Raw genomic sequence first — 282,999 nt, 5'->3', positions numbered from 1 at the left:
TTGTAATATGAAATTGTTATATCAGCATGAATGTTAAGCATAACTGAGCTCTATTAATGCAGGCAAAGACCAATTTGGAGAAACGTATATTTGATGACTTTGGACAGAGGTATGCTAATCTGCCCATCCACTATTATACATTGTGCTATGCTAACTAGCAGTTTGCTCTGTGAATCTCACTTCCCCAATACAAAGGAGAGAAGAGTATCTATCTTCCTGTCCGGCTTGGTGAAGGAAAGCAACAAACAAACACATTTCCAAAAGTTTGCATGGTCTTTTAAAAGAACAGATTTATTGATTTATCTTTTTATGACAAATGATCATGAGTTTGTATTTGAAAACAAAGACGGGGAATCTCAAGGTGAGTGGGTTTCATGGAAATTCCTCTGTTTTGTTATTCCACAGAGAAATTAAAGAACTAAAAGGATGCTGATACTGGATCAAATTTGAACGGAAGCCAACCTTCATTGTAAAATGTGCTAAGAAGTCCTGTCTGTCTCAGCGTTCTTCATTTCTCAAACAGCTGGCCTGCATTCTGCTGACTGTGAGCAGTTCCTGAACTGTCCTTGTCAGATCACCCATCAGAGAAACATTCTGCACCTATCCACCTCCTCCACCACACATGCCATCATACACCCTTTCCCTCCAGGCCTCCATCTCTCAGTCTGCTCTAAATCTGCGTTGTCTAAATTTAGCCCAGGTGAACCTGACACTACAACACATGTGACTATTTCAAAATGGGTCCTCCGGCAGGTTCAGCCTATTAAAAGTCCCCTATAAACATTGATTTAATTGTTCTTCTTGCACCTCCGTGTTTCACTTATATATAAACACACGCCCTCTAACCTTCAGATCTCTCACACTCTCTCGCTTATGCTGCAACCACATACAACCTTGACTGGCCTCAAAGGTCAAACTGATGCCAATAAACAATGACAGAAAGGAAAACTAGTGCAGACACCGTAATAACAGATGTAGTTGTTGACATGTTAGCATAGATGCATGCCTCATTTCAAATGTCTTCCTTAAAAAAAGTGAGGAATGAAGATAACCTACATTTTGTGACATACATAAATACATACATATATTTGTGAATGTCTATCTTTGTGTGTAAAACATACACAGAAATATCATGATTTTTTTCATTATAATCATAAGCAAATACATGTGTAGCATACAATTGGCATTCAATTTATAAGTGTATAAACTGGAATAGAAAAATGCTTCTGATTTAGAAACAGAAATGTCATTGTCTTAAATAAATTGATTGGAGAGTTCAAATGACACAGGTTAATCCAAATAATTAAATATTATATCACTAAATATTAATCAACCATGAATAAAATGTATTTCATTTTCTTATTTAAATATAATTATATTTTTACTGATTGTAGTGTTGTTTCTTTGCAAGTAACCCAATGGGTTCTATTTCATTCCAGCCATAATTTTGTCACTCTAATAGAATCCACACAGTTGAAACCACATATTGCAAAAATAGTGTAAACAGGCCAACACTGTCCAGACACTCTGATAATGTGGACCATCTTAAGTGTATGTAGCATTTCACAGGAAGAATGTGTGTGTGTGTGTGTGTGTGTGTGTGTGTGTGTGTGTGTGTCTGTCTGTCTGTCTGTGTGTGTGTGTGTGTGTCTGTGTGTGTGTGTGAGGGATAAGGTCAAGTGCTGTCAGGTTACACAAAAATAATTTATAGCTTCAATGTAAAGTACTGGAAATGTTTACACCCCCAACACTCTTTCAGAAGACATCGGCATGTCTAATAAGAGTATTAATTCTAAATGAGTATAATAAATCCACAGTCCTGGGTCAGACCCACCACAGTACTCCCTCCTATGTATACATTTACATTAACAAGTTACTGTATGATAAGAATTCCTCCGGGCTGGCTGAGGTCTTATTTTGCACCATAAACATTAAGAGTTGGTTTTTGTGTCACCGCTTTTCTGTTGTGCAATACCATAGGAAGGCCTATACATGAAGGGAGTGGGAGTGCCACCAAGATAACGGACCCCATTATGCAGATGTTCACGGACTTTGAGCTTTGTCTTGTTTGCAGAAAGATGAGTTATTTCTCTGAGAACACGTAAGCCTCTAGTCTCCAGTTTTCGTGCGTAAGCGAGGCTATCTGTTGTGTGTCAGCGTTGCAAAACCCCATTTTTCTTTTTGCATCTGTTTTTCTGTAAATATACAACGTTACACCTCCTTCTATCCAATAACCACCGTCACTCGCGTATTTTTTTGCCAGAGCTTACAAAGGATCAGCTTTGAGGCGGTTCATAGTTGAACATTTCGGAAATCTAATGGGATGTACATGCCCAAACTGGCATTAAAACCCTGGCATAAGCGTTTGCTTCGCTCCCAGGATTTATGGGTGACTCATCTCACTGGCTGTGAAAACCCTCGTGTCAGCTGCAAACTTAACGTGCTGTTATAACGGTATCACATCGTTGTCTTTCATGAATAAAGATTTACAAGAGAATATTATTGCCTACCTTTATTTAGAGGCCGAAGTGTGCAGAGTTTCTCAACGTTCCTCGCTGCGGCGGGGTACAGTGAAGGAGACAGCAGAGACCAGGGGACTGAGCATGCGCAAGCAGAACTTCAGCCGAGGGAGGGGCCGTTGCATAAATGACATTGAGAAGAAACATAAAACATTATGTTGTTGATTCAGGATTTACATGTTTACATTACGACAGCAGACATTTTGAAATATCATTCTAAAAACATGTTTGTTACACTTTGATGATCTATTATGGCAGTTGGAGTTGATACGAGAGAGATATATACCAAAGAGGTGTGTCTCATTTTTCCAGTCTGGTATGTCTAATATTGATTAAATGTCACTGGGTCACATGACAAGGAAGTCATTGAAGAAGAAATATGGTAAGTTCCATGAGAATGATCACAAAAGATATTCTAAGCAGTGAAATGCAATTTAAAAGGGGTGTTTCTTTTAGTCTAGTGATAATATATAATACTGATTTAGAGTTACTAGATCACATGGTATGGAAGTTAGTGGAAAAAAGAAAGAAAAAACAGGAATTTCATTAAGGTGTTAATCCAAACTAGAAGAAGTGAAAAATGCAATAAAAAAGAGGTGTGTCTTTTTTTTTTTACCACACTAGTAATAATATCGAATGTTAATGTAGAGTAACTGGTTCACATTACATGACAGCTGTGGGGGAGAAAACGTGGTAAAATTGTATAAAGGGAGCATAGACACCTGATAATTTCCATAGCAGTGTTTGTTCTAGTAGTTGAAAATCTATTGTAATATCACTGGCATTAAAACCCTGAGTTTAGGTTCGCAGGCTGTGTATAGACCCCCGTTATTCATTCAATTACATTCCATTCTGATCTTATGCGTGTCCAGTCTTGTAATATCCCGTACTAATATGAGACACCGGAATTATTGGAGGGGGAATTTTTTTTCATTAAAATGCTGATACAAAATGTTTAAAAAAGCCAGCAAAATGCAATTTTAAGTTCTGTTTCTTGTCCAGTGACGGAATATCTGGTGTTGATTTGAAGTCACTGGTTAACGAAAAACTTTTGTATAAAACACAATTATTTTTAATTAAAATATCAATATTAAGTAAAAAAAAACTTGGTCAAAATTTCCGTGCAAAATGATTATTTTTTCGAAGTTTTTAATATTTTTTTTATACGTTGAAAAGATTCCTTTACCGCTCGTGAGCACCACTTTGAAAAGGTTTAAGATTTATTTTCCCGCTATTTGACTGTCAGGCAAAACATAATCCGAAATCGTGTTAAATTAAATGGGCGTGTCCCGTCCCACCCCTTTCCAACGATCAAATGCTTACGTTGTGAACTTGGGTTATGATTGGGGGGAACAAGTAGTTGGGTTTTTATGAGTCTGAATGGAATGTAATTGAATGAATAACGGGGGTCTATACACAGCCTGCGAACCTAAACTCAGGGTTTTAATGACAGTACGATTAAAATAGATTTTCACCTGCTAGAACAAACACTGCTATGGAAATTATCAGGTGACTATGCTCAGGGCAGAAATTGTGTTGATACCGTGTCGTTTATAGTGTCGGGATTAATTTAACTACGATGGTATATATCTGTTAAGAATTTTATTGCTGGTTTTCAATCATAGAAGGAGCCTGTTGGAGAAATAAGATGTGACACCAAGATTTTATTCTGTCGCTGTAGTGTATAGTTGTGCTTGTGTCTTATTCCTAAAAAAAAAAAAAAAAATGAAAAAATAAAACTATTTTACGCTTCAGACTCTCCAGATAGACTCTCTTCTATCTGGTCTAGTTCTGTGTGCTTCGCCACCGTTACCATGGTGAAGGATACTGCAACAAGCGTCATCAGTCTGCCTGAACCAAATCCTCAACTGATCGATCAACAACATAAAGGTAAACACGTTTCCTTCATCATTTCAAGTTCAACATTTTCAGCGACGTTAAATAAGAGTCGTCGAATGAGCCTGCGGATGAGTTAACACTGGAAGGAGCTAATTAACAAATGGCTTTGGCTAGCGGTCATCGGTAATGTAGCATATCGCTGGACTACGTTAGCAAGCGGTGTGTTTTAAGCCAAACGAGCAGAGTTTAGTACGACAAGGCTGTATTCTCAAGAATGACATCTCGATTAATTCATTTATTTCAATTTACTGTCAACCTGTTAACTCCACTGTAGTCTTGATCAACAGATGTCTGCACATAGCTTCCGCTATTGGTTTCACTGTAGCCACACACACACCGACTACTTATCTAAATCTAAAATTAAAACATTTTTCTCTGCTCTCCAGTCCAGTCAGTGTTCGACTTTATTTGTTTTCATGGGTTTGAGTTAGAAATCTCCAAAGTGTTACTGCGCCTCCTGCAGGCCAAAGGAAAGCAGTAGTTAAGCATTTTTGCAGAAGTAAAGTACAAGGCAATACTGAGTTAATCACATGAGCTGTTGTATGTGTTTGCTGATATTATAATTATTTTATATACAGCTTCCGATGTGCGAGGGGCCGTCGTCAATATCCGGGCCAATCCCCCCAGATCCTTCTCTGTTTCCTCAGTACTACAAACGACCTGATTCAGGTTAGATGCAGCCCTTTAAATAATAAAACCTTTTGTAAGTTATTTTTAAGTTATTTTCTTTTGTATGAACTTGCATGGATACATACTTTTTACATTTCAACAGACAACTAAAAATGAAATTCCATTTTTAAAAGATGGATTAGAATACACCATACAAAGCCAAAGGTGCCAGTTGTAAAATATATATATATATATTAATTTAAAGTCAAATGAGGCTGTACGGTGGTGCAGTGGTTAGCACTGTGGACTCACAGCAAGAAGGTTCCAGGTTCGAGTCCCTGCTCGGGCACGGGATCTTACTGTGTGGAGTTTGCATGTTCTCCCCGTGTCTGCCTCCCACCATCCAAAAACTTGCAATTGGCTGATTGATACTCTAAATTGACCGTAAGTGTGAATGGTTGTTCGTCTCTCTATGTTGGCCCTGCGATAGACAGGTGACCTGTCCAGGGTGTACCCCGCCTCTCGCCCGTTGACGCTGGGATAGGCTCCAGCCCCCCCCCCCCCCCCCGCGACCCTTAATTGTGTAGGAATAAGTGGAAGATGATGATGGATGGATGAGAGTCAAATGTGTCTGCGGCTCTCAAGATACAAGAAACAAGACCATACAAGTATACAGTTCAGCAAAAAAGTAGACAGAAATGTTGTTAGTTAAACATACAAATACACCATCCATGTACACTCCATGTCATGAAAAAAACCTCAACCATAAACTTGTAGAATGAAATGTGTTTATAGTACTTTGAATAAATGAGACAATTTGAAAACACGATTCGATCTCATTACTTAGATCAAGGAACAGCACTTTGCTCTTCAGAGCAAAATAAAAAAGTTCATTTGCGGGAGTGACCTCATTTTGTTTTCTTTCTTCATCCAGCTCGCGGCCGTTTAGAGGGAAACCATGATGGAACTTTGGCCTTGCTCTCAGGGCCCCTTGCTCCAGACCCTGTGTTGTACCCTGGCTCCTATAGTGCTCGTACCCCAGCACATCAGCCACGCATCAGCCCTAATGCTGCCCATATTCTGGAGCGAGGACAGAGGGGGGTGATGGGGGAACTTCTTAAACTCGATGGTGTCTCTATCACACCCATTTCTAAACAAAGTAAGAACTGTTATGTTTGGTCTTGAAAGAAGATGTCTGTGTGCATAAAAAATAGTTAATTCTCCAAGATTTGTTATTGAAAGTGAATACGACTGAACTTTTGTAACCTTTCACTCTCAGAACAACGGGTGCCTGACTTTGGCAAAGAGAATATCCGTCGTCTTCGGGAAATCCAGAAACGCTGCAAAGAACAGGATGCAATGAAAGCGCAGTCTCGTCCTCTTCCAGTTAAAGCTCTTTGGACCTCGCCCAAATACCAGAACGTCCCATCCAAGATCATGGTGCAGCTACAAGTAACAGTCACACTGACACACAAGTTCATGTTTTATGTGAATGAGCTCCAGATCAGCTTTGACCCAGTCTGAATGTCTTTTGTACAGGTTGCCAGTCCAACTGTTAAACCAGAGTGTCAAAACTTTTTGAAGGGTCACTCTAGTGGAAGATCGAGTGCAGCACCAAGACCTCACTCAAACATGTCTACTGTGGCTGTGCACCACCCTGGCTCTTGTGCTTCAGGACAGAATTTGCAAGTGAGAAGAGCCAATAATATGTGACAATGTGCATCTGAATGAATAGCTGTTTGTTTGGTTTATTAATTATGCAGGTCATAATTGCAGGTCAAAGGTCAGACAATAGACTTCATAAAATATAATGCACGGGCTGCTGGAAAAACTGTTCTGCATCGGTCCCAGTCGCTGACAAACCTCCGAGATAAGCCTGTGCCCAGTGCTGTCAAAGGACAGGTGCCTCCGTAGTGAGTTCTTTTAAGATATATCTTACCTTTGTCATTATCAGAGTGCTTTCTTTGGTAGAAATACACAACTTTTTCTCTCTTTAAAACATAGTTTCATTGCTCTTCTTTTAATTTCCCTCCCATTTACTCTTCAACGTGCACAGTCTTGAGGAAAGGAAGAAGCAGTGGCTTAAAGAAAAGGAGGAGAAGAGGAGGAATGCACCGGATCCTACCAGTCCTGCTGGGCACACCTTAATGCCTGACAGTGACCGACAGGAAACACTGCAATCCCTCAAAGAAAGTACGCCTCTCTTACTCATCACCTAATACTCACAATGGGGATGTGTTTTAAAGTACTGCATGTACATTGTATGTGGCCCTTACACACTGTGATTGTCTTTTCTCCGCAGCCCACAGATCTCTGGTGACTGAGCTGCTGTCGCTCCCGCTCAAAGCTGATAATCTGAGTGTTCGCTCACGTCGGGCTCATCTTGACAGCAGGCTTTCTGAAATCGAGGAAGCCATTAAGATATTTTCAAGGGACAAAGTTTATATTAAAATAAATTCCTAACACACAAGGACAAACACACCTGCTGAACTGAGATTGATTTCATTTACTTTTTTATCATTATTTATTATTATTATTTATTATTATTATTATTATCAAGCAGCAAAAACAAATGATGAAATATAACATTGTATTTGGAACATAATTTATTGTATATTGAAAAAACCTTTTTGAAAACTGTACCTTGTAAATATCACAATAGTACTCTGTGCTACTGAATGATGGGATTTTCTCATGAGAGACTAGTGCACTGGGAACTAAAAGAAAAACCAAACTGAGTATCATTTATGTTTGTGTAACACTAGCTGTTAATATTTTATAAAGCTTTTTTGCATGTGAAATCACTGTGCATAAATTCGTTTTTATTTTTTTAATAAACTAGTATCTTGTATAAACTGTTTTCGATGCGTTTGAATCACCAGAACCATTTAATTTATTTGAAAAATTAAATGTTCCTTGTAGGATTGTAATGAAATCATTATCTGACCTGGCGACACAAAAGCGGAACAATATTTTCGTACTAGACTGGAAATACAGGACACACCCCTGGTTAGGGTTCTTTTTTTTGTTTTTATACCAAACAAAAACTTAGCATTTTTTTTCAAGAACTTACTCATTTGGTAATGAAGGGACTCCATATAAAAACCAGATAATACAACTAGACTGGAAATATTTTTAACTTAATTTTAGTACATTCAGCATTTTATATAAATATAAACTGCAAAATTCCTCTTTGTTTCTCCCAAAATGTCTGTTTTTTTTTTCCTTTTAATAGCTTGCAAATGTTATGTTACATGGGGACGCTCAGTTAATATCAGTTTAGTGTGTTCAATATTTTAGTGTGCTATTGCAATTTTTGTCACATAGAGCAAAAAAATATGCATCGAGGAAGAAGGGGAGAAATGGCATTCGTAGTAATTTTGTTGAGTTGCTTTTATGAACAAAACAATGTTAAACTGTGAAACTCAGAGTAGTACTCAGTTATAAACTGTCCACATGGGAGAGAAGTTCACTGTGAAGTGTAAAAAAAATCAGTATAATATTACATTCATCATTTTCTAAATAAACCAGTATCTTTTAGGCACATTTGAAATGTTTTAGATCACCAAACCCATTATTCTTTTTAAATGATGTTTGTGTTTCTTGACAAAATCCTCTGTTTTGTCTATGACGTAGGACGTACCTACGCCCCTCCCTCAACATCGTACGTCGTACGTCGTGGGTCATTGTTCATTAGCTCATGTGCTAGTTAGAGGCTAACTGAATCTACAAAGAACGACTTTTTTCTACACGCATGTATTTAATATATTTTTTCACCGGACAACTCAAGAATTAGTACTTAAACATGAGCAAGAGGAAGGCCCCGCAAGAATCCCTAAATGAGGGAATAACAGACTTTCTTGTCGGTATGTGAAGAGGGGTTAAGCGGTTGAGCTAACTTTAGCCTAGCCTCGGACTAGTGCTTTAAGTTAAGAGAATTAACTTTGCATATGTTGGGTATGTTTTTCAGAGTATGTGAGAGAATACAGGTGTTTCTCGCCATGTTGTTCGGTTATGAAGTAAAATGTTTGTTTTGACTCTCCACGTTGACTGTCATTCCGTTTAAATGGCTGTCTTTCCTTCTGCTAGATGGGCAGTTGACAAAGTAACGTTTGTGGCTTTAAAGGACGTATGAATCAAATAAAAGAATGTTTGACTCTTCCCTCTAGAGCTGGCCAACTATGAGAAGAATGTCAACAGGGCAATACACAAGTACAATGCTTACAGGTAACCACTGACACCCCAGCTAGTCATCAGGATATGAGCTAAATGACTCTTCATCCATATTGATCTCTTATATAGAGAGAAATATAATGCATGCAGTGCTCATGGATGCATGGATGTGCTGTTGAATGTCTCTTGTAATGCCATAGCCAGTGGTGCTGTTACGATTTATCATCATTTTAACCATTTGCATGTGGCATTTTGCTGACTTTTTTGGCTATATATATATATATATATATATATATATATATATATATATATATATATATATATGGATGTATTGCGATGATGTATAATTTCTCTTGTGCTCCGTTACTAGGAAAGCAGCATCTACCATCTCCAAGTACCCTCATAAGATCAAAAACGGTGAAGAGGCTAAGAAACTGGTACATGCCCTGAATATGGTTTTAATCTGTGCCTTTTTTAAGGAATAGTTATCTTCTATTTCTCTGTGTGGGACTCGTAAAGCATCATGCTGCTCGTTGTTCTAGTCATTCTCTTCACTTCAGATATTCATGTTAGTTGATACTGGCCAGGTATGAAGCATCAAAATCAAGCGGTAAAGCATGACGAGTATCTTGTGAATATATAGTCTTGAATAAGAACATGAATATATAGTCTTTTTTTCATCATCTTGGGCATGGCTGAAATGAGAAACAATAGAAATTGCACTTTCACAATTGTGTCTTACAAATGGAAAAGGTTTTCTGTTGTTCCCTGACAGTGTGTGTGGTGAAGTCTTCTTCTCTGTCAGTTCTGGGAAAAAAGTTCTCCATTAAAAAAAAAAAATTCCTTAATGTCTTTGGAGATGTGGAAGCTAGAAGTTGGTTGACAGATCAGGACACTTTCCTTGGGAATATATTTGAATAAACTGGAGATTTGGGGTTTAATTTATACGAACTGTAGTTCCCTTGTCATATATAGGCATACTGAAAAAATTTGCACACACACACGCGTCCATTTTCACTCCATCTATTTGCCAGTAGAAATTCAATTCATTCTTTCATTGATAAAAAATAGACATTAAGTATTGGGTAAACATATATAATTGATGAAAAAACAACTACTTGAAAGAATTGTTGGACAAATGCTTCTGTCATTAATTTAGTCATGATAATAATGAGTTAAAACATTGATATAGCAAATGTGGCCTCAAAAGCCCCTGCTTTTGTGTCCAAGATGCTAATACTCTGCGTGTGATGAAAGAATGTAATGCATGGTTCAATAAAAAGAGTATAAATAGCCCCAAAATTTCCAGTTGATTCCCATTTATTCCCCTTCTGTCCCATGAAAAAGTTTGCAATTCTTTTGCAGAAATATTGGTAAAAATTCCTCAGCTTAATTTCACATGGCAAATTTCCAGAAATGCGTTGTAAACTTCCCTTCTCTTCGCGATCCGAATCTGACCAGATTCACTGTGTATTCTAGTTTTATTTTTGAATGTATCAGCATCAGCCCAGTGGAACTTGACTGGGACTTTTCTGCCTCTGAGTCTGGGTGTGATGGCACCTGGCGTCTGGTAACAACTCTTCCATCAGTACTCTCCACTCAGTCCTCTCTCCTAAATGTTCACGTTGCTGTAGTTCTGTCTTGTCAAATGTCTCGTCAACAACAACATCTTGCATAACGTCCGCAGATTATAACATTTAGCGCCCTCGTGTTGTTTTTCACATTTCGTCAGGATGGTGTTGGAGCTAAAATAGCTGAGAAGATTGATGAGTTTCTACAAACTGGCAAGCTACGGAAACTGGAAAAGGTGATTCTTGAGGGGGGGGGGGGGACGGACATTCCTCATGTCACGCTGTGAAACATTGTTTTTATTCACAGCGTAACTTGAACACATTACATGGACTGATGTGTGGCTTGGCTTTTTACAATTTTCAGATTCGAAATGATGACACCAGCTCTTCTATCAATTTCCTGACCAGAGTAACAGGAATTGGGTAACCGATATACATCTGTTTCATATTCAAAATGGACAAATGCATTAAAACTGAGTACAATTGATGTCACAGCCAGTTTATAATACATCATAATAGATTGTTCATGTAGATTTTTTCTGTATGTGCTTTGTTTGATAAAGTATTCTGTCTTCTCGTGATTTTAGTCCTGCTGCTGCCAGAAAGTTTTTTGACGAAGGGGTGAAGACTTTGGAAGGTTTGTTTCGTAGTTAGATGAAAATTTGTAAACTTTATTCTTGATTTGTGTGACCTTACTATTTCATGCGACATAGAGGATTGGGCCAGTTTTGAATTGTCCAAACTGGTTGCCATATTGTAGTGCAAGTATGTGATTCAAGTGAGATTATAGAAACTAAGAAAGGGAATATTGGATATTTAAAAAGTAGTTGTTGTAATTGGTTTTTGTTTGTTTTTTAGATTTGAAAAAGATCGAGCACAAGCTAAACCATCATCAGCAGATTGGACTTAAGTGAGTTTGGCTCAATGCTTGTTAAAAAAAAAAGTATGTCATGTATATTCATGTATATTATTTATCTAAATAAACATGAGTCCTTCATTCCTTTGACTGCCTTCAGGTATTTTGAGGAATTTGAAAAAAGGATTCCACGAGCTGAAATGGAGGAAATGGAGGTAATAAAACAAATATATTTTTTATTTATTTTCAGATTGGCTCTGTTCCGTGTTTTCTTACACTCATATCCTTGCTTAGACACTTATTATTGGGGAGTTGGAGAAGATTGATGCAGAATACATTGGAACCATCTGCGGAAGTTACAGAAGAGGTAAAAGCCTCCCTTAGACCTGGTCTAAGTTCATGCTTATCATGATTATGATTCACACCTTCATACTTTCCAGGTGCTGCGTCCAGTGGGGATATTGATATTTTGCTAACCCACCCTAACTACACCTCTCAGACTGAGAAGCAAGTAAGCCTCCCCTCCCTCTGTTGCCCAGTTACCCTGTCCAGTAATAAACATACACCATGTTGCCATTTCCTCATTCATCATCTTTTCCAGCCCAAGCTCCTCCACGCTGTGGTTGTCCATTTAGAGTCCATTGGCTTTGTGACAGACACTCTCTCCAAGGGAGACACCAAGTTCATGGTGAGGACGCTGCTTACTCGTCTCATGTGCTCTGCTGTTTGTGTTTGATGTGGCTGGTTACGCACTTCGTTCTGTAACAGCACCAAACCCAGAAAGCACATGATGGTGATCACAATGTTGTTTTCCTAGGGAGTCTGCCAGCTGCAACGAAGTGACGAAGATGAGGAAGAGTACCTTCACAGGCGAATTGATATTAGGTGAAATATTTCATATAGTTTATCCACTTTCTGTTTATGACGTCGTTCCATGTAATGATTTAAACTAAAATTCTCTCATATAGCACAGCATCATTTAATTTAGCAGATATTGTTAAGGGGTTTATTTTGCTGGATCCTTGTCAAGACGTGACACCTTTGCTTGTTCAGAAAAAATATGTGATATGGGGCTTAAAACGTCTCAACCTAATAAAGCGGATAACAAGAAGTAACCTCATGTGTGAACCATTAAACCGACTCGTAGTTGTCTTTTCCCCACTTCTTCAAGGTTGATTCCCAAGGACCAGTACTATTGTGGCGTCCTGTATTTTACTGGGAGTGATATCTTCAATAAAAACATGAGAACTCACGCTCTAGAGAAGGGCTTCACTCTTAATGAGTACACCATAAGACCACTCGGGGTCACTGGTGAGTGCTGCTCAAGTATAATCAGTCAACATGCTGAGTCTTCTTATGCCTTGAGTGACTTCTGTCTCTTACCAATGATCAGGACTTGTGGGCTTTACGTGTTTTTGGTTTTGTTCTTCATGTCTCTGCAGGTGTGGCAGGGGAGCCTCTATTGGTGGATAGTGAAAGAGATATCTTTGAGTACATACAGTACAAGTACAGGGAGCCCAAGGACCGCAGCGAGTGAAGAGAATAACTATTATACGTGTGTGTGTGTGTGTGTGTGTGTTTGAAGCTTCGCTGAAGACAAGACCGGAGGCATGTTTACTTATGTGTGTGCTAGTGTTTATTAATCTACTCTTCATTGTGGAAGGTTATTGAACAATTCTTCTTTTTTCTGCCCTAAGTAAAATTATCATCACTGATAATTCATTTGAAGCTACTATTTAAAAAATGATGTTACAGTATATTTTTATGTCCTGCAAATGCTTTTAAACTGATAGACAAAAAAAAAGGATGAAGACATAGCCTTACTATGTCAATGGATGACCTGTCTGTGCGGACTGGGTTTCGTTACAGTTACCACCTGTATGTTTAAAGATAATTTGCTGTATGAAAAAAAAAATCAACAGTTTAGCCCTTAAACACATTGAAAGGTGCTATTGTATACTTGTTACACATAAAGGGTGTTTTGCTACCTTGCCTGAAGTTGGAGTCAAGGCTGGCAGAACATGAATTGTGACTTTGTTACCACAAAGACAACCTTGGACACTCTGGTTCTAGCAACAGCTACACACCAAAACCCTCGGGAATCAGGCTGAGCACAGCGGCCTTCAGTGTTTTCAACTTAAGGAACTGTACACTGTGGTCATCAAACTTTGGAGACAAGCGGAAACTTGGAAGTTTCCTTACTTATTGATGTGTGAATAATTACTGGTAAACTTGATTATGTCATTGTTTTGTTTGGTTGTGAAATAAGCATGTTAGGGTAGTGGTCGTGTCCTCAGGGATGCATTTTATAGTGATATTTAGCCAAGTTGATGAATGAAAACACTACACTGAATGAATCCTGTGATACAGATTTCAGTCTGTAACCTAAAACTTAAATGTTAGGTGTTGGATGTTCATTCAGTCTTGTGTGTGAATAGTTGCAAATAAAGATCAGCTGATAAATAATCGTGGTCTTTGGCTCAATGTTGGGAAATGTTGGTGTGGATTACACAAATAAAGATTTGTAATGTGAAAAACAGTCTCAAATTTTGTCAGTTGAATCTGTTGAGGGGGAAAACAAACATCTGCAACAACAACAAAAATATTCAGGTCTAAAGATAAACCCTGTAACAGTATATGTTGGACTAACAGACAAATGAGCACAGAGAACATCTTGTGGATTGATTTTCTGGGCACATCTTAAGCATTTGGCAATTTTGATGACATGATGGCAAATATATCAAGTTTATGCTTGCCACGAAAAATTCAAAATTCTGTTAAGATATATTTTATCTTACAGATAAATCTAAATGTACATTTGCACAGTCAATTATTGGATTGTATCCCTAAATCATTCACAAAGCTTATGAAATTTAAGAAAAAAACTTGTGCTTGAATTGTCCAAAAAGTTTGATTTATTTGAGGTGATTGTGTAGTTGCGTCTATTAAAAATAAATAGACAATTTAAAAAAAAAATCCTACTCAGCAGGTAGTGGCGCGATACGTGGTGATTGAGCGCAAGGCGCTAGCTTACTGTGTTCCCGTGGCAACGACTGTCTCGCAAAGCATGATGGTTTGAAACAAAACGCAGGGAGAAACACCAGAAAGACAGACGTGAATTAACCAATAACATTGTCTTGTGCGTTAATAGCAGCCAATAGGGACTCGTCAAGGCAGCAGTCTCTCACTGCTACACACCCACATTACTTTTGTGTCAACCACTTCGCGGGAGTTGTCGCTGGAAGGGTGGTCGCAACTGTGAAGCCAGACTAACACTAAACGGGAGACTAGAAGGTAAATATAAGAACTTTGCACGCTGTAACTTATGGGGGTGCTCAATTATTGTGTTTCACGTGGTTTAGCAATGTCAAAATCGGTGATTGCCTGAATGAATGAACAGTTAGTTGTCATTTAATCAACAGCCTCTCCATCGCTGAACGTGCATGTGGCATCATGTTGCTAGCGCAGCCCTCTCTTTGATAACGTTTAAACGCGACCATCGATCCAGTCAAGGCGAATCGTTCGTGTTATGTTATTAGAGAAATCCGGTGTTTATTTTGGTACGTCGAGGCAGATAAAGTACCTTTATGCGTTTAGTGCTGTCGGATTGTACTGTAATTTAACATTTTGCAGACTCTTGTTCCACATTATTGTTGATATTTTATTTAGGTGATGATATTAAATGTCCTGCGTATCCATAGAAACAACGCGGAGCGCGCATCCAGCGGGCTTGCCGCTGATGGAAGTTGTTATGCAACACAAGTCGAAATGGCCAGTTCAGATATTATGTGTTGGTTATTATGTAATGAGAACTTCGTCACTAACTTGCGGCTTTTCTCCTTAACTGGCTGATGAGACCCTCCAGGCTCTTTGTGTGAATGATGATGATGATGATGATGATGATGATAATGATGAATCCTCTCCTATGTTTTGGTTTCCCAGGGCAACCATGTCTGACAGAAAGGCAGTGATCAAAAATGCTGACATGTCTGAGGACATGCAGCAGGACGCGGTGGAGTGTGCCACACAGGCTCTGGAGAAGTACAACATCGAGAAAGATATCGCTGCATACATCAAGAAGGTAAAACTACCACTGATGTACCCAACATCTAAACCAGATGCCAATGGCACCCTGCAGAGTAACTTCACCCCCCTGACTTGTCTAAATGGAGTATCTTTATGAAATTGGCCATTTTCGCATTGATGTGACTCACTTTACACACCCAGCCTGGTATTTCCAATTGTCTTCGCGCTTCCTGAGGAAACCCGTCATTCTGTGACTTGCTGTACTACATTCTTGTGCTGGGGAACTCAAACTATGCCACATAATTATCATCCATGATGATGGCTGTGAAATACGACGATTCTGAGAAATTTCTTAGTCTTCGCTCCACCCCTTCATTAAGCTTCATTTACCTGAGATTCTTTGCGGAACCCTGTCGGAACCCCTCTAACAACCCCTCTAACAGTTAATGGAATATACCAAATACAAATAGTACAGAAACTACAGGCACCACGTTCATAGTTTCATGTCGTACTTAGTCATGATGCTCCAAGGAGCAACGTCAGAGGTTAGTAAAAGCACCCAGTGCTCATTTCACTGATCTGCATGTCTTACTTTTAAGGCTAAATCAGGCCAAATTCGGCACTGCTACAAAGAACTTAATGATTCATCTGAATGGCATTAGTACATTTAGCCATAGAAAAGCTGAATCAGAGTCTAGAGAAACGCCGCCTGGCGTCACGCTGTGGCGGGCAATCAGACAGGAAGACGCCTTTTGCTGTTTACTGAGCAACAGAGGGAGGGACTGACTACTGTCTATGCTCCAAAACCATGATTCTCACGTTATGTCCACAATCTTCATCCCCATATGCCGTTTAATGGCGACCAGTTCACAACTTGGGTCTCACAAACGTGTAGACAAACCATGTTCCGGACACAACACTGTTCAGTACAGATTACGTCTCTTCACCAATTGCTTAACAGTGTGTGAACACATTTTGTGACTTATTTTTCTTTATTTTCCCGCCTTTCATCCCCAACTATCCTCTTGATCCCCACGCACATCGCCTTTAGTTGAATAAATGCTTGAAATGCGTATGTAGACACTGCATGGGACGCCGTGGCGATGTCCCCTACACAGGCGGAGGAGGTATTTTCTCAAACAAACAAACAGAACTGCACAAATGTTGCAGAAATACCTGTTTTCATTACTGCACTTTATCTTATCTTTCCTCTGCAAAAAAGTAAATGTTTTAATGTTTAAATGTGAAGTGTCGATTTTTCGGGATAACCAAGCATTATGTCGTGAATTCCAGTGTTGCACGCATTGACTGCAATGTGACTTTGTCCTCAAACTGTGCAGCGCCACCATAATGCTAGGTGTCACTAGTCACTCTACTCTTCTGAACTGTACTCCATTTCACAGTTCCAGGTTCTATCTCTTGCATACTTCTGTTAAATGAAAACCTTGTGTGTTTGTCCCACATAGGAGTTTGACAAGAAATACAACCCTACCTGGCACTGCATCGTTGGGAGGAATTTTGGCAGTTATGTGACTCACGAGACCAAGCATTTCATCTACTTCTACTTGGGTCAGGTGGCCATCCTGCTGTTTAAGTCCGGCTGAGGGGGAACACATTTCCCTCAACGCCAGCTGACCGTATACAGTACTGACTGACTCGCGAAGGCGCTCATCATTCCTTGGCAAGGTGGCCGCTGCCTTTTTTTTCTGTGCTGCTTTCTACTTTGTTCTGTTTTTTTGTTTTTTGGAGGAGAAATATAAAAAATGTGGGCATGTAAGAGATGAAACACATGATATTTATTTTTGTCTTGTTACATTAGATTTTTTTTTTTTTAATTCAGACATAGCTGTTCCGTTTCGGGGTTAGCGTTTTAGAAGGGGCGGGCGGAATCTTACTGGAAATTTTCAATGGGAAGTGAAGCTTGCAATTTGGGGAGTTTTTGTGTAGACTTCCCCCCCCCCCCAAGAGTTGGATACTTTCCATGTGAATATATGAGAATTCACAGGAATATGTGGGTGTTACTATTACTGTACACTCCTGGATCACATGCACAGATAAGGAACATCTTGCATGCGCCTGCAGGGCCACATTACTGTACATGACATCGATGATATTACTGGGTTAAAGTACGTTTGAGCTGCGATGTCACCTTTAACTAACAAAGAGTAAATAAACACTGAGGATAACGTCCATGAGGCCTGGGAAGTGCTGAGACCTGAACGCGTTCAGAGGAACAATTTGAGAAGCTTGATGAAATGCTTTCATTTCACCTTACGTTCTGAATGGATACCATTTTATGGGTGGGGGGGTGGGGGGTTAAAGAGTACATTTATTTTTTTGCAACATGCGTGTGTTTTGTTGTTCAATGAAAGAATCCAATAAAATACTACTCACAAATAGATGAAGTCAAAAGTCATTTTTAAAACGAGCTTTTGCAAACGTTTGGATGTATTCCGCATATGAGAAGAGAGGATGTTAATACTTGTTTGTGTAAACAAGAATGAATACAGGTAGAATAATTACCCCAACACTTTCCTCTGAGATATTCCCATGAAAAGATTGCAATCATGAATTATCCTGGAGTTCTGCAACCTTTCTTGTTACAGTAGACTTAGTTTTTTTTTAATTAAACGTAGCCGTTGAGCTGTCTGGGTTTAATGTCTACTGTGGTTATTTCATTAACCCACCATTTCTTAGTTTCATCTTTGCTCTGCGCCAATTCAGTGCCTGCTGCCTTTATAGTAATTTGAAAAGGACAGTAGGATCTGAGGTGCTCCCTCTTGCCGCTCGACCTTATTTTACTGGAACAGCGTTGACTATGAACGCGCAGGCGCACACCGCTGGCTCGTTTGTGGTCAGATGCTAGGGAAACTTTTCTTAAACCCAATAATTTGGCTGGAGAACATCCATGATGTGTATCAACAGTATATTCATATACACACCAAAAGCTCATTTTTCCAAACTTATAAATTCCCCTTAGATTGTGCCTCAAATCTTTGAGCAAACCAGTTTTACGATTCATCTTTGAAGCCAGACGCGCTGGCGTGGTTTTAACTTACTCAGCTGGCTGTGCTGCCAAATTCTTGGAAATATTGGAAGATGGCTTACAGTGGTGAAATACAAGCAACAACTCTGGTGTAGTCCAGCATTCATCACACCATTAGTGTGCTCTTGTAAACTTAAATCTGAGTAATTGTCTTATGATAAAACTGCAAAACACGGATGGGTCAGGCTCACCTGTTAAATAAGCAGGTTTCACCAGCAGGCTGGTAATGCCACACACCTGTCAAGTAGTTGGATTCCTCCTAGGTGCCAACTCTCTTACATTGGTGAACAAACTCTGAATGTCAAATACTTGTGTGCATACGTGGAGCCCTAAGTTTTGCCTTAACTCACAAAAAAGTTGACTTAAGTTTTACATTTGTTTTTAAGTTTTAAAAACAGTTTTAGTAAACAAAATAGACGAGACAAGGGATGGTGTCAGGACAGATGGACTTTTATTGAACATTTAGAAAACCAGTTTGTGTGGGAAGACACCATTAGACAGGCAGAAGGAGGAGCGCAGGTACCCTTTCAGCTGAGGTACTTTCTTGATGAGAGGCAGAAGCTGAGTGTCAACAGCCTTCTGATCCGTCTTCCTCTGCTCTGTCAGCTGGTACTTCTACAGACACAACACCAGCAATGTCAGTTAGACAAGATAATGGAGAATAAAGGGAAACAACATTTGGTATCCTCCCACATGCATTTTACCTCTTTCTCTGTGTCAAAGATCTCTCCCTCCTGGTGACGGGGCCTCCTCAGCTTCTTCTTCTTGAAGTAGGCATCGTTCAGAGTTTTGGGGATCTTCATGCCAGTCATGTCAACCTTGGTGTTGGTGGCGATGACAAATTTCTGGTGAGCCCTGCGCAGGGGGACTCTGTTCAAGGCAAGAGGGCCTAAGGGGTTTCAAATAAGACAAATGGAAAAACGTTAAGGGCAGGAAGAGAGAGGACATCCACATCCCAGAGTATGATGCGCATCTTATGACAAGGCTACATGAAGGGATCCAAACAAACAACAGTCTTCCTTACCAGTGACGAGCAGGAGACCACTGGAGAGCTGCTTCAGGAAGACCACACGCTATAAAGGGCATACAGAAATTAGTCAGCCGCTGCAGTTTATGAAAATGATTCCAAAATGAATCCACTTGCACCCCAAGTGTCCTCTAGAGGGCCCTGTCAGCTTCGAGGCAGAAAGATTTAGGTCAACCAGTGCTGAAGTGGTGTGGGCACACCAGCATGCCTCCATAACTCCCCCATGTAGTGAAGCGTAGGAGGGACAATGTCTGTGGAACCGAAGAGTGTGTTTACAGTTGATATGCTCAACACAATATTTGTGCAGATAGTGGAGATGCAACACTAAGGACTCAAACTGCATCTTTTACAATCCTGACAAACCCACAACAAACCCACTGCTTTCAACTAGCCAGACAGCAGCTAGCAACACAAGGGCAAAGGCCTGCTCCTACACCACCTCTGACTGGCTATTCATTCTGCCCATGAATCAAAATAAAAGGTACAGACTCAAGATTATCTTATTACGTTTTGATACAAATATAAACCAGAATGTATAATATTATATTAACATAATAATATATGGAATGGTGGATCATCAAGAGTTTCTCATCAAATGGAAAAGCTCCCTGCATTTGGTGGCTGAGCATTTTTGGAAAGAGGTCAAGAGATTTTCAGAGTGGCGAGTACCTGTGCCAAACATATGTAGTAAAATAGCTGGCATAATGGCTCAGTTGAAATGACTCATTGATGTGCATACAGTATACATGTCTACTATGTTTTTTATTTATTCATTTTCCACATCTGAGTGATGCTAGTGATAATACAAGTGATGATACAAGTGATACAGTGATTCAGTCAGAGCTCACAAGATGGGAAGGAGCTGCAGCCAGATTGTTGAGAGTTGCTGTTAAGTTCTATTTGGAGAGCTGCACACTTTCTCTGATGTACTCCAAAACAGGCGGATCATACCTGGACCATGCCTCAGACGACCCAAGAGCACTGTAGACACACTGCTGGGCTTGATGACACTCACATCATTAAGGGTGGTCTCTAGCCCCTCTTGTTCATTTCATGTGAAGAGCCAAGTACCTCATGGTGCATTCAACTGCACCCTGTAAACACTAATCTACACTTGCATAGGCAAGAAGGTTTGTGGGGCAAAACCTCTTTTTAAAACTATTTTTCCTCTTCAGTTTGGAACAATGATTTCAGTCAAGTGTCCCTAAGGAACCTGAAAGTTCAGACTGTGTTATAGATGTCTGGTGGGACAACTCTTTTCTCCACAGCTGGGTCACAGGTTGGCCAGATAATTTGCATGTCATGTTTCAGTCCATGAAACCAAAAGACCAACGTGCGACCCACAAAGAACCAACACTTTGAAATCCACCATCCATGTGTGTGACACTTCACATCAGTGGAGTCTTTACCTGCCACACCAGGTCTACGTAGCTCATGTGCAGCAATGTATTAATTATGTTTGAGATTTCATAGAGAGATCAGTCCTGAATAGAAACCCCAACAGTGTTTCTATTTTGGTAATGGGGGGGGGGGGGGACTACCAGCCACACAAGACTAGAGGCCCATCATGAGAAACCATGGTCAGCGTAGCAGCACCTTCAACTGATTATGGCGGGAGTCCTCTGCTGCAACAGCCATAAGCCTAACCCATGTATATGCGTGGTGTATTTCAGCCATACAGATTCACCTGTCCAATAGTATAGCATGTCACCACCTCTGTCAGCCATGATACACCTGTGCTGTAAATGCACAACTGCTACACCACCAACATACACAGCAAACCGGGAGCTAACAAGGCTACACACCTTTCCACGGTGGCGGCCGGTGAGCAGGATGAGGACAGTTCCTGGGGTGATCGAAGCACGCAGGTTCCTCTTGTGCTTGCTGAAGGGCTTCTTCCCGTGGCTCTTCAACTTGCGGGGAACATCCTCTGTGGGGTAGTAGCGAGGCTGTGGGAGGAGCAGACAAATCTTAATCAGCTGCATTTGAGGGTTAGCACAAATCATGTAGGGGAAAAAAAAAGACGGGAAGTGAGCCAAGTTGCCAACAAAGTAACTCCTGGGAAAGCAAAAACTGAACCGCTTAAGATGGAAAAATCTCAGAAGTGAATGAAGAGTAACATTTTGAAGGATGTTAGAGCGACAATATATTGACACAAGCGTCAGGAGAACCAAATCTAACAACACGAGATAAAGCACTTACCATCTTGCGCAGTTTGACAACACGAGTGCCTCCATTTTTGTCTCCACCAACAGTCTTGACCACAGTGGCCTGGGGCTTCACTTTGAGCTTCTTCTCAACCTTAAGTACAAAATACGACATCAGAAGACAACCTTGATCAAAATGTTAATATGGCAGCATCATAATGGTCACAGAGTTTAATTTTGACAGTATCGTCCTTACCTTGGTCTCAGTGGTCTTGATCTTCCTCTTGTACATGGCCCGGCGGGCAAACATAGCGGAACGGGAATACCGACCGATGCCCCGAGCCAGAACCGGGTTCCGGCTCCCGTGCTTCTTCTTAGCACGCTTAGGCTCTCCTTCTGCCATCTGACAAGGTTAAAAACAACGAGATGCAATTCAGAGACAACCTGCAGGCTACAGCCGTGTAGTGACTGGTTAGCCCATTTAAGTTATAGAATCAATAACAACATGGGCATTACACCACTTTTTACATTGACCAGTTATTTCATTATGCACCCAAGACTGTTTAACATCAAACTCCACTTTGCTCATAGTCCAGTTTGTCATGCCTCGCTATAACTACCCAAGACCACTAGCGTTAGCTAGCACACAGCGCAGTAGCACAGACTTGTCATTCATGTTAGCAATTCCTTTAATTCAATCATTTGCCTTAACAAAATATTAATACACATCAACGGAACAAAAATGCAAACATCCCCTCGAACCAGCCAATATCCACACGTTTCTATTAGCCTACTGGCTAACGCTACAGACAGCACGAAGGCTAGCCGGCGGCCTAGCACTGCCGATTCACCAAACAGATTTTTTTGTGTCAAAAACATGGCGAATGATACTAATAACCAAATCTAACGCACCATCCACGACTACAGTTTAGTATCATGGTATTTTAAAACTGTAATATTTATTCAATAACACAGATGAAGACAGATTTTATTCCAACAGTAACACGAAGGCAAGGCAGTCTTACCTTAGCTATGAAAAAAAGACCGACATCCGGGGATGTGACGCATATAAGGACGCTGCAGGATGACGTTGACGCAAGTACCGTCAGTTTTTATGGTTGTCACGGTCCTTGTAGTCTCAAAGAGATTGCGCCTGTTTAGTCGTTTGTAAATCCATTGAAGCGTTTGTTCAGCACTCCTAAAATTTAGATAGCCGCTTTTTTAAGGTAAATAAATAAATATTACCCGCAAATAAGTAAATAATTCCTCTGACCATCAAGTATTGTTTATTTATGATTAATCTTCTTGGTCAAACTTCTATTAGGTATCACAAGCACACAAAGCAGTAACAAGTCAAACTTTCCACTTTTCACAAATGTGGAGGAAGTAGGTCATACTGTAGATATTTGCTTTAGAGCAAACAGTCAAATCTTGATATTGTGGTTCAACTTTTCATTCTGTTCTTCTCATGCAGCTATAAATTACTAGTATATTTCTTCTAGTAATACATGTGCATGCAGTTTTTTTTAGTGAGTAAATAATTTTAACATAAAATACAGATATAAATATGGAAATGCATAATTAATCATGAGAATAATTTCCATCTGATCCTTGGTAATCAGCTTCCCTAACCATATTGTTGATATTCTGACATTTTTATGATTGTATCATAATATAAAGAACCATATATGGCTTCTGCGTATCCCTATTTTGGTTACTACTTGTGTGAAATGGACTGTGTTCAATGAATGAATGTAAACATGTATAATGCTTCCTGTTCTTTGTGAGAGTTGAATTTTTCACACACGGGCGGCAGTGGCACTTAGCACAGTCGCCTAAAAGCGATAAGTTTTAAGGTTTGAGTCCCGGCTCCAGCATGAGATCTTTCTGTGTGGAATCTGCATGTTCTCCCTGTTCCTGTGTGGGTTCTCTCCTGGTACTTCGGCATCCTCCCACAGTCCAAAGACCTCAAAAGAGGATGAGGCTAATTGTTCTACCGCGACCCTAAACAGGATAAGTGGTAGAAAATGGATGGATGGATGGGTCTTTCACAAACGCTGTGTTGGTAAATGCATTACTGAAAGAAAAAAATTCTAATAAATCCACTTGATAAAGAAATAAAAGCAATTAGTTTGCATGAAAAATAAGTAGTAGTAGTTAGTTTAACCGACTTCTCCTAAAGGCTGTTGGAACTGTATAATCAGGGAACACTGCATACATTTAAAAATGTCATTTATTGAGATTATTTGAAACAAATATCCAAAATAGTGATTGCTGGAGTCACCACAGGTCAGAGAGCCATCTGAACAGTTTAAGGCAAATATTGTACATCCTGTCCCGCTCACTGACAGTAATAATGAGGTACCAGTCGACCAGATTGGTTCACATAACCAAGGAGTTAAGGCTGTCTTTCAAGTTCACAGAAAAAAAACTCTTGCACAGCGGTAGGTGCAGGTCATAAACATCAATTCGTGCTCTTCCAAATCAACACGATCACACTGCAATATTTTTTGTACATACTGTTGAAACAGGCTGAAAGCTGCACCAAGAGCAAGTGGTGAAGAACAGTCTTCATTGATGAGCTTATAACGTGTGAGATCAGAGGCAGAATTTTAGGTGTGTTTTATTTGAGAAAGATTTAAAGGAAAACAATGGATTAGTGATATTCCTTAGTTACTGCACAGTGTGTGTGTGTGTGTGTGTGTGTGTGTGTGTGTATGTGCATAACATTCCTCTTCTGAGCAGCTTCCTCCTTTAACATTTTTCAAGGATGACGGCGATGCCTTGGCCCCCTCCGATGCAAGCAGAGCCGATAGCGTACTTGCCCCCTCGCCGCCTGTCAGGTGAACGGAAAGTAAATTATTCTCATCAACCGCATGAAGGACGTCGTACTTGATATGTTGTTGCTCAAACTCCTGCCGAGGAGGCTACCTGAGCTCATGAACCAAGTGGGCGGTGATGCGTGCCCCAGAGGCTCCAAGAGGATGTCCGATGGCAATAGCGCCACCGTTCACGTTGCTTTTCTCTGGATCCAGACCCAGGGCCTTGGCAACAGACAGGTACTGAGAGGCAAACGCTTCATTGACCTGTGTGAGGCGCACAACAACAACAACAACAACATGTCAGCAAAGTAAACACCACAGAATAATAAACAAAGGAAATAAAAGATGAAGATGACGAAGGCAAACTAAATTTAAATGTTCGATACAACTTTTTTAAAGTTTAAAATGAAACACTGTGATATAATTTTTTTTAATTAGAAATGATATCGATTGCACTGATATTGTTCTGGGGTTTGAAGTGAGAGTATGACATATATGTTAAAGTGCCAACACTGTTTCAAGCGCAGTAACTTACGTCAACAAGATCCATGTCATTGAGTGTAAGGCCGGCTTTTTTAAGGGCTTCAGTGATGGCTGGAACTGGGCCTGCGGAGATTTAAGGAATGATCAGCCTCTCTTTTTTATACAAAAATGAAAAAAAAAAAAAGTTAAATGTAACAGTATCTCTGTCGCTTTAGTGTCACTCACCGATTCCCATAATGCTCGGGTCGCAGCCTGACACGTGATAGGCCACGATTCTGGCGAGGGGCGTGAGCTTGTGTTGACTGAGAGCATCTTCACTTGCAATCACTACAGCAGCAGCACCATCAGACACACCCTGAAGATGGAGAAGAGAACTCTGGATCTGACACTTCAAGACAATCAGAGACTTTCCACATCCTGATTCTGGTTGGTCGTGATACATGAGCCAGAAACGGCAAATAAAAAAAACAACGACTCTCCGTGAAACGGCAGATGTAAAATAGCATAAGTAATTTGACAGTTTGCTATTGTACTTTAGTAGATTTTTCAGGTTCTCTGTACTTTACTTGACTATTTATTTTACCATTTTTTAACTTTTATTTCATGCATATTATCACAAATGACTGTACATTAAACCATTGCATTTTCTACCACTTATCCTGTTAAAGGTGGCGGGAGGCTGGAGCCTATCCCAGCAGCCTTCAGGCGTGAGGCGGGGTTCACCCTGGACGGGTCACCAGGCACAGAGAGAACATGCAAACATCACACAGAAAGATCTCGTGCACTGAGCATTCCACTGAGGATCTTCTGTGCTTTACTTGGGTCATACACCAACATTATTAGCTTGATATTTGGCGATGCCAGATGTCATAATATTTCTGGCACATTAACTCACCGAAGCGTTGGCAGCAGTAACAGTCCCTCCCTTCTTGAAGACGGGGGGCAGTTTGGCCATCTGTTCCCGTGTGGTCTGAGGACGCGGGTGCTCATCCTGAGCCATGGACACCTTCCCTTTCTTCGCTTTCACATCAATGGGGGCAATTTCTGACGTGTAGTGACCTGCTTCATGAGCTGAGGAAGAACAAATGAATTCATAAAGGATGTCTCTGCCTTCTGAAGCTATTAAAAATAAAAATAAAAAAATAGCCATAAAAATGTTGATAAAAATCCAAACACAAAGTGACTTCCCCAACCTGCTTTCCATCTTTGCTGCGTCTGGTATGCATAGTTGTCACAGTCTTCTCGTGAGATTTGGTATTTCTCTGCCAGGTTTTCTGCTGTGATGCCCATTGGAATTTTGACATGCAGGTCAGTCAAGCCCGCCCACAAAGTGTCCTCCAGCTGTCAATCAAACAGGGGGTTTATAACAAGTAGAGGTAGATTTATCTGCTCAAAACGTATCAAACAATCAGCATACAAAATTAAGAATATCCAACCTTCAAATCGACTCCAAACTTTGTACCAAAGCGTATGTTACGAACAGCATAGGGGGCCTGGCTCATACTCTCAGAACCACCACAGAGCACCACCTCGGACTCCTTGAGGCAGATCTCCTGCAGCACAAAAGAGAAATCTGCTGTACTTCATATATAAATATATATAAAGTGTAATTATGCACTTCGTTCTTAGAGGTCTTACCTGAGCACCATTGATGATGGACTGGAATCCAGAACCACAGAGCCGATTCACAGTGAGAGCAGGCACTGGGATGGGAACGCCACACCTCAAACCCACGTGGCGTGCAATGTAGGGAGCATCAGCGGAGCTCTGAGAGGAGTCACAAATTTTATACATTTCTTTGAATAACAGGACTTTACATGCGTTCGTTCCTGTGACTGGTGGGATTTCAAATACCTGCATGACGTTCCCCATGATGACGCTGTTCACCAGCTCTGGTGCGACGCCGCCTGCAGCGAGGGCAGCTTTGGCTGCATGCTCAGCCAGGTCTGTCGCACTGTGATCCTTAAGAACGCCACCATAGGTACCAAATGGAGTGCGCTTTGCCGCAACAATAAATACACCTGCAAAAAAATACGTACACACAAATATGTGTATATATATATATATATATATATATATACATACATACATACATACATATATATATATATATACACACACACATACATATATATACACACACACACACACACACACACACACACACACACACACATAATATCTACTAAAGGAAACTTGAGAGATTTGGATAAACATTTTATATTTGCTTTTGGGCCACCATCAAGGGTCGAGGACCCCTGCTCTAAACTCATTTGTCTCTTATCACACATGGAACTATTGACAAATGTCTGTGTTGCATCAGGGGGTGCAGGATAACTTGACCTGCCATCACATTTACACTTAAATGAGCTTTCCTAGTGTTGACCAGAGGTGGATGAGGTACTGCGCTTCTGGCCTTTGAGTTCTTAGATGTCAAGAGGAAACTAAACCTTTAACAAAGAATTTACTGGAACCAAATCATGAACTTTGACCTCTCAAATGTAATTATTATAAAAGTATAAGTTGCTTTTACCATGGATAAGGAACATGCTATTTTTTAGAAATGGTTGGTAATGTTTTGGCAGACACAAGCTTCATAAATCAGTTTTCAATCTTATTAGTTGTTAACCTAAAAATATTGGGAATGATTATATCCGTTCGGGAATATTAGATTCAAGTGTGCAAGTTTTTGACAAACTGAAAGGTGGAGAGTTCATCAGTTTCACGTTAAATCCAATCAATGAGAAAATAACTGAGAAATAACTCGGGGATTTAAATACATTTAAGTCAAGCAAAGGGCGCATCATCCTGTCACCTTTCACCTCCATACAAGTGTATTATTGCTTTGCCACATACGCATAGGCAGGTAGACTTTACATTGATTATATTCATTATAGCACACAGTGTGCTGCGATGTAAAATTAAAACACAAATGACTGTTACGCGAAAAGTATTCTTGACATTAACCATTATCAAGGCTGTTTAGAAACAGTCTGCAAATCATGTAATCTTGGGTTCCTACTGCATCGCACTGAGTTTACGTACCTCTGAGGAGCGTCATGACGCCTATTCAACAACCCAATAGTGCTGGAATCAAACTTTTCGAACAGTATCTCCAGCTGCCTGCCTCTGTCACTCTTATATAGAAGAAGAAAAAAACTCGTAACCTTTCCTCTAAATAATGCGGTAATTTTTCACCCGGAGATTAAGATTCGACAAAAATATCACCAACAAGATCAAATTAAACAAACATTTAAAATGTTTTAGCAAGAGTTTCCCGCAAGATTTGTTTTGAATTAGCAGCAGCATAGGCGGAGGATTCAAGATTTTGTCACGTATATGTAATCTTCCGCCACAATAAAGTACTCGAAAGTGCGAGGGCAGAAAAAAAGGAAGACTTACTCTGCTTACGTCATCTGCGAGCGTCGCGCCTTCTCTTTCCCTGGCGAGCGTGCAAGTGAGGCGACGAGAGGTTATGTTAAACTACATCTGAGAAGTTATTTTGGGTTTATAGGGAATAACCAGTGATGGCTTTAGCTTTTTCGCGGTGCTTCGGGTGGATTTTCTCCCGACAGACCGCTCCATCAAGGTAAGTGGACAGAGGGTAGAGTGGGAACTCTGTGAGCTAACTAAGCTAACAACACACAAGCTACCTGTACCGAATAAAGTGAAGGTTATTCAGTAGATAAATAGTTCTGGAACTCGACTGAGAACAATTTGACCTTAGGTCGTATTTGTTGTGTTTGGTATTGCAGCTGTGTGTTAGCACAAAATCATCGCGCCATTCCGAGTCCTTGGTTTGCAGCGGTGATGGCCCTAAGGACATCTGCCCCCCTGAGGTATGTAAAGACCCTGGGGTTCCGAGGCCCTGGAACATGGATGTCTATTGACTGAATTTTTTTCCTCGTTTTCTGTATTTGTTGAGAGCAAATTTTATTATTCTCATTTAGATTTGTATTCCTGATATTTTAGTAAGAATCTATGTATGAAATAAAATGCTAATAAAAGCTGGATCCAAAGAAATGGGATGTCTGCCTTTCATCCGTCCTTAAGTTCCTATCATTTGAAATATACAGAGGTTGGCCGTAAATTCTCATTTTTGATGGTCAGAGAATGCCATTGCTGTTTTTAAAAATGACCAACAGAATTATTTCAATTTATTGCTGTTCTCCCTGTTAATTGAGTCGTATTTGATACTTACGCAATAGTTAAATGAAATGACCTTGATTTGTGTGGGTAAGTGGCTCAATGGTACATTTTGCCTCAAGGCCAGTTTACTTTTGCCTATAAGATTTTATAGCTGAAGTGTGTTTATTGTGAGAAAAGTTGATTAAAAAATAGGGCCAGGATGATAAAAATCAGTCATCAATAGTCAATCATAGTCAAGTCGCATTCACATGAATTCTTGATATTCACATGTAGATTAAAACCCACATATAGACTCTTATCTGTAGTGCTGGGAAATTATTTATTTTCAATGTTGTTTTGGATTTCCATCAGTATTCTAAAATGCAGACTATCTTTGCACAGTATGATTGATGTGATTTGTCTTTTGTTTTTTCAGAGGTGTAGGGCTCAAAAGGAAGAAGAAAATCCTCCCCCAAATCCTTGCACTCAGAAGAGAAAGAATGCTTAAAAGGCTAAGGAAGATGCAGAAGATTTCCACTGAGTTCATTCCGATAGAGGAGTTCATTGCTCCTGTCAAAATTTTGGATGAAAGGTATCTTTCATTTCTATATTTTCCATCATGACAATTGAAGTGACCGAGGGCCTGTTTTCATAAACCAAAGCTCTGGGTTGATTTCTGAAAACAGGACCCATCATCTGTTTTGATCTGAGGCTGTCCATTTTCAGTGCTGTGTTGTCAATTAACCTAATTGTTATAATGGGTGGAACTCTGTGGGTTTTTTCTGGCTGTTTTGTAGCTCATACGAGTGCTGATGTTTAATCGCTACTGTGTTTACCTTTGTTATGAAGGGTTCGCCCTGAATCAAAGCTGTCATTTGAACAAAGTGAAGAACGCGCTCTGCTTTTAAAAGAGTGGAGTAACTACAAAAAGGTCAGTCCATCCCAACAACGGCTCCAACACTTGTGCTTTAAGTGTTGCATGTGACCTTCACCCTCAGTTTGTTTGTTGGCTATATGTGATGTGCTCATCAGTATTTGTTTTACAGGCACAGCACACGGCTGAAAAGGAGATGATAAAAAATGCCCTGGAAGCTCAGAGGGAGGCGCTGGAAGAGCTGAAGATTGAATCTCAAGAACTTTACCTTGAAGCACTGAAACCAGATCTCACTCTCTTTCCCTTCACCCACCAAGGCCCCGCCCACACGCCACCGAAGCCCACACATGACGCGCCCGATGGGAAGTACAATGACGTCACTATAGTCTACACGCAGTGATTGACGCATGTGGATCAGCACGTCTGTTTGTACATGCTGCAGTGGTGAAACACACTTTCAACAAATTCTTTATCTTCAAATGTCAACAACCGTAAGGGACGTTCAGTACTTTCATTTGTTTATGGAAATTATGCAATAATAAATATATTGTGTCATATGCTCTGTATAATTTATATGAAATGTTAGGAAAATATATTCAGGGGCACAACTTCAGCAGCATATTTTACATTTCTACAGTTTCATTTGGCAGACGCTTTTATCCAAAGCAACATATAACACAAGCAAGAATTTAGACTGGAGGGAAAGCCTTAGTAAGTATGACAAAGTGCTTCAATTTGAGAGAGAGAGTGTGTGTGTGTGTGTGTGTGTGTGTGTACATACACATATACACATATATATACACTCCAACAGCAGAGCGCGTTCTTCAGTTCAAATGACAGCTTCGGTGCTGGACGAACCTTTTATTTACAAAGAAACAGTAGCAATCAAACATCAGCACGAATATGAGCTACAAAAAAAGTAAACGTATATTTGCATATATACGCTAAAAGGTAGTTGTGGTTGACGCACTCAAGTTCAAGTGCAACACACTTTCAAAACAAAATACAACCAATCCATTCTTTTGTTTTATGGCATTTATTAAGTGCATACATTCATACAATCTAGCCTCTTATTTTATCCAAATGCTTTCAAACAGCATAGTTGGTATTAAATCCAGCAAAGTGCCTCTGTGCCAGTCTACACAATGAAATTATGATTGGAAACACCTTCAGAGATCAGCGGCTGTCGTCTTCACAACACCATTTAATTCATGCTTTCATCTAATGGTTGCCTGAGGAAAACCAGTCCGTCCAACACGAGACTCCAAATGATTTTGAAGTGAAAAACACATTGAATCTTCACTTTGGCAGCCACCCCCAAGGTTCAAGTGTCTTGGGGTTTCTCTTGGTTGAGGGGCAGATGCCAGTCACTGGGGGGGGTTTGCCTCAATTCCCACACTGGGGTGAAGTTTCTCTGGTCTGCCACTCTGTTCCTTTCACTCCTCTGTAATGCTTCCTGTAAACAGACAAGATCGTCTTGAAAAGCATTTTAAAGACAAACCTAAAAGGTCAAAAAAGGAAGATTTCAAGCAGACGAACCTTAGCCTCAGTGTCTCTACATGTCTCCCACGCTCTGCAGTGGTAGTACTCCTCTTTCCACTGCTGGCAGGATGGAAAGGTACCGTATGCGTAGTAGTGGTGGAAACTATTCCACAAGCTTTTGCAGTGTCTGAATTCACTCCAGTAGTCATCACAGGCCCGAGGTGGCTTGATGCACACAACAGGAATAACAGACTTCATTCAGGATAAGTTCAATTTTTTTCTAAGATATTGCAGGATAATTTTTTTAGTCTTAAATTTAGTTTTACAGCCAGGAAGCAAAGCCTGATGGCTATTGTACACTCTTGTAAGCATCAAATTATCCAAAGTTCATACAGACTTTAATGATGCATGAGATGAAAGTAGTCGTGAGGCGTTCATTTATTTCTTGCCTGGAAGACTAAATTGTGAGCAAATTTATCCATAAATTTGACGCCCCTGTATTAGCTGATTGTATAATAGACACAATTAATAAGGGCACTCAATGGCTACATTTAAATTAACAAGGAATTGTGATGCACAACTTCGGTTATTTATTTTTTACGTGCAAGATTGACTTCAGAAAAAAATACATGCTCGACAGCGCCTCGTCGTGGTTTCCAACGCCATAGATGCACGAAAACTCACGCGTAATGTTACCGTGCCTACTCTGCCTTGCTGTACATGTTGTAATCGTGCTACGTGGAATACACGTGTGTCCATGCACATCTCGAATTACAGACCGCTGCAGGTAAGTGTCTCCCTGTTCTGCCTGACATTGTTCGTTGCTAATTTGGCTATTTAGCAACGCTAGCTCATTAACTTGCTACTTTGGCACTCTAGCAGTTGAGTTGTTTTTTTTTTTTAATTATGACTAAGAATTGTATCAGAAATAGCAACATTAGGTCGTTAGATAAGAGGAACTAATTACGCATGGTGTAATATTTTACCTTCCACTCTTTGTCTGCAGACTGGTCCATTGCTAGCTGCGCTAGCAACCACCATGTACGTATTTCCGTCTTTGCTTTTCAGAATAAAAGTAACATCACAATTTCACAACTGCTAGTGATGAGTCACTTAATTCTTGCTCTGATATCGGTGCAATTTTATGAAGATCCTTTTTATGACATTTAGACTAAAACCTATTGGATTGGACATTGTGGAATATCTCTTAGTGGTGTTATGATTTCCAACTGCATCTGTTCCTTTGCACTGTACTTGATGAATATGGAAACCTCAAATTTAATTTCCTGGCTGTTATATTTGGCAATTCATGTTGAAATATGACAAGAAAATTTTCTTTTCCCATTTCAAAACAATCCTTTATTTACCTATAAATAAACCAAAATGAAAAAAAAAATCAAATTATTCCTAAAACTCAAAGAAATATAATCAAGCAACATTAATTCAATAACGAATGAAAACCACACACACACACAAAACATATTTAAACTGTCATTACTTTCATTTTATCATAAAAATGGGACTGGATATCAACTTATTAGAAGTAACTTATAAATAAGTATAAGTTGTTGAAAATGGGAAACAAAGGTAAATCAAACCTTGTTTCAGATCAAGCACAAGGACGCTTCACAAGCCCGTCCTGTTGATGGTGTGATGACTGAATTAACTTGGATTGAACCAGCAAACTGCACACCTGAATATCAAATTACCAGTTGCAGTTTTGTGCTGCTCTGCTTCTAGTGAGCAAAATATTACTTACTAAAATATAATCCCACCTCCACTGCAAAAGTGCAATTTCAAAGTGATACACAAAATCCACTTTGAAGGATTTTTTTTTTTTTTTTTTTTTTTTACTTTGCTGCTGTAGATGAAACAAACTGTGTCTGTGCACATAGGCAGATTCCTCCACTTGAAATTCTTCAAGGTTTTCTGCCCTTCTTGCGTAAAGACTGTCCTTCTCCAGAGAAGGCAATGAATCTGTTCATGGCATCATCCTGAAAGGAATAAAAATTCAACAGTGAAAGGTGAGGAGGTGGTGACAGGGCAACAAGGAAATCCGGGAGGCTGATTAATGGGAAATACAAAATAAAACCCAATCCTAGTTTGACCTAAGTAGTATTGGACGAGAGGTGAGGACTGGTGCTGAGGTGTACGAAACGACCACGAATAAGCCCAACTGATGAATGTGCAAAATGATTCAGGTGACTTACGTCATCTACCATTTTCCTCGGGAGTGGCTTTGAGTTTCTGATGAAGGTGATCCTGCCAACTTTGAAGTCATAGTTAGGAATTCCTCTGTATGATAAAAGAGGACAGTATTAGTCACTCAGAACAACACAGCAACATCATATTTAAGCCAAGCATTTTTTTTAAAGGAACTTGCACACGTATCATGATTCAGTCAGTTACTGTCAGTTTGCAGTAGCTGGCATCCACGAGAGAAATTGAGTAGTTGCAGATCCAAGCGCGTTCAAGGAATTGTCTGTCAGTCAGTCAGTCAGTCTCTCGCTCTCTCTCTCTCTCTCTCTCACACACACACACACACACACACACACACACACACACACACACACACACACACACACACACACCTTGTATTAACAAGTATTTTGCCAGGATAATGTGAATAGAGACAGTATTCTAAGTGTAAATGGGCTCATATCAGTGACATCCTGTATTAGGGCCAAAGCTAAACCATGGAATGCATCAGTTATAAATTTAAACTATTAATAACCACTGGAGTTATATTCTTTCAGGCCATCTCATGTCTAAATGTGTAAAGTACTGAAAATGTTTTAACCTTTTAATGTCACTTGGAGCGAGAGGAGCAGGGCTGGGCTCAATCCCTTTGGTTTTACCGTCCAAACGATTGCCAGAGCCGGTGAATGCCTGAAGAGCAGAGGCGCATTAGCAGCTACATTAGTGCCAATTATCACAGTTAGTCACTAGGACATCACTATTACTCACTCGGAATCCTGTGTCCATATCAGCATAACTGCTTGGATCACCTTCTTCCTCCTATAAAGAGAGTTTTTATGAGGAGTTCAGAGCTCAAAACATTATTTCAGCTCCTTCAGGTCTGGTCCTTACCGTCGGTTCTTCCTGGTGCTGAGGACGTCGTTCGGGCTCTTTGTAACCCAGTGGAGCGTCGAAATCCACCTGAGAAACACAGTGATGCATCATTACTGAACAAAATGATGCGTTGCATCACAGTGTTAATATATCTATAAACAGATGGTAGAGGGTCTTACATTCATGTCACACTCAATGATGGATACCGCTTTATCTGGCTTGGTCTCCATCACTCGTAGCTCATAAATCTGAAACACAGTCCCAGTCAGGCGTCAAGCAGACGCTAAACGAAACACAACACTGACTCATTTCAACATACTAATTTAAAAAGTTTTACCTTTTCATTGTAATTGATAGCTATGACATCACCAGTCGTCAAGCAAGCAAAGTTTCTCAAAGCGTTCTCAAGGCTGAAAAAAAAAGGCTGACTCAGTTAAAAAGGGAAGTTAAACAACATTTTTCAATATAATGCTCCTTGTTGACACTTCTCACACTGCTTTGGGGTTTGTAATGTCCAGAAAGTCGGGGCTCTGTGGCTGGAACTTTGAGTATGTGGCCACCATGAGGTTGACACTTTCAACTTGGACTAGACCACCTTCCTCCAGCAGCAGGTTCTGCATCATCTGAGGGGGACATGTAAAGGCCATTCTGGATGAGATCGATTTTCTTACTTTTGAGCACAAGACAATACACCACAGTTAGCCTGCACCAGGTTGAGGTTTAGGAACAACCACACGTGAAATTATATAATTAATTATATTTCACTGTTGTGCCACAAGCTATTTTAATAACATTCTTATTATTATTATTCCTCACCCAGTGTGGAAGGTAGCAGATCCCCTCATCTGCCACAAACTCCAGAACGCCACAGTGTGTCATTCTGTCTGAGTTCTTGTTGGTCAGCTTGAACAACATTGGATAAGTGATATTAAGTCTGCCTGGACAGGTGGAAGACACAGAGGTAAGAGTCATGGACAAATTCAAAACAGGCATTGGAAGAGGTGCTTAATATAACCTGCACTTACTGAGCTGATCAAGTGCTGAGGGTGGCATGATGACTAGGAGAGAAAAAAACAACAACAAAAAAAACAGAAGTGAGTGATGTTTTTATTCCAGCCAGCAGAGATGAACATTGAAAAACAGATGGATTATTGCCTTTACTGATCAATGCATTTGTCTTTAATAACGTTATGCCTCCGCCAATGAATCATGTCATTGTATGAATATTGTCTTTGATACATTTCAAATCACTTTGTCGCCATCATTAAAATATTGTCTCAAGACAAACAAAGAATAAGTTACAGTTCCTTAGAGAACTGAAGACAGTCTAAGTCCAAACATTTGAGAGCCAAATGTAAAACTAAATGGTGAGTATATATCACAGGTCAACTGCCTCTTGTCTGTGTACCACTGTTTCTGTCTACATTTTTTAAAACTACTTCATTTACGCTAATTTGACGTCCTTCACAAAGGGTCTGTGTAGCCACTTAATGGAGAAAAATAAACGATTTGGGTCTCCTACAAATTCATAGAGCATTTCTACCTTTAAATACAAACAATTTACATGTATGACTTCACAATACATTGTTAGAATGATACTATTATGTGTAATTGTATCATTATTATTGTTTTTTTGTTTGTTGTTGTTTTTCACAGCTGACAAGCCAAACTGAACCAAATGTCATTCCAACAACAGGCCCCAGAGGCTCAATTTGGGCCCTGGTCTAACACATTTAATTGTTTTAAAATGCAGTACATTCATCTAGTAGCATTGTGGTTTTTATCATTTCCGAGATGTAGAACTTTAGCAAGACCGACTGGTAATTAACAAAGAGGTTCATTTAACTATGCCATATATATGTAGAAGAATTGACACGCATTATATTTGTGTCCGCCTTTGGCACTAATACACAATCATCACGTGTCAATAAATTCCACTCATGACTGGTGCATGTCATTGGAAGATACCAAATCATGTTATTTCTTAACGTCAAATTCTACAAAACACCAGAAATGTAAAGACGTCTCTTTGATGAAATACTAACTTTTGCCTCCTTTCTCCACGTCGGAGCGGTCGTTCGGACCTGCCAGCATAGACACCGAGTAGCAGCGGTACTGAGTGGAGAAGCGGTTTTGGAAACCCCTGGACATCGGGTGGTCAAACACCTGGAAGGAAAACTGTGGCGGGGAAAAAAAACAAATTACTCTAATAAAACACACACGTTCAAGGGACTAAGTAACTTTGTTCGTGAGTTATCAACATTCAGCTTTAATCGTGACGGGGCATCTTTCAGCCGCTATATTGTTGTTAGCCGCTGCTAGCTAAGCTGCTTCGAGGGTCATTTGTTTCTTTGCATCGTCAGCGGCGAACAAAGGCAAAGTGTTACTCACCATGATGACTGTTTACCTCGCAGGTTGCCGACAAGACTAAGCAAAAAAAACTGACTTAACGTGTCTGTAGTTTAACAATTTGCATGAGCTGGAATTTCCACTGTTGTCTTCCGCTTCTCCCGGAAGTGTACAGGCTACTAGGCGGATATGACGACACGACATACCCTAAACAATCCGGACAACTGAAATATCGGCAGCAGACTTTTTAATGTTGATTGAACCCTTTTTAATAATGGAGGTAATGCGCTTTGTAGAGTAAAACGACTTCTTTAGCTTCCAAACACATTTATTAAAGACACACCGGTTCATATAAAATTAAAAAAAACATATTTACGTCTGTCAACTGCCAAGAAAAGGCTGAAGGTTAAAAACTCTATGGATCTAGACACTGCATTAATAATTACTTATATAGGACTTCAAAAAAGAATTAAAAAAACATTAGTCTGAAAAATCTTTAATATTAAAGGAAGGGAAATACTGTATGTATTGCACTTTACTGACAGGGCATTCTGAGGGTTTTTTGAACTTTCTGCACCTATGTAGCATAAATTACAGACTGAACCACGATTGACTTTTAGGAAATTTTGGTTACAAATCCCACTCCTGCACACACTTTGACTTTGACGGTGCTCCCATGGCTTTTATTTTGTTTACGTTGAGATCTTGCCTTTCTGGATCTTTTGATCAAATATCACACAAAAAGCTCCTGATCAAGAGCAACGTGGACCTTTAAATAGAGCGAACTACAGCTTCCAAGCTGAGGAATGAACTTTCATTTCAGAGGTCTCTGAAGAACGTTAATATGATCAATTTCTTCTCAGCATTGAAAACACACATCCCAGCCTTATTCGGAGCGTCAATGTTTTAATGAGTCTTATAAAGACCAAATCAGACATACATAATTGACAACAGCACATCTTAAAAAGTCATTATTGAGCTCTAGAAATATTTGATACCTGAAATAACTGTACACATCTATTGGACAGTGTATAAAGTACAAACTTATAAAGGAAGCTGTTTTGCTTGGTGACAGTTGCACTTTAAAATCGGCAGTCTGAAGAAGCCGGTGTTCTGTCGACCTGTAGATCTCTAAAAAAGTCTTTACTTGACTCTTCCTTCTTTTAGTCTTCATACTGGAGGCCAACTCTTAGCTACTTCCTGATGCATGGCTTCAGGTAGCCACTGGCAGTAGACAGACAGCAGAACTGTAGAGACAGAAAACACCACGGTTAGAAGACAAGAGGACAACTGAAATCAGACTACCACATGAGAACCACTTAAAACCACACATTTATCTTCAGTCTTCCACATGGAGAGTAGGGCATCTCTGCAGTCCACTCTCTGAGATACCAGCGGACCGAGTAAAGCCTCCGTCCTGGGCTGCAGCCTGCAGCACAAAAGCACATCAGTAAGACAGTAGAATAGTTTGTAATAAACTTGAATGGATTCCTTGGAGGCCTTCCTGAAATATCACATTCACAACAAAGGGACAAATAGGTACAATCCAAAAAAACAAAACACCTCAGGCCATGGCAGTCACCATCACCTTCTATTTGTTGAGCAAAAAATTACACATTTCTCAGAGGCACATCAAGGGGAATGACTTACTTTGCCCATGATTTCATCATGATGGAGGGGTTCGAGAGCAGATGGCCTGTGTATTTCAGTAGTTTCGGACAGACCTGCAGCGAGACAGCAGACTTCAGTGTTTGGCGGTTGATTACATTCAGACCAAATGCAGGTTTCATGTTTCTTTTCCTACTTATTTCAACAATGACAGTTTAATTTTGAAGGAACTTTGAGAGAATTCTATTCATCTGAATTGTAATCATACTTTCTAATGACAAAAGAGGATTATTTAAGGAAAAATTAGTAAAAGTAAAAAATACAGGCCAGCAGTAATTACAAAATAAATACAATGTTTGGGAGTATCCTACATTACCAGGCTCTAGCTGATGGTGGTTGGACCAGCTATGGATGAATGGCTGCCTTAACGCCAAATTAAATCTCAAATACAGCTAGTAAGACAATATGGTGTTCAGTTTTAGCAGCAGTACCTGGCCCTCCAGTAGAAACTGGGAAAACAGTTTGTATCGCTCCAGGCCATCTGGATACTCCATCTCCACTGCAGGCAGCTTCCAGCCGACACGGACTGCAAACAGAAACGGGCATTACTGGAATGTTTTAAGTCTTTCAAGTATGAAACTCAGCTCTGCTGTTGAGAACTTACAAAAGGTGCTTGAACAGTGACATCTGATGGTGCCTGTGGAGGAACAAAATCTTGGTGGCGGCGACTCCAGAGGAGCGCTGAAATGACAGTACTGAGGCAGAAGCTGCGGCACCCACTCAGGCTCCACTGCTGACACGCCTGACGGAAACAAAGAGCAGGTTCCAAAGATAGTGAAATGTCAGCTAAACGTTATCAAAAGCAGAAAAGTTACAACTGTAGTTAGACATCAGATTTTACTGTCCTGAATTACTGACTCTGATCTAGATAACACACACACACAATATAGAATGCCATGAAATTAAAATGAGCCATTTTTAAGCACCTAAACAAGCTAGCACCGGTCCACCTTGTTTGATAAAACCACTTAACCACTTACTAAAATTAAAGGTGAGTAGGTGAGTGACACAAGTCAACTGGAGCAGATACCCCAGCCTATCTGGGGATATACTGCCCCCTACTGGTCTGTAATGTGCAGTATGAAGTGCCAAATTGTCTTGATCACCTACTTATTACACCTTTAACTGCTGAAAAAATTAGGCATTCAGGTCATCTTCATGCACTGAATATAATGAAGAGCCTGATTTTCAGACTTAACAGAGCCGGAGCTCATTTACCTCTCATGTACATCTTGGTGGTCTCCATGATCTCCTGGTAGACGACAAACTCCGGTAGGCTTTTGAACAGAGCCGAGGCTGGGTGGATGAACACGGGTTCGTCCATGAGAGGTGTCTATGTACACAAAGCGGTCAGTGTGAGGCGATGAAGGATAACATGAGAGTTGTGAAATCAACGACAATCATCTTAGCCACTTACCTTGTATCCATTCTTCCATTTTGGGTCTACAATGTCTTCTGCTTGTACTCGCCGAGCGAGATGGTCCCCCAGTCCGGCCAGAATGATCTGCCGCAAGCAAACCACCTGGTGCTCTGTCGGAGGAGCCATCTTGGTATCAACAAAAGCTCCAATCTCCGGACACACTGCATTCACTGGGAGGAAAGAGCACGATTTCCTGGTGTGTTTCTGACGCATTTTTTTTGTTTGGTTTCCGATGTTTTGCACGTGTGTACCTGCGTTTGTAAGTTGTCCCCTGAGCCGCCTGATCTCCAGCATAGCTTTGTACCTCAGGCCATTCTGCTCGCAAAACTTGGGAGTACAGCCAGCATATTCACAAGCACCAACCGCACCTGCAACACACAGGTACGGTATATTACCTTGGCCGGTGAGCAAAGCAAGAACTGAGACCAAGAGAAACGTAGAAGGTTGAAAACAAAGATGTTTCACCCGGAAGCCTCAAAGTCATGTCATAGGACTGTTAACATATGATCAAAGAGACTCTACAGTTACCAGAACCACACTCTCCGACACTGCAACAGGGAGTAAAGCAAGCATACCCAGCATGACCATGAGGTCCCCCAGCAGGAGCGAGGCTCCTTGCCCAGCCCATAGCCTCTTCATCTGGGTCAGCCGAGCCCGACGTTGGGAGAGCTTGGAGCTCTCATCTTCATTCCCAGCAGGTCTTAGGACAAAAATGGGTTCTGAGTGTAAGTATTAAAATGATGTGTGGTGCCTGAGGGGAGCTTGAAAATCTCTCGTTAGTTTTTTCCAGCTAACAAATGATGAAATCTGCTTGGCGCAGGTATTAATATTTCTCCAAGTACACAGTTTTCCTCTGTGATATATTTACAGCCTTATTAGAACACTTATTGTTCTGTGTCCTCACCTTTCAAGGTCCTCAAAGATCTCCCTCACCGTCATGGCTGCCACCACTGAAATAACGTAAGGTAAACAATCCTGCTGCTTCCCCAGCGCCAACATCTTAGCATAACGGGGTGAAACAGGGAAGGAGGCCATGGCTCTGCCCAGCGGGGTGATGGGGCAGCTCAGCCTCGCTCGCTCCATCTCTTTCGCACTTAAAAGAGAAAGTTAACAGTTTATACATGCGGACATGATACAATATCCTGAGGTAACTGGATGGATTTAATAATATATATCTGTTGTGTAAAACTGCCAGTAAAAATGCCAACAAAGCAGGGAAATTTTTGTAGGTTGACTGTCACATCTCAACAACCTTAGCTCATTCCTACCTCGAACTGTCTCAACTCTTCCAATAAGTAGTTATGCCACCTCTGAAAGCTTAGTACAAGGTTGGCAAATAAAGGGCGCTGCGAATCACTTACCGCCCGGTGTTGGAAGGCTCTTTAAGGGCTCCTAATGAGATCAGTAACTGCTCTGCTGCAACCAGAGCCTCGGCAGAGGGGGGCGTGGGGAAGGGGAAGTTTACAACCTGTGGACACAGCAAATAGGAGATTTATAAAAGTAGTTTTCCATCTTATGCAACAGTTTAACACACAGAAGTCATCCTGACTTTATCGATGTTGAGATCCTTCATCTGCAGGACCAGGTCGTCGACAGGCCTGCGAGTGATCTCCGCTTCTGAGAAGAGACCGAAGTCTCCAAACACAGCAGATGAGTACAACCTGCAGAGAAAGAAATACGTAAACTGCTTCATATATAGAACATCAGTGAACATCCTCCTCCACTAAACACACCGATTCAACATCTCTGACCTGTAGCAGTGTCCCGGCTCCGTACGTCCGGCTCTACCAGCCCTCTGATTGGCTGAAGCCTGCGATGTCCATGTGACCTTGAAGGACGACACTCCTGTCACGCGGTCATAAAAACGTTTCTTAACTCGACCGCAGTCAACCACGTACTTGATGCCGGGGATGGTCAGAGACGTCTCAGCAACGTTGGTGGCTACAACACACAGACGAGTTCCAGGCGGAGGAGGCCTGAACACCTTGAGTTAGGAAAAACACACAGACTTTAATGTCAGAGTAAAGTAGAAGAACAATACCTTCTTTGCCAATTAATCATAACAAATCATATTCTATAATTAATCTCATTGCTGTTACTTCCTTAGATGTAACAATATCACCTTGGCCTGCTGCTCCGGTGCCAACAGTGAGTACAGGGGTAGGACGTACATGGGAATGGACGGATCAGCCTTCTCCTCTACAGAGATGATACAAATAATTAATGACACCCGTCTGAAAAAAATCCCTCTGCATTTGAAGAATTAGCGGTGAGGCATGCCTGAGTTGGCAGGATCGTCTCCGATGTCCAGGTCTGAGCCTTCATCCTCCTCGTCTTCGATCGCGACCTCTCTGTCCTCGTCGCCTTCGTCCAAAGGTAGAGCAGAGTAGGTATCCAGGTCGATACGGGGCAGGGACTGGAGACGGAACCATTGCAACTTCAGTGTGAAGTGTGAGATATTGCTCAAAATAAAATGGATTCGTTAGGTCCACACAATAAAATGAAAGTCTTTTTAACGGTAAGAACTTACAACAGTCTTCTTTTGTTTGGCTTTCTTAAACTTCTTCCTCGTCTCTGAGGTGTCTACGTCCTCATCCTCACCTGGACGGACATGATCAGACAAAGAATGAGAGATGCTGTTTCAGGAAGTGTGAAGGTGGTAAACAGATATTAGTTACACTCACCAGTGGGTGCACTGCCCTTCCTGAAGGGAAATGCTTTCCTCAGTCTTCTACAGAGGCTGTGAACTTCTGCTTGACCAGTGAGAAACACCAAAATGCCACCTGAGGGAGGGAGACGCGGGTCAGGCAGGCACTGAGTCCGCTGCAACTGTAACTAACAGTGCAGTGATTCACATTTAAAACAAATGATTCAGATTAAATTTGTATGAACTGACTGAGGCGAAAAACATGGTGTGTGTGTGTCTGTGCGTGTGTGTGTGTACCTGAAGGCAGCATCCGGTGAATCTTGCACGTCTTGTGGAAGGCTTCGCCAGTGTAATCCTCCAACGGGGTGCGTTTATTGAAATGTATAGTGACAGGGAACTGGCGAGCGTCCACCTTTACTACAGGTGGAGGCATCTTGAACAGTTTCTGATTGTCTGTAAAGTCCTCCACCCGTAGAGTAGCCGACATGACCAACAGCTTCATGGGCAAACCTTTCTGCAGAGGCGACATGTGCATTAATTTAACAGACAAACAAAAGGAAGAGGGATGCTAGTTAAAATGATATCAAGTTTAAGAATCGGACACAGCAGTTACCTTGTTTCTGAGAGGGACGATGCGAGACAGCAGACCAATGAGGATGTCCGTGTACACGCTCCGTTCGTGTGCCTCGTCTATGATTATCACACTGTAGCGCTGCAGCAGGAAATCCTGCGATAAGACGGTTAGCATCGGTTAAAAATAGTCTCTCTGCCTTTAGCTTCCACTCTGACTGCAACTTTTAAAATCATACCTAAGTTAAAAAAAAACATTCAAAAAAAGACCACAAAGAAAGGGAAAAAAAATGAAACAATGTCATAAACAAAACTGGTGAAGTATTGACAGAATCCTATGTTGCTTCAAGGGTAACGGAGATGAAATGTGCTGCATTTTACAACCAACGGAATGATTTAATCTACGCTTTAAATAAAATGACACTGTATAGAGGAATTTTTTTGGAAGAGGACTACAAATGACAATTTAATTGAAAGAATTTTCACTACAATTCATAGCAAACAGCTCTTAGGGCCATTGGAATTTCCTGTTTTGTACTGCTTTGTTGTTTTAGTGCTTTAACAACCGTCAGCTTCATTATGGGTAAATCAAAGTGAAATTTCTCAGACATCGAATGTCACTGCAGCTGAGTCAACTCTGCTCAACTTGTTAACGTGGATCAAACTTCATATTTCCAAGAGGGAAACTGGTAACTTAGTCTCTCTGAATAACACACAAAAAGATCATTCATTCAGCCACTGGACATTGAAACCATCGCACGTGATGTGAGTGTGTGTGTCTCAGAATGTCGCTCCATCTGTTGTGCTGTGAAAATAATAATCATAATGTGGAGGAGGGAGTAAATACCTTCTGAATCTCCTTCAGTAGAACACCATCTGTCATGAACTTGATCTTAGTCTCACTGGTCACATTCCCCTCGTATCGAATCTGGTACGACACCACTCTATACGCGCGCACGCACACACACACACACACACACACACACACACACACACACACACACACACACACACACCAAAAAAATTAAAAAATCTATAAGCGACATTCTCATTGCAGAGTTTCTGCAGAAAAAATTTTCAAAAAAGAAAAAGTGTGTGTTCTCTCTAAACATGGTAAGACATCTGCCGTGTGTGTGTTTTCATTACCGCGTGGACAGGTTCATCTCTTTGGCTACTCTGTTGGACATGCTGACAGCTGCTACCCTTCTTGGTTCCGTGATGCCGATGATGCCATCACCACTGGGAGAAACAACAGTGTAGGAAAGTGTCAAGACTGCAGCTAAACCTCAGCGGTCTAAATTATAAACAGAAATCAACTTTTTTTTCTCCAAAGTAGATGCATGAATTTAGCGTCTTACTAAAGATCCAGTTGGACATTAAGTACCTGGCGTAGCCCGCCTCATACAGGAACTGAGGTACTTGAGTGGTTTTACCACTTCCTGTCTCTCCACAGATGACGACACATGGATTCTCCTTCACTGCCTCCATGATGACCTGCTCCTCTGCCAACACTGGCAACTTCAGACGAGCATCCTGGAGCAGCAGGACAAAATCAACTTTGAGAGATAGTACATTTCAAGAGTAAAATGACATTATTCACCAAATTAGCCTGTAGTTGCATCTTTACTCCATATATTTGGTGCATAAAGGCCCCAGCAGAAGAGGAGAATGTAATGCAAGTGATTTCTGCACTTCACACCTGCATTTCTGGTGATCTGTCGACAGGGATGAAGACAGCTGGCTGCGATGACTTCTTGATTTGGTCTTTTTTCTCAGTCTGTTCTTCCTTTAGTGTTGACTTTTGTTCTTCCTTCATCTCCTCGTTGGTCTCCTGACAGAGAGAGTCGGTTTCCTGAGGTTCACTCATCTCTGTAGCATCATTCGTATCCTCTTCCTCCTCCTCTTCATCAGATGAGGTGTCTTCCTCGCTGCTTTCTTCATCCTCCTGCTCATCATCTTCTTTCCATTTCCGTTTTCTGTTCGCTCCACTGACGCTGCTGATCTTCGGCCCAGAGTCTCTGTCTTTTAACTCGTTTGATGACCTGGAAGATGAAAACTATGTTGTCCACTGACAAACAGACCAGTCAGTCATTCTTCCACTGAGTTTACATCTGCGCACTTACTCTTTAGTCTGGTAAAGCTTCTCTCCAGTGCCCAGTTTGGACGTCGTGTAAAGCAGCTTCAGTTCCGACTCTGGAACCTGCACCTCAGCCAGTCTGCTCAGGATGTCAACTCTCTGTTAGCAGGACACAAGGGTGAGTGGCACGCTCGTCCCTCATGAGAGATACTCTGCTGTAACTCTGTCTCATTAGCTTGTGACTATCCACTTTCATATCATGTTTATCAATGACATTCCAGGTTTGGTTCAGTTTCTTCCAAAATGATCCATTTTTGATACCTTTGAAATATATCAACATCTTTTTTCTGAAAACAGACAAATTTTGCCATCATATACGCCCCTAAAAAAAACATGTCCGAAAAAATTAAATGAGCAAAAACGTTATGTAAAATCGGAACTGCTGTTTGTGTCTTTTATGCGACATCATGAAAACTGATTTACTTTAATATTAGTTTCAACTGTACCTGTAAGAATGCTTGATGTTTTTGCTTCTTGAAACGGTTTATTGTTCATGTGACTGTTCACTAAAATCAGTCACCAAAGGATGCTAGACGAGCCTACGTTTGCTCTCACCTGAGCCTTCTTCTCCTTCCTTTCCAGCACCTTCTGCAGCTCCTTCCTCTGTTTCTTGGTCAGAGGCTTCTTGGTGGAAACGGGTCCAATTGAGGCTTTCTTCTTCTTGGCTTTGTTGGCCGGGAGAACCAGGGCGTTGCTCTCATCTACACCCTTCATTTTGGCTCCATCTGAGGAGAAGAAATAGCTTAGAAACGTCTTGCTAACGGGAACATGAGCTGTTCATTTACTTGTTTTCACCTGGTAGTTCCAGCACAATTTCCGTCTTTTCTCCATCTGCTGGTTGTTGGGGGTCATTCTGCTGTCTCCCCTTCCAGTTGTATTTCCTTCTTAGTTTTCCCATCTCTATTTCAGGTATGGATTTTGTAAATAAATACAATGATTGGTCGGAGACGACGAAACTTAGAGCGCACAGTCAATAAGAGCGAACAGAATAAATAAGATTTAAACGTCCAAATTTATTCCTATAAACATCTTAAAAAATACAAACCTTTGAATGTTCACAGGGAAAACAACGTCATTCAAGATTTAAGCCCCAAAAGAGTAGAACCGCTCCAATCTCACGTGTAAACATCTGTAAGTCCGTTCGGTAAAACTGTCCGCTTGCCGCAGAAAGGTTCCGCAGCAAAATAACACCCTCTAGCTTCGCCACAATTGGATATCCATTAAATATAAATTTTATATATACATGTAAATAAAATAAAGAGCAGACACTTTTGTAGGCTACATTAAATGAAACTGGAGAAAAATATTAGCAGTTTTTGTTTTTATTTCTTTGTTACTATAAGGAAAAAACTTTTTTTTAATATAATGAGACAACAACAATTCTGACAAAAATATACATATTTGATGAGATTTTAAATGTAAAAATACAGTAATGTACTTAAAAATATACCATGGTGTTGAATAATTTGTTCAATATTATATACCATTTTGTTTTTTGGATGAAGAAGCAACAAAAATTAATAGTGATTTATTTATTTTTAAGTTTTGAAATAATTGTTAGTGATATATTCATTAGTAGACACGTAAACAAAAACGACACAGATCAAAACTTCTGTTAAAAACGTATTCAACCATTTGTCATGTACTCCTGAGCAAAGTCAATGTTTCAATCCGATGACCAAAGCAAAACAGGGGTTAGGGGTTATATCTATATCTGTGTGTGTGTGTGTGTGTGTGTGTGTGTGTGTGTGTGTGTGTGCGTGTGCCTGTGTATGTGTATATAGTTGAATTACAAATTTCAAAAATACTATGTCCTAATGTGATTGTAAAAAAGCAATATTATTTGGCATTAACGAGGTTCCACTGTGTTTGCATCGAATAAATATATTTAATATATTTTAAATATATATATTTTCAAATATAAATTCTGGCTCTAAGTCAATATCATTTCAAATATTTTTAGCAATCAAATTTGAAGGGCGTATCTCAAACTATCCATTTTTTGTATCACTTCCAGACATTTTCAGTGTATAGTGCAGAGGAATATTTTTGAATTGATGTTTTATTTTAGTCTGAAGATGTACTGATGAAAAAATAAAACATTTAAAAAAATCATTCTTAATTCAGTTTGAAACAAATTAACCTCACCATTTGTCATATTTATGTTTTTTTTTTACATTATAGCTGTATGCTTTTGATTCACTGTTGATCCATTTCAGGATTTTGTGGCACTCTGGTTTGATTCTAAACTTCACTTTGTAGTATTCTTTACTTCATTCTGTGTAATGACCGTGAAGTTTGATCTAATCTAGTTTTAAAAAAAAGTATTTGATCAATTTTAGCAACAATAATTGTTCATGTCAAAACAGCATCCCTTTTGTGCACATAGTCTTGTTTGTTTCCCCTTTAATTTCTGCTTGTGGATGAAAAGCAGTAAAACGATTTGACATTTCCCAAACCAATAAAGAAATCAATAAACACAGTCAGATGCCGCTGTCTTTAAAGGTGCCCACTCATTGTCCTCAGATGTAAAACTCTCCTCTATGGTTCTCTTTGCCTCCTTGGACAGCCTCTCAAACTTCCTGAGGTAGATGAAGATGGCCATCACCAGAAACCCCTGCAGCCCCACAAACACACTGAGGACCACCTGGGAGACAATGGCCAGGTCACAGTACCAGTAGTGACAGGACTCCAGCACCTCCTCCTCAGTGAGATACACCACAAGCCTCCCTCTCAGGCTTGGAGGGAAGCTGCAGTTGACGCCCAAGTGTGGCGTGTGGCTCTCAGGTCGACGCCGTAGCAAGGCTCGCAGGTAGAGGACGCCACAGTCGCACACCCATGGGTTACCTTGAAGGGTGAGTGAGCGGAGAGGGAGGTTATCCAGCAGCCCATTTGGGAGGATGGTCAGAGTGTTGTTGTGGAGGAGGAGCTCTGTGGTGTCGGGAGGGAAACTAGGGGGGAGGCTGGTGGAGTCGAGAGACCTGCTGCTGCAGTTCACCCTGCTGCCATGACAGGAACAGGGGTGGGGGCACGCTGATGACCCTTGACCTCCACAAACTGAGAGTAGATACAGGAGCAGCAGCTGCTTCATCCTTTCCACAAAAGATAAGAGAAGTGTTCAATCCAAGAGCCAATTCAGAAAGAAAATATTCTCTATACCTCCTGACAACAGCCACTTAGTATTATTCTAAGTACCGACAGGAACAGACAAGGAGCACAATGAAATAGTTGAGTAGAAATACTTTGTTACTATATCCAAGTCATATTTTGAACAGCTCGACTACTTGGCTATGGCTTTTTTTTAATTTTAACCAATTACGTTTGAGATGAAGCAACTGTACTGAAAGTATTTTTATGTTAAAAATGTGAGTGTACTGTAAAAATATGGAAATGATAAACTACTACCATCTTAAATTTCAAATTTTTACTTCACTATCAATGATACAATGAAGCGGCATTGTTCATTTTTAACTTCAGTGGAACTTCAGTTTTAATTACAGACATTTGAAAGATTAAACTTCAGGACTTTGACCATAGTTACGTCTATGAACTGTGACTTTCTGTGAAAAAAAGTCAATTATGTTGCAAAAAAAGCTACATTCTCAACCTTTAGGTCACAACACCACTTAAAAAAAACAAGCAACAGACAGGAGGGAAAATGATATTGTGCACTGATGTTAGATGAAAAAACTTAAATTTAACGTGTTGAAGTCCTTTGTATGTTTTGTAAGAAATCTGATAAACAAAAAATTGGCAGCTTTCTGACATCAGGGGAGAATTTGGAGAACAAGAGGTCAAAGGTCGTGAAATACCCCCCATCTTTGTGTTTATCTCAAAAATGTGAAAGTTACTTCATTTAAAATTGAGGAGAGCGACACTTACCTTCAGTGCTGCGTCTTTCCAGTCCCTCTTCTCACTGTTGTTCTGGGAGTGTTTGTCCCAGCTGCTCCTGAGTGATAAAGATGTTGTCCACATTCATTTACACGCAGACCTCAAACAGGAAGTGATGAGGATCTTCGTCATGCTTTAAGGGCATTTCATTTCCTACAAATAACTAGGAGGTTTCTCAGAGATTCTGATAATAATTCTGGGTAATGTAGAGACAATTACTAGAGTCTACTTAGTTCAGACCAAAGTAGATCACACATTCAAAGTTTCCATTTGTGTATGATTACTTCAAATATAACAAATATTTCTTTAAGAAATAACTTTTATAGCATTTCTTCTGTTATGTGTGCAAGTGGAACGCTGTCAGGATGAAGATGCTGTGTGCACTACAGAGGAAGGGTGCCAGGAGGAGATAAAGGACTGAATCACAAGATAAGGACCCCGAGCAGCTCTGTGACACTCAGAAATGACTGAGGCTGTGACCCTGCACCGCTGGACGTCCATTTAATACTCCATAACCTTCACAGACACAATGCACAAAAGCCAGATCGACGAGAAACAAATGTTTATTTGTCCCACCAGGCTGAAGATGCACTTTACAAGCTCACTTAGTTACTCACACACACACACACACACACACACACACACACACACACACACACACACACACACACACACACACACACACACACACACACACACACACACACACACACACACACGCATTATTATAACTCCAGCACAAGAAAGACATCTTCCCTGGCTGAATCCAGTAACTCAAAGAAGGAATTTAAAAAACACAAAGACAGTATTTGCTCCCCATTATCTGTTTTTACCATCTCACAGTGGCAACAAAGCACAGATACAAGTGCAGAACATCGGCTATAAAGCAGTAAAAATAGGCCCAGAGCATTTAGCGGATATGAGTAATGGCAGCATGCTTACACATGCACCCTGTACTGTACCTACCCTCTCATTTTGTCACAGTTAGCCACTGGCAATAAGTGCATTTTTGGCTCAGCCATCATATATATAAAAATGCTAAGAGAGGATATTCTGACTTTACCAAATGACAAAAAGGACATTTTTGATCTACAGTTCAATTAAAAACAAACAAACAAGTAAAGTCACTGTGGAAGGACAAATGGGAAAGTTATGGACGGATACCTGATGAGATCAAAGGAAATTACATGTTAGAAACACACTCATACACCCAACACACAATCTCACACCTAATAAAAAAACGATATCCATGCTCAGATCTACACATCACCAACAAAACAGCTCGTAGCACAAATACTCATACCCAGACAGAATATTCAAAAAGTTTAGCATTGTATTTATAAATTAGATACACTGAGTTTAAATTATGCATTTATATTATATATGTTAGGACTGTTAAACCACAGCAGGGGGCTCAAAGTGGGCAAACCAAGGGCAAACGGATAGTTATGGGGTAAAAGAAAACCCTCTGATGAAATAACCCACTGGGCAGACAAACTATACAAAGCACCAAACTGAAGATAAATGTACAGCCAATTGCCACTAAATACTATATCCACATTGTGTTGCGTTCAGTGTCTGAAGGTCTCACTGCCGTTTATGTGGACAGCAGGTGGCGCTGCGGCACAGCTTTGCACTCTGCGTCGTCACTGGTCTTTGTCGTGCATCTGCTGCTGCATTTTATTCAGCATCTCCTGCATCCTCTTCAGCTGCAGACACACAGGAAGCATTCAAGAGTTGAAAATGAAATGTTTAGCTTCTGTGAGCTTGAGCTAATGTTCTAGTATCTGTGTCAGTGAGGAAGCTACTTGTATTTGGGATAATATTTCACCCCTCATGTCATTATTCATGAACCAGAAACATTTGACATTTTATGAGCGAAAACCGGTTGTCCTCAATAAACTCCTTTATAATTTAATTAGTACTGAGCACCTTTTTCATTCGATTTTTCCCTTTGATGAGTTCAAGGAATAGTTTAAAATTTCAAGAAAGAGACATTACTTGTTTCCTTGCTGAGAATTACATAAGAACATTGCTCTCATCTTCGTTCAATATGAAGCTAAAGCTAGCAGTTGGTTCGAGTAACTTTAGCACAATGCTTAACAGCAACAACAACAAAAACAACAACATTCCATTCTCTAAAAATGAGTTCACCTTCTCTTTAACTGAGCAGTTAACAGCAGAGTCAGAAAGTGATAAAATACAAATATTTTGCTACTGTACTTGAGTAGATTTTTCAGGTATCTGCACTTGACTATTTATTTTTTGACAACTTTTTTTCAACCCCTGTATTTTAACACAAATGAACGTGCTTTCTACTCCCTGTTATTACTTTAGTTTTAGTACAGCCGAGCCAAATCATCATTTAAAAAAAAAACATTTCTATCATTGTGCCTTTTCTAGCTCCGCTGACAGCATCCAAATGCACATGTACACATATGTCATCCACCCAAAGGAATTTTGTTTTCCACAATTTATAATCCTTACCAGCTTGCATCAGCGTAGATTCTTCACTCCTCCTCTACTACCTTTTAAATCATGCTGAGCAGTGCCTGACACTCTTAAACATAACCACCCCATCACACATGGTTCAGTCAGTTTAGCACAAAAACAACTCGGAGAAATGAAACTCCCAAGGGTTCCTCTTCGACATTAAAGTGTCGACTTTTGCGCTCGAAAAGGAAAGTATCTCTACCTCTGCTGAAGAATGTGTGCATGTTGCCCCCTCTGGTTTTCAGTTTAATTAATTCAAGACTTGATGTTTCGTTTACAACCTTTTAGTCGCATTCATACATGTTTGTGTGGGAGTCACGAAAAACATTCAAGTTGCGTGAATCACTCCATCATGGGAGACTGAGCGGTGTGATTATGTCTCAGTGACGTCATCAACAGACACTCATCTTCATCTTAAACCATTCTGTAAGCAGGTGTGGACAAATTAATGAATGTCTGATAGCTTCCATCAGGAGTAAAGTCATAAGGTCAACCTTTGCAGATATATTGTAGGAGAAACTCTAAAGTGGGCATACAAATGGAATTTGATATTATGATTGATATCTAAGTCACATTTGTGAATAAAAAAGAAAATGAAGACGTGTAACAGCGTATATTCTCCCATTTTAAAACATTTACTCATATATTTGTTCACTTATTGAAAATAATAAAACTTGCAGCAGCGTGATGAAGACATACATAATATTCACTGTTTGTCAAACATACCTCCTCATCTTTCATTTTAATAAGTTTTTCAGTGTCCACATCTGGAGTGGACAACGGCAGGATAGGGATGGGACTCTCCATGCGGTTGTCCTGTGCCAGTTTACTGAGAGAAAGAAGAAGGGAGAAGAAGCAGGATAAGGAGGATGAGAAGAAGTCAAATCTGTCCTGAAATCTGGAAACGCCAGCATTTACCCTCGATGTTTACACAACACACTGGCACCTACCTGGTCATCTCCTGTATGCACTGCGCTCTGTAGTTTTCATAATGGACGTCGCAGGTCACATCTTTGAGGTCGTGCATGTGTGAACGAATCAGCATGTTCCTCAATTTCACAAAGTCACAGTGTGATTGGTTTTCCACTGAATGAACAGACGTTTTGGAAATTAATTCATCTCAGACTTGAATTGCAGCACAAGTGTCTAGAAGGAGCATGAACACACAATGCATGGATGTACCTTCAACAATTCCCCAGGGGTACAGTCTTCCTCTCACTCTCTGCCCTCGAGCTTCAACCACTGTGTTACTGCCGATCACAGCAAATGGGGTGCATTCCTGCACACACACACACACACACACACACACACACACACACACACACACACACACAGTCTCTTATCTGTCCCAGGGAAGCTGACAGAGCATTTCTGCCCTGATAAATCATAACAGTTGTACACAGCTGAGCGGCTCAAGAAAGCAGAAAAAATTTGGTGGCTGAGAAAGATTTTCCCAGCCGATTAGTCACAAAAGCATATCAATTACCTCTGGGATTATAATTAAATGCTAAAAGGTCAGATTTTCTAAACAAATAAAATTCTCTCTCTAGTGATTCAAAACTTGTGCAGCTGACAGATACCACGTGCCCTCCATCTGTACACCTTTGTTCACCAAGAACTGAGGAGGCTCATGAGCACAAAATGAGCAGAGTTGAGCGGTACTGATGTAACTTTATCAAAGTATTACTGCACGTGTCCTTTTAAATGTTTTACTCAGCAAATTAACCGCTAAATGAGCTGTGAGGAGCTTCTAGGCATAAAAGTTGCAAGTTTCTTCTGCTAAGGTGACGAAAAAAAAGTGTTGACCGGTCGTGGCAGATGGCCGCCCAGCCTGAGTCCCAGTTCAATGGGGTTTTTTTTTCCCTCATAACTGTTGCCCCATTTTTGGACATCTATGAAAAGTGCCCTGAGATAACGTCTGTTATGAATTGGCACAATAAATACAATTGAATTAGCTGTTTGGATTTGACTGACGGAAAGTAGTTTCCATCCATCTTGTAGCATTCTGCTACTCCTCCGATAAGTAGAAGTAGATGGAATCCAGTTTGTGACAATAAAAATACGAATTAAGAGTAACTTTCCAGTAACTAAGGGTACTAAAAGTATTTTTTGAATTGAAATTCATTAGCATTGTTTAAGCCTTTTTCTGAGCAGAAGTTTCCAAGACCGTCAAATCAATTTGAGCTAAATCCTAACAGATGCTATCCTGGTCTACTTTACAATTTGAGGATGGGCTTGTTTTCTCTTTTTTTATAGAATCATAAACTGAATATTTTTGTTATCATACTGTTGGTTAGCAAACAAGCCATTTGGTGGTGTAAACTAGGGCTCTGGGAAAATGTGTTGTCTTTTTACTTCCATTTTAATGACAAAAAACATTTTTAATGACCAAAAAAAGAAAGAAAGAATTAGCCTCAGTCTTAACTCAAAACACTGAAAAAACAACAACATTTCTTCCCAAAAATAGCGCCTGAATCAGTCTGAATACACAGACATCCCCGTGAAATGCTGTCAAGCTGACTTTTGCTTTGTTAGGATGTGGTGTGAATCAGTAAATAATCGGCCCCGTTTCTCACCTTCAGCTCTTTGTCAAGTTGCTTAAACTCTTCATCCTCATCGGAGTCACACTCAGGAAACTGGTAGACTTTGATCCCAAACTTGTCTATCTCCTCTCGTATCTAGACACGATCACACATGAATCAGAAGCACTGTCAACGCAGACATGTCCAACTGTGGTGGAGGTGTAGCTGGAGAGTTTCAGGACTCACTCGGTCCTTGAGCTTCTTTATCTCGTTGGGCGTCAGGCAGTCGGCTTTTGCGATGAGCGGAATTATGTTCACCTTTTCGTGCAGAGCTTTCATGAACTCAACATCCACCGGACGCAGCCTGCGGAGACAAATCCAGAGCGAGCATAAGAGTGAATAATGATGTCATCAATTTGTTTTTATGTGTTGTAACCACATGAAGACAAGTCATCCAGATGTGTTATTGCACCTGGTCATGTGTGTTATTACCCGTGACCAAATGGAGGGATGAAGTAGAGGCAGCAGTGGACTCGATTGTCCTGGATGTTCTTTCTGTTCAACCCGCTCTCATCCCTGAAGTACTGCTCAAACTGCTGATCTATGTAGTCTGTGATTGGCTTCCAGCTGGGACACAAACGCACACGCACACGCACACACACACACCAGACCACATCAGCAAATTAGCACGCTGAATCAAGCAAATGTCAAATCAGCCAGTCTTCCAGCTCACCACTCGTTGTTGTTGACAGCGTCTCCGAAACCCGGCGTGTCTACGATGGTCAGTTTGAGCTTGACTCCCTTCTCCTCGATGTCAACGGTGTGTTTGATGATCTCCACCGTTTGGTTGATACGTTCTGAAAAACAGCAGGGGGAAAAAAATTGAGTTTATCAGTTTTCTGTTGTAAACACGTAGCGTTAATGGCTGAAGTTTAGTTTTCCAAAAATTGCTTACAAAGAAAAGGCAGAAATATAAAAACAATCAGCCTTTCTCAATGTAACCTGAATCCACTCACTTGTCCTGAAGTTATACACTTCTTCAGAAAAATTCTACACAATTATCTGACGCACAAAATGTATTGCAGTAATAGAACCTCTTCTAGTAGTACTTGCTCTGATGTCACCGCTTTTAAGTCCAAGTTTAAGATGCATTTGTATGTACTTACATTTCAACTGTGTGCTTTACTCATCACAGCTCTGGTCGGTAGATTTTAACTTTATTCTACGTTTCACTGCTTAAAAAAAATCACTAAACAAATAAAACGATAATGATTTGTCATTCCTGGTAAATTATTTTTATTTAACTACTTGACGAGTACGATACACATGAATTAACGCTTTGGTTGACGTTACAACGGGAAGGCTATTCTTCATTTGTAGCCCTACGCTTGAAAAAAGTAATATACTATGATAGAGAGCAAAACGCTGACGACAAACTAGAGCATTGTTATAAACATGTTATTTCATGTTTTATTATAGATTTTCAGCCATGGATTTACTGCTTTAGCGAGTATTTACAGCTGCAGGAAAGTTGGTGTCACTTGGCATCAACTCAATAAGGTACAGTAGCTGTTGTTATGGTGAGTACATGTCATCTACTACAACAGCGTGGCTCAGTGGCGCGTCTCCAACAGAAAACAATGGAGGCCATTTGTGAGGAGGAACCTGATCTATCAGGCACTGGCTACAAAACCTCTTCACACAATCACTTCTTGTTATTTGCTGACAATAAGAAATTTAGAATATGACTAGACGTAATCATCCAATACTGAATGACTGAATCATGTTTAAAAAAAAAAAAGTACAGGAAGATGATCTTCAGTGGCACAATGATCAGCCAAAGATGAACAAAGTGAGAGACAATGGTTATAAATAAGATGAAGGGTCTGAGTTACATAAATAACACACGCCACAGCACAATTATTCAACAATCACAATTGAGCTGTGCGGTGAAATACTCAAAGAGAGGTAGAATGAAAACTCACCCTCAGCATTCAGTAACTTCCTGTCTTTGTAGAGGTCTGTGAGGAACAAGCTGTTGACCAGGGTGGATTTACCCATGCCGGACTCTCCTGGCACACAAACACAGTCAACACGTGTGAGGGTTAGTGTGAATCGATCCTTCTAGACGAGATACACCGGGTCTGTCGCTCCTTCATGAGGAATGAAAACCTTTTTTTCTAAAATGATGATAAACACAAGATTTACTCTGAGATGCCGGCTGTTGCTAAGTTAAACGGACTCGTTTTTACACAGCACCTTTCTACATTGGCAGTACTGAGGCGCTTTAAAGTGCCCTCAGATTCACCCACATGGCTGCCATGCAAGCCAACCTGTTCATCAGGAGCAATTAGGGATTCAGTATCTCGCTCAAGGACACTTGGACGAGGTCACAGGGGGCAGAGAGGATCAAACCAGCAACCCTTCGGCTGCGAGACAGCCACTCTACCTCCCAACCATGCTGCCTTACCTGGAAAGTGAAAGTAAAGGTACTGACCTGCAACCATCAGCGTAAAGTCAAAGCCTTTCTTCACAGACTTCCTGTGGACCTGGTTGGGAAGAGTCGCAAAACCCACGTACTGTTTTTCCTACAGGAATGAAAACACAGATGCAAAGAAGGATGTGTTTAATATGAGTTTATGCGGTCGTGTTGCAGAGGTGGAATGTTGGTCCACAGATAAGTTGATTTTAAAGCAAAAGTGCAAAACCCTCTCTTGTCGACGCGGTGACACTGTGAGGGTTTGGCTGCTGCAGGTGTCTAAGGGTTTGCTCTTGATGGGACTTCACATTTATCACAGCAACACTCTGCTGCCTTTCTTGGTGGCAAGTGACATTTATTTTACTATTGTTTTATTTTCAGTAGTTTGGAAAAAAAATAACAGGACATTTGGACTGTCGGAGTCTCGTGGGCATTTATTCCACACTGTTTTTGGAAATGTTTATGCCATAGTTTCAATTGATGTGACTCTTCATGTTATTGTGGTTGACTGGCATAATGACTGATTGATTGTTGGTCCAATTGAAAGCTCATCTTGTTGTTTAGTCTGACAGCAAATCAGAACCCTGAAATCCTCAGTTTACTGTCAAACAAAGCAACGGAAATCAAGAATTTCTTTGTTAAACAGTCCTCCTGTGTGATGTCTCTTTTATGTTGCGCAACAAACTAAATTACCATTTTATCATGTTATTTTCATTATTTTTTTTAAATATTTACATAGAACTTCTCTCCCGGAAAACAAAAAGAATATTTCATTTGTACTTATTAAATCATTTCAGTTTCACTTATTGAATGGTTGAATCATTTCATCCTCACAGTAACACATGAAATAAAAGCGGAGAGTTTCTAGTGTGAGGATTAAGTCTATAAAAAAAAAAACAACCCACAAAATCTACAACAGCATAGAAAAACACGAGAGAATAAGCAGCGTCAAAGCTTTTCCCCAAAAACTCTCCCTCTCACACAAAGAACCACAAGATACCAGTCTGTAACTGCGCTGGTTCTCAGGCCTGTGGGTTTTCTCTCCTGCATCTGGCAGAACGTCATCTTTGCCCAGCAGTATGTGCTGACATGTGTAGATATAAATACACACTCGAGACCTGTTGGCTGCGGGACAGCAGAGGGCATTCACACCCAGACAGAAGCTACATTGAGCAGACCTGAAAAGCTCTTTTTCATTCTGCAAACACACAAGTCAGCGTTCTTATACGCTGTCATAACTTGTCATAGGCATTTCCGACAGTCGCCTCGGGTGAGGCTTGCATTTAAAAAAAAACAAAAACACACACACAAACCGCAGGCGGTGCAATAAGTGCATGGCACATACACTTGCCAAAGAGCCAGAGATTTTGGAAAGCTACAGAGAAATCAGAGGCACAAATCATTTCAACAGTGAATCTGTCATGAGGAAGAAATATCCTGCACAGAAAAGGAAAGAAAAGGCTGATGGCTGCTGTCAGGTAGACCACAGGTGAGAGAGCTTCTTGTTTATGAATACATGAACTCATCCTCTGTGTGTGTTCTCTCACTATCCACATATTATCCCTCACCTTTCTGATTGTTTTCGCCCATTATCCTCCAAGAAATGTAACATTTTACCTTCTGTCTGGCGGTTCTCACTCGGGGGCACAGCAATCGTTCCACCAGTTTCTCATGCAGCATGATGGCATCCATCCTAAACTGCACCGACACTGACAGACGAATACAGCCTCTGGTCCCAGAAAGTTACAAAAACAGCCCGACAGAGAACGCGATCCAGTAAACCTGAAGCCTCTTGGCCTCGATAAATCTCTCTGTCTGGTTCCAAAATGTCTCCAACAGACCTCTTTCCTGTTTCTGCTCTTTTTGTTCCTCCTACTTTCCCCGTCCAGCTCAGCTTTCTTTTCTTTTTGCCTCCTCTGTTTCTTTCTGTCTCACTGTCTTTTTTCCGTCTGCCCTGTGGCGGTCCGACTCTCCCTGTTCAGACAGGTATGGCGGAATTCTCACTGAGAGGGAGGGAGATGGTGGGAGAGAGAGATAGAGAGAGAGAGAGAGAGAGAGAGAGAGAGAGAGAGAAAGAGAGAGAGAGAGGTGGCAATTTGAGGGAGGAAACAGGGGAGGGATGGACGGGGCTGAAAAAGGAGAAAGGTCTAAAAGCAACTCATTCATTCAGCCTGTATTCCCTCCCCCAGCTTGGCCAGTTGAAAACTAAAACACCACCGGTTCTCAAACAGAAAGGGAAAAGTTACAGACGGATAGAGAGACAACACTTTGTTGACCTCAGCTTTAAAAGATGTGAAACTAAAAGATCCTGTTCCAACATGACAGTGACAAAAGCGGCTGTGTGGTTCACAACGAACAACTGATAATGACAGTAACGTCTCAGCACGCTGCGAGTTCAGGCCTGTTGAGTTAAAAAAAAAAAGTGATCCGATTGTCGGAAAAATGAATTTTCAGTCCTTTTGTACTCATTTTATTTTTTTGTCGTAGATTCTTAGAAAAGTGATTGGCAACAGAATCAGATCACAAAATACTTGAGGGATGAGAAACTGGTTCAAAGTCCCTCAAAAGACAAGTACATACAAATATAAGTACAAACTAAGTGATATTATGAATAAGAATGAGGCAAAATGTGCATCTAATAAAAGTAAAAATACGACTTTCCAAAGAGAAAAGGATATTCTAGAAATGTGTCACAGCAACTCTGTAAAAATACGCCATTGCAAACACCAATAAGTTTGAAATAACTTCCAAAAATGCAAGTATATTCAAGAAATATTTTCTATTTATTGAAGAGGGGTTGTATGAGGGAGCCATACAGTCATGGTCATGCCTTCACTAGATGTTGGTCAACAATGTTGAGCGACAGTTCTACAACTGCTACTGGATTTTACCTGGCTGGCTGGTCAAATGTTCAGTTTGATACTGATCTTGACTGGGTAACAACTTGTTGCAGAAACAGTCTATTGGGCAGCTCATCTATACTTCCGTTATTACTGTAAAACTCATTCAGCATTTTCAACAACTCTTGCTACTGTAAACTTATTATTGAAAAGCGATCGTGGGTTTGGTGGCATGCGTCCCTTCCTTTTTCCGTCAAAACCGTATTCATTTGAACCAAACCACAGAAAGAAACCACAGAGCAATGGTTTCGTTAAGCAGAATGTAGCCAGAGGGATTTTGGGTTCATAGGTCACATCAGCTTTATTTGCTTTGTTACACTGAACTGATGACGGTCATGTGAGGTTCCGTTTACCACCTGGAGGATGTATGACTCGGCCAAGAACCACTAGAGTTCTTTCACGCGAAGCTGATCCCCTTCCTTCCGGATGTAAAACGTCATCGCTCCGTCCTGTTATCTTGTTGAACTTTTCTCATAATCAGTAATGAGTTATCGACAAAAACATCACGTGAAGTCACGCTAACCTTTGACTGCCACCTTCTAATAAGTTCGTCCTGAAGTTGAGTGGACATGAGCGTCAAATTTAAAGAAAAATCCTAAAGAGGCGTTCCTGAGATATCACATTCACAAGAAATGGGACGGACGGACAGAAGATCAACCCAGAAACATAATGCCTTTGGCCACAGCTGTCGCCGGCACGGAGGAATGAAATTACTGAGAAGGGTTTCCTTGGTTGAAAACATTTAGGGAACCACAGGTCAGGACTGCAATAATCAGAAAGTGAAGGAGATCAGCCACCACAGTGACTCCTCGGGTTTCTTCAGGAGTGTGTGTGGAGGTGATGGAGGTATATTTCATGGCAGAGGTTGAAGTCGATCGTTTCCAGATGTGACAGCGGTGTGTGTGTGTGTGTGTGTGTGTGTGTGTGTGTGTGTGTGTGTGTGTGTGTGTGTGTGTGTGTCTGACTCACACATGATGTGGGCAGCAGAGCTTAAAACTCTTTGAAATAAAAGAAGCAGACTTTTTCTTCCTTCCTTTTCTTTCCCAAAGCAGACACACCCTGTCATGATGCCACGTACGGGATGTGACAGGTCCACTCCACACCACAGGAGGGGGACAAAACACCCGGCAGAGACGGAATTTTTAAGGTTTGAATCTACAGATGCAAGATGAAGGGAAGAAAACAATCCTGATTTTCTAACCCTGGATGAGGAGAAAATCCACAAGTAAAGAGGAAGTTGACACTCGGTATAAAATGAAGCCGACAAAAATATATTTAATTGTCTAATCGAAATGATAAAATAAATAAAAGTCATTTATATGATTAAAAACACCAATTTTGTGGTGTCTTCGAAGTAAACTTTCTGAATAAAAATGATTAAAAAAATTAGTAACAGGAAAAAGTAACAACATATGTAGGTGTCAAATAAGGTTTCAGAGCTGAACCAGATGTGGAACCTTATCTAGAAGATCTTGAGCTGCACAGTTGAGAGCTGGAATTTGTTCTTTGGCCGATACAAAAAGGGAAAGTGCAAGGTGAGATGTGTGATTTGGGCAAAGTGGAAAGATTCTTTTGAGGTATTTTTTTTATAAAGAAACAGCATGGAAACTTTGAGATATTCTGGTGTACTAGGGATCTAAAAGTTCAAGAGCTGTTTAATTCTGATATTTGTTAACTTGACCTGGAAAAGCAATTGAATAACTAAAGATTAAAGTTTGATCTGATGTCTTCAGAGCACAACAGAACCACCGGGAACACAAACAGTTGAGTAGAAGTTTGTCTTAGACCTGAGGCATTGATAGCGAAAGTTGTTTATTTTTGGACTTTCTCTGTTGTTTGGGTTTAGAAATGTAACACTCTAAGAAGCAGGAATATTTGATAAAAGGTAATAAGTGACGGTGGAAAGAGTGTGTGTGAATGAGTGTGTGTTAGTAGGATAATGTCAAAAGAAGAAAGGAACAGATGTCTTGAAATTGGTATTACAATAGCACACTCCCAACTAAACATAGCAACCCCCCAGTCTCAGAGGCCAGCTGTCTCACATGTGCGCGCGCACACACGCGCACGCGCGCACGCGCGCACGCGCGCACGCACACACACACACACACACACACACACACACACGAGCATCCTCTGTCAAACTAATGAAAAATTAACACATGAGCAGGAAGTCAGTCGATCACAAAAACCTGCTGCACGTGATGCTGACCACCTCCAAATGTAGTCCTAGGGATCAGCTCTGCATCATGGGTGTGTTCACATCTGCACGCAGAGCTGTCCACTTGGATCATTGAGGACATGTTTGTTCCAGATGAGAACAGGACCATGAAGATGAGCGGATGGATGTGTGGACACAGAGGGACGTACCACGAGTTAGCAGGGTGACTCAGTGTTATTGTATTAACATAAGTTCGTGAGCCAGTGGAGAATCAAGTGCTCATATCCATATTCAGGATCCTTGGGAACATAAATAAGCCTCTGACTGTTTTTTGACTGTCAGACCCTTTAAGAGTCTAAACGCACCATCGGTCAGTTTGTCTGTGTACAGACAGGCCGACATTAAAGATCGGCCACTGGACCAGCAGGCAGCCATCAGCTTCTTCCTCTCACTTATTCAGAGTCTTAGTTTTTAGGAAATGACTGTCAACAGAGCACAGCGACCTGCTCCACTGCCAGGAGACACACACACACACACACACGCACACGCACACGCACACACACACACACACACACACACACACACACACACACACACACACACACACACACACACACACAGAGGGTTTCATCCAAATGCGCCCAGTCCAACAGCGAGGAGGAGGCAAACATGACTAAAACTTTAATTAATGAAGTCAAACATTTACCAGCAAACTTCTTCAGCTTGCAGTCATAGACCAAAAAACTGGCTAAGGTTTATTAAAAAACAAACAAACAAACAAACAAACAAAAAACAAAACTCTCTCCAGCTGTCACATACACACAGGTCTTTAAAACCTAGTTTTACTATTCAGTATTTTTGTTCACCAGTAAAAATGCATTTGAGGGTACTGCAAATGGACTTGGACACTCTGCTTCTAGATTGGATCATGTTGGCACAGGTGATTTGTACTTTGATTACTTTGTCGGATTCAGATGACAGTCGAACAGTCACAAAGAATGTCACCACATTCACAAAATTCATCGACCGTGAAACGCAGAGAGATTTACCTGGAGGCGATGGGCCTCTCCGATTTGAAGAACTTGTTTGTGATTAGAGGTTCGAAATAAGACACGTTCATTACAAGAAAATATGGTGCTCTGTAGATTTGAGTACACGACAAATATCCTTCACCTGTGGAAAACAGAGTACATTGATTCACTGATATTCAAAAACTGTGCTGGGATTTCCCAGTTTAAAGCCGGCAGACAATCTCTGATGTTGTAGTGAAAAACAGTGACCTTTAACTGATGACTTCACAGCCTCTCCTGACCATCCAGCTGACACTTTCACACCACTGACTCTGAATACTTTGCTAAATTGTTGGCCTGCGGGCCAGATGGTGGGCCAGTAAGTGAGGCGAGAGAGAGAGTAAAAGAGAGATAAGAGGGGGGGGGGGGACAGGAGGGGTGAGAGAGAGAGGGGAATAAAAGCAATATAAAGATGGAGCCCCCAGCAGCACCCCCCTCCCTCTGTGTTCTCTCCTCGTGGATGAAAAGGCCCGCGCTCACTTGGCTCTTAAACATGCTAATCTGACAGCATGTAATTGCTCAGGCAGCAGTAAAATTGCTACACTGAAGGACACTTAGCTGTTGTAGCCAGTTTTTGCATCCACCTACTCCGCAACAGTAGACTCGTATGGACTCTGAACGACTATAAACAACTAGCAACAACTGAGCTTTTAGCGGAGGGGCCAGTCGAGTGAATATATAACTGCAAAAACACAGGAGGGACACTTCTATTTTAACTTGTGTTGCTGTTTAAAAACATTGTGTCATCCTGTATTACTTTGAGTAACATGCTGCAATCCTGCATCTCAATGATGAAACCAGTTAAAAGTGCACGTCAACATAGATATGCCAATCAAACCATGACACGCACTTCTAGTTTTTCTATGTAGGATTTTTTTGGTTTACTGAAATACTAACTTGTGTTTTGAAGCTGTGGCATAGGCGGGCACATCGGAGAGTTTTGCTGAGGTTGAAGTTGGCCGATCTCGACATGCAAAACAATTTGTGCCATAACTCTGGAGCAGCAACGCTAATAAACTGTTGCAAGCAAAGACAGCAAGTTCAGCAAAGCCTCTTATTTGCCATCCCACATTGAATTACCCTTTAATAGTTGACGCTGATTGTTTTATCCAGGTAAGAATCACCTGACATGCCAACTATGGCGACTGGTTCCGAGGTCCACACAACAGGGTAACCCCCAGACTCAAATTTCCAAACTTAACGGGTACAGCAGTTTTCAAAGTTCTATGATTCCGAGCTTTGGATTTGTGTTGATACGAGGTGCAAGAGTGGTTGGGCTGTGCCTTTTGTAATGAAACCATATCAGAGTGGATGTAGCAATTTCCTGTATCTGTGTAACATGGGTATCAAACGCCGCCCCTGTGCGAGGCTAGAGCCTGAATCTATTCACTCCAGTGGAATGTGACTACAGATGAAGGCAGATTCTTTTGTTCCACACACTGAAGTAAACACTGGATCAATTTTTTTTAAAAAGTTGTCCAATCAATTGAAATCAGAAGCCACTGAGTTGATTAATGTCTGGCAATGAGATCCATCTTGTGCACCCAGAAAACTTGCAACAAGAAGTGGTCACGGTGGAGAGGAAGAAACGGTTCAGGGCCCGGATTTATTTCCTAACAGTTCAGACTAAGGTTTAAAAATCCAGATTACGATTTCTGCTGCAGCTAAGGTTCAGTAAATGTTAGCAAATTCATCATTGCTCATAACATTTAACTTTCTTTTTAATATTTAAGCATAATTACAGCATATATAAATTATATAGTTATTGTTCATTCATCATAATCCAGTAAAAAAAGAATTAGAATTAATAAAGCTGGAACTACCCTTGTGCTTTAATAGGAGCTATACGCCTCATCTTAAATGTCATCATCAAGGTTCTTGTAGAAGATATGAATGAATCTTCATTGGTTTCACTGGATTACCGCATAAAAAAATCTCATCTTTATTTCCCAAGAATTTGTAAACTGAAAGACCGACTCAGGACTTGAAGATTTTTTCAGAGAATCCCGCTATCTGGGTCAGTCTGGAGTAGCTCTCCAAAAGCTTTCTGAAACACAGAGCCGAAACCAAACACACACCCAGACACACACACGCATGCAGGCACGCACGACCGCACACACGCACACACACACACGCACACACACACACACACACACACACACACACACACACGTTGACACTCAACTGGATCACTTGCATTACTTGCATGTTTGCAGTATGACAAAATAAAGCGCTCTTTATGAGAAGACACTGCAGGGTAGAAACTATTCAAACACCTGAACATCGACTTTCACAGAGGAGAAACACTGCAGTGAATTTACACACACACACACACACACACACACACACACACACACACCCATGCATGTGCAAACGTGGATGCATGCACACCAACGCTCACATACAGGAGCCGCTTTATCTTACATGTATTGGACTTTAATAAAATTGAAAGAAATCTAGTTTTTAATGACGTGGATACTTAGTCATTTGTATGTAAGTGTTTTCATGAATATCTAGTGTCTGCTGTAGCTGTACATATGTTCATCAACTCCATGTACTCTTAACTGAACCAGCATCCACGTCATTAAAAAAATGCATTTAAAATGACAGAAGTCAAATTAAAATTCTGTCAAGAAATTTAGGGCAGAGGATCCCTTCAGAACACTTTAATCTCCTTTAAAAGTTCAACTCTTCAAACCTCAAAGCTTCTGTCTGGAAAACTGAGCGCTATCACGCTAATTATTGATCAAAGAAGACTTCTCTGATGTGCTCTTCTACAACTTTGCTCTTTTTCTACCAAAGAGCAGGACCCACAGGGGGTTCAATCCCCACTTTCAACCCCCTCCAACCCCCCCGAGACATGCTTGTGTCTGGTGTGCAGCTGGTCCTCACTTCAAGAGCTGGTGAGGGTTCCATCTGTGGGGGTGAGAATTTGTTAGTGAAAGAGGGAAGAGTTAAATGACTGAGAAAGACGGAAGAGATAGACACACAAATACAACTGACTCGACATCTGTTGGTTGCTCCAGGGGGAAGATAGCATGATTTTGACAATTTCCAAGACATGAGCTCATCTGGATTCGGTCAAAGTGCACTTGCTATAGTTTATGATGCCATAACTCCATTTTTACATGCGTGAGCAGTGATGGATGATCCACAGGACTCACACAACATGAGATTATTAAAGTTTATTTGGGATGATACTCTGCTAAACTCTGATCCAAGTCCTTGAAGGAGTTAATTTTCCACATACAACGTCCTAAAGGTATTTCTGTTCACTTCGCTATGGAGGTCATGTGATCACTGGTGTTGGGGTGTCTGTTAGCAGGATATCTACAGATTTGGATGCATTTGGAAGAAATTAGATACTTTAATGAAAATGGATTCAATTTTTGGACTTAAACTAGTTTTTCTTTCTATAAAATAGTGTGAAAATATGTTGACATTCAGCTAAAATTTGAACAAGTCTTCACTTTGAGGACAAATATGTTTGTTGTGCTCCGAGTTCATAAACAAAGCAGTGCTTAGGATTTTTCTCTTCCTGTGTGATTACTGAACATGGGCAGGGAAAGCAGAACCATGGGTTAACTACTTTTTATCTTATGTTTTCAATGTGATGTTTCTATTTTATCTTATTGTAACAACTAGAAATATATCAAATAAACATGTTGACATCGATAAATCTGACGTGTGTTACTTGTGTACTTCATGATATGAAGGTGAAATATTATAGTAAACAGTTGATTTAAAAAAACACACACACACGCGCACACACACAACTGCAACATTCTCTTTTGGTTCTGATTTGTGTTGGAAAAACTCCAGTGAACACCCACCCACACACGGAATTATCACCACACAGAATTGTGGGTAAGTCAGATAGAGTTGTCCACTCCTTTGCATCAGAGAAATGATGAAAACCACTTTTAAAAAAAGACTGTTGCCTAGGCAACGTGCTATCATAGCAAAGGAAGTGACTGGAGTGTCCAGGCAATGGGAGTGAGTGAGACATGGAGAAAATAGCAGAAGAAAGAGCAGAAGAAAGACAAACATAGGTTTTGTATTGATTACTAGTTATCAACAGCGGGTATCTCTGTTTTTAGTCCGTCAAAGTGAGCACCAACAGCTCTCAGCCTTCTCCTCCACATCCTGGCTGCTCCACAGATTTTTATCTCTCAAAATGCCCAAGCAGGTCAGATGCAGCCGAGGATGTGGGAGGAAGAAGAGGAAGACGGCCAAAGGCAACGATCACAGGGTGTAAATACAGTGTAGTAATCGAAACACTGACCGGGACGCTGCGAGGGCATTAATACCAACGCACGGAATAAAACTGGCTTTGATGGTACTTGAAGGGTATTTTTTTCAATGTTTCTGCAAAAGCTTGAAATGCTGAATCTGCCCAGCAGCAATCACATTAATCCAGGTTTTCCAGCAATACTCATAAGCTTGTGTGTGTGTGTGTGTGTGTGTGTGTGTGTGTGTGTGTGTGTGTGTGTGTGTGTGTGTGTGTGTGTGTGTGTGTGTGCGTGTGTGTGGGGGCCATGTGAGCACAATGACTTCATCTACAGGATTTGGTCCACTGCTGAATTCCTGGGAGAAAGAAAATCTGTCTGATGGGTTTATACCAGGGAGGATGGAGCGGGACACAGAAGACTAACGCTGTTGTTAAGCATCACCTGAGAACGTCACTTTCGCCTAAAAACAAACTCTTATTTTCTTCACATATTGTGTGCACACACCCACAGAGGAATGAAGAGGTCAGTATCTTCTTCAATAACTCATTGACTGTTGTTCTACCAGACTATCCTTTATAATTATATAATATTGAATTAATTCCATTTAGATTCACATTAACTCTCAGGTACAAAATTGACATGAGAATATGTGTTATCAGTTGGAATATGCACCAATTCAGTTCATAATTACTTCATCCTATAACCTTTGTAACACACACACACACACACACACACACACACATATATAGGTGCACATATATAGGCAGTATAGAAAATGGATTGATGGATGGATGGATGGATATATATATATATATATATATATATATATATATATATATATGTAAAACATCCCATTAAGTGTTAATTTATTGTACATTTTCTCACTCCACAGGCGATACATGCATTTGAAATAATTCCCCATTATTCTCCTTCCACTTCATGATGTGCTGGCTAAGCGTCTGCATCCAGACTCGTTCCACTGAGATGTACCACACAGGAAGTCATTCCCACCATCAAACCTTTCAACTTGTCCCCCTTCTGCACGGGGGTGGAAACAGACACTCTCAGCTAAATGGTCCACGTGGACCCTTTTCCCCCCTGCCAGCAGCCTCAAAACTGCATAATCTTTCAATAATTTAAAAAATTCAGCTGTGCAATAATTAAATTTTAATATCATCCCCCAAAATCTAATTTTATAATCCAGATTTCAGTTTATGCTTATATGCTCTTCTTGACTATGAGCTACATGACCCAATTTTCCCATTTTGACTCCGTTTAGGTTCTTCTGCTGTTGACGGACTCTATTTCACTGGCCTCAGCACCATTGCATCCACAAGCCTCTGTTACCAGACACTCCACACAGGAGGAGGAGAGGCAAGGACTGGGGTCATGAGGGATGCGACCTCCCCTGTAGGCTCATGTGGCAGCTGTGTAGCTGAACAGTATTGAGGAAGATGAACTAAAGGCAGTAAACAGCAACGAGACATGCTGATGTAACGTAGACAATTAGGTCAGTTGACTCACTGGCTGATAATCGCTAATCATTCTGCAGGCGGAGCAGAAGCAGGAGAGGATGGAGAGGAGAGGAGAGGAGAGGACGGATGCTGCGTCCTGGGTACCATGTTCGTCTCTTGCTACCGGCCTGCTCTACATATGCGTCTAAAAATGAATTCCACCCCACCCCCAGTCAGTCCCCTGTCATTTCGCAGCATGAGAGGAGCTGGCTGCTTATACATGTGACTGGAGAACAGCGAAATAATCGCAGAAATAGGCTTTAGCTGGTGTTGCAGCCGAGGCCGGGCTGTGCGAAGCGACGCTCGTATTTTCCAAAACAAAATGCATCCTTAACAGGAGGTAAAATAAAAAAATAAATAGATGAAATGACGTCTCTTACCTCCGCGCTATCCTCTATTGGCCGTTATAGGTTGGATGAGAAGAGGACGAGGCGCAGGTGCAGGGATGCAGAGACGCCCAGAGACACATGAAGCGATTATTGTATTGATTCTGAATTGGAATACATATATAAATAACTGATGACAATAGATCTACGCTCACCTGTCTTAACCGGGATCCGGCTTTTGTACCTGATGTTGGTCGTCATGTTGACGGTTCTCCGACCTCGATTCTACCGAAGCGACGGCTCAGAGAAAGCGGCCCCTCGCCTCGCCTTCAAACACCGGACAGGCAGCAGGAGGGAGCGGCTGAGCTGACTGATGAAGCCCCGCCTCTTCCAAACAGGCCAGCCAATCACATTGAAGAGAATCCTACAACCAGGATGCTAGGAGAGAGAGACAGAAACGAATACAAGAAATAGATTATAGTTCACAAGATGTTTTGGATTCCAATTAATATATTATTTAGAACATGACCTAAAAAATAAGCCGTAAACACAACACAGAGTCAGTGGATTCACATGTGCTTCTCACGCCTACTTGTCTTGAGAAAACAGCTGCATCATCCTTTAATCAGTCTTGTAAAGAGAAGGCAAAAATAATCAAAAACAATTTTTGGATGGATTGTTCTGGAACCACATTTCCAGGCATGCTTTAAGACATGATAAACCTCTACCTGCAATAGTAAATTATACCTCAGATGCTTTTCCCCCACTCAAATATGTGCAGTTAATCTGTTAAAAACTGATTAATTTAGCTCCATTTCAGCTTCAGTAAGATGCGCTCTTCTTGTTTCAAAAATTTAAACCACAGAATACAAAATGTCTCCCACTTCCTCTCTGCAAGCAAGGTTTAAAATTGCTACATCGCACTTGAATAAGTTGCATACGTGCCCTCAATTGGTGCCAAACTTGATGTAATGTCACAAATCCTGCTCATGTTCAGAGCCTTTGAACTCAGATTAACACTGGGATCATAGAAAGGCCCCTGTTTAGCACACAAATTGGGAAACTGTGTCTGTAAATACATCATTCTGGGCAGCGGAGCTCAACCATCTACCAGAAGAAAGAAAAAACAACAACAACAACCAGATGCATTTGAATACTTTAGTAAGTTTCCCAGCGTTGAATGCTTGTTTAGGTCCTCACAATCATTCTCTAATTAGACAGTACAAAAAGTACAAAGACAGAAGTACTTTTTTTTCATTTATTCACACACAATCAATGAATCACAGTCTGTCCCCTAAAATGATGGGGTGATGGTAGATGCTTGGATTCTTCTACAGCAGGCCATCTAGGTCCGTGGGCAGCTCCTCCACAGTGGTGCTGTAGAAGGTCTCAATGTCCTTCAGGGCTCGTCTGCATTCATTGGTCACCAGGGTGATGGCAGCTCCTCTTCGTCCAAACCGACCTCCTCGACCAATCCTGTGGAGGTAGCTCTCCTTCTTGGTTGGGAGGTCATAGTTTATGACCAAAGACACTTGTTGAACGTCAATGCCTCTGGCCAGAATGTCCGTTGTGATCAGGACCCTGCTGGATCCTGAGCGGAACTCCCTCATGATCACGTCCCTCTGGCTCTGGTCCATCTCTGCATGCAGTGCAGAGACAGTGAAACCTCGTGACTCCATCTGCTGAGTCAGCCACTCCACTTTCCTGCGAGTGTTTGTAAAGATGATTGCCTGTGTGATCGTAAGAGATGTATAAAGGTCCATGAGGGTGTCCAGCTTCCATTCTTCCTTTGTGACGTCAACATAAAACTGCCGGATGCCCTCCAGGGTCAGCTCCTCTGTCTTCACCAGGATCCTGACAGGATCCCGCATGAATTTCTTTGTAACTGCCAGCACGTCAGATGGCATTGTGGCAGAGAAGAGCGCCACCTGTGCTCTGCTCGGCAGGACTTGAAAAATATCATATATTTGTTCCTTAAAGCCTCGGCTGAGCATTTCGTCAGCCTCGTCCATAATAAACATGTTGATGCTCCTGGAACAAAGATGTCTGCGGTTGAACATATCCAGGACTCGACCGGGGGTCCCCACAACAATCTGAGGGGCTTCGTTCCTCAGCCTCTGGGCCTCTCGGTGGATGCTGGTGCCTCCAGTGCAGGCATAGCAGGTGACTCCCATGTAGTCACCCAGAGCCAGCACCACTCGCTGGATTTGTTGAGCCAGCTCCCTGGTGGGGGCCACAATCAGAGCCTGAGTGGCCCTGTGCCTCAGGTTGATCTTCTGTAAGATTGAAATTGCAAAAGCAGCAGTTTTGCCAGTGCCAGACTGGGACTGGGCAATCAGGTCATAACCCTTGATACAGGGTACGATGGCTTTCTGCTGTATTAGAGACGGCTTTTCCAAACCATAACCGTAAATTCCCCGGAGCAGGGCCCCGTGCAGGTTCATCTTATCGAAACTCTCCACTGTGTGGTTCCAGTTGCTCTCAAGGACTGGACCATTGTCTCGTCTACGATGGTTAGTTGGCATTGGTGCAAAATAAGTTGACTGACCCTGATGCACTCGACCAGATGGAGCAAAGGTTCTTGATGTCATAATGCACCAAAGAGGAGATTTACTGAATGTTGAAGCTGAGTGTTCTCTTACATCGTCTCCTACCTTGATCTCATTCGGTGATGTCATCCTGTCATCTCATTCTGTGATGTCATCCTGCCATCTCATTCAGTGATGTCATTCTGCCATCTTCATTCTGGGATCACATTTGGAATTATGAGGTGAAAGTCAGAATTCTGAATGGGTTCTCATTCTGTGATCACAAGCAGACTGTGAAGTTTAAAGTTAAAGAATTCTGTGATACTCTTTGATCTGATTTTATTGACTGACTCTGATCGCTGACTTTGGTCCAGCAGTTCTCTCTTGGGTCTGACTTAAATCTGTGACACTCATATGAATGGAGTATCGATGGGATAGCAGATTTGGGTGACTCTCACTGAAATCAGGTTTATCAAACACAAATCTTCTTTTTTTTGTAGAACTCCATAAGTAGTATTACCAGAGACCTTAAATATGGGAAAATATCGCTGAGCTGCTGTAATCAGTTGCCCATCAGCTGATCTCTCTCTCTCTCTTTTTTTAACCTGTCCTGTTCAGTAGCTGGGCCAGGCAGCATCGATGTTCCTGGTGCCTTGTTGTACTGAAGCAGTTTTATTCTGCATAGGAGGAATCTGATAAACTCCTCCTATCGCTATTGGTTCGTTGATAAAGCTACCGGACCGAGGCTCAGGAGTGGATAGGAAGAGAGAACAGGGACAGGATAGGGAAGGCAAGGGGGGGGGGGCAAAAACAACAACAATAGCAGAAAAACAAACGAACAAAAAAAGATTGACAACAATAACAACAGAGAGGGGGAAAAAAAGAAAAAAACATTGGTTGCAGAATTTCCAGTGCAGGTTTACCATTTGGTTTGATATAATTTTTCAAATAAATGTCTGAGTGTGTGATTATGGATCAGTTGTGCACAGCATGTGTGTGTGTGTGTGTGTGTGTGCGTGTGTTTGCGCGTGTGTATATGTATGCTACGGTTTGTCTTGGATGCTGTGGCAGGTCAGGACCAAGCCACCAGGGCACCCAGAAACCCCCAGAACACAGGGACGGGGGTCCGGAGATCCGGGCAGAGGGTCCACCACCCCGCAGTGTGAGGGCAGGGAGGGCCCAGGCCCAGCGTGCACGGCGGGACCCCCAGCCGGCAGCCCATGGTCAGGGCACCCACTTCGATCAGCATCAAGGAGGCCAGCCCCCATCCTTCTAATGTCCCCCCACAAATCCCTGAGCCTTCAATCCAATCAAATCATTTATTCAGATCAATGGACCAACCACTGTACCTCAACCATCAGCAGGATCTTTAGCAGCCGCCTCTTCTTCACAGGTCACATGTCAAAATATCCCAGACTTTTGCTGATGTTTTGCCAACTTAGACTTTGTTAATAGCCTGCAAATGAAGGGAATTTCTTGAACGTGTCTTCAGTCGAAATACGTTCAAGGCAGACGACATGGAGCTCTTACCTGACGTCTTTTAAAAAAAAAAAAAATGTCAGGCACTTCCTTCCTGATGTTAAACAGGTTGTAGCGTGAAGACAAGGGAGGCACAATTAGCTTTGATTCCACTCGACAAATATGTAAGTCGGAAATATTAACATTTTGCTTTTACACCCGATTGTAAGTGTCATTACTTCCAAACAAGCCAGACATCAGAAGAGAAGCAATCAAAACCACCATTTTCCTGCTAATTGTATGAACAGAAACACATGGCCATCAAAATAGATTTGTTTCTCTAAACAAATCTTTATTTCATAGTAAATTTAAAAAAAACTTGTTGACATCTAAAAACAGATAAGATTAACAAACCAGAATTACGTCCGTCTCTGAAAATTCAACAAACAAAAATATTGCATGATGTAAGGCCGGGGTTGGAAATGGCACGAGAAATGAGAACAGTTAACTTGCTGTTCGACTGTTGAGGCCGCGGCCAAATGAACATTGGTGGGAATTCATTCACACACTTACATATTAGAATGATTGATTTTTGAATGGAACTGCAAAACACAGTATGATGAACGACTTGTCTTGTAGTGTAGAAACAGACCATTTCCATGAACCAGACATGGGGTGATTTGTTTGGAGTCTGTCGTTAAAGTTTGGCACCTCAAAAGCAGACGGCTTTAGGTGATAAACACAACGATACTCACAACATGGCACACACAGACTGGGCTTTATCGTTAGCAATTTTGCTGGAATTTAAGTACAATTCCAGCTTAAAAATCAAAACATGCATCGAGGATGATCGTCTACTTTAACTAAATTCCAGGTACTTTGCCTGGACATCCAGTTCCATGAGCCCATTCCTCATGATTCACCAGGAAAGTTCAACTAAACCACCCTCTTAACCGTGAGATAGAAATTTCATAAGGAGACTGAAACAACTGACATGAGAGGTGATGCAGAGGAACTGTGGGGCTTGAAGCCATCGAGAGGTAAAGATGTTGAGCGACAGAATGCCAAAAGAATATAAAATGGTCAATATTCTAAATAATCAAAAACAATTTCTGGATGGATTGTTCTGGAACCACATTTCCAGGCATGCTTTAAGACATGATAAACCTCTACCTGCAATAGTAAATTATACCTCAGGTGCTTTTCCCCCACTCAAATATGTGCAGTTAATCTGTTAAAAGCTGATTAATTTAGCTCCATTTCAGCTTCAGTAAGATGCGCTCTTCTTGTTTCAAAAATTTAAACCACAGAATACAAAATGTCTCCCACTTCCTCTCTGCAAGCAAGGTTTAAAATTGCTACATCGCACTTGAATAAGTTGCATACGTGCCCTCAATTGGTGCCAAACTTGATGTAATGTCACAAATCCTGCTCATGTTCAGAGCCTTTGAACTCAGATTAACACTGGGATCATAGAAAGGCCCCTGTTTAGCACACAAATTGGGAAACTGTGTCTGTAAATACATCATTCTGGGCAGCGGAGCTCAACCATCTACCAGAAGAAAGAAAAAACAACAACAACAACCAGATGCATTTGAATACTTTAGTAAGTTTCCCAGCGTTGAATGCTTGTTTAGGTCCTCACAATCATTCTCTAATTAGACAGTACAAAAAGTACAAAGACAGAAGTACTTTTTTTTTCATTTATTCACACACAATCAATGAATCACAGTCTGTCCCCTAAAATGATGGGGTGATGGTAGATGCTTGGATTCTTCTACAGCAGGCCATCTAGGTCCGTGGGCAGCTCCTCCACGGTGGTGCTGTAGAAGGTCTCAATGTCCTTCAGGGCTCGTCTGCATTCATTGGTCACCAGGGTGATGGCAGCTCCTCTTCGTCCAAACCGACCTCCTCGACCAATCCTGTGGAGGTAGCTCTCCTTCTTGGTTGGGAGGTCATAGTTTATGACCAAAGACACTTGTTGAACGTCAATGCCTCTGGCCAGAATGTCCGTTGTGATCAGGACCCTGCTGGATCCTGAGCGGAACTCCCTCATGATCACGTCCCTCTGGCTCTGGTCCATCTCTGCATGCAGTGCAGAGACGGTGAAACCTCGTGACTCCATCTGCTGAGTCAGCCACTCCACTTTCCTGCGAGTGTTTGTAAAGATGATTGCCTGTGTGATCGTAAGAGATGTATAAAGGTCCATGAGGGTGTCCAGCTTCCATTCTTCCTTTGTGACGTCAACATAAAACTGCCGGATGCCCTCCAGGGTCAGCTCCTCTGTCTTCACCAGGATCCTGACAGGATCCCGCATGAATTTCTTTGTAACTGCCAGCACGTCAGATGGCATTGTGGCAGAGAAGAGCACCACCTGTGCTCTGCTCGGCAGGACTTGAAAAATATCATATATTTGTTCCTTAAAGCCTCGGCTGAGCATTTCGTCAGCCTCGTCCATAATAAACATGTTGATGCTCCTGGAACAAAGATGTCTGCGGTTGAACATATCCAGGACTCGACCGGGGGTCCCCACAACAATCTGAGGGGCTTCGTTCCTCAGCCTCTGGGCCTCTCGGTGGATGCTGGTGCCTCCAGTGCAGGCATAGCAGGTGACTCCCATGTAGTCACCCAGAGCCAGCACCACTCGCTGGATTTGTTGAGCCAGCTCCCTGGTGGGGGCCACAATCAGAGCCTGAGTGGCCCTGTGCCTCAGGTTGATCTTCTGTAAGATTGAAATTGCAAAAGCAGCAGTTTTGCCAGTGCCAGACTGGGACTGGGCAATCAGGTCATAACCCTTGATACAGGGTACGATGGCTTTCTGCTGTATTAGAGACGGCTTTTCCAAACCATAACCGTAAATTCCCCGGAGCAGGGCCCCGTGCAGGTTCATCTTATCGAAACTCTCCACTGTGTGGTTCCAGTTGCTCTCAAGGACTGGACCATTGTCTCGTCTACGATGGTTAGTTGGCATTGGTGCAAAATAAGTTGACTGACCCTGATGCACTCGACCAGATGGAGCAAAGGTTCTTGATGTCATAATGCACCAAAGAGGAGATTTACTGAATGTTGAAGCTGAGTGTTCTCTTACATCGTCTCCTACCTTGATCTCATTCGGTGATGTCATCCTGTCATCTCATTCTGTGATGTCATCCTGCCATCTCATTCAGTGATGTCATTCTGCCATCTTCATTCTGGGATCACATTTGGAATTATGAGGTGAAAGTCAGAATTCTGAATGGGTTCTCATTCTGTGATCACAAGCAGACTGTGAAGTTTAAAGTTAAAGAATTCTGTGATACTCTTTGATCTGATTTTAATGACTGACTCTGATCGCTGACTTTGGTCCAGCAGTTCTCTCTTGGGTCTGACTTAAATCTGTGACACTCATATGAATGGAGTATCGATGGGATAGCAGATTTGGGTGACTCTCACTGAAATCAGGTTTATCAAACACAAATCTTCTTTTTTTTGTAGAACTCCATAAGTAGTATTACCAGAGACCTTAAATATGGGAAAATATCGCTGAGCTGCTGTAATCAGTTGCCCATCAGCTGATCTCTCTCTCTCTCTCTTTTTTTAACCTGTCCTGTTCAGTAGCTGGGACAGGCAGCATCGATGTTCCTGGTGCCTTGTTGTACTGAAGCAGTTTTATTCTGCATAGGAGGAATCTGATAAACTCCTCCTATCGCCATTTATGTTTAATTTTATTAGGAATGGTGTTGGTTCATTGATGAAGCTACTGGACTGAGGCTCAGGAGTGGACAGGAAGAGAGAACAGGGACAGGACAGCGAAGACAAGTGGGAGGGGGGAGACAAAAACAACAACAGCAATAGCAGAAAACAACAACAACAACAAAAACACAAAAAACAAACAAAGAAAAAGTAACAACAACAAAAGAAAAAGAAAGAAAAAAAACAATGGTTGCAGAATTTCTGGTGCAGGCTTACCATTTGGTTTAATATAATTTTAAGATAAATGTCTGAGTGTGTGATTATGGGTCAGTTTTGTGCTCCATGCGTGTATGTGTGTATACGTGTGTGTATGTGTATGTGTGTGTGCTACGGTTTGTCTTGGATGCTGTGCGTAGCTGGCTGTAGCTGATGTGGGGGGCCAGGACATCGCACCCCCAGTCCAGGATGGCAGGTAGGTCAGGACCAGGTCACCAGAGCACCCTGAAACCCCCAGGACACGGGGAGCCCCAGGACACGGGGAGCCCCAGGCCACCCCCCCCCCCAGGAAACAGCCACAGGCCCAACCCATGCCAGGACCCATAGGAAAGCATAGGAGCAGCAACCCCCACCCAGAAGCAACCCACAGAGAGACGGGGCAGAGATGACCCTAGTCCCGCCGGGCACCCCCCCCCCCCCACAGCATGAGCAGAGGCTCAGGAGTGGATAGGAAGAGAGAACAGGGACAGGATAGGGAAGACAAGGGGGGGGGGGGACAAAAACAACAACAATAGCAGAAAAACCAACAAACAAGCAAACAAGTTGCAGAATTTCCAGTGCAAGTTTACCATTTGGTTTGATATAATTTTTCAAATAAATGTCTGAGTGTGTGATTATGGATCAGTTGTGCACCGCATGTGTGTGTGTGTGTGTGTGTGTGTGTGTGTGTGTGTGTGTGTGTGTGTGTATGTATGTGCGTGTGTATGTGTGTGTGTGTATGTGTGTGCTATGGTTTGTCTTGGATGCTTTGGGTAGCTGACTGTAGCTGATGTGGGGGACCAGGACATCACGCCCAGGATAGCAGGCAGGTCAGGACCAAGCCACCAGGGCACCCAGAAACCCCCAGAACACAGGGACGGGGGTCCGGAGATCCGGGCAGAGGGTCCACCACCCCGCAGTGTGAGGGCAGGGAGGGCCCAGGCCCAGCGTGCACGGCGGGACCCCCAGCCGGCAGCCCATGGTCAGGGCACCCACTTCGATCAGCATCAAGGAGGCCAGCCCCCATCCTTCTAATGTCCCCCCGCAAATCCCTGAGCCTTCAATCCAATCAAATCATTTATTCAGATCAATGGACCAACCACTGTACCTCAACCATCAGCAGGATCTTTAGCAGCCGCCTCTTCTTCACAGGTCACATGTCAAAATATCCCAGACTTTTGCTGATGTTTTGCCAACTTAGACTTTGTTAATAGCCTGCAAATGAAGGGAATTTCTTGAACGTGTCTTCAGTCGAAATACGTTCAAGGCAGACGACATGGAGCTCTTACCTGACGTCTTTTAAAAAAAAAAAATGTCAGGCACTTCCTTCCTGATGTTAAACAGGTTGTAGCGTGAAGACAAGGGAGGCACATTCAGCTTTGATTCCACTCGACAAATATGTAAGTCGGAAATATTAACATTTTGCTTTTACACCCGATTGTAAGTGTCATTACTTCCAAACAAGCCAGATATCAGAAGAGAAGCAATCAAAACATCATCCATCCATCCATCGTCGTCTTCCGCTTATTCCTTACTAGTAAGGGTCGCGGGGGGGCTGGAGCCTATCCCAGCATCTACGGGCGAGAGGCGGGGTTCACCCTGGACAGGTAACAGTCCATCGCAGGGCCAACATACAGGGACGAACAACAATTCACACTCACACATTCAATTTAGAGAATTCAATCAGCCTCGTCCCCAAATTGCATGTTTTTGGACTGTGGGAGGAAGCTGGAGTACCCGGAGAGAACCCACGCAGGCACGGGGAGAACATGCAGACTCAACACCGAAAGATCCCGCGCCCGAGCCGGGACTCGAACCTTCTTGCTGTGAGGCCACAGTGCTCACCACTGCACCACCGTGCTGCCCTCAAAACCACCATTTTCCTGCTAATTGTATGAACAGAAACACATGGCCATCAAAATAGATTCTTTTCTCTAAACAAATCTTTATTTCATAGTAAAAACAACAAAAAAAAATTGTTGACATCTAAAAACAGATAAGGTTAACAAACCAGAATTACGTCCGTCTTTGAAAATTCAACAAACAAAAAAATATTGCATGATGTAAGGCCGGGGTTGGAAATGGCACGAGAAATGAGAACAGTTAACTTGCTGTTCGACTGTTGAGGCCGCGGCCAAATGAACATTGGTGGGAATTCATTCACACACTTACATATTAGAATGATTGATTTTTGAATGGAATTGCAAAACACAGTATGATGAACGACTTGTCTTGTAGTGTAGAAACAGACCATTTCCATGAACCAGACATGGGGTGATTTGTTTGGAGTCTGTCGTTAAAGTTTGGCACCTCAAAAGCAGACGGCTTTAGGTGATAAACACAACGATACTCACAACATGGCACACACAGACTGGGCTTTATCGTTAGCAATTTTGCTGGAATTTAAGTACAATTCCAGCTTAAAAATCAAAACATGCCTCGAGGATGATCGTCTACTTTAACTAAATTCCAGGTACTTTGCCTGGACATCCAGTTCCATGAGCCCATTCCTCATGATTCACCAGGAAAGTTCAACTAAACCACCCTCTTAACCGTGAGATAGAAATTTCATAAGGAGACTGAAACAACTGACATGAGAGGTGATGCAGAGGAACTGTGGGGCTTGAAGCCATCGAGAGGTAAAGATGTTGAGCGACAGAATGCCAAAAGAATATAAAATGGTCAATATTCTTAAGATTACAGCAAAATAAAAGAAAATTGCTGCCAGCTGACTTGAGCAAAGATGCCTTGATACATTTTTGTAAACATGTTAGTGTGACGGCAAGTCCTGCGTAGTACCGTTACCGCTGGCATCGCAGCAGATTGGGATTAAATAACAGAAACGTTAACAATAAACATCCACTATTAACTTTTAAATTCTGTCCAGACACTAAGACAACCTGGACTCACGAAATTCTACATGAAGGTGAAGTGGAGTCTAGTTAACACGTTAGAGAGAAATAAGAAGACATCAGAGTGGTGCTGTCAACCGCAGATGGATGGACGACTGGAGGGAAGTATGATGAGATGATGGTGTGGTCCTGGTTGTTCCTGCAGGGTGTGATGGGTTGCAGCAGGCAGGGGTGATTCAAACTAGAACCAGGAGTGTGTGTGTGTGTGTGTGTGTGTGTGTGTGTGTGTGTGTGTGCGCGCGCATATGTATCACCGTGCTTCCCCTCTGATCTGACCCTGTCACTCATCGGATTTCATCTTCATCTGTGCCTGCATCTGAGCGATCATCTCTTGCATGCGTCTCAGCTACAGGAGAGGGAGAAAAACAAGACGATGAGGAGGCTGATGAAGGACCAGTCTGATTCATGTTGTTCCTCACTACTGCTGATATCAGCAGCCAACACTCGATGAACTTGTCTTGGACTGGTTTTGAACTGCAACTGCAGAATTTGTCATGTTTTCTAAACATTCAGCAGTCAGGAAGTCATTCCAGAGAAAATTCTTTGAGGCAAGGGAGGTGTTTCATGTGTCTGGCAGTAAGAGGAGGGAAATCATTTGGACAGACAGTAGCAAGCAACCAGATGGTGGTGGATATCTGACCACCCAGGAAGAAAAAATACTCCACAACAACTTTGTTTCATGAAGATTTAAGAGCAATTCCACCTCGAATCTTTTTAATTCACACAACATTTCCACATCAAATAAATCTAGATCAATATATTGGATACAATGCATAATAATTATTCCCCTTTATTTTCATCAAAAGCATATAAATTTGAACATTAAAGTAACTACAGCCCTCAACATGAATAAGTCTTTTGAAAAGATCAATCTTGAGTCACACTGGAGCGGGAGCATTAAATTGAAGTTTACTTTTTTGCTGAGTATCTGTCGCCATCTTGGGGTTGAGGAAAGAACTACAATAGTTTATGTAAAAGCGAGAGTGACAGAAGTGCAGGAGGTGCCCCTCAAACCACCAGTACTCATGGAGGGGAATGATGATATAACCAAGTTGGTATTATGATCAGTGATGACCTAAAAATAATCTCAGTCCAGGAACTCAACGTGAGCAGGTAAAGGCCCTTATTTCAGTGAACTTGGCTAAGTTAAAACATCTTTGGTCACTATTCCATTTTGGTTTTTACTGATGATTCATGTTGAGATCGTCAGCATAATAAGCAACAGACCACTGTTTTTACTTTCTGTTATTAATGTACATGTATTATATCATTTCTAGCTTAGCCCTATAGAATTCTATGCATCTATGGAGAGTATAATGTCATTTTCAGTCCCATGTATACGTCTGAGCAACAATAGTTACTGTTGTATATCCTTCCTCTGTTAACATGACATCACGGTAACAAATGTTTCTCCAGCTTTGTTTCAGGTATCTAACACAACTGAGGTCATTCCCACCATAAAACCAGGCCAGAACATCCAGGCAGGAAGTGATGGCATATCCTGCCTGGGCACATTGTTTACAAACAGCTCTGATTGCACCCCGCCCGTCCACGACGCTGCACTGCAGCAGTAACACAAACAGGCCAATCAAGAGCAATTTAGAAGCAGGTTACTGCCCGGTGATGCACGGGCCCCACGGACCGAAGAGTAAACAATGCGTATGGAAGATAGGCGAAGAAAATAAATAGAACTTTGCATCACTTTCTATATGGTATATAAACACAGTGACGGGGTCTGGCTGGCCTTCCGTTACACATGTGTATGTTGGCAAAGTGCTATAATAATTACTGGCTCCTTTTCCCCAACAGTCAGGAAGTATTTGCATTAAATAGAGAGAGTTAATGGTTGCTTAAACCGTTACACCTCTCTCATCTGGCCAAGAGGCAGTTCCTTCCTAACACCACTATGTTTAAGAAATACGAGCCAAAATCCACATACCTTGTTTTGAGTAAAAACACATATTTATGATTTACAACCCCCCCCCCCCCCTTCCAGTTCTTCCAACTTTCTTTGCTGGGAAGCAACAGAGGGATATTTTCCAGAATTCATGTGAAGGTTTATTAAAAGATTTCAGTCCCAGCAACAAACCTACACACAACGATGTGTATTAGTATCCCCTTGCTATTGAGTGAGATGAGTTTTCCTGAGGCTGTGTGTATCCTTACCTCAGCTTCTTTCTGCAGCAGTATCTGGTCCTTATCCATCACGTCCTCATCCACAGCTCTGCAAGGAAACAAAGGATATTTGATGATTACTTAAAAACAGAGCAGCTCCCCAGAAGTTGATATTATATATATATATATATATATATATATATATATATATATATATATATATATATATATATATATATATATATATATATATATATATATATATATATATATATAAACAACGAGTCTCACCTGCCGGCTTTCTTCAGTCTCTCAGAGCGGAAGTTCTCATAATGCAGATCCTGAGTTACCTCCTGGAGGTCTTGCATGTGGGTCCTGCAACAAACAAGACATGCAATTACATCTTCACACTCTAGGAGGCAGTAGTGCTTTGCTGTAAAATCAAACTTTTACAACCATATTAATGAGAAAGAACTTCTGTCAAGGTTTTCTTGAGCTTCCTTCCCAAAATCATATTGCTCTTGTACTTTTATCGACAGGAAGACTCACACCAGCATGGTGCGGAGTTTGAGGAAGTCATTGTGTTCAGGATTCTCCACCTCCACGACTCCCCATGGGTACAGACGACCACGAATCTTCTTCCCCTTTACCTCAATGAGCTGGTTGGAGCCAATCACAGCAAAGGGAATGCTTGCCTGGAAAGGAAGATAAAGGCCAGAGGATCACAAGGAGAAAAGACGTCAGAGGATGGGATAAGGAAGGAGAAATGGAAAAATCAAGGTATCGTGGGGATGCAGTCAAGGGAAGCAAGGATGGATGGAGAGGGACTGGAATCTATCACCACACCAGCGGATGGAAATGTTTTGCGTAACTTAATGTCAGCTGCGTGTCGCTCTCTCTCACCTTGAGGACTCTGGTCTGCTCCTTGAACTCCTCATCCTCGTCAGAGTCCGCATCAGGTAGCTGGTATATTTTGATCCCATGCTCCGCGATCTCATCCAGGATCTAAGAAGTGGAAACACAGGGTGAACCAGCAGGGTCGTGACCTTGCTGTGACCTCCCGACAGGAAAATCTCACTTCTTGAACGCTGCAGAGAAGTCAGAGATACTACCACTTTCTGAACTCATTCTGGGATCAAACCCTTTGGACACCAATGTAGAAGAAAAGTTGAAAAAAAAACTGAAATATTCTCCCTGCCACCATCACTCAGGGCTCTTTTATTTCAAATTGTTTTAACAAAACTGTCACTGAAACTAAAGCCAATGAAAGCTCAAACCTGAATCCACTTTACCTCAGCAGTGCAGATATTTTATTAATTTATCTAAATGAGCTGTTCACAGTTGTGTTTATGAAGAAAATACAGCTGCAGCTCTGACCCGTGAACACAAATTAAAAGAGACCTATAGACTAGTAAGAGTTTGCGAGCAAGTGCCCACGACGTAGCAACATATTTAATTAAAACCCCCCCGTGAGGAAAAAAAGGGTCTAGACAGAAAGGGTAGACAGGTGAAAAATAATAACTGTCTGTGTGTATATTTGAAGTTCTCTAAGAGTCAGAAAACCAAGTTCTCACCCACCATTATTCAGAGGCCAACCGGTGAAGAAACAAGTTAAAACAAAGGAGCTTTCTTCACCGCTACCTTGGGGACAGATGTCAGTATTTATTATTCTAAACATCAAAGCTTGCATTTTTTGTTTGTTTTCCTGAGAGCATAATGTAGTCTTATGTAATGGAGCCAAAAAATGTCAAGTGTTGTTTTCTTGACTTTTTGGGGGACTTTCATGTACTGTAGTGTATAATAGGACAGTGGTAAGTCCGGCTGGGGCAGGGGAAGTGAGAGCAGGTTTTCCTATAGAGAGCAGCTCCTGTTATGGCTGCCGCTTGTTTTCTCAGTGAGTAGTGTGTGTGTGTGTGTGTGTGTGTGTGTGTGTGTGTGTGTGTGTGTGTGTGTGTGTGTGTGTGAGATGGTGTGTGTATGAGGGGGCAGAGTTGGGTATTGTGAAGCAGATCTAAAAACAAACAGGTTTGCAGGATTCAGTAGAAAGCGTGACACAAGACCAGTGCCTCTTTTCCTTCGCACAATTTACCGATCCCTCCAACATGGACACTGGATAAACATCACTCTGGTGGGGAGAAGTTTGGGAAACTCAGTGGGCAAATAACACGAGAGACACAATGGCAGGAAAAAATGAGACAAACAACTACAGTTGTACAAGATAAGATAGAAATGACCTCAGATAAAAAAAAAAAAAGCCATAAAACAGGAAAACTTTCCCGTTACATTAACAAACATGATGGTGAAACTCTAAAAGGACAGTGGACACGAACAAGAAACATTTGCTGTCAGTTATATCCAATCATCTATTTACACACTTTGTTAAACCAGAGCGACAAGATGGTTGTTTACCTACATTTTTCTCTTCCGTAACATGTACTTTGTACGTTCTGACACCTATAATCAAGATCTCTAGGGGGATGATCAGATGTCACAATCACCGCCTGCGCCAAATCCCTGTTGTCTCCTGCTCATCCTCTGTACACCATATATGCCTTAATCCATCCCATTACAAAGGTCTCTCCCTCCTCCTTGTGTATTTTCGTTGGCACGGAGATGTTGGCAGTGGGAGCCATTTTGATTTTATGACCATCCTGTCCAGCTATAATACCCCACCACCTCCACCCTCCACACACCCTCCCTGTGCTGTTATGGTTGGCTATGCAGTTCCAGTCAGTGCTGTCAGGGTAGAGGACAAACAATGCCACATAAGACTCTACCTCAGTATTAATTAGAAAAGGAAGTTCGAGGTTTATCGCCTTGCGTTTCTGGATACAATTGCTGAATATAAAGTATTGTGTGTGTGGAAATATATGGTCACCTTGAGCAGTTATGGTAAGTATGAGGGTGGAGGCTACAGTTGTCCGGTAAGAAGAGAAGCTGAAAGCATAAGAGACTCATATTTTCAGTGTAAAATCAGCATCACTCCTGTAGAAACAGCAGTCATACTGCACGAGTCATACGAAGTCCAAATATAGTACACCTGCAGGTCTATTCATAGATGTAATTACATAGGGTAGAGTTGCGGGGAACATGGCTGAGCAGTTTGTTTTTTTTGCAATTGCACGGCAGGTTTAACCAAAACCTCCAATCATAATGAAACTGAGAACAAACCCATCATTATGGGGATCAACCATTTCATCCCACTGGTCCGCAGAGGGAATAATATTTTCATGATTTGCTCATTCTCACAACGAAAATATGAATGAGAAACATCTGTTTAGCGATGAGAAAAGAATACTGGAGAAGCAAGACTGTGGGGAAAAAAAAAATGTTATAAAGGAAAGCACAAAAATAAAGAAACAACCCAAAAAACAAAAAGAGGGGACTGTGGCCAACATGAGAAAAGGAACCACTTAACCAAACACACAGTTGTAATTACATTTTTGTAGCGCAATTGTTGAAGACAGAGCTGCGATATGGTATGTGTATCCATTACAGTAAATCTCTAACATGGAACAATACTTGGAAGTAGAATGAAGTACCATAGCACTCTTAGGAAATCAACAATGCAGAGTGTGTGGGGGGGGGGGGGGGACAAAAAAACCCAACTAGATGGGGACTTAGGAGAGAGCAGCTGATGTGGACTATGTGAAGGTCTGCATATGTCAGGGTGTTAAAGGTTTGCACCTGTTAAGACTTGGCTTCTCCTCAGTCAGACATTCTCCTATCATGTCCTTGTGAAGAAATCCTTGAACATGTTTGAACTTGGCTTCTCTTATCATGTACTTGTGAAGAAATCCTTGAACATGTGAGAGTATTGTGATGCTTTTATTGTCAAATGCAGAATTAAGAGAAACCACTGTTTTCCAAGGTAGTCATCATGTGTCTGTAAATAAATACCTGACTGTAGAAGAGTGCTTCGCTCTTACGATCTGCAGGCTAGACTCTGTGAGACTCTTTGCGCAAAGAATCTTTAAATGTACTGAGTGATTTTGAACTGTCTATGGATCTGTCTTTCTTTAAGTGAGAATTTCTGTATCAAAGCCCTCCACCAGTGTTTATGAAATATCTCCAGAGAAATTAATGAGAATGTCCTCATCTTTCCCAAAATGTAACAGATTCCTCCTTGGTTTACAAAAAAAAAAATTGGCTTTGTAGATTTTTGCAGAAGTCAGTTGTCAAGACCAGTAGACAAACAAACAATGAAAACCCAACCTCTTTACCAGAATTAATAATTCAACTGCATCTCAACTCTGAATGAGAGAAGAAAGGAACATGAACTGCAAGGGACCCATCACCACATTTACGTAACCTTTATATAACATCGCAGAGTCCTGGCTGCTTCTGCAGTTTGGCCATGGGAATTAAACGGTCCATCGTTGCCATTAGAGCAAGTCTATCTGATCTGCTTTCAGTCATTTTTGAGCCTCATAAGGAGAAAGACACCTTGAGGTACGGTGGCCCCTCTTTTCAAAGACTGGAAGCAAAGTCCTAGTGAGAGTTAAGTCTATTCTCCTGAGATTCTTCTGGATCCAACCGGGCTTCGCCACATCAGTGATTACGGGGGCAGGGGATTACAGATTGTTGGGAAGTTTGATTCTGTGCGAGTGCCGTCATCAGCTTTGTATGTCTTGATGATTTCACTTGCTATTTCTATCAATAAATAAATGAGTGACCAAAACACAATAAAAACTCAGTAGACAGCAACAATACAGACCAATGCCGTTACGCCCAGAGTGTTTAAGGAAACCATCCACCACCAAGCTGTCGTCCTATAAACAGACTTTCTCTGTATATATATGTTGACTAAATCTAATCTCCCATTTTTTTTGGGTCTCAGTCTTCCAGATAGCCTGATGTATTACAGTTGTGTAGCTAATAAATGCAATTTATGATCTGATACTGGACGAGTAAAAATATATCCTCCTCTCACATAAAATAGAAGACCAACCCACTTTTTGATTAAAAAATAGAGTAACGAAAACCTCCATTTCCAGGTTGTAAATCAAATTCAATTACAGTGCACCTCGTGCCCGATGCAGCTCTTGATGAAGAGAAAATAAAACCTGTTGGATCCTGTAGCACTAAAGTTCTCAAATTTTATTTCACTTTAACACTCCAAAGAACTCACGCTTTTCTCGAGCCAGCAAACTCTTTTCAACTAACTGTCTCCATCCTGCCTGCAGGGAGTCTGAGGGGGTGAGGGAGCCCCAACAATACCTGATCTACAGGGTTTGGAGGGATTAAGACCTCATACCAGCCTCCAACACAAACACACACATCTGACTTCTGCCTCACTTTCTGAACTCATATAATCTGACATCCAGGGAAAGGGTAAACACAGTGCTGGAAGAAGTGCACAGTTCCTTTACTTAGGTAAAAGTTGAAACAAAATACTGCTCTGGTATTGTTAAAAATCTCCAATCTCAACTCTGCTTAAGTAAAAGTAGAAAAGTATTTGATTAATGGTTTACTTAATTATTAAAGCAAAATTGTAATTTCTACGTGTTATTCTTGTTAAATCCTGGGTGATCCAGTTTTGCTACTCTGGTTATGCTGAAGTTGACAGGCTTCAAATTTAAAAGTACACAATCAAGGTATTGTCATGTTTTTCAGGGAAAATCTTTCTGTTCAAAGTAGCAAGCAACTATCAGGTACTATCAGTAACTATTAGTAAAAAGTACAATATTTCCCTTGAAATGCAGGGAAGTAAAAGTACAAAGTCTCTTAAAATATAAATAGTGAGATACCTTGACATTTGAATGAAGTATAGTACTTGACTGAAAATACTTTCCACCACTGAGTAAAGGTTTTGTCTTTTTTTGGTTATGCTTGGTTTTGAGATATTCATAGCTTAGCTACCGTGTTCTGCAAATGGAACACACAAAAATCTAAAAAAGAAAGAGAAGACTGACATGGGGAAGGAAACAATAACTTTTTGTTCACAGGATTAAAGGCACTTGAATGCATACACTGACACATTCCAGGTATCCTCAGTCAGAAATGGAGCGGACTATCCCGACCGGACCAGAGCTGGATTTGTTCGACTGGAAAGTACAGAGGAAGTCTCCACAACCATGCTAGCATGAAGGTATCATATAAAAAACAGTGATCAACACTTGCACGCATGCATGTGTGCGCACATGCATGCACACGCGCGCACGCACATGCATGCACGCGCGCGCACGCACATGCATGCACGCGCGCGCACGCACATGCATGCACCAAGCTCCATTATTTGTCCTGACGCGCACACACACACACACACACACACACACACACACACACACACACACACACACACACACACACACACACACACACACACACACACACACACACCTTCCTCCCTCCTATTGTGTGGGATAAGTATTAGTACAGTCAAGACCACCCACCTCTCCTTCTGATCAAAGAGCAAGGAGAGGAACAATTGGGCTATTCATGAAATCTTGTGTTTAAGTGAGATTTTTAGAGGGACAGTACACCACACATAAAGGTTTGTGACTTGGTCTGCTAATCAAAAGGCTCTCGACAGAAACAACAAAAAAAAAGACCCTCCAGTGATTCTACAGGAACACGGAAACCTGCTGTTTCCACCATCGTCCGTCTTCACCTTCTGCACTTGAGAGCAGATTAATGTGTGTAAATGAGAAGTTTGCTCAATGAGGAAGTATGTATAATTATTATTTTATAGCCTGCAAAGACATGGAGTATGCCCTGACACAATGAGTGCTTGAGGTCAGAAAAATAAATATGTCCGCGTGTTTAAAACACTGGCAGGAAAAGGATCAGGCCCAAGCTGACCAAGGACTCCTACACATAACACAAAAACACAAAGACCAATGAGCTAAAGGTGAGTGGGAGGCACTCTTAACTTTACTTGTGGGACCTGAGACTGCTCATGCACATAAAAGACTATTGAATAAGTCAAGGTGAACATCCCACCTGGAGCATAATTACAAATCAGTCACTTCATTTTCTAGGTCAGCGGACTCTTTGTGGATCTACTTCACTATCTGTTTTAACAATTTAAGAAAACCCCGGTGACAATACTGGGCAGTACAAACAGTCCGGGACTGATAATGTGTCCCGGTGGGGCTGTAGAAGTTGTTCACACAGCAGTGCACGGTGGAGCGCCTGTGGGTGACGACAGTGAGCCAAGTAGACAATGAGGGGAAAACTGTGACAGTGCCTCTTCCAGGGATGAAATATGGCAGCTGAGGAGACAAACACTGAAGAGCAAGGTACTGATTGGGAAACATGGATGGGGGCACAAAGAAGAGAGGAAAGGGGATGAAAATGTTGAAGGAGAAGACACAGGAGAGAAGAAATCAGAAGGGAATGGAGAGAGAAAAAAGGACTGAACTATTGTCTGCCTGCCCACGGAAGAAAAGAGGAGGAGTGGAGTTCTTTAACCCTTGCTGACCTCTGGTTTAGGAGATTGGCCTTTAGTCTTCACACAGAAGATATCAAACAGTTTGAGGTTTAAGCCTGTGGCAAAACCACATTTGGTTGACTGCTACTAAATTATAATATCACACTCAAGATTTTTTCTCTTAGAAACAAAGGAACTCTGGCGATAAAAATATAGGTGTATTCAGGGAATGTATGAAAAAAAAGTCTGAGTCTTGGGATAATAAGATGATCAGTGGTAAAAATCTGAAAGCCTTAGATTGTTGTGGAACACCTCCAAGGCTATTCTTTATTGAAAAAGGTTGGGTAGACTTGTAAAAACCTGTAAAACCAACTCGTACTTTTAATGCTATGATTGCTACAGCTTTAGAATCACATGAAAACACAACACACGAAGACTTTTATTCAGTTGAAAGTGGGCTTTTTTGTGTTTTTACTGCCACTACGATTCCAGTTTAAACCAGCTGTGTACCATCCTCTATGATCACACTCAATCAGTTGAGATGTTTGAGACTAAAGCCCTACACAGGATATGACTGCAAGGTCCCAGACTGAGAGATCAGCCCCTCAATATACCCTCCTCAGGGCAACTTATGAGTTGCAGACTCACAGCAACCTCGGTGAAGGAAATTGGCATTAAAGTAAATTAAAAACGAGAACACAAAGACGCAGCTGAGTGACTCACTGCCAGGAGAGGAAGGCCGCAAGGACAGAAGCAGACTGGGCAGAAAACAGTCAGATCTAAGGGCATGAGAGTTGAACCATGGGGGTTTTTTTGCACTCGCTTCATGGGCATGAACTGTTTGAGACAACAGGTTGTGTCTTGTCAGTGGAAAAGTCTTGACACATTGCAGGAAACATTTATTGTTCTGTACAAGCTGTTTCCCCATAACAATAGAAAGGGCTGGAGCCTTGAGGAGGGGGTCTCATTTACTGAGAGACAAATGGCTCCAAACGGTGAGAAAATGTCCAGCAAAAAAACTAATAAATAGTGCGGAAGAAATGCTGAGGGTTATCAATCACCCTCCAGCACTCAGCTTTCTGGCAGGTTCTTGGCTGCCGGGGCTGTGACCTCAAAGGAAGGAGTGGCGCTCAGCTCCACTGTACTGAACGGTATTACAGGAATCAGACACGTACACCTAAGAGCCACTTCAGTTAATCTGATAAAAGCAATGGACACTATTTTTCACCTTGGTGACACATGAGCATTACTAAACATGGTCATTTACAGAAATGTACACATAAGTTAGAAGATAATTGCACAAATCCGTACAGGCAGGATATCAGTGCGCTACGCCCACCACATAGTTTGAAAAGTCTTAGCATTATTCATTTGTCATTAAAGAAAAACGTTTATCTGGAATATACGCTGCTATTTATAAAGGTCAAAGTAGTTGGAACGATTTTATGAGCTTCTAGCACACCATTTCCCTTTTCTGTGCATCCGTGTATGAAATATGAAATTCCCAGACATTCAGCTACAGTCATAATTTGGACTGAATTACAATGGGACAGGGAAGCATAGTTGCATAGTCATAGTGATACATATGCAAGCATGCATTGTATCTTGCTATTAACCTCTTGCACATCTTTAGGTAAAAGAGTCTTTGGAAACCAGTCAGGACTTACATGGTGAAATATTCAGATTTCTTCAACAGATATATAGCCTCTATTGACTCAAAACAGTACGACTCACAATCTGACGAAATGAAAGCCATATAGGATGTTTATTTCCAAAATTGGGTTGAGTCAAACTGTCTACAGAGGAGATGGTTTGAATAAAATGGCCCCCCTCAGGGACACATGATGCCGTTTTTAAATGTGGGGCGGATAGCTAACCCTCTGTATTTCCTGCCAATAATAGCTTGTCTAGGAACTAATTACCATTAGATGCAACAGCATCAAATACTTTAATTGTGTCAGAAAAAGATTCCGCCGATCTATAAATGTAGTTCACAAATTTCCTCGCTAGAATGTTATGGATGGTTGTCTGTAAGTGAATTTGTCTATTTTGGTAAACACAGCTGCAAATCGTTCGTTAGTCTGCGGTGGAAATTGTCAGTTAAGGGAACATTTAGCAGAGCATGTTAACAACCTCAGTTGGATAGATAATGTTGTTGACAGCATAACAGCAAAGAATTTAGATAAGAGCGACGTTTAATTGTAGGTATTCTTGTTTCTGCTGTACCATTTTTACCATTTTTGCAAACTCGATCATGATGCCTACAAGTAAAAAAATTAAAATAAATCAAGAGTTATGGCAAATCATAAATCAAGACACATGACTGGCTTCACGCTGTCAGCTGAATCAGATAGCCAACAAGCTCTGGGGGGGGGTTTTTAGTTTGGGGCGGGGGTAAGTGGTGGCAGGAAACGTGGTTTTGTTCATCTGAAGTGCCAGAGGAACACTGATAGTTTGAGGAAGGTCACAACACAAAGCAGCTCTACAAATTAAGTTTTAGCTGGTAGGTCTCTTAAGGACACCCAGTGTAGGAATTTCATCTTTGATGTTGAAGCACTCGTTTGTATGATTTTTGTACATTATCATATTCTACTACATTTTGTTTCAGGGAAAGCAGGAGATGATTGACCATACTTACTTTAAAAAAAAAAAAATCCCTTGTGCAAATCTTTGCGATGGTTTAAACTGAGCTTGTGGTGTAACTAATACAGTCAGCTCTAGGTCTGACACAGGTTTTGCCCTGCAAGAAACAATGGGACACTGACTCAAAAAAGCAGCTAAGAACAGAGCAGCTGTACATAGATTTAATACAAAGGTATGTAGAGCAAAACGCACACTTAGGACAAAAATATTTTATCTAAATAAAGGAAAGTATAATTGCAGCCGGTCTACTAAACAACTGAACCGATGTCTCAAGTGTTTCTTTTCCCTATGATAACAACCCACCTCTGGCTAAATGTGAATAGAGTTCATGGTATATTTAAAAGCAAAGAATTTCACTGCATTTAGACATCCCAAGACATTAAAAAGTCCAGATGAACTAACTTATGTCTCCAATTTTGAATGATGACCATCCCTTACATTCAGTTACAAAGAGGAGAGCAACACACCGTGTAGACTCTTGAAGAAGTGAAGACTGACAACTGTGACTTCAGTGTCACTTTGAGTCTCTTTGATAAATAAAACTATATGATTAGAATGAATGTGTTAAACCGGTGCCTGAAAAACAGAAGCTGCATTAAATCTGGCCCGGTGAACGCGTCCTAAAGCTGTTCCCTTTTATTTTCTTTAGAATTGCATCACTGATCACTGAAAAGTCTGCCTGTGAAAGCTGTAAAAAAACAGATTTTTCTTGCTGAAGCGAACAGAGCTGACTCTTGTCAGCAGAGCAGCAGTAAAATGCCGGGCAGACCACCGGCTCCGTGACCTGAATAAGACTCAGATGGGGGTCTGAGCCATGAATGAGCAGGTGGGGAGACAGCATGACCTCCAATGAAGTGCTCGCAGATCGAGATGAAAAAGTAACTTGTGTCAGAGTAGCTCCACAGAAGCAGGAAGACTCAATTAACTCAGGCTCCATGGTAGAGGTCATCAGCATTGATGCGTTTGTATTGTATTGCGTACTCTGCCCTTCCACCTCTGGAAACTGAGGAGCGTGCAGGCAGGCAGACACTTGGGTTGGTTCCAAAAGGAAGTATCTGGGTTGGGCTGAGGCTGGATGAGATGTGCACATCCATACTATAAACAACACTCTTTTCCTACTTTCTCCCTCCTACTCCTTCCTCTCCTTACGTTCTCACTCCCTGCATATTTGAACACTTTCCCACTTTTCCCAAATATGTAAGATCCACATCATTTCAGTCACCCAGGGAAGCACTCACACTGATATCTGACACACTGCAGGATAGATGAGGAATTTCTGTATAATTGGATGAGCCACATTACCGTAACTGCGCTAACATCTTGGCAATAGCTACTAATTATTTCCCTTGTGCCAAGAGAGGAAATACCATTAAATATAATGACATCAATAGGTAACTGCAGGTCATCAGCATGTGTGTGTGTGTGTGTGTTTGTGTGTGTGTGTGTGTGAGAAACCTACCCTCCTCTTCAGGCGATCCCTCTCCCTCAGTGTCAGTGTGTCAGCCTTGGCAATAACTGGGACTATGTTAACTTTACTGTGGATGGCTTTCATGAACTCCACATCCAAAGGCTTTAGACTAGGAAAGAAAACCCAAAGTTATACATCTTTGTGTTCAACACCATGTTTGAGGGTTAAACAGCTGACTGCTGTTGTCCGTGCCTGTGTATTCGCTTACCCGTGTCCAAATGGAGATATGAAGTAAAAGCAGCAGTGCACCCTGTTGTCTACAATGTGCCTTCGGTTCAGGCCGCTCTCATCATGAAGGTATCGTTCAAACTGGTTGTCGATGTACTGTATGATGGTCTTAAAGCTAAAATCAAACACACACTGATGTAAGCGGCCATTATATGTCCATCTTTTCAGAGAGGTACTGTTAGTCTCAGGCAAATGTAAGAATATACAAGAGCATTGTTGTTTACTCAAGAAGTTTAAAAAGATGTGATCTGACTCAGAAAATAAAAGGAGCGGTTTCTGATGAAAGACAGGAAGTGGTCAAAAGGTACACACAGGAGACTAGACCAGACTGGAGACTGAAAAATAAATGAATAAATATTTGCAAATGCCTCCTTTAAGTCACATCCAGGTTACCTTCAGAAATATACATTGACTGGAGTACAAAATCACCTCAGTGGTATTTCATGTGTTAAACTGACAAAAATCAAGTTCAAGAGCAAACATTCAATTCTTTTTGTCAGTTTTCGTCTCTCAAGTAATGTTGCTGAATCTTTCATAATATCCACCTTTTATTTTTCAATTTTTAGTTCCTTATTTTTTAAGTTACTCTTATTTCCTCATTTGTTCCTTATCTTTTCAAGACTTTTCATATTTTATTGCACCCCTTTGACTCCATAAACACAACAAATATGCTTAATATATAATATGACATGCTTTTTTTGGCAGAAAAATTGCTGGCAGGATCCCAAACAGTTAAAGAGCAAATACTGTTGGACGAATCGAATTTACCATTACATTACAATTCAAATATACAGAAATATTTAAGATTAAAATAAACAAGTAAAAGAAAATTATTGCTTTTTCAATTTCTAGGGGTGTCTGGCAGCCTTCACAAAAAGGTTCATGGTCCAAAAAAACTAAAATATCAGACCAAAAATCAGGAAAAGGGTTTTCCAAAAGGAGACTATATTGACACCACACAGACACACACACACACACATACAGACACACACACACACTCACACACACACACACATTCAGGAAATGTAGACATAGGGAATGCAGAGGGAGGAGAGTTAGGAATTAATGAGTTGTGGATGAAACTTGAGAAAGGGAGTTGTTGAGGACAGGAGGGAAGGATGAGTGATCACGTTGGAAAGGAATCAACATCCCATGTTATTATCGCTCCGCGCTCCCTACAAGGCATACAAACACACCAGTCCTGGCTGTTGATGGCATCTCCGTATCCAGGGGTGTCCACCACGGTGAGACGAAGCTTCACTCCTCTCTCTTCAATCTCCACTGTGGATGCCTCAATCTGCACCGTCCTCTCAATCTTCTCTGCAGAATGGGACCCCGACAATGATTAGTGGGTGACAAAAAAGACTTGAAACCTTTCATAATATCAACATCCAAAATAACTGCCTCACCTAAGCACTAAAGAATCAGGAAGTGGGTTGGGTAACAGACACTGCCGTAACAACAGGCTTCACGAGAAGCCAGGTTTTGTTTTTTTTTTAATCTAAAAGTGCTGAGTATTTGCTTATCTCTATAGAATGACCAGGGAGGGTCTGGATCATTGTTTTAAAGCTAAAACAAGTCCTAGCTTAAGTCAAGTCATAAGAGGGGCTGGGTTTTATTTTCGACTAAGACATTCCCAACATTCCATTCAATGTAATGCTCTGCTGGAGACACTGCAGCAGACGTTTCTCTAATATTACAGTGCGTGGTATGCGTAGTAGGGAGTATACCTGCGGCACCAGGGATGTAACGTTCAGGGTAGAGATCAGTCAGAAACAGGCTGTTTATAAGTGTTGATTTGCCCAAACCAGACTCCCCTGAAATCAAAAATAAAGAAGTCAAATATATGGCTATTATCAAAATGAATGATTCTGAAAGAGGGACCACCCACCTACAACCATTAGGGTAAATTCAAAGCCTTTTTTCACAGATTTTCGATGCACTTGGTTCGGGAGGTTGGCAAATCCTACATAACCTGCTGCATCTGGAAACTGCAGAGTTCAGAAGCATGTTAATCAACATTATTTCAAATCTTTCAAAGTAAAAAACATCAGGGCTGCAGAGACTGTAGATGTTTTTAAAAGGAGGCTCAAGACTCATCTTTTTAGTTTGGCTTTTAACTGATTTCTTTTACTCCTTTTATTTTATTATACTTATTTTTAAGGTCTAAAGTTTTTAATGATTTATTCTTAAATCTTTTATGCATTTTATTATTATCAGATCTTTATTTTTTAAGTCTTTAAATGTTAAGCATTTTGTCATTATTTTATCTCATGCCTGTTTTTAACCCTATCCTACGGTCTTTTAATATGTCAGTTTTTAGCTCCTGTGTTTCCTCATGGGGGCCCTCCACACTGGGAGTTGTGCCCGGTCTGTCCGCAGGGACATCGCCCTGGAGATCCCTCAGGCCCGGGGGACCGGGGGGCTCTGCACCATGTGTAGAGTCTACCCCTGTCTATCTGGGTCGTGGTGGTCTCTGTGGCTGTAGGCTGTGACACCTCTTGGTGTGGACGGCTTCCATAGGTGTTTTTTTCCTCACCTGGTTCCTCAGTGTCTTGCCATGTTTTATACTGACAGTTGGTGAGTGCTGTGTGTGTGCGCGTGTGTGTGTGTGTGTGTGTGTGCGCACGTGTGTGTTCGTGCGTGTCATTATGCAAGAATGTATAAGTGTGTGTGTGTGCCTGTGTGTATATATGTGGGGGTGGGAAGGGTGGGTTTTTATTGTATTAGTAGTATTTTTGTTGTATGTTTTTATTCTTGCCAAGCACTTTGTGTTGCATTTTTAATGTATGAAAGGTGCTATATAAATAAAGATTGTATGTAACCCCTCACATTTAGATGATAAATCAGGATTCCTTTCTTAATTTTGCTTCTTCCTTTGACTAGCCTCGCTGTACGATGTGTATGTGCAGAGGTGTACATCAGTCTGTCAGAATGAAACTGATAATGACGTATATTGAAAACGCTCCAACGGGTAATAAACCTAGCCATGAAACACTTCAATTTATACAGGATATCCTCTTTGGATGCCTGTGCAAACATGTATGGATGAGATTGCAAGTGTCATGAATCATCACGAAACACCCCCCTGTGCTTACCGTGTGATCTGTTTAACTGTTTCTCAAAAACTCTGATGATGTGAGGTGTCAGAAATGTTACTCACCTTCCCTTTCTCTCCTGACTGAGACATTGCTACTGTCTATTGGATGTTTGCAGTGCCTGCCTGTACAAAAACATAACAAAAGAAATCAGTGTTACATATAATATTACCTCCAAGTCTTTTAGTGTCTTCCCTCTTAATAGCAGCAGGCATTCAGACTTCTAGACATCTTGATTAAAACCCTCAGGTTTTTCTTCAAAATAATTTTCCTTAAACTTCAATCAGGAATTTTGGTTTAGACCATAATCTTATAAGGGATTTTATTTTCCTAAACAGCAATAATGTTATATTAATAAGCTTTTGACAATTATTACACTATGTGACCAAAAAGTATAGTCCTTGCCAGAAATAACTGCAATTAAGGAAAATAAGCATGAATATTAAATCGATATTTGAGTTCATCCAGAACGTTGAAAACCCGGCAAAAGAATATATTTAATTATATTACAAAATGATGTAATACTGCCACATATCTGCCAAGTTCATCAATGTTTAAAATTGCCTGTAATAGCCTAAATTTGCAATTTTACATCAAATATGAACGGCAATTTGGAGATTTACTCCTTTGAAATTACGTATTGAATGATGAGGCTGAACGTTGAATTCTAAATTGTATTGAAGCAAATGGATCAGTTCCATAAAACTATTAAAGGTCGATACCCGTCCCCACACCTGACCAGGGGATGGTTTGTGGACTGATAAGGCAGGATGCAGCTCCACCGCATTACCAAATAGTGTGGATAATAATACTGGGCAGAAGAAGATGCATTGCCTCAATACCATCAGAATACCACAAATCATGACCTGAGAGGAACAGGAGTTAAAAGCCACTGATATCATATTATCACTGGGAGCCAGCAGCGATAAAAAGCCATGTGGACTAGGTTTGATTTCCAATCTCTATGATGCGGTCCCCATGCTCCTGCCTCATATAGTGACCCGAGCAGTCGACGGAGCAACAAGCCATCTTGATAAATTAGCTACATAATGACAGAGCAGGAAGAACAGGCTCCATTTTATCATCGACACACTGGCCCTTGACAGGTGGAGTGTGATAAGTGGAAAGAGGCAGGCTGCTGCGCATTGCCAAATGGAGATGTACTCTGCTGCTTGCATAATGTTAGTTGGGGAGAAAAAGTGGCAAGGGAACCCAAAGTTACCCTTCCTCACTGGCATGTGACAAACACACATTCATTCACACTTGAGGAGCCATTTCACATTGTTAAAATGTGTTAGATGGTAGCTAAGGGTGGGGGCCACTCTATCAACATGAAAGCGAGCAAAGATCTATCAAACTGACAAGGTGGTTTCAGTGCACCCACACAGAGAACAATAGCTGTTTATTCCACTAGTTCCTGAAACCTTTCCTATACACAGCAAATCAGCTGGGGAAGTAGGAACAGCACGTGCCTCACGCCTGACAACACGCAGGACAACCAGGGAAGACCCCAATCATTTAGGTTGGAAGAGTTCTAAGTTAGGAACCAGGAGGACAAAAGGTTAATCCAGGCCATCCTTTGGAATGTCTATGAGATTGCTCGTCAGTGACATTAAGATTGAGCTGTAGCGTAGAAGTAAATTGAAAAAAAAAAAAGTTTTAAAAAAACGACTCAAAAAAAAAAGTCAGTCAAGGCAAAAAAAACAACAACCATTCTCGAATTAAACTGTTTTTTTTTTATGTCTTTCACAACAGCAATGAACTGGACTGCTGGTTTGACAAACAGATGTATGCACATGCAAATGCTGGGTTCTTCGATACAGAAAAATATCCACAGATTAATTGATTAGCTGAAATTAGAGAGGCATGACAACATCGGCTTGTCATCGTTTAGGCAAATAGTCATTTTTAGGTATATCGGTGACATGATATTAATATCAGCAAATCAAGATTCGTTTTTTTATTCATTTCAGATCATTGTTCTTTACGATGAGACAACAATGAACAATGAGCTTTTACAAATATTTTTGATATAAAGGCAAACAATACTTTCTCAATTTCACCTTGTTTACATGCGTTTTTCAGTATAAAACAATTTGTTTTTATACAGAAAACATGGGAACTGGCAAATAATGGCTGTTGGTCAAATCAGCTGTAAAATATCGGCATATCAGATATCTGCAAGAAAATCCAATATCCTTCCTCCCAAGCTGGTTAATTATCAATCGACGGGAAATTTAACAATAACTGTGAAAACTGTTAAAATAGCACAAGTCATTTTCAAGCAGAGCTGCCTATGAGGAATAGAAACCCTAAAAAATGAGCTTCAGCCCAAAATCTAGCACAACTAAGGATGACATTAACAAATGTGTTTTCATTGTTAATGACTGTTTGAGTTAATTAGCAGCCCACACACGGGTATTCATTGAGTGCACACACACACACACACACACACACACACACACACACACACACACACACACACACACACACCCAAAGTGTTGTTTCTAGACTGGCCCTGTGGGAACCAGTATTGGTCCAGCAGCAGATTAATTAAACCATTTCAATATCGCACTGTTAATATCATAAAGACAACACTACAGGACAGACAGGCGGGAGGCACACTTCAATAATACTCTTTTAATAATGGTCATTTAATCGGCAGGGCTGCTGAGCTGCTTACCACACACACACGCACACACACACATACATGCACACACATTTACCTATCAACACGCCAGACATGGGGGGCGGGGGGGATTAAGCAGCTTGGGCCAAAAGGGAAAATGCCATCTTAGTAAAGCCAAGGTTCCTGGCATGTAATGCATTTACAGTTGATTTATTGTCTGGAGTGGAGCCATGCAGCAGAACTATTCACCTTCCTGACAGGCTGTGTCAAAGGTCCCAGTGCATGCTCTCTGTGGATTAAGGTCTTTCTGCTCTGACTAGAAACACTGGAACAATAATGTCACACCGTGGAGATTTAGTGAACTTGGTGGCATAACAACATAAATGGTAATTTCCTGGCAACACATCAGAGTAATGCCCCCCCCCCCCAACACACGCGTGCACACTCACACACACACACACACATTTACAAGCATTAAGAAGTGATGTTTGGCACATGTAAACACACACAGAGGCATACAAAAACATATAAGGACGGGGGGTCTTGATTATAATTAAAAAGTTGTTGGGGGGCCAAAATAGTGGTGGTGGGCAACAGAAATTAAAATATGATACTGGTTTTGAGGCAGTGGTTTTAGAAACACTTTATATTGGCGGGGGGACAATAGGCGGAATGAAAGAGCCTTTCAACCGTGAGGAAACCAGCAGGCTTCTTCAGGACACAAACACAGAGTTTAAAGCACAGGATGGACCGTTTATGATGATGGAGACAGGAGAGGAAACAGAAGCTACATGTTATCGTAACAGAGCTACTCACACAGCTGCTGTACAGCACAATGGAGCTTGGGCCGGGAAAAAAAGCACTCTAAACTGATGATTAGTTGTGGAACTCGGGTTGAAGTTCAGAACAAGTTTACATAATTAGAGTATCTTTGATAAAAGGCTATAATTTGTGAGACAATAAGAATGACTAAATAGAAAAACGAGTAATGTGGACCACATAAAAACTGTGCAATCAGAACCACAATTCATCACTTGTACATCATCAAGAATGAATGGGAGCAGGTGAAATACTGCAGAAAGGGTTAAGTATTCAGCAGAAAAAGTTGAGCGCAAATAATGTTAATTAATAATCATTCAGCTCTTATCAGACGAGAGTGGGCGTTGGCAAGGACCTCGCCACATGACAAGCGTCACAATACAATAACATCACGCCATCCCAAAAACGTTTGAAAAGTCAGGTGAACTTCAAAGTGATGAGTGACTTTTATACATATATCAGTAGTTTTAGAAAAAAGGGGCTTGTTATTCCTGGATAAGTCGATTCTCTGGATCACCCAACTCTACCGTCATGGTCATAGTACTGATATCATAATACTGGTGCTTTAAGGTGCTTTCAACAGTCCTTTGTTGATACGATGTTGACATCTTAAAGCACCAGCATGAATTCAGGCACCTCATACCAGGAGCTGCAACTCATCAAATGACAGATCCGAATAGTAATTAAAAAAAACAAAAAAACAAACTCAACCTACATTGATGATGGCAAAAATGTCAAACAACTTGACAGTTTTGGAATGAAGGACGGGATGGATAAGAAGTAATCTTTTGTCCAAAAAAAAAAAAAAAAAATTCATGATATTAAGGATTAAATGATTAATCATGAAAATCACAAGCAGAGTTGTCAATGACAAAAATAATCCTGTTTCGGTTCTACTTTAGCTCGAAGTTAAACGCCTGACACAATAGTCCACTTAGTTTTGTTGTTATGAATCAATATTTGTTTCTCTGTTCACAATGCAATGCTAAGCAGGAGGAAACATCTCCCTTGTAGTCAGTGGAGTCACACAGATCTCTGGAATTCCTGTACCGGTCGGTGTTGGTGTGAGAAGTGAGCAGGAAGGGGAAAGGTCAGGCAGAGGTGAGGGTGCTGAATCGGAGGCCCGAGACATCTTTCACTTGGTAAAGATGTTGTGCTTCTGATGGCTAACTGATCTGCATTCAGCTTAAGAAGAAGTGAAGTTGTTTCTAAAATAAAAAGACAGCTGTTAGCCTGAGATTACAGCCTGCCATGGTGCCCACAGTCTTCACCACTCAGCAAGAGAGGAAGTGAAATATGCATTATTTCACTGAGCCAAAACATAAGCAAAGATGGATGATAATTCCTCAATAGTGGCCCGCCGCCACATCTTGACCCACGGACACATAATAGGAATATGTTATTGTTTCTCTCTGTTATTGTGGAGTTGTCTAAACACAAGATTTATTTTGCATCACTGTACTTAAAATCAAAGGCCCAGGATTAACCGGAAGTGCGGAATCTAGGAATGTTACACAAGAAGGATTTCCAGGAACTTTGTGAGAGTCAATGCTTTCAATGTCCCTTCAATAGAGCTTTTATGGGGAGCTGATTTACAAGTATGTAGGTGTAGTCCAGCTGAAGTGGAGAATTCCCTTATGAGCGGGAAAACAGGAACATGATAAGGGTCAAAGGCGATTCAGGTGCAGGAACGCTGGGTTAACGTGACTGTTTAGAGGAGACAGTAGATTAGTTCGTCAGCTAGCCAGGAGAGTTTAAAACCTGGAGGCCAGGCATATAATTAATATACGTGCAGGGAGCAGGTTCAACCTGCAACCTAAAAAAAAGAGGTTATCTAAGTATCAGCACCAGTGGTCGGATGATAGAAGTTCACAGTAGTGATTATAATCCCATATTAACCCAAACTGTGAATAAGACACAGCCATATAAATACAATTTTCAAACCATTTTAACCGAATAAAATTATAGTTTGATTAAGTAGTATAATTAAGACAAAGTATTTTAATCTTTGTAGACATGTAAAAGCATGAGTTGCATTAGGAAGTTCAACCGGAATTTTGACACTGAATTGCAACATGTGGGGCAGTAATGCTGCTTCACAGGGTCTAGGTTCAAGTGAGTGTGACAAAGTCTTCACCAAAGACAGTGTTTATTATTACGGTCACACAGGGAATGTGCGGTAGCTTAGGAATACAGATTTATGTACATTAAAAGGCCATTTCCACCCAGAAACCGTCTGTTACAAGCAATTAGCGTACAGCCATTTGTGTTAATTAAACACCTGCAAGTCAAGAGTACGCGTGTCAACCGACGCATGGGGGAGAGAAACATCTGGCTCAACCCGTTATCGCTGTGCTGTGGTAGGACAGAAATGCTCGGCTTGTTTTTATGTTTGCATTTCTGTTAAGCGTCATTATCATTGCAGCTCGTGCTGAACCTAAGACGACGCGACAGCACACTTTTGGGGAAAACAAAATCAGAGGTAAACCTCCTTCTTTTACGATGTGTTGTGTCTCTTTAGGGGTTTTCAAGGAAAGGACCAAATGTCAATTGACCTGCCTTATTTTATGATATTTGCCATTTCCAATGTGTCATTGGCAATTAGCTTGCAAGCTCTGGGTTTATTTGTTTTGTAACATAGCGAGGGAGACTTCAAAAAAATGCAAAACAATGCAACGAGCACAAGGGGCTAAGATTTTCACATGAAGTGATAACAAACTTCTACAGAGGACATCAATCCACTGAACTAGATTAGGAGTAAAGACACTATGGGCCCAAGACAAAACCACAATATTACACAATCCATCAATCTACAGTATACAGTATGTTGTAAAAGGCAGGGAAATAAAGCAAATGTATTGTGTATATAATGTGTTACTTAGTGAGTTTGTTTAGAGTTTTTGATAGCAGGAAATCACACTATGAATTTTGATTTTTTTTTGAGTGGTGGGGGGGCAGGTCTCCCCCCCATGACTCTATGGCTTCGGCCCTGGTGAAGGCCTCTTGGTCTGTGGATGACTGTCCACCACACCCAGTCTGTCAGACACTGTGAGGCTACCCTCTATCAACTGGGACTTCACCCTTGCTTTGAAACCAACTTAGCGCGTTTTAAAATGTGTCCGTTAAAGCGCCCGTTATAAAAGGCACATTAAAGCATGGAACCAGGGATTCCATGTCAAACTGGAGCAAGCAACAGTTGTTAACGCGACTGGTGTCATGTTGCCAACTAAGTTAGGCTTCCTCTGACCCTGCGCTGGGTCTCTTTGTCCCGGCAGCTCCGAGTCATTTCAATGATTTGTAAATAAAACAGAAGTACATCTCCGGACGTGGCCTTACCTGAGCGTTACTTTGAAGTTATGTTTGAGAGCAGGATCTTTTAACTTCTCGCCGCTGTCCCAGCCCAGGAAGGGAAACCCGGAAACCGTTCCCGAAAGTCCGCCTTAGTCCTGTCATAACCAACAGTCGCGCTTTAGCGCCACCGACGCCATTACGGCTCTGGGGACAGAGCGGCTGCTCCGTTGATAATCACAGCATTCTGGATCCAACATGGCAGTTCCCGTGGTACAGTTTTCTGAACAGACCAGCAACAGGTTCAGGTTAAAATTAATGCATTTTGGGGAATTTTTCTTTCTTTCTTTCTTTCTTTCTTTCTTTCTTTCTTTCTTTCTTTCTTTCTTCTTCTTCTTTTTAATTTCTTTTTTTAGATTTGAAACTATTCTCAAGTTTGTCATTTTCAAGTGGGATATCTAGGCCGTCTTCTACGTCAGCATTTATCCATCCATCCATCCGTCCATCCATCTATTTTCTTCCACTTATCCTGTTAATGGTGTGTGTATGTGTGTGTGTGTGTGGGGGGGGGGGGGGGGGGCTGGAGCCTATCCCAGCAGCCTTCGGGCGTGAGACGGGGTTCACCCTGGACGGGTCGCCAGTCGTCAGCGTTTAAAATGGGCAAAATATAATAGAATATTTCAAAATTAAGATTGTCTAAATTTAAATGAAAAAAATTCTGTCAGCCAATGGTCGAACTGTATTTTGGTTACTTTTGTTCATTCTGTAGGCCTTTTAACCTCTCCATCAATCCTTATTCCATGTGTTGTTGAATGTGTTATTTTCAGATTCAAGTTATTTTTGCAAGGCTGCATCCAGTAAAGGCCTACATTAACATCCCAACATCCCATCCCCACATCATCAACTAACATTAACATTATAATGCTGAAGTAAATGTTTGAATCTTACAGTAAAAAGTGTTTTACTTATGTTAAATCACTTCAAATAATGATCCTTTATTGAATATTTTTCCTGTAATCTTTGTTTACTTGACCTGCGCCTTTCTGAGAATGTTTTGAAGGCATTGTTCAATATTTCATCCATCATCTATTTGCAACAAACATTTTTAGAATGTCTTGAGAGTGTTATTCTATCTTCAGGAAGAGCATTCTGGAAACAAACTGAAACGCATAACATTAAGAGAACATTCCCTCAACAAAATTATCCTGCTGGATTTAGCATAAAAACGTCCTTTTATATGAGTTTGTGAAATATTGTTATTATCTTAGAGCCTGTAGAAGCTAAAGCATTTGAATCGATTAAGCCAATAGGTTGCTAAAACTTTATTCAAACTTTGAATACCAGACCTTAAATGTGAATAAAGTGGGTTATTTTGACATTGTGAGACTGCCAAAGATGAGTTCATCCAAGAGTGATTAACTTAATATAGTCTAAAGCAGCAAAATACCATTGACTATATCCTGTATAGTTTTAGTTTCAAACTTTGGAGGAAAAAAAAGTGCCTTAATAAAATCAATTTAAGAACCCGTTTACATCTGATATTTTAAATTTGATTGAATAAATGATGTTGAATATCTCCTGTCAGAGAGATCTTTAAAATGGAACACAATCATTGAATTATTCGCTAAGTGGACGCAGACTGCTTGAAGAACATGCATTCATGAATGAAATCATATTCTAGTTATTCTTTTCAGGAATTTTAAAAGAAAAAAAATAATAAGTGGCGTGCTGGTGAAAAGTTGCCATTTAATCGGCTGGACTATCCCTCAGACAAGTGGGATCAGTCTCCGTGTCTGAAAAACCAATAACAAGCGTCCTGAATCACCAAACCGCTGCATTTCAGCTGCTTGAAACACCCCCAAAGCGCCTTTGCCCCCTCCCCTGCCCCCTCTATTCATTGTAAATAACTGTTCAAACGCACAATGCGCTCTGGACCGCTTTATTCAGTCTCACAACTTCCCCGCGTTGCCATTGGTTCTTTGGGGATGCGGCTCCCTCTGATTGGAGGAAATCCTCTCCTCGAGTCCCCACATCCCCTCCCTGCAAATATTCGTGGTCCAGTGCTACTGTGAGTCCAGTTGTTTTCACATCCCCTCAAGAACAAAAGGACCCAGGAGCTGCTGTTTCTTACATCTTTGAATGTAGTGAACGATGCGCAAATAGGCGAAATAGGCTCACTTAAAGGCGAGAACGAAGCGCTCAAGAAATAAACACTTTGCTCTCAAATAGAGAAGAGAGTCTTGAGAAGTTTAGGACAGACCTGTTGAACATTAAGAGAGAAAATGGTGTCGGCCGGACTGGAGATCCTGGGACTTTCTCTGTGCGTAATTGGTTCGCTCCTGGTGATGGTTGCGTGCGGGCTGCCCATGTGGAAGGTGACGGCTTTCATCGAGGCCAACATTGTGGTGGCTCAGACTCTCTGGGACGGCTTGTGGATGTCGTGCGTGGTGCAGAGCACGGGTCAGATGCAGTGCAAGGTGCACGACTCCGTCCTCGCCCTCACCCACGACCTACAGGCAGCGAGGGCGCTCACCATCATCTCCTCGGTGATGGGCGTACTGGGGCTCATGGTTGTGATCGCGGGGGCACAGTGCACCAACTGTATCCGCACTGAGTATGTAAAAGCTCGGGTGGTGAACGCCGGAGGAGTCATCTACATCATTAGTGGCCTGTTCGTGCTGGTGCCTCTCTGCTGGATGGCCAACAACATCATATCGGACTTCTACAACCCTCAGGTGCCCGCATCCAAGAAGAGGGAGATCGGCGCGGCGCTCTACATCGGCTGGGCGGCCACGGCGCTGCTGCTGATCGGAGGAACGCTGCTGTGCTGCTCTTGCCCCTCCAGCGGGAACTCCGGATATTCCGTGAAATACGCACCGACTAAGAGAGCAACGCAGAACGGGGACTATGACAAGAGGAATTATGTGTAGCTGCAACAGTTACATGCAGCTTTTGTAAAACTTTTTTTGACGGACATTGTCTTTGCACCTGCAGTTTTTTTTTAAAGATTTTTTAAAAATTTTATTTCTAGAGATCCTAAAAAATTTAAAAATTAAAAAAAAATCAATGGAAGCACCTCTGCTGTTTTTCAGCTGGGTTTTTACACCGGCTCTTCAAGACCGGACCACAAATCTTTTTTGTATCCACAGGAGATTTTGAAAAGACGATCAACCTACACGAGGTAGCTCAAGACAAAAAGGAGTATCTTTGTTAGGTACCTACTTTTGTAAGTCTTCGAAATTATTAGTATTTTTTGAACTGTTGTATCTGTTTTTCTAGAGGAACTCTCGCCATTGAATATATACACCGTTGCTTTGCCTTTGTTGTGCATCGTCAGCACAAAGCTGTACAGTAACTGAGAATGATTGCACTCCCACAGACCCACTTCCTTTAGGAAAAGAACTACTCCGACATGTTGAGGACACAAAGACCAGTAACAGAATGAAGAAAAGTACATTCATTGTTAATCCCTGATAAATCTCGGACACACTCTTGCTTTGTGCAGATGGCGTGGACTACGAAGTTTGCAGTCTAATTCTGGACCTGAAGATCCAGAAAGACTGGGATTTGTATGTCACAACATTGTCCTTAATTCTGCAGCACTGAGCACCTGCAAAGTTTTGCATCATCGTCACTGCAGGAAGTCTCATTTCTTTCCACAATTTCCAGGAATTGTTTCTGTAGGCTTGTTGATGTAATGATTCATTGAAGATGCAATATTGTTTCATTTTTTATTAAGATTAAACTCAATATATTGTCTGAAATCTTTAGTTAACGTGTGTTCTTAACACAGTATGCCTAATGCATGCCGTTCCCACCATGAATCCATAAACCCCCACGGCGGGAGAAAGTATTTTGGTTAGCCATAGAAATCCAGATGACAATGCCCATTCAGCCAGAGTGGGGCTCTGCTGTTCAACTCACAATACTCCACAGCCACCCACCCCTCACCCCCTTTCAGATCACCCACCCACCCCTCCTCGCTCCCCTCATTCCATGGAAAACTTTAAATTAGAGCTCCGAGAAGTTGCTGCAATCTTCTTCCCGCAAGTCACTGCATTAATTAGATGTCAGAGCCCGCATCGGGATGGTGCTGATACAAAAGAGTACACATCACCACTTGGAAACAGTTCATCATCAGCTGCCTTATTGTGTTATTTTTTTTTACTCTGGGCTTGATGTGCGTGTTAATAACGTGATAAAGGTATTAAAGAGTTAGTTAGCTGTTCTACTTATGACAGAAACAGAAAAGCACAAAATGCTTCATTTCATGAGCAACAGCCCTCTGATTTAAAACTGGATTACAAAAGCTTATCCATGTTTTGCTGCCCGCTTAAGAATCTTAGCAGGTCATATGGCCTCCTAAAAGTTGAAAATATGGCCGGGCAGAAAGTCTACAGTTTACGGGAGTGTGTGATCGATACATGCCACAGCGTACCAGCTGATAAGAGTTCGGCCTTATGGGACTTATGTCATTGCCATAACTGCTGAGCTGTAAGTCCCAGATAAGGCCAAAATGGGCCCTCTATCTGGATGTGGTATTCAAGGAGAGGGGGCTGTTTACTGTCAGTGTAAATACCAGAAATTCACAAACAAGTGGCTTGAGATACTTATGCAGGTCAATATAATGTTAAAACTGGGATTAGACATGGACTTTTTATCCAAATGGTCATTATTTTGGTCACAATTCAAAAACTTTCGAGTTTTTTTTTTTCTTTGAAAGGGGGTTTAATTTGTTGCCATGGTGATGCATCCATCACATGTGACTCCTTTACAAGCTTAAAAGTTAAACATGGGAGTTCATTCTTACCTTGGATATAATCGCTTGACAGATCTATCCTACTGCTTAACACCCACTCGGATTTAAGTGAGAGTCAACATGTGTGAGGGGAGAAATCAAAAGTTTGATTAGCTTTGAGTCAGGATGGCTTTCTCATATTTTCTGGATCAGGCATAAACTTTATTAATCACCAGCAAATTTGACGTCTCCTCTCACGTTTGCTGCTTTATTCATTGAATGAAATGTGAAACAAGTAAAACAGGGTTTTTTTTTTCTTTGTAATTTTTCACTATTTCCTGCCATCTTATGCAATGAAAAAAGTAATGAGGAGAAAAATGAACTGGCAGAATCATAATTGGTGTTCTTTCACGATCATCTGTGTGCCTGGCTGATCTCATTTCTTAGCTGTTACTGTTCAAACAGAGTGAAACGTGCCGGTAAGTTAAAGTAACACACTCGGTTGTGTCTGTGAATACTTCAGCACAAAGACACTCCCTGGACCGTCCAGTCTGGTCTGCCACAGTGAGATGTTTTTGTCACATTGTTAGTTCCACTCCTCTAGTCACTGCAGAGAGGCTGACGAAGCGCAGTGTGTGCGTGCATGTGTGTATGTGTGTGTGTGTTTGGTGAGGGGGTGTGAGCAAGGGGTTAAGTGTGTGTACTCATCTTTGTGTATGTGTGTGTGTGTGTGTGTGTGTGTGTGTGTGTTTAGAGGGGTTGGGGGGGGGGTCGTACCTTTATAAAGGCCTTCATTCCAATGAGGAGGGAGGCAAACCGGGCCAACGACGTCACTCAATGGGTGCTCGCCATGGTAACCAGCCAAAACCTACTGTTGCCTGGCTACCAGAGCCTATAATGTGGTGGTATGGATGAGCCTAATAAAAGGCCTGGCCAGCAGACATTCCTGCCAACATGGACACACACAAACACACTTACACACCCCATGCACAGCAGTCTGGATGATGAAGAAGGGATTTTCTTAAACCCTCTAATGGCAACTGGAAAAAGAGCTGTGACAGCACATTTGTTTCACTTTAAGAGCAAATGTTGCCATACAAACCAGCTACTGGCTCTCATCATTTTAAATGAAAACACAGATATGCTTTTAAAATAGCTGATATTCCAAAAACGTCTCATAGATATGAATGACATCACACACAGCCACCTCTAAACTTGACCTCTCCCAGCCCAGTTCCCAGCTGAAGTGGGAGCCACATGGTTAAGGTCATGCGACACTTAGGTCAGGATATCAGATGTGTAGCAGCCAGTGAGTGTTGTGCATTTTTAGGGGAGGTTGGGCTCGACGAGGAAGTCATTTCTCATGACATGAACTTTGAACTCTGAATCTGGCCTCAGGTCAGGCTCGTCGAAAGTCACTTCCCTTGACCGAGCAGGCGTTGGGGTCACAACCCCGGAGCTTGTTCTAGCTGCAAATAAGTGGCATCAATGTGTTTCTCATGTTCTCGTTTCATTTCAAGATATGGATACATCAAAGCAGCAAACTTGATGACATCTGGAACGGCATAATTTTATAAATTTGTTGATCTACTCGCGGAATATATCAGCTGACGTGAGAAAGGCAGCCCTCCTCAGCTTGTTTAGGTGGTCTTTCCTCACTCAAATCGAGACTCCGTGGCTCACATCTGTTATTTGTGATTTTAGACTATATATGAATAAAATTTGATCGGAATGCAGCAACGGAAATGATTCACAAACCAAAGGAGACTTAATCCACGTTGTTATTGCTTGACTCACACATCGGAGCCAGCAGGTGCATCCTCGCTTACTCACAGAAAGACAAGCCAAGAGTCAGCAGGTGGTTAAACATGGAGGACAACTGTGGCTTTGTTTGCAGGGTTAAAGACCCCGAGAGCAAGTGGTCTGAGAAACAATGTGAGAGCTAATGTAGTTGAAGATGGGGAACAGAAAGAAACACTGCATGTCTACAGTGTTTTACAGCACAGTGACTCACGAGATTTGTCACAGCCCAGCAACACGACCAGGCTTCCTGAGTAGCGGACAGCGGAACAGGAAACAGGAAGGGACATGGAGGGTGTGGGATAGGAGGGGTGTGTGTGTGTGTGTGTGTGTGTGTGTGTGTGTGCGTCAGGACAAATAATGGAGCTTGGTGGTCCAGTTAAACGACTCCCACAAACGAAGCCCTCACACTGATACACAAGTGCATATACATGCCAGCAGCTATGACTTATTTCCTTTACTTTTACCTCAAACTTTCATTTGTTTGGTGGCATTTTTCCCAAGGCTCAGTTTGCTTCAACTCTTCCAAAGGAAGTATTGCAGTTTTGAGGTAAATTAACTCCACACAAGAATTGTGATCTCATGCTTTTCACCTCTACCCCACAAGATTAATCCAACTACATATACACACACACACACACACACACATATATATATATACACATATATATACATACATATATATACATACACACATATATATGTGTGTATGTATGTATATATATATACACACACACACACACACACATATATGTGTGTATGTATATATATATGTATGTATATATATGTGTGTATATATATATGTGTGTGTATATATATATATATATACACACACACACACACATACACATATATATATAAAAAATGATATAGAAAACACTTTAAACTGGGAAATTAAAAAAACTTTGTCACACATTTTGTCATTCAGTTACTATACATGTACTGTATTTTGCCGTTTGGACATATATTTTGTAATATTTAATAGTTCTTCAATTATTTAAATTATTTACTCGAGTGCAAATTGAGAGTAGGAGCAGTTCTACCTTACCATTTCAAAAATTAATCTTCACATACTTCTTATTGTCACATAGGTTCTCATCATTTTTTCCAATGATATTTATACTTTATGAGGGTTAACCAGCCACTCGCCTCCCAGCATACTAGTGCACATAATGGAATTTTCTGGTGTGACGAAGATCCAAGCAGGAACAGAACATCTTCTTGATTGTGGCCCGTGCTTCCTTTTTGTTCCCAACATATTTGAAAAAAACAAAACAAATATATCTACTTGTGTTTTTGTCAGGAGTCCAAATTTCAAAAACTATAATTCCCACAAATACTAGAATTGTCAGGTTGCGTACTGGAGATAAATTTACGTAAACAAAATTGATTTGTTTTATTATGTTAAAACAATTTCAGACTGTTGCCAGGTAAAGTTCATATTAACGAATATACACCACCGTGCTTAAGCTTCAGTTGGAAACAAACACTTTATTCTCTAAAGAGCAGCGACTGACATGTTTATCTTTTGAAAATGAATTGGAATTGAGTTACTGCCTCTTCATTGAAGTAGTGGATACGAGCAGATGAGCATATATGTGATCAGATGGTGAGGAAGAAGGTGATTTTTACAGCTGTAAACTTGACTGGAAATAAAAGAGGACGAGTGGCATTTTGCTTCTAAACGAACGCTCCACCACATTGTTGATTGCGGCACATACCTGAGGTGCTGCGAGCTGGCCTTCGTAAATGTAACTGTAATAAACTTTATATTAATATTTATAAAACATGCTGCCAAATATTCAGTCACACTCCCCTCAAAAACGACATGATATTCAAGAACTGATGTATAATTTAAAACGCGGCGACAACACTTTAACATTAGTTTAACAGCAGCAGATGAAGTGTTTTCTTAACAAAGTGATAAATCGAGTGCAGACGGATGGTTTAATCTTAGAAATATGAGAGTGGAGAAGTCTAACAGGGAGTGTGCCTTTGTGAATTATGGTGAGCAGTAAATCCTCAGAATGAAGCAATTCTAAACAGGTGCAAAACACACACACACACACACACCGATGAGCAGTGAATGACAGCCCTCTGCTGGGAGGAAGACGAGCTTCGGAGGGAATGTCTGGGCATGATGAAGAAAAACGAGTGATTTTTCTGAGTGCATGTGATGTCCCTTCCAGTGAGAAAGCAACTCCAACATGGAGAGCTGCAGCACGTCGCCACACCAACGTGTTTGTAAACAGCTCACAGATTACAGTGGCGTCGCTGGTGGTGCTTTTTGGCATCAGCTTCTATTTTTGACTCCCATATTAACATACTAGGATATGGCAATCAGTGGTTAAGTAAACAAACAGTCTGTTTAAAACCCACACAAACAGGATCAGGAGTTGGAGGTGTACTGATTGTTTCCACACTAATTGAATGTCACAGGAAAACTGGAGCTGGCAGTCCTTCAGGGGAACACAGATGCAAGACACAAAAGTAATCATTAATTAAAGTTGAACTCTTTGTTCCTGTAACATTTCCCATTGAATTTGTGACTATTGTAGCCCCGATAAAATGAACCCCGCATGACTGAGACCCTGCGAAAGACTAAAACTTTCATTCCTAAACCCTCTAAAGTTGTTTCTCTTGCTGTTGTTTCAGTTGGATGTTTGAGTTTTAACTCTACAGATTGATGCATGTGCAGATGTTGACACCAAAAGATGGTACAACCTGCAGGGTTCATGGTATTCAAATTACTTTAAAAGGCAATTATGCTCTGATTTGCTGGTTAGAACAATGTGATGTACAAACACCAACTTTGCATGTCACATCCTGCAGTTTAAACTTTTGAGTAGAGAAAAAAAAATCCAGAATCCATTCAAAAGGGTAGAATGTCAAGTGTTTCAGTTACTTGTGCAGCTATATTGTTCTTGATTCATTCACTCATCATGATTCACTCATGCCAGCACCGCAGGAAAGACTTCAGTTACAATTGGGATAGAATTCCACCGATCAGGTCACTGCCCAACGACTGAAAATGTATTATTTGTCCTGTAGACGTGAGATTACCACATTTTCAGTTCCAGTTTATCATATGTTCAATCCTTCAGGGCTCAATTCTGACAGCACTCGCTTGACAAAGTGCAGAGACATGCAAATGCATCACAGTGACTAACACAAATTATTTCAGTAGAGGGTGATCATGTCAGTTCAAGCCCAAAACTCATCGGTGTCGCCCTCATGCTTATTTTTTCCAGGCATTTTGAGTCTATTTTGTCTGAAAGCTGATTAAAACAAAAGCAGCGAGGAGACCACTTCAGGGAATAACACCCCAGCTGTGAGAGGGCGGGAGGGGTTAAAGGTCACCAGGGTTAGGGATCATTAAGGGCATCTGTGGGATGACAGGCTGATGTGAAGCTGGCAGAGGAGGGCCCCTAAAAATTAAAAATTAAAAAACTTGAAATGAGGATGCTTTGGACTGGTTTTGACCATGTTGGATTTTGGCGAAACATAGTTGTTGTTTTTTTTAAAGATAATAACAATACAAACAACAACCTTGATTTAGATGAGAATTTTCAAACCACAGTGCGATACAAGACACACCACAACCGTGCTAAGATAGCCAACAGTCGAGGTCTCAGCTCCTTAATGCACACCCAGAAAGGACAAGGTTATCCATGGATGGATAAGAGGAGTATTTCTCTAAAAGTTAGCATGTTCCTTTTAAATCAACCCCACCAAAAAAAAAAAAAAAAAAAAAGGGAAGTCTGTGCAAAGTGTTTTTGCTCAAGGTTGGATGAACATCCTCTCTCTCAGGGCCAGAAGAAGACAGTACAGTCAGCTGTGGCTCTTTGTTTCTGCCTCTCCTGTTCTGTTAATCCCATCTGGAATCTGAGATTGTTGGATTTGAGGAGGAAACTAGGATGAAAACATCTGTAACTGTTTAGAAAGATGCCGAAAAAGAAGGAAGATGTCTCCATTCTTTTATGGGTAACATAAAAATAAAACCTCCCTGGGTTACACGTTCGGCTCGCGATGAGGAGACATCTGTGCATCCACTGGAAAAAACAGCTGGAAACCTAAAAGATAAACAATTAAAGAGCCGTAAAGAGGCCGGCCTGTTTCTCTGCTGCTGCAGCCAACTATCAACTATATTGCCTTCGTAATGTGGGAATTTCATCTTGCGCTCTACCACTTAACAGTAATACACACACCATAAAATGTGATTTGATACCTAATAACCTTAGAAAGTGTTATAGATTTTATTCTGTAGGTTGTGCAGGGTGTCAAGCCCTCCCTTTGAGGTTAATTTGTGACACAACTTCATGGATAACTCACTGTCTAAACATGCTATACTATATATTTGTATTCACAATTCATATTCACTTTTTCTTTAGTCTGTACAAGTTGTCGATTGCAGCTCAGCATCTTGAATCAAGCATATTTCTGACAGATGTGATGGCATCTACCGAACTTTATACAAATGAGCTCACCTAAAAAAAACCTAATAAAACATAAACCAGCATCATAAACAACCCAGCTGGCTATCACCAGCCATCACCCCCATCATTACCTCCTCTCCACCCTTACAGAGCAGCTCAGGAGTAAAAGCACCATGACTGAGAGTGAGGCGTGAGTATGTGTGTGTGTGTGTGTGTGTGTGTTGCATGCCACATTCCTCAGAAGCACACCAGCGGAAAGGGCAGTGGCCCCACTTGAGCAGAGGTGCATGGAGGGGCTTGGGTGGGGGTGGGAGGTGGGAGGTGGGGGGAGATGGAGAGCTGGGTGATTGATGGCTGAGGTGAGAGGGCCAACTGATGAGGTGAACAGGTGGATGCACCGGAACAGACGTCACGACTGCTCCTCCAACCGGAAATCTGAGGGTTAAACCGTCTACATAATCAACAGGATATTCATAGTTTTATTTACCTGGTTAATCTTCAGCAAATCCTCTTTTGATATTGGACTGATTTCAACATTTAATCTTTGGGTTCTGGATCCTGGATCTGAAGTATCACTGGATTGTTAGATCTCGAGAGCGACATTTGATTTATTTTCTTCCTTTTTACAAATACAGATGTCACGCGGCAGAATGTCTGATTAGATTTTGTTTTGTTTTGCATGCATTTTTACCATTGTTTTCAATTGTTTGTGCATTATATGCTTTTTATAAGAATTTGGGATTATCTGACTGTCTTTAGATTGCAAAATTAAACAAAACAACTTAATTTCCCTTATAAACATCAGTTTACATCCTCTCAAATGTTTTTTTTGTGTGTGTGTGTTTTAACTGTAAAAGTCATCTAGAGAACTGAAATCTTCCTGGAAAACACATCGGGACACAGAGGAAAAACTAATTTTACCAAACAAATAACCAAAAAATGCAAAACAACAACAACAACAAAAAACTTGGACAAAACATGATAACAGGAAGACAGACCACTTAAGTTAATGATGTTGCTAAAAATAAACTGTCCTGTTAACGATATAAAGTGTTTTCTGATTCAGCCATTTCTGCTGGATAAGATCGCTCCACGGTGACTGTAAACAGATAATTATGGATGTAAACTGCTCTAAAATAGCGGTGAGACACACAGCTAAGCAGCAGTGGGCCACCGAGAACTTTGAAATTATGTTTGGTTGTAAATTAAACTATTTAACATTTGACAAATTTATAGCGGAGTCACAGAAAAATGAGAGAATTCATTCAACTTCTTAATCTATCGAATGCTTCTAGGGTTTGGACTGTTGGTTGGTGTCACTGGGTTTACCAATGACAACGTAGCTCTTACTTGATTTTGTTTTCAATAAACCAACAATCGATCAAATAATCAGTCAATGAAGGATAATAATCGCTTGATGAAGCTCAAAATAAAATGGTTTTAAATGAGCTCCATCATAATCATCATTTACAGGAAACACATGAGTAATCCGGTGACATAAGGAAGTTAGTCAGAGGGAGTGTTTGTCTACTTCAAGTACTTTAACTTTTGAATCCTTCAAAAGTACATTTTCCTAATTACACTTACACGCTTTAACAAAAGTAACTTTTTTTTAGTACTTTTGCACAATTAAAGCACCTGAGTTTTTCCTCCATCGGTGCAGTAAAGTGAAGATGATGCTCACATCCTCGCCCCTCAAAGTGAGGCTTTTCAACTGCACTATGATACAGATCCCATCATCTTCCAGTCCCACTCAGTCCGGCTTTCCTGTGGAACCACCCAAACACTATTCACACTGAAGGTCACAATATCATCCGGATGCAAGCGCGATAGGATCTCAATTACCCCTCCGAGAACAGCATACCCCCCCTGCCTCCCCCTCCCTCAAGTCTCACCAGGACTCTTGGCCTACATTTTCCACTGTGGGTCAAGGTTGTGGGGCTTCAACTTTGGCCCACATGAGAAGGCTGAGCTCACTACATGTTGCATACCACACGTTTACATTCACGTTTTAAAGTTCTATCATCACGAGATGTGCGTCAGCAAAACAAAAGACTGGATCAAGATGAAAAGGCTCGAAATAGTCTGGAGCCGCCGACGGACCACCCTCTGCCAGAACTTAACAAATAGATTGTATCCTTGTCCTTGTATCCTTGTTACCGGTCCAGGTCGCTATCATCGGATGCCTGAGAGGTCTCATCTGATCATCAGGATGGAGCAGGTTGAACAGAGAACGGACTGCTTAGTTTGCATGTACAGTGTGTCACAACAGGAAGGTCTTTTCTCTTTCTATGGTAGAGGACAGGTTCACTTGAATACGGTCATCAGTGCACCTGAAAATACGTTGCGTTTCCTTACTGGCAGGAAATTTGAAACTGAAAACAACAGCTTGCAACAGGCTGGCAGTGCTTCTCTTATTATGAGCATGATGTCAAATGCCCCCAAACATCGTACTGACTTGATCACTGAGAGCATCAGAAGTCATTTCAAGATTTATTAAACCTCTTTAAAAAGGTGACCAGATGAACTTCCCACACAGATAGAACTGAATAAAGTATTCAAAAGTAAAAATAAGAAAACTTCTCCCCCCCCAAAAAAGAAAGACTGTACAATATACACACAAAACTTATTAAAAACATTAAATACTAAAACACGAATAAAATCTGACATCAAATGAAACTGATTCCAGTCACATCTTCCATAAAAGTTGGCACTACGCTCGTGAAATTATCTCACTTTCAAACTTGACGTTCACCAGTGAGGCCTCTCAAGATAGAAGGGTGATGAGAGCGTCCAGGAACTTACTCCGGTCTTCCGTCTTCAGCTCAATAACTGCAGAGGAAGAAGATGATGTGTCAACAAAAACTGCACATCTTAGTCATGCATGACAACCGGAAGTGATTTAGACAAATGTTTTAACGTGGAGAAGGGCAGAAATGATTTGAACAACAATTCCAATTTCATCGCGCAGTGATCAGACGTTCAACAGACTTTAGTTGCTCTACCACAAATCAAGACAATGCTGCCATCTAGTGTCTAATAAAGAGACGACTCCCCCTGTGAACAAACTGAGTCAGTCGGCTGCATGACACAATGTGACATGAAGGCATAACTTACTGGAAGTATCGAAGTGGTCGTGGAGGGTTCTGGAGCTGGTGCTCTCTGCAGCTTTCTCAAACGCTCGGCCAAAGAAACTGGACACGCACAACGGAAAAGATGATACGTGAATTTGTGCAAACAAGATGGACAAAATAGAAGGAAGTGTGTTCCATTAAAGAGAAGTATAAAACCCTAATAACCAGCCCTTACATTTTTTACATGTTCATGAATGGGGTACAAAAGGGAGTGTCCAAGAAACGCACTCCATTGTTTCTCTACATTTTCAATTTTGCAGTGGTGCACCTTAGAAGCAGAGAACATCAGCACCGGCAGTGCCAACTTTGATTAAAAAGCCTCCTTCAAAGGATCAAAATTAGGTCTGCAGGTTCAATAGCACTATACTATACAAAATTAATGACTACTTTGTATATTCTGAGACTTCCCGTCTCAGTTATTTGTTTACATGCAGCCAAGCATCTTTTTTTTGGGGAATTTTCATTATAGCTTATTAGGGTTACACTGTGAAGCCTTACTTCTTCTTGTCAGACGTTTCAGACTCAGGCGGTATTCCCACGACGATGACAGTCCCCTTCTCCACATCCTTGGGAGCAGCCATGATGAGAGGAAGCAGTTTGCAGCGCTTATTCCTCGTCTGACGGATAAGAAAGCACAAGGAAAATACATTAATAATAGCAACTTCCTGCACAATCTACCGCCGTAACAATGAGACACTCACTGAATGGACAAACGCTTTCAGGAGGTACTTGGAGAGGAGAACCAAGGCCATGGGCTTAGAGAACAGCTTCACGTCAGGGGTACCCTGAGGGGGGAGGGGACTGAGCTGAGCACCATGTACATCAAACAATCAAAGCCAGGACGAACTGGTGATGGAGAGACTCTCACCTCCAGGAGGTAGCAGTAGAGGAAGGGTCCCTGGGACAGGATGAGGTTGGTACAGATGCAGCTGGCTACTGTCTGCTGGATGGCAATCAACTTCTTCTTGGCCAAGTCGATTCCTGAATGGAGACAGTCAAGGTTGCTCCTACAGAGAAAGAGCCAGTAATCTGATTATTTGATAGGTTTCACACAGGCGGTGATTGAATCACAATCAATTTAAAGACATTAAGAAACATTTTGAGGATTTTTAGGCATTGAACCATCTCATTCCCTGTCTGCTTCATACCTGGAAAGAGAGTCCAGAGCCTTGATGAAGTTGTCACCCTCACTCTCGTCTTTCTCGGTGCTCTCCAGCAATGCAGCCGTAGCGTGCACCACGTCGCTGGCCAGGAAACGGTTCTTGAAGCCAAAGTGAACCCCAAATGTTTGGATACGGACATCTTTCATACTGATAAGAGGATAACGTTCATTTTAGTACGTCAATAAATGCATTCACGTGTAACCTCGGTCGACTACTACATACCCATATTTATTTGAAGACTCTTCAATCACATCCCGGAGGTTCTCTTTGATTGACATGTCCATCGACATGAACTTTTGCCGCACTTGCTTCAGGGGTAGCCTGTTACATTCACCAACGTGTATAAGTAACAGTTTAACACTACTTTATAAAATGAAATTCTCTGAATATTTATATTCAAAAGTACCACCAACCCCATGTCAGCGAGGAACTCCTGCAGTTTCTTTTGACCGTTTAAAGTCCAAAGCTTGAAGTTGCAAGACGTGTAACATGAATTACAGATGCTCTCATATAGAGACCAGTGCTGGTAGAGAGTTAGACGCAGGCTGACACAGGAGGTTAAGAGAAACACAAAAGAGATGCAGAAAGAGCTACAGAAACTCATGAGGGCCTTCAATGCAACTCCATAATGCTGGTATTGGCGCGTGAGATGAATTAAAGGATACTCATACTCAAAGGAGATCCTCATACAGTCGATGGAGATGGAGTTCTCCTCGTCCTCATTTCGGTGGTTATGACGGGAAACATGTCGCTGCATTGTGGCGATGTCTGTTACATACTTCATACTGAAAAGGAACAAAGCAGACCAAAAAAAGCTAATAAACAAAAATGAGCAAACTAAAAAAAAAACCCACAAAAACAAACAGCAGCTTGATTCTTAGAGAATTACTTTTGGAGGAACAGAAATCTTTCTCACTGTGTGATTTTATCATGAACCCACTGGTCTGTCAGCCCGATGACGGCCCACCTGCAACAAGACAAGATTCAGCCGGCTACATCTTGAAGGCTGCGAGGGCTAATTTGTCATTTAAAAAAAGAAACAGATTACCAGAGCATGTCCTTTGTGTCTTTAGTCAACACCCAAGCTAGTTCAAAAAACATCATCGCAGCCTGACGAAAGAAAAAAGTGAGCACATCCGTATCGTCAATAAGCATCAAGATGCACTGTTTCTTCCAATTTAATCCTGTTGTGAAAGTTTAAAATTCAGCAAATTACATCTAAATGTGCACTGTAAATCTCTTTTATCAGATGTTTACTCACAGAGGTTCCGTGGTATTCGTACTGCTCATAATCGAACAAGATTTCCCTCCTGTGGTACGAGTGACACATTGATGTAAACTCAGCATTAGAGTCATTTCCTCCTTATTTTTTGTGCTACTTATACTCTCACGTTTACTGTTTGTTTGTTTTTTTTGGGGGGGGGGGGTCATGTAAATTTGGGTCAAATTATTTTTCAATTATTCAGCTGCCAAGCAGTGATGTTGAGGACAAAGGTGGTGGTGGTGGTGGGGGAGGGGGGCTGAGGGCCCTTTTTCTTTTCAGATGTGAAGGGGGACGTGCACAGAGTTTGATCACATGTTGAAAGTTTGAAATAAGTGAGAATCCAAGAGTCTGCAACTGCAGTGTTGGGATTTTCTGACAGTCTAGCATGCGCGTCGATAAGCAGATCCCAGTTAAAGATGGCAGGTCAACACACTCAGTCTCTGTGACAGATTTTTGAATAGCAATTTTCATATGAACAAAGCAGCACTTTACCTTCGAGCCTCCCACTCCCTCCTCTCACGCTGTCTCTCAATTCTCCTCTCCACTGCCCCCTGCAACGGCAACATCACCAACACGATTACACACCAAAAAAAACGCACACAAACTTTTTAATTGTGTTGTTTTGATCAAATTCCGTTCAATACATACTTCATCAAATCTCCTCCGTTTGCCGGACGGCTCTGAACCTTCATCGCTCTCATTACCCGAGTCATCTCCATCCTCACCGTCTTCATCTCGAAAGATATCATCATAGGAGGGCACACCCAGGTCATCATCCTGTTTGATTAACAGTTTTATCTGCACAGTGGAGGGAAAAAAAATTAACTTCCACAAATTAAAGCACTGCCTCACCTTTTAATGTGGTTAAAAGATTCTCTTATTTGATAATTCATCCATCACCTGGGTGTCATTGTATACATTGACCACATCCACAGGCCGGTGGGTGTCACAGATGAAGAAGATGGAGTCATCATCCGGCTGCAGCATCTCCAGGAGGTCAACATTGGCTCCGCAGTTGATGAGAACAAAGTACCGAAACTAAAATGCAATTTTAGAGAAAATCTTTAAATCTGCAGTGGTTTAGTTGTTCTCAGGTATGACGAGGGGAGTTTCATACCTGCTCTTTGTGCTCCAGAAAGGCAGTGCTGAGGTCCTGCCAACCTGTCAGTGGAACAAGTGTATACTGGACCTGGTCGCAGTGGAACAATGCCTGGTGAACAAATAAAAGCTCATCAATTATCATTCCATTTCATTGTTTACTATATACATGTCTCAAAGGGAATTACGCTATATTTTTGATCAAGAACATCTAAAAGGTATGCACCGATCAGCCAGAGAATTAAAACCACTCACAGGTTTCATTGCATTTGTTTCAGAAGTGTTAATTATTTTAAGTGTCATTTCGGAGGTGATGATGCAGTTCAATGTTACTGACTCACACTTGGATCTGTTCCTCATATTTTAGTACCTTAAGTCATGTGAATGAGATACATTGGGTAAACTCACATCAAAATGACCATTAAAATAAATCAATTCCTGTCTCAAAAAGTTTCAGTAAATACTACAAAACTCTACAACTCTAATCTTCATAAAAGGGGAGTTTTATTACAGGACTGCTGTGCTGTACGCAGTTCAAAATCTATTGGTGGTTTTAATGCTTTGGCTGATGGGTGTAAATCAATATTTACAACATATGATGAAAAATTACTGATGCAACAAAGCAAGAGCTGGAACTAGAGGCATTTCCTGATTATGTTTTCATGCGCATTGAATGAGCTACACCTTTATTTATTGTCGAAAACAACTCAGACCAGAAGGGCAAAGTAATTATCAATTCAGTCCAAATAAGCAACAAGGTTGGTGGTCACCGGTAGGAAATAAAATCCGTAAATGCAAAGACGTATAAACAAAATATCCAGATTCAATTTAAAAGGAGAGAGAGAGAAAATCTTCAGAATGGGTTGGCATTAAACATCCAGTAAAAACAAAGTAAGTTAGTTAGAAGTGGAAGTGGCGTAGGCTTTCTAGCTGAATATCTTACCTGGAGTATCTTACAGGCGCAGAGAGCGTCGATGTCTGATGCTACCAGGAGAGCGACTCTCTGAAAGAATGGACGATATTTGTCTCAAATAACAAAGGACCTCTAGGCTAAACAGCAGCGTAAAGTATGGAAGCTAACTAATTAGCACAAACAACCTACCTGGTTGGCAACAACTTCATAAAATTCCTTCCGTATGTCCGTGACAAACATCGTAGAGAATCTGAATTACCGGCTAGTAATGCTGTTAAAACTTAAATGAAGAACCAACCGCGACAAAATATAAGTTACACGGGTAGCATGAATAATGTGACAGGTTCAGAGCTCTTCAGCCGGACTGTTGTGTCCCCTGTTGGAAATGTGGCGCCAAATGTCGACGTCAGACGCAACCAATCACTGGAGGGGAGTGGATTGCGTCAAACGCCAGAGGCCACGCCCCTGTCACTAAGAGGCTAATACTGCCAAAATAAAGAACAAGAAAACTGGTAGACGGCAGCTGACTAAAGTACCAATGTTTGGACTACATCTGGATTTAACCGATTCCTCGGTAAAAAGTTGAAGTATTGGCTTACTTGAGTACGAGACAGAGAAAAGATTAAGTTATTTTACTGTTAGTTTCACTTTAATCAGGGCAGCGGTCCTTTACTACATACCGGTCCTGGGAATTTGAGGGTTTGAATGACTCAGATGAATGCGAACAGACACTATCCATGCTGCTTGATGTTGGATTTTCATGACCATGCATCTTTTGAAATGTCTATTTCCACCTGTAAAATTAACTGAAAAATGTGTTACGATTTACTGCCGTATATTTGACTGAAATGAATTGAGCTACATAGTTTGATACAGCATAATCATGTAACAAATAAATATTGACCATATAAGATGTGAATGTTGCGTTTTTTCAAATCTGTTTTTTTAATCTAATAACCGCAAGAACAATAATTATGTGGACAAATGATTTAATTCAGTTCAAAAGGATTAAGTATTTTCCCCCATGACAATAATGAATTACGTCCCTGGTATGTAGGGCTTAGATCTCGATATGAATATTAAATTGCTGTAATCGTATTGCGATTAAACATTTGTATGATTCACTTTTACCATCCCTCACCTCAGTTTTATTTGCACTACAAACTTCTCCGCTTTCACCCGGTAGCAGCTACAGCAAGCACGAGCATCATAGTCCAACTTTAACATCACACTCACACACGCCAACAACAAATGAGCAAAAAAGACCAAGTGATTATAATTATAATGATTATTTAGAAACATCATTTAGTGTCACCAAAAATTCAGTAAAAGCATCACAACATTTACAATCAGGATACTGTATCAGCATGAGTGGCTGCTCTAAGGTTCTACAAGGCAAAAAGATGAGCTTGACAAAAATAAAGCAAACAGGCAGCTTTAGCAGAATCCCTTGTCACAACGGTACATCTGAAGGACACTGGAGACGTGATCAACAACCTGATATACAAAAACTTTCTAAACATGAAAGGATAAAAAAAAGGGAAAAAAAGAAGGAATGGATGGAAATGTGTGGATTTTTCTTATCCTGCACTGAAAATGTCAAGAGTAAAGCCGTGAGGAAAAAACGCGTTGCTCTTGAACTGTGAAACATGCAGGATTTTATCAAAAATGCAGCAGGTTCTAATGAAATTCAATCTACTCAAAACTCATGTGTTCATGAGTATGTAACATTATCACAGTTAGAGTAAACAAACAAATATCTAAAATTCAAGTGAGTTCCCACATGCCCCAACTTAAATACATTTTGATCTGTACATCGTCTCATAAAAACCTGTGAGACTGGCAAAATTCAGATATCTGTATAAATAATGGTTTTCCTTCTTTGCTACTCCCGCTGTTGTAAATTGCTCTTTTTGTCCACCCGGATATCTTCACTTGAGTCTGTTCCATCAACAATGAAATCTGAAAACTAAGTAAAGGAAAGCAGCATGCCACATCTTAATACCTTGTATTATGTTCCCATTTGACTCATGTAGACAAGAAAACAGAAGTTACAGAACAAAGTTGAGTCTACGACATGACAGGAAGCATACACTGTTGCATGCAGTATACACTTCATTCATTAACGGAGCAGTAAAGTAAATGTAAACCAAAGGCACACATTCACTGTTTTCTCTTCCACGTTTGGTCTGAAACCACTGTGATCCAGTCGCTTTAGCTTTGATTCACGATGAAGAGCGAAAAGTGCTTTGATCCCGCAAAACTTTGGCAAACCAAAAAAACGAAACAAAACAAAAACACAACAACAACAACAACAAAAACTAGGAGGTTTGGTTGTTTCTCACGTTTCACCGTGAAAGTAAAACAACAAAAATGTTGCCTAAAATTTGACATATTCAAATTTTAAACCTCCAGCTAGACCATAATGTAAGAATGAACAAAGGAGAAGTAATTAAAAATAACTAAAACCAAACAATATATTTCACTGTGATGAACTTCAATTAGATGAAAACAACCACAGAAACATAACAAATCGCCGCATCAATACAACAGGATAGAGAACCTGACCAGCAGGAGCACTGGGATGCTAGCACCATCACCCTGAGAGGTCAAGGCCCACTCAGGTTCATCAGAATGACTTGGCAAAAAAAACAACAAAAAAAACAAACAAAACAACTACAACCTCGCCTCCAATGAACAGGAACCAAGAAAAAAAAAGAAAAAAAAGCCTGAGACCACTTTGTTCTTCTTTTCGTCAGATGAACAACATTAGCAGATGAGCTGTCAAGTTAGAGCAGAGATGCTATAAAGACACAGCAGGCACCGCAAAGATTGTAGTAAGAGTCAAACTGCTACACCAGGATGTTTCAGGGCTTAAAAAACCTTCCAGATATCAACTCATTCTTGTGGAATATTAACAGGTTGACATTCAAGCGATGGGAAGAGAAGATGGAGAAGATATGAAGCATTACAGAATGAAGCAGCAGAACAAAAGAGACCAGCGATGCAACATGATTTGATTATCCAAAGATGGACATATTCTAAGACAAGACACAGATTCCTCCATTTGTAACTATACTTTTCACACTTTGAGAAAAATTCTGGCTTTTGGGTCAGAAGGATATGAATAGTTCCTAAACTGAACAAAAACACTATGACCAACAACATAATGTAAACAGGGGACTAGTGTGATACAGGAATGATGTATGTATGTATATGTTGTTGTTTTTTTGCCAAGCCAGAGGTCAGTATCGCAACGGCTACTCTTGACCAAAACCTACATTGGATTATTAGAGAAAATAAGCTCTGTAGCAAGACAATCGTCACTTTCACGAGTTTTGAAATACAAATGCAGTTGCTAAAATGAAAACTCCAACTGTGCTGGGCTGTGAGCAAACTCCACTCCAGACGTCAACACAAGTGAGCTTGTTGCTTCTTCTGACTGTGGCGTGATAGTTCAACGTGCAGCCTTGTTACGCCTCTCGTTAGCAGCTGCCTTTATTAAGACACCTAAGAGCTTCATGATAGACGTGTGGTATTAACTGGCATATTTCATGTCATAAAACATGACATCCATCTCAAGCTTGTTAAACAAACACCTTTTTTCAGGCATTTAACAAAAAAACAAACAAAAAAAAAACCCAAAACTAAAACATCATCAACTTTGAGACTCGAGAACCAAACCTTTGACAATGCAAACATTTCTGTCTTTTAGGACTCATTCCTGCACTGCTCTATCGTCCAACATCAGCCCGCTAAAAGAGAACCCAACCAATTTTGGGGCGTTCTAAACTACACGCTAATTTTCATCTGTTTTCTTTTCATTTTTATTCTTGTTACAGGAATAATGATAAACAAAAATGAAATCGAGTACTTTATGCTGTTTCTGATCATGACAAAAATGGAAAATTAGAGCTTTTCGTAGAGGAGTTTGCACACGACTGAGGCTGCTCCGGGTAGCAGGCCGGGAGGTTCTAATGAGTCTGATATTTCAACAGGCAAAGGGTCATAAAACCTAACATTCTCCTCAAATTCTCCTTTAATAATTGACCCTGTTTTCTTAATCATACCTCATGAGAAGTTGCCACTCAACAAACTAGTGACCCCTACGTGCTGAACTGTTTCACAACAGCAGGACAGGAATGGATGGGCAGTGAACTATTTCAGTGCTCGAGTTGCCGACCTGCTCAGCTGTCAGGAGTATTTAAAGTTTGGTGATATACCGCAGAGGCACAATACACAAGGTGTGTAGGGCTGGGCCACGTGGAGAGAAAGTCATGATCGTGTCATTATTTCCAGCTTCTTTCACATATCTTAGACAACTTTTTTTCCCAATTCTGCAAAGAAAACTAACCCCGTTTCATATTTCACCTCATAAAAAAGAAAATACCCACGATGCAGTTACAATGATCATTGGTAAACAATAAATATTAATACGCCGCCCAGCCCTAAAGATATGACAAACAAACTCATTATAAATGACACCAGAGCTGAGCTACAGGGGCAGGATGTAGTTGGAGTTAGCCAACTTGCGTTCCTGTGCAGCGGGGACACTATCTCTGTGGCGCAGCGGTCTGTAGCAGTCGGGGTCCTGAAGTGGAGGGTAGTGTTGTCTGTAACACAGCCAGGCGAACGCAAGACCCAGCAGAGAGCCCACTAACACGTCTAGGAAAAGAAAATGAAAGAGATGCATGAGGAGATTTATTCTGAGATGTTCCAGACACAGACGTGTCTTTACTTTTTTGGTACTTCAGACAGTTTCTTTCGACTTGCACAAAGTAAATCTAAAGGATCTCTCAATAATACTTCAATCCAATCCTCCACTCTATCAACACAGTCAGTGCCGGCTCGAGCCTTTAGGGGGCCCTAATCAGAATTGGATTTTGGCCCCCCCAACACCACCATCACCACACAGACTAAACTGTGCTTGACAATTATTGACACAAACGTCACACTATAATGTTACATCATCAAATATTAATGCAGCGTCATGGGTCATGAACTCTTGTCACCCAGGCCACAGATGCATAAGGAAAGGGTGGGGCCCTTCGTTAAAGTGGGTGGGTGCAAACTTGATGGGGGGTCTGGGGGTTGATGCGCATGAGTCATGACTCAAACGATGGCAGGTATATTGATCATGAAATTCAGAATTTTCTTACTTTATGCCTCGGGCCAGCCCTAAACAAAGTCTTCACTTCAGACATGCTTTGCAACAAAATTCCTCCTGGCATAAAAATGAGGCATAGAGAAGGACACACAGAGGTCAAATCAGGTGGTTTGCAAGCTAAAGGGGGCCCTCAAATTTGCTTCGTTAGGGTTTTGAGGTCTCTACAGCAGCTTTGCAATGAGAGGGAAGGGAAGGGAAGAATCAGAGGAGGTGCACTGTGACTATGCTGGCCGACGGCCAGGAGACGTAGTTTTATCGTAAAGAGCTAAAACCAAAAAAGGCTCATAGTTGGGAATTAGTCCACAATGTCAAGTTGAGCAGCACTCTGACCTTGCCAGTGGTGTTTGTAGTCACAGGTTCTGGAGAGGGCGATCACAGTCGCAACCAGTAAAGGGGTGAGGAAGGCACACAGCCGCCACGCTCTGCCTTGGCCTGCTGCATTGAAGCATCGCAGCTTTCCTGCGATATACAACGCTGTGAAACCCAATCCTGCAAAAGCAACTGGGAGCAGAGAGATCGAAGGATGAATCAAAGCCAGAGACAGAGAGAGCAAAAACGCGGAGGCTCTGTAGAGTCATGTGGGACGTTCTCTTACTGATATAACAATGTCAGAGCCTGCAGGCAAAAAATACACTTCTGTCTATTTTCAGATGGATCATATGCCCCCTGCCTTGCTCGGTTCATTTCCTTGATGCTACCTATTGAAGCATAATTGCCAATAAGAGGCTCTTACAAGACGAGTGTCCACTGGGAAAACTCTTCCTGCCCTCCATGACAACATCTGGGTCACCACTGCAGCGCAACTCCAGGTTCATCTGACCATCTGGGAAACAGCGGTAGAAGAAGTCTGGTCGCGGCCTGAGGCGGAGGCACACAGAGAGCACAGAGAACAGATTTTTTTTTTTCCTTTCATCCACTCTCACAGTGGGAAACTTAAACAACGGGCAAGGCCGCAAATAGATTTACCTGCCGACAGCGAGTTTGATGACGTTGGTGAAAACTCCGTTCAGCACCAGAGTCAGAGTCACAGCTGGGTGATAGAAGGAAACAGAACTTCATCATGAAAAGCACCTACTATTCCAGTCCTTTATAGGGAATATGCTTTCATCCATTTCCTACCCAGCGATGCTTCCTTCACATCTCCTCGCTCCGACTTCTTCAGGAAGGTGAAAACCAGGATGATAATCAGTGGAGTGAAGACAGCCACACTCTGACGCAGCAAAGAAAAAGCAGACAATATATAAAAAAAGTCCATCTATTTAAATCCTATATTTGTGTGTCTGAAAGCAGTACCGCATGTTTAAAAATGAATATGCACTTTCTCTTAAAAGGATGTAGATGCCAGACAGTAAATATCATGCACTCATACTAAATCTTAACGAATTACTTCCGATCTTGGCAGTTATTTTTTTCTAATTTTCCATGCAGTTAAAAATGCATCCTTGATAAATGTGACAGTAACAACTTATATTTATTTTCTTCCTGATGTTCCAAGCACAGACAGATTTAAAGCTCTGCAGAACATTACAACACAGTAATACAGTATTTACAGAAACCTTTACATTTCTGCATTAAATTGCTTTTAAAAACTGCCTTCAAGGAACAGTGTTCGTTTGGAAGGGATAGAAATGAATATTGAAGTGTGTTCTGGAGCACTGTCACCAAAAACCTGTTTGTAGTTAATGAGCTAAAACAAGAGAAGACACTTCTGTACACAGAGGGACACTCTTTTAACTGCTGCAGGCGGAGCAAAACAAGTCCCTGATGAGGTTAAAAAAAAAAGATGAGGTATCCAGGATTGTTGCACGCATGTTTAAAACCGTATTACTTACAAACATAAGTGATGTGGGGACGTGGTCGCTCTCCACACGATGGAATTTATACAACCACATCTCCTCGGCTTGGATCTCACGGTAGAAAGGAGGAAGCTGCTCCGTCACGCTGAGTGAAAGAACATTTCATCATCGTTAAAACGAATCCACACAGCAATGATGAACACACAATAATGAGACCACACACGATTCAAAGGAGGATTCACTTACAGGAACACCACTAACAGCACCATCCTGATGGACAGTTCAGACAGAAAACCACGAAGCAGCCTCCTCTTCATCTTGTCTCTCGGTGTGGACTTCAATCACCAGCAAACATCACCTCTCCACTTCTTGTAACTGAACTGAAACTAAAGAAAAACTGTCACATTTCAGTTTATAATGTGAATACGTTGAGCGTTTCTAACCAAATACAGTTTCTCAAAAGCAGACCAGTTTATGAAGAGCTTTCCGGGGGCCACCAGCAACTCCCGGTTTTTAAAACGACAACTGTGGGCTGACAAGCAAGCAGCAGCAACTCATTCTTGATCGAGATAGAGATGTGGAAACTAATCAATAATACATCACGCTTCTAAATGGAATTATTAATGTACTGATGAAGAAAGTTCAGAATTCATTGACTGCCACTTTAATTACACTTGTTGTATTCTATTTCAGAAAACATACAAAAACTGTAAGATGTAATAAAATGCATTACAAAATTTCAAGCATTGTTGTAAGATAAATTTAAGACTACATAAGAGGGAAAACAAGGACAGGAATTAAGATAAAAACAAAAGAGATTTAATTAACCTAATCAATGGATAAATTGATTAGTCAATCAAAAGGAAACACACAGATAACTAATTTTATAATTGACTCATCATATCAGTATTTTTCCAAAGAAAAATGTCACACTATTCCTGGATCAAGACTCTGCAATAGAAGGATTTGCTGCAACTTGCATTTTTTTTTGTCATGTTATGAATTTCTGAACTATAACGATTCATCAATTAATTGTCAAAACAATCAGCAGATTAATAAATGATCACGATAATGTGTATTATTCAGTCAGAGCCCTGCGACGGACTGGGGACCCGTCCAGGTTGTACTCTGCCTCCAACCCCCTCCTTAATGGATAAGTGGTACAGCAAATGGATGGATGGATAGTCAGACGGAATCTTTGATGCATAAATTATGAAACACTTGCTGGCTATAATGATACTAAAATCATCCCACTCCTGGAGAGTGACATATCACAATGCAACAAAAATTCATATTTTAACGGACCACAAGGAGATGCTCCCTCCACATAAACTGGTACACAAAAGGTGTGAAACATCTGTCAGAAAACAGCACGGCTTAAAATTGCACTGCAGGGAACGCCTTTCTTCTGTCCCAAACTTTACAGATATGGTTTTTGTCTGAATGTAGGTTTGCACGACTTGAGGATTGAGGAGTTTGTCCCCATGTGATCTCACTGTAACTCTCCTCATTTAGAGCGAGCATGTTAATCAAGTGAAACTATCCTTAAAACATGTCTGACGCATCTGAGATTAACCTGAATCAAGTCAATTCACACACAACTCAATTTTGTCAAGGTGGTTAGTTGAATATCTTCATCGGCATATAATCCAACATAATCTAAATTCAAAGGTGTATGACACAGTTTGAGCTCCAGAGTCCCACGTCAGCAATCGCTTCTCACGCCTGTCTCTTTGTTTAACATCAACACGAACTAGTCCAAGAGGAGGTCTAAAATGCAATGCGGGGTAAACAATTTTCCGGGAGTCCATCTACATGTTACTATTAGCACCAGTACATTTATGCAGTGCAGCGTCTGTCCTGTCTGAAAAAACAAAAATGTTATACGGGCCAACATGCTGCACCTGTACCCTCCATCTCTCCCTAATATACATAATATGCAATTGATTATTCTCTTGTACATCAAACTGACGATGTTTTAGTGCTACAAAGAGTAAATAAAATACCTGCCACCCGCTGAACAGAGCAGCAAGCCCCCACCTAAAGGTGTTAGCAGGCTAAGCTAAGCTAAGCTAGCCACATCTGTCAAATAAGACATCTGGACTATTTCCGCAAACAAGGAAATCCCGGGTCCTTTACTCACCTTAAATATGTTGGTTTTCACCTATTTATCCTCATATTAACACGGGTCGTCAAACTGAACTAAGCCTCAGCATCCTCTGTTTTTGCCGACGAAGGAAGAAACATTTGAGGACTTGAGACAAGACGAGACCGCACGGAGATGAAGAGCGCCGTGTGAAGCTACCGGAAATCACTCCCAGTACAGTGCTTTCAAAATAAATCAATGCCCACTTCATTTTGAACCTTCACACTGTCCTCATAAATAAAGGTTATCAAATCACAACACTCAACATTTCCTTATTTTGTTTGTTTTTTTTGTTTGAATGATAGCTGTATTTATATCAGTGGACTACTGAAATATTCTAGGTGATGAAGTCCTTGTGAAACATCTGAGAATTAATAACACACACTAAACAGGCCCATTGCACAGACTATATATTTGTATTTGATATTTGGTTCTCTCATGTTCTCCCTGTTCCTGTGTAGGTTCTCTCCAGGTACACCGGCTTCTTCCCACCATCCAAAGACATGCAATAGGGGAGGAGGCTGATTGATACTCTAAACTGACTGTAGGCGTGACTGTGAGTGTGAATGGTTGTCTGTCTCTATGTGTTGGCCCTGCCATTGTCTGACATCCATCTGGGGTGAACCCTGCCTCTTGCCTGAAAGCCACTGGGATAGGCCCCCCCCCCCCCCCCCCCCCCCCGTTCGTGACCCTTTACAGGAATACATGGAGGGATTTGGTTCTCTGAGATGTTCCTAAATGAATCATAAGGGAAAAAAACAACTACTGCTGATATATTCATGGACCTTGAGTGAAACAAAGCATATCTATATCTAATTTCGTAAACGGGAAATTGCAATGTCATTAACCTTCCTGTAGTTCACAACTGGATGCAAATCAGGTTACAGGGTGCCACCTATGGGTTAAAATCACAGTGACTCAAGAATTTTTTATTTTGCCATTAAATCTTTTTTTTATTTATTTATTTGATTTTTCAAGTGTATCATCTATAGTCAGTTAGCATGTTTGCTTTAAAATGCATTGTTCTTGGTTAGTGTGTGAAATAACCTTAATTTCACAACTCATTTTCAACAGACATACTTATAAGAATACCTACATCATTTTGACTAAGCTTTGTAATTGTATCAGTGACGTTTATGTGATTCCTCCTGATGAGTCTGCAGCCACAATGACAACATGATTAGATGTGAATGAGGCAACATTGTTTGGTTATTGCTGAAATCAAAATTGCACTAAAATCCAATTTATCATTTCTCTGTGAGTTTGGGATTTTTATATTAATTAGTTTTGCTATAACCTGCTCGGTATAAATCAGATGAAAGTAAAGTAACAGTTTATATTAATAACAAACGAGAATGTCTATTTATCTTCTTCAGAGTTCATTTCGTAACCAAACCTGACATAAAACCCAACAACATTTCACTGAGACAGAGTACAGCTTTATTAAAGTCAAACTTCAGGCATGTCTGAACTCTTCAAACTCAACTTTAGAATGAAAAAGGACAGAATCAATATTCTCAAATAAAAAGACAGTCATGTACAAAAAGAGTGTCGTTTCAACAGTCACACACACTTAGAAGCAGAATTGTACAGGCAAAAAATAGCACGCCACAGTAACATGATTCTATGCAAGTTCAATGCAAACTATTTACAGGTTCCTCAACAATATGCAGTAACACAGGTTGAACAGTAATCAACATGGTATTTTTGTGTTCATCCACGTTTCAATTGAAGCAACACCAAGAGAGATAGATATGACCCCAGTTAGAGTTCCTGAATGCAATTTTATAACAAAAAGAGATGAGTGCTTATGAAGGTGACTTTATTTCTTGATTCCAACACTGTTTCTCCTCTGACAGCATGTCAATTAAAGACATAATGAAAGTCAGCAACATTGCACAAAAAAAAGAAAGAAAAAAAGACATCACAGTAAACAAAAACATTCCCTTTAACACAAAAGGGGGGAGGTGGTCCATCCTAAATGCACGTGTATATATATTTATATATATATATATATATAAAATATAATTTGAAAATTCCTTACTTAAAAAAGTCTTTTTTTTTAAGGGTCACTTAAATGAAAACATGCTGTCTTCTCAAAAAAAAAAAAAAAAAAAAAAAAGAGGATGGGGCAGTTAACAGATATCAGACAGTGTTTTACCTAAATGAAATGAAGCATTATGAGACACATATTAGGCAAATATAATACTGCTACTGTATCAGCTGAGAGGGCAAACTGGCACAAAATAAACTGTGACCATGCAAATCTGCACGGGCAAAAACATAAAGGCTGTTCGGTTAACGTATAATCTCCTTTATTATAAAAAATAATAATAAAGGAACACAAGTAGAACATGTTGGCATTCAAATTAGGCATTTAAAGACTTTCCAATAGAATACACAAGAGGGTTAAAGTAGCAACTGGTGTTGGAAGCATGCAACAGTCACGGTGAAAGGAAACAAAGGCTTTAAAGAACAGTTATGTCATCACTAGTCAGACACATGCGCCAGCCACAAAAACAAGTCAAAAAAGATGCTTGTGGTCCAACAGACACATGTATGAATGTGGCGTACAAAAACAACACATTAATAAATTACCCCAAAAAAATATTCAAGTTTATACGGTTAACACGCAGACCATTTTGAGTATGAATAAAAGTCCCCGTAATGATGCACCCACCTGATCAACAACATGTATTGAAGTGACATAATTCCTACAAACTGAGTAAAAACGTGTCTCTGAAGGCGAGAAAGTTTGGCAAATTTGGGAGCAGTGCACCGCTTAACTGTAAAGGCGTGACAGTTCACGGAGTTTCGTCTTACCAGGGGGGAAAAGGCAGTGAAAACAGAGGTGAGCCATTAAAATGGCCATCAATTTCAAATATGTGCACAGAAAAAAGTGGGTAACTGCAGAAAGAAAAAGAGGTGGAAGTCAAGTGTTTTTCTTGTTGCAATTAGTTTCAGTATTTGTGCAAATATTCAGCTTGTAAAATGTTATGCTTCCAATGGCTCCCCTCTTTCTTTTTTTTTCCTTTTAGGCTTCATGACTTAAAGGGAAACTCCAGTACCCACCCCCCACCCCCCACCCCCGAAAGAAAATCGTTCCCTTCAACACAGATTGCTGCTGCTGATTCAGATTTGGAGATGAGGGACTAGAATGTGATGGACGTCCATATTTATTTGAGCCAGAGAGACAAGAGCCACCGCTATTTGAGTTATTCCCTCAATATTTGAACAATTCCAGTAAATTTTCATCTCTATTAATCATTCTCACCTGAAAGACATAGAAAAACAGAGACTGGGGTGAAAAATACTGGAATTTCCCTTGAACTACTCCATTAGAGGAGACCCTAAATGATCTGACAACCATTGGCACCGTTACACCCTGTGGCTCAACTTTAAACACCACTCAAAATTTGACAAAAAAGAAAAAAACAAAACAAAACAAAACAACATTTAAGTGCCGAAAACACAAACCTGTGTAACCTGGGGAGAATTGCGAGCAAAGAGGCTGAGGCATGACAATATAAGCTTCCTCCTGTGACGAGTACTCGGACTCCAATGGCACATTTGAAACATCACATTCCAATATCGAACTGCGTCACACTGTTTTTTTAACACCAATTACAGTGAGTCACGATACGTCAATGAGCAGCGGCTGTTACCAAATGTGGAATCATTACACCAAAGTAAAAAAAATAAAATAAAATAAAAATTTAAAAATGCATTGATTAGATACAGATATATCATGTAAAACTTTTTTTTTTCTTAAACCTACACCTTGGAGTAAAGGGAGACAAATTACTGCACAAGTGTTTGAAAAAAGAAACTGGTATAAAATGTGGTGCAAGAAATACAAAAAAATTGACAGATGAGCGATTAAAAACACTGTACAGAAGTTTGTATTTGTACATTATACTGGACTGGACAGTTGTATCCCACCGTGTCTTTATAGAAAGCCCAGCCTTGAAGAAGTTCTCCAGGTGGAAAACGAAGAATTGCCTCAGGAAGGAAACTGTAACTTTCTTTTAACAGAAGACGCAAGAACAGGCCAGGCTGGCGGTTGTTCCTTTCTTGTGCCAGAAATTTGAAGGGAAAAAAAAAACAAAAAACACCCAAAAACAAAAAAATTTCCTCAAAAACCAACGCCAGCATTCAACACATTTTGTGACGAGAGGAAGAAAAAAAAAAACGACAAATTCCTATATTACTACAAGAAGAAGAAGAAGAAGAAGAAGAAGAGGAAGAAGAGGTATCCATTTTGAAACACTCGTCATATGTTCTTAATATACATTTCTGTATACGTATGACCCAGATAATTAGTGTAGCGACAAAGGCGTGTGAAAGTGCTTTTCAGAAAGGTTTGGCAAAAAAAAAAAAAAAAAAGGGGGGGGGGGAATAAAAACAACAACTAGATCACAGTACACCATGTTACTGAACTGCATCTGAGCAGTACAACCAGAGGAGGTGATCTGGTAAGGCTGACTGACGATACTCAAAGGTGACACCGCAGGCTGGGGCGTCTCCATCTACAATACAGTAACGGCTCGGAGAAAATGAGGAATAGACCATTATCAAAAAACAAGAAAATAAAAGAGGATCTGTTTTGTTTTTCTTCTTTTTTTTTTTTTTTGCATTTCTTTTTTTCTTCTTTTTTTTAAAAAGCGCTTCCTTCTTCCGAGGAACCACCAGAGAGGCGAGGTCACACCCTCCCGATCGGTTAAGTACTTTACAATATTACGAGCCAATTCATGTTAGACAATGGCGAGTGAGACTGGCAATATGAAAAAAAAAATAAAAATAAAAAAATCACAAGTACTTCTGTAATGTCATACCATTACACTATATACCATTATACAGTATTTCACCTTATTAGGACTATTTTCACAAGGAGGTCTGCGTAATGCTTAACACCTAAACAAACAAACATAATACACCACTCACCGAGATGAAGTGAGAGAATCTGTCTGTAAACATTAACAAACATAGATACGTGTATAATTATATTCATCTATACCCATAAGTATATTAAAACCATGTTTAAGGAAGGTTGGAATGTAGTGTGGTCCTGAAAAAAATTGCACAAAATTCATCAGTCACCCCCCCCCCCCCCCGTGTCTGCGAGAGGAAGAGATAAGTACGATGACAGATCTCATCAGGGGAGGTGATTGGCTGTGGAGGTGTGTATGTGTGTGTGTGTGTGTGTGTGTGTGTGTGTGCATGCGAGAGAGATGCCAACTACAGCAGGTAAACGGAGAGAAGAGCGGCGTGCTGGGGAAGTTGGGCTTCATATGTCCACTTCTTCCTCTCTTTTAGCCCCCCCCCCCCACCTCACTCCTTGATTTTCTTCAAAGTGCCGGCTACTGACAAGGTGACAACACTTAGAATATCCACAGCGGTAACAAATCAAAACAACAAAAACAAAAACAAAAAAAACAAAACAAAAAAACCCAAAATGAGGTGTTGGCCTGGGCCCTTTGATGGGTGAGCTGTTAGGAGTGTTAGTAGTGGTGTTTTATGGCCAGAGGTGCACAAAGATGGCTGGTCTCTTCCCTCTGCTGTCACTTGAATCGCTCTGCTCTCGCCACTAATGTTATCGGGGTGTTCATCGATGTGTCTCAGCTCTGAAGGGCAGCCGTCGCACACGTCAAAAAAGCAATGTATTCCCTTTCTTAGTGCGCTGCTTCAGAGCAGAGGTGGACTGGAGCCCAGTGAGGGTCTAGCAACAGGAGCACACTTTACAAGGAATGAGGTATTGAGGGAGCTGTGGCGTCTCTCTGTGGCTCCTCTTTGATCCTGACGGGGCTCAGAGCGGAGCGTTGTGGTTGGGGGTTGGATCCCAGGGGACTGAGAGGGTTGTGACTGGAGCAACAGGGGCGCCCCTCCAGCGAGGAGGCGGTGAGCGCCCCCACCTCGTGATCCTGGCAGAACGAGCGAGGGCAGAAGTCACAGAGAGAAGATGCCTGAGCGCCACAAACACTGCAGTCGTGCCATGGACATTCCCAACGTCCTGCGGACAGGAAGAGACGATACCATGAGGGAGGCAGATCTGACGCAAGACTTCATAGTCAAATGGAACATTTTTGTTAACCAGCCAAGGAGGCTATGCTAATACAGAATATGAATGGTATCAAGATCTTTTCTGAAATTTTCCTTCCAAATTCTACAATTACTTCCTCCAGACCACCGATCAAGAACATGATCCATAACACCTCCAGGAGCTTAATGCTTATGCGCCTCCAGAAATCAACAAAATAAGCTCACAATTGTAAATATTTCAACCTTGATCTCGAGAACAGTTTGGGCAACGGCTGTGGATAACACGGAGGCAGACTGCCCTTCGTCAAGAGTTACACTTGTGCATGTTATATTTGCACCTAAATCCTGCTGATGGAAGATGGAATCAGCAGTGAGAGCTGGAGGTGAGTCGGCAGTAAAGTTTTATTGTTGGTCTATTCTCCTACAAGCGGACAACATCCAGCTGGTGACTAAAGTTTTCTTTACAGCAGGATTTTAAAAATCGGGGATCTTTTCATCCACTGGGTGAAACGAAGGTTATGGGAACGCCTCCCCACTTGTTAGGAGGAGCAAATCAGACCCAAAATTTGCCTGATTATCTTCTACTGTGGCGCCAGTATTAGAGGTTGGTATCTCAGAGAGTCAGTGAGTACAACCATGTTCGCGCGCCCCTTTAAAGCTACACTATGTTGCATTTTTAGCTTCAACTGCCAGTTTCAATATTCTTCTGACTTGTGATATTCACATTTCTCCTTTGAGGCCTCTGCTTCTGTTTTCTGATGTGTGATTTCAGTTGATCGCACACAAAACTCCCACTAGCTTGTAGCGCAGGTATTGGTAGCTAAATTGGACCTCTACAAACCAGAGAGGAGATGAAACTGTCTGTGACTGTCAGTGTGACAGTGGCTGTAAGCAACAGCGTTTTAAAATGCATACACAAATATGCTCATTTTCATCATTACCATACGGCGGCTTGGTGAGGTTGAGACATAGCAGGTGGTACGCTTTTGGACAGTCCTTTCTATCGCACATCACCAGCTCTCCTCCCTCTCCGCAGCAAAAACAGAAGTACTCGTGTGTGTGTTTGCCCTCCAGCCGCAGCTTCCGCTTCTTGGGCTTAAGCTTAGCGTTCCTCGCCTTCTCCTCTTTCTCCATCACCACGGCACTCTGGATGGAAATGTTAAAACGAAGCAATATCAAACACAGATGCTAAAAGTTAGGATTGCACTCTGGTAGGAAGAGTGTCCTCACCGTTGGCTGCACCCCGAGGAACCCAGAGCAGTTTTCTGATCCACAATGGCAAGACGTTCTCCTGTTGCCTACACAGTGCAGGTTGTAGTTGAACGTCAGCTCGGCGCCTTCAGGTATGACAGAGGCAAAACTCACGTCAAATAGATCATCTTAATCGCCGCTTATACCACCCAGCATGACAGGATGTAGGCAAGCATGTTTGAGATGTTCTCATTCGTCCTCACCAGCCTCAATATCACAGAGGGCGAACAAGCCGATGCGAACGTCACCGTTGACCGTCCACTTCTGTGTTTCACAGTTGGGGCTGCAGCTGTGGTTCATAAACCGAGATGAGTTTCCTTTTGGGCCGGCATCTATCACACGATCCTGCAAGCAAAGGGGTACGTGAAGACACATTCTTTTCAGGGGGGGCGGGGATTCTGAACTGATTCAGTCTTTGTCAGTGTCACGTTTACCTTTGTGAGGGTTAGCATGTAGAAGTTGGTCACGTGATTTTCATGGGCACGTTTGATTCGCTGCTGGCACTCCTCTGAGTCTATCACCTCCCCCACGTACTCAGTCACAAAGTCACCCTGCAGAAAATATTTCGACATTATGTTTTGGAGGAAGTTAAGCATAAGGATATATAACTGACAATGTAATCAGATGCATTTCTAAAATCTTTTAAGAATGAACTCTGATGGGCATTGAACATGCTGGGTGGATTGTGGGATTTAGGGACTAAAGTCAGGTGTCTGCTGCCTCACGTTCATGATTTTCAATTGTTCGTTTCACTTTTGGGATGAAAAGAATAGCAGCAGAATGACTATGAGACTGACACCCACCTTCCTCAGAGCCTGGTTGGTCCTCAGACCCCAGCCGCGGCCATCCGTCTTTATCACCTCCGTCTCCGTGTACAGCCGTTTAGAGAAACACTGGTTCTCACAGCTGTCTCCTGCTGGACACACCTACCACACAGCAACATAAGTGTTTGAGGTAAAGACAGCATTTTACTGTTTATTTCAAAGAACTAGCTGAATAAACATGTCCACGGACCTGCGGATGACACTCGTACTGCAGCATGCGGTTCAGACACTGGGAGTCGAGGCTGCAGGGATGGTCATCTGTTGGTCTGCAGTTGCATCGTGGGATTTCTGACAAGTCAGCGATATGCACCTGCACTTTCCCCACCGGCTTGTTGGACTTACAAAGGAAATCATAACACCCGTGCAATAAGTTAACTCGTACTAAAAACAACTTGAAGCAACAAATTGTAACATTTCTTTGAACAGAGACAACAGCGACCTCTGCTGCCACAAGATGTAATTACAGAATGCTGTGCATAGTGGTCTGTTGATATGTTGTCAGCAATGAACTGTAATTTTAAACATGAAACATTTACCCAACCTTTGTCATTGTGTCACTACCTTGATGAATTTGTAGGGTGGAGGTTTGCGAGAGTTGCGTTCCTGCTCCAGGGCCTCCCTGCTCTCCCTCTGAGCCTTGAGCTCCTGAAACCGCCGAGCCGCTTCCTCCAGAGCTGAAACACACAGACACTCGTTTTCCAGTACCGAGTCACAACAGATCTGCTGAAGTAGGAGGGACCTTTTTGTGATGTCTACCTTTCTTGAAGGTTTTGTTAATGTTGATTTGACCCGTGACAAAGTTCTTGTCGTTCTCCACGTAGGGGAAGACGCGGCCCTGGTTGATCCAGTAGTAATCGTGGGACCCAAAGAAAAAGACAGGGAAGTCGCCGATGTCGTGACGAAGGCTCTGAATGTTTGATGGCACCAAGCGAGGATTGCAGATCTCTGCGGGCCACCACCTGCAAGACAGCAGGGCAGCGGCATTGTAACGGACAAGAGAGAGGCAGTGTGTGGAGCGACAGAATAGCAGAAAAGAACGGAAGACAAAAGGGCGACGTTGTCATTCTTGCACCAAACTCTGCAGATATTTACTTTGCTCATCTGCCGCTACACTAGGAGAATACAAACTGAATAAATATCAAAGGCTCACAGTCCATTCTGAGACAGGAAAACACCCACTGCTGCTGTGCTCCACCACAGACTTCCTGAATAACTGCATCTACAATATCACATCATATTCTGCCTCAGTGTGAGGCTAATTTGTTGGACTCAACTTATGTCTGCAGGTATTCTGAATGTTTGTAATTGTCAAAAAAAATTAAATCAAATGACTTAAGTAAACATTGCACTACTCAATGGTACTACTTTCAGCTGTTCAAATTATGTTTTCACGACAAAGTGTCATTGCAGACCACCAGCAAAGGGATCGACTCAAAATGGACCGAAGAGCCCACCTTCACTGCAATGAAGAAACCCAAACCGGCTACAGCTCAGAGGAATATGTTGGAAAAATAACACGTCTTAGCAGGAATATTTTTCAGCTTTGGAATTTTTTTGTGGGAGATTTTGTGATCACAACAGACACAACACGGAGTCGAGTGGGGTAGCTGGAAAATGTATCACAATAAAAACTAGCTCTTGAACAATTAGAATGCCTTTATTAAGCAGCCGGCCAAACAAATGAAGGCATTTTTAGGCTGAGGCTGTTTTAGTCCCACTGATGAAGTGTCTACATATCTCACACACGTGTGGCTTTCTGCTCCAGGACTTTTACTGTAAATATACAACAATTGGACATATGGTACTTCACCAGTCTGACCAGTTCTTTCCACGTACCTGTAATTTCCCAGTTTGACCCAGACTATTTGTTTGTAGTGGGGCTTCTTTCCTGCCCTGCAATCGCTGCAGGACCACGAGCCCTCGGGCATCTCCATCTCCAGACACTCCGGGTGGAAGGAAGCTGGGCATGAGTCGCAGCACAGCAACTTGCCTCCTACATTTGTATGTATGAATGTAAACATGTATGTGAGAGTGTGTGTGTGTGTGTATGTGTGTGTGTGTGTGACATAAGTGTGTAAAGAGAGGAGGAGTGTAAAATTAGGTGATGCACATTAACACCTGGACAAACTCTGAATCTCATTTGCAGACAAGCCCAATCAATCAATCAATAAATAAATAAACAAATAAATAAATAAAAACGATTAAGACTACACTGAAGATGTTAACGTTTCCCAAGACCTACAGTGGAATTCAAATGTATTCTTATTTAAAGAGATATTTACAACTGAAAAATGAAGGCTTCTTGTTCAGTAAAGGCTCATTTGACAGCCATGCTGCATGAAAAGGGTTGAAGCTCCTGCATGGTGTCGTTAGGTTGGTTACATCTACCGCAGCAGTTAGACAGCATGTCTGACAATCAGATTCAGAGCACTGTACCAAGGCCTGTCTATGGGAAATACATGCAGCAGCACAGGTATCAAATCAGCCAGCGAGTTAACAATGGATCAGGGATATATTCAAAATAAATTACTGGCAAAAAGCAGGCATGCAGTCCTGCCAGTAAAAGCAAATTGTCCCCATCACACATACTGCATCCTGCACCGACCAGCTTGCATGGAATCTTAAAATTGCTTTGTAATTTTCCATTTGTTGTGCTAATATCCCAACAACGAAGAGCACAGTGTCACTATTCTTCCATTTGAGGACTCGTGTTAGCTTTGCTGTACTCATACCCAGTCCTAATTGGGATTAAATTCCATTCAAGGCAGGTCAAAGCTCAAGAAACAAAAAAAAAAATAATAATAATGGAGGTGAACTATAATTTCATGTCATCTGACAGTTTCAGTTGAAAACAAAACTTAGTCAGCATTAAAAAAGAAAAAAGGACGTGAAGCTGGACAAGGCCTTTCAAATCAAAAACAAGCCCCGAGTGCTCAAGCAGAGAAGCAGTGCACCTCCAGCAGAAATAAGCTCCACAAAACCAAGAGAAAGAGCATAAACTAACCCAGAGCATCCAGCATCAGAGCTCTAAGCAATACTTTGAATGCTGCAGGATGATTCCCAGCAGAGATTGAAGTTTTATCTCCTTTAGAACAGATTTATTGCAGAATAAGTCTCACAATGGGCCCCATGCAAAGAACAACCTGCACAGAATTCTTCAAGTGGATGTAGTTGATTCAAGGGAACTTGGTGCATTTACCAGTTTAGAAGCACCAAAAATAAGAAAAAAAGGAAGAGCAGTCCTTTTTAAAAAAAAAAATTACAAAATTGGTCTCTTGTGAAGTTCAGCAGCTCTCTCAATTCAACAGCCGCGAGGTCTTTGCGTCCGCTGAAACATCACCCTACATGAAACTATTCTTTCATGACTGTCACACCATCTGCACTGCATCCCATTGTGACTGTTTGCATGTGCATGTTTGCTTTTCAGAGATATTTTTAGCATCCAACTTGTCAAATCACTCCCTCTTTATTTCCTTTTCCAGTAAGCTGCTGATCTGAATACATGTGCTCGGCAGCTGGATTAATATCTTCCAACAGATGAAAAACAAACATCACTAAATGGGTTCGGTCTCGGTCCGATTATACACGAGGAGACTCTGTGGAGGGAAATTCTTCTGTCTATTAATTTTTGTTTTTACTATTTTTGTGAATGAAACTTGCCCAATAATTGGACAGCACTCACTTCTAGTGCAGGCAATCCTTGTTCTAAAAAGGAAAAACCCCTTTTACATGGAGATTCCGTTAAAAAAAAAAAATTGCACCACCGTCATTACACCTTGCTTGTTCACATTAGACCAAATAATGGTGACCCCGGCAAAACTTTGTAGCATGGTGGATTTCCAGAGGAGTGACGTCAAAACACAACAGTGTCTGAGCTTTTTTTTCCCGCATCGATTCCGTGCTGGTACAATCTGTGCTGGTGGCTGAGAGGCAGAACGATCTGCCCCCCCCATTTTGTTGAAGTGTACTTATACACAAACGGCGAGGTGTAACAGCGGAGTAATGTTGAAGCGGCTGTGTAAAAGGGGCTTAAGAGATATGGAGTGTGAGATAAGGAAATGTTTTTGCATGTGGCCCAGTGTAATCTTGGGAATGAGGCTGAGGTTACTTCTTGAATGCACCACTCTGCATTGAAATTAACTGCAGATGTAGCCAGTTAATTAACGTAGCACCTCAAGGCTTTGAAATGAAAAGTAGCATACAAAAGGGGAAACTAAACGGGAATGGGAGCAGGCACAATACAAACACAGACCAGTGGGACAAAGGAGAAAGAGAAAAACTGTTCAGTTACCTTTCCCAACATTCTTTTTGGTAGCTGACGAAGGAGAGGGAATCATAGGTAATTTCAACTCAGCACGATTTGACTCAGTCAGAAGGTAGTGGGACTTATAGGCATATGAACTTAATATGGTGTCAGTAAGGTCTTGCACTAACAGCCCTACACAAGACACACAGGAAGAGACGGGGGTGAGCCGCAATCAAACTCGATATTACCCAAAAATGCACAAAAGAGTAAGAACAAACGCATCATCATCATCATCATCACACTCTCTCACACACACACACACACACACACTCTCTCTCTGTGTCTCTCTCAAACAGAGATTTAACATATGAAAGAAACTGTAAAACAAAGTTTATCCCTACATATTGTGGCCAAACAGTGCAATCAACTTATTATACAAAAGGTTAAACATCAGATCATAGTATGAAAAAAGGCTTCAGAAAAAGAGTAGATTGCATTTTTCCGACTCATAACCGTCAGTGACCAAGTGGAGTGCAGTGCACCACATGGCCCTCATTCATTGTGATGGTACCATCAAACTGCTTCTCATGTACAACAATTCCAAACATGGATCAAGAAACCGATGTTAGGTCTCTTCTGTGAGACGTTACTGGGGCTGCATTGGGTTGTGTTCACGTCCTCCTGTTTTACATGATCTGGACCTTGTCTTCTCTCTGCTCAACTCCCTCAGGGTCACTGCTGTGGGAGAGGAAGGCTGTTAGTGTGAAGAGTGGGAGGGGCTTACCTCTGGCACACAGGAAACACCAGCCCACATTGACGGGGGAGGTGAGGAGGCCGTTCCTCTTGGTGCTGCCGTGGTTGCTGCAGATCATGATATGATGGGTGAGGATGACGCTGCCGGCCGCTACACAGCAGTCTCCTGTGTGATAGGCCACGGGACAGCGGATACAACGCATCAGACGCCCTGGACAGGAGGCAGAGGAAACGGAGAAAAAAAAAAGCGTACAAATTTGTATTTAACATAGCACCAGAGATAATGTTCAAGAATACATTGCAATTTTTGCAATCAATTCCAGGATTTAACATGCGAGATTTAATAGATCTGAAAATGGCCAAAATGGTGCATCACAAGTCACAACAAGTTCATAAGCTTCTGAATCCTCAGTCGACTGCTTTCTATTGACTAGTGGACACAGTGGCAACTCTGTAGAGGGAAAAACACTATGTGACCAGCGCAGGAGTGCTTGGGCTCCAGCGCAGAACAGTGAAAACCTTTTGGCACCTTTTCTTCAGAGAGTTTCGACTGTAAACTGGGTCAGATTCTATCAGTTGTAATTAAAATGCAATTCCAAGGACAAATTTAGAACTGCTTGTTTCATGGGTTCTCTGAGCTTTACGGTAACAAGAAGACATGTTGTATTTCATGATAATATGTCCGTGAGTGACTCTTGAGGGTTGTCGTAAACACAGACTTCAGAGTGTATCGCTCCATAATTAAACTAGAGGGCCCTCGGAGAACGCATAACTCTGCCGAGGCAATACGAGGTCATCAGATCCCGATTATACGTCGGATCGATTCCAACATCTTAAACAACAGTGCCTCAATCTGAGTTCCGTTACTTTACTGAAGTTAGATCAAGTCTATCCACAACATTTGAGTTCTGATGTTGACTGACAGACAGACAGACAGACAGACAGACAGACAGAGCTAGATCACATTCTGTCACTAATGAAGATATTTATGTGAAGCAAACATTTCTTACATTCGTTACTATCACCAAGTATGTTTTTACATGACTGTCTGTCAGGAGGATTATGCGGAAAAAAAACAAAAACTGGTGCGACTTTTGGGATGTTTCTGTTGAACACTGGCCGTGGCGCTTCTGGTTATTTTATCTGAAGACCTTTTGGTCTGAATCATCAGCTAAAAGTCTGCAAAGGTAAAAGATATTTTTTCTCAACTTTTCTTCATGCTCCACATGTTGCGTGTGTTCGCTCACACAGGACAAGTGAGAAGTTGTTTTTACCTTTGCTGGCTCGCTGCAGGTCTCTCTCCAGGCAACAGGTCGAGCAGCTGTGCTGAGGGCAGCTGAAACCTCCACCTGAACTGCTGGTGGTGCCTGGGAGTTTACGGACACAATCCTCATGGTAGTAGCAGCCGCATCCAGACACAGAGCAGCGCGTCACCTCCCGACCCACCGTTTTACAGCTAAAACACTGGTGATTGCCTGGGGGAGGATGGCAGACAGTCTCTGATAGTACGGAGCCAAAAGACATCAGACAAAAGCTGAAGTTACTCCGTTCACTCACCATTTCTACATTCCAGGCAGGTGAATCTGCCTTCAGGTAGGGACGTCACGCCGAGACACTCCAGATGAAACTGTCTGTTGCAGTCACCTTCACACACCACCAAACCCTCTCCATACACCTCACAGATCTACATAGGCACACAGAGTTAAAACCTTCATAACAAGTAAAAGGTGAGAAGAAAGAGAATATCAGGTGCTGTGCTCACTTGGCAGACAGTGTCCCTCTTCCCGGTGGTGCTGTCCTGACGAGACAAGCCCGAGTCCACAGACTGAGTATCTGAAGCATCTGCATCGGCAGCTGCAGGACTATCAAGACTCTTCCCAAATAAACCCTGTGAGACAAAGACACACTACTGGAGAGGCTGACCAAGAATGGTATCTGCCCAGACACAAGACACCCCACTGCTCTTTTTGTCACCTGAGTTCATTGGGTGTTTTTAGCCGTAGGAGAAATTGATGCCTCCAGTCTTGAGTTAAGATGTCGTCCATTTAACAATCATTTATATGGCAGCAAACATCCTGACATTTAACTCCTCCTCCTTACTGACTTCTTCACTAACTCAAGCGCAGACACATGATTGCCACTAACACATCAAACTCTTTCATTATTCATTTATTATACAATAAACGGACAGTATTTACTTCATCCCAATCCGAAATGATGTTGCAGCGTGAGCCTAAAAGGCTTCAAATTTAATAATTTTTTTTATATGCAAATATCAGAACAATATTCATCTTACATTTGAGCAGATGCATTGTGAATTAGAAAACAATGACAGGGACAAATAAAAGATTGGTCTCTTCTGCACGGATTAAACAGAGCAAATATTTATACTCTAACTGTTCATACAGATTCCATATGCAAAAACAAAACAACGTCAACAGCGGCAGCAGTATTTTTCTCTCTGCGTGTGTGTAGGTCCCCACCTGCGGATCATTGAGGCCTCTGGAGTCTGAATCAGAGGTATCTCTGTACTGAGACGAAGCCATCTCCACATCTGTTGACGCTCTGCTTCGCTTCTTCAGGGGCTTACAGGCGTCTGAGATCTCGCTGGCTCCTACGTGACGAAGAAAAATAGAAAACTTCACCTTCAAGACACTTGGGGTGTTGCTGAAAAAAAAAACACCTTTGGAGGGACGACGAGCGATGGCCGACCTTTCTGGGAACCTGTCCTCAGAGTAGTCTCGGGGGCCATCTCCGCCTGTAAGGAGAAGATTCCCAAGGTGATAAAACAAAAACAAAACAAGCACAGCCTCTGATTTATTTAAACTGAGAGAGTTGAAGGAAAAAAAGAACTTACATTCGCTAAGTCAATCAAATACCTTGTTACATTATAACATGAAAGCTTGACTTCTATCTTTCATTTTGCAGAAAAACATTTTCTAGTTTCACATTGAATTGTTACTCCAACCAGAACTCCTGGATCAAGTATCATTAAGGCATCAGGTTTCCACCCCTTGTGTATATTTTCATTATATTTTGGCCTTTATACAGAAGTTGATAGTGGAGAGGAAAAGAAAATAGTGGGCAGGAAATAACTGAAGAGAGGGCCATTCTATGATTTGTTCTTTCACCATTCAGCCACAGCAGGTGATCGGGGAATCACTGATACCTGTTCCTTTTTGGTTTTCTTCTTAGGGACGGGATCGCTGCCTCTCTCTGACTCAGACCTGCTCCTGACTGACCGCCGCTGCAGCTTCCTCTCCTGGGAACCTGGACATTCATGAAAATATTGAGTTGCATGCAATGCAGCAACATGTCAAATATCCAGCCTGTGTTTTACACACCGTGTGGACTACTGTGGTGTGACCCGGGAGAAGACGCCAGTTGTGTTCCTCCCTCCTCGCTCCTCCGACTAGCGGGGGATTCTCTCCTTTCTTCCCCCTCTTCTTCCATGTCATCCCCGTCCTCCTCCTCCTCCTCTGGACTGGGCTCAGGTTTAGCTCTGCTGTCCTGCTAACAACAACAACCCTTTAATCAATTCCCAGGATAACGGTCAGGCCTGAAAACATCACTTCGTGCCACCTACCTCTGGGGAGCAGTAACCCAGGTCAGGCTGCCTGGCCTCTCTCTCCACCCTCTCCTCCTTCTCCTCTTCTTTTTTTGGAGATGGCGCTGCCTTCTTCTGCAGAAGAGGCCAGTCACACTTGGTGATCTCCACATTCAGCCTCTTCATTGTGATGGACAGAGGCAGCAGTTTTCTTGCTGCGGCGGTTTTCCAGGCTCTGACTGGGGGTGGAGAATCCTGTCGTGCTCGTGAGTCCGCACCAGCGTTCTGTTTAGGGGAGCCCATCTTACTCTGGTACCCCCGTGTGTTTTTGTCGTCACTTGACATCTGGGAGTTGGTGCTGTCATCTGTATTGGAAATACTACACTGCCTACGAGGCAGCTGCCGCCGTGGTGGCAGTTCTCTTTCTGGTGACTTCACTCCTGCATCTTCTTTCTTACTAGTGGAACCACTAGAACGCCGGTTCCGTTTCTCAGCCCTTATGTTGGGTTTTTTTGTGGACGGCGTCTCATTAGGGACTGGATCCACATAAATGAAGGTGTAATTGTCAATTCGCTCCTGGCGTGTCATCAGGAAAGCGTCCTCTGCGTGGCCTACACCCACTTCCCACTGAGCACGCTCTCTTTGAGGGATAGGCTTCAGAAGCTGGATAGGACGGTGGAAAGGACAAATTTATAATGCATATGGTATTTCTGTATGATTGAAGTATATTCTTTGAAAAAATTCTTAACAAATATAAGCCTCAATTCTTGACTCTGGCTAAACTTTGGACAAAAATGCCTGGTTGTAACATTCCAAGTACACTGTACGTACTTTGTGTTTTTCTACAGGGTTTGTGGTCTTGCGCAGAGTCTCAGCCTGAAGCTCATCAAACTGTTGCTTCCCTTGGTACATGACGATCCTTTTCTCGTGGATCCACGCTCGCTCTGCTACGCTGCCGAAAAACTGGACGTGATACTCCCTGTGACCTGCAATGCAAATGAGGCAGTCCAGGTTTTTGCTGTCCCATATGTGGGAAACCTTTGAATTCAGATCCAAAATGCATTTTTGTGTGTGTGTGTGTGTGTGTGTGTGTGTGGACTGCATACCTCTGGTGTTGATGCGTGTATGAACCTTCATCTGTGGATCAGATGAAACCATACAAGGCCACCATGGGTAGGTGCCCACCTTGGACCACACCAGATCTCCTATCACAAACTCCTTACAGAAGCCCGTCTCTTGGATCACTGAGGGGTGATGGACTTTCGGAACCTGGAAATGAACGTAAATGGATCAATACAAACATTTCTATTTGATGTAATTCTTTGGAGAGTGAACGTCTGAGCTCTTGCCTTCGGCGTCTTTGGTTCAGTTTTAATAACCGTCTTCTGGGGCTTCTCTGTCTGGACCGCGGGTGCCTCTCTTGGCTGAGGCTGGACGTGGGTGTCCTCTGTCTGGTTCGTGGTACCTGCTTGTGCTTGGACTGGATCCAAACTCTGTTCCTGAACGTGCAGCTGCAGCCTTGCGCTCTTTTTCCTCTTCTCCTTCTTCCTCTCATGTCTGCGCTGTATCTGGGCAGCCTCATTCTTCTGAGACTCCTTCTGAAGATTAGAAAATAGGAGGAGGAAAACAGTGGTGAGACATCAGTTAACTTGTGCTTCCTTTGAAGAACGACTCAAAATTGGATCTCTCTCTCTCTGTCTGCCGATATCAAGCCTTTCTCTGATATCTGCTTTTATTTAAGAGATGTTGAAAAGATGATTAGAAGCAAACCACAATGTACAATTCCATATGAATTTTAATGAGACGGGTCAGACTTTTATTAAGTGTCACGCAGTTTTTTTCCTCTCGATCCACTGCCTTGTAATCTCACATGAGACATGCTAATTTTTTTTTCTTCAGTGCACTGCATTTGAAGGTGAAGCTGTTTGATAAATAAATAGAAAATTCATCTGCAGGACAAAAAGGACAAACATTGTCTGGTTGAAATGTTGGAATTTGTGATGTCTTAACAGTGAAATGGTTGTCTTTGGGTTTGTTATTCAGACAAAAATAGCTATTTGAAGACAACGGGTTTAATTCGCATTTTCTGTGACTTTTTAAATAAATAAATTAAAATCAAGTGATTAGATATCCTGCGCATCCTCTACAACATGCTCAATTACAAGTAACAGTGTGTAGGCTGTACATCAGCTGTCTGTCCAAGATTTTGGGAGTGTATTTGTTGTCTTGTTGTAAATATTGAACAAAATATATATAACTTAATACATTTCCTCAAAAAAAATTGTTTTCTCGGTTATCTCTAGCCTTCAGGAAACAATTTTGAAAATAATAACGCATTTGTACATGTGGCGACGTCTCAAAAAATCCCCCCGTTTCCTCTGATTACATTCCTCTTTAATGAAGTTGAGCAGCAGCAGCACCAGCAGCAGCAGTGAGGGGTGAGGTTAGGTCACACTAGGCTGTTTGCTCTCTATTATTTGTATAAAGGGGGCGGTATAAATTTAGGGCGAGGGAAGTATGATCTGCGATGTTGTTGTAAAGCAATGAATTGTTAGATCTCATTGTAAAGAGAATATCTTTGGATTTAGACCCAAAGTTACATAGACACGTTTGAAGTACTGAGAAAGAATAAAGACATTTGAGATCGCTGTCATATTTAAAAAAGATTGAATTTTCCTGGACACGAGCGTCAAGTAGCCTATATTTGTGAACAACTCAAAAAAATATTTAGTCCTTAATGCCTGTAAATGCAAAGAATGCAAAATGCATCTGGTTTCTATTGATTGAACGGCACACTTTGGGGAACAGATTTAGAAATAGAAAACAGAGGGCTGGTCTTGCGATGTGGTTGAGTGTCTTCTGAATGAAATACCTGCAGTTCCTGCAGCAAGTCTCCACACAGCGCAGACTCAAACAGCTCTTTGCCGTTCTGATACGTCTTGATAATCTTCAGCTTGATCTCTGGGGAGCTGGTTTTCTTCAGCACCCCTCCAGGGGTGATGGAGGGAGTGTGAGGGGGTTGAGAAGAGGGTGTACTGTCCACGAGGGAGGGGGGAGGGCTGGAGGAGGGCAGGTGTAACGGGGGAGGAGGAGGGAGCGTGTGGGTCATGATGTGAGGTGTGTGGGGCAGGTGGTGCTGGGAGGGCAGAGGCAGTGGTGGAGGGCTCTGTGCGTGGGTTTGGATGTGAGGTGGGTTTGAGTGGAAGTGGTGCGCTGGGTGGTGGTGGGGGTGATGGTGGTGGTGGTGGAGGTGTGGGTGATGCTGGGGGAGAGGTGGTGAGACAGGAGATAGGGGTCTTTCGTGGAGGCCCGGTCCTCTCAGGACTGTGCTCTCCCCGGGTATGAGACCATGCTCTCCGTAGCTGCGTATGGCCCCATAGCCGTTAGCCGAGCCATTGGGGAACTGTGAGAACATGGAGAACTTGGCCTGCGGCTCATACATGCCCAGACCCGGCGGATAGCCGTTGGACACATGTGGCATGTCCTCTGACGCTGACGGAGGGTAGGAAAACTCTGCATCCAGGGCAGCATCGTAGGAGGGACCACCATCCTCACCCGGGTCACTGCCGGTGTCGCAGGTGCCTTCCTGTCTGATGTTGGCTGAGTCAATGAGCTGAGGGGGTTGCTGAATTGTATTTCCCATGATCCCTTGCATGAAAGAGAAGGAGAAATCCATTGTTGGGCTCCTGCATCCTTAACTGTCTTTTTCTTTGACTGGACCTGTTGAGACAGACAGATGTATTTAACTCCTTGTTCAAAAATCACATTGTGTATCCTGAATGACAGATGTGACGTGGAGCAACATACAAACCAGCTTGTGTCTCACATTTTCGCTCAACACCACAAACCAAACTGTACCTCTGTATCGGGTCACTGTCTCATCCCTGGTTGGCTGGTTGTCTTTACTTTTCCAATCATTTCATTAAACGTAATTAGAAATATGCAACATGAAAGACAATCAGGAACTTTAATCCTAATTTCAACGTCTACAAGACTCCCTTCAAGTGGTTGAGCTAGTGGTCCAAACACTGTGGCCTTGCAGATCATCCATTCTCTCTACTTGTTGGTTCCTATTTATTGCCTGAACTGTCTAATACAAATCTTATCAAAAACGATATGTCAAAAAAATAAAACTGTCTATGTGTATCACTCGTCCTTACATGATAAAATCTCGAAACAAATTCTTCAAATCAACATGAGCCGACGGTGAGCTTGAGTCCCCAAGCCATGATGATTTATGAAGTCATAAGATAACATGGGACACGTAGAAGCATCCTGTAAATCCTAATACTTACGGCAGATCGGAAATCTCTCATTCAAATATTACGAAAGAAAAAACAAACATTCTCATCATTACAAAAGATTAAAAAAAGTGACGACTTGCTGGTTTTCATTCATGCATCAATTGCAAATTACAAGACACTTATATAGGATAAAACTGTTGGTTTAACTGATGTTTTTTTTTTAAAAAAACGCTAGTAAAGTGGACTGTACTAAACACACAGAGCTCTCTCAATGGTAAATAAGATTAATCGAATAATCAAACACCAATTTTAATCCCTTTTTTTTAGCAGAAATATTCACACATCTTGCTATTCTGCATCACATATCAATAACACAATGACTTCTTTTGATTTTGGACAGCCGATCAAAACCAGACACATGAAGACATCACCACCGGCTTTTCTGACAATCATGTCTCAATATCTAATGACAGCGTTTGAGACAAAACAAAACACCCCTTGGAAAAATAATAATTGCCTCCCTTCACTTAGAAAATAAGCTGTGTAACTACCAGCTCTGACAAAAAGGTAAATCTTAAACAATCAGGATAACACAGCAATGAAAACACACACACACACACACACACACACACACACACACACACACACACACACACTCCTGGACACTTGCACTTATCCATGATGTGTATCCTTGCACCCACTTTGCTTGCGACTGTTTTTACATACACATGGTTGACTGCTGCCACGAACAGACCAAGGGGAAGTTATCAGTTGTTTGTTTCCCTTCAGTTCGCATGTCTGTGATGATTCATAATCAGGTTAAAAGTATCCAAGAGGCTGCACGCTCTCGGTGGAAGACCACTCCACTGATTGTGGTTTAATCTGAGTGCAGCCTTGCTCTGGGAAAGGTGCACAACGGTGATGTAAACATCCACAAAGGTGCCATTCGACAGCCCCTAGCTACCTGTATCTATTAGGAGGTATTATTTTAGGCTCGTCTCTACTGTGTCAGATATGAACACATGGTTAAAAATGTATGGTTATGTTTGAAAACGACTGCGCAGACAGAGAAATGTTTCACTGAATGAGCTTGTAGCCTCCTGCGATGTTAGCATGAAAGCTACCTGACTTCAAAGAGGACGTACGGAGAGCGTGCGACCGTTAGAAAACACCGAAAACCGTGTTGGTGTGTTTAACGTAACCGCACAGGCGTTAAATGTTTCCACTCCCTCCGTTTATGCACGCCACACACATGGAACAAGATGAAGGGGGAAGCTAATGTTGGCTAGGCTAACGGTACATTGCCAATATGGCTGCCTATGCCCCTTTAAATCAAATTGTCTAGCGTGATTATTCCTCCATCACTGGCGGTTTAGAAAAGATGTGGCTGAAAAGAGGCGAGCTAGGACTGGAAACGGTCGGTGCACCGACCGAGGAGGGACAACAACACGCATCGACAACGGTGCTCTGGCAATCACGCTAAAGAGGAGAGCGAAGGAGCAGCAGCGATTTTGACGCCGAATCGCCAAATGCAGGGAAATAAAAAAAAAATGTCAATACCTGCAGCGTGTCCCATTCTAAACATATACACCAGCCAGCAGCGCGTCCTCGTTTAATCTGTGGGTAAGAAAAATTTTAAAAAAAAAGAAACAATCCTGTTAAATTGATAAAGCGCAGGCCTTTCCTTTTCGTTTTAACGCAATTCTCCACAGAGAGGAGGAGGGGGATGTTACGCTATGTGGTCGCTACCCAATCCCAATGCTGGGCTCTTCTTCAGTGAGGGGATTGGAGCTTTGAGTGCTAAAAACAAGTAGATTCAGTTCTCGCCCCTCACGAGTGAAGGTGGCTGCAGAATTTGGCTCAACAAAAGGTTTCTAATTATTAGCCTGGACGTGGTCCTGTTCAGCTCCAGGATGCAGAACGCTGGGATATGTAGTTTAATGTAATTTGCGACAGGAAAGAGTTAAAAATAGAAGGAGTAGAGGAGTGTATGAAATAGCGGCAAAGGGTTAACGCCTACAATGAAGAGGAAATGACATGTCTGATGCAGAAAGGACATTTTAAGAGTGACATTTTGAAGATTCCATGATGAATGTTGTTATAATGTCAGACTGTAGGGGAGGACTTTAATGTCGCGGGGTTGTTGTTGTTTTTTTTTAAACATGAAGTTGCAGACGCATCGAGGTGCTTTGCATCAAGGTGTCTGATGATCGCCTGATCCGAGCCTGAGATAAGAAGAAATAGAAGTGAAGGAAGTCTTGCTCTGCTGTAACTTCATGCAACCACAAATGTAGTCCAGAGTGTAAACTATTTATAGGCTTCTACATGACTTAAAATATTTCACCTGTTATGTCTTACGGACAATTTTATTTTTGTGTTTTGTCTGTTGTTGTTGTTGTTGTTGTTTTTAATTTGGGTGAAGTACTGAACAAAGTGAAAGTGTAGTTTCTTTGGAAAGTGAAAGTAATCAGACTCAGAAATACTTTAGTCATAAATTATTTGTTACTTTATTTTTATTCCTTATCTCAGATAGATAAACTTCAAGAAAACACTCCTTCATCCATTTGATCACAAAGTTTGATTTTAATCGAGGCCGCAATCGGCCACGACATGTGCTCCTCAGCTGGATGATTGAGCTACACTAAGCTACACGCTAAGCTACGTGTGTCCAGTTTGACATTTCGACATTTCTTTTAACCTGCATATTCGAAGGAGGAGAAATCTGAGTGTAATCTACAGGCCTAACATAGCATCAAAACTGATTGAGACACGAGTGTGATGAACACTGAGAATGGACTTCTCGGTGAAGTAGGACACATATCTAGCGGTTATATGCGGGAACTGGAAAGTACTTGCATATTCATAGATTCTAGAAAGGAGGAAATGTCCTGTGGAGACATTTAATGAGATGAGCGAACTTTTATTTATAGAACAAACATGTCAGACACACATTAATATTCAAATCTGAATGGCAAGTCTGGATAAGCTTTAGAGAATTCATAGAATTGCAGATAAATTGCATTTTGCCCCCATTTCTTGCTCATATTGTGGTTATAAGCAGCATACTAAGATATAAGAGGTAGCTTATGATGCGCTGCAATGTTGTTGTAAGCTAATAAGTGTTCCTTCAAATGTTTGTTACAGCTAAACCTCGAGATGTGACTACAGGAGCTCCTCCCACTAATGTTTCCAAACCCATCATATATATCAGGGTATGTTTCCATCATTCATAGAAATACATGAATTCAAATAACGTGTAATATTTCCTGAGAGATTGGTAAGAAAAGCCAATGAAATCCATCATAAATAATTAATATCTGCTCCCAAATGAAGGGCGTACTCCATTGCCTGATCTCCCCCATCCACTGGGTTTCATTGACATTGGCTTTGTAGTTTTTGTATCATCCTTCTAACGGCAAACAAATAGATGATAAAGAGTAGAAGCTCCTTGGTTGATGTAATAGTGGTTGACAATATAAAAAAGACTCAGTTAGGACGTCTTCATATGGAGACGTTTGAGTTTCGTATATGAATAAATGCATTTCTTAAATGTTTCATATTACATTGATAAATGTTAAATCGGGGAACTTTTTTTCGCATTCATACAAGTTTAGCTGATAACAAGAAATATTTAAAACGTGAGATATCACCAGGATGATATGGAATCCTCCGAACACCTTCTACCACGATTAATGTTGTCTATTATATAAACGAGCAGGATTCAGATCCTGAAAGGGAGAAATTCCATCTGTATCTGTTGATTTAAATGTCACCAAGGGTGAATATACTAAGACTGGAAATACTGGAATCAGTGCATAAATTATGCACACTTTCAGATTCCATTATTATCCATGCAAAATTTATACAAAAACAAACAAACAAAAACAATAGCAGGTGTTTACTAGGCTAGAACAGATTATACAACTGTACAGAGACACAACTGCATTGATGTCGCCTATTAATCCAGCATAAATGAAGGTGGAGGGTTTATATGGTGGATCGTGGAGGTTGTTGATGCAAATGCTTACAGTACAAACTGCATAGAGGTACATTGTGGTATCATCAGCACAGGTGGTGAAGATTCATGTCGCTAAACCAGCCATGAATAAACGAATGATCTTTTAATCTATAGATATATCTGTAGATTATTAAAGAATAGGAAATAGGAGTATAGGATTCATAGTCCTGTCAAAGTAGTTGTTGGACAAGGGTACTTGAAATGACATCTGTCATTGGCACATTATCAATGATTCTGAGAAACGAACATTAGTGAAAATTATAGACCAGCTATTTTGTGGGCATTATAGGCAAAAATATATAGTTCTTTTTGCAAATTACCTTTGTGAATAAATCGGTAGCTATTACTATGTTCAGGCACCTGTTTTTCCTCCCTACAAATTTATGAACAATTTTAGGCCCAAAAAAAAGACAAAACGCACATGCGCCTGGGCCGAACCTTGCTTCTTGCAAAATCAGACGAACAAAAAAGAAGAGAAGACTTCCTGAGAGGACTTCAAATGTTTCAGATTTTTTTATTTCTTTGAATACAAAAGGTATTTCACCTAAAAAAAGGTCTTGCAACATTTGCTATATATATATATATATATATATATATATATATATATATATATATATATATATATATATATATATATATATATATATATATATATATATATATATATATTAGAGCAGTTTTGTATGCTTTTCCTCTGTCATAGTTAAATCAAACCCCCAATTTGGTATAACGACAAGCGTTACAGGGTTTTCCAACTACCGTGTGAACCATCTGCTTTGAATATGTGATCTTCGGTGTCTACGCACTCAGTCTATACGCATGCTCAGTACAACCTTCCAGCGCAGCTGCCTGCGGTTTGCGACGGCTGAGAGACAGCCGAGCCGACAGCTGCGACACTTACAGACACGGGTTTAAAAGTATAAACTCCACCTAAATGGGTTTATCATCGAACCAGTCGTTAGTGTTGTCGTTCATGTTTGCCTCGACCGGTTGTTGATGATGGGCTATATCATTCACGAGTCACGGAGAAGCCTTACTACGCCCAGTCAGCAGCCATAGCTCGGTCATTGACGCTGGAGGTTAGTGGGCTCGCCATTTCACTTGCTAGCTTTAGCCAATAGCAAGCTAGCTGCCGGTTAGCAGCTAGGTAGCGTTAGGTTATAATGTAGTAGTTACATCATTAATACTATGTTAATGTTACATTTACCTGTTAGAGCATGTGTGTTTCGTGCCTTCAGCAGTATTGTGAACCTTTTGGTCTTGCTTTCATGATATGTCAGATTTTAGCTTTTAGCGTCAAAGTTAACGTGAGTGGAAAATAACCAAAACATTGCGGATGTCGCGATGAGTTCAGTATTTGTATTGAAACAGTGGTGTCACGCCTATTTATCATTCACGGTCGTAGCTAAACGTTAAGCGATATGTTTTGAGTCGTAGTTAAATTGAATTATAATATTCATGTTCTTATTGTTGGAACTGATGCATTTACAGTGTCAATCAGACGAATCAGCCTCGGTGTTATAATCAATTGGATGGGTCTAAAATGTTAATTTGTGATTATTTGTTATCACGTTTTATTCTAGCTCGCTGCCCAGCGTGATCATGCTAGCGTCATATTATGTAATACAGTGTAGGCTAACATAAATGCTATAAGGCTAAAAACGTGCATGGCAGGAGAATGAGCATGCGGAACAACATGTCTTTTTTTATTGTTGTGCTTTTTAGAACTTCATTTTGGCCTAAACTCTGGAAATTGTATCCTAATATGTGTGTGATCCCAAGTATGTTTTTACTTTTCTGCCTTTTTGATGTTTCGTAGTCAATGTTTAAATTGGCTGCACCAGGCGAACGCAATGTAATCTGACACCTGTGTGCTCTCTGTCTGTCTCCCTGTGTGCTCTCAATAGAAAACTGTAATCTACCCCTGCAATGGCAGTCTTTAGTCACCAGGTGCTCCTTGCAGTCACTAGAACACGGTAAGAACCTCTTAAAGTGACGCTTATTAGGTGCAAGTTATGATAGGAAGTTAAACTCTTCTCCCACTGCATCCGTTTTAATTTAGTTTATGGTCAAAGTAGTCAAAAAGTTGGGAGGCCTGAGTTGAGAAATAAATGATAAAACATATTCTTTAACTTGTCATTGAAGAAACATAACAAACCTTAAAATGAACTACAAATACATGTGATGTCGTGGTCGGTAAAGTTGGTCTGCATGAGTGAAACGTGCAGTGTGAGTGGCAAGCAAACCTAATAATAATGTGCTGAGATCAGAGATCAGAGCCCCCCCAGGATCAAAGGCACAGAGTGTTTGTGACATCACACCATCCATGGGCATGTCAATTTTTTAAAACTTTGAATAAACCTGCCTGGTATCAGCCGGATGCTCTGTCTGCTCTCCAGTAGCGAACAGCATAAATTTCTCCCTGTGATGTCATCAGGGGCCTTGTACAACACCCATTCATCAGAACTTGCACCAAATTAAACAATGCATCCCTTGTGCGTAGATTTTTGACCTTAATCTCAGCATTTGGACTGTGATGGAAGAATGAAAGACTGAAGGAATGTGATTTTGACCTGACAACGCTCAGCTTGATTGTAACAGATATTTCAACTTTACACATTATCACACAGACACAAGTGAAGACAACCTTGAGCTTGAAGACATCAACATGCTTGTGAATAAAATTTGGGTGCCATGGACTTCAACAGGTTTTTTTTTTTTGGGGGGGTATATTATCATTTTTATGTAAACTCACCTCAAAACACAAACTTTTTTTTTTTTTAATATGTGGGTTTTTTTGTTTTATTTTTTATTTTTTGGAACCATGTTCACTCTTCGTGAATAACCACATACAAAGCGAAGAACTCTCAGTAAAATATAGCAGTCGCATATTTTGGTACTTTCGTGCAGCGCTGTTAATGATTCCCTACCTGAGTGAAACAGACATCCTGGTATCAAACATGAGTTAACATGAGTTAGACACATTAAGCACACAAAACGAAAAAAACCAACAACTCCAGTGAAACCAGGCGACAGAATGCCGGTGTGGCAGCTCTCTGCTGGAGACACACTGACACGTTGACATGTTGTCAGTTTGCTTGAAACTGGTAACGTGCGTCTGCTGCTGACACAAACACGACAGGTTGACCTCCCATTCTACTGATGTTTCACTTTCTCCTGATGTTGCGAGATGGAACTGGGCGATTGAGGTCGAAAACATTATCCGCCTCGTTCACATGACTTCACTATCAGGTCTACAAGTTCTCGTGACCCCACTAAAAGAAAAAAAAAAAGAAAAGAAAAGGATAGATATTGTTTCTCTCTATCAGTCTCATCTGAACTGCTGCTGCAGGCATTTTACATCACGTTTAAGGAGTCCCTTTTACATTTCTGTGAATAAATACTTAGCAAAGTGAGAGACCTCTGACAGTGTTTGAGGGGGTTGCTACAGGTTGTTATAACTCAAGCGTGTTTCCTCATTATCTTATTATACCACACAACCATTTTCCAAACATGGCACATGTGTGTTTGCACTTGATCAAAGATGACCTCGGGACACGCGTTTTTGTTTTGAAATTGTTGGAGCATTCTATTTATTAATTCAAGTGATGAAGGCAAGAAAATGGAAGAGTATAATTAACGCATTTCTTAAAAAAACAGACGACATCTGACAATTGTTTTCTCAAAATCAGATAATTGTATCTGTTTTGTTCAGATTGATTCCTGTCGTGCTAACCGTTACACTGAAGTAACATATTTAAGTACGAGAATAAACTCAGTACATTTAGCAACAACATCGCTTGCAAAGTATTATGTAATCATAACCAGATTTTCTTCTTGCTGTCGACAGGGGATCGTATTTGCTATCCAAGAGGCACAGCTGCTCCTCTCTGTCTTCTCGAGCCTATCTCCACATAGACCCTCCCCATCATGTCTTGTCATCATACCCACTCAGGCACTCCCGTCACGGTTACCCCTACAGAAGTAATGCCCTGGGCCGCGGCCATAGTTCCGCCCTCCTTGCCCGTTCCCTACACAGCTCAGGTGTTTGGCTCCAAGACATAAAGCAAGAGGACCCTACTAAGACCTCTGCACCCCTGACCGAGGATGCTTCACCAGCAGCTAAAAAGGACTCTGTGGCTGCTGCCCAAACCAACCCTCCGTCAGTTCCAACTCCGTCGACCACCGCTGCCTCAGCTGCTACCGTCCCTCCAGCGCAGGAGAGGGCTGTGGTGAAAAAGGCTCTGCATGTGAGGATTGTGGATGAACTGAAGCACTATTATAACGGCTTCAGGTTGCTTGGCATCGACATCAACATCGCTGGCAGGATGGTGTGGAGGCTGCTCCATGGACAACTCCTCACACGCAGGGAGAGGAGAAGGGTAAGAGTGCACTGACTGTCATCCGCAGGAGAGGAATTCTGCTTATCCCCTGAAATAGGCCAGGATTCAGGTTCAACTGAGTTAAGTCTAAAAAATAACAATTTTAAGTCAAAAACATACACAAATAAACACAGAATTTCCCTTTTGAAGATCAGAAGAAAGAAAAAAATCCACCAATAAAAGATTGTCATCCCTAAAACACAAGTCCTCATGTTGAGTCACTCTAAACGAAACCTGAACACCAGTCTCACCTTAATTACAGAAGGCGGCAGCTCAATAAGGCTCCCCTGTCTTGATGCCCTTGGGTCACAACACCGTGTCTGTCTGGTTATTAGTCTGCTGTCTTTCATTCTCTCAACAAAGACTCTAGAATTCCCTGCTGTTTTGTTCCAGTTTGTTCTTGGTCATTAGCAGTTACACGTCTTAACTCAAAGGCACCTGTTGAATCTCTTTCCCCTTTAGTAGTTTAATAAGGAATGTGCGCTGCGTGTTTCCCAGGCCGTCACAAATGTGAGTCAGGTTTACATTTGTGTAATTCAGAGGTCAGATTGTGGAAGATTGTTCCCGTTTCTAAGTTAAGCAACTTCCAGTGTCCAGCAGCAGCAGAAACCTCATTTCCTTTGAGAAAAAGAGAAAAATCTGAAGCTGTGAGCCTCAAAGCTCCTCTCATACCTGCGGGGCATTAAAGGCTGAAACCTGTCCTTGTGTAGTGTAACTTTTTTCTAGAATTGTGATTGTGATTTCTTGTCTTACAAAGCTGCACCATTCAGAAGAACTGTAAAATTAAGAACCTCTTGGTTTTGGACTCTTTGATGGACAAAAGCAAATTTGCCTTAAACTAATTCTTTCCTGGCTTTTCACGTTACAAAAATATCAAGTTATGCAATGCAACGACATTAGTAGGGTTGCAATACAATGACATTTTCTCTGTATGATTGTCAAAAAATATTGTAGTGTCACAGTCGCATCACCGTATTACACCATTATTACTAATGTCAAGTACAGTGACTCTTCAAGTAAGGAAGACAGAACAGTGTCTGGGCTTGAAACAATATTTTTCAATGTGTTAAACGCTTCCCTTTTGGAAATTAGTGTTGACGAGGCAGGACAAACAAACTCACGTGGTATAATAACAGTCAATGTTCATAGCACCCTGTGCTCTGAAACCTATGGGCCCTCGTGTACATTCATACTGGTGGCTTATATCAGCTGATAAAACCCAGTTGAAACTGCTGGCTGCTCACTTTTGCTTTTATTGTGTTCACTCTTGTTCAGAGCTTTGTGCCGTTTGAGTGTCAATATTTGTCAGATGTGGATAATATCACCGTGTCTGGAGCGCGCAGTTAGCTACAGGTGTTCATGTGAACAGTGAAAAAGTGATATATAATAGTCTATACACTGGAGAAGTTCTCCCTGTTCTAACTGCGAACTTTTCTCTAAATTTCCCCAAGAAAATGTCACTCCTGTTGCTTCATTGACAGTTGACCAATATAACACCAATGGTCCTGAATGTAACTAAGAACATCGTGTTACACTGGCGCCCTGGCGCTGACTGTTTGGTGTACACACTGAGCCAGAAACGTGCGTGTGTTGTTGGCTCAGAACTCAAGATGTGCACCCGCCCTGCTCAAACTATATTTGGTTTATCACATGTAACAGATCTCTTGGGCTGATGCACCTGAAGATCACATATGCTATGGGAACAGAACCAGTAATGGATACGGACCCATGCTGTCAGCTGCACTTTGTGACGTGTTAGCTTTGTTTTGGTTTGTGTTTACAGCTGATGAGGACCTGTGCTGACCTCTTCCGTCTGGTACCCTTCATGGTGTTTATCATCGTTCCTTTCATGGAGTTCCTCCTCCCTGTCTTCCTCAAGCTTTTTCCGGAGATGTTGCCCTCCACCTTTGAGACGGAGTCCAAAAAGGTATGTGGACATATAAACTCAGATACACAGACTGCTACATACACACATTGTGCAGACAGAGTGTCCTTGTGTCAGGGTTCATTCTGATTATGTAATTTCAGTTATGGCTGCTGCACCTCTGGCCCTTTTTAAGCTGCTGATATATCTTATCAAGGCATTTTTCTTTGGCAGCCGTAACACCATGTGCACATGCTGTCAGAACTACCAAATTACTCCTAAACATTTTCTAGAGGTTGGACCTGATCTGTTTCTGTAATCCTAACCTTCCTCTTATTAATTTTTGAGTGTCCTGCAAATGAAAATCAGCAGGTTTCTGTTTTTGGTCCGGTGAACTTGTCAACTCTGATGTTCCCTGGTTGTTCTGGAGCATGGTTGAGTTATTTGCAGAAATGCTGCTATGCTCCCGGACGGCACAGAGGTGTCCGGCCTCTGAAAACAAGACAGATCATAAGAAAGAGACGAGACGCTAGCAAAGTGTCAAAAATGACATCAATTGTGTACAATAGCCGTGACTCCAGAATATGTCAGAACATTCAAGTAAAGATTTAGTGATGATGACGCATGATTTGATTTTATGTTTAGAATTACAGGAAACTAGTATTAGAATCTAAAACAGACAAATGTATTTGGACTTGTTATATTAAAGCACCCCTGTCTCTCCTGATGTTTGGTTCTGAGCTTGAAAATACAATAATTAACTACTTAATTATACTTACGATACGGTTCTGAAGTGGAAATGCCAGTTATTGACACTCAGTTAAATCACACGTTTGCTGTGTTTGGGTACTACTACTTTTTTTTTTAAAAAGAGCATCTCCTCCTTCTCCTCGGTGCAGGAGGAGAAGCAGAAGAAGGGTCTTGCTGCCAAGCTGGAACTTGCCAAGTTTCTCCAAGAGACGATTGCTGAGATGGCTCGCAGGAATAAGGCTAAAGCTCAGACAGAGGATGAGACGCAACGCTTCTCCACATATGTTCAGAAGGTCAGTAATATCAAGTTTGATACATCTGCCTCTCTCGGCTAAGATTGGAAGCCTGTAGTGCAGCTGTGGAGTTTACTTGTTGGACATTCTGTTTCCATGGAGTGCTCATGAATGAATGTTTGTGTGTCTGTATCAGGTGCGGGGTACAGGGGAGCAGCCCACCACCAAGGATATCGTGCGGTTCTCCAAGCTTTTTGAGGACGAGCTTACGCTTGAGCACCTAGAGCGCCCCCAGCTGGTGGCGCTGTGTAAACTGTTGGAGCTGCAGCCCATCGGCACCAACAACTTGTTGCGTTTTCAGCTGATGATGCAACTCAGGACCATCAAGTCAGACGACGAGGTGAGACAGAGGACAGGAAGTGAACTGAACATGGCACTTGAAATCATTGTGACGTTTCAGCAGTTCCTGCGGGTCAAGAGGGTCGGTGTGGCAGTTGAAAATATCTCTTTTTAATCATGTTTATGCCTGTTGACAAATGACTCGCCGAGCCTTTTATTGCTCTCATGTTTAGGAGCATTGCTGTTATCGACTCGAGTTAAACTCTCTTTCACTTTACTTGACTGATTTACTGCTATTTCCGCTACTGTCCGTCATCTGCCCCTCCCTCTGTGTGTGTGTGTGTGTGTGTGTGTGTGTGTGTGTGTGTGTGTGTGTGTGTGTGTGTGTGTGTGTGTGTGTGCGTGGCCTGCCCTGCCCTCAGTGAAAGTCAGATTAAAGATAATCGTCAACTGTCTCAAGCACACCACTTTTTTGATTGATGTTCTATGTTCCAGGCAGACTCACTGTATTCGTCCTTTATGGCGTTCAGTTGGAATTCTAACTTGTAGGTACTTGAAACATGCTGGGGTGAGGTAATCGCTCACATCAAACCTTAATAGGTTATCCTTTTTCTTTACTGCTTTGTAGCAGAAAGACACAGTCTGTACAGGCTGTACTGTGAGCTGCAGCCCCCACCCCCACACACATGCACATACACAAACTTAAGGTTTTTTTTGAATAACATTAACTTGTGTATTTCTATAAAATACAAATTGTATCAAAATTACTTATTGTTACTGTACAGATGATTGCAGCCGAGGGCGTGGCAGCTATGAGCGTGTCGGAGCTGCAGGCAGCGTGCCGCAGTCGAGGGATGAGGTCTCTGGGTCTCACCACGGATCAGCTACGTATGCAAATGCAGCAGGTGAGCGACATAATTTTAATTGTTAATTTTTGGTTGTTTAGTAGAAACCACAGCTGCTTGATTCTGGTAAAAAGGTCATGACTATTGGAGTCATGACTATTGGAGTCATGACTATTGGAGTCATGACTCCAATAGTCATGACTGCGATCACACAAGCGCTAACATTCATGTTTGCGACTTATTTCCATTAACAAACTTTCTCTTCCACCTAGTGGCTGGACCTGCACCTGAAGGAGAACGTTCCCCCATCGCTGCTGCTGCTCTCCAGAGCCATGTACTTGACCGACCTTAAACCAAAACCCCCCGTCATCCCGCCTGTACCCAAACTTGAGGTTCGACCTTAACAATCGACTTAAAATCTTACCGATCACACAACTGCATATTTACTTGAACGTACAGATTAGAGAACATGGTACCAAGCTCAACATTGCCCCTGTTCCTGTACATACTTGGTATGCAGGTCACTGCTGCTTATACGTTCATTTGCTCACTTCTTAAGCAAGTACAGCAAATGTTCTGCCTTCAATATCTTTTCCCTCAGAAAAATATTCAGTTAACTAGCGTGAATATTGCATATGAAAATGCAAATGTTTTCAAAAAGTGTTGCAGCCATGTTTCCATGTCAAACTTGATAGTCGAATACTTGACCCTGCTACCAGAGGAGGTGTGATGTCACAGGATCAATGTTTGTACACAGATGTGATAAATTCAGGTTGAAGGTCTGCACAGAGGAACATCACTTAACTTGGATGAATGATAATCAGCCCTCTAGTGTCCGAATCTGCATCTGTATGACCCGCTGCAGCGAACTAGACTAGTGAGTATTTCATGGAATGTGATGTCTTAATTGATGTTTTTTTTTTTTTTTCACCCAGAAATCGACTCCTCCTCCAGCAGAGAATCCAGCAGCGAATCCGACCTCAGTCGTTACTGACACGCTGGTGGACCCTGCCCCCATCATGAAAGACAGACCGGTCCGTTTACTCCCTAAAATACAGCCACAAACCACAGCGCAGCAGAGATAAGACGGACTGTATTGATGACAGGCAGGGAGTTAAGAATAGACCACTGCCAAAACAATGCATGTGCTTATCATACGGGGGGGGGGGGGGGGGGCTGCTGTTTGGTGAATCATTGAGCTGTACAAGTGCTGACATTCACGAAGGTTAAATTAATATAGTCACCAAATATTAGGACCGCTGGCATCTTCATTAGCTCTATCAATCGTAGTCTGACCTCAGTTCTGTTTTTATTTCTTGCGTCTCAGGTGGAGGAGATGAGAACCAAGCCTCCTGTGGTGCCCGACAAACCTCTGACCGCTGCTGAAGTCCTTCAGGTGAGCAGAAAGCAGTTAAACATTTGGTTGTGTTGCCTTTCTGCTTGTTGATTAAAGAAATGAACAATGAGGTGATTTTTGAAAAAGCTAACGTTGCTAAAGTGCTTCACTCGTTGAACTAGCGGTGAAGTCACAAATACAGCAAATTCTCTGTAGCCTCGTCACTTTGAGTGACACCTCCCGTTGTCATTTGATGCGTCGTTCTAAGACTATTGATGAGAGCTGCTTTAAATTTCTTCGACTCCTGTCGTGAAAGTGCGTCCGAGATCCACAGAAACCAGTAAGGGACTTGGTGCCAGACCCTGCTTAGTAATCCAGTTAGTTCTTCCTGGCTTTGATCTTTCTCACATGACAAGCTAATCTCCTACAGTAGGACGACGCTGTGCTAAGCAGCTATTCTGCCTGACAAAAACACTTCAGAGAAATGCAGAATTTTAAAACGAGTTGGAACCTGACCAGTTGGCCAGATTAATTCATGAGGTCTCAAAATAGTTGATGAATCAATACAGTCCTATCTGCCTGTCTCCTAAGGTCCATTTTTAACCATGAACTCATTCAATGTCACACTTAGTGACGGTAAAAACACATTGTACTGCCACATTTTAGAGTGTAGGAATGTGACATCAGCTGTTTAAGCTAAATTTGCTTTTATTTCTCTTGCTGGTTCGCTGTGCCACTTTGATATCTTGTATCTGTCAGAAAACCCGTCATTGAAATAAGTCACTTTTTGAAAGCCCCGATTTACTTAAGCTTTACTTGCCAAGCACATGTGCTGAAGGCACTCTCAGTGTATGCAGTCTTGATATTTGGGCTGTACTGAGCTTGATGGACGAGCGAAGGACGTGAAATACATGTCGCTGTTTTTTTTCTCTCTCCGCAGGCCAAAGTGGCCACCGAGGTGTCCCAGAAGACCAAGATAAGTGCCAACGGCGTGTAGAGCCTCTGGACTCGAGGAGTGATGATTAACACAGCACTGGTGTTCACTGATGGGAGAGGGATGACAGGGATGTAGTGGTCTGATGATGGGCCATTGATGGTCCACAGTTCTGTAGCCCCCCCCCCCCCCCCCCGCCATGTCTTGAACAACAGACTCACACACAAGTCCTAATGAGGTTTGTTGCCATTTCTTCGTTCCTTTGACCCTCGGCTTTGTTTGTGCACTCCGTACTCAGTAACTCTGGTAGCGCTGGACTATTGGGCTTGAAATTGTTGTGGACCAGCGGGCCACTGATGGTGCAGTGATCATATGTCCTAGAAGCAACATCTGGACCTCCTCTGGTCACTGGCGTCGCGGTGTGTCCCTGCGGTCCGGACCGTCTCCTCCTGTAAATTTGTAAATATTCTGTACATTGTTGTTTCTGTCTTACTTCATTGCTGCAGGAGCTCTGTACAGTTTGCTATGCAAAAGCCGAACGTCTCTTGAAATTGTTGAAGCTTCCCCTCTGTTAGCCTTTATCTTGCTGAACTTTTAGCCACCGTTCAGGATGAGACAGATAAGAGACGTCATCTGTAACTGTTCCATCCTCATCCCGCGTGAGGCGCTGCAACCAACACCCGCAGCACCACATGGGAACCTTTCACAGGTTCAGGCAAATGTCATCATGTTAGGGTGTCATCTGGAATTGGGTGACACGGCGTAGGCCCTTGCTGCTGTAATTGGCAAATGAAGACTTGAGTGTTACTAAAAGAGAGGTGACTCCAAACTCCTAGATCAGACTGTGTAAGTGCAGTCTTCCTTCACTGGTTAAGCCACTGAATGGACAATCTGTAAATATTGGCAGATTTTATTTGAATATACAGTGTATGCATTGTGTTTTAACACTGTGATTTCATGAAAGATAAAATACTTGACGCGAGCAGTAAGGAAATACTGTAAGTATGAGAAGCAACATGAAAGCCACAAATAAGATGTTATTTTTCTTTTGAAAGTGGCTCTAAAAGAGATAAATGTATAGCATTATGACTGATTCACTTCATTAAACTCTCAAATATATAATCCTTAAAGCTATTGGGAAGTTTACCAGGTGAATCTGAACTCTATATAAATAGTTTTGTGTCTTTGACAGTGACAACCCAAGCCCACTCATCAAATTAACAGTAACAGCGGGAGGAATTTTTCTCGTCATTACGGGATGAAAACGTTCGCCTCCACTCTTTGATCACTATTTATCCGTAAGTAGACGACATTCGGGAAAAGATATTTTTAAGCAAAGTGACTGCTGATGAAGATTCATTCTTGGTTTTACACACGTGCCTCAGTTTAAAGGGCGACTGGTGTTTGCGTTGTTCATTAGATTTTGTACAATGTAACATGTCAGTCTGTATTTTTGATTTGATCATTCGCCTCAGCGTTTAAAAGCGCCCAGTTGAACCCGTTCTCTTTTGTGGAATGTCTCCTCTTCTCTCCCTTGACCCAAATGAAACCGAATCACTATTCTCGAAAAGCTTCCACCGTTTCAGTCAGGCTTGTACGAAGGATGAGAAGAAAAAATATGTTAAAGAATAATTGCTTTATTGACTGTTTTGTGCTGTGATTCCATATTTAAGGGAATCGCATATTTCCCCCGAGTTGACGTGGCCTGAGTATTACAACATTTACGGCATTTTTCTCCTGAAGCAGAAGCTTGAAGTCATTGAGTTGCAAGTTTTGAAACACTCACCTGTTGAGATGTTGAAGTTATCTGTTCAAAGGTTTTCTGACTTGATACATTGGCAGGTACTGTGTACTACATTATTAATATGCAGCAGTTACATGATAGAAATGGGCGCTTTCATATCTCTGATGTGCCACTGAGACTTTTGAGTTCTTGGACAGATTTTACTACGATTCATTTTCGTCCTAGATAACCTTTCTCATGTCACAGCATTCATTAGCGATTCATTTTCCAAATATTTGGTGTGTGATAGCAACTCTGGGTTTGGCTGGAAACTTTGGAAGCGCAACAGGTGGTTTGAGGCCTCAGAGCCACCGAGGTGTCTCCCCAGGCAGCATCCTTGCTTTTCCTCCAGTTCAGAATGCCATCCCGTTACCTTGTACCATGCATTAACTGCAGACATCTCATGGCCATGGCAAATGGATGATAAAACACCAGAATTACCGCAATTAAAACCATGAAACCCCTTAAAGTTGTGTCCGGTCTCTCTTTGTTAAAACTGTTGTGATATGGTGAAGTCTGGAACGTCACGAGTGTCTTTCTTCGCTTTGCTGGACGCGTGACTTCTCAGAAGCCCTCCAACACAATGACACCTTACAGGTCATGCTGAGGTTGAACTACAAATCTTAACCGTGTCTGGTAAAGTTGCCAGAAACACGGGGCAAAACGTGTATCCAGTTTCTCCTTTCTGTGTTTTTTTTGCAAGTGTGAAATGACACGATGATTGTCGTTTCTTGCATGGCCACTAGAGGTCGCGCTAACTCCAAACATGAGTAGGAGTTGCAAAAGCTGATTGGACTTTACAGGGGGAGGACAGGCTTGTGACATCTGTGTCACATGACAGGAAACACCGCACCGTACATAGATAGCACCTTTAGATGGGCGCTTTAAAACAGTTTCTCATGTTTGTGGACCAGAAAGATGATAACTCACACAAGCTTTATTTTGAGGCTGGATATTGACACGACTGACGAAAGTAAATCTCAGATCTGATCATTTATTCAGTAACTGGCCACTAATTGTGATGAAATCATTGACCATTATTTTAAGAAAAAAGTTCCAAGATGATTGGTACCATTAAATCATTAAAATGAAAAGTGTGAATATCATTCAATTTAACTTTCATTTATAAGACAGCAAGGCCGATACTACTTGTATAAATTATTGCTTTGGTCAAAGTTGTAAAGTTGGATCTACTTATATAGGTACAAAAACCTGAATGTATATACGGAGCCAAATATTAAATCTGAATATTTCACACCTCTTCTTTCATGTCAGAACCTTTCAGAGATCTGTAAACCAGCATTTTCAAACCCCAAGACTTTCCAAGGTTTTTCATGATCCCGTACTATGCGGTTATGATGCGTTTTATTTTATCTTATCTTTTAACTTAGTCACCCATTTGAGATGTGAATTAAAATCAACATAAACACAAAAACCATCATGATGACAATATCCTTAAGATTTATAGAGGAAGGAACAAATCGTGTGATTTGGTTGAGAGAGAAACTGAGGAGGCGCCACCCGTATGAGCGCAGAACTGCGACTAGATGGGATGCGCACTGTTGCACTATGAGATAAATTTAGTCAACGTAATTTTCAGGGGTTTTGCATGAGCACAACCAGCTTCATCATTTACACCATCTTCACGGAAGGAATCCTTGCTCCTTTGTAAAAATATCAGATTCAGAAAGTGACTGGCAAAGACGCCCGCAGGCCACTGGGGAAACGCGTGAGTGAACGCCTCACCCACCCGCGGGTGTTGAGCCCAGACCACCTCAGGATGAGGAGAGGAACGTGCAGCAGAACAAAGCTGAGATTGCTGCTCCTCCAGAGAAAAAGGCTTCAACCTGTGGCACCACAGAGGAGGGTGAAAAGGCCCAGACTCCAACCTCCAGGAACGACTCCAACAGACGGAGCTGCCAGCAAACAGAGGAGAGGCTGAACGGGGCAACTGACCTGATCTTAAAGAAGGCCGCCTCAGAGCCCAGGCTCCCTCTGAGTCATGTTGCCATGTCTCAGCACCTGAAGGGGGTAAGTCATTTGATTGTGTCTTCATATTTCAGTCTTGATAGAATTTGATTACCAATTGTTCATAGACAGACGCTCAGGTTGTGTCAGGGGTCACTGACCCCAATGAGAAGCAGAGGAACCTCCAGTCCAGACTTCCCCACAGTCCTGCAGGAGTCCAAGGCCGAGAGGGATGAGGATGTGCAGCTGAACGACAATCCAAAGGCCTGGAAGCCATCCAGCAAACTGGTTCATGGCTGCTCTCCTGACCAGGCCAAGACTGAGGAATTGTTGGGTCTGAAGAAGGAAGTAAAACCACAAACAGGCTGATTCCTCAACAGCAACTGTTACGCTGAGTAATTCGTGCCAATCTGTCTTCCTCTGGTGGGAGCGCATGCAGCTGCTCCCAAAACTGACAGATGTCCAACACTTGGCAACCTTTGAGAACCCTCCCGTTGTTGAGATGTGTTGTTTAGCATATGCTGAGTATTGCATCCCCTACTATTTTAGACCAAACAAAGCATGAAACATTATAAATTATCACATAGAAACTGCTTGTACTTTTAAGCATATTTAATTGTAATCACGCAGACTACAGCCTGGTCTCGGGTTGCAAAAACTTCCATGTCCTGAGACTTGGGGACTCCAAATCAGTACCGGATGTTAGCGCTATAGGGGAAACAAACGAATTTAGCATTGGATTTCCTCTAACATTTAATATTTTGATGCACGGCACAAGCGGTTAAACACAAATCTCAACTCCTGAATCATAATCATTGTCTATTTAGAATCTTCTGATCCTGCTAGTCCATCCATCCATTTTCTACCATCCATCCTGTTAAGGGTCGCGCGGGGGGGCTGAAGCCTAGCACAGGAACAACATGCAGGCTCCACACAGAAAGACCGCGTGCTGGAGCCGGGGCTTGAACCCGGAACCTGTGAGGTGACAGTGCTAACCGCTGCGCCACCGTGTCAGATCCTGTTTGACTTCCTGTTCAAATGTCAAGTTGATTGTTGTGCCTAATTTTGGCCAGCAGGTGGCAGCAATAGCACCCTACTCTTTGGCAGTCCATCAGCTCCTGGTTGATAGTTCCGCATGTTTACCGTTTACTTCCAAAAAGAGGAGGTTTCCCGTTTTGCAAGAATTGCGTGTGATAATTGAAGTACCGGCTTGTTTGAATTTGATTTGAATGACTGAATGCGCAGGGTTACACTTGTTTTCAGGAATATATACAATTTCAAACCTGTCAACAGAGAGAAAAAATTAAGCTGGCAAAGAAAATTGACTGTTTATAATACTCATAAATATCCATTCTTCTCCGATAACGATTACATGAATGATGAAGTCAAAAGTTCGTGTTCCCTACTCGCGATAGACGTTATCGATGTGTATTTGTGTTTGTAGTGGCTGGGTACTTTACATGCGATGATATCAAATCTATTTTTGTAAATTTGTGTCTACAAAGTACTTCTACTACCAAATAGGTGCAGCCCAGTATGGATGTAGCTCTCCTGGATATGGATCTGAGGAGGCGCCAAGACTGTGTGGAACGACGGATGACGCATAATACCAAGCCCGCCAGTGAGGTGGAACTCTTTGTCCCCTCCAGTGGGCGCGGTCGCCTGCCTCATCCAAGACTATGAGAACTATTTAGTACATTAAAATGATGAGAGGAGTCCGATTTGACGTTTTTAATTCCCGACTTCGCATCCAATGACCGGTTTCGTTTAGAATAAGACACCAGACTGATCGTCCGGTGATGCGTTAAGCAGCTGTCGAGCTGTTTGTGGTGTTATTTGCGGGGGTGACGCGGTGATATGCGTCACCTAGATGCGTGAACATCCCGGATCAACGCCAGCATGTGTCATTCATTGAAAAGTATTGTTGTTGTTGTTGTTTTTGTTAAGTGAAATCATTTCAATTTGTATTTCAGCTCTGGTGCCAATGGGCTTGTGGTAGTTTGGACACATCCTGCGGATCGATGGAGGAAGGCTATGAGCCCCCCCACCACATGTGCGTTTATGTGATGTGCGTATTGGGCTCGTGCAACACTACTTCATGTCACGTGGATGGACAGTTTCTACATCAGCAACCTCGCCTCTCCCGCAGTTTATACGATTGAGAAGCTGAATAAAACCTCTCACGGTAAGGATTGACGTTTATGTTGTATTACACTATTATCGGAAAACCAAAGGAATATTGAATCGTTTGCCCCTTCCGGTGCCATCTTTGAGTGAATGAAGCGCGGCTGCAGCGGTCACTGTCACTACGTGGTCAGTTTATCAACTATGGGAGGTTTACGAATACTTTAGTGAGGAAGTACTGCTTTGATTGAAGCAGTTTCATCGTAATACACCACGTAATTGATAGTTTAATTATGTATATTATTTCGGGGCAGCATCGCTCAGAGGTAGAGTCCAGCAGTAGTCGCTGGTTCATCCTCACCTCCCCCGGTGACCATGTCGAAGTTCCCTTGAGCAAGATACTGAACCCCTAATTGCTCCTGATGGCTCTGTGATGGACTTGCGACCCGTCCAGGGTGAACTGGATGTCGGCTGGGAGAAGCTCCAGCCCCCTGCGACCTTCAACAAATAAGCGGCATAGAAAATTGATGAATGGACGTTAATGCCACGCCCCTTTTCCAGAGGTTTAAAAAAAAAATCCTCCCTTTCACCATCCAAACCCATTGTAACCATTTCAGAATCCTGTCTGAAGAGTTGTCACATAACGTATTACAGTGGGATTGCAACAACTCAGGCTAATTGACATTTCGATCCTGTGAGCTGTACCAGCGGTAGCCTGCAGTGAGAAGGAATCATACATGATTAAAAAAACAAAACACATTAAGAGAAACTAGGAACAGCAGGGTCCCTGCCTCATGTGTACTTTCATTCACATGTGGTTCTCACGTGATCTTTGTTCCTGGTCGTCTGTGCCCGACTCCTGTAACGCTGATGTCATGTATAACTGGAATGATTCAGCAAACAGTTGATTCAGTTTTTCCTCTAAATATTATGGAGGTATTGCTTAATAACTCTAATAATTAGCCAGATTTAGTCGATCATATATTAAACTTATAGGTGATATAAGTAAAAGTTTAACCGGATTTCCTGAATGGATGTGAATCAAAGCACTAACAGAGCCAGAACCTAAATGAACAGCAGCTCTTCTGAGTGGAGCATCGGACCTCCGGCTGGTCATCAATAAGAACACAACAGTTGTCTCCCCCCCCCCCCCCCCCCCCCCATTTATTCGGTGAAGGAGGAAGTGACCCGAGCTGAGTTAAGTCTGGAAAAGGCTTTGGATAAAACTTCAAGTGAAAGATCAGTTTTTTTCAAGACTGATCCTTAGAAGAACAAAAGCTAAGTGTAACGCTTTGCATGAGCAACATTTCAACACCACCACGACTAGCTTTGCATTTCTCGGGGCCGTGATGTTTGTAGTGTTGTTTAAGTGCTTGTTTGCATTGATTTGAAAAGATAAAATGCACTTACAACATTACCCAGAGCCATTAAATCCATGTATGTCTATGTCTGATGCACAATTTTACTAAAGCAGTCTGTCAATGACACTCTTGAGGTCTTCCATGTGGCTTCTGCAGACGTATTTTAGTGGAACAAGGAGCAATACCTGGAACATTTCACTCGGTGGTTTCATTCAACTCAAATATTTGACTGTATTTTTTTTTCCAGAACGACCATCATTTCCCGTGACATAAGACAAGCCGTCTCCCATTTCCCCACCTCTCTCTGTCTCTACAGGGTAAAGATGAAGCTGAGTTCATTAGCCCTGCTCTGTCTGCTGCTGCTGCTTTTCTTCCATACGCATTTCTCATCAGCTAAGAGAGGTGGAGGTGGCTTTGGGAAGGGCTTCAGCTTCAAGAAGCCCATCTTGTCATCCAAACGAGGCAGCGCTAGCAGCAAGACAGGTAACAAAAAGAGTCAGGGCACCGGCTCTGATAGCGGACACCCGAAACAACCAAGCAACCCTCAGCAACCTGGCTCACCGTATGCAGGAGGTTATGGTGGCTATGGTGCGGGAGGTTATGGTGGTTATAGCAGTCAAGGCAGTTATGCTGGCTACCCAGGAGGATTCATCAACCAAAACCCAAAGAACAAAGTGCTGAGCCCTCACTATCGTGGCAGCTTTGGGCGTGGGGGCTTCAGGCCTCGGGGAGGTTCACCATTTTCCCGCACGGTTCAGGATATGAATGTGATGCCAGATGAGAGATCCAAAAAGCATGGGCGCAAGGCATTAATGGCAGCAGCTGGAGGGGCTATGATAGGGGCAGCTGTTGGCTACGGGCTTGGAAGGTTCCCACGTCCTCCCTTCCAGTTCCACAGCTCCCGTGAGGAGTACTACTACAATCACTACATGCACAGGACTTACGGTGCCAAGTCCACTGACGCCAATGACTACAGCAGGGACTACTGGTACAGCAGACCCCCTTTTGTCTATGATCATTTTATGAAATCCTGCATGAGGAATCCAGATACTTTTTCTGTACCTAATTCAAAACTAACCGTCCAACCAGCTTCCGCTGTCGTAACCTCAGCTCCAGACACTGGTGTGGGCCGCAAAGCAACAGGGACAGACACAGCTGTGTCAAGAAACTCCTCAACCGCTGCTACATCAGCTCCCCATTCTCAGAATCAGCCTAAAGCCAACCCAGTGCCTCCTAGTGGTGAAAACAATGACGACACCGTCAGTATCGAGGAGATTGGCTACCCGGCGCTGGTTGAGCAGGTTAAGGTCAGGAAATGCTTGGAGAAGTACATGGTTTACGCCGATCAGTACCTGAAGAGAGCTGCAGGGGGGGCGCAGGGACTTGGGATGGGCATGCAAGGGTTTTTCACTGTTATCGCGAGTGCTTTAGTGATGCTGGTGGTTCCAACATACTAATACTGCTTCATCAATATTGGAGTCCACTTTAATGTGAGGAAGTAGCATATTTCTCCTGGGTGTGCTGAGACTCGTCTGGCTCTACAGCAACATACAACCGCAAGGAGCCGCATAACTGGTACTGCTGCTAGTTTGTGTGTTTTTTTCCAAAAACGTATTTTAACTGTGTATTTATACAAAGAAATTTGTTCAGGGGATTTTTTTTTATTGTTTTTAAGAGGATTAGCTCACACCAGTTGGGCTGTCGAGGTGATGGTCTGTGAAAAATAGCTTTGCAACTGCTGCTGTAAGTGTGATACCATTATAATATTTCAGGAGTTCGGAGGTTTCAGGCGAAGGAGAACAGTGTCTTGAAATTACTCTCAAAATGTTACTTAAAGTACTGTCTGTAGTTTTCATCAAAATTAAAATATCCAAAACACATTTTAAATGATACATATCAAGGAATATTTCCCACCCCAAAGAATATCTGACACGTAGATTGTTTGTGATGAAGCGATTCAAGTACTCGCAAATCAGCGTCTTGAACACAAACTTTCGAGTGTATCATACCAATAAACTTAAACTCTTCTGGTACAGTTCAGAGAGTTAGTTCCGCTAAATGCGCTAGCTGGTTGTGCCTGTGCTACTGTGAATGAACGCTGAAGCAGAGAGGTTGCTGTTTGTTTTTAGCTCCAATCAAAGTCCATCTGGAGTACCAAGCACACAGCTGGATACAGATGTGGATTATACTGAGTAATGAGTGGCACTTTTGCTTTTCTAAGAACTTGCTCTAGATGGTTGCTGTTAGCTTCAGGCTAAATATACGTGGCTGGCTCTTTCTGCATTGTGGAGACACAAAGAAGGGATGCATCGAGAAAAAAAAGTCTTCTAGAGCTCAAGATTTGTTCTTGAAAGCCAAAATATACATTTTGGGTTAAAGGTGCAATGGAAAATATTAATACCAGCAGATGCGACATTAACTTTTTTGCTGCACTAATCTACTCCACTGGTTGCCAGGTTAACACAACTAACAGCATAAGACAGCATCTAAAGCATGGAATCTTTCATGATGCTGTCACACTCTTAACAGTGACGACATGAACCTGTCAGAGGTTAACGTTGCTAACGTGTGCACTTGTAGTTAGTTAACAAACGTGGGCTTTGCAAAAAAGTCTCCTCCTCAGCATGGACTTTCACTTCTTGTTGGTCGTTCAGCGTAGACCACCGTAGAAATGCTGGACCAATACTTAACCTTGTTCTTGCTCCTTTCATGTCCAACAGTATTTGATACTTCACTTATGTTATTTCGGGGCGGCGGGGCTCGGAGGCAGAGTGGCCGTCACCGAAGGGTCACTGGTTTGATCCTGACCATGTCTTAGTATCCTTGAGCAAGATACTGAACCCCTAATTGCTCCTGATGGCCCTGCGACGGACTGGCGACCCGTCCAGGGTGAACCCCGGCTCTCGCTCAAAGTCAGCTGGGATAGACCCTAAAGTCCCCCCCCCCCCCTTAACGGAGAAGCAGTATAGAAAATGGATGAATGAATATTAAAGTACTGCTCTAGTCTCGTACAAACACTGCCATCTCAATGCTGGTTCCCTACTACACTGAAGTTTTAGGGAAACTGAACTCTTCAGGATATAAAACCAGGTAATTCAAAGCTCACTTGTCTGTTATTACTGACTACAATCAAAACAGACACTTTTGTATCGCTTGTGTTTCACATCATCAAAATGCCTTAGTGTAACTTTCATGTGTGAAGTATGTATCCTATGTAATCCGTTATATTTGAATGTAGTCATGTAATGCATGTGTCACCCATGAGACCAGAATGGCTTTTATTTTTGCCAGTGAGGGATCATATTGATTGTGCTGTCTAAGGTTTGCAATGGCAAATAAACGCATCAGTTAGTATCAATTAGTGTTTTGAATTGGACTGAATGGGATATTAAGTGTGTGGAGGCTGTGGTTGGGACGAGTTTTACATCAGAACCTCAAAGAGGTCTTTTAAATGGAAGTTCTACTAAAAAAAAAACATTCTTCAAATCAAACATATTTTCACCAAAATGTATCATTCCGTCCCGCTGAGGGTGACGAAGGCGATTCAGTTGATCTGTTCCCTCAAATATCGAGTATCTAGAGACAGTGGATGGTTCTCCAACTCAGAGTAAATTCAACACCACACGTACGTTCTATTTTCATTTATTCATGTGACAACATGAAACAAGGAAGCACAGTTTCCATTTTCAGTCTAAAAAAAAAAAAAGCTTCAAATTATGTTTACAGACAGACAAGCATACGTTGATCACAACAGGTTACATTGCAATGAAATCTACTGAGAAATGGCGTTAGCATGTACTTTTTAGCTGCTCTTACACTGTGGTCTCTTGAGGTAGACTGAATAGACTCCTAGCTTCTTTCTAGTCTGTACATTGACAGCTGCTTATGCAGATTCATCACTATCATTTATGCAAAACCAACAGCAAAGATTAAATTGGCTGTCACCATAAATATATTTTCAGCATGCAATTACAGCCGAAATAAGTAAAAACAACGCCGACGGCAAAATATCTATTTGGGGAGCGTGATTCTTAAAATCTCACGATTCTATTTGGTTGACAAATGATCCTTGATTCAATTCAATGTTTCCAGTTACTTCTCCCATTTGACTGCAACAGAAATTTGAATGGTTCTGTCAAAGGGAAAGCAAAAGTCACACTGGAATGGTCAAACGCATTCATCGAGCTTGAGTGTTAAATTCATAAGATATGGCGTCATCAGTAGGATTATATTACGAAAAAAAAGCAAAAATATACCCGTAGAAGACTGAAAAATATAAATCAGGGAAGGACAATCATGGATATCTGATGTACTCTGACTGATTTGGCCGATAACTCATATTTAACAATGAACATACTGAAAAACACAAGTAAATGTGGTGAATTTGAAAAAACAACAACAACAAAAAACTGTTTTTTTCTCATTGATCATCAGCAGAGAAAAGACTTGAGCAAAACTGGCTGATATGAATAAAAATATTTCTTAAAAGCAGATTTTTTTTGACACTCCTGTTATCTATTAATAAAATCTTTAAATTTTGAAACCATTTTTTTCCCCTCTTTTTGGCAAATAAATTATGCTCACAATGTGTGTAAAGTGAGATGGAGAGACTGCGACAAGCATTAGGGAGCAAAACCACCATCCATTATGTTGGAATCTGAGCCGGTGCTGGATTATATTCAGGATTACTGTGTGTGGTATTCACACAATGTCAATAATTAGCAATTAATATGTCACCACTCCTGAAAGTATAAAGACTGGCCACGACCTCAGGGGGGAGAGGGATTGACTGCAGACAGTTGTTTGGTGTTTTCATCTCTGGACAGATGCATGATGTCATTCTGACATATCAAGGAGTTGGGATGGGTCCAAGTCTTTTTTCTGTCCTTGTGAAAGCTCATTGATGAACCAAATCGGTCAAAGCTTTTCATCTCTCAGGGATCACGTTTAAGGTCTTTAAACCAAAGATAGTGGTGTCTGTGTTGAGCTGGTGGGTTATTCTTAGTCAGGGTTCAGGTCCGTCTCCAGAGCTACATGACTGCCATCCAGTGGCCCATCAGCAGGGAGATCAGGGAGCCGATAACAACGATGATGCTGTTGTAGATGGGCCCGCTGGACGCTCCAGTGTAGAACTCCATATCCCCAGAGCCCTCCTGCTCATAGGCAGGCCTGGAGCCATAGCCCCCTCCATATCGTGGGTAGCCGAACCCCCCTCCGTATCCCCCATACCCCCCGTATCCCCCATATCCATATCCTCCGTATCCACCATACCCAGGGCGGCTGAGGGCAGACCCCAGCATGGCTCCTCCTATGGCGCCTGCTGCTGCTGCTCCAGCTACTTTCCCTGCACTGGATCCACCACTCTGGACGGGGGCCGGTCTGTAGGCCTGGCCGCCACCACCACCCCAGCCCCGGCTGTATCCACCTCCACCTCTGCCAAAGCCCCCACCTCCACGTCCCCGCCGGGCCTCTGAGCCAGGCAGCAACGTGGCCAGGAGCAGCAGAGAGAGGAGCACTGACAGGGGCAGCTTCTGCAGTCGGGACATGGTTTATATCCTGTGACAACAAAATGAAGACACGTCATGATGAGATGAAAGACACGTCATGATGAGATGAAAGACACGTCATGATGAGATGAAAGACACGTCATGATGAGATGAAAGACAGTTTAACTCCGTAGAATAAAACTGAAATTATCATCTCTATGCTGATACTGGTGTGCAAAATTAATTTCAATAAATTAGAACGAAAGCATCATCGTAACTGTTGCTCATCTTGATTTCTGAAGTTACGTAACACAAAAGACAAAGCTGAGGAGATGACCTCATCGCAGCTTCACTTCTGCTACGTGGTATTTTTACGTGGCCGATAAACTAAGAGTAGTAACAGATCACAGCTCTTAATCCAGTTTAGAGGGTCACATTTTACACAAGTGACCCCATTTGAACTGCTGCTTACATGGGATCAGATAACGCTCATAATCTCTAAGACCATTAGTAGAGATACAGTCTGGCTCTGGATCTGTGGAGAAGACATTTTATGAATGAACGAACCAGGGAGATACTGGATCACTCATGATCATTTACTGGCAAATCTGACTGATAAAAAGAACAAATGATGGTATAATGCGAAGGAATAATATTTGTACCAAGAGTTAAATTGCTGGATTAAGTTGCACTTTTACAAAAACAATTAAAAAAAAAAAACTGCTTGAGAACTACCACTATGAGAATTTTTTAATAGATATTTTCCTTCGCATTTCTGTTTTATCGCTCATTGTAAAGTGATAAAACAAAAAGGACAGACGAACGCGCCCATTGATTTGTGACGTCATCTGCTCTGCAGTCAACAACCTGTTCACACACTAATCTGTCCGCCAAGAAGAGCTGTAATTACCGTGCGTCATTCAGGCGGAAAAATAATCCGGTGTCACACAGGTACAGCAGCACAAATTACCAAAGAAGACGAGGCTTTTCAGATATAGTTTGGATCACTTTGTTCTAAGAATTCATTCTGTTTTTCAACCTCTAATTAGGGGACATAATAAGTAATCTACTGAATGTGTTTCGCGTGTCGTATTCAAAATAAATGACCTAAGAGTTAGATCAATTACAGAATAATCCATTGATCATTTCTGACTATTTGTTGGAAAAAAAAAGCATCGGAAAGTATATCAGTTGGTCTTAAAATCAACAGAAAAACAGAGTCCAAGATGATATCTTCTTTGGTTCAACCATTTAAATACATTATTTTACATGTATGTGTATTACATCAAGAATAATTAAAAAAAAAGAAGAAGCAGTGACTCTAAACTCATATATGTTCTTCAACCACTTATCCTGTTTCAGGGTTGCAGCTCTCCCCGCACCTCCAGGTGTGAGGCGGGGTAAACCCTGGACAGGTTGCCGGTCCATCACAGGGCCACATAGAGACAAACAATCACGGACGATTTAGAGTCCCAATTTAATGGAACAAGTGTGTTTTTAGTGTGTGGGACGAAGAACCCAGAGGGAAACCACAAACTCCACACAGAAAGAACCAGAGTTCGAACCAAAAACCTTGCAACTGCGAGGCCACTGCGCTGCACCGTCCTGCCGCGCCTCGTTCTTATCTATGTCAGGAAAAAAGCAGCAAATCCTCTCTTTAAAAGAGGCGGAATCACTCAACTGTTATTTTGCTATATAGCGATTCTGTAAAACCATTCCTCGTGTGGATGGGCTCACCTGTTCCGGAAGGAAGTAAATCAGCGGAGCGGGTCAGACGATGTTCCTCAACGCCACTTTGGAGACCAGCGAGCGTGTGTGAGCAGCTCTGACACCTGTCTGTCTGTGAGGAAGTGTGTTTCAGGGGCAGCAGCCTGTTATCCTCCAGACAACCTCAGTTATGGATCACCGTCTTTAACCCGCTCAGTGGCTGAGTGTTCGGTAAGCTGCTGCTCCACCATCAGTTATAAATACCTGTGTGTGTTTCTAAATTGGTCTCCTTTATCTGACTGTCCAAAGACAAGAGTAGAACAATTAAGGACTTTCCTGAGGCTTCCACAGCTCGAATGATGCAACCATGTTATCCAGACTTAAACATCGTTGTATAACCAGACAGGCTCTCTTATTTTCACAAGTTTGCTTTTCTTTATTAAATAATCATTGTATGAAAAAAAAACCCAAAACCCTACATTATCTGAGTAGTAGCACGAGTTCTTAACACCTCAGACACTACGGATCATTCATTATTTTGTTTATGAAATCATACAAAAGCAGGCAAATCTGAAGAGTCACTGAAAAATAGAACATGCACACTCTCAGAATCACGATCACACACTCACTCAACCACTTTTTCAGACAATGAAAATTATTCACAGCTGTAAACACACAGGCAATATCAGACATACAATACCAGTCAAAGGTTTAATTAAAAACAAAAACAAATAATAAAACTACACTTTAATTGAAATGTAAGGAGCTGAAGTCAATAAGCTGAATGAAATAAAAAATGAACAGAAATCTAAAATTGAGTGAAACTGTGAAAGAATAATGTGAATTTCAGTTATGATTTCATTGCAAGCAGCTGTAAATTGTTTCCATAACGGTGACACAAGGACCTCTAACTAAAGATGGAAAGTTTTTCCTGAAGAAAAGCTGTAAAGACGGTCAAGATATCAGTGAGGAGAATTATTACTTCCAACAGAAGAAGGTTCTAGAACTGTACTACTGGAGATTAGGCAGGAAGAAAGATGCCAGGAAAAAACAAGAGGGACATCTGGGCCGCAGAGTCAACCTTGGAAAGGAAATGACGAATTAAAAAATATTTTGAAATTGAAAAAGTGTTGCATAACGTTTGACCAGTAGTGTATGTACACAAGCTCTGTACATGTGGAGGCAAACTGTGCAGATTTCAAATGGTTATTCACACATTTACAACATTCTTCCATCAAAGTCACCAGCATAATTCACAGTCTCGTAGGATTTCTGTTGTGCTTTTTCGCACCGGTCTTTGTTGAATTAAAAACAAACAAACAAACAACAACAACAAACAAACAAAAACACATGAATATTCTTACATGTTTCTATAATAACTCCAATGTGCATCATTACTCAGGAGTCACTGTGCAGGAGACAATGGGGAAATACAAGTTGGTTGTGCTTTGAATATCTTGACATGATACTTTAGCCTCCTGGCAAAAAAATGCTCCAGGTAAGAAAACTACATGAATTCACAAGACTATGAATGTTGACTTATGTTTGGGAGGGGGGGGGGGATTTATTTCTTAAGAGGGATACTTCAGTATTTTGGGACTGACAAGTTTTTAACACCAGTAGCAAGTTAGCTTAGCTTAGCACAAACAAAGTCCACTTATTTGAGCCTCCATCGGTTTTCTGGGAACTTCAGGAAGTTCCTAACTTTTTTCTCAGAACGTTCTAAAGGTAGGTTAACATTCTCTAAAAACATTCTCAAAATGTTGGTTGAGGCAACAGATTATTGATCAAATTTTCAACAGTGTAACCCCAATGCATAATGTTGGCATTAAAACAGTTTTTCAAAGTAAAGTTTAATCTCAATGGAACATGATTTCAAACCCTTGTAACATTTTTGAAATGCTAGATGAAAACATTTTCTTTGACATCAGTAGAATTTGCGGCTAACGCTGGCCTATGTTACAGTCGCTGGGTAGCTTAGCTAGTTGCTGACTGTTGCTTCGTGTTTACTATTCAGACCTGCAAGTGTCATCAGTTTTTTCATTCAGCTCTTGACCAGAAAAGTAGTAAGTGTATTTCTTGCATTTTTAGCTGTTCCTGTCACTTGGGCCGTGAATCATCTTTCATGTTCAGTTAGAATGCCTGCAGGGAAACAGCTGATGACCATTCGTCAATATAAGGCTGCAAACAAACTGATGGCAGTGACATAAACAGGTGGTCTGGTCATGCAGCTTTCAACAATCTCTGCTGCTGCGACAAGACAGACCAGGTCAAGTCAGTTCCTCCAATTATAAGATTTAGTACATTCTAAACTGGCAGGGAACATAAAGGCACCCAGTGCATTGTGGGAATTGAAGGTGTCAGCCTTTGTGACAACCATCTTTTTGCTCATGGTCTATAACTTTTGTACAGAGAAAGTTTGTTTCTTTGTGCTTGGAGAAAGTTTTTCATAGGCACTTTACTAGAACAAACATTTGTGCTGTTACTTGATTAAGGAGTAATAGGGTGTCACATTGTTGGCTCATCCTGTAAAGTACTGCGAACATGATGTTTAGTCAGAAGAGGAAAGTGTTTTTAATGTACTATATGTGGTGAAGTAAGACATGGGGACATTAGGTTTGAATCAAGACTCCGTATGAGCCAACATTTAAACTTCCCTGCTGAGATGCTCCGTCTCAGCATGCACACAATAAAAATTTAAAATAAATGTTGATAGTTTGAAAGATTTTAGACAAGATCTAATACAGAAACTGAAACACAAACATGGGTCCCCTGTCACCTGATCTCTGGTCACTTGCTCTGAGTTGTGTGGGGGATGGGGTGCTGGAGATCCTCTCTGAAAACGGATCACATACACGTCGCCCCCTCTGGGAGACAGCCGAGCTGCTTCTCAATTATACACCGCAGGTAGTTATATCTGCAGGGACCGGGGAGAGGGAGAGAAATCACATACAGCAGAGACGCTCCGTATCAACAGCTATTTGAGCGCTTACACAGGCTTTTTACAACAACTTTAAGCTGTGCTCAAAAAGAGTATTCTACCTTCTCCTGAGCTTCTGCACCTCTCTGTCCTCCTCCTCTTTTAGCTTGGTGATGAAACTCTGCAGGACAGGCATCTCAAACTTGATATACTGCGCCACCTAGTGGAATGGAGGAGGAACATTATGACTGTGGAGAAAAAGAGACGGTATGGCAGATATGTTTAATAAGTGAGCTGAATTACATCGTATGTGACTTCTTCGCCCAGATCCTCCTCCATGAGGAAAAGTTTGCAGACCTGCTCACATGGACCCTGAATTATTCTCAGCACCAGAGGGAAGTCACTCCGCTTCAGTTTCACACGTTCTGGAAAATGAAAAACAAATGCACTTTTAACAGAGCAAATTTACATTCAAATAATGTGCAATTCACATAGGGAAAGCCTGCTGTTACTACACACTCACCTCCGCTAGCATGGACGAGATACAGCGCAAAATCATCTGGGCTGTTTTCAATTTTAAACTTGTTGAGAAGTACTCGCAGCACCTGAGGCGTTGTCATGCAGCTGTTGATGCGGACGTTAGTTACTGAGCCGTAAGCAGGAGTAAAAACAGCTGTCTGAAAGATTAAAAACATTAAGGCATGACTTTATTTTTTCATGTGACATTTGACAAAATTGATGAACAGAACAAGTCAGTTTAAGAAGCAGTGTGCATTATTCACAGGGTTTTTGTTGTACTTTCAAGTGATCCTCTTAAGGACACTCAAGAGGTGAAGCACCTTATGGTTGTAGAAGTGTCCATTGATGGAGAAGCGATGGCGTCGTATCTTCCTCTGATCACTTGGTGATCGCCGCTGGCCTCTTCTTAAAACTCCAGCGTCACTTTTGGTCCTGAGGAGCTGAGCTGAGCTCTCGTTGTCCTCTGTCCAATCAACAAGCTCATATTTATCAGTTATATTCCAGTGTCTTAAATATAATACAACTATTATGAAAAACTCCTAATGCAATACTGCCAAAGATTTTTTTTTGTTGATATCTTGGCAATTAAATAACATCAGAATCATACATTCCATAAAGAAAATGCTATTAAATGTTCACATAAAAAAGGAAACTACAAATATGGGATGATTTTTTTTTCCTATATTATTCAATATCACCTTTGTCACATGTAAACCTTCAGCTGAGAGAATAATACAATAACACAGTAAACACATCTAATCAATAAAGAACTCTTAAAAACTTTGGACAGAAAAAACAAAAAGTTAATTCCTTACTCAGGTGAAGTTGAAAAGTAGCTGGGATTTAATCAGAGATTTAGTTCACAGTCTTCATTAAAAGCTAAACTGATCAGTTTATGTACAGCAACGGTCGACTTTGTGTCGACTGATGTCACAGCGCAAGTAAAACATCTGGAATTCAGTCGCATGTATGTACCATTCTGATGTTGCTCCTGTGGGAGAATTATACATGTTCCCATATTCATACTGTCCATAAACCCACTCACCTTCTGCTTGCTCCTCCATCACACCGTTGCCTTCTGGTACAGGTGGCGTCACTTCCACTGTGGGTGGAGTCTGCTGTGGAGTCTGTTGACCATCTGTGCTGTTTGGGGAACTTTGAAACCAAACATGAAAGGAAAAAGGAGTAAGAGAAATTGGCAAATTGCCAAAATGATAAGGTGTGCAGTGAGATATATACAAGCTCATAATGTGACAGTGTATTTGAGAGTATTGGTATAGCAATATAGCAATATAGCATCTTCCATCCATCCGTTTTCTTCTGCTTAGCCTGTTAAGGGTCGCGGGGGGCTGGAGCCTATCACAGCTGCCTTTGGGCAAGAGGAGGGGTTCACCCTGGACGGGTTGCCAGTCCATGGCAGGGCCAACACAGAGACAGACAACCATTCACACCCACAGTCACACCTATGGTCAATTTAGAGTATCAATCAGCCTCGTCCCCTCTTGATGTCTTTGGACTGTGGGAGGAAGCTGGAGTACCAGAGAGAACCCACACAGGAACAGGGAGAACATGGAGACTCCACACAGAAAGATACAGTGCCCGAGCCGGTACTCAAACCCGGAACCTTCTTGCTGTTAGGCGACAGCGCTAACACTGCACCACCATGCCACCCTGGTGTAGCATCTTATTACAGGTAAAAACTGTCTCTCGACTGAATAAAGACAACACTTGGGGCTGTGGTTATGTCAGTTTTCAACAAGCATTAAATAGAAACCATGGATGATAGTGTCATGCCTGCAGGACCTCCTCACTGTGGAACAAGAATAGTTTTATCTGATGAATCAAATTACAAAGCTGAAAATGGGGCTTCCAGTCAACTGGTGGATTGATCCGTGGAAGCTTGGGGCAAATCTAGAGGAAGAGTTTTGGGCTTAAATGTTCAGATTTGTCTGCGGACTGTAGTCAAATGGCCACCAGTGGAGTGTGTAAATCCATCCATCCATCATCATCTTCCGCTTAGTCCTTACTAGTAAGGGTTGCGGGGGGGCTGGAGCCTATCCCAGCATCTACGGGCGAGAGGTGGGGTTCACCCTGGACAGGTCGCCAGTCCATCGCAGGGCCAACATACAGAGACGAACAACCATTCACACTCACATTCATACCTACGGTCAATTTAGAGAATCCAATCAGCCTAGTCTCCAAATTGCATGTCTTTGGACAGTGGGAAGAAGCCGGAGTACCAGAGAGAACCCACGCAGGCACGGAGAGAACATGCAAACTCCACACAGAAAGATCCCGCGCCCGAGCCGGGACTTGAACCCGGAACCATCTTGCTGTGAGGCCACAGTGCTAACCACTGCACCACCGTGCAGCCCGAGTGTGTATATCTTCCATGAAAATGAAGAGCAACATGAAAAATGTCAACACACATAAATAAGTGAATAAGAAATACAGTAGATTGACAACAGTTACATCCTTGAGTTTTTTTCTCTGCAGGCAAACTAGACTGATAATCTATATTTGCCCCCACTGACCTACAGTATATCACCAGTTCCGGTCAGTGAGGTGTAATTGGATCTGTCTGGACCTCTTACCCTTGACTGTCCAGATTGCAACCCGAGTGCCAGGATGTAGAAGAGGGGGGCGGTCGAATCCGCTCATGGTCATCCTGCATCTGAAGCCTGATTGGTCGGCGCAGACCCCAAAAGATATTCAGTAGGCCTTCAACGATCAGCTCCCCCTCTTCCTGTCAGGAGAGAGCAGCTCTGATCAATGCACACACACATTAAATACAAACAGTGGATGGTTATTATCTGTTTGGCTGCAGCGTCGACAGATTCTGTGAGTTTAACTGCATGAGAGCAAGAAAAAATACCAGCAAACACAAAAACACCCACCCACTGCTGTATAAACCAACCTCTCTGTGCCTGAGCTGTAGATTCTGTCCTTCATAGTAGAGGTTGTAAGTCTTAAGATGAGAGAGGATGGTTGTCCTGGAGACAGAGATGTGCAGTTAGTGAGGTGGAAATATCAGGAAAATACTGGAGATTTTCTTTAACCCATTATATACACATCGTGTGCAGTTTTAACTGTACACTTTCTAAAAATATGAAATCACCCAGTTCTCAAATACTGCATAACCAAGTGATAACAATACAAATGTGACATGACTGCTGTTATGAAAGCAACTGGCAGCTGATTCTTCATTTTGAAAACAACTGCAACATTGTCACCAAGGGAAAAAAATGAGACTCTGACTGAAAGCTTTCTGAGATGGATCTTTGTGTGCTGAAGTATAAATTTGTAATGATATATCTGCACACAAGAGTAGTTAATAGGTCTGCGGCCTGTAAACCCACCAGTGTGGGGCTTTAAAGTCATATTAATGGGTTTAATATGACTTTTTTTCCCCAGGCCAGGCTGTTTGATTTGAGTTAAAAAAAATCATTAGCTAAATCATCTATATGAATTAAGAGTATATAAAATAAATGTGAGACAGCAGAAGTTCATTCTTACTTGCTGATGAACCTGTTCTCTCCAATCTGAACACCGTTTTGTGTATCATCCATTCTCAGCAAGCATGAGAGGGGCTGAGAGAGAAAGACAAAACAGAGGGGGGACAGAGGGAGAGAGAGAGAGAGCGAGAGAGAGAGAGGTTTCATCTCATGACTCCTCATGACCAGCAGCCAGCACAGACACCATCAGAAGAGGAAAGTATTTGAAAGAAGACAAGGTAAAGCTCAGTAACATATCATATCTGTTTGACAATTTTTCTTCTAAAGGCTAATAAACAGTTGAGTCACAACCACATTTCTGCAGTAAATCAAAAGATTTTGTGCTATGTCACAAGGCAGCTGCAGTCCTCTTGCCTCTAGTCTTTCTTTCCTATCAGTCTTCTTTCGCTCTTTTACATATTAACGCACATGCAGCTGTTTTAAATGGCACTCTGCCATCCACCCGCAGAGTTTCCCTTCTGTCTTGTATTTGTGTGTGTTTCTTTGTGCCTCTATAAGGGACGCAGCACAGAAGCTCCAGGAAGGACAAGGACAGGTGCCGGATGCACGGGCCACCTGCTGAAACACATGTAGTTCAGCTTCTTCAACAGTTTTCCCCTCACTTATACTATATTTATCTTTTATCATACAAACATGCAGTCACTACTACTGAGCAGAAAAATTGTTGAAAAATGAAAGACACGATGCTACTCATCCAAGAGGATTCATCTCTCAAAATCCTGAATTATGAGTTTGGACTTTTTACAATCAAAATGAATCTTTTCCTCTGTGAATCACTGCTTTCACACGCATATTTGCTGCTGCTAAACCGTTATTAAGATGTCTTTTGGTAGGCAGACATAAGCACAGCAGATGAAACTGTGATGGAATGTGATTTTAAGGATTTATCCAAGAATAAGACATTTTAAGATGTTAGCAGCATGATGGCCCTATGGACAGCAATTTTGGTCTTTTTAACACTTGAAATATTTCAAGAAGTGTGTGATATCAGGATATCTCTTTGAAAAGTGACAGTATAAATGGAGTACAAGATTATTAATATAATATAGACCACATCCTTTCAACCAAAATTGACATCAGTTTACAGTCCAAAGCATTAGAATTCTAAATGACAATTACAATTTTGATTCACCAATAAAAATTCAAGTAAAAATACAAACGCCCATGCAGGATTCATAATCTAACCCCAGGACAAACCAAGGGAAATATAAAAATACTTTTTTTCTAATATTGCAAATAATTAACAGTGCAAATATACCTGTAGTGATGTGAAACAGTAAGAAAAACTCTTATCACAGGGAGGATTTGAAACGGTATATCTTGGACAATACGATATAGCACAGCAACAGTTGTGGTGGATCAATCCTCCAAAGTCCTGTCACTTCTCCTTTCAAACCAACATTAGCAGAAGTTCAACATTTTCACAGAAAAACTACTAAATAGATAGACGACACACAAAAAGCTGAACAAAACAGTACTTTATGACTAGATACCTCCAAACGAAATGGTTATTTCAGCGGTAACTAACAAGCTGACCCTGCTAAACATCAACGTCAGCAGGTTCGCACACTGTCCCTGAGAGTGTTAACATTCTGATGTTAGCATTTACCTCAAAGACGTGCTATGCAACTTCACCGCGCAGCCAGCATGACACATTTAGCACTGAATGACAATAGTTCTCCAAGGAAGACACGTTTGGGTTGAGTCATCATTCACAGTGGAAATCATGTTGGTATCTAGGTTCATGGTTACATTTTTGTTGCTTAGGAATGCAGTTTATGTGCAGATGACTCTGACAAACGAATACAGGCTTTTAGTTTATTTAAATGTGTCATGCAACTCATTCAAAAGCCCATTCATCACTGATTTTAAGACCATAGTGATAATATATATTCCCTCATTTTTTATTCAGCCTCATGAGCCCAGGCAACAGCCATGCCGATTATTTCTTGCCAAATTCCAAGACAAAGATATATAAAGTGAAAAATCACAAACAATTTGAAGCTGTTGGGCAGGAATTACCCTTTCAAACCTTGTTTTTGAGGGTGAAACCATGACTTCACGTTCAACAAAACTCACCTATATAACACATTCAGTATCTTTATAACAGACACATTTATGGAGCAATACTGAAAGTCAAGTAGACACGCCTACCATTTAAATCTGGTATAAATATCTGTTACAGGGTTGTAAGACCTTGTTCAGTCACCACACGTGCACACATGAAGCCACAGACAGGTAAACTCCGTAGTTATCCACAGGTGTGAGCAGCTTTATCATCCAAGAGATTGTTGCAAGTCTTTTCTTTTACAGCAAATAGCAAACAGACAGGGAAGGGGGGGGGGGGTGTTTAAAGGAAATGCTCCCCTTCCGCTATATGACTTCCTCCTTTACTCAGTCAGTCACACAGGAAACTGACAGTAGCCTTTACACAGCCCAAAATTTCCTCAATTCAAACAGCACAGATAAATCATCACCCGCACCGTGATAGTTTTACACTCACTACACGCACGAGCAGAAACAATAACACCCGAACAGATTATAATGTACTCAAAAGCTGGCAAACTGAGTGAGTTACAAAACACCAAAACAGTGCTGATAAATACCCTGTCAATCTCTGAAACAAATGTGTTGACTGATTGTGGATGAATTAAATATTTAACACTAATCAGCACAGGCCCCTGCCAAGGTCTATCAATATTTCAGCACTTATATCAGGCCCAGTCAAGCTTTAACAGGACCATTGACCTACACACAATGGAGATCATTAGTCTTTAATACAGCTGTCTTAGCCAAGGGCAGCCATGCTTGTAGTCTTATTTATATGTGATGCAAGTGGAATGAAACAGATGCTGTTAAACTGAGACAGTGTTACATTTGTTTGGCTAATCACAAGACAGATGTGAACTTCAAGTCAACTAAATTGCCATCTGATAGCAAAATTGATTCCGATGTTACCGCAGGCTCCTGAAATAAAGATCAAACTGGACATTTAACCTTCACACACTAACAAACACAACAGGAATGAAACTAGAAACTTAAACTGGTTGCAGAGAAATAAACATTTAGGTGTGATAAGGATATATTTCTATTAGTGATGAATATTTCTCCACTAAAGCACATCAGCTTTCTCTTATCTGCAGGATATTGGTCCCTCTTGTTGTTACAGATTTTCCCTATGATAAGAATTTTTCAAATAGTGAATACAGTACCACTATACATAATGTCACAGCTTGAGTGATATGATATGATGAAAGAAAAATCATTCAAACAAGACTAAAATATTACAGCTGAACCAATGCTGGAATTCTGGGGCCAATCTCATTACAGGAAAGTAAAAAACAAAACAAAAAACAGATGAATATATCACACTAAACTGTAAGTTTAAGTTCAAGTATAATTTAGAGTGTTATTTATCATATTCATTACTTTTTTGGTAAGTTTATTTGCTTTGAATGTACTTTGTTGCATTTCTGCTAAACCAACAACTTTATTGTGCTTTAAGACTCATATTGCAGCTTTGTTCATAACCATAATTGTTGCTGACTGAAGTCAAATAAGAAACAATTCTTCCTCTCATAACAACATCTACGGCACTAATCACACTGCTACAGTAACAGTCAAACGCTACAAATTTTGCTGCTGCAGAGTCATGGGATGAAAGGCGTCTGCCATGAACATTCAGGGGAAATGTTCAATGTGCTCAGTGGCGAACTAAAATTTTGCCTTTTACCATGCAAACTGTAAATACAATAACTGGAAAAGTGTAATTCATAGTTAATACATTTGGCTCCACTAGTGAATAGATACGATTCTATTAGTTTGAAAAGATATCAGTGTCAGTATCAATTGTGCTCACTGTTCCAATTATTTGCCAAATTTCTTATTGATTCCTGATTAAATATCTGTGTAGAAAAATAGGTTTTCAGCCAAGGTTTACACTATTTTACTATGTCTGAGTCTAAACCATATGTAGAAACACTGTGGACTAAAGGTATGAGTGTCTGCCTTTTACATTTGAACCAAAAAAATGACATTGCAGTTTTTCCCTTTCCATGGGGTGACATCATTTTTTAACCAGGAGCATCTGTTAGAGAAACACGCCAGCATTGATAAGCTCCCAACAAGCAATCAATGAGGATTCTCAGAGTTAAAGATACCAGTGCTCTAACTATCCAAATTCCCATTCCATCCATATTCCCTAGCACTACTCTGTTTTCCTTCAATGGATGGAAAACACAAACAAAAACCTAAAAAGGTTGGGTTTTCATAAGGAAAGAGCAACACTAACTTTAACATTTGGTGCACCTTCACAACATTGTCTCTTAAATCCTACAGACTACTTTGATGTGTCGGCTGTTCATTATAACTGGAGGATTATGTCTCTGTGGAAAATCTCTGGATGACATTACTGGAGTTGTACTGACCCACAGCTGACCCAGTTCTGTTTCAGATCAGGAAGCTGCTCTGAACAACAGTCCGAATGTAGCTCTCAGTGGCTCAGAGAAATCCCCTGTGGCTCATTACACGGTCAGACAGTCCTCCATCTCCCCCTTGTCTCGGCCACTCTCATCTACTCGCTATTTCATATCACACACTACAACAGTGATACTTGTTAGCAACAGTCCTATTGTTCTGATTAGGAAAGTTTTTCCTCTCTGCTGCCCATCTGGTTTTCCCATTCGTGCTTGCTCTCATTTGTGCTTTGCTGTGAATGCGTGAAAACTCATGACCAAACTTCCTGACTTCCCTTTCTCATTGACACACAAGCCTGCTTGTTTTCTGTCCTCTTGCCCCCGTCTTTCCTAGTGACAAATGGCTCCAAAACCTCCTTCTGTCCGCTTTTAAACCTCACTCTCCACGCCTCCCCATTACCACAACCCTGCCTCGCTATTGTCATCATTGTCATAGCAACACCAAAAAACATCTGAGCTCCAGCAATGATCCCAGGAACACGGAGCCAAAAATAGTTTGTTTCTCCTGCTTCTTCTTAGACATAAACCATGCCAGCCTATAATTCTCAGTCATGCAAAAACTATTCTCACTGCTCTGTGGCTGCACATTTCACATTTAAAGATCAGTTAGAATCTCTGTGGCCAGTCCATTAGGTACATGCAACTCATGCTACAGCTCTCTGAATAATTCTCATCTCAAAATGTTGGCTGCTTGATTAAGAGGTGTTGAATTAATGCTGGTGTCACCACTGATGCTATAGATTGTGATGCCTTGTTTCTAATATCTTGTCCACAGTGAGGACACACTGCATCTTATGAACAACTACTTTAAATAACCCAAATAATTAAACGTGTAACTGTTTCAACAAGAAGTAAACAATTAAACCTTCATAGCAGTAGGATTTAATGCATAGCTGTTGTATTAGACTGCATCGTTTGGGTTAAAGTGAGCTAGCTAATAAACTCAGGGTGGATTAGAGCCCTAAATATTAGTTTCTGGCAGATGGTTTATCCTAGAGCAGTCAATAGGTCTAGCCAGCCTTGGTGTGCTGAGGGGAATCTTAACTATCTACTGCTTGTTATGTAACCTGTTTTACTAATACAAGGCTATGCACATCCCTTTTCAGGATATAACTATGATAAAATAAAGAATTTCCATCTATTTCTAATCAAGGTTCACACTGGACACCCTCATAAAGTGATTTAGAGCCCCCTTAGCATCATTGTATGGGAAGAAAACCCCACAACATTTGCGAGATTTGAGTGGATATGTGGTAGTGACGCTTTTACAAACGGAATAGTAATGGTTATTTTGCCTTAAAATATTCTCTGCGCCCAGTATTGTAAAAAAAACAAACAAACAAACAAACAATCATTCTGGCTATCAAACTACACCCCCGCTCCTGTAGTCACATCAACCCACAGACATCACGAGCAGCCTACTTAGCTACACCGCCGCTGCTGTCTGGCTCCTGCGGAGTTTAGGGGGTTCCTCTCCGGGCTTCGGGCTCAGGTTCTCCGGTTGTTGTCCTCCTCCTCCTCCTCCTCCCCTTCATTCGTCGGGTCTGAGCCGCCAGTTAACCGGTCAGCTCCTCCGTTCGCCTCGCTTCTTTTCTTTTTTTTTCCTCCAGCCGTTGGGACACGGAGAGTGAGGCGAGCGCGCGCATCTAAGATCTATCGTGATCAGCGAGAGCGCGAGAGAGCTGCCCATCTGTTGTGGCGGAGCTCGCGAGGCACCATCCTCGGCTGACAGCCAATCAGAGAGCGGGACTGACGCCCCTTTGTTCGCGCTGCGTGCGGAGATGAATGAAAACTCGCAAACAATAGCGGAAGCAGCGCACAACGACCAAGCTCGGTGTTTCCATGAGGCGGACGAACGGCTGCAGTGGACGGGAAGTTTCCTTGTCACAGTGCGACAGCACTTGTTCAATTGGAGGTCTAAAATAGAGTCACAGAATAATTAGCTTTTAAATTGGGCGTAGAAAATGCCATTCTAGAGGAAAACGAACGTGAAGAAACATGAAAATAAAATGGGAACGTGTCACGGTGTTAGCTAAAGGGGTTCAGCATTTCTAATTAACTCAAACTTTTACATATAACTTAACACTTAACTGAGATTTTTTTTGGGTCTATTTAAAAAAAAAAAAGGTTATTCAGTCTAGAGATCGCTTAGATGCTCTAGTTTGAGACAACCGTATTTAAGTAGAAAGTACAGGTCCTCCATTGTAAATGGGTTAAGACTAAGTTATCCAGTAAATTAGAGGTATTTCTACTACTATCCACCTCTGGTATCCTTCAATGAACAGTAAATTCTGCTGAGAAATTTAATACTGGTTTGACCAAGTGAAGTTCATCATTGCCACCCATTTCAGCAAGGAAAAGAATAAAATTAAAAGTTGAAAATGATCAATGAAATGATAATGAATGATCCACTTTGAAATTCTGATTAAAGGCAAATAATTTGACAAAATATGTATTACAGTACAAATGACTATAACAACATGATTGGATTTAGTCACTGATGTTAGTTTGGGGCACTTTATTTTTGTAATTTTTTTTCTGTTAAGATGACTTCCAGTTGGAAAAATGCTGTATTGAAGCGTAAACATTGTTGCTTGCTGTATTTTTACAGATAAAAAAAAAACAGAAACTGGAAGAGTAAATAAAAATTTAGGTGATGTACTGTAGCTGAATGACTCTAAAAACTGAATTCTGAAAATTTCACGATGACCATAAAACACACAGCACTGAAGACGATGAAGTGACGTGAATAAATTTGCTCAGACTATCCTGTTGTTCAACATAGGAGTGCAAAAAAAAAAAATCAGATAAAGTGATTAAAAATATTTCGACAAGACAACCAATAGTTCATTCTTTAGTGTCACAATCTGACAGGTCAAAGACTTTGGTGCAACACTGACACAGTGATGCTACAAAGATAGAAGAGGTGAAAAGATGCTGCACATCTTGGTTTTTGAGATACCTGAGGGAAATGAGAGCAAACAGATCGAGCAACCAATGAAGACAAAAGACTGCATACATTCTGTAACATCTTATTAAATAGTATTAGGAACAAAGAATAAAACATTTTGATGCTACGATTAGTTTACACAATTTATCTTCCAGGATGTTTAGCAAACTTTACTCCATTAAATATACATTTATTTTTTTATTCCTTTTTTTTTTTTTTTTTTTTTTTTTTTTACATCTATTTAAATTTTCTCAGCTTGTTCATTGATTTGTACTGGTAATGTGTTAACATGAACAGAAAGCAATGTTAGAGTAAAAAAATACAATATGAAAACTTCCTAAAAATACAAACCAAAAGATTTCACCAAACCACAGACTTAAAATAGGATCAAGATGTATTTACTTATTTTTAAATAAGAAGTACAACAAAATGGTGTGCTTTCCAGCATGATTTAAGATTAAAAGTTATGATTTCTTCTTTACAAATATTTGCTTGCAAAAAACATAAAAAGAATGTATAAAAAAATGTATAAAGATAAAACACTTAATACATCAAAGTATATTCTACAGGTAGCACCCCCTTCAAAATAACTGAAAGGGATCAATGTGTGTTACACACCCCCTGGACACCTTCTTAAGAGTCATCTGGTAGTTCAACTGACTTGTATGTAATTCAAGCCAGTAAACCATCAAGAAAAGACATCTTGTCTTGTTAAAGTGTCTGATGGCCCAATTCTGTCACAATTTTGAGTGATTAAAAAAACACATTTATCCGTTCAAATCCAATCAAGAGGAAACAGGCACAGATAAAGGCATCCAAGTCTCATCTCGCTGTCTCAACCAACTCTTAATAAGGTGACCAGCCATTCTTTTTCTCCTGCATCCAGAAACATCAACAGTAAGAATTCCTGGGGAGGAAATGAGGTACACTAAATATGACAGAACACTGGTATATTTTTTACTGCAGGACCAGGGAGGGGGCTGAAAATAGATGGTGAGGAGAAGACAGGAGATGAAGTAAGGAAGTGCTGGTTGCATGTACATGATACAACAGAAAACAAGGTCACATGTCATACAAGTGATTAGAATGTGCGCAGGAAAAGTAATAGACTACAAGGGCCGAAAAAGTGACCTCTGCTTTTTCATTCCTGCTCACTGAGCGGGGAAGTCAAAATAAATCTGGTGCGTCACTTTGCTAATTTAACTAATCAGCAGTTAGGACACTGCTGCTAAAGCTCACTCCCTGCACACATTAGAGCTCTCTAGCTTGCCAAAATATCAAAGGGTTCATCAACTTGTCATCAGGTCAATGTAAAATGTTCCTCAGTGATTAGAAATCTGGATAAGCATGCGTCAGGTGAGTGAGCAGTGTTCACTATGACCCTGATCTCGTTGGCACCTTTACATGTGCAAAAACAGCACTTGTAGTAAAACATCTATTTCAATATCCAGCTCAACATTTACAATTTTTCTCTCAAAAAGTGATGTCAATGGAATGAAAGCAGCGTACATCAAACATTAGAAACTACCTTTTAGAAAAAGTTACGTTAGAGTTTCTAAAAGCACCGACTGTAGCTGAGGCTGGAGGAGGTCGATCGCCACACTCGTCTTTACAGGGCAGTAAACTAATAAATAGACTTTCAAACATTGTGCAAGAGACACATAGACCTGCTTCAAACAATCATTAAGTATAAACTTTCTTCCCATAAATAAATATATATAGATCTCACTGAAGAAATATAAAAAGTTGGGATAAATTTTCAAATTTTTTGATAAGGTCAATTTTTTAAAAATAAAATTAAAAAAGGGGTTTTGGTATAAAGTAACAGAACAATAAGTGGACAAATAAGAACATTTAGATTTTTGGTTTCTTTAAAAATCTCTGGCTAAATATTTTGTACTTTTCTTTACGTTTTTAGTTTTCTCATTGTGCTACTTTTTTTCTTTCTTTTTTTTTTTTAATTTCTACAACATCGTAATGTTACAAACTTTTTCTGATGCGTTCAATTTCTCAGTGTAAAACAGAGAGGCACACGGTCAAATCAGAGGTGATGACACCTCTGTCCATTACGCTGTTTCTGAACCTCCGTTATTCAGCTTGTTTTTGTGCTGCCACGGTCTGAACTACAACATACAGCTGGAAACTACACGGAAGTTTGGGCGACGCGATGGGAGGAGAAGGAATGCGAGGGAAGGCAGCACTACTGGATACATGAAAATTGTTGATGATTGATGGCATCAGCAACCCAGAGAACAAAAGAATGAAATAACTCTCTAAACAGCTTATCGTCTTTGAATAGCCAAACTAAATTACACTCCTGGCACAATGATGACCGCAAGTAAATCTCAGAATTACAAATACCAGAGAAATATTACTACACCATGGATTCGTGGTGTATTCTATGTTTTTTGTTGTTGTTGTTGTTGCAGAGATTCTGTATGTGTTAATGTAGGATTTTTTTTACTGCAAAAATGTAACAGAAGATCCATGCAGAGGATCAGGGTGCCCTGCATCAGAGACAGGATACAGAGCATTTAAATCCATCTTTTTAAAAACCTCCTATTTATGCACACAAGCTTTCTAATCCCCCTAAAAGGGCCACATTTCTGTTAGTATGTGCCATTACTTTTGCAAAATGGACTGCTGTTGTCACGACAGTACAGGATAATGATGTTAATGATGTAAGTGCCAACATATATTAGAAGAGACATGTAATAAAGTAATTATCAGAACAGGTGATAAATGAGATGATGGTGTGCTGTTTTACAGTTAGTAAATGACGGATAATACTGACACAATTAACAGATGTAAACTGGTGAGTTTTTCGCCCGTTTTCATAGGCTCTTCAGGTATTTCAGCACACCACGATATAAAACATCTTTATGTAATAGAGTGCCAATACAGGTTGTGTTTTTTTTCTTTTCTTGTTCTTTTTTCCCCTCTTTTTCTACAGGAGAGGGTCCCATTAACTGCTAAAAGTATTCTGAGGAGCTGCGGAGTGACATTCTTATTCGGAACTCAGGAGGCAGATAGTGCAAAAAACAAATTTCACAATCACTGTGCATGGCGAGAGGGCACCTGAAAAACCATTGTCATCAACCTGCATCAACCTTACATGCATCTGAGAGCTCGAGCTACCTCTGGAGAGGCCATTGGTGTGTGTCCATGTGTGTATCTGAGGTGGTTGCATACAAATGATTGATAGAGAATTTCTTATTTGCATAATGTTCAATTGGCATAATCCTTGTGCATTTTGATTATAGAAACAATGCGGGCAGAACAAGTTAGCAGTGATTTGGAGGTGGCGAATCACCGAACATTCAGCTCGGACTGTTTGACACCTGTCAATCTCCGTATGGATTAAAGTGCAAGTAAAGAGATGCACAAACCCTCTTTTTTTTGTATACTAAACACTCATGTATACACACCAACTAAACCCCACACGGTGACATCTTCTAAAGCATGCTGTGACTTGCTATAGCATGCTTAAAATAGCATAGTGGAAAGTGACACAAGCTAAAGAAAACACATACTGATAGGGGTTGGTGCTTCACATTGTCTTCCACATGATCCCAAATCCTGCACAGTTTCTGTCCTCCACTCTCCCATCCTTTTATCTTAGTGTACCATCCCTTGCTCCCCAAATTCAGACAGAATTAGCATTTTTCAGTGAACAGCACAATGGCTATACCCGACTCTCCCCTGGCGCTATGCCTCCTTCCCCTCCTATTCCTCCTCCCTTCACTGTATCCCCATGTCCCATTCTGCTCCGACAAGCATCCTGTAGCCTCCCCCACTGATATCCTGTGAAGGTGGGGCTGATGGGGACATATTTGAACATGGGATATCTGCGGATAAAGTCCATTCCAAAGGGCAGGTCGTAAGATCTCATCCCCTCCAGTTCTGCTGCACTGAGACCAGAGCCGCGCTTCAGCCTTCGGATGCCTCGTTCTTCAGGTGAACCTGAGGAGAAAGGGGAGATTATTATGATGGCAACAGAAATGCAAGTTGCAGTATGATCTTTTAATAAAAGAGAAAGTCAACATTTTAAAAGGGAAATCCTGAAGCACAACTAATCCTTGAGGGTTCACACATCCCTCCACCATCCTTGTAGTGTAGTGTATTTCTGGGAGCACATTAGATCTAGAAAATAACCTCTCTGCCTGTATACACCCTAGCAACCCCAGTGGGCTCGGCTACCATTCACGTTTGACCAGTTATCAGTACCTGGAACTCTTCATCAGTAGATAACAGCGCTTTTTGTGTTTCTTCATTGTCTCTATATAATAAGTCTAAACTACTCAACTTCAAGGCATGATGCTGGCATTAGCTGCAGCTGCTGTTGGGGACTTTTAGGCTCGGGAATGTGATGTACTCTTGAGTACAGTATGTTTTGTGTTTGACTGGCCGATTCCTCAGGTCAGATGAGTTCCCATGGCCAGCTTTAAATTCAGCATTAAAATTATTGAAGAGAACACTGTCTGGGTCCAATTCTGAAAAGTGTAACCACACTAGAGATGTCACATAATCTCTTCAAAATACTCCCCTCCAACTTGACACAGACTCAAAGGATTTTTTGTAAACTTTGTACATGTTGTTTCACTATGTATTTCTATACACCACCAGTTTAACAAAAGTTAGAAACAGTGGCAGATTGATGGTCTCACCTGGAATTGTATTGTCCAAAATGAAAGCGACAGAACCTCCAACAAACATGGCAGTGGTGAGCAGCACATTCAACACTTGGTCAATCTCAACTATTCCTGAAAGCGGGGATGAGAAAAAAAATGACATGTTAGATCAAATTAATTAATGTTATTTTGGGTAAAAAGGTGATTTAGTGACTGAACCCCTAATTCCTCCTGATGGCCCTGCGACCCGTCCAAGGTGAACCCCGCTTCTCGCCCAATGTTGGCTGGGAGAGGCTCCAGCCACAATATGACATGTGCATAGCCAACGAATGATGGCCAGAGCACATTTAAAGCCCCACCATGTTATTTAAAGCAACAGCGGCCTCTGAAACCAAAAATGATAACTGCAGGACACTGGTGCATAACATCCTGTTGATGTCTGAACTGCAAAGTCACTTTCATCAAGATAAAGCTATCATGTTAACCTGTTAACATATGTGTAGTTGACATGCTACTGTCTCTCTTCTCACCTGTGACCAGCGGGTTCTGTTTGAGGTAGCTCGGCAGCATCAGGCCAAAGAAGATGGAAAAGCCCAGGACAAAGAGGTTTCTGGAGGAGTTGAGGTCAACGAACTGCAGGTTGGACAGTCCCACTGCTGTGATCATGCCAAACAAGGTGCAGAAAAGAGCTCCCAGGACGGGGTCAGGCAGGGAGGCAAACAGGGCGCTGAATTTACCCACAAGCCCCAGCAGCAGCATCATGGCAGCTCCATACTGGATCACACGTCTGCTGCCCACCTGGAGATCCAAGCAGAGACCAGGGGAGGGTGAAGTGAATGGTATGAAGGAGTCAGGTTACTTTCATAATCTAAATTCCAGCTCTTTCATCTCCACAGTCAGCTCCTGTTTGCACATTACTGAGGATTTGGCAGCCTGACCCGGCACAGCAAGCGTAGCGGGCAACAAGTCAAATTCAGCACTTATTTATCATTCTCTCCCACCCCAAACTGGAAAGACAAGTACTTCACTGTGGGTTGGAAAAATTTGGAAATACAAAGTCAAAGTCAAATAAAAGTCAGTTCGTGCTGAGTGCCGACTGTGGTATATTATGTACCCTGAAATAATGACTACCTGAGTATGTGCTCTAGTACTGCCTGGAGACCCAACATTAATTGGCACCTTTAATTTTGCTGTGAACTGGAAAAGGTGGATGAAAAAAACAAAAAAAAAACAACTGCAGGTCCAAATCCTGAAAGACTGAGACAGAGTCAACAAAGAAAGCTGAAAGTAGATAAAAGCAGAACTGCAAAGTGCCTGTGGATTAATAAATATAGGGCTGGTATGAAGACCTGGATTATACCAGACAATGCTCTTTTGTAAAACAGGACACTTTTAAAAAAAAAATTCTGGATTCACGAGGAAGTAATGCAGCACGGAATGAAAACGTCTTTTGTGAACTTAAGACAGTAAATGCATTGCAAACTATTCGCACTAAGTATTAGTTTTCACTGCGGGAAAGGATAAGACACAAAAATCAGTAGAGCTCTATTACTGCAGTGGCATGAATGGTAATGTTGTTTGCAGGTGCAGCCGTGACTGGACACTCATCGGAGGTGGGAGGAGTTATAAAAAAGCAGTCCCATGCAGGGTTCTAGTGCGTGTGGGGGGGGAATATGATGGTGTAATCCAATATCAGTAACGACAGAGCACAATTGGAATTTTATGACTTGACAAAAAAAAAGAAAAAAAAAGAAAGGCAGAAGAGGAGTTACCTTTGTTATTCCCAGAACGCCGATATTTGGACTGGAGGAGGTGGAACCGTTTCCTGTCCCAAAAAGACCATCTAACACACAGGAAATGCCCTCAACAAATATCCCCCTGGAGAGACGCAAAATAAACAACCCAATTACAGTATCTGCAACGCTGGCAATTGCCTGCGCTCCGATTCATTAACAAGCAGGGTCATACTGAATAAGGGAAAAAAGAAGGGAAGGGAAAAAAAGAAGGGAAAAGAAAGTCACCTATTGATGGCATGGATGGGAGGAGGAGGAGCACAAGAGAGACGGGCACAGGCGTAGTAATCTCCAATGGATTCGATGATGCTGGACACCACTGCGCTCATCATGCCGATCACACCTGCCGCTGTTACAGTAGGAAACCCCCACTGGACTGGAGGGGTACAGACATGGCAAGGGTCAAGAACAGGGAATGTCCTCAAAATAACCTTTCAAATCATCACAAACAAAAAGGGCTACGTTTGCCCTGTCATTAGATGGTGCTTCAGCCTGTACTTTACCTACATATTTTTGAAATTGGATCTCATGGGATCCATTTAAAGTAACAGGCTGTGCTGAATGTGGGTGACTGTGTGAATCCAGCTAAAATGCTTCTGTGCGCTGCAAGATTTCCAAGTGCGGCCCGACTGATGAGAGATTTTTGGACAGATACCCATTTTAGAGCAGGAAAAAAAAAAAAAAGACTGATTACAATATTTGCAACCGATATGGTGAATTTTTGCGCAGGACTGAAAATATCCCCTTTCTACGGTTATTGTGCACCAATTTCATGATTTTGTCATACTTGACCAATTAAGTAAAGACAAAAATTAATTAAAAAAAAATACATAGGGCAGAGGCATAGGGGGCGTGCTCTCTGCTGGACACACCCCATTACATCATTTTCCCCCCCAGAGGCATTGTTTTCTTCAATTTATGTGCAATAAAAAACTTCTTCTTTTTTTAATATCAGCGTATATCAGAAAACATATACACGTATACAATATAACTGTGATGGGCCAATAATGGCTGATATATCAGTCAGGCCCTATTTCTTTATCTTTTCCAAGACTGACCACTATGTGGTTAGGACGGCAAGGCAAGGCAAATTTATTTGTATAGCACCATTCATACACAGGGCAATTCATAAAGCTTTACAGAGGGAAAGAGAAATTGAAAGTTAGAATCAGTTTCAAATCAAAAACATGAATTAAAACATTCAAAAATCCTTTAAAATCAATTAAACAGTTTAAGATCACTTCGACAGCAGACAAATCAATATTAAATCAATCCATCAATACCAAATCACCCAGATCAATCCCAAATCAATACTATAAGAAGGCTGCAGTAAACAGCAGTGTTTTCAGCCCTGATTTAAATGAGCTGGGAGTTTGTGCCCCCCACAGAGATGCAGGGAGTTTGTTCCACAGGTGTGGACCACAGAAGCTGAAAGCAGCTTCACCCTGTTTGGTTCTGACCCTGGGGACGCTGAGTAGACCTGTCCCTGATGACCTGAGGGGTCTGGATGCTTCATACCCAGTCAGCAGGTCTGACATGTATTTCGGCTCAAGCCGATTTAGTGACTTATAGACCAGTAACAGGATTTTGAACTCAATCCTTTGACACACAGGGAGCCAGTGCAGTGATTTAAGAACAGGTGTAATGTGGTCCATTTTCTTACTGTTGGTCAGGACTCTGGCAGCAGCATTTTGGATGAGCTGCAGGTGCTTGATTGATTTTTTACGGAGACCTGTAAAGACACCATTACAATAATGTAGCCTACTAAGAATAAATGCATGGATGAGTTTTTCCATGTCTTGTTTAGAGAGAAATCCTTTAATTCGTGCAATGTTTTTGAGATGATAATAGGCTGATTTAGTGATCGTTTTTATGTGGCTCTTAAAATTCAGGTCTGAGTCCATAACAACACCAAGGTTTCTAGCTTGGTCAGTGGTTTGCAGTGTCATTCAGTCAAGTTGGCTGCTGACCTTAAGCCTTGCGTTTTTTGGACCAAACACAATGACTTCTGTCTTTTCTGCACTGAGCTGGAGAAAATTCTGGCCCATCCACTGATTGACCTGTAGGATACAGTCACTCAGTGAATGCAGTGGACTGTAATCGCATGGCGACACTGTAATATAAAGTTGTGTGTCATCAGCATATGAGTGGTAAGAGATGTTATGGTGCTCTATGACCTGGGCCAGTGGGAGCATATATATGTTGAACAAAAGTGGCCCAAGAATAGAGCCTTGCGGGACCCCACGTCATCCTTGTTCGCTCAGATTCACAGTTCCCAAGCGAGACAAAGAAGTCACGATCTTCGAAGTAAGATCTGAGCCAATTTAGCACCGCACCAGAAAGTCCAACCCACCTCTCAAGTCTGTCGAGCAACAGGGTGTGATCGACTGTGTCGAATGCGGCACTGAGGTCAAGCAGTACCAATACTGATATTTTAGATGCATCAGTATTAAGGCGTATGTCATTTAACACCTTAATAAGTGCAGTTTTCAGTGCTATGGTGTGGTCGAAAACCTGACTGGAAAGCATTGAAGAGATTGTTTTGGGTCAGGAAAGAATGAATTTGTTGATAGACAACTCTCTCAATGATCTTTGACAAAAACGCAAGGTTAGATATGGGTCTGTAGTTACTTAGTACTGAAGCATCCAGATTAGGCTTTTTTAAGAGAGGTTTGATTACTGCAGTTTTCAGTGCCCTGGGAAATTGACCTGATTGAAGAGAAGCATTTACTATCCTCAATACATCTGATGAAACACATTTAAAAAAACTTTTCAGCAAGCTTGTAGGCATCATATCAAGGCAGTACATCGTGGTTTTTAAATTCTGAACCGTTTCTGTCAGAGTTGCATGGTCTATGGGTTGAAATGTTTCTAGATTTCTGAGAAACTGAAGAGGAACTGGTGACATAACGAAGTTGCTTTTGGAGGAGCCACATACTGTTTGCAGTCTTTTTTACGGATAAAATTCAGAAGATAAGACAAAGTCATTGCATGACTTGTTGGACACCAGTTCAGCAGGAAAAGATGTCGAAGGGTTTGTCAGTCTGTCGACAACAGTGAATAAGGTGAGGGCATTGTTGGTGTTATTTTTGACCATCTCAGAGAAAAAAGACTGTCTTGCCTTTTTCAATTCTTAATTATAAATGTGAAGACTCTCTTTATAAATGTCATAGTATACCTGGAGTTTGTTTTTACGCCATCTGCGTTCAGCCTGCCTACACTTTCTTTTTTGAGTTTTCACCAGAATGGTGTTCCTCCATGGTGACTTTTTTCTGCCAGATATAACTTTGGTCTGAATTGGAGCAATGGCATCCATAACAGTCATAACCCTGGAGCTAAAACTATCAACAAGGTCATTGACTGAGGCTAAGGGCAGAGTTGGTGATGATGTAAAAGCCTGAGTGAATAATGTACCAGTGCTGTTGTTCATAGACCGCTTTCTTATCACCTCTGCTTCACTTTTGCTAAGATTGGCAGGGATAGTCATTTTAAACTGAACACAATAATGATCAGAAAGAGCAACATCCCTCACCACAACGTCAGAAATGTTCAGACCCTTGGAGATAATTAGATCTAATATGTGGCCCTTGTTATGTGTTGGATCCGTTACATGCTGGGAGAGTCCAAAGATATCCAGAGTATTTAAGAGTTCCTTTGCATATCCATCTTTCACATTATCAACATGAATGTTAAAATCCCCCACTAGAATAACACAGTCAAACCCAATGCAGATAATAGACAGTAGTTTGGAAAACTCATCAAAAAACAGTGCATTATGTTTTGGGGGCCTGTAGATGGTTAATGATATTGCACGAGAGGATGCTCTCAACTGAATTGCAACATACTCAAAGGAGGTGAAACTTCCATATGACATCCTCCTGCATTGAAAGGTTTCATTAAACAAAATTGCAACTCCACCTCCTTTCTTATCCACTCTAGCTTCACTTATGAAACTGAAGTTAGGGGGCGCTGATTCAATGAGAACTGCTGCACTGTTTTCTTGGCTTAACCACGTTTCAGTTAGGAACATGAAGTCCAGGTTGTGCTGTATAATGTAATCACTGATTAGAAATGATTTGCCTGCTAATGACCTGACATTTAAGACTGCTCGCTTTGATATGTTAGAAGCAGTATCTATAGGACCGTGTACTGACTGTGGTTGACATGGAATGAATGTTTAATTTGACATTACCCTGTTTCTTGGCAATTTAAACATTCTTTTTCTATTGCAAGTCATAACGTGAAATTGCCAGTCATAACGTGAATGAGTAATAGCAATCTACCTGCAGCAATGATGACACTTACATGGATATGGGATTTTGAACCACGGGGCAGCTGCCAGGATTCCTTGGCGAGCATCTGTGCGGGCGTAGAAACCATACTTATCCTTCACAGGTGGGAATACATCCGTTACAGTGAAAATGAAGCATAACAGCCATGACACCAGGATGGCCATAATGATCTGGGTAAAAGAGAGGTGAAAATACTTATTTATACATTCAAAACATGGTAACATCAAGAAAGTCTGGCCGAAAACCTGTGTTGCGTGTTGTTGTCAAGCTCCTGGGCTGTGGTATGCTGGCATTTCAACTGTAAAAAGTGACCCAACAAAAAGATGTTGGAAAAAAAAAAAGCAGTCTGGTGTCCCTTGGGGAGATAGTAAATCCAGACACATCGCAGTTTAGTGAGCTTAAAATAATCAGACTCTTCTATTGTCTGCTCTTTAATACGTCACCAGCAGAGGGCAGAAAAAGACTGATTTACACTCCACATAGCAGAGCGCAGAGGGAAAACCTCTTAACCTCCCACTGAGTACGAGATTAGCTTTGTTGAATAGGAGAGGCGGGGGGGGGGGGGGGGGGGCTGGGTTAAAGAAGCCTGAGGTCATTGTCAGACAGCGGAACATATTCCAAGAAAAACAAATCTAAATATTCAGGTCACATAATAAATGTGTACCTTAAGCATGTACTTACAGGGAACATCTTGAAAACCTGCAGCCTGTAGGAGGTCCAGCCTTTCTTTGCTTTGTAGATGGGCAGAGGGAAGTGAACATTTCTGGCATACTGGGAGAAGAGCAGCACCAAGAAAATAGTCCTGCAGACAGAAACAATCAACCTCAGTTAGTGGAAATACAATTTATTTAACTAAGATGAGAGCCCCATTGAAACTCTATTTTTAAACATAAATAAGTGGGTTGAAAGTGCAGTAAGACACAAATCACAGCTGCGTGTCACTAATCAACTGCCTTTAGAATAAAAATGAAATGTGTCAGTTGTTTGGATTGAAATAAGCCCCTATCTTCATCTATGGTTAGGGTCAATAGTGGAGGTAAAACCAGTATTAACGTCAAAAAATCTTTTCCCATCATTTAAGACTAGCTTCTGACAGAAGACGTGAAATTTAGCAGCATCCTGTGTAAACATGTTCCGTCCCCTCTCGTATACATCTAACGAAGACCCCAGAGGATTTAGAGCCAATTAATTATCTCAACTGCTTGGGAAAGAGCACATCAGTGGCAATTAAAAGCACGTATCCTCCATAGTCCCCGCGGAGCTGGGAGAGACGGAGAGCTACAGTCGTGACACAGCATGAACTGATGTCACACACACCCTGAATGTCAGCTTCCATTTCCCATTGATGGGCTCTAGCATAATGTGCATGGACAAGCAGACCTTTATCATCATGTGACAGTAATAAACCAGCCAAACCAGTGTCTGATATATTTCTGTTTGACTGGTTAATTACAGAACCAGCGGAGTCTTGGAGCTCTATGAGATCACTTTCGCAATGTGTGAACAAAGCGGGAACATCATTCAGGCCTATTTGCATTCCCACCTCTCCTAGTTTGATCTCAGTAAATAACTGTAGAGTCTGGTTGACGTTCTAGCTGGCAGTGCATTTCGTGTCAGTTATGCTAGCTTGTCAGCCACAGACAGTGCTGCATTTTGGGACTTTATTCCCTAGAGGTGAATAAAATATAAATATTTAGATTTTGTGAATGCCTAAATTTCAAAGAGAAGAGTTTGGGGGCAGTAGAAAAAGTGCATCACGTGAACATGCGATCACATGAGCAGCAACATCAGTCGGGAACAGTCCACACAATATAAAGCCACGAAGACCATGATTATCTAGTCACAAGGTAACAACTCTGGACTAAACCGCGATGGAAAGTGATCTGTTTAGCATCTGTCAGTGAATAATAACTCTCAAGAAGTCAGCCAAGCCATAGCATGAATAGTTTATATTTGAAAATGCATTGATGCAGTGGGTGTAGTTCCATGTTGTTTCATCCATCTCTGCAAGTAAATCATCAACCTGTGAGACACACTAGCCTGCATTAGTGTTCTGTATGGCTATAGTTTACTTATGATCCAGTGCTTTATGTCTGATGGGGAGAAGTGCTTTCCCTCTGCCGCCTCTGGAAAGACATCCGTGCGCTCATTTAAGAGGGTGTAGAATATTCTGTTAATCCATATTCGGACACTCAAATTACTTCATACTTTGTAAAGGAGGTCACATCTTCAAAGTTGTTTTTGTTGGCATCAACAGTCGAGTTAGGAGACGCAATTATGTAAATACTTTGTTCTAAAATGTGGCTATAATCTGGACAGCAATGTCTGTCTGTTGGCAGTTTGATTTGAGTCACCGCAGCTCATAAAAGAGGAAAAGGCTCTTTTTCGGCAGCATTATCCTCTACAATTGTCGATCTGATGCCTTACCAAGCAACAAAGTCGGCGTAAAGGAAGTCACTACAGAAGAGCAGTGGATTTTCGCACAAGCAATGTTTTTCTTGACAGCTGCATGCCAGCCTGCACTTACAGCATAGCGATGCCCCAGTGTTTTCCTGCCCTCTCTCCTGCAGCCTGGAACCCTGATAGGCCTATGAGGGCCACAGTCGGGGTGATAGTCAGAGGTCCAATATACTTCAGCAGGATTCCAGGCAGACCCAGCGCCCCGATACACACCTCCACCAGAGAGGACACAATAATGGCCCCTTGGATCTGACAGAGGAAGAAAAGGGTCAAGACAGGAATATCATAAATCTTTTGCATCTTGCTGCAGGGTTTAATTGTACAAACAACGGCAAATATCATTCTTAATCTTCTGCTATAGACATCAAACTCCTCAACAGAAGGGGAAACTGGAATGACATTGCTCTGAAGTGTGATTTTCTAAGTTGTTAAAGTGGAATGAACCCTTTTTACCACTTACAAGATGTCAGTAACATTTTTTTTCACTTGGTGACAACAGAAAATAAAAATCTGACAGGTTGGAGGGGATGTGCTTATGAGATACGCAGGTTTCATTTTTATTTGACCAAATGAATTTTGTCCTCCTGCCATCATCTGTCTTTGTGTTCTCTACCATCACATCTGATCAGCGGTACGTGCCTGTCGCTTTTAGACCATCGATTTCCCGTTCAACAATCTGATTCGGTGGATTGAGTTTAGTGTTATTAAAGTGTCAGCCAAAACCATTAGTCAAGTGGCTTACACAAACAGAAAAAGGTTAATGCAAATTAACAACTCCTGTCACAGTCAACCACGCCTGCAGCCACAATGTGTCTATTTGAATGACTGTCATGCTTTCATAAAGACAAACATCAGTTGCTCAACAATAGTTGTGTAAGTTTTTCCACTGAAGTTAAATAAGATTTAAAGATTCCACCCAGAACATGGTCTAGCACATCTAGTCCCTTTTCCGCTCCCATTGTTTTGTTTTTTTAAACTCTTTCCTCTGATTTCTACTGACACCACTTCTGAAGAGTACATCGTGCCTCACCTCTCGTATCCTGGGGTGCCAGATGTGCTCTGTGGAGAGGAGCTCTGTGCCGTTGGTTGCAGGAACCTCTGGTTATCGTTAAAAGGAGGAGAGGTTAAGAAAAAAAACGAGACATTAATATGATCAGAATGTGAAATGAAAAACTAAAGTTACTATTTAATTCTCTACTGCCTTTGCAACCTTTGCTGTGCAGAGTATCTGGATTTACGGTCGATGTAATAGAGGATATAATAACCCTCATCACAAGGTTATATCAGATGGGCTTGTCTGCAGTCGAGAGTGAGAGAGACTAATGGAGTCTTACCTGTGGTATTGCACTTCCATTTGTCCAGTGACAGAATAGCCCTGGCTGGTGCGAGGAAGGCGAAAGCACTGGCCTGGAACAAAGGCAACCTGGAAACATGCAAACAGTCATGAGAAGTGATGGCAACAGGACCAGCAATCAAACAGGAGAGGAATCATTTTAGTAAAAGTAGGTCATCTTCTCTCCCAAGCCACCAGATGCAGGCACTTCAAAACACTATGGAGGAACACGCTGATTCATGACTGTGTTCTCATTATTGTGTAATCACATTAAGCTGAAAATAATTGTGTTTTTAGCCATGTTGCATTTACAGCACCCATAAGACTTGCATGGTTGCGGGTTTCCTTGTCATACTTGTTTAAAATTCACAACTAATTAAAGCTGCAAGCAGCGTTGTTAGGGCCTGAGCCCCCGCCTAACCGCGGCCGGATCGCCGGCCCGAATCCAACGGTGTAATCGGCAAATCCCTAGGCCTTGTAGTTTAGGAGATACGAGCCTCAGTGCGCTGCACAGTGTGAGAGCAGAGCTGCTAGCTGGCCCTTTAAGAACCCCTCCCCCGCTGCACTGTGTCTGATCTGTGCTGGAGTGGAGAGAGTGGAGGATTCAGAGAAATGTAGTGTGTAAAAGCTGAATAAGTCGGCATACGTTGGTCAATAGTCACACAAAATACCATATTTTTGTAGGGATTTTTGTCAGGAATACAGTGGTGTGTTTTTAAAAGCTGTGGAATGTATGGTGTAGATGTGAGAAGCATTTGTTTGAGAGTATGTACCCTGAGAGGACACGCTCTCCCCAAAGACTTCCATTGTAAGGCGAAAAGTGTCTCCCCCACTTTGACGGCTCATAAAATCCAAACCGAGCGCGTAGTATATTAACCTTGAACAACTTTTAATCAGCACAGTTGGGAGAGTAATGTGTGAAAGTTTGGAAGCCCTGGCATTTACGGTTTAGGAGGAGATAGATTTTGTTCGGGGCGCAAAATTAGACATTCGTGTCCAAATTGTGGACATCCTGTTACAGTTAGGTCAGGGGTGTGAGTGTATGATTTATCCGTCTTGATGAGATGAGTTCAATGGTGTTTGTCCCATGTCTGTAGGACATTCCTACAGTCTGTGGCGTGGTTTTTTGTGTATGTAGGTGGCGCTATTGAGTAGAGCGCCTCTATTTTTTTTAATTATCGAATTTTTCGCCGCACCCGATGTGCTTACCAAATTTGGTGAGTTTTCATGCATGTTTAGGGGGTCAAATTTACTTTTGAAGTGGCGAGTGTGACTTCGAAACATAATAGGGTCTTCGCCAGGGACTGGCTCAGGCCCTAATAACTTGCTGAAACAATTCTCTCTAAACAAGCTGGTGAAGGGTGTTGAGCCGCTTCTATTATTGTGCATTCTGTTACTTAAAGTCACAAATAGAGTCTGAGCTGACAGAAGGAAGAAACTAGGTTTGTTCCTGTTTCTCCAGTGGATTGTGTAAAGCTTTTTTTTCTTTTTCTTTTTTTCTTTCTTGTTATAACCCAGTGATAGGGGCAATATTCACCGTTTCCTCACTGGAATTAAACGACCTGTGTGTATCAAGCCATTAGTCCTGGCCTGCTTGTTGGTGCAAAGAACACAAAGCATCTTGACTATGAAGGAACTTGGCAGGATTGGTGCCGCCCACTGGGATTGACAAGGAAAAAGTCAACCTCTGCTATAACTCGATGGAACAGATCAAGTTTTATGTTAAACAAACAAAACAAAAAAACGGGGGGGGGGGGTCTACTATGTGGTAATCTATTTTTACTCCAGGACAATAACGTTTTTTCCACCCTGAATTAACAGTTGAACTACATAGAGCTCACGTCACAGGCCTCAAGCTAAACAATGGCTAAATTCAGAGAACGGGGAACATCTAAAAAAAAAGTCACAAGAATGAAACTAACTTGGTCTCTAAAGATATTTAAAATCATATTGAAATTGGAAATACCAGGTATTTGGACCTTTACGACTGAAAACACAAAACAGAAATGTAACTAACGTTTTTTTAAGCGCCTACTTGAATGCACTTGAACACTCTCCAGCTTGACATGAAGAGGAATGCAAAAGAGGAACCATTGTTGTTAAGAGGTACTTAGAGATGAGAGGGAGAAAGTGGAGGGAAGTGTGTGGACATACGATGTTTGTGTGTGTGTTTATTGTGTGTTGATAGCGAAGTTTTTATTAGTATATAGAGTACGTGATGGAGAACTGGTGTACCTGCAGCCAATCGTAGTCTGTAGAAGGGTGGTGATCCCCACACAAAAGAAGATGGTCCCGATGAGCTGGCTGGTGGCCCACTGGTCGAAGCCGACGCACATCGCCTCTGCGAGGAGGAACGGGACAGCTATTGTTCCACTGAAACACGTCAAGTAGTGCTGAAAAAAAACAAGCAGCATCTGTTGTTAATGGACTTCATTAAACAAAGGGAGCCAAGTACAATGGCGCCATAGCTGAAGCAAAGTATAGTGGTTTTTATGGTCACTATGGGTAAGATAACCAATAAATTCAATACTGAGATTACAGCACTCTTATTATCTGCCTGTAATCTATCAGGACTAATATAAATCTTTAGTTGTTGAGGTAATTGGAAACAAAATGGGAACACATGGGTACAAAATCCCTCATAATCAATTCTCTTGATTGTACAAAGATACCCTAAGCTGACTAATCTACTGTTTGTGTTTAACAGATCTCATAAAAGCTATGGATAAAATCACCTACAACCCCGTAATGAATTTAAAATGGCCAAAAACCAGAACCACATGGATTTAAAACATAGGGAAAAATACAGGTATTTGTTCAGCAAATTTACATTCTCTTTCTGGCCTTATTTATTCTTGCAAAACGACTGCAGGTTTAGAAACTGTTTCCCAGGTTGTTGTTTCTTCCTCTCCCAAACATAATTTCTTGACAGATTTGTTTTTGTTTTTTTAACGGTTAATAAAAAAATCATTTGTTTTTGATGCACTGATCTGTGTTCAATATTTCTTCTGCCTTTTTTTTGTTCCAAAGAAATATTTTGAACATCAAACAGCTCCTAACTGGTTATATACTCACTAAAAGCTTATCTGGGGTACTTTTGTCATACTCTTTGGTCGTTTCATCCTCTCGGGTCCATGCAGTATTGTCAGACGTACTGTCTGACAACACAGCAATATTGAGTGAATGGTGGTCAGACAGTGAGCTCATTAGCCCACTAAACGGTCAATGTGTGCTGACGACTGCTGCGAGCTAATTCCTATTATTGTGTCTTGTGTGGGGATGGTTGGATGAAAAATATTGCACTGACATGATAAGCCCGGCCACAGCAAAGAACACGACACCACACTCATATTGTATATTGGCAGGTGCATGTTTTTGTTGCAAATCGTCAGACAGTTCAGGTTAAACGTACATTCGTCAAGCAACACAAATACTGTACGGTATACTTATGGCTGGTGAGTCAGTGTGAAGCGAAAACATGCTGTCAAGCTGTGCATTTACCTGCAAGCCTAAAAACACACACAAATACCAGGGCGGGGTGTCTTCGATGGTATAGATCATGTCCATCCTCCTGGCATCCACGCTGTCTGTGCTATCCAACGTCTCTGACATCGAGCTCTAAACACACACACACACACACACACACACACACACACACACACACACACACACACACAAACACATTTAATGACTTCATAACCTATAGATCCAGTTTATAGAATCAGAATTTCTGCTAAATAACACAATCAATCTCACAGTGGTTTAAAAAGTCAATGTGCCTATTTTATTCACGAGGAACAGAAGACTCTAAAAATGGCAACAAAGAGTGAACCACGAACAAAAGGTCACACCGCTTCACTTTCTCAGAAATGAAACATGCACAGTCATAGTGACAAGAGCACATTACAGAGATAATGTAAAGACAGAGTGCTGAGGCACACCTTGTTTTCTGGCAGGCAGCTACTGTGTATCGATTTTTTTTGTATGATTTAACTGCAAAAGACCAGGCCTTTAGAGAAACACAACCCTGCTTTTAACTCACCAACTAAACTGTTAAAATTTATATTTTCATTTAAATTTAAATCACTTTTGTGAAATGATGGGACTGTTCTAGCTGCGGTAAACAGGATTGATACAGTTTTGCATAAGATCAAAACAAAAAACAGATTCATGACTTTCCATGCTGCTTTAAAGCCAACTTTGTTAACCTTGAATGGCTACTTTTTTCCTTCAAAAAAAAAAAAAAAATCACTCCTATTCTGACCCATTCAAGAGCAAAAGATTTTCCATGTACAATTTTTCTTATTGCTGGCAGCTTTACTGAACTATGGATTGATTACTTCTGACACATTATATTTCACAGTGAAAAATGGTTAGTATGAAGAACAAGGAAGATCATGTTTAGCGATCAGGACGACACCTCTTTCGTTTCTCCAAATAAAAAATGCCAGATAATCAGATGGACTTACTATGTTTGAAAAGGACCATTATGTGATTTTAATGGCATTTATTATTTAATAGCTTTAAAGATTTCAACCAAGTGGTGTAACTGAGTAACACTTGAGGTGCATCTTCAGTGTAGCCATTAATACGTCAGCCAGGTCAAATGTGGAACAATACGCTGGTCTACAATGGCGATAATGAACTCAATGTAAGACATTTCAGGTTTACATGTCGAAAATTTAATAAAGACGCTTCGCTCTCTCGCCTAAATCTCCGTTTCCAAGTGTGTGGGAAAGCCACTGTTAGCGCTTAGTTATTTTCATGGGTGCAGCTTTTCCATAAACCCATGTTTATCTTTGTTGCCTATCCGTCTTTGACCACAAAGCTCATAAAACAACAACAACAAACTTCAGACCTCTTTCTGGTTCTATCGGAATAAAACACTCAGGTAAAAATTTCATTTTAGCTTCACTGTTGAGCGAGGTTTCAATGTGACCCCTCCACCGGTGTTCCATTACTGCCAGTTTAAATCCTACACACTGGTGCTTTCGAGTGAATTTATGTCAATATGAGCAAAAGTTGAAGTAGGAGAGTCAAAATTTTTTTTTTTTAAAAAAGGGAAATTCATGGAACCACTGAGGCTGACTGTAAACAAAAACTTGCACAGCACGAGTACGAGCTTGTAAGAGAATGACTAAGCATTTTAACATGTGACAATACGTCAATCTGTTTTTGTAACTTTTCCACAAGACTGAACTGATTCACTGTGGATGAATGGAAAAACACATTAGAACTGTGTTTTCCCTCGTTACCTTTTCTGCTCCTTGATTATCTTTCGTGTAGATAGCCATCAGCTCAGTGTTCTCAGTATCCTGGTCTCCGCTCGCACCGCCCACTCCGTTTACCACCACCTACACGCAAGGATGATTTAGATTTTTCAGCATAATATTGATTCTGATAAGACAATGCAGGGAAAGCTTGGTTATATTTGGCTAAAGCTTGCTGGAAAGCTACAATGTGTTCAGAGGGATGATTGTCACGGAGGTGACGCATTACTGGCCAGCTGACAATGGCATATAAAAACACAGGCAAGGTGCAATAGAAAAGAACATTTGTGTAACAGCACATGTAGATCTAAGACTATGAAAAAGAACACAATGGTAAAGCCTACTTCAAACTGTACTACGGGGCTTTGTCTCTGTATTTGGTTTTAAAATGAATTGCAGAAAATAGGGGGAAATAAAATCTAAACCAGGAAGACTCAGAACCCTCAGTAGGTGGTAAAACACTGTCTGCTCCGTTTCCATCTTTATCAGAATCTTAGCAGGTAAGGTCTAAGTTACCATGGTGACATATTTGCCTGAACCACTTTTGTGAATTAAAGTAAATTACTGTTATATCACAACATACATTATCTGCAAAAAAATCTCGTTTTGAAAATCAGATGCAAACATGAACTTTGTAACCACACAGTCAAGACAGACTGGTGGTACTTGGTCAGAGTGATTCTTGACTCAGCAATCCTGTCATCGTTTGTTCAAAAAAACCCAGAGTGAGTCATCACCTTTGCTTGTTTGTACCTTCCGCCCGCAGCATAGTCTCTCTCCATGTAAAAGGGTTTGTCAAGTGTATAAAATCATATCTAAGCTTTGGGGTTGGACAGTAGCACAGACATCTTTTCAAAATGGAACAATAGAGCAAAAGGAAGTTAAGCATCTCTCATATTTCCTTCAACCTTTGTGATAAAGTCAATGACTGCAGAAAATGACAAGAGAAGCCTCATGGGGCCGAGTTTATCTTAGAGTCTGACAGAAACCAGCTGGTTTCATGTTTTATCTTGTTTAATACAGTGGTGTAAACAGTATTAAAACCTTTAGTTAATGAAAAGGACCACAAAGTAAATACAGGGTGTGTGTGTGTGTGTATATCATATACTGTATATTATATACACATACATACATATATATATATATATATATATACATACACACACACACATATATATACACACACACACACACACACATATATACACACACACACATATACACACACACACACACACATATATACACACACACACACACACATATACACACACACACATATACACACACACACACACATATACACACACACACACATATACACACACACACACATATACACACACACACATATACACACACACACACATATATATATATATACACACACACACACATATACACACACACACACATATACACACACACACACATATACACACACACACACACACACACATATATATATATACACATACACATATAAATATAAAACAGCAGTAGAGTAAGGGGGGGGTCAAGAGCGAGAGAGAGAAATATGATTTCTTTTTCTGATTCTACATTGAAGACCTGTTTTGAATATGACGCTTGATAGCTCAATGATATTCACCAGGGCCGTGTATTTTCGTCACAGTGATAAGTAACAAGCTCTCCGAGATGCTATGGATCGTGTTTTGGACTGTCGATCTAGAAGAGCTATTTTTTGGTGCTTTGCGAAGAAAACTCACGAACAGATTGTGACAGCAGCAATGTTCAAAATTCTATAACCATGTATCCTCCTAATGGAGATATTTCTCCTCTGACTGCTTCCTATTTTTAGCTTCTCTACATTCTGCTAAAACAAAACAAAAAAATTCATACTGTTTCATAAATGGATTACATGTCTGAATCGAGTTGTTATAAATGAAAACAATTTTCAGCCATGCATAGCTGCAGAATCAAAGCAGAAACTGATTAGTTGTCTTTTTAGTAGTTTTGCTTGGAGGATGGTTGTTAAAATGTACATTTTCTTGTACAATGTAGAGGAGGATAAAGTGAGATTAAATAAAAAAAATTTAAGTGCCTAAAAATAACCCATTTTCATATTTCTGCCAAATGAAGATTTTGTGTACTAGAAACAGTTTTTTGACCGTGTATGATTTATAGATGAAGAAAGAAGTTGGCATTATTATCATCTTTCCATTCAACCTCCATGAAGCTTTGGGCTGGTGCCAAAAGGAAACAAAGGAAAGGGGCGGCCTGAACCACAGTAACATGCACCAACTGGCCATGAACCAGATAGGGGTGTGTGCGTACTTCATTCACACGGATACATTTCAGGCCAAAAGAAAAAACAAATATGAGCGTGCGAGTCAGAAAAATAGAGAGGGGGAGGAGGAGGAGGAGGAAAATGGACAGTAATTACAAGGTTGTGTTGGTGTTGCATTCCAAGCTCAGTTTTTTTCATTTGTCCATTATGTACGCTGGCCTTTGGGCATGGTCATATTATGGGTATAAGTGTGGTTTTGAAAGCCCAACAAATGAAACACATTCATGTACCGGAATGGGGTAGAAATCTGCTCCATGTTTGCTCTCCTCTTCAAATTTTCCTCCCTCACTGCCACTGTCCACAGACTTTGAAGTTGTGTTCTTCCCCACGCCCATCCTCGTAGCCTCGATGTCCTCCTGCTCGTCCTCCCTCTCGGTCCCTCCTTTGTCACACTCGGGTATAAACACAGCAGATATGTCCTTCAGTCTGATTACATCGTCCAGAGTGGCCTTATCTGCTGAGAAAAATCGGAGACAGATAAGCAGAGCTATTAATATCATGATCTACTAAAGGGTTCTGATGACCTAAACTCCTCTGTGAAGGTCAAACAGCCTAAGAGGCAGCCAGCCTGGACTCATCCCAGATCTGGGCTTTTGCTGTTCTGTCTTTTCGGTCCCATCGAAGAGAGTCATACTGTGCTGGTACCGTGATTTTAAACCCATTTAGAAATTCAAACAACAGAAGAAAAATGAATTTAAAAAGAAAAAAAACTATGACATTTTTGTAAATAATCATCTAAAAGGGTGTTATCTTATTTTAAAAATAAAAAGGTAAAAAAGTTACACTTTTGGCTTCGATGTAAAATGACTGTCAAAGCCTCATCAGCTAGTTTTAGATGAACTGCGTTTATTAGTTAGCATTTTTTAAAAAAACAACAATTTTTAAACTTTACCAAGCAATGAATTTTTGCATATATTTTGAATGCAACATCGTTTCTTGGACCGTAACTAAATGTTAGCGATCTTCTTAGTGTTGTGCTACACCGAGGCAGAGAAACCTCTGGTGTTGCTGAGCCAACAGATTTAATAATTGATTCATCCTATCCTATCTTCTTCAGATATGGTAAGCCCATCATGTATCATGAATTCTTTTAACCCCCACAACTGTGGAATGAAAATCTGATGTAGTCACAGCCTTCGTCCCACCTTTTCTGAGCCATAGAAAAGGGAAAACCTGACGGTGAGATAAACGTCGAACATTATTTACTTCTGTTTCCTGTCCTTGTATCAATATATTTCTCGTCAAGTTTGTTTGGGGTGCTGAAAACAGGATGGCTGCCAATTTTACGGCAAGTCATCAGGTTATACTCTAAAGACTAATCCGTCGTTAACACAATTAACTCAAGACAGAAATAATAAGTTACCCAAGGGAGAGCTATTTTCTCATTTCAGTAAGTAATCCATGTCATTTAGCAGATGTAAGACGAGGAAGAGGATGTAGAGAGGTGATGTTATGTGGGGAAGGAAGTGAAAGTTGATCAGAGGTGTGTTGATGGAAAGAAATGGAGAACAAGATACAGGAGGCACTGTTTGTCTTTCTGGCATCATAGCAACTTTTGTTTCTGTAGAACTGCCTTGAACTACATCCACTTGTATTTTACCCCAATGTTCAACTAACATCGGCATACCTTTCACTCATTGCCCGATACAAATGTAGTATAAACTGTTTCTCACCTGTGCCATTAAGTTAATTATGAGAGAGTAAAAAGTTCCCAGGCTCTCAGTGTTGGCAAATGTCACTCAGCTTCTTGGCAACGGCAGGAAAATTAGAGAGCGTGTCAACTTAAAAATCATGACTTGATGACACATGAGTGCTTCTGCGTTCAAATTGTTCTGAACCATAGCTACATGACAGAAGGCTGACAGACGGTTGGATGGTCTGATGAAAGCGAGCTGGTGAAACCTACTGATTCACTACTCAGACTATCAAAAGGGATGCTAAAAATATTTCTTAATCTCCTTCTTAATTTTCACTCGTGAATTCCTGACCCTTTTCTCACAGTCAACAAACTACATCACGTCTTGACATGAACTGCTGGGCAAGGGAAAAGGCCTTGAAGAGATACATGCAAAAAAAAAAAAGCTTTTCAAGAACAGTGATAACATTATGTGCTATACCGCTTTGTTTGTTTGTCTGGTTTCAAATTACAATGAAAGAAATTCATCAAATTCTTAGTAATTATTGTTCTTGAATTAAAAGCAGTAACAAGATATTTATGCTCTCTATTCTTGGTATATCATACTATGTACAGCGAGGTTACTTGCTTTTAAAGAGTACTTGAACTGCATAGATACAGATTCAAATAAAATCAAGCAGTGAAGAATATGGAGCTTGAGAGGGCATCTGGGGAAGAGGCCTAATTATTTGTAGAGAGAATGAGACCGTGTGACATCATCTCTTCAGCGTGTTCAAGCCCGACCTAGTCAGGGCAACAAGTTTAAAGTTCTCAGGTGTAGTTATGTTTTGGAAACTTGACGGAGACAAAAGATATATTTCTCATCAATGACACGTCTAACCTGAGGAAACACCTGTACAAATATAAAATATATCTAGAAACTGAAGAGTGTAGCTCATGTGACAACCCCGCCGCAGAAGCTGCTAATCGTGTTAGCAGCAAAGAAGTTCATGAACATGACACTTTAAGTGTCTAACTAGTTGGATGAGTTTTTGTAGTAGGAAGCAGGGCCTTCAACACAGCATTTAGCAAATATCATATTTATAAGTCAACACGGAGCTGCTGGCTCCATCGAAACTTCTTACAAGCATGCCGTTTGCGGTAGATGGGAAAAAAAATAGCCAAAAGAAAAAGTAGCACACGATACTGGTACGGAACCAAAGTGTGAGGGAGGAAAACCGTGACTCAATCCCTTTCAACTAGGAACAAAACTATTGGCTACCAAATGTAGACATGGCAAATGTAACAGAAATACGAGAGTAAGAGCAAGATTAACATACAAAATGAGAATTTAAAATGTTTATCTGGTTTCTAATAAATGAGAGTCACCAAAAAAATAAAGATGTGATCGTTGACTGGACAGAATTAAAAAAAAAAAAAAAACTAACCTAATGATAGCTCTCAACAGATGCCTTTGTATTTTTCCCCACCACATTATCACACATCATAAATCTTTCTAAATTTTGGACATACCCCCCCCCCCCTCCCCCAAACACCTAAAATAAGCTTTCCCACTCAGCCAGTCTCCCTGCTTGCAGTGTAAGATGTTGGGATAGGTGAAATACCTAGTTGACACATCCCATCACTCCTGTCAAGCTGGGCGGCTGGGAGCATCTGTGTGGAAGGGGCAAGAGAGAGGGAAAGGAGAAGGAAGAAAGGAAACAAGGATAGAAAGAGAAGAGCTGAAAGAGGAGAAGCAGAGAAGGGGAAGAGGCAGAGAAGAGAGGCACAAGGGACGGGTCAAAAATAAGGAGGAGCAGGGAGGTGAGAAATAAGTTAATTTTGGCACACAGCATTTAATCAAAAACAATGTGATTGATGCTGAGGTCTAATTAAAGATTCCTGGGTGAAGTATTGTATTAGAGAGGCGGCAAAGCAGTGAAGTCCAACAGAGGGTGTGGATAATTACAGCAATCATGAAATCAAAAGAAGCCAGCAAATGTAAGGCATAAAACAAAGATGAAAATCACCCTGATACTTGAATGTGTCTTATAAATAACCTAAAATTTTAGGTATGATAGCTTATTTTGGGAGGGAAAAATGCATGTTAATGGATGCCCCTACTGACACATACGTTTCTTGAGATCGGAAATGTGTTTTTTCCCCCTCCTGCAATGCTACTTTTTGATTGGAGAATTTGTAGACGGAGCCAGTCATTTCCATTTAGCATGAAGCTGATGGTGAACCTCTCAACCAACTACTAACAACAGCAAAAAGCATTTGTTTACAACTCAGGATTGCATCGTTCAGTAGAAACTGCATCTTCATCAAGTCCTTCCGCTCAATGATAAACACTATGATTTGAACTGAGAGCAAACAACTACGCCATGTCCTTGGGAGTTGAGCCTGTGTTAGCCATCAGTTGCCATTAGACACAAGCTAAATAAACTTGGTTAGCCTTCCCTGGATTCTGGGGTTATGCAAGACAAAAGGAGTGATGCAGACAACCAAGATGCCTATAAGTGAGTATTTGAAAAAGCAAAATACACCTTTTGGGTCAAGTATCACTTTACACAACACATTGGGGCCTCCTTTTTAGACCGTGCTCCCTGGTTATAAGACTAAACTGATGGTTAAAAATATCCTATGGTGTCCAAGAACAAATTTGTTTTCAGGAACATTTCATGAATGAGGCACATTGTGATCAGACAGAGGATGATACAAACATTTATACAACAAGGACTGAAACTCAAAGGACTCAGGCGTCAGAGTCTAGGATTTCCACTCTTTAGAATATGTCCCTGTGTGTTCAGAAGAATGTGACTGTCTTGGATTGTAAACGCAATATTATATGTGGATAATACTGTAAAGGAAGCACTCACATTTAATTCCTAGGAAAAAAGTCTGTTAAATGTGAACTATAACACCCATTGTTGCGGTCAAATGTTGAATCCTTTCCAGGAAATTAACTTAACTTCATATAAAATAGCAAGGAGTCACAATGGTAAAAAGAAACAGAAAGAAACAACATTCAAATGTGCTTTTGAGCCTTACTGTGCAAGAAGCTCAAAAGTCATATTTTCAGACAATCAATGTCAAAATCAAGTCGAAATGTAGTAGCACTAATGTTGCTATCAGGGCAGATGACAAAAATGATTATGGTTTCCCCCACCAGATTGTTTTCTGACCAGTGAATCTGTTACATACAGGATGTGAAAAGATGACACCGCCTACAGCTCTCTCAGCCAGCTGACATTGAAGTATCCCTGCTGCCTCTGGGGGACTGTCTGGTGAAGTCTGGTGACGCATCTGTGACAACCAGACTTCCACTACTGCCCCAGGAGATGATACCACCCCTGTTTTAAATATGAATAAACATACATTTCCAGTTGCAAAGACTAAATTTGTTGGGAACACTTGGGAACTAATGCTGCAAAATGCAATCATGTCTTTGTCATTTTCAGATTTTGATCACTTACGCTCATTTGCACACTTATATTTTCTATCTAAATCTCTGCAACATAACAATGGGTTTTTTAAGAGAGTAAAACTACAACCACTGCTCTTATTACTGATGATAATAATAATAACAACAATAATAAAAAACAACATAATAGGATCTTCGCTTGAAGTACCTGCAGGCTCAGGCCCTAATGATAATAATAATGATATGCTGCTGTCAGCACATGAATGGGTACACTGATGTCACAAACAATCCTGTAATGTTGCTAAGGTCACAGTGTTTTTGATGATGCGAAAAAGAACAAGGCCAAATGAGGCCCAACCCCTCTCTGAATGCGGTCCCAGTGATCAGACCACAATGTTCTCTGGGTGCATCCTAACATGTACTTAGAGCAGTCAACATGTGACCAGATCATTCAAGACACTTGTCACCAACCAGTCTGAATAGGATGTCTGATGTCACTGACTTGAAACCCATCCAAAAGGGAAAATGAAGAGACAGACACAACTGGTGAGAAAGTGACAGAAGCACAACTGTACATGTATGAAGATGTAATATTTTTGTAATAACAATAAAGCTCTTTTCGCGTGATGTCGCAAAAAAAAAAGTTGAAAAAAAGAATAATAATACGGAGAACAGGGAAAGTGTGAGTTTACACATGTGAGAGGGGGGAAAAAACAACCACCTCAGAGTAGGAAAAGTAGAGAAAAATAAACCAGGACAAATGTAGTAATTTTAACTTGTAGGTTGGTGGACAGTGTTGCTGCATGGATCCATAACCATGGCAACCTGATCTGTGGATGCTGTGTTGTGTGGGATTCCACTGAAGGAGGACTTCACACCAGATGTTTGTGTTGGCGGTTTATATTGTGCACAAAGTGTGTGTGCGTGTGCGTGTGCGTGTGTGTGTGCGTGTGTGTGTGTGCAAGCATGCCCTACATCAGTGCATCTCCTCCAGATGTTAGTCTGGATCTAACAATAATTTATGATTTGATTGGTAATTGCGCTATGAATTTTTCTTGCATTTTAAAATCCAATGCACCCATTTCCTCTACAGTGGTGCACCACCTTCCTCTAAAGTGGGCCATGTTCTCCCTAAGAGCCCAAACTTAGAATGAGCTTATTGTGTTCAGCAGAGGACAAAATGATGAAGGGAGAATCTTTGGTCAACAAGAACAGTAAAACCAGTTCAGCTGATGGTTTCAGGGAGTCTGATGTGGACCAACAAGTGAGCAAATGCACAGTTTTCCCAAAGTCCACAAGACATCATGTTGCCTGTTTTTATTTCACAGATGCACACAAACATCCTGTGAGGCAACTGTCTACACTGAAAAGTGGTTTCCAACAAATGGTAGATTAAAAGGTGTGTGTTTTAACATGCCAGAAATAACCTCAGCAGAACAGGCAGACTTGTCAAGCAAGTGACCACAAGTGACTCCTTTAATCACTTGTCCAACATGTTTGACACCAATATGATTCATAGCATTTGAGCAAGAAAATGATAGAAAAACACTGGGAGATTAAACAGACATTGGCTGTCTCGTGTGCTGGCTGCCAGGCATACAGACACTTGACGGTTTGCATGTCACAGCAGGTGAAATTTGACATGACAGGGAGACACGTGAGTATTCGTCTTTCAGTGTGGACACGGGTGCAAGTGGGAGATTGTAAAACGGCTGCAAGGTCATGTTTACATTGATCAACTTCGCGCCAGTGGAGCAAAGGTGACTGGAGATAAACAGTTCAACAGGGACTCTTCTACCCTTAGGCCAGTGGTGGGCGCGCACGCGTGTGTGCGTGTGTGTGGCGTGGGAACGAGATCACAGGAGATCAAAAAAGAAGTTCTCTGGAGCTTAGAAGTTTAGATGGCCTCTTGTGTACTTTTGATAGTTCATGCTTTTATGTCATTTATTCCTGATTAGAACATTTCCGAAATAACAAAATTATGGGAGACTTTAATTGTGAAGCATTCAATATAAATCTCATGTTTCCCAAACCATTTTACTGCCTGAGCGAGTGCATCATGAGCTCCACCACATGAAATGCAAATAAATACATTCAGCGCAGGTCTGATGCGCAGAATAAAAGTCGAGTCAGCATGTGTATGGCAGATGTCGTCAATATAATAATTATGACTACAATTATCACTGTTATCAGTAATATTCTGGTATTGTTGTATTCTTTTAATGTGCTGGAAAATATTAACGCTGACATAAACACTGCAATGATTTCACAAACTTTTGTACTAAAATAAGCAGTGGCAGTAGGAAATTGAACAGACAAGTCAGCTCTCTTCCTATTTTTCTGAGTAGAAGGTTGTCATTTTTCTCCTGACATGCATCTGAGGGAGGATTTCTATTCATCCCGAGTCAATATTTCACTGCCCCCATGACCATAGGACGATGTAACCGCCTCCTGCCAAACTCTCAGTCAGTTTAAGTTTTCTTCCGAAGGGGGAGGGATGGGCTAATAATCTAAAACTGCTCATTCAACACCGCGAGCGGCACTTGCGTCTCTGGGAGACTGCTGAGTTTGGGTTACGCAGGACAGTCTGGCTGCATTTTAACTGCAATTGCAAAGCACAGCGATCGCACACGGTTTCCACAATTAAAATTTGAATGGAACCGGCCATGTGGTCATACTTTGCGAAGGAATTTAAGTCATTAATGCATATTAAATATTAATAAAAAGAATAAAGGGGATGTAACTAATAAAATCACCTGGTTACTGTTTGTCTAAGGTTACAGTGTGAAATTACAGACACTTCATGTAACATGATGACCCAGAGTAGATCCCAGTTCAGACGATGGAACTGTTTTCCATCTTACCACCCCCCCCCCCCCCCCACTACTCAGAAAACAACTTCAAGGAGATGCGCAGTGTTATTTGCAGTAATGTCAAATTATTGAGGCAGCTATCAGCAGCAATAACGATTGATGGTAACCCTTTACACACAGAAACCAATGCTCTCAGTGAGACGTGCATTACACGACTTACAAGACTTCATATGCTAGAATTTACTTGCCAATTTACACAGCCAGCACTCATAAAAGCATTTGTGCTTCTTCACAACCACTAGAAAAATTGTTCAGTCATAAAGCAGTGTGCTCTCCATGACCAAAGAAAAAAAGGACAAGGGACTCTTTCTTCCTGTTTGCTCAAAAGAAGGAACTTACAAAAACCACAATGCATAGGCCTGGTACTTTACAATCTAAATCAATAGATCGATTGGGATTTTCTTTCAAATAAGCACCAGGGCCTTTTGGCCACCTTCTGGCAGCAGGGTTATCTACCGCTAAGGTCGTTGCTCCTGTGTTAAATTTTCAATGTGGGATGTTGGGGGCAGCTTCAAAGGAACATTGTACATTTACATACACTGCCAATAGAGATGGCTGCATCAATTGATGATCAGTTGTTAAGGATTTCGTCGATCACGTGGAAGTCTGATCGATCCAACGAGGTTGGGTGTTGAAGCGTGAGTGTCTTCAGGCAATGCAATGAATACTATCATGTTTTCTTGAATCTTCTCTCGAAAGTCTTTCACTTTCTCGATGTGCAAAGACATTTTCATCCATATTCCTGCGTGTCTATTATCAGATTAACCCATCTGATCTCTCACTGATTTACTATGATGCAGTATGTAAGCATCCTATCTATTCTGGGAACCATCAAAAACAAATTTTTAAACCCATTCTATGACAATAAATAGTAAAAAATGCTTTCTGATATATAATATTGGTTAATGTGTGTCAGTGGCTAAAATGAATGAGTTTACTTGCATGTCTTCCTGCTTATTTGACTGTGTGAAGGCAAAGACTGTTTTCTTTGGTATTTCACAGTTTAACAGCGGGTGACCTGTTGGGTAACATTTAGTTTAGGGCTAGAGATGTTCATCCTTCTATACTTCCATTCAGTCCTCACAACAGCAACACCACAGCACGCCATCAGCAGCACATGAATGGACATTGAAAGCCTGACAACCAGTCTTAATATTTGTTACCGGACAAAAAAAGAGGGCCTCCACTGTAACTGTACTCTAAAAAGATTGCTTCGGCTGTTCCTTAGACGGCAGCCTCAGGCATTTTCCCATCAAGCCCAGCGGGCACATTTAAGACCATAGGTATCCATTGTTGCATGAAGTTGATAAAATCCTTTAAGCCTCCCCGAGCCAGACTCCTGCTGTTGCTCACATCGGGACAACGGTTTCATTTACTAGCGCAGTAACTCTCACTCAGCATCTTCATAGTTTCATAAGGATGGGATAAAACTGGCTTACCTGTAATGTTGAGGTTGATACCGTTTTAAATTACATTCAAATTGGGATTTTTTTTTCCTATTGCACAAACAGCGCGTACCACACAGGTAAAGGTTGTTTGTTGGTGTTGGAAAAACGCAGACATCTCAAAGTTCAATTACATTTTGAGAACCAGCATTCCAAATCAGACCCTTCAGGACTGCACAGAATGATCTAAAATGCTTGATTTTTTTTTTTATTTTTTTTTTTGCGCCCTGGCTTTTCTTTGAAATTTCAACAAATTAGGAGGCTATTTTTGTGATTTCTTTTTCTGCAGTAAAATTGTAGGAAATGGCAAAATTTGCGATCTGGTGTAAAAAAAAAAAGAGATTCATTGAAAATGTGCCTATGTAAATTGGTTTATGAATACGGATTTCATATAACTTGTGTGAAGCCCAAGTTTGGTGAGGTTGCCCGGTGATGAACCATAAGTACAGCTGGTTCATTTTGCGTGCCATTTCCCATAAGCAAGGAATAGTTTATTCGAAATATGCCAACCAAAACATGAACAGTAATAATCCTGCAACAATGAAAACTTTATTCAGAGTAATGCCTTAACCAGAACATGGACCTTACTCGGAATATGTACATATAATTGATGTCGCATTTCAGTTAATGTCTCTGTTGTATTTGTTCCTCCGTCCTCTGCAGACAGTAAGGCTATTTTGGCAGTCCTTTCTTTATAATTACATTTAAATATTCACCTTACATGTCTTATACACCATACATTCATCAATCAATTAAAGAACTACTGTCAATGGTGGAAGAGATTACTTTTCTCATTCCAAGTGCCCTGTAAATCCACATAATTCCCAGTCGTGTTCTCAAGACACATAAATTGCATAAATATTGCAGGTTCTTTAGAGATGGGACAAATCAAATACAAGAATTATGCAACTGTCTGATCTTTTTCGTATATTTTAATTTGATTACGAGCAGGATCACTTAATTGTCAGAAATCTATATATTTTTTCAGGCCAGGTCATATTCCTCATCTATAAATTGTAAAAACAAGTCACAGCAGATACAATTTTTTTCTAAATTGATAAAAAAAACAAAACCTGTACTTGCCATGATGTTGGGGCCTATTGTTTTATACACTGCTGATGGGGAATAGGGATGGAAAAACAATTTCTCATAGTTTCCCCGTGTACAGTAAAATGTGCAGAGGCAGCTCAGGCTGATAATGTGTGCATGTCCATATATTTGCATCAGAGTCATTTACTTTTTAAACATCCCATGTTCTATAGCTCACGGTGTCATGCAGCTGCCTCCTCCGGCCCCTTTGGTTTTTCACTGATCATACATGACCGCTCTGGAATTCTACTCTTTGTTAATCTCTGCAGAAAAAAGTACATAACTCTCTCCCAGTTTCCCATAGCCCAAGTCTACATACACATTCAACAATGCAAAACTGAGATCCAGAGCTATACATGAACAAATAAAAGTTTCTTTACTTTCAAGAAACACATAGCAGTGAAGTATTGGCATTTCTTGAAGTTACAGGCTATTTTCTGTTATTTATCTCACTTCTTTGGACAGGGGAAATAGTTGTTACCTCTCATTCTTTATTTTTACTTATTTTAAACCACTGTTGTATTCATGCCTCATAATGTACTTTAGGTTTGTTTTCTAATTTCATCCTTGCTTGATTAATATGATTACTTTTGTAATTTTTGAGGTTTGAGGTGAGATTAACTCCTTGGGTTTCTCTTAATCGCCCCTGCAAAGTTTGCTGGTTGCATCACGCTAAAAAAATAAAACATTTAATTAAAAAATAGCTCTACTCCAACCACTGCCAAACATTAGTCGCTGGAGGGGCATCTTTGCTGCAGTTTGGAGTTTCTTCATGTACTTCCAACATTGGCTGAATCTGAGTATAGAGTTTTGGAGCTGGAACAAAACATGTTGGACAAGAGTTACATTGACTAGAATAAATGTAACACCAACAAGAGCACAGACCAGAGGAGAGGATAGCAGGAATGCGAGTGAAAAAAAAAAGGAGAAACTAGACACTAACTTATGTTTTAAATGTAACAGATCCGATGCTGAGGCCCGGCATGGTGTCAGCTCAGGCCCACATGGCTTCACATAGACTTAGCCTCTTTATGGAGACGTTTATTCTCTGTTGCAAATGTGTATTTGTTACTGTTAACACTGCTTCTTAGAGTGTGTGTGTGAACTACACTGATGGTCCCATACAGAAGGATGAAGCACACACATCGTGGGAAGGGCCCCAATGCAGAGCAGGTGATCATTATCAGACATAAAAAAGTTACTTTTCTTTTTTTTGGGGGGGGGGGGGGGGGCGCAGTACCAGTTTATACCCTTTAAATGTTAAATGTGAACATGCAATATAAATGTACTTCTTAATAAAAATCAATGCATCATTTTGATAGCTAGCCATGATCTCAGTACTGCTCATAATAATGGGGATACTCATTTTGCTCAGAATCGGGCAACCCTATAAAACACACTGCACCACCACTGCAGCAGATTCCCACGTGCACACATGAAGTAGAGGTTTCGGAAATCAGGTTAAGCACCTTTGGATTAACGTGTGATCTGACAGACTAAACAATTGAAACAATTTCATATATGCAGTTGCTCTGCTGAGGCCTGGTGAAAGGACTGCACTACTGGGTGAGGTTCCTGACAGACTTTAACTGATAGGTAGTTGTAATGTGACTTCCTTTCTTATCTCCCCTCTCTCCTACCTGCAGAGTGCAGATATTTTTACGGCTGCAATGTCACTCTTTGACAAAATGTTACTTCAAAATTGCAATTCCTTACAGGGCGTGCCTAAAATGCATCCCGTCATTGTCAAACTAATTCACATCTGCAAGAGGACATAAAACATGAGCCAGCAGATTTGTCGGGTTCATCAAGTGGAATTATTCACCCTTTTAAATGCGTGTTCCATGGACTGATTATCAATCGCTTCACTCTACCGCCATCTGCATTTGTTTCTCTCATTCAACAGGTTTTTCCTTTCATTTGTCACCTGCCTATCTAGATCAATGCAGTCTCATACTGTCAACTATGACGCGATGAGAACAAAACTGATGGTCTCTGAAACTCAATTGTGCAGAGGGTTATTCCCGTCTTTACTACTCACACCTGCCATGTTGTGCAAGTTGTCATTTAAAATCAATGTTGCCCCTTGAGTCTATTCCTACCACCCACACACACACACCCACACACACACACACACACACACACACACAAAGAAATCTTTAAAATTAAAATCTATTGAATGTTCATTTATTGGCCAACACATCACACAAGGCCAGCTGTGACCTCGCAACCAAGTCTGGGGCAGTTGTACTTTAAAAACTGCTGCAATAACGTTACCAGTTTGAGCGGCTGCGCAAATGAGCACTGACGCAATATTTCTAATGTAATTCAATACGTCTACTGTTGGCGACTGTCACGTGGTTTAGTCACTTAATGCTGCTGTTGTTCAGTGCTTACTACACAAGAACTTACATGGAATGCAATTAACATTTAATCCGCATTTCACCTTTACTTTTATTGCACACAGTGAACTGAAGATAAGCACAATGTGCAGCCTGCGGGACTGATCATCCCGTTAGCTTGCTCATCAAAAAAACCAAACACGCCCCCACCCCACCCCCACAAGATATCCATTGAACAGTGCACAAAACAGAAGTTGAATGTTACTTCAGGGGATTTAATCGTAGCTACTTGCTAAAACCGCATCATTTCCCACCCACCACATAACCACACACAAACACCTCTACACAGTACAGTGGGAAGGCACAGCATGACCCAGCACTACGGTGTAATCTTAGTCACATGCTGGCTTCAATACAGCAAACAGAGCCAGGAATCCACTTCTGCGACCCAGTTCATTTCACTGTGCCTCTGCCCTGCCTGACCTGGCCCGACTGCCTGGGAGGGGATCCTCTTCCCTTCATCATTTACTGTAAGAAAAGAAGCGCTACAGCACTCTTGAAAAAGCAAGTTTTCAGCCAAAGAAAACTACATACATTTACAGTGTGTTACCTTGTTATTGTTAGATGTTTTGCAGCCCTCAGTGCAGTTTTATGGGCAACCTGAACTTCACTTCACCCTGCTCTGTTCATGGTAATTGTACTTATCGAGGAAGGAGCAATTCACACGTATTGGCCTGATATATTGAATGATAGCTGGAACAGAAGGAAGCACCTGGCCGGCAGCTTTTCAGTTTGTCCTCATTGGGGAAGATCTATTAGCTGTAATATCCAGTGTGATTTGCATCTTAGTAAAGGGACGCACTCCTCCAGACAAACTGCAGCTCAAAGTTTTCTCTGCACCAGTGAGACAAGCTGACTTCAACACTGTTGAGTTGCTTGAAGCTGCCAATCAGGCTGATGTCTCTCAGAAACTTGTCCTGTGATTGCTTTGTGGCTTTGAGACGGTCAAACTACCCCCTCTCAATTTTTCCTTTAGTATCCAAGACGAAAGTGCTGCTGGAGGATAGTGCCCTTGATGACATCTCTGCTTTCTTTTCAGAGAAACTCTCTTCCTTTGCTACAGGCCTTTTTCCTGCCAGTTATGATGTAATCTACAGCACTCTGCGGTTACATATTATCCAAATAATCGAACAGTGTAGTATGACTCAATTCCAGCACTACTTTCATTGAGAATGCTAGTACATTATCAGCATAGGTTGGAATACCTAGGAATTTTTTTCGCATTCAGACTGTTTAATTCTATTGCACCACAGGTGCTATGACTGTTCACTCCATTGCAAATTGCTTTTATAGCTCCCCAGACTGAAACAGAAGAACTGCAGCTGTTCAAAAACTTCTCATCTTTAGAATGAAATACCATGAAAGAATAAAAGGGGTGCGTAAAAATGAATATGAGGAAAACAAACAAAAAAAACAAACCCAAAGGGAAAAAAAGGTAGCTTATTGCTTTTGCATCATAATAAACAGAAAGACTGTTGGTGTAAACAAGAGCACTTCAGGTGCTTAAACATTGTGAGTTGCTTTTTAACACGGTTAGCTCAAGTTCAGTCCCTCATTTGTTGCTATTTAAGAATCATTTTTCCATCTTTCTCAGAAACACCCTTCAGTCTCATGTTGCTGTGAAAGCTGCACCAGGAATGCATCAAATCACATTTCCTCTTCTTTTAACCAACAAAACCAAATCTCGTGGCAGTCGTCCCATTTTCTACCATTGTCTTCCCCTCTGGTGTTGAAGGGAGGAAGGATCGTTGCGTGAGGGCTGCCTCAACAATCAAACCCACTCATCTGCCACTCCAGATTCAAGAGGATGATCTGCACAAGTACTTCCATGGATAAAACCTATGGCGCTTTCTGCAACAAACACACCAAGATTGACCCCCCCCCCCCTAAAAAAAGAAAAGTAACTACACTTAATACAGACCTGAGCGCTGAGATTGAACAAAAATGATTTTGAACCTGAAAAGCCATCACTGACCCCTGCTGGATCCACGTCAGTTTCCTCAACAACACTGTAGTCTTAATTCCTTCACTCCAAACTCACCTCACTGTTATTTTTCCAGCTTCCCTTCTTAAGACAGAAAAAAAACTAAAGAAACTGGGAGATCAAACATCCAGCAGCTTCCCAGTCAGTGCCGGCGCTCGTCCACCTCTACGCCAAAACTGCAACTCCGGAGAGCTTTGTCCTGTAGTCTGAACATGACACAACGTTCAACAGCCTTATCCTGATAAGTCAATAAAAAAAAGAGGCACCTGGCATGCAAAGATATGGTATCTGGGACGGCAGAGAAACTGATAATGCAATTAACACATTTAAGGATTAGGTGTTCAAAACTGGGCTGCACGGTGGTGCAGTGGTTCGCACTGTCGCCTCACAGCAAGAAGGTTCTGGATTCGAGTCCAGGCTCGGGCGCGGGATCTTTCTGTGTGGAGTCTCCATGTTCTCCCTGTTCCTGTGTGGGTTCTCTCTGGTACTCCAGCTTCCCCCCACCGGCCAACGACATGCAATTTGGGGACGAGGCTGATTGAATACTCTAAATTGACCGTAGGTATGACTGAGTGTGAATGGTTGTTCGTCTCTGTATGTTGGCCCTGCGATGGACTGTTACCTGTCCAGGGTGAACCCCGCCTCTCGCCCATAGATGCTGGGATAGGCTCCAGCCCCCCACGACCCTCACTAGTAAGGAATAAGCGGAAGACGACGATGGATGGATGTTCAAAACTGGCTTATAACCAGCAGAACCACAAAATGGATCACCAAAAACAGGACGCTCCCTGAAGACAACCAGAGCGACAGCCAGAGGTGTTGGCTTCCTCCCACAGCTCCCAGTCTCACTCATTAACTTCTTCCCATTCCTGCATCCCAACATTAGTCAGAATATTAGCCGTTTCGTGTACCGATTGCTCGCTAGCTGTGGAATTGTGAAATGTGATTGTCATGAAAATGTAAAAAAAAAAAGAAGAGAGAGAGTGTGTGTGTGTGTGTGTGGGGGGGGGGGGGCAAAACTAATTGACCTGAATATGAGAGCATCAAAGTTAAGCCACAGTTAAAAATGAAACTGAATGTTTATTCTAAAGATATACTCAAAGTGAGTGTATGCGAGTTTCCATCACAGGTCTAACTGGCACTGCAGTTTGCTGCAAAGCACTTAAGAAAGTTAAGAAATAAAACAAAGTGATTTGGTTTTATCCACTTTCAGACGACGGTCATATTTGCAAACAGAACGCAATCAGGATTCTGTCCTGTTTTGTGTTTTTTAAAATCCTGACTGGAAACCAACATTTGTGTGTATTATTTTCTATTTGTTTCAGTGCACAGCTCTGCTTACGTCAATCTGAGTAGCTGCATAGGAAGTTCAATTATACTGAGAACATTTACGTCTCAACGCGAGGGTAATTCATGATTAAATCAAAAGTGATTCAATTCTAAAAATGCTTGAAATCCCTTGTTGGTTTTGGAAAATGACTTGTGAAATAAGTCAACCGTAGACTGTCTGGGCGCAGTTGAGTTCTGCCTTTGACATTCCATCCAAAAACTTATTTTTTTTCCTCTTCATTTAAACAAGAATGACATTTGATACACTGTTATCCATGTTGGCATTGTGATTCATCTTATAATTATAATCTAGAAACTTCAACACCACAGACAAAGGTCAAATTCAAGTTCTGATGGGTCTTTATAGAAACAGACTTTAAAAATAACGTTTTACAGTTCCTCCATAGATGGGTGTTTCTACAGTAAATGGAATTCCAGTACGGTTAAATTCTTCTTATAAACTTGAGAACACTAAACCTTATTCAATTTCTTTGAACGGGTCGAAAAATCATTATCTTCTCAACAATCATTTCTAGAGCCCAGGCTAAAATAACTGCATTCAGTAACACAACCGCAATTGGTGAGACCCGTCATCACCATTATATATTTTGCTGGGTCACTTGGTGGAAACGGTTGACTGCTGAGACACCGCATCGCCTTTTCTCAATCGCTCGCACATGTTTACAAGACCTATTACGCATAACAGGCCAAACCATGACACCACCTAACAAATAAATACAACAATGACAAAAAAAAAAACCACCTATAAAACATTATTTTCCCGTTTCCACATGTGATTCCGATTTGTTGAACATTTAGAGCAAAACTTTATGCACAAATTCCATAATTTATCACTGGCGGAACCATGAGCTCACTCATAAAATCCCTGCCACTAAATTCCCCAGGAGGAAACACAGAATCAAAATTGTTCGCATTCAAATCAGGACCGATCAATAAATCACTTCTGTAGGGATGCAGTATGTGTGACCTCATGTTATTAGTCTCATCAAGATGAGGGAGAGGAACATAATTAGTTGCCAAGCCAACATGAATACCCCCCACCCCACACACACACACACAAGCATGTACATGCCATCCATGTTGAGCCCATTCCAGCTCAGATGGTGGAGCTTATTTAGACACTAGGATTGAAGCTTGGGGTGTGTGTGTGTGTGTGTGTGTGTGTGTGTGTGTGATGCTGCCAGGGTGTTCTTTTATCTTTTATTTTGCGTTCCATCATGTAAAGGTGGGTGTTATGAGTAATTGTGGTTTCCTCATGAACAGCTCATGCGGTAGTACTCTGCATTGATCTGACCTGTGGGAGTACATGACAGCTTTTGTTTGATATCTGAAACCAAACTTGGACCTGGAAAATGTTTGATGGTTGTGGACTCAAGCGGGCACTTGTGCATTTTTATTTTAGACTTAAGGAAAAAGAGCATAATTTCAAGGAATGTGTCATGATAATCAAGGGAAACTGTACTGGAACTGGTACAAAGGTTGGTCTCGCTGGCTTACACCAGTGAGACCAGTTCCAGAACTCCAAACCCAACAGTTTCACGCAATGTGCCAAACATAAATAGCTACATCAGTCTTGTGCTGCCGTGAAGCGGAAATTCACTCGTGGGTGTGTTGTGATAAAAACTCTAGTCTTAAAGTTTATTTTATTGTCTCTTAAAAAAAAAGAAAGAAAAGAAAAAGAAAAAGAGACTAATGTGTTGAATGAAACTTCAATTTTACACAAAGGGTAGAGAAGAAGACACTGAAGGAAAAACACATGACTGTAACCAAAATATCTCATTGCAAAAACATCCAAAGAGGCTCAAGATTCCAAAAAGCAAGCGCACAGGATTCACTTCAAAGGAGAAGTTCTGTGAATTCTCAACCAGGATCTTTGTTTCCTGTGTGTTCCAGTCACATTTAGGAAGCAGTGTTATTGAGATCATTCCCATTTTAAGTGAGAATTTTAGGGCCATCAAACAAATTCATACAGGAAAATGTATCCACGACCAAGTTTGTCTAATAAGAGCCAGACCGTAACAAACAGTCCGATCGGGAAATGGACCCTTGGGAGGCTGGATGATGCGTGTCTGGGGTTTTACCCCTACAGTTCAGTGAACTCGCTGCAGTTCAGGGGTGAAGTTGCAACACATTTGCAACTTTTATGTAGTGCAGATTTTCCTTCACGCTGTCACTCATTTAAGAGCACCAATCACTGTGAACAACAGGGGGGTCAGTTGAAGAACATTGTGTCTTTATGACCATACTTATATTTTATTACATTTTTGACCTACACCTTCTACTTGACTAGCTCCCGCTCTTGTATTCCACTCTTTTATCCTTATAGAAAGAATATGTAGCATCACAGAACACGATTTATCCGTAACACATTCTTTATATCGTCCTAGCTACGCCGTACATGCACTTGTTGTGGTAAAAGTTCTTTATCATTTTAAAAATAAGCATCAGCAGCCCATTTCACAGCTCAGTAAAACATGTGACACAATGAACACGTGTGACCACACATGTAGTAGTCTGCAAAGAACTGGATGGGGTTTTTTTTTTTTTTGGTTGACTTCCAACATTTGGTCTGTTTCTTTTCATGCCTCAACCAAACCAGGATTCAGTGAGAAATGAACCAAGACCCCTGTTTTAATTGCAAAAATTCCCCCCCAAAAATTCCTAAAAGACAATCTGACACATCAGAATAAATCAGGTGTGAAAAAAATGCTTTTATAACAGCGTACTAAAGTCTTGTTCAGACATCTGTTGTTGTGGGGAGTTTATAGTGTGTACATCGTGTCATAAAGTCAATGTGAAACATTGTACAGTGTAGACAGTCGCAATATTACTGATCCTATATAACATCTCTAACAAAAGAAAACAATCAATTTCACAATCGTGTGTGTAAACAAAAACAACGTTCAACACTTAGTGAAGTTTCCACTACAAAAATACTGTTGTGGGAGAGAAGGACTGGGTATAAACACAGAGGTGGTGACGTTACCAGTTTAAGTTGTTTGCTGCAGTGGTACCTGAACACACGGATGATGCACAGCAGGATAACAGCAGAAAGAACATGTTGTATAAGTCAGGAAAAGCATGCAGAATTGTTGGAAAATATCTATAATGCATTTACACAGAGGCTCTTGAATCTAAATGGTAAGCATGAAAATTAGCTAGTAATTTGCAGTGGCTCCAACACCATAGTCCAGGACACACCAAATATAGGAGTCTCCAGAGAAAATGAAGCCAAATTAGTGCACTGATACTTGCAGTGACATTTAGACGTGATCTACCCAACTCGACACGGATGTCGCCAGCTCACAAAACTGTTGGCTTCAGTTAATGTCAGAATTGCTGGTAAGTAAACTGAGGACAAAAAGGGCACCACTTACAGTATGAATCATCAATCCCTGATGAAAGAAGCCAAAACACACAGATCTCTTCATAAGAGTTGAGTTGCTCCTAGGACTATTTTCTATATTCATGCGAAAATTTCACGTAAAACAGATGACTTTGATTCCTAGAAATCGGTTTTTGTAATCACTGTTTAGTATTAAATCTCGACTCCTGACACAAGACAATGCAACAGCTTCAATACCTCCATCAAAATAACAAGGTGACCTTCTTCTTCTTGTTCTATAACTTACCTCTGAATATGCTTCTGACACCAGCACACACCTGCTTGGCCCTGATTCCAGGACATCATCATCACCAAGAGCCAATATACCCTACTGGCTAAAGAGTGTCCCAGATAGTCCTGCCCTGTAGTCTCTTACCAGCTGCATGGTTAATGATCTTATTAATCAAAATGTTCCAGGGCAATGTTGAAGAGTGATGCATGCTGGCCTTCCTCTGCTGTGTTTAGAGTCACAATACGGCCCTTTTATCTAGACCTTGGGATCCTCCATGAAGTAAACAAATAATTCCTGCGTGAAATGTATTGGACGTAATGCTTTGTCTCGGTGAGCAGGGTAAAGTTACAGGCTTGTGCAGATCAAGGATAAATGATTAGGCCTCGTGTTTCATGGTCACACAGCATCACTAGACGGACGGTCACGCCGGCCCACAAAGTCCTAGCTACCAGGGGAAACATTGATCTAATGAGCCGCGGCTAAGTCGAGCTAGCCCTCCAACGTGGTTACACAACAACCGCTTCCTCAACAAACACGTGTTACAAGTACGTTATGGAATTAAAAAAAATGAGACAGTTTTTTTCTCACCTGCCTGATGAAAGAGGAACCCACTTCCCTTCTCGGCTACGTCTGCTGGCTCGTCCCCGTGGTTTGTGTTGGTGAAGCGGCGCGGAGGAGAGAGAGCAAGGACAGCCTTGATTTGAAGCCGGAGGAAAGCTCACATACAGCGACGGAGAGGTGGGAGTAGACGTCTTAGTACCAGGTTCTTCACCGACAGACTTCTTCTCTCCAACAGACTGGTTTTTACACTGCTGCCAGTGAAGGGATTTTGCCTTTCATAAAGCCACGGGGTTGATGTTAGTCTTTGCGCACGCTCACATCCATCGTGACGTCAGCACCAACCCCTCGTCTCGTCACAACCAATCAGATGCGGCGTTGCGATGACGCACCCCGTCCTCTGAGCAGATCTCGCGGCGCGAGCAGCAGTTCATGTAATGTCAACCTTCTCTTGCATAAGCTCCATTTTTTCCCCCACTCACGGTTGCCAAACAAGGGTGTTTTCTATTTTATAAAATATTAAAATGGGGTCTTTCTGTTCCGCTTCTGCTGTGGCTGGAGGGCGAATGTCTCCAACCACACTGCCATCTGATGGCTGTCTGTTTGCACTGCCAATACTGGCCTACTTTCACCTCGCTTGCATGCGAGAGGGCAACGTTGAATAACAGGGCAGGGCTAAATGTAGAAGTGATACCCAAACGTTTGTTTTGCCATGGGTACAAAGCTACATTTTTTTTCTCCCTGCAGTGCTTGACATGTGATTTACAAGCAAAAACGGATGAAAAACAGGAATGCAACATTCGAAATGATGTCTATAAAAGTGTATAAAAGTAATGAACATAAGGAAAGAAAAACAACATAAAACTTTGCATATTAAGTATAAAGTATTGTAAACAAAACTCAAGTTCAAGTGATTTTGCTGAATTTTGGCTATATATATGTATATACATAATACTATCTAACTGCTAAAGCTCTGATTTTTTTTTAAATGGAGAGTTATTATACACAGTTTTGCTGTTTAAATGTGAGTTTCCAGCAAATAGATTTCTCCCAAAAAAAATCTAAATTGTTTGAAATTTCTCTTTCACTTAAATGAATCCCACTCCTCATTACCACACTGGACCTGCTTGATGAGCATTGATTTGATTATCTGACAAGTGATTGTCCTTTCCTACTGTGAGCAGATAGCACGATCTATAAACACTGATACAGATATGAGATTTTCAAATCTTGTGATTATCATCTTTTTCCATATCACTCACAAAACCGCAAATTAACCCTGAACAGCTAAGCTTGGATGGGCTCTTCACTTATCCACTGCATGCATCGCTTGACTCCTAGTGTTTTAGTCAGTAGTAAAAGCAGTCTGAAATCCATCCATCCATCCATCACCAGCCAGCATCGATTCTTTCTTTTTTGCTAAAAGCTGCCCTCTGCTGGGACTTGATGAGAATGCTGAGACCGGACCATATTCAGGCCCAGGAGGTAACGAACACCCCTGATTCTGACTATCATATTCCTTCACATGAAAGTCGGTCATCCGATACACAGAACATTTATCTTTCAAATATCGGAATTGGCCTCAAACAAAAACACTTACTACTGGAATCAATTAAAGAATGAAGCTTAAAGTAACAAATTCACAATCTAAAGATGTCGCCAATTTTTTTTTTTTAATCACAAAAAACAATTGACCTGCCCCAGCGGCCGATTATTCTTCTTCCGTGTTCCCTCTAGTACTAATGTTGCAGGCTCCACGGAAGAGAACTGAACAAAAAGAACATCAATTTTCAGTTTCCCATGAAACACACACACACACACACACACACACACACACACACACACACACACACACACACGCACACGCACACACACACGCACACGCACACGCACACGCACACACACAGATAAATCTGTCATGCCGGTCCTTTAAAGATGCCTACAGAGAGCAAAGTGGAGTTAAAATCACACAGTGACTGTCTCACCATTCTACATACAGTTTTCATGTATTGAACGCAAATTTAAAACTAAAAAAAAAGAAAGTTTTTGACTCCCTGCTTGAGTCATGTTGTTTTGGCCCGCTTTACCATCTGATAGAAGGCGGGAAATGTAATAAGGAGGCATTAAAACGGAGAAGTCACAGGTGTCGTCAGGTGTAACTTTAATAACTGGCACCACAAAGGTCCTACTGTACTGTACATTATACTGTGGCACTTAGAGTCAGCATGCTCGTAGATACTGAAGAACCTACATAAAGCCTTAATTCAGCACAGGAACATACTTTTAACAGTCGGTTTTTTCACAGTACCGTACAGATACCAATCTGACCAGTTAAACATAATGTGACAACTTCAAATAAACAAAATAAAGCCAAATTTAGATAATCCACATAATCTCTGTGAAGAACTGTTACTAATCATGATCTGTAACACAAATTTCTAAAACAAATACTGAGTTGGAAAGATCCGGTCCTACTCCATCACTCAGTGCAGCACAGATGAGACCAACACAACAAGGATATATAACTATCATCTATACATATATACATAAACACTGCGTTCCATCATTGGTATGTCATGTGCAGGTATCTACAGTGCCGATATTTCAGGCGCATATACATAGTCATAAAATTGTAGTGCAAGCTAACTCCACGTCACATATTTGATGACAAACATGCTTTAGTTCATGTCTTTTTGTGTGTCAGTGCATTTGTTTTGGTGCTGCTCCTAGATCACTCCATCCGGTGCTCTGAAAGCATTTTGGAGAAATGGCAGGACTTTTTTTCTTCTTCGATGTACGGCCACGTGTTAAAGCTCTCTGTGTGCTCAGATTATTGAATGATTTTTTTTTCTCCTGACAATCTCTCCTCACACTCTTCCCTGTTTGTTTGTGTCTGACAATCAAAAAATTTCTTTTGTTGCTTTGTTGAAGACACAAAACACACAGATAAGAGATGGGATTTTACCCAGGAAGCTCTTCTTCTGTCTGAAGCAGTTCTTTATCCAGAAGCAGCTTTGAAAATACAACGACAAGAGTGCAGCAAGGGATAGAAAATACCTCTAGTTCCTGTATCTTTACAGTACTTACATAATGTGCCAGGGTGTTTCAAGGTATGTGCGTGTGTGTGTTGGGTGTTCCGTGTTTGTGTGAGATGTGTGCACATGGCATAATGAAAGACTGTCCTTATCCTTTATATCACATTCTCAAACAGCTGCATTGAGTTCATGATGTTCTCGTCCTGCAAAAGGAAGATAAATGACATGAAGGACAAATTTTTATCATGTAGCCACAGTGACAATGCCAAGAAAACTTAAATTTCCTTTAGATAGATGTGTCAAACTAAGTTCATGAAAAATGACTTAGCTTGAGTTAACGGCAAGGCAATTTTATTTGTAGAGCCCGTTTTCACCAACAGTTTGTCTCAAAGGGCTTCACATGGCATCATAACAACATCCTCTGCCCTTAGACCCTCACATCGACTGAGGAAAAACTCCATAGAAAACCCTTTTAACAGGGAAAAATCTGAGAAACCTCAGGGTGAGCAACAGAGGGGGGATCCCTCACCCAGGAGGGACAGACGAGCAGTAGATGTTGTTACAGACAAGAAAACGGGGTACATTTAATGACAGAAATATGAATAAGTTTAATGACATAAATAAATGAACTTTCTGCTTTCTCCTGAATTCAAGAGATACATCTTTTATAAAGAAAACAAGTGCCCTGATAATTTTTTTGCTTAACACATTTTTGTAGGGATATCTTTTTGTGAAAATGCCTTTTTTAAATTAGTCCGCTTTAGTAGTTTTTTTTTGCAATATCAACCTAACAGCTCTTCAAAAAACCCAAAAACAAACAGGGCTAATTTTTTTTTTTAATGAAAATCCATCAACCCAGTAGAACAGGGCTGTTTTGGGGGGCAGTTTGAGGTATAATATCTCATTAATTCACACTGTACGCTTCCTTCCCTTGAGTCCTGAAGTTGCAATGTATAAACTAAGGAGCTTTACAAGAACAGTGTTCGTTTCTGGATCTCATTGGTCCTTCGAATTGTTGCGACTGTCTCCGAAATGATGTAATTCATGTACTTTTTGTTGGAAAAAACAATCATACTGATTTAGTCTCTGATTCAAACATTTGCGTTCAAGGAAAATAAAACCTACATTTTTTTTTGGGGGGGGGGGCTCCATATAATTTTATCATAAATAAAACATAATGGATGATGGTTAAATTCTGATAGTTTTTTCCAAGGAAATGTTGAAATATTTGAAGCAGGTTGCCACAATTGCCCAGTGTATGAGTTTGGCCTTGAGTTTGTCGAGTCATCCTTGTCTTCTTCAATCAGATTTATCTTAACTGATGTTTAATTAAACTCATGTTCCGACCTTTAACAACTTCCAAAGCTAATAAAGTTAAGTATTTGCATAAATAAGTTACATCTTAAAATTGTACCACATGTTGAGAGTTGTGGCCTACATCCAACGTAAAGACATCGTCTTCAAAATTCCTTGTAGGTGTTTATCTGTTTACCATAATGAACAACTTTTTACATTGGGTTTGGCTGAGGAATACACTCTCCTCTTGTTTCAAATTGAACTTCAACTCCTGGATAAATAATATTATTGCATATATGAGAGATTATTTTTATAGTTTATTATTCTGGCATCTCTGTCAGGTCAGACTGCAGATCCTCAATCTTGGCACTGCAGTTCCTCAGGGGTCACTGGGATGAACAGTTGTTGAGTTAGTCACAGTCAAAGGTACAGACAGAGAATTCTTGCTTTTTGTAGATGGAATGGTTTAAGATTCCATTTTCTATCTGTTCTTTTTTTTTTAACTGGTTTGTTATCTCCTCTGGGCCAAATTCAGAGCCGCCTGCATCCTCCTGGGCTCTCCTTTTGTTAGGTGCAGTGAAGCTGATACTCAGTGACTTTGTGTTAGAAGTGATAATAATCCTGAGAACAGGAAGAGACAATGAACCTCTATGACCCAGACACAAGTTTTGGGTGAGGTGCATAACCCCGTTTTCACTTTTAGGTTTCATTGTGTAGAAGAATTTCATATTTGAGTTAAGGCCTTTACTGTAACTTTTTGTTATATAACAGGCAGAACATGTTAGGATGGTGTTTTTCCTTCTGGTAGTTTCCTCTGTTAGGTTTTGATCTGTGTGTTCCAGGTGAGAGTGTACAAGTGTTCTGCCCTATAAAATATCAGAACACAACCATATAACTTGCGCCCGGAACACGATTGGTCTTGTTGGTTCCCGTAAGAAATCAAGTGAGTTCTTGTAGTTTAAGTTCAGTCACATCAGCTTGATCAGCTTCGCAACATGAACAACCTCCATGCGACCGTGTTTGCGTTTTCACGATTGCTTGCTTGTCAGTTTGAATACATCAAAGTTATGATTTGTATGAAACTTAGAGGAGGGGTAGATCCAGGACAGTCTTACTTTCCTCAACACTTCCAGCTAAAGGGTGTTTTGACATTTTCCTTAATTTCACAGGAAATATCCCATGGAGCTTTAGGGGGAAATATCAGGCCTATTAAAAATGATTCAGTCTGATAATAGAAGGATTCTGTGCATCTACCGATGAAAGTTGAAGTGGTGGAGGGCTGCATGCCCTGTCCTAGAGTCCTCTTTGTTTATTTTGCATTTATCTAACTGTAGCATGATAATGTGAATAGGAGGAACTATGAAAGAATTCATCATGGTAAAATGTTCAGAAAATTTTAGAAGAACAGATTGGTATCTGATTAAGGAGGACAGAAACGTATGTGATAATGTGAGATTTAGAATGATCTCGATCAGTCTGTGTTGATGCGGTTTTGTCTGGGAGTGGAACTGTGGGTGTGATTCACCTTCTGACAGGTCTCGATAAACTCTTCGATAGTCACGACACCATCACGGTTTTTGTCCATTTTCTGGAGAAAAACAAAAAAGAGAACGGTTAACTTTTAAGGCAGGAACTGAGGTGCAGTGACCTTGTGTTATTCATGTTTTTGGATTCAAAACCTGGAAGAACTTGTCGACATGTTCAGAGGGAGCCTCGTCTCTCACGCACGGGTAGGTGTACCTCCCCATCATGTCATAGATTGACTTCATTATTGCCAGCATCTCCTGCACAGAGAAGACAGACCTCTGGGTGAGTCAGGCCCATTATTTACTGTTTTTCTCCCAGAATGAGCAAAATTGACCTTTTACAAGTGAAGAAACATGAAAGGTAATATTTGGGACTATGACAAATAAGACATGAGTAACCAGGGGATCTCGCAAATGATTGTCTTCACAGGCGATTGCAGCAGAGGGCAGAAATTATATTTCCATGTCAAAATTTGATTGACAGGATCAGAAATGTGAGTGGCCCTCTAGCAACCGAGGGATCGCTGGTTCGATCCTCACTTCCCCCGGTGACCATGTCAAAGTGTCCTTGAGCAAGATACTGAGCCCCTAATTGCTCCTGATGGCCCTGCGATGGACCTACAACCCGTCCAGGGTGAACCACGCCTCTCGCCCAATGTCAGCTGGGATAGGCTCCAGCCCTCACCCCTGCGATTCTTAATGGATAAGCGATATAGAAAATGGATAGATGTCTGGATCAGAAATGTCAAACAATGTATGTTCGTCTCCCTTGAGACTCATGATAAAAGAGTGAGCATGGTTCATCTACAGTCAGACAGAGGTGAAATTCATTGCTCCATTATATTTCTTTAGGCACAAATCAGTGGCGGAGGATTTTACCCCGTTTACTCCTTTTTTACAAAGCCAAAACAACAATCCATGGTTATGATCGCTTTAATACAATTAACCTCTTTTGTGAAGGAGTAGGAAGCTGGAGCACATGTGACTTCAATATAAAGCAACTTATCAAAGTAAAAAATTTGAGAGCGTGTTTTATCATCATAAATTGCTCAGCATGTTTTCTTAGCGTAAAAATTGGAAGCAGCAGGAAACAAACACCAACCAAAGCCAAGAAACACTTCTGCTCTTATTTCTTGTACATTAAATCTTCAGAATTGTTGGCACATTTAAACAAAGCCAAGCGAAATGTAACTCAGTTTAGTTCTCCAAAAATACCAGAATGTATCTAAAAAATACTGAACTAATAATATAAATGTGCTGTCTGCTTACTAGCAGTGTTTGAGGTCACGTGTCACGTCTAAAGAGGGAAGTCCACCCATTTTACACATTGAATTCAATTTCACGGTCTTGGCGAGCACAGAAGTGAATGTGTGATGTTTTATGAAGCTTTTTTGCAGCTCCAGAGGGAAATCTGATCAAGTGATGTCACTGGCGACCAGGTGTCCCACTTTATGTAGGACTTTTATGCATTTTTATCTCTTGTCCTATATCTGACATATTCAGACTATGTCCCACATATTTTGATTGGCTGTTAATTTTCATTTGTCAAACCACTAACGGTTAGTTGCTTTTCCAAAGTCTAAATTTTGTCCAGTAGCTCTACAAAAAGGTAGGGAGGGCTGCCAGCACATGGATCTGACACATGTTGGCAGGTAAAATACAAGTTAACCCTGCCAACCTTCCTAATAAATTTAAAATGGGATCCTGCTACATCGTGAAAAATGGAAGTACGACACAAGAGCAGTTCTGAACTTGCAGGTACATCCCCTCAAAGGTACAGTTGTTACTACAAAAGAAAAAAATTGGTCTTCAACAAGTCAGAAGAGCATTTTTTTGGCTAAAAGTGAACTCAAAGGTACACTATTGCCTATCAAATGGGTATCCTCTTGTGACAAGCATTTATAAACTTCCAAGTACACACTGGTACTTCTGTTTTTGAGTGTGTACCTCCCAGTCAGCTCACTTATCACTCTGATCATGGCTGTGTCTGAAATCAGCCGCTCATTCACTCCTCCCTACTCACTATCTGGGGATCTCTACGCAGAGGACTGTAAAGGGAACTCGTGTGCAAAATAGCACTACACAGATCTCCGGGGTCACTCTTCCCTCATACGTCTGCAAGCTCCTGCCGATAGTGAGACTGTGGAAGACTTTAATCTAGACCAGACAAATCCAGCCCCACATACCTCTTTGGTGATGTAGCCATCTTTGTTAATGTCATAGAGGTTAAAGGCCCAGTTGAGCTTCTCAGTGACTGAACCTCTAAGCAACACAGACAGACCGATGACAAAGTCCTCGAAGCGGATGGAGCCGTTTCTGTCGATGTCAAATGCGTTGAAGAGGAAGTGAGCATAGGTGGTTGCATCTGTGTCGCGCAGACGACAAAAAGAACATGTTTGACAGAAGCATGTCAGAAAGAGAGAGTGATAGAAAGAGAAGAAGATTATTGTAGCAGCTAACCTCCTTGGGGAAAGAACTGAGAATAGATGGTCTTGAATGTCTCCTCATCAACCAACCCGCTGGGACACTCCTGCCCGTGGGAGCAAGAGAGAAGGGGGTAAATATAAGTCCATTTAAAGCACGATGGGTTTCCTTGAGATGGAGCAACACTGGGTATACATACGTTCTTAAAGCCTCTGTAGAGAGACTGAAGCTCCTTCCTGGTGAACTTGGTCTGCGCCTGAAGCTGATCCAGCCCCTCCGGCTGGTGACGCACCGTCGACAGCTCCAAATCACTGTCGCTGCTGTCTGTGGGAGAAAGAGAGTGAAAGAGGGGGGCAAGAGAGATGGATTGACAGACAGGAAGAGAGAAAAGAAGAGTGGGGAAGATAGAGAGAGTGATGCAGAGAGGGACAGATGAGGAGAAAAACAAGGAGGACGGGGCAGACATTGAGTGTGTGGGTGCAGGCCAACATTCATAGAGGGATGGGATCACACATTCATTACTTTAAGAGCAGGTTGGGAAAAATGTGCCAGTTTAAAAGAGAGAATTAGCTGTTAAGGAGCAAAAGGCAGGAGAATGAGGGAGTTAAAAATAAGTGGAGGTACTTTCTTTATGGCGGAAATGTCACCAAGCATCTTTTGATCACTTTTTGAATTTGAAAGCAGATTAAAATGAGCAATTGTTGGTTGACAGTTCACACACACTAAGAGAAAGCACTGCACAACTGGGAGAAATAAAGGAGTCCAAAGAAAGAAAGAAAGGAGTTTTCCAGAAAATTTGAAATTGGCTGGGTTTCTATGGTTACCATACTCACCATCTTCAGACAGAGAGAACATAGGAGGAAGACACCAAGATGGGGTGAAAGAGAGTAAATGGAGAAAGGTGGCAGAGTGATAGTAAGAGGAAGAAACAAAACAAAGAAAACAAGTCAGATCAGACACTGAACGGTTCATCACGATGGGGGCAGAGCGGTCCAGAGGAAGTTATTTTCTGATCAAACATCCAGCAGTGAAATAAAATATACTGTGAAACCACAGCTGCAGGGAAAAGCATTCAAAGTGGGAGGTGATCCACTCTAGATTAACGTTGGCTTATCAGTTTCATTGAAAGCAGTGAGAGAAGAGTTCAGTCATTTCAGGAGGAGGCGACCTCTGACCTCACAGAGCCAGGCACATATCGTCACCTTCTTAAAATAATTGCCCAAGTCATTTTTTTGACAATCAACTCCTTATGATTTTTTTGTCTCCAGTTTTTTGTGTTTTCTGAAAAGCTTGAAAAAAAAAAAGACTTTGCGATTATTTCAAGAAGGTGCCGATATGAAGGAATAGAGATGTGTATGATCAAAAATAGACAATATCTCACTTCACACAGCATTTCAGCATAAAAGCTATTTTTTGGGCTTGGAAAAAATAGTTAGATGTTCAATAACTGAACTCAAGGTCCAGCTTTAATGAAAGAAGTTTGGTGAGATGCGGTTGAGTTTTGTCCACGTTTCAGAAGACACGACTTTGATCATCATCATCCTCTCACATCTATCGTCACCGTGGATTGCTGCTGTTAGTTTATAATCAAAAGTGCTGCTTTATTCATCGCATTTCTAGTGAAACCATTAAGACACTGCACGATTTGACTGATGATCAATGCACCTTGGTGTCTCACAAGAAAACATTTATTTAATCCTCCATTTTTCTCTACCAATTTTATATAATAGTAGTGTGTTAACTCTTTTGCTTACTTTGCTTTTCGGTAGCAAACAAAACGCACATTTTAGCCCATCCAATGTCAGCCATAATATTTTTTTTCCATTTAATTTTTTTTTTCTAATTTTACAATATATTTTAGGATTATTTCTCATTGATTTTTTTGGGTATGTTTTCAAGGGGCAGCATGGCTTGGAGGTAGCGCTGTCCAGCAACTGAAAGGTTGCTGGTTCAAGATATTGAACACCTAATTGCTCCTGATGGCCCTGTGATGGACTGGTGACCCGTCCAGGGTGAACCCCCATCTTTCTGCCAGTGTCAGCTGGGATAGGTCCCAACCACACACATCACCCCCCCCCCCCTTCCCCCCATGCCCCTTAACAGATAAGCGGTAAAGAAAATGGACGGATGGATGGTATGTTTTCAGAATAAAACTCCCTAAATGTGACTAAAGTGGTAAGGAAGAATTCCATCCATCCATCCATCGTCGTCTTCCGATTATTCCTTACTAGTAAGGGTCGTGGGGGGGGCTGGAACCTATCCCAGCATCTACGGGCGAGAGGCGGGGTTCCCCCTGGACAGGTCGCAAGTCCATCGCAGGGCCAACATACAGAGACGAACAAGCATTCACACTCACAGTCACACCTACAGTCAATTTAGAGTATCAATCAGCCTCGTCCCCTCTTACATGTCTTTGGACTGTGGGAGGAAGCTGGAGTACCAGAGAGAACCCACACAGGAACAGGGAGAACATGGAGACTCCACAAAGAAAGATCCTGTGCTGGAGCCGGGACTCGAACCCCGAACCTTCTTGCTGTGAGTGTTAGCCACAGTGCTAACCTTCGCAGCCAAGGAAGAATTCATTTATAACTTTTTTATGTATAAGGCATGGATCGCTCAATTAAGATTTGTAATTAATTGCTTAACTTTGGCATAGAAATACAAAGAATTCAAGCTAGGATCGCAAATAATCTTCAAAAAACTCACACACCTGAGCCACAGAGCTACAAGGAGAAAATATATTTGGCACCTAAGGCATGTGAATTTAAAAGCAGAAATTATTTACAGCAATCCAATGTAAATGATAAACCAACAATACATCTGTGGCAACAAAAAAATAATTGATTCCCCCTGAAGACAGAGGGACACAGGACACAATGACAAAACTATTGCTTAGTCTACTAGAAATATCTGATGTAAGAGATCAACACATTCTTGATTTTGGGCTTTTTGTAAAATGTTATTCAAAATAAATTTTAAAAAAAATTATCAGCACATGCCAAGCTCGGAATCTGGTGAATCCTACTGAATTAATCAAATTCAGTCTCACAATAGGATTTGAAATTATTCTGCAAGGGAATCTAAGATAAACTGAAATGTGTTTACATCCAGTTGAAATTTCAAAAGAACTACTTCTCTGTTTACCCTGAAACACGGTTTACAAACTGAACTAAAACCTCTGACTCCAGCCTCGCGCATCCCCGTGTCTGTCCTCCACGTCCCTCTCCCAGGTTGTCTCACCCGTCTCAGTGATGTCGATCAGGCCCAGCAGGTGCATCAGTTTGAGGAACATGATCACCAAGCAGACGATCCCAACCGTCTGGAGTCCCTCCGTCTCCCACCTCACACTCATCTTCCCCTCGTCTTCTACCTTTCCTTCCAGGGTCCCTTCCTTTCTGTTACTCCCCTACATTCTTATGATTGTGGCACTTTTTTGCCCATCTCCGTTCACTCTCACAGCTCTACTCCTCTTTCCCTTCCTGAAACAGTGTCACTCACCCATCACTCTCTTTCTGTCACAGTTTTCTCCTGCAGTTTCTGTTACTTTATATAGCTCCCTCCCTCTGCTGTTGTTAATTGTACTGCTAATGGCTCTTCTAAGACCTCTTTCAGGATATTCTACACAACTAAGAGCGGGATCTGACTGGGAGAGAGAGAAATCCACACTGTGTGATTCCTGCAAAAATCCACACAGAGGGAGAAGCAGCTCAGATGCTCTCTCATCACATGTGTGGCTAAAGTTTGTTTGGAATTCCTTCAATAAATTAGCTGGAATTACATCAAATGAGCACACACCAAGGCAAATGTAAAAAAACAAAAAAACAAAAAAACTGTATGTCTTCCTTTGCTCATGAATGTTTTGAGAAAACTGATTTGGTAGGTTTTTTTTTCACAATCATCCTGTCAACCTCCTTAACAGAACTAAAAAAAAGTAATTCATCCAGAGAAGAAATGTGTCTTAAAATCTTCATCAAACCTTCATATTCTCTCTTCATCTCCCATTGCTTTTGCAACCAATTAGCCTGTGAGATCCTGAAGACTTTCAGCAAAAAAAGTAACACTTTTTTTGTTTTTTTGTTTTTTTAACTGTCCATTACAAAAAATGTTTTTCTCTAACAAATCAGAGAAGGCACTGACATCAAGGTCAACAGGTGCCCTGAATCCTGTCTTCTCTGTGACCCACTTTCTAATTGTTCCCCTGTCTCTCCTGAGATCCTTAGCACAGATTCGACAGCACAAATGGCGTTCTGTAACACTCATTCTGTAATAAAGAGGAACAGTGATTGTTCACTCCCTCCGGCCCTGTGACACTTGTTCAAAACGCATCTCGGGAGCATTGTGAAGTGGTCATGGCTCCCTCTAGTGGAGGCAGAAGAGCACAAATGTCGTTTTCCATTTGGTTTTAAAATAAAACGTGTGGAGGAAACTTACAGAATGAATCATTTTTTTCCCCAAGGAATAATACACGTATTCCTATTGCAAAAGATAATAAAAATTTCAGGTAATATGTAGAAATATGATGTTTATGCTCTGTATTTCTCTCAATGGAAACAGTATTCTAAAAAAAGAAAACTAACTTTTTACGCACTCAACACGACTGCTGAAATTTTAGCTTCGACTTAAACTATTACACAGCAATTGCTTTAGGAAGAGAACTTTCCATTCTCCAATAATGCATTCCAAAGTCTGCTCATAGCGTTTTACAGCTTCAGACGACAACAAATACATAAAATGGTCTGTGTTAGGACATTTAGTTTATTATTTCTGAGTCTGGAAAAAAAACAGTCAAATTCAGCAATACTGTGGATCTCTCATGTCTTTAACCAGATCACATACATATTGGTCTTCCTACACAATGTCCCTCTGATAACAATATAATATTCTTTCGCTTCCATTCACCGAGCCTTGACTGAAAGTGTTTGGAGCTGCCCTGGGGACCCCCAACTTCCACTTCGAAAACTTCCATGTTAAAATTGTGAAAAACAAAACAAAACAAAACAAAACAAAAAGAGATGCAGAGGATGCATTTTCTTCCAATGTATCTGCAGTATGTTGATGTCACTCACCACTAAAACTATTCTAAACCGGTATCAGAAGGCTTTAGGGCTCGAACTGGACAAGACAAGGCTACATCTGGCATTGATGTTGCCCAAAATAGGGACTCAGACTAAAATTGACATCTGAGCAGAGAGGACCAGACCTGAAACAACAAACAAAGCCCAATGGGTTTGAGTCATATCTGGTCACACACACACACACACACACACACACACACACACACACACACACACACACACACACACACACACACACACACACACACATTCAGTGTTTCCATCACTTCATCACTCCATTTACATCTAGTTTTTAGATTCTTTACCGTTCCCATGATCTCTGAGTGGTTCACATTGTAGGGACTTCCTACACTCTTAATGTGACTGCACAAATAGATTTATGTCCCACACACACACACACACACACACACACACACACACACACACGCATGTACACACGCACATACACACGCTTGTACGCACACATGCACGCAAGCATACACGTTTTGCGCCACAACATCAATGGCTGTTTTCTTGAGTGCTGATGACATCAATAATGCAACAAATAAAGATCGTCCTGTCTGATTGATAAAAGATAAAAGACTTCTAATGTACTGCAGGAAACTGTGTCACCAACACCAAAGGGGATTTTTAAAGATAACATTCTCTCTCTTTGTCCAGACTTAGACCAGGGATGGGACTCCACCACCCAGATGACCTCACAACATATCTTGATTGATTCAGAAGATTTCTTCTTAGTGCTATACAGTGTATTGGTAATACCTATGCTTTACTGGTTGAAGCTCAGCTTCTGTGATTGAATTTGGCTATTGAGTGCTGCAGGGATGACTTATTTTTGTATGTCAACCTGGAAGATAGCATGTATGGATCCCTCAACCAAACCCAATTGAATTTTGCATTGAAATTTGCATTATTGCATAGAATTAAATCTGTTTTTGAGTATTTGGGACTAGCGTGTTTTCCTCAGTAAAATAATCTCAACAGATGAACACCGTTTCTCTGATTTTTAAAGCGTGAGTGCAAGGATTAAAATGATGGATCATATGGCAGGTGATGTAATGGAGGAAACTTCCATCAGTGGCGATCACTGCTTTACATACTGCATTGTCACGACTTTCAGCCTTTCACATGGGAGGAAGACACTGCTCTTAGCTGGTCTCCATCCCTCCACCATCTACATCAAGCAGACTGAAGAACTTGCGGACAAATGTACCGCAACCGGAGCCGACAGCTTGTATCAGTACACAACACTCACTGGACTCTGGAGGGAAAACTCCTCCATCTCTGGTTCTATGTCCCTCTCCAGTTTTCTGGCCAGATCATGTCCCATAAATACACTCCTCACATCACATTCCACCCCAAACCTTTCCTGCCCATCTCAGCTCCTTCCCCACTCACTGGTATTTTTCAAAATAATGCAGACTGAAACTCAAACAACAGATATAATTTCTTATGAAATGGCAAAGTAAAAGAATGATCTCAAGTCCCAGATTACTGACTCTGATAGACTCTAACATGCTGGAAATACCACAAATGACTCTTAATTGACCACAGAGCTAAATGAGCAACCAAATTAGATTGTCAGTAACACCGAGTCAGTTTTCGGGCAGGGCTGCTGTTAAAACTGATTTATAGACCACACCAATAATCAGAGTACAACTTTTAGATTTCTAAAATCCTGAAAAAGTTCAACAGTCTGATGAAATATTTTACAGATTTAGAGTATTTTGCACAAAAGATACCTCAAACTACAATATCTGCTGATTAAAGGTGGTGAGGATGATGAGGAAATGCAAACGCAGATGAGAAAATGACAATGGAGGCGTTAATTTAGTCCCACTGGGATATGATGAAGTAATGAAATGGCAGGAATAAGAATGAAGACACAGGATGAGAATTTCAGAGGCTACTGAGGGATGGCCAGTGTCCTTCAGGGTCCTGGAGGAGTACTCCAGGCTCCATATTTAGGTGGCCTAAGAGAAAGCCTGTTCGATACTGCATGTATAATTAATGTGAAGTAATGCTAAACCAGGGTGTAGGCATGGCCTCTCTGGATCACCACAGGGAGGAGGAGGAGGCTGCGCTATTGGTGGAACAGGAGATTGAACAGATTGAAACGAGTGATAAATAATAAAAGAACATTACTGGTGTTTTTGCTGAATTTATTACTCATGATGGTGCACAATATGAAAAGCACTAATGCCGACTGGAGCCTTCCTGCTGTAATTGTCTTGGCACACTGACTGCAGGGCACTCTGGCTGGCTGGCCCTCAGCCCAAAACTTTAATCAAAGGGGATTGCATCACTCAGAGAGCGGTATCTGATGTCTCTTTTACTGCTCCAAATCTCCCAAATGTTTTATGGAATATCCCCGATTACGCAAAATAATACATCCCATTAACCTTTTCCCACTCAGTGCAATATTGAACGGCTGATAGTTCAAAACCGAAACAGCTTTGGCAAATATTAAAGGATACATTTGAAAGTGAGAGTATATGGAAGCCCAGTTACATGGTATGGCTTGATCCAGGACGCTATAATTGCATTGTCAGCGGCTTAAATCCATATTGTGATCAATAAATATATAAATATCCTTCAAAAAGTGATATGGAACAAACATTTAGAACAACACAGTCCAGAAAAAAAACACATCACCATTGTTAAGATCCAAGCAACACACTGGTTTTTATGAATTAACCGCTTTCTAACCTGTTTGTTTCCTTTAACAGCGAAATATACAACAATATAAATATGCATGATGATATATGCAAATAAAAAGAGTAATAATTTCTGTTGTGAAAGTAAAACTGAGGCCAGCAATTTCCTTGATTTAATGTCTTCTTTTTAGAAACAAGTAATAAAAAGTTTTTATCTTTTTTATTATGCGACAAGTCTCTTCTCCGACAAAAATAATTTCCTATTTTAACTGCGCTGACCAGTCTAAAATTGCAACTTTGACCTAATGTATCCTTCAGATAACTGTGCTGATTTAAAAATGGCTGGTTTATCTTAAGATCAAAACAATTTCTCAACCCATAAAAGGAAGATTTCTTCTAAAAAATGTTCCTTTCTCTCCAATTCTGAGGTCAGCATGTGCTTTTCTGGAAACTACAAACAGTGAAGTTATTATTTAATTGGAGGGTCGTCAGGGGTAAACTTATGTCTGGGATCAGTCTGGGGGCCCAGCTTGGCCCTTACCTTCAAAGGAGGACATGGGCTCCAGGATGCCAAACTGCTTGAGAACTGCCATGAAAAGGATGATGACCACGCCGATGGCAAACAGCTCCATGCCCTGGATCCCCATGGCTGCAGGATAAAGGGGGGCCCGCTCAGGGCCAAGCCTGCACACAAAGGCCCGGCCCCGGGGAGAGACAAAAAGAAGCCTAGGTCGGCCCGAATGACGCTAGTCGGGTTTGTCAACAACAAGTGTTCTCAACAGCGTTTAGTCAGAGGACTCAGTCTGGGTGATGGGAGACAGCATGGGCTTGTTTTCAGGCTCAGGCCACTTAGACAGCATGAGAACCAGGCCAGCAGGCTGGACGAACACTGCCTAATGTCAACACAGATGCTGAAGTGGAAAATATGTGGAAGCTGACATATATGGAAAACCTCCCGCTCTGGACCCATGAAGGAAAATGGGGGTTGTGTCACAAGCCATTTATTACAGCGCATTAAAGGAGACGTTTAAATTTGCTTTCCAGCCGTTCCTCTCACATCACTTGCAGGAGCTCAGGCCAGATTAGTGCTCACCCTCGGTATCCAAACAGCTATTATCAGTCCTCACGTCATCGTTTACACTAAATTACATTTTGGGTCGTAAGGGAAGACGTCTTTAGGGAAAAGCAAACATGCTTTCCATGACTTGGGGTTGTAGATCTAGTAGATAATAGTGCGAGCGAATATAACAAACTTGATAAAATAAAAAAATTCAGTGACAGGAAGATGCAATATCCAAGCCTCCTCATCGTGCATGCCATGAAACTGCAAAACACCATTAGCAATTATAAATAAATCACCCCATTATATGCGGCAACAGCACAAGCAATTTTGGAGTTCTCAGATGCAGAAGGAAAACATACTGTAAATACTCTCTAGCTGTAAACTGAGAGCAGTCTGGCTTCCTAGTCTCAAGAATATCCGCTCACATAACAAGATCTGTCAAAACACACCTGCCAGTCAAGATACAATAAGCAGAACTTCATATACAAAGTAGAAACTGCAAAACACGACTGCTCCGTCTTTGTAAATAGAAAAAAATTGATCAGGGATTTACTTGTGGGGGGGTTGTGGAGTTTAAAAATCAGCCACACTTTTTGTCTGCTTTCTCCTGCTGCATTTCTCCTGAAATAGTCAGTAATCTTGAGATGATCCAAACATCTTTCAGCATCGATTTAATTTAGCCATGAATTGTTCAATTTAAGCGCAGCGCTGTTGTCCCTTCTGAATCAGTCCACTTGTCCAAATCCACGTCCAGATATGGAAGCGTATGGCCCTGAAGAGAAAGCACTCAGAGCAGCGGCAGCATCCATGGAGGGAAATCCCGTGAAACTGAGAGGAGCTGAAGCCTCCTCCTCTGGCAACTACCTCCTCCGCACATACTTTTCCATCACTCCCCTCCCCTTCGCACCTCCCAGAATTTATCTGTTGCTGCCAGTGTTTGCAACTTTCTCACCGCCGTCTCACTTAGCAAGGGCTCACTCAGGCTGAGGTTAACAACAAAAATGCCCTATTCACCTTAAACTTTACTGACCTGACTTTCCTCGTGTTTCTCCTTCCCCCATCTGATTCACGTTGAATCCAGAGGGTGCCTCCTCCTGCATCTCCTTTTTCATTCCATAACTTTGGCAAACCGCAGACTTTATCTCCCCTTTCAGCTCAGCTTCCTCTTTTCCTTCTACAAACTATTTCTCTTTTCTCCACCGCATCCTCCTCTTCTTCTTTGTGCCCATCAGTTTTTGGTAACAGGGGAAAAACACAAACAAACACATGGACACGGGCACAAATAGCTCAAATAACAGGAACACCCCACCTCCTCTCACTCCTTCTCAATACTTCTCCGTCTTCTGTCGAAATCAAAAGCTATTCTAAATATTATAATGCATCATCTTTGATAACATGGAAAAATATTGGAGTTAGCAGGTGTAAATGCAGGTCAAGGGAGGATAACTGATGACTCTGCACTTGCTAATGCACCTAGATAAGATGGGGAATGGAGGTGTGTGTGTGTGTGTGTGTGTGTGTGTGTGTGTGTGTGTGTGTGTGTGTGTGTGTGTGTGTGTGTGTGTGAATGCATTGACTTGGATGGAGATAGGAGACATGGAGGGGAGGCCAGAGTGAGAGAGATCAATATCTTTGTGGTGAGGCAGCGGCGGTGAGCCCCCCCCCCCCCATCTTCTTTTTTTCTTCTTCTCGCACTCAATTAGAAAGATTACATCTACCAACAATCGAGAAATCAGAAAAGATACCCTCATCGGTGCCAGCTAAGTCAGTATGTGTCAATAAGAAGTAAGAGACTGTGGTGTCTACAGTCACCCTGAAGGTCATATTTACATGTCACACACCACTTTGTGAAGAGGAGTGGATCAGGTGAAGAAAATAAACCACTCGTGTGGAAATAGGCCATTTTTTTGTATTTGTGGATACCAGTATATGGAGTTTCTGTGGTGTAACGTGTGTGTGTGTGTGTGTGTGTGTGTGTGTGTGTGTGTGTGTGTGTGTGTGTGTGTGTGTGTGTGTGTGTGTGTCCTCTGGCCAGGCCATTAGGACACTAACAGGTTTTTAAAAGCTTGGCTCTGCCTGCTGACACAGTAAAAGAGGAGAGACGACCCAAACTGTTTCCTCACCATCAGACCCACAAGCAGAAATCACCCCATTTTTTTTTAAACTGTAAATTACCCCTCACTCTATCAGTGCAGCCATAACTTTCTGAAATGTTCTTATCTCCACACCTTCTGTAAAAAAAAAAGGAACCCCCAAAAACAGTATGTAAATTCTACCACTAGGGGGCTCTCTCCATCAGAACAAAAATGTGATGATTTCATGAAGTTGTCTGGGATAACAGGAATAATCATCATAATAATCACCATTGCCGGTTAATCTGGCATGACTCAGGCAGAAACCATCTCCATGGATGAGGTCACGTATTTTTGTTCATGTGTATTCCTGATTATTCATGTCAAATCAAAAGCATTTACTTTGTTAGGCTGCAGCTGTTCAAAGGAAAAACGAAATAGTCTACACTGGAAAGTGCTGTAGAGTAGAGTTCCATGGTAACGGTTACAACACATTTGGTCAGAAATCATCCTGTAAATATTTACCCCTCTGGTGTGGACGACAGGAGAGGAGCAGGAGATACATCATCAAATTCAACAGGCTTCATTTGACCCGCACGGACATCTGCAGAAGCTGGATCTGAATAACCGCCATTTAGGTTTACCATAAATGAACGGTAATAAACAAGTCTGAATAATCTATCTGCAGGATGACAGGCAAATAACCAGTAAAATCCTTGTTATATTGATGGAGTTTTAAACAGGGAGATGATGCTAATCTCCCGCTTTGAAAGTCTCTGTTGTTGTGACCAAACTCTCTCTTATCTCTATGAGATGTTACTGTTGTGGCCAACACAGTCAGCGAGCTCCACCGCTCAGCTGCTGTAAACACCAAAACAACATTTTGTGAAATTACAGTGAAAACCGAGTAAAATGCTCTGTGTTAGCTTGTTGAAGGATGGCACAGAGTCTCAGAAAAAAAGTCCCTCTAAATACTACATACTTCATTGTTAAAATACAGAGTATGCAATTGATTTGATCAACAGATATTGTTTTTATTTATGATTGCTCTTTGAATGTCTATGACAACGTTCTGTATATCTGGTTGCTGCTGCCCCGTGAACAACATGAGGCTGCAGTGCACTTTAACAATTGCAAATAGATATTTTTCAGATATAAATGGTGTGATATTAAGTGCAATAACAGTACATAGTCATAGTTTTAACATTCAGACCTTTATTTACCTTTACATATAGTATTAAACCTGCTACTATTATCAGTAGTTGTAGAATTACTGATGTTGCTGTGAAAAAAGTAGACATTATTTATTCTGAGGCATACATGCGCAGAGACAAAAACTGATATCAGAAAAACACCTCATGTTGTAGCTGGTTAAGGTTATTCTTTTCATTTTCGATCGTTATGTACTTTAATTCACAACAGTGTTTAAACTTCTTTTTCAGAGAGTGACAACAGCTGTTAAAGGCGAAAGCAAACGATACAATCTTTCCAGAGTAGCAGAGTGGAGGATTAAAGACAAACGCTGAAGATAAATGTACTTATTCTCATTTAATGTACAGTACATCACCTCTGGACCTCTGTAACAACATGGAGAGAGACCAACAAGATGTTTGACTGATACGGAATGAGGGAGAAAGAATGAAGCGAGAGAGCGAGTGAGGAGACGAAAAGGTAGAGAACCAAGCCAGGTAACGAGTGCCTACCTGAGCGGTGATACCTAGCTGCGCTGTGGCCGCAGTGAGAGAGGCAGCTGGGCCGAGAGAGACGCCTCCTGGCCTCCACAGAGAGAGCAGCCATCACAGCTCCCATCATGCAACTGAACAACCACAACTAATCACTGCTAACGGGATGCTAAAACTGATGATTTCCTCAGGTGTCTCCAGAAATCACAGCCTAAAAGACGGAAATGGAGAGTCTGACAAAGGCAAGTGCCAAGCGGTGAGGAAAAGGCGACAGGAGAGTGAGTCTGAAAAGTGTGTGTGTGTGTGTGTGTGTGTGTGTGTGTGTGTGTGTGTGTGTGTGTGTGTGTGTGTGTGTGTGTGTGTGTGTGTGTCAGGGGCCACATTTGAAAATCTGTTTCAAATTCGACATCACAGCCAGAGAGAGGGATAGAAAAGAGTGCGGGATCAAACAGCGCGACAGAGCTGCTGACCTTTCACATCACACACCTCCACGTTTCTCTTTTATTTCTGTCTCACTCTCTTCCTCTCGTCTGATCCGTGTCCCTGCAGAAACACGACTCTCACTAACTGATTCCTTTAAACAAATTCCCCTTCCTACGTGCTTACTGTAACACAAGCAACCCACCATTGTGTGGCTGCACATATCACTAAAAACAAAGTTTATGGTACAAATATTTTGAGTTTCCTTACATGTTGCAGTTCTAATCATGCGTTGTTGTCTGTTTGTTCCAAAAACCTATTCATTTCAGTCCCTGCAAAATATTTGCAAAGCTAATTGTTTTCATATTCTAATTGATAATATTCATTTGGGCTAGTTTGCAGTTGTCTACGCTGCAAATGCATTTGGCAGAACCCGACATGACGTTGTGAAATACTGCCACCCATTAATATAATGGAAAAGTGTGGAATTATTGGCAACTAGAAGGGCACTCTGTAGAACACCGCTAAGGCCAATGTTAAAAAAATTGCTTTTTCACTATGTTCAATGGATCGCTTCCAAAATATAATGGATTCTTCCTTGGCCCTACACCCCTCTAATAAATTTGGTGAATATGATCCTGCAGGTTTAAGTAATACTGACACAAGTGAAAACATGACCTCTGTAGTGGAGACCCCCCCGTAAATACCAGACAAATAACCATTGACATCAGCAAAAAGCAACTTTCCTCGCTGAGAGACAAACAGCTCTTCCAGAATAAAGACTAAAGACCTACAGATTCAGCGTTTGAGGTTTATTACAGAGTCAGACAAAGTAAACTGTTTCATGTCAGCATCTTACATTTACAGGAAATCCTCCTGTTATAAATGGAGCATTAAGTCTTGGACCGTGCTGTGTGTGAGTGTTTCTGGGCAATATCAGCATAACCAGAACTGAACTGGGATTTTGAAGAGAAACCTGGATAGCTTGTGGGAAAGCTTAAATTTTTAAAGTGTTTTCATTTCACTGTCTGCACGCTTTTTTTTTCTTTTTTTTTTTTTAGAAAAAAACAGAAAGCCACAAAAACACAAATCGTTCTTACTGTGATATACTGAAATGAAACTGAAATGAAATTGCTGGAAGTGTTAGGAAACACATGGGAAAAAAGCTCTTTTGTGTTTACCCTGCGTATAGAGTTGTAGCTCGAGATTAAATTCACTGCATAACTTTACGATTAAGCCAAGTTAAAAATATCCAACCTCTTGAAGCCAACTCAATATATCAAAATTGCCTCATTTGTTCTGATGAGAACTGGGCAATATTTATATTAAGATCACACGACACGGAAAGAAAGTCAGCGAATTATTTTCTGCTGTTAACAAAACAGCCGTTGATTATTTCAGCTGTTTTTTGCATCCTAATTAAGTTGATTTGACAAAATCTAACTCCAAACCATCCTAAAATCAGCTGCTTACCTGTCCTTTGAATTGATAGAAACACACTCAATTGACACCTATGAACCAATACCGTCTGCTGGATCACCAAAAAAAGAGAGATCAGATTGTATTCTTTCTAAATAGTCTCTAAAATGATTTCCTTGATGATGATGTGAAATGTCCTTATCTGGAGTCATTTGTATTTACAAAACATTTGAATCACCAAATTTCCCACGCGTGATGTCGCCTCTGTCCACTAGAGGGCGCTGGTGATCAAAGCAGAGCAGCAACTCACACCTACCGCAAACAGTCACAATAACGGAGAAGGAAACGAAACATGAGAGGGTGGATCGGATTTTTTTTTAAACTATTCCAAGATCACATATAAGCTTACTCAGCTGCAAACTAAAGGAGCTTGCTATGTGGTTTGTCGCATCATCGTTTTCTGCATTTCATAGGATACTGATGGATTACCATCAACCAAAACACAGACACAAGCCCCAAAGACAACGCATATAGAAAACTGCATCATTGGATACATCCACATGTAATTATACACACAAGAGAAAGATTCTGGTGTCTTAGTGAGCCTGTAGATGTCTGATCTCAGCACCAGAGAGCTCATTATAGCTACAATCCATATCTTTTTAATGCTTGCCCCCCCCCCCCCCCCCCGCCTCACCACCACCAAGCAGCTCCAGGGAGCGAGGACTCTTCTCATATAAGAGTGTTGACATGTTCCACCCTTGCAAACCTCAGTAAACAACACCCCAGACATTTCATGTTGCTGTTTGGTTTCACCACAAAATCTTTCTACAAGAACAGCACAACATGGTTCACCAGGGGAAATATGGCAGCCTCAAACCCAGTCTCCATCATAGGAAACCCCCCTTTCACACAACCACAGCAGCCACACAGGTTTAAAGGCATCTTGAGCTGAATAATTAAAATGGATTTCACTCAAGTTTTTTTTCCTTCCTCCTCTCTGCTTGTGTCTTAATTCCTCTTATTTCCTTTTAACACTCTACTATTTCTCTCTCCTTCCATAAGAGATTGATGGGGACTTGAACCCCTACCTGAGGACAGTCATTAGGACAATGATGAGAAACTAAATAAAGCAGGAGAGTTAAAGTTTTCTTCAAGTGCGAAACATTCATCATGAAGTCCCACTTCCTGTCTTCTCTCTAACGAGGACATGTAAACTCTACATCCTGAGGCGTCTTCACCTGTCTGCGCAATCTGGGACAGATGAAACAGCACGAGGCACCAAACACCATGGTGCCGATGATCAATGCAATGATGAAAGACAAAGGAGAGAGGAAGAAGAGCAGGAACAAGGAGAAAGATGCAGAGGAGACGGATACCAGGTGCTGATTCAGCCTGTGGTGGCTTGATGAAGTGGTGGAAGGATGCAGGAAGAGGACAGAGGATAGACTTACATTGAATCAATGACAGAAGGAAGCAAGTGCAGACTAACTACAGAATGACAATAATAAATAGAAAAAAAACAAACAATCGTTTTAATTTTGTTGCAGTCTAGACAACCAAAAACGGGACGAAATGTGTTTTGCACTCTATTCTAAATCATTAAGTTACACCACCTTAACATTTTTGCTTTTAACTAATCAAATAAATCTGTCTGTAACCTGTTGACAAAATAAATGTGAAAATAGTTGAAATGTTTTGAGTGCACATCATTGGCATTTCACTAAAAATTAGGAAAAACTTTCATTCAGAGACAGTTGTTAAATATCGGTTTTACAGTGCAGAGAGCACAAACGGAATCAAGAGTACCTTGAATTTGTGTCCCGGTGATGAACCTGAAAAAGCAGCGTAGCAGTTTTGTGATCTCCTTCTCACACTCGATCCTGCATGAACTCATCTTCTACAAACTTCAATAAGAAGGAGCAGACGCTGGGAGATCGATGAAAAATTCGGGCTTTTACAAGGCACAAAATAATCCAAATAGCTTCAAAAAAAGGCATAAAAGTCGTCACTCCAAAATTGACACAAAAATGAGAAAGTTGATGTTCGGTCACTAACATAAGGCTCTTTGTTAAAACGGGTGTTCCACTTTAGCGCAGGTGATGCTCACGCCCTCCTCCTCCTCCTCCTCCTCCTCTTCTTCTATTCTCCTTTGTCACTTGTTTCTCTCGCTAACCTTGCAGCTGAATCGCATGATGTGGAGTCCGTCCTGAAGTTCCGGTTACTGACATTTCATATGAACGTCCCTGACAAACCAGAACACACGGCACAGACACTCTCCATGTTTCAGTGTCCTTCCCTCGGCCACAGAACTGCATGGTCACCGGGACACACACTTATCCTCTGAAGTTCAGACAGAAGTCAAACAGACACGAGCTGGGGATGGAAAATGAAGAGAAACTCCCCCCCCTCCCCCGTCTCACATCCATATCATATTGGACTCCAATTACAGTTTTTATATTAAACTATCGCTCCATTTCCCCACCTGGCTCCACTTCCATGACACTGTCAATGCACTGTCCATGTGTGTGTGTGTGTGTGTGTGTGTGTGTCCCTAGTTTTGGTTACTTATTGGTGACCTTTTCTGGTATAAACACTAACCACATAAGGACCTCTTGTCCTCATAGGTACTGAAGTTTGGTGCTAATGCAGCACAACGTCATGACTGAGATCCTGGTCAAAGTTAGAGTTCAGGTGTGAACTGAGGTTCGGTTAAGGTTAAGTTTAAGTTTAGGATTACGACTAGAACGTCCACATGAATGAAAGTCAGTGCCATGTCCTAACAAGGGCAGCTGGGCAAACTTGTGTGCAATGAAAACTTCCAAAAGTAATACCAAAAATGTATAGTTTGTTGCCCCCTGAAAGGTGAAATAACCTGTCAAATAAAAGTAGAGGCAAAGAGACATACCCTCTTTCTAGGCCAATTATTGTACAAGAAGAAGAAATATCAACCATTTAGCGAAGTACCTCCTACCACCTAGTGGCTGGTCTTGTAACTGCAGTGTTCATTCTTACCAGGAAGGCAAAATGTGATAACATCTGTGTACAGAGGCCACAGTGTGTCAATAATTCAGGCTCGCATTTGAATTAACCACAATGATTCAAGGGAAAAGCTGGGAGGACTGCGATTTTGTTGGCTGAATTTGACGGCTTATTTTGATTGGAAGACCTTCCAAACGCCCAGATAGATGAAATATCTGTGTATCGCCAAAGTGGCAACAATTCACTGTCTGGGGACCATGAATGATGGTGAAGTTGGTAGTTGAGTACACATCCAAACCTATTTTTCGACAATAATGCAGGATGAGGATTAAAGAGAATGGATCTCTGATGGATGAATGGATATTGCAGCATGGACCAATGAGCTGGGTTGACTGACTGACAGCCTTCCCTAGAGCCATGTCACTGCTGTGTTTAAAAATATCATAGAAAATGTGTGTGTACAGCTGAAGATAAACCCCTCAAACGGAAGTGTAGGCATTAAATTAATAGATTGCATTAAATATGGGCAACCAAAGAATCATGATCAACTTTTTAATGTGATTTCAAAGGGAACTGTCTTTAACTCTTCTCCTGGTCAAAGCTGGACACACCTCCCTCATTCTCAGTATCCTCGCTGCCGTTTTTCTCAGAAATATCAGGCGTCAGTTCTTTATGTCCAGCACTTTAATCAACTGTGCAGTGTTCCTGGTCACTGCTGTGTGGCTCAAATCCTGCCTGCTGTATCAACCTCACAAGTCTGAATGAAACCACAGCAACCGCTCCGACTCCACCGCCCCGCCCCTCTCAGATACGGATCTCCATCTCAATGCTTCTATTTTTAGCTGCAGGCCATTAGTGAGGTGAGGGCTTACCCACCAACAATGATGAATCTCTCTTCTCATGGCACCGCCGAGACGACAAAGATTACATCACAGTCACGCTTTTCTTTCTCAAATGTGTGTGAACGTTGCTCATTGTGTTCCTGATTCACCTGTGCAATTAGATGGCGATGAGGTTTTGGAGGAAGATGCAGGGGGAAAAAAAGACCAACAGCATCATCAACATCTGGTTAAGACTGATGATGATGATGATGATGATGATGATGATGATGATGAAAAGAGGATCTGTGTTTCCCCACTAAGATTGAGTGAGTTTGTCTCCTAGGCAAAGTATTTCTCTAAGATGAGGACTTCATTGATACATGGAGCCACATAAAGTAAGTTGTCCCCCTGCCTAAGTTTTTAGACAAAGAATTTCATGATAGTTAGTGTCACAACGGTACACTTCAGTTACCATGGTTACACTTCACTCCCGTCTGATGGCATTATCTCCTGCGTTAGCGTTGCTCTTCTTTTCTTTATCACAACTTACTTCTGTATTCTGCTGCTTTACAAACAATCACGTTGCTCTGACGTCCACCTGTTTATTGAATCAACCCAACATTTCACAATACAACGCCACATCTGATGCACTTGATACACGTGTGTGGGGAAGCTGCACGGGAAGACTGCCAAACTCCCGTTATTCAAAATGAGCAGAAACCAGTCAACGGTTCAGGAATATTTCACAACACAGCACTGAAATACATTTACTCACTAAGCTTGAACAAATTACTCCATCAAGTGGAGAATACTAAAGAAGCAGGAAGCCAAAAGTTTTCCTGAATAAAAGAGGGTTTTTTTTTGTGTTAATTTCACACAAATGAGATATGTTTTGGAAAGATCTTAATACTTGTGCTCTAAAAAGCATTGCTAATTATGTCCAGCCTGTGCCTCCCTTAAAAGTTTCTGAGATAAATCGTTATAAGGACTTTGTGGCATTCTTTACATCATCCTGTAGAAATGTGTCTTTTTTCTAAAGAATCTTTAGATGAAAAGTTGAAAGGTTCATTTGGGGGAAAGGAGTTAATGAAAGAGAGGAGGAGGTGGGAATTGATGGAGAGGAAGGGAAAGAAGGACGTGGTGAAGGAAAATAGGAGGCAGAGGAGGGCAAGAGGAAGTAAAGAGGGAGGTGGTAAAAAGTAATGAGACAAGTAGGTTAGGTAGGACACGAGGAGGCAGGGACAGATGGGAATATTTAGAGACCAAGTATAGGCAAGTAAAGACAAATGAAGACTCCCAAGGAGGAAGGGGGAAGGGAGAGGAGGAGGTAAGGAAGGTTAAATGACAAAAACAGTTAAAAGGGAAAACAGGAGGTCCAGAGAAAAGTGGGTGGTAAAGAAGTAAGACTGGGGGCAGAGATGGAAAGAAGGAAGAAGAAAAAAAAAAACAAGGAGCTGGAGATAAAAAGGCAGGAAGAAGTAGAGAAGAAAAGATAAATGAGGTCAGAAATAGTTGGAGGGAAAGAAGGAAATCATAAAGGAATGAAGGAGGTGAGTAGGGAATGGCAGATGAAAAGTTTGAGTATATTCAAACTGTAAAAATACAGTTCAAACTACGTTATAATATTTAACATTATTTTTGTTCAAACATTAGTGATTCGTTTTTCTGATTTACTCAAAAATAACTCAATAAAAACGGCACAAACAGCCGGGTGGCACAAACATACTAGGCAAAGACTGCAAGCTCAATCATCTATAAACAACCCCTCAACAAAGCTGAGCGCTTTCATTCAAAAACACTTCCTCTCAGATTAATAGTGCAGCATCACAGCTGGACCACTAGGTGGAGCACTGATATTAAATACTCCCATAAACCAGAACTGAAGCTCAGTTTGAACAACATACTTGATGAAGGAGGAGAAGAATAAACCTGCGTTTTAATACGCCATCACTGTGAACACTGTCAGTGTTTTCTCTGAGAGAAAAGCAATTAAGAGGGCAGGATGAAGCGCAGAGCATTTCAGGTCAATGGAGAGCACATTAATGGTGTGGAGACGAGCGTAGACGACTAACTGATCCCTGGGTGCTTGACTCTGAGGTCAACTGTGCAGCACAGTGAGTCAGTCGTCTCCACAGGGACCACAGGAAGCCAGGAAAGGTCCTGGGAATCAATCGGCTAATCAATTCAAATACTGTTAGTCACACTTGCTGTGCATTCACCACATCAGCAGTCTCACCGTCTCTCCACCAACACATCCACCTCTCACCTTTGTCCTGTGGCTGCGTACTGGCGATGATCCATTTCACAAGGCAGCACTTCATCAGCGCTTTCCGAGAGAACCGCGGCTTCTGCCATTTCCTGGAATCCTTCACTCTGCCCGGCGCAGGATCGACACCATTGGCATCTCCCAGCAGGCTACCATCAACCACCTTGCCATCAGCCTGGAGAGAGAAGGGAGGAGGAGGAGGAGGAGGAGAGTTGAGGTCGATATGGATATCAAACAAGTCAGGCTGAGGTGTTTAATTTAAGCAGGCGATTATGTGTATGCCTGGAAAATATGATTAGCCTCTGATCTGGGGGGTTTTCACAGATGCTTTGGAAAGGTTCAGTTGAAGGCCAGACGCTTGGAGCTCCGTAAAGCTGCACAGGCAAGCGCTTCATCACTACAAGCACCACCTGTGACATTAGGCCTCGCGCTGTCATTTGGTACATTTAACGCTGACAGCTGGAATCACTTCACACAGCCATTGCTCAGGTACGAAGGGGAGACAAACACTTTATAAAACACTTCCAACACTGTTAAACAATCATGTTTCTAGCAGAGTCTGACAGCTTTAGGCTGGTAGAGAGAGAGATGACAAGTGTTGCTTTCAATGGCTGCTTCCACCACTTTCATCAAGATACGGTAATTGCCAATATCACAGTTTGCCGCCACACATCAAACTGAAATGATTCATGCGCTTGTGATCAATATCATGCTGATTTAACAGTCTGTTACATTTAGAAAAATCCACTTTTTTGAAGGAAATGTGTTTTAGCGGAAATAATACATTTCAAAATAAATGCGTATAGTTAAGATTGTAATATACATAGATGTTTTGACATCGCATCAGTGCAACATTGAACATTGAGCCGATGTATCGTCCCGCCAAGTTGAACCCCCGCCCAACAAAAGCTGCTTGAGTCATCCTGCCTTGACTTTGTAAAGCCATCACAATCTTCCTGGGCTCACGGGCCATCAGAACCCCGACCCCGAAGAGTGTGTTGATATAATTACTTTACCACTGCCAGTCTCTGGGCCAATCCCAGTTCACCCCTTAACCCACTTGCCCACACCCCTCTATTTTGCGCTTTCATGCATAGGAGTAGGGATGTCCCGATTCTTGTTGAGGCAGAGGGGAAGGGCGGAGTGCTAGCACTATCTGGCCCTCCAAACGGAGTTTTTTCAGCGGCACACTCCAAAGCGAGTGTTACGAGAAATGTCCCAGGCTGCCTTGCGAAAATAAAGAAATGGGATTGGACCTATGTTTCTGCTGCCTATAGCATCTCAGTGACAGGTCGGTAAGGACCAGACAGCATCTATCACACTCATCTGATATATTTTTTCAGGTGAGTTACTACGGACAGAAAATCCATTCTGATGTACTGATCTCACAAAGTCAAAACATATAGGATGTAGGCTGAGATGAGGTTTCCTGGTTGACCTGGATGACTGGAAGAGTCAGACATTAATCAAACGAGTGAAGGTGAGTTGGGGTTACTCTCATATTTCTGAGTAAAATGCTATTGCTGCTCAAAATATCTCCCCTCAGCTTTAATTTTAGGTGGATTAAAAAGCTGTTTCATTTCCATATTCCCAATGTATCATCATGACTTTTACTATGTGAGACCAATCCACTTCAACTCATTGATATTCTACGTTTATCACCTTTCATCAGCAGAAATAAACTTGACATTGAAGTTAAACTTTACACATACTTTTCAATTCCTTGCTCTGGCATCTGTTCAGTTTCTTTTAGTACAGACGCAAATTTGATCTGATTTAACCAGAATATCTTTCTTCTTTAATTTTTAAGAAGCCCTATTAAGCTGCTTCTGTGTCTGAAAAACACACAGACTCATAAAACACACACATGTGTGTGGGGAGGGAAGATGAAAGAGGTGAACACAGTACAAACACCAGCTCTGTTTACTCTGTAGGGAGGAGAAGAAAGCGAAGGATTACAGGGGGAGAGGAGGAGGAGGAAAACAGAGAGACGGAGGTGGAGAGAGAGCGCACCGAGGATTTTAAACGGCTATTTAATCGCATGGGTGTCTGGGCATGCACATGTCTTACTTTGTGGTAGTGGGAGAGAGGGACAATATATATCGAGCAAAATTAAAAGGATGTGAGCAGAACAAGATCTGCCCTCGTTCGTGGAAGAATTGAAGCCAATTAGCATAATGAATCCTGGCCTATCTGAGAAGAAGAGGAAAGGACGGCCAGAGGACGGAGCACAGAGATGAAGATATGAAAGCACTTTGCAGAGGAATACATTTAGGAGGCTATTTCTGTGCTTCTTCTGCATGAACAGACTGAGGAAAAGAGCAAAATGTGAGACTAGAATCACCGCCACTGATCCAGGTTCAGGTTGCAAGTTCCATATTTGTCCAGAATTCTAATATGCAGCACTGACGTTAAATGAGTTGAATAAAATTCCTTTACAGTCAGAGAAAAGAATCTTTGTTTTATGGGGGAATAGAACTCACTATTCCCTCAAGGCATTACTGAGATGACATTGAACAATTAACAGAATATTGTGATGTCACAGCGAAATTAACCTTTAACCTTTTCCTTTGACCCTTTGGATATAAAGTGTCATCACTGCATTAATTAGCGGATATCTGTATGATAATTTCCGTGTTTATTCTCGTGTAAAGAGCAGAAACATAGTGTGTCATTAAAAATCCAACCCGTTCATCCAAGTGTCAAAGTGAACGTCTGTGGCGAAGTTGGAAGAAATTTCCTGGAAGGCGATTCTTACACGTCATCCATCATACATATTCACAAGGTCAAACTTGTGTTCTTAGAAGTCCCAGTGCCTTTGACCTTTCACCAAAATCCTTAAATCCAAGTGAATGTTTGTGGCAAATCCGAACAAATTCCCATAAAAGAAATCTTTCAACATTGTTGTCACAACCTGTTTGAGCGATGATGGTAATTTTCACTTTTAACCGACAAAATCGAACCATTAAATTGTTACATCAAAGTCAGCATTCATACCAATAATTCAAGATACCATGTTTGAGAGAACGAGAGGCACCGAAAAAAGTAGCAAAAGAACAAACATCCACACACACGGGGAGAGAAAGAGAGAGAGACAGAGAGCTCAATTACCTCACAACATAATGAAAAAGCAGAGTAAAATAGAAAGAAATAACAGAAACAATTCCGTTCGTCCCCGCGTCTATTTATTCACAGATCAACAATGGCACAGCAGAGACGAGTATGAAAAAAACCTCTGTTACGACTCGCTTCTTCGGAGCAGAAAATCAGGAATGTGGCCTTTCAGTGGAAGTCACAAATTAGAAAGAGACGGCTGGGAGACAAACAGATGCAGACAGACGCGGTGTAAACACAGCGCTACATTACTTGCTTATTCACGGGCTACCGGACACGCACGCATGCTTACTGTAGGGTGATAAGGCGAGTATACACTTAAGAGGCAGTGCAGATACCATAGTGCGGCTATAATGCACTTGCTCGCCCCTTACAAATCACTTTTTGGGTATTTATATAGTCTTGCATTTATTTCCTGGGGAGCTTTCCCTAAATATTTGCCTGACAATAGATATAACTACCCCAAGATTCAGTTCATTTACAATTAGTTCCAACTTAATTGATCTTATGTTTGATTTGCGTCTTTGAAAGTGTCTCACACACACAATTTTATTTTTGTCTCTGTTCCTTCTTAATGCTTCAGCTAGCTTTGTCCTGAGGCAGCTCTTCCCTCTCTCATGCAAAGTCTGCACAACATCCTCCAAAGCAAATACACACTCACGTACACACACACACACACACACACACACACACACACACACACACACACACACACACACATCCTATATGGCGGAACATATACCCACAACGCTCAGAGCAAAGAGGGCAGTGACACAGCTCACATCAATTTGTTCTGCTATAAATTATTAAATCTCAGCCACTGTGTTGTTTTTTCAGTGTATGTTCTTTAACACGAGGTATCATTGCCGCTATGAGTGTGATGTAGCTAACAGAACACAGCGGCAAAAAAAGAGAATCTGCATCGAATTAGAACCTCAACAAAAACAAGTACGAAATCCCAACAAAAACCCCTCTCAACTAGACTGTGTGACCACAACATGACCACTGAAACTGGAGGATAAAGACAAACCTGGCAACATCAGGGAGTGGAGACAAACCTACTCTCCCTGCACAGCAGCTTGTGCAAACACTAAATGATCGAATTATTTTCAAAAGTAAAACTCAAATACCAAGAGTTCGACACTCTCAGACCAACGAAAATTCAATATTTACTTGGGGGAGAACAGCTAACATTGCTATGGAAGCAGCGAAATATGTCAGAGCTCGAGGGACGCCGGGGGAACAGCACATGATGTATTACTGAGCATTCCTGATTCACTCCTGCCACTGACGCGTTGAAATGTTAGATTCCCATAATTATCGCATCATAACCTATCATTTACGGTTAGATATCAGAGGAACAGCCTAAAATCAAAGCTTGATGACAAACCGGCATGCGGCCATACAGCCACCTCCTGCAAAAGAAGTGCTCAAGTTCTAGAGGTCCAGATGTTAGTGAGCTCACATTGGTGCAGTAACACAGGGAGCGCACAGCATCACCCCTAGTTCAACTGGCGCCCAGGCCTCAAACCCAGAAGTGAGTTAGCATCTTTGAAGTTCTCGGTTCGCTGGTCTCAAGTGGGATTTTGGGTTAAATGTCTAAAATAATGTCTATTGGTAAAAAAACAAACAAAAAACGACATCAGTTAAATTCTGCGCCTGCGAATTCCAAAGCACATACGTGTCTAAAATATGATGGTTGCCATCGGGTGAATAAAGAGGAGTACAGAGGTCGTTGTTGACCGCAAAATGACATCATCCCTACAGCACATGGTAATAAATCACAGTAGAATCACCATTTTGAAGCCTTCATTTTAGGGTTAAATAGTTGTGTGCAGCTCTGAGCATGAAAGTATTGGCAGATATTTGTCAAAAAATTGGAGAAATGAGGGCTAAATGTAAAATTTGACAAGTAATTTTATACAGCCTCGATACGAATTTACAAATAGAAGCATTCAATTCAACATTCACATAATCTTTGGGATAAATGTTCAACTTTCTTCTTCATTAATGGCTCAAGAATAAAAACAAAACTTTTTAGAAAATGTTATGAAAATATATGTATTGGATTCATCCATATGATAATTGTTACACTGATGAAAGGAATGATTTCCATATTAATTGCATATTTATGCTAATTTACGGATCATATGATGACTCACATGATAAACTCTATACAATAGAAATAGAGGCGCCGGAACATTCACAACGCCACTGGTGAAGCACAATAGTTTTAATCTTGGACTTGAACAACAACAAAAAAAAAACAATACTCCAGTTTTAAACCTTTGGCTTCCTGTTTTAATTAGAGAAAGTGATTTAGAGACGAATCATGAATTAGATGGGAGAAGACGTGTGGTGATGGAAAGGAGCCAGTGAACGCGAGTCTTGTAAAGTCACATTAGCGGAGGAGAGACTTCATTAATAAATCATGCGTGATTAACATTCTTCCAGGCCACAGCAGAGATATAACGTCTCTCATGTTCTAGCATCCCAGCTCACATGTACTTCTCCTGACTCTTGCTTCTTCTGCTCCGCCTGATTGATTTGTCAAGGTCAAAATACATCCGGGGACAAGTCTGAGTGTCACTAAAAAAACATCACAACCTCAGTGCTTATTGGTCCGTTTGAGAGATGTAGATAAGAAATTTACCGTACAGGTACTTGCAGCAGCGCTCTTGTAAAAGCTCGTTTTCTGTGTTTCATGGGCCAGAACCTAATTCCTCCAGTACTGTCAGATTTAGGGGGACACGGTGCTTCAGTGGACCGCCTTGCAGAAAGAGGGAAGCTCCAGTCTGCGTGGAGTGCTCTTATCATCCATGTGCGGCTAAACAAACTATGATCTTTGAACAGTGACCTCAAAGCGAGTGTTGAATCAGATTGCTAGTCTTCTTTCGAGTCGAACCTATGGTTAAAACTCTGATATTATAAACGATATTTAAAACCTGAAGTTGTACATTTGTGGTTAATCAGTTAAAAGGGTTTGCAAGAACACAACAACAACCTGCTAGCAGCAACAATCTGTTGCAATCAGTGGTCAGTGGCTAGAACTGATCGTGCTGTGGCATCTGCTCGCCCCACGTTTTTTAAAAATTTTATTTTCCTGCTTCCACTGACTCTCCACACCTGATTACACTGTCCATCAGCCATCACCTCTGCAGTCTCTGAACCTCCTCATCCACTTCTGATCTCTGCACCTTAGTCAGTCCTGGACAGTCTGCTCTCAGACTGGTTTTTCCTTCTGATATTCTATGATATTGTTATTCTTACAGTGGCCAGGATCTCCAGCTGCAGCTGTGAACCTCTGCCGTCCAGCGTCTACATCAGGATCCAGCATCAAAAACAAACACACATCAGCTTGAAATCACACACCCTGAATGATGAATCTGCCATCATTATAATTTCATACCACTTATTAGTGCTGCGCAACAACAGAAAGCTCGACAGGTTTAAACATTAACGAGGTGAACTGTCACCTCACTACCTGAGTAACCTCAGCAATGACTGACAGCTATTGAAATAAAAGGCTGTTAACTTTTTAAAATACATATTATTATCCCATAAAAACAGCCGTTCATTACTTCCTGTGCTCATTTCTCTTCCAGCGATCCATGGGGCTTCATTTCAAACACCTAACCTCATTTCAGTTGCAATAAAAACAACACACAAATGCATACAGTGGAAAACCAGACACCAAGAGGCATTTCATTAGCCTTCATATTAATATTTATTGTTTTTCCTCACCCTGGCTGTCGGCAAAAATCTGCGCCTGCTTCCATCCTTCCATCTCCTCACTTCTTCATTGGTTCCAATTTATTCCCCAGTCAGTCACTGCCTTGCTCTCTTCCTCCCTCTCTCTCTCTCTCTCTCTCTCTACACACACACACACACACACACACACACACACACACACACACACACACACACACACACACACACACACACACACGGTTCATTCACCACCCTCTGTAATGTCACCTGTCACCAGGCTATTCTCCAGGTGAGGCAGAAATACCCACTGGGATCTAAGCATAAGAGAGAAAGACAGTGTGTGTGTGTGTGTGTGTGTGTGTGTGTGTGTGTGTGTGTGTGTGTGTGTGTGTGTGTGTGTGTGTGTGTGTGTGTGTGTGTGTGTGCAGCATTTGGACACAAATGAGCTGAGACGAGTAGTGTGGTGACAATAAAAGACGGCAGAAAAAAACGAGGTACAGTAAATACTTGATAAAACCCTAACAAATAAATTCTACCACCTGGGATTTCCTGTAGGGGAGCCCAGCTGTGTGCGAGAGGGAGACGGTTTCGAATCTGTCACGCAGGCGTGAAGCAGCAGGAGAACGACACACACTGATTCACTTGCTGCACCTCGTGTTGTTGTCACAGTAGACAGAAATAACGGGGAGATTTGTTCCAAAATAAGTTGGAATAAAGTGATACCCACTGGTGTTTTCAAATGACAAGGTTGATGCTTCTTTAAAAAGGTGGACCTTATAACCTAAATGGTTCAGTGGGGCTGAGTGGCTTTGTTGATGCCTTTGGGGGATTTAAAAGAAAGTTAGAAAGATGTGGGTGTTTATCTAGGAGGCCTAATGAAAAGATGCCTCTGAGTTATATTTTTGGAAGTGTTGGACTCAAAGCCAAGCCGTGCCTGGCTCTGCTCCTTCTGCTTTTTTTAAACGTCTCTTGCAAGCCCTCCATTAATTGATTTATTAGTTCCGAGGAGTTTATACACGACTATGACATTTTCACTTCATAAAGTTTTTTATGAGCACAAGTATATGCTCTATCTCCTTTTTTTTGTTTTTAGTCCTTCAAATCCTGAGGGAAATAACCGAAGGTGCTAAATTCTCAACCTCTTCACACTGAGCAAATCATAAAAGCACATTTGTCCCCTGAAGACCGGTTCATCTGACAAGTGTGACGGTTCTGTACTGGGCCCAGGCCTGCCCGGACTCTTTCTTCGCCTTTTTAGGTTCGTGAGCAAAAGCGTGGACTATGAACACGATGTAGTTTGGCAGCTCAGATGATTAAAAGGATGAATTCCAGAGATCCGATGTGTCACAGTAATACCAAAACGAAGCAGTGTGCTGGAGACCCATCGTTAGCCTTTATGTTAACAGCTATGCCACTGACGTGCAAACTTGTCACCTTTCGATATATTATATGTCCACATAACAGTTGTTTTTTTTTTTTTTGCTTGGCTACACGCTGTTGCCTCAAGAAAATGTGCAGCAGCGAGAGTCTTTCTCTGACTGTTATGCCTGTTTTGACTTGCCGGTTGGTTTCAGAACGGCGCTTCTTCTTTCTCTTCATTCAGGACTCAACACACTGAGGGAGACAATTGTTCTTGTATCTATCAATATATCTGTTTATCCCAAACTGTATATGTCTGAAAAAATAATACACAGAGACAGAAAAGCTTGTTCGTGGGGGCAGATCAACACCGAATGTTAATAGTGAGTTCTGCGGATCAATAAACCGTATTGATTTCCTCTCCTCCCTCTACAGCTCTGAGCTTCACTGGTTTTAAGCTCATTCACGGAAAGAACGAGGAAAACATTCAACTGATGCTCATCATGAAAGAAAATATAAATAATACAAGAAACAAATAGCAAAAGGCTGGCTGATCATACTTTTTCATTAAGACATTGTTGTCATGGAAACATAATTATCGTCAATAGACAGTTAATTAATGTAACTTGATAAACACATTGCTTCCTTACTGACTTAAGTTTAGCTGGTGGGATGATAAAAAAATATATAGCCACATTCAGATGTCAAGCAGAGGGAAATGATACTTTACTCATTGGTGGTCATTTTTCTTTTCAGGTAAGTCTATCCATCTTGGTCCTTTAAATATATCCTTTATATCAAGACATTTTGGCCATTTTGGAATCATATTTTGTCCAAATCCTGCATGGTCTGTTAAGAAATGAGCAGTAGCAACAAATATTCTCACTGGAGAGTGAAAATAAGCCCTTCAATAATGTCACAGATGCTTGATGCAGTGAGCAAGCTTCTGTTTTCATTTCATAGCATAAAATGGTAAGCAGAGCAACAACATTTACAGTTGATAAACCATATTTAATGTGAGCCAAGGTGGTGCATGGTGGAATCCATCTTGGAGGAAATATGTGGGCAGGCTGATGGTCGAGAGCTGATACTATTTGTGTCCCGATGGCTTGAGCCTCTTAGTATGGCTGTCAGTGTGAATCAGTGTGTCTGTGGAAGGAGGGCCATCCATATGGACTACAAGCTGTGTGTGTATTCGTGTGTGTGTGTGTGTGTGTGTGTGTGTGTGCGCGTGTGTGTGTCTGTGTCTGTGTAAGAGAGCTAGAGAGAGAGAGAGAGAAGGGGAGAGAAAGAAAGAGAAAGGATATTATATTGATGCGTGAGGCTTCATGTGGAGAAGAATTAATACTCCGGGGAGACTCTGTGCAATGGAGGAGCCATGTTTCAATTATCGGCTCCTTTACTAACTCACACACACACACACACACACACACACACACACACACACACACACACATTTACACGCATGTCCTCGCCAAATACATCACATCATCTCCCATCCCATTCTTCATGAGGTGTATTGACAGCTCATGAAGATAGCGTGTACCAACATCACAACATTAATTCATCAGATTGATATTTTGCAGCAGCATTTTTTTCTTTTGTGTGTGTGTGTGTGTGTGTGTGCGTGGGGTCTTTCCTCATGTAAACTGCAACCAAAATATTGTGAAGGAAAGAAAAAGCTAATTACATCTAATTAACCATTAAATCAGCCTCTTTTTTGCCGATTAAATGCCATCAAACATATCATGAAACTTCAGCTCCTCTCGTGTTCACGAGATGAAAAGCTCTAAAGGTGTTGAAGTTCCCGTCTGTGGTGTCTTAACTGGTTCCCACTTTGAAGGATACAGTTACCTGAGCTGTTTAATTATTTAGTCGACATTGACCGATCCATCATCTATTGAACAGGTGGATCCTCAGACTCTGTATCAAGTTGTAGAGACATAGGAGTAAATCTGTTGGCAGTCACGTTGTGGGGACTCGCCTCGGTTCTCAGGGCCACAATGGTTCAGTCCCCTCAGTGTAATCACTTTTCCAGATGTTATTAGAATAAGGTAAGGTTAGAGGTGTGAGGCTAGTTGAGGTTAGGTGAAGGAAAAGATAATGACATGATTGTGTCGATCTAATGTCCTCTGTGTGTGTGTGTGTGTGTGTGTGTGTGTGTGTGTGTGTGTGTGTGTGTGTGTGTGTGTGTGTGTGTGTGTGTTGCCGCCCTGCTTGTCTGGTGAACTGTAGGCTGTTAGCCACGAGCAACTGCTTTGGCTGACTTATTTCGAGTACCTTCATCTTTTGAAATCTTTCCTGAGAGAAACTGAACGTCAATCAAATCATCAACTACAGGCTGAAATGCGCTACGGCGCCATCAACTTTCTCATCTTGAATGTTGTTTTTAGCTTCATTTTCGGAATGTTTCTGATGTTCACTTATGATACGCAAACAACTATGGCAAATAAATGAATCTTAATGACTCAGTAAGTGAATATACGCGATGTCTGTGATATTACCAGTAACTCAACAGTGTGTGACACCATATCTACAATCAATAGTTGCTGCTCTAAGGGAAAATTTCCTCTGAATCGCTTTCTACACCAGTGGCACATCAATCAGTAAATCAAATCATAATTATAAAGCTTGAAAGCACAAATCAGAATTTGCTTACTTGTACACAAGTTTCGGCCTCCTCTGCGCTTAGATCCTGGAACCAGCTGATAAAAAAACTTCCTCCAGGACGGACACTGAGTCACTGGACTGAAAAATCTCAGCTTTTATAATTCATTTTCAAAAAAAGGAAATATTCAAAGCAACATGATATAATTTTTCACAGCAGCAGCAGCTTCAGTTGATGTAAATGGTAAAATGGAAAACTTTGGTGCATTCAAAGCTGTTATTTTAAGGAATTTGTGTAAATGGAATCTATCTATATATCCATCCATCCATCATCCATCCATCCATCCATCCATCCATCCATCTTCTACTGCTTACTAGTCGCAGGGGGGCTGGAGTCCAGCAGCCTTCAGGCGAGAGGTGGGGTTCATCCTGGACAGGTCACCAGTCCATCACAGGACCAACACATAGAGACAGACAACCATTCACACTCACAGTCACACCTACGGTCAATTTAGAGTATCAATCAGCCTCGTCCCCTCTTGATGTCTTTGGACTGTGGGAGGAAGCTGGAGTACCAGAGAGAACCCACACAGGAACATGGAGAACATGCAGACTCCACACAGAAAGATCTCGTGCCCGAGCCGGGGATCGAACCTGGAACCTTTCACTGCATTATTGGTATAACTGATTCATCTGATGAATCTGGAGCCGGACCTTGAACCCAGAACCTTCTTGCTGTGTGGCAACAGTGCTGACCACTGCACCACCGTGCCATCCTATCTATATATTATAAATTCTATTTTTCTTCCATCCACACACACACACACATGCACAGTAGAGGCTGCCATGCAAGGCGCCAAGCTACTCATCAGAAGCAATCAGGGGTTCAGTATCTTGTTCAAGGACACTTCTGAAAGTCTCCTGAGGAGGAGGGGATCAAACCAGCCACCCTTAGGTTACTAGACGCCCACTTGAGAAGCAAGCCATTGCAGAAACTGAAGCAGAGTTTGGAGGAGGCTTGAAAGCAGCATCATTCTGCATAATGCAAGTTGTTATCTGAAGCTAAAAAAATACTGCAAAAAGTTGCTGATACTCACATTTGTTTTTGCTGTTTTTTTCTGGAGAATGAAGCAGATAGTTAGAGGATCATCTGGGATATTTGGACCTTTGGCTACTAATGACAAACCTGACCAAAAGAAAGAAAAACAAACAGCAAAGCACAAAAAAGTTTCTAGATTTCTCAACACCCTTCAATAGTGGTTGAATCAATTGTTCAAGCGATGAAAGAATTAGAGGAGTGCAGCGAAATCATTTTAGCGGGCACAGAGGAATAAGCTTCATCAGGCTTCCACAACACAGACAGAAGATGGAAGGAGATCAGTTGGTGTTTTCATCTGATTTGTTTACAATAATAATATTGAATAACACCAGATGAAAGTGGATTTAGGAGAATTACAGACTCCAGCTTATTTTTTGCAGTCATACATTCGTCTGACGCTATTAAAAAAGAAAAAAAAATCAGCTGAAGTGAGTCACACACTAAAATATCAGGCACCCCAAAGCTTCACAGCATGTTTTAATTTAAAAACACGTCAATGACCAAAGGATGGTGCTGCAGTCTAAGGGAGGTGTCCGACTGATGCTAGTAAAGCTCAGGCTTCTCATTTCTAAAACTTGGAGAACAAATTTTAAAAATGTAATCGAACAAGGGGAGTTGGAGGCTTCATAACCATAAAACAAATTGTTCTGATAGTCAGTCAAATAGATTTTTAATCAAAAACACCACATATTTCTTTCTCCAGCATCTCAAATAGATGGATTTTTCTTGACTTTGTGATATTAAATGGATTAATTTGGCATTTTGTACAGCTTCTTTTGATCTCATATGCTCAGCCCTCGTCTGCGTGTGATGAGGAGTTCTAGTGAACTCCCGGTGGTCAGGCCAGAGCGGACTGCTGCTATAACCAAGCTTCATCCCTAATCTGGCTCAAATCGGTGCCATAACTACACCATGAATGCCAAAAGCGTCTCAGATTAGACCCCAATGTGCCTTTTATTGAGATAAACTGGCAAATAAAAGCGCTACATGCAGCCATCATCTTCAAAATATATTTTCCTGGATGCGGCGATTCATCAATTAATGGAGACAGAACCAGAACAGAAGATGAATCGATGATAAAATCAATCATGCTACACAACAGCTCGGAGAGCAGACAGAAGAAATAACCAGGAGAACAGATGATGGAAAAATGCATCCATGCACGCAGGAGTGTGTATGGACCTCTGCCCCCATTTGATTATGAGTGTGTGTGATGGACTGATTGACTCACTTAGTGATTGATGAAAAGCTTCATCAATCAGGGAAGCTCCTGTCCACTCTGATTTACTCCGACTAGATCCAAAGGTCTAACGCCTATAAATATGATGTTTTTTCTGTCCTTCTGTCTGAGCGTCTGTGCATACCCAGATAAAGGAACAGCTGAGAGAACCCTCCGTGCCTCCTAAAAGGACTTTATGTGCATCTGCGGTAACAGGTCACTGAGAGAAACAGCTCCTTCTATTCATGAGCAATTGACTTGCAAGGTGTTGGAAGTAACAATGCAGAGACTGGGCTTTGACTTTGCAGTCCAATTACCACTCTGATTTAAGCTCAGAGGCTGCTGCTGCTGCTGCTGCTGCTGCTGCTGCTGCTGCTGTGGATGGATCTGATAAATTCCTTTAAAGACACAAGCAGAATTACAACCAGAATCTGCTTACTGGAATTGAGGATTTAAGGGGCTTTTAAGCTACAGATTTCAAGTCACGCATAATGAGTCCCAACAAAAAAATCCAGGAGGTCTGTACGTGAACTGATGAGGATGAAGGTAAAAACAAAAACAAACTGATGAGGAAAATAAAGACGCCAAGTGACACTTGCTGAACGCGCTGTGCGGCTTTCTGCTGCGCGCTGCAAGCGAAGCGTGTCCAAACAGCGGCTTCCAGCAGGCTGCAGTTACATAACTTCACTCCCAAACTCACCTTCTAACAACACACTTCAGAAAATGAGCAAGGAAATGATAAACAACTGAGGGAAGGAGTAGTTTAACCAACAAACAGCTGATCCAAACTGACGGGATTGAGTCAATTTGAACTTCGTTCTCTCTTTTTTTTCCTCTTTTTTTTTGCCAACCGCAGAGGAAAAGAATCATTATTTCAGCCTGTCGGCTTGTCCTACAACGACGAGACTACATGACGTCCCGGATGTCTTACCTGCATGTTTTCTTCTTCTGGAGCGGCGACACTGAAGGCTGACTGCTGTGTGTGTTCTTCCAGAGAGGAGCCTCAAACCTCCGACTGCCGCTCCGCTGGATGCGAAGGAATGAGCGCACACACTGTGACACACACACACACATACACACGCATACAAACGCGCGCGCGGAGAGGGAGAGGGAGGGAGGGTGAGTGTGTGTGTGTTTGTGTGTGTGTGTGTGTGTGTGTGAGAGAGAGAGAGAGAGAGAGAGAGAGAGAGAGATGTAAGGGTGCAGCCAGAGAGGGAACAAGTGGACTCTCATCTTTTACAGCCTAATGATGTCAAGACAAAGTCAACAGGCTGATATATTTTAGAGTTCATCAGGATGAAAAAATGTTTGACTCAGAAAATTCCGCACACATTTGCATTCGTATATTTGACGATATTAAGGCGCCCTTCGAAAAATATCTGCTAGTCACACTTTAAATCGTGTATTAGAGATTTATGACGCAATTATGAGAAATTAGTATAAACCACTTCGAGGTTGTGTTCATTTTCCTCCTCAATCTTTCAACTGCAGCATATAAAACTTTGAGTCCAATTATAAACCCCCATCGTAGATTAGAAGCTAAGAACTGTCGAATTTACTTTTTTAATATCATTATTTCGAGGTGACGTTATTATTGCGTTATCTTGAGATAACCAAGGCAGTTTAACACAGACTTACGGGTTAATCGGGCCATTATAACAAGATTGTCTCAAGATAAGGCAATCATAAACTTGTAATATCGAGATAACGGCACTGAAAAAGCATTCGCAGATGTTCGCCTTCTCGGCTTCCGTATCAGAGACCTGCAATAAATATTTTGAAGTTTCTGATGTTTCGTGTGACTACAGGACACGTTTTCAACTGTCCTTTAAACCATGTTGCGTTTTAGTGGGATGTTAAGATTTGAAGCTGCGCTCGAAGGCAAAGAGGAGGGGAAAAAAATCATCCCATCATTTTTGATTCATGTGTCCCTTCCCTAGTGAATACTGCAGCCATTTTAAGAATAAAGAGAGGAAGATCTGTGTGTGTGTGTGTGTGTGTGTGTGTGTGTGTGTGTGTGTGTGTGTGTGTGTGTGTGTTGCATTGCTTTACAGTGTGTGATTTGCATGAGGGTTACTGGTACAGAAATGCAATTAAAACCCTGCTGGAGATTGGGTGAGGAACTGAATCAATTTAGGCGACCTTGGATCTCTGTGAAGCTGCCAGGGGCTCAGAGAGAGAGAGAGAGAGAGAGAGAGAGAGAGAGAGAGAGATGCTAAGCAGCAATCAAGCCAGGTCAAGCATCCTCACTTATCAAGCTGATTGAATAATGAACAACTCAGAAATGTAAATAGCCTGTAGGATCAATGAGGAAAGGCCACCTGTCTAATAAAGCTGCTCCATATTAGCCAAAGCTGAAGACACATTCTCACACGTTTCTACGTGAATCTGCAGCATTCGCAGGATAAACCCACTGCGTTTACGTTCAGATGCGGCCTACAGCGTCTCACTGTTATACGAAATGATGGCAGATGCGTGCGGTAAAGAGGAAAGTAGGAAACAATCCTCTGAGGTCACTGGCGTGAACGTGAATCAGCGGAGAATATGGATATGTAGGTTTAGTTTACTGAGCACTAAATATATCACAGTACAACCCAACAGTGTTAAACTTCATCTGATACTACACTACTGGATAGTACTTGCTAAGTTGTGTACTCAAGAGCAGTTACTTTTGCAGGTGAAGTTTGCACTTTTTGCTACTCACCACATATCTGAGAGGTACGGTAACTCTGCAGATTCTAGTACAACACATAATTAGCCAACAAATTAAGAAGTAATGTCAGAGACAAAAAGTAAGTTACAGTCAGCGACAGGTTTTTTTTCAAACAGATTTCTTGAAATGTCGATTCTTTCTGAGCACTTTGATGACTCCATGACGGCTGAATCAACCCCTGTATTTTGCAGATATTGTGTTTATGAATGTACAAGCAAACCGTGATGTTGTCAAGTAGAGCAGCAGCAGAACCTGAACTCTGTCATGATGCCAGTCACATATTTGTACGCTGAATTAATCACATTTCTGGAGATGGATCTGAAAAC

The 282,999-nt window shown here is 41.4% G+C and overlaps 23 protein-coding genes and 2 pseudogenes across 35 annotated transcripts in view; 7 read left to right on the top strand and 18 right to left on the bottom strand.

Moving 5' to 3' along the window:
* vdac3 (voltage-dependent anion channel 3) overlaps positions 1 to 2,620 on the bottom strand; it is a 12,009-nt gene extending 9,389 nt beyond the window's left edge. The window contains exon 1 of one of the 2 annotated variants that reach the window (XM_086206586.1): positions 2,511 to 2,620. The gene's annotated coding sequence lies outside the window, so the exon portion shown is untranslated. The remainder of the gene's footprint in view (positions 1 to 2,510) is intronic. The other variant, XM_086206587.1, reaches the window with a different exon arrangement.
* A 263-nt stretch (positions 2,621 to 2,883) lies between these two features.
* Positions 2,884 to 7,791, top strand: enkd1 (enkurin domain containing 1). 3 transcript variants are annotated; one of them, XM_086206584.1, is made up of 9 exons: positions 2,884 to 2,901; positions 4,275 to 4,409; positions 4,997 to 5,087; positions 5,962 to 6,186; positions 6,307 to 6,479; positions 6,567 to 6,716; positions 6,804 to 6,940; positions 7,084 to 7,220; positions 7,330 to 7,786. In XM_086206584.1, exons 3-9 carry the CDS (start codon positions 5,003 to 5,005, stop codon positions 7,488 to 7,490), a joined length of 1,068 nt encoding a protein of 355 aa, XP_086062710.1. In that variant the 5' UTR covers positions 2,884 to 2,901; positions 4,275 to 4,409; positions 4,997 to 5,002; the 3' UTR covers positions 7,491 to 7,786. The 3 variants fall into 3 exon arrangements, with proteins under 3 accessions (XP_086062710.1, XP_086062709.1, XP_086062711.1); XM_086206583.1 differs by lacking the exon at positions 2,884 to 2,901 and adding an exon at positions 3,887 to 4,028; XM_086206585.1 differs by lacking the exon at positions 2,884 to 2,901 and having other exon boundaries at positions 4,055 to 4,409; positions 6,307 to 6,467; positions 7,330 to 7,791.
* Positions 7,792 to 8,685: 894 nt separating this feature from the next.
* Positions 8,686 to 14,136, top strand: polb (polymerase (DNA directed), beta). The gene is made up of 14 exons (XM_086205359.1): positions 8,686 to 8,893; positions 9,197 to 9,254; positions 9,571 to 9,637; positions 10,933 to 11,007; positions 11,136 to 11,194; positions 11,359 to 11,408; positions 11,630 to 11,681; positions 11,788 to 11,842; positions 11,922 to 11,994; positions 12,068 to 12,138; positions 12,229 to 12,315; positions 12,445 to 12,512; positions 12,799 to 12,938; positions 13,070 to 14,136. Exons 1-14 carry the CDS (start codon positions 8,833 to 8,835, stop codon positions 13,162 to 13,164), a joined length of 1,011 nt encoding a protein of 336 aa, XP_086061485.1. The 5' UTR covers positions 8,686 to 8,832; the 3' UTR covers positions 13,165 to 14,136.
* A 621-nt stretch (positions 14,137 to 14,757) lies between these two features.
* On the top strand, positions 14,758 to 18,291 carry dynll1 (dynein, light chain, LC8-type 1). Its single transcript, XM_086206580.1, has 3 exons — positions 14,758 to 14,921; positions 15,570 to 15,708; positions 17,120 to 18,291. Exons 2-3 carry the CDS (start codon positions 15,577 to 15,579, stop codon positions 17,255 to 17,257), a joined length of 270 nt encoding a protein of 89 aa, XP_086062706.1. The 5' UTR covers positions 14,758 to 14,921; positions 15,570 to 15,576; the 3' UTR covers positions 17,258 to 18,291.
* An 840-nt stretch (positions 18,292 to 19,131) lies between these two features.
* On the bottom strand, positions 19,132 to 22,297 carry rpl6 (ribosomal protein L6). Its single transcript, XM_086205358.1, has 6 exons — positions 22,130 to 22,297; positions 21,929 to 22,027; positions 21,532 to 21,675; positions 19,724 to 19,772; positions 19,404 to 19,588; positions 19,132 to 19,314 (listed from the first exon to the last, which is right to left on the bottom strand). The coding sequence occupies exons 1-6, from the start codon at positions 22,274 to 22,276 to the stop codon at positions 19,162 to 19,164; spliced, it is 777 nt and encodes a 258-aa protein (XP_086061484.1). The 5' UTR covers positions 22,277 to 22,297; the 3' UTR covers positions 19,132 to 19,161.
* Positions 22,298 to 24,088: 1,791 nt separating this feature from the next.
* acaa2 (acetyl-CoA acyltransferase 2) lies at positions 24,089 to 28,454 on the bottom strand. Its single transcript, XM_086206576.1, has 10 exons — positions 28,224 to 28,454; positions 27,033 to 27,199; positions 26,817 to 26,945; positions 26,615 to 26,731; positions 26,372 to 26,519; positions 26,074 to 26,249; positions 25,404 to 25,533; positions 25,231 to 25,301; positions 24,805 to 24,959; positions 24,089 to 24,709 (listed from the first exon to the last, which is right to left on the bottom strand). The coding sequence occupies exons 1-10, from the start codon at positions 28,237 to 28,239 to the stop codon at positions 24,628 to 24,630; spliced, it is 1,191 nt and encodes a 396-aa protein (XP_086062702.1). The 5' UTR covers positions 28,240 to 28,454; the 3' UTR covers positions 24,089 to 24,627.
* Positions 28,455 to 28,585: 131 nt separating this feature from the next.
* mrpl40 (mitochondrial ribosomal protein L40) lies at positions 28,586 to 30,737 on the top strand. Its single transcript, XM_086206578.1, has 5 exons — positions 28,586 to 28,767; positions 28,934 to 29,017; positions 29,743 to 29,898; positions 30,156 to 30,237; positions 30,353 to 30,737. The coding sequence occupies exons 1-5, from the start codon at positions 28,706 to 28,708 to the stop codon at positions 30,578 to 30,580; spliced, it is 612 nt and encodes a 203-aa protein (XP_086062704.1). The 5' UTR covers positions 28,586 to 28,705; the 3' UTR covers positions 30,581 to 30,737.
* A 456-nt stretch (positions 30,738 to 31,193) lies between these two features.
* c6h22orf39 (chromosome 6 C22orf39 homolog) lies at positions 31,194 to 32,757 on the bottom strand. The gene is made up of 3 exons (XM_086206579.1): positions 32,649 to 32,757; positions 31,720 to 31,887; positions 31,194 to 31,636 (listed from the first exon to the last, which is right to left on the bottom strand). Exons 1-3 carry the CDS (start codon positions 32,676 to 32,678, stop codon positions 31,505 to 31,507), a joined length of 330 nt encoding a protein of 109 aa, XP_086062705.1. The 5' UTR covers positions 32,679 to 32,757; the 3' UTR covers positions 31,194 to 31,504.
* Positions 32,758 to 33,577: 820 nt separating this feature from the next.
* Positions 33,578 to 37,283, bottom strand: ufd1l (ubiquitin recognition factor in ER associated degradation 1). Its single transcript, XM_086206577.1, has 12 exons — positions 37,126 to 37,283; positions 36,780 to 36,912; positions 35,760 to 35,792; positions 35,551 to 35,672; positions 35,227 to 35,357; positions 35,072 to 35,144; positions 34,914 to 34,982; positions 34,753 to 34,821; positions 34,630 to 34,680; positions 34,463 to 34,551; positions 33,873 to 33,957; positions 33,578 to 33,656 (listed from the first exon to the last, which is right to left on the bottom strand). The coding sequence occupies exons 1-12, from the start codon at positions 37,126 to 37,128 to the stop codon at positions 33,582 to 33,584; spliced, it is 933 nt and encodes a 310-aa protein (XP_086062703.1). The 5' UTR covers positions 37,129 to 37,283; the 3' UTR covers positions 33,578 to 33,581.
* A 239-nt stretch (positions 37,284 to 37,522) lies between these two features.
* dhx37 (DEAH (Asp-Glu-Ala-His) box polypeptide 37) lies at positions 37,523 to 46,698 on the bottom strand. The gene is made up of 27 exons (XM_086206572.1): positions 46,571 to 46,698; positions 46,321 to 46,425; positions 46,081 to 46,250; positions 45,512 to 45,624; positions 45,088 to 45,430; positions 44,773 to 44,921; positions 44,535 to 44,627; positions 44,236 to 44,332; positions 43,432 to 43,545; positions 43,116 to 43,332; positions 42,856 to 42,954; positions 42,702 to 42,772; positions 42,452 to 42,587; positions 42,294 to 42,370; positions 41,923 to 42,155; positions 41,721 to 41,832; positions 41,533 to 41,639; positions 41,076 to 41,264; positions 40,747 to 40,871; positions 40,423 to 40,539; positions 40,169 to 40,341; positions 39,970 to 40,084; positions 39,356 to 39,493; positions 39,183 to 39,277; positions 38,734 to 38,807; positions 38,415 to 38,512; positions 37,523 to 38,330 (listed from the first exon to the last, which is right to left on the bottom strand). The coding sequence occupies exons 2-27, from the start codon at positions 46,421 to 46,423 to the stop codon at positions 38,254 to 38,256; spliced, it is 3,435 nt and encodes a 1,144-aa protein (XP_086062698.1). The 5' UTR covers positions 46,424 to 46,425; positions 46,571 to 46,698; the 3' UTR covers positions 37,523 to 38,253.
* A 182-nt stretch (positions 46,699 to 46,880) lies between these two features.
* Positions 46,881 to 49,934, bottom strand: gp1bb (glycoprotein Ib platelet subunit beta). Its single transcript, XM_086206575.1, has 2 exons — positions 49,408 to 49,934; positions 46,881 to 48,617 (listed from the first exon to the last, which is right to left on the bottom strand). The coding sequence occupies exon 2, from the start codon at positions 48,614 to 48,616 to the stop codon at positions 47,996 to 47,998; it is 621 nt and encodes a 206-aa protein (XP_086062701.1). The 5' UTR covers position 48,617; positions 49,408 to 49,934; the 3' UTR covers positions 46,881 to 47,995.
* A 39-nt stretch (positions 49,935 to 49,973) lies between these two features.
* On the bottom strand, positions 49,974 to 69,466 carry septin5a (septin 5a). Of its 2 annotated transcripts, XM_086206574.1 has the most exons (12): positions 69,326 to 69,466; positions 69,165 to 69,178; positions 56,929 to 57,019; positions 56,417 to 56,503; positions 55,165 to 55,288; positions 54,924 to 55,058; positions 54,678 to 54,795; positions 54,486 to 54,587; positions 53,092 to 53,188; positions 52,860 to 52,995; positions 52,636 to 52,738; positions 49,974 to 51,125 (listed from the first exon to the last, which is right to left on the bottom strand). In XM_086206574.1, exons 1-12 carry the CDS (start codon positions 69,369 to 69,371, stop codon positions 51,063 to 51,065), a joined length of 1,116 nt encoding a protein of 371 aa, XP_086062700.1. In that variant the 5' UTR covers positions 69,372 to 69,466; the 3' UTR covers positions 49,974 to 51,062. The 2 variants fall into 2 exon arrangements, with proteins under 2 accessions (XP_086062700.1, XP_086062699.1); XM_086206573.1 differs by lacking the exons at positions 69,165 to 69,178; positions 69,326 to 69,466 and adding an exon at positions 58,528 to 58,891.
* An 891-nt stretch (positions 69,467 to 70,357) lies between these two features.
* On the bottom strand, positions 70,358 to 71,740 carry LOC147260133 (eukaryotic initiation factor 4A-I pseudogene; annotated as a pseudogene).
* A 3,042-nt stretch (positions 71,741 to 74,782) lies between these two features.
* LOC147260132 (eukaryotic initiation factor 4A-I pseudogene) lies at positions 74,783 to 76,170 on the bottom strand (annotated as a pseudogene).
* Positions 76,171 to 78,954: 2,784 nt separating this feature from the next.
* On the bottom strand, positions 78,955 to 103,794 carry LOC147260131 (septin-2). Its single transcript, XM_086206571.1, has 12 exons — positions 103,647 to 103,794; positions 96,928 to 96,987; positions 95,656 to 95,755; positions 95,495 to 95,581; positions 94,961 to 95,084; positions 93,745 to 93,879; positions 93,528 to 93,645; positions 82,954 to 83,055; positions 82,600 to 82,745; positions 82,342 to 82,425; positions 82,102 to 82,159; positions 78,955 to 80,281 (listed from the first exon to the last, which is right to left on the bottom strand). The coding sequence occupies exons 2-12, from the start codon at positions 96,952 to 96,954 to the stop codon at positions 80,216 to 80,218; spliced, it is 1,047 nt and encodes a 348-aa protein (XP_086062697.1). The 5' UTR covers positions 96,955 to 96,987; positions 103,647 to 103,794; the 3' UTR covers positions 78,955 to 80,215.
* Positions 103,795 to 105,664: 1,870 nt separating this feature from the next.
* Positions 105,665 to 107,356, top strand: cldn5a (claudin 5a). Its single transcript, XM_086206570.1, has one exon. It carries the CDS (start codon positions 105,881 to 105,883, stop codon positions 106,526 to 106,528), a length of 648 nt encoding a protein of 215 aa, XP_086062696.1. The 5' UTR covers positions 105,665 to 105,880; the 3' UTR covers positions 106,529 to 107,356.
* A 9,695-nt stretch (positions 107,357 to 117,051) lies between these two features.
* cdc45 (CDC45 cell division cycle 45 homolog (S. cerevisiae)) lies at positions 117,052 to 122,556 on the bottom strand. The gene is made up of 18 exons (XM_086206567.1): positions 122,334 to 122,556; positions 122,175 to 122,234; positions 121,251 to 121,343; positions 121,034 to 121,171; positions 120,782 to 120,931; positions 120,626 to 120,684; positions 120,131 to 120,179; positions 119,918 to 119,979; positions 119,786 to 119,836; positions 119,535 to 119,654; positions 119,283 to 119,414; positions 119,092 to 119,190; positions 118,855 to 119,016; positions 118,575 to 118,713; positions 118,408 to 118,491; positions 118,205 to 118,323; positions 117,690 to 117,766; positions 117,052 to 117,404 (listed from the first exon to the last, which is right to left on the bottom strand). The coding sequence occupies exons 1-18, from the start codon at positions 122,382 to 122,384 to the stop codon at positions 117,340 to 117,342; spliced, it is 1,710 nt and encodes a 569-aa protein (XP_086062693.1). The 5' UTR covers positions 122,385 to 122,556; the 3' UTR covers positions 117,052 to 117,339.
* Positions 122,557 to 123,143: 587 nt separating this feature from the next.
* Positions 123,144 to 131,401, bottom strand: plpp5 (phospholipid phosphatase 5). 2 transcript variants are annotated; one of them, XM_086206569.1, is made up of 8 exons: positions 131,251 to 131,401; positions 129,354 to 129,504; positions 129,144 to 129,252; positions 128,431 to 128,521; positions 128,278 to 128,341; positions 128,045 to 128,169; positions 127,642 to 127,812; positions 123,144 to 126,809 (listed from the first exon to the last, which is right to left on the bottom strand). In XM_086206569.1, exons 2-8 carry the CDS (start codon positions 129,422 to 129,424, stop codon positions 126,640 to 126,642), a joined length of 801 nt encoding a protein of 266 aa, XP_086062695.1. In that variant the 5' UTR covers positions 129,425 to 129,504; positions 131,251 to 131,401; the 3' UTR covers positions 123,144 to 126,639. The 2 variants fall into 2 exon arrangements, with proteins under 2 accessions (XP_086062695.1, XP_086062694.1); XM_086206568.1 differs by having other exon boundaries at positions 129,354 to 129,493.
* A 2,941-nt stretch (positions 131,402 to 134,342) lies between these two features.
* nsd3 (nuclear receptor binding SET domain protein 3) lies at positions 134,343 to 153,979 on the bottom strand. The gene is made up of 25 exons (XM_086206566.1): positions 153,718 to 153,979; positions 150,786 to 151,633; positions 149,263 to 149,511; positions 149,020 to 149,182; positions 148,745 to 148,899; positions 147,953 to 148,576; positions 147,711 to 147,876; positions 147,536 to 147,636; positions 147,079 to 147,124; positions 146,850 to 146,980; positions 146,129 to 146,254; positions 145,924 to 146,050; positions 145,641 to 145,841; positions 144,398 to 144,577; positions 143,659 to 143,805; positions 141,204 to 141,360; positions 140,124 to 140,326; positions 139,929 to 140,041; positions 139,558 to 139,704; positions 139,347 to 139,469; positions 138,978 to 139,094; positions 138,747 to 138,888; positions 138,523 to 138,629; positions 138,234 to 138,438; positions 134,343 to 137,263 (listed from the first exon to the last, which is right to left on the bottom strand). The coding sequence occupies exons 2-25, from the start codon at positions 151,587 to 151,589 to the stop codon at positions 136,992 to 136,994; spliced, it is 4,806 nt and encodes a 1,601-aa protein (XP_086062692.1). The 5' UTR covers positions 151,590 to 151,633; positions 153,718 to 153,979; the 3' UTR covers positions 134,343 to 136,991.
* A 3,046-nt stretch (positions 153,980 to 157,025) lies between these two features.
* Positions 157,026 to 169,100, top strand: letm2 (leucine zipper-EF-hand containing transmembrane protein 2). Its single transcript, XM_086206565.1, has 11 exons — positions 157,026 to 157,254; positions 158,083 to 158,151; positions 160,026 to 160,557; positions 162,341 to 162,484; positions 163,321 to 163,464; positions 163,601 to 163,804; positions 164,529 to 164,648; positions 164,861 to 164,980; positions 165,524 to 165,622; positions 165,916 to 165,984; positions 166,865 to 169,100. Exons 2-11 carry the CDS (start codon positions 158,105 to 158,107, stop codon positions 166,919 to 166,921), a joined length of 1,536 nt encoding a protein of 511 aa, XP_086062691.1. The 5' UTR covers positions 157,026 to 157,254; positions 158,083 to 158,104; the 3' UTR covers positions 166,922 to 169,100.
* A 3,118-nt stretch (positions 169,101 to 172,218) lies between these two features.
* Positions 172,219 to 179,768, top strand: LOC147260125 (uncharacterized). Its single transcript, XM_086206561.1, has 2 exons — positions 172,219 to 172,794; positions 174,411 to 179,768. The coding sequence occupies exon 2, from the start codon at positions 174,418 to 174,420 to the stop codon at positions 175,549 to 175,551; it is 1,134 nt and encodes a 377-aa protein (XP_086062687.1). The 5' UTR covers positions 172,219 to 172,794; positions 174,411 to 174,417; the 3' UTR covers positions 175,552 to 179,768.
* Positions 177,721 to 181,514, bottom strand: LOC147260124 (uncharacterized). Its single transcript, XM_086206564.1, has 2 exons — positions 181,318 to 181,514; positions 177,721 to 179,650 (listed from the first exon to the last, which is right to left on the bottom strand). Exon 2 carries the CDS (start codon positions 179,638 to 179,640, stop codon positions 179,125 to 179,127), a length of 516 nt encoding a protein of 171 aa, XP_086062690.1. The 5' UTR covers positions 179,641 to 179,650; positions 181,318 to 181,514; the 3' UTR covers positions 177,721 to 179,124.
* Positions 181,515 to 181,738: 224 nt separating this feature from the next.
* rassf2b (Ras association domain family member 2b) lies at positions 181,739 to 194,407 on the bottom strand. 2 transcript variants are annotated; one of them, XM_086206562.1, is made up of 10 exons: positions 190,396 to 190,776; positions 188,243 to 188,316; positions 187,644 to 187,719; positions 187,321 to 187,472; positions 185,772 to 185,881; positions 185,047 to 185,189; positions 184,731 to 184,884; positions 184,511 to 184,632; positions 184,330 to 184,427; positions 181,739 to 184,204 (listed from the first exon to the last, which is right to left on the bottom strand). In XM_086206562.1, exons 1-10 carry the CDS (start codon positions 190,396 to 190,398, stop codon positions 184,135 to 184,137), a joined length of 1,002 nt encoding a protein of 333 aa, XP_086062688.1. In that variant the 5' UTR covers positions 190,399 to 190,776; the 3' UTR covers positions 181,739 to 184,134. The 2 variants fall into 2 exon arrangements, with proteins under 2 accessions (XP_086062688.1, XP_086062689.1); XM_086206563.1 differs by lacking the exon at positions 190,396 to 190,776 and adding an exon at positions 194,139 to 194,407 and having other exon boundaries at positions 181,741 to 184,204.
* Positions 194,408 to 196,063: 1,656 nt separating this feature from the next.
* Positions 196,064 to 238,449, bottom strand: slc23a2 (solute carrier family 23 member 2). Of its 6 annotated transcripts, none has more exons than XM_086206555.1 (16): positions 238,144 to 238,449; positions 220,994 to 221,110; positions 217,984 to 218,210; positions 215,431 to 215,529; positions 213,677 to 213,793; positions 212,411 to 212,568; positions 210,177 to 210,265; positions 209,873 to 209,940; positions 208,910 to 209,091; positions 207,064 to 207,184; positions 206,396 to 206,552; positions 202,319 to 202,466; positions 202,070 to 202,175; positions 200,828 to 201,095; positions 200,334 to 200,429; positions 196,064 to 199,629 (listed from the first exon to the last, which is right to left on the bottom strand). In XM_086206555.1, exons 2-16 carry the CDS (start codon positions 221,040 to 221,042, stop codon positions 199,352 to 199,354), a joined length of 2,163 nt encoding a protein of 720 aa, XP_086062681.1. In that variant the 5' UTR covers positions 221,043 to 221,110; positions 238,144 to 238,449; the 3' UTR covers positions 196,064 to 199,351. The 6 variants fall into 6 exon arrangements, with proteins under 6 accessions (XP_086062681.1, XP_086062683.1, XP_086062682.1 ...); XM_086206557.1 differs by having other exon boundaries at positions 217,984 to 218,207; XM_086206556.1 differs by having other exon boundaries at positions 220,994 to 221,042.
* A 1,808-nt stretch (positions 238,450 to 240,257) lies between these two features.
* kcnip3b (Kv channel interacting protein 3b, calsenilin) lies at positions 240,258 to 281,035 on the bottom strand. Of its 2 annotated transcripts, none has more exons than XM_086206553.1 (8): positions 280,892 to 281,035; positions 266,845 to 267,026; positions 246,594 to 246,714; positions 246,431 to 246,500; positions 246,157 to 246,335; positions 244,124 to 244,228; positions 243,970 to 244,032; positions 240,258 to 241,351 (listed from the first exon to the last, which is right to left on the bottom strand). In XM_086206553.1, exons 1-8 carry the CDS (start codon positions 280,895 to 280,897, stop codon positions 241,304 to 241,306), a joined length of 774 nt encoding a protein of 257 aa, XP_086062679.1. In that variant the 5' UTR covers positions 280,898 to 281,035; the 3' UTR covers positions 240,258 to 241,303. The 2 variants fall into 2 exon arrangements, with proteins under 2 accessions (XP_086062679.1, XP_086062680.1); XM_086206554.1 differs by having other exon boundaries at positions 246,594 to 246,718; positions 266,852 to 267,026.
* Positions 281,036 to 282,999: the final 1,964 nt, after the last annotated feature.

Source organism: Aulostomus chinensis, chromosome 6 (genome assembly GCF_037954235.1).
Source record: "Aulostomus chinensis isolate RoL2024-O1b breed Wild chromosome 6, RoL_Achi_v1.0, whole genome shotgun sequence".
NCBI classification, from domain to species: Eukaryota; Metazoa; Chordata; class Actinopteri; order Syngnathiformes; family Aulostomidae; genus Aulostomus; species Aulostomus chinensis.
Note: the sequence above shows the minus strand (reverse complement) of the source record. Positions and strands in the feature narration are given on the sequence as shown.

What these genes read in the sequence shown, in the direction of transcription:
- LOC147260131 (XM_086206571.1), bottom strand. Translation starts at nt 96,954, where the DNA reads ATGTCTCAGTCAGGAGAGAAAGGGAAG. An exon ending in GGGATCGCCTGAAGAGGAGG is followed by an intron (nt 83,056 to 93,527) that starts GTAGGTTTCTCA and finishes TCCACTTCTTAG; the next exon opens with ATCCTGGATGAGATCGCGGA. An exon ending in TGCTGCAGAAAGAAGCTGAG is followed by an intron (nt 80,282 to 82,101) that starts GTAAGGATACAC and finishes CCTCTCCTGTAG; the next exon opens with CTGAGACGCATGCAAGAGAT.
- c6h22orf39 (XM_086206579.1), bottom strand. Translation starts at nt 32,678, where the DNA reads ATGGACCAGTCTGCAGACAAAGAGTGGAAG. An exon ending in CTGCAGACAAAGAGTGGAAG is followed by an intron (nt 31,888 to 32,648) that starts GTAAAATATTAC and finishes GTGTGCATCAAG; the next exon opens with CCACCTCGGGCCTGTGATGA. An exon ending in GTAGAGACACTGAGGCTAAG is followed by an intron (nt 31,637 to 31,719) that starts GTTCGTCTGCTT and finishes GTCTGTTTACAG; the next exon opens with GAAGCATTACAGAGGAGTGA.
- rassf2b (XM_086206562.1), bottom strand. An exon ending in GAGAACAGGTTCATCAGCAA is followed by an intron (nt 187,720 to 188,242) that starts GTAAGAATGAAC and finishes CTCTGTCTCCAG; the next exon opens with GACAACCATCCTCTCTCATC. An exon ending in TGCAATCTGGACAGTCAAGG is followed by an intron (nt 185,882 to 187,320) that starts GTAAGAGGTCCA and finishes TTGGTTTCAAAG; the next exon opens with TTCCCCAAACAGCACAGATG.
- dynll1 (XM_086206580.1), top strand. Translation starts at nt 15,577, where the DNA reads ATGTCTGACAGAAAGGCAGTGATCAAAAATGCTGACATGTCTGAGGAC. An exon ending in TCGCTGCATACATCAAGAAG is followed by an intron (nt 15,709 to 17,119) that starts GTAAAACTACCA and finishes TGTCCCACATAG; the next exon opens with GAGTTTGACAAGAAATACAA.
- LOC147260124 (XM_086206564.1), bottom strand. Translation starts at nt 179,640, where the DNA reads ATGTCCCGACTGCAGAAGCTGCCCCTGTCAGTGCTCCTCTCTCTGCTG.
- plpp5 (XM_086206569.1), bottom strand. Translation starts at nt 129,424, where the DNA reads ATGAAGAGGAGGCTGCTTCGTGGTTTTCTGTCTGAACTGTCCATCAGG. An exon ending in TCCCCACATCACTTATGTTT is followed by an intron (nt 128,522 to 129,143) that starts GTAAGTAATACG and finishes TTGCTGCGTCAG; the next exon opens with AGTGTGGCTGTCTTCACTCC. An exon ending in TGTGAAGGAAGCATCGCTGG is followed by an intron (nt 128,342 to 128,430) that starts GTAGGAAATGGA and finishes TCTATCACCCAG; the next exon opens with CTGTGACTCTGACTCTGGTG.
- mrpl40 (XM_086206578.1), top strand. Translation starts at nt 28,706, where the DNA reads ATGGCTTTAGCTTTTTCGCGGTGCTTCGGGTGGATTTTCTCCCGACAG. An exon ending in AGGACATCTGCCCCCCTGAG is followed by an intron (nt 29,018 to 29,742) that starts GTATGTAAAGAC and finishes TTGTTTTTTCAG; the next exon opens with AGGTGTAGGGCTCAAAAGGA. An exon ending in AGTGGAGTAACTACAAAAAG is followed by an intron (nt 30,238 to 30,352) that starts GTCAGTCCATCC and finishes TTTGTTTTACAG; the next exon opens with GCACAGCACACGGCTGAAAA.
- acaa2 (XM_086206576.1), bottom strand. An exon ending in GCAGCAAAGATGGAAAGCAG is followed by an intron (nt 26,250 to 26,371) that starts GTTGGGGAAGTC and finishes GTTCTTCCTCAG; the next exon opens with CTCATGAAGCAGGTCACTAC. An exon ending in CCCGAGCATTATGGGAATCG is followed by an intron (nt 25,302 to 25,403) that starts GTGAGTGACACT and finishes AAATCTCCGCAG; the next exon opens with GCCCAGTTCCAGCCATCACT.
- LOC147260125 (XM_086206561.1), top strand. Translation starts at nt 174,418, where the DNA reads ATGAAGCTGAGTTCATTAGCCCTGCTCTGTCTGCTGCTGCTGCTTTTC.
- ufd1l (XM_086206577.1), bottom strand. An exon ending in CTCAGCACTTGATCAGCTCA is followed by an intron (nt 35,673 to 35,759) that starts GTAAGTGCAGGT and finishes CCACCTGTCCAG; the next exon opens with GCAGACTTAATATCACTTAT. An exon ending in CGAGGAAAATGGTAGATGAC is followed by an intron (nt 33,657 to 33,872) that starts GTAAGTCACCTG and finishes TATTCCTTTCAG; the next exon opens with GATGATGCCATGAACAGATT.
- rpl6 (XM_086205358.1), bottom strand. Translation starts at nt 22,276, where the DNA reads ATGGCAGAAGGAGAGCCTAAGCGTGCTAAGAAGAAGCACGGGAGCCGG. An exon ending in TTGTCAAACTGCGCAAGATG is followed by an intron (nt 21,676 to 21,928) that starts GTAAGTGCTTTA and finishes CTCCTCCCACAG; the next exon opens with CCTCGCTACTACCCCACAGA. An exon ending in TGGTCTCCTGCTCGTCACTG is followed by an intron (nt 19,589 to 19,723) that starts GTAAGGAAGACT and finishes GAAACCCCTTAG; the next exon opens with GCCCTCTTGCCTTGAACAGA.
- enkd1 (XM_086206584.1), top strand. Translation starts at nt 5,003, where the DNA reads ATGTGCGAGGGGCCGTCGTCAATATCCGGGCCAATCCCCCCAGATCCT. An exon ending in CTACAAACGACCTGATTCAG is followed by an intron (nt 5,088 to 5,961) that starts GTTAGATGCAGC and finishes TTCTTCATCCAG; the next exon opens with CTCGCGGCCGTTTAGAGGGA. An exon ending in ACTGCAATCCCTCAAAGAAA is followed by an intron (nt 7,221 to 7,329) that starts GTACGCCTCTCT and finishes TTTTCTCCGCAG; the next exon opens with CCCACAGATCTCTGGTGACT.
- kcnip3b (XM_086206553.1), bottom strand. An exon ending in TCTACAGAGGCTTTAAGAAC is followed by an intron (nt 246,501 to 246,593) that starts GTATGTATACCC and finishes TCCCACGGGCAG; the next exon opens with GAGTGTCCCAGCGGGTTGGT. An exon ending in TTATCGAGACCTGTCAGAAG is followed by an intron (nt 241,352 to 243,969) that starts GTGAATCACACC and finishes TTCCTTTTGCAG; the next exon opens with GACGAGAACATCATGAACTC.
- gp1bb (XM_086206575.1), bottom strand. Translation starts at nt 48,616, where the DNA reads ATGAAGCAGCTGCTGCTCCTGTATCTACTCTCAGTTTGTGGAGGTCAA.
- dhx37 (XM_086206572.1), bottom strand. Translation starts at nt 46,423, where the DNA reads ATGGGAAAACTAAGAAGGAAATACAACTGGAAGGGGAGACAGCAGAAT. An exon ending in AATTGTGCTGGAACTACCAG is followed by an intron (nt 46,251 to 46,320) that starts GTGAAAACAAGT and finishes TCTTCTCCTCAG; the next exon opens with ATGGAGCCAAAATGAAGGGT. An exon ending in TACTGAAGGAGATTCAGAAG is followed by an intron (nt 43,546 to 44,235) that starts GTATTTACTCCC and finishes GTCTTATCGCAG; the next exon opens with GATTTCCTGCTGCAGCGCTA.
- polb (XM_086205359.1), top strand. Translation starts at nt 8,833, where the DNA reads ATGAGCAAGAGGAAGGCCCCGCAAGAATCCCTAAATGAGGGAATAACA. An exon ending in GTGAAGAGGCTAAGAAACTG is followed by an intron (nt 9,638 to 10,932) that starts GTACATGCCCTG and finishes ACATTTCGTCAG; the next exon opens with GATGGTGTTGGAGCTAAAAT. An exon ending in AGCTACGGAAACTGGAAAAG is followed by an intron (nt 11,008 to 11,135) that starts GTGATTCTTGAG and finishes TACAATTTTCAG; the next exon opens with ATTCGAAATGATGACACCAG.
- cdc45 (XM_086206567.1), bottom strand. Translation starts at nt 122,384, where the DNA reads ATGTTTGTCACGGACATACGGAAGGAATTTTATGAAGTTGTTGCCAAC. An exon ending in AGGGAGTGGGAGGCTCGAAG is followed by an intron (nt 120,180 to 120,625) that starts GTAAAGTGCTGC and finishes CTCGTACCACAG; the next exon opens with GAGGGAAATCTTGTTCGATT. An exon ending in GAGTTCCTCGCTGACATGGG is followed by an intron (nt 119,191 to 119,282) that starts GTTGGTGGTACT and finishes TGAATGTAACAG; the next exon opens with GCTACCCCTGAAGCAAGTGC.
- septin5a (XM_086206573.1), bottom strand. Translation starts at nt 58,602, where the DNA reads ATGGATGCCATCATGCTGCATGAGAAACTGGTGGAACGATTGCTGTGC. An exon ending in CCCCTGGGGAATTGTTGAAG is followed by an intron (nt 52,996 to 53,091) that starts GTACATCCATGC and finishes CTGTTCATTCAG; the next exon opens with TGGAAAACCAATCACACTGT. An exon ending in TGCATACAGGAGATGACCAG is followed by an intron (nt 52,739 to 52,859) that starts GTAGGTGCCAGT and finishes TCTTTCTCTCAG; the next exon opens with TAAACTGGCACAGGACAACC.
- nsd3 (XM_086206566.1), bottom strand. Translation starts at nt 151,589, where the DNA reads ATGGATTTCTCCTTCTCTTTCATGCAAGGGATCATGGGAAATACAATT. An exon ending in CAAAAAGAATGTTGGGAAAG is followed by an intron (nt 141,361 to 143,658) that starts GTAACTGAACAG and finishes ATACAAATGTAG; the next exon opens with GAGGCAAGTTGCTGTGCTGC. An exon ending in CCAACCAGGCTCTGAGGAAG is followed by an intron (nt 139,095 to 139,346) that starts GTGGGTGTCAGT and finishes TATTTTCTGCAG; the next exon opens with GGTGACTTTGTGACTGAGTA.
- letm2 (XM_086206565.1), top strand. Translation starts at nt 158,105, where the DNA reads ATGGCAGTCTTTAGTCACCAGGTGCTCCTTGCAGTCACTAGAACACG. An exon ending in CACGCAGGGAGAGGAGAAGG is followed by an intron (nt 160,558 to 162,340) that starts GTAAGAGTGCAC and finishes TTGTGTTTACAG; the next exon opens with CTGATGAGGACCTGTGCTGA. An exon ending in TCTCCACATATGTTCAGAAG is followed by an intron (nt 163,465 to 163,600) that starts GTCAGTAATATC and finishes TGTCTGTATCAG; the next exon opens with GTGCGGGGTACAGGGGAGCA.
- slc23a2 (XM_086206555.1), bottom strand. Translation starts at nt 221,042, where the DNA reads ATGCTCCCAGCCGCCCAGCTTGACAGGAGTGATGGGATGTGTCAACTA. An exon ending in CCCATCCATGCCATCAATAG is followed by an intron (nt 202,176 to 202,318) that starts GTGACTTTCTTT and finishes GCGTCTCTCCAG; the next exon opens with GGGGATATTTGTTGAGGGCA. An exon ending in TTTGGACAATACAATTCCAG is followed by an intron (nt 199,630 to 200,333) that starts GTGAGACCATCA and finishes CTTTCTCCTCAG; the next exon opens with GTTCACCTGAAGAACGAGGC.
- cldn5a (XM_086206570.1), top strand. Translation starts at nt 105,881, where the DNA reads ATGGTGTCGGCCGGACTGGAGATCCTGGGACTTTCTCTGTGCGTAATT.